This window comes from Phalangium opilio, unplaced genomic scaffold (genome assembly GCF_054372755.1).
Source record: "Phalangium opilio isolate 3A_F unplaced genomic scaffold, DU_Popi_V2 ptg000009l_1, whole genome shotgun sequence".
Lineage (NCBI taxonomy): Eukaryota > Metazoa > Arthropoda > Arachnida > Opiliones > Phalangiidae > Phalangium > Phalangium opilio.
In genome coordinates this window covers 4,174,136-4,380,743 of record NW_028324146.1, presented here as the reverse complement: position 1 = coordinate 4,380,743, position 206,608 = coordinate 4,174,136, and the positions used below count along the sequence as shown (strand labels likewise).

Sequence of the window (206,608 nt, the reverse complement as noted above, 5' to 3'; positions counted from 1 at the left end):
AACATTTCATTATCTTTCGCTTTTGAAAAATGATTAGCCTGACTCTAATCGTTCCTTTTTAAAGTGTATGATTGAGACCACACTATTTTTCTAACTTTTAAATGGTTTTGAAACATTTTTTTTAATCTCTGATGTGAATTAAGAAAAAGAGTCCATACAAATTATCAGCTTCATACCTGGGTCTTGTCTTTGTTTTGTGAAAGGCATAGCTATTCAACTAATAGAGTTAACTTACCCTCATTAGAAGGAAAATTTTAGATGCCGATTTCATCGAAACGAAAAGGTTAGAATTTGAAATCAAATCGTCAATGGTATCAATTTTGGATGCGTGACCGGTCAAAAGTGTGCCAGTCAAATTGCCCGACCACGCCCAGGTCAGTACCAACGTCCCAAAAATCCAAACTGAAGGCAGAAATCTCTTCACTCCACGTTTCTCCAAAGATGTTACCGCTAAATTAAATTGAATATACTGTATATCCGATTAAGGAATAAATTGATATCTCGAACAAAATGTCTTGGCCAAATGTATCGAAAGAAATTGTGATCTCTGTTTGAAACTTTTGATAACTGACACTAGTTCAATCATTCAGTCAGATTTATTTGGTTCTTTGAATTTTTTTACGCTAAATTGATATCGGGAGATTTGGCCTACTATCGTGGGGATATTGTCCCATCATAGGGCGGTTTTGTCTCAGCACCCAGTTGACTTTGTCTGGGTGGCGGAATTTGTCACAAAAGCTAATTACACATATCCATGGTGACGTATTTTTTTCAATTCTGTACCTCAAATTATGATCGCCCGCTAAACTGTTCGTTAAGAAAATTGTCCAATAGTAAGGACAGAAATACACCAAGTCAATTTAAGCAAGTTTGCACCTTGAGTGTGAATTTCATTATTTCATTTTATAAGAAAGAAACTTTAATATCCGTGATTTACCAAAAATAAATCGAAACCTTGTTTGAAATTAAAGTTGCTTCGAATATACTCCCCATGCACTCAGAGAACAGTCTCGCTTTGATTAGACAATACATTTAGCAGGTTTTCTAGTGTATTTTTACATTGTGGAAGTTTGCATTTGCCTCCTCCCACTTCATTTAAAAGTATATTTTTAAAAGATAAGTCTAAAAGATTAGCCATTTAATGATTTACACCATGTTTTCCTTGAAACACCGAAATGATTTGTACATAAAACTTTTTACTTCCCTTTCAAATTGGTCCCTTGCTTTAATTAAATCTGTCTTTGGCACGTACGATTCCGAAAAAAATCCGAAATGTAAATCCAGATGAATTTCGTAAAGACTCCCGAATTGGACTCCAACAATCTCATTCTTTTACTGACAGCCACAAGAGATACAAGCGAAACTATTATCAGTGACAAAAGGTTGAAGATCCAAACTGTGTTCTCGAGTCCCTTGATGGACAGAATCTTTTGTGAACGCCCGTTTCTAATGGGCTCGCTTGAAAATATTGAGTGGGAATCGAAGTAACTAATTGGGGCTACATGAAGTGCCAAAGCATCCCTCGCCAATGGGCAATATTGGAGTACAACGGTGTCTAGAATCTTAAGGAAAATATAATGGATTTAATTCAGAAAATAGGAGGCCATGTGTTTTTCAAAGCGGTTATTACGCACAAGAGGTGAATTTTTTTGGTAAAAATATGCAGCACGATGTTTTGTATCAAGTACTATTACTCTCATGTTCGTGATTTTAATGCATGTTTTTAAAACTATTAAAGAATAATAGGCCTATTTGTAGGACTATTAACATTAAATTCCCACATTTGTAGTAACACGCTTTTTCTCTTAAAACACGTTCCTATCTTGTACTTACACCCTTTTCAATAGCTAAACCATGTTTCACATGACTTGATGTCCATTTAGTAACATTGATCTCCCTCAAACTTCCTTCGACCCATTTATTACTCATAAATGTAAGTCTGAAATATTATTTCCAAATTTTGTCAATTGATGTTTTTTGATTGGGGAAAAACATCATAAATGCAGGCATACTTCACATTTTTGAGGCTCAAAATCACATAGCGACTAAATGCATATGCCATCTCGTAGTACGGAGAATAAGGCGCCGTCAAGAAGTCCTTCTCCCATTTCTCCAGCCGCTATATAATGTATTTAATCGCTTTAAATTCTCGGTCTTAATAAGATTTTTGATGACTCAATTTAGAGCATTGTTTTTAAAGTATCTTTGCTCGTAAATATGCTTAATTTGGTAAAATTGGTATATATTTGGCTTTGAAAGCATTTTCAAAAATCAATACTATCTGTGACTATTACGCTCACAACTTTATAGTTTTGGAATTTTTCCTCATTTACGAAACTTATATAGTTTACTATTTCAAACAAGTACTTTTCGATATGAAACGATTGACGAATATGCACTTTATATTGAGTGATCTATAAACTGAATCACGTGTGAATTTTATAAATCCTGCAAACGAGACTAGGGCGGTGAATAAAAATTTAATCGTGATAGCTTAAATGTAAGAAATAATAAGATGAAATTAATTGGTAAATAAAGTTAAAATACAAGAATCTCAACAATATTGGGGAATAATAAAACGTAATAAATGCTACGCCTAATTTTCAAGCAAAGTGGTTAATTTTTACCTCATCTGAAAATGCAAAAGTCAAGTTGTAGCGATTGCTGGAGTTAAATATTTCTTCCATTCGGTTTTTTAGGGAAAATTGAATTGTTTTTCTATAGAAGGTTTTTATGGAAGGACCAAAAGGCAACGAAAATTGGAAAATTTTAAATTTCTCGCGTCCACTCTCTTTGGGATAAAGTCAAGTATTCAGCCGCTTTAGAAGAAAAATCGACTCAGAGGCTATTCTTCGCATATAATTTATTACTACAAGGCAGAACATTTCTAATATAAGGGTGGCAAAATATTTCGTTGTTTATATTTGATGTTATGTAAACGATTAACAACAAAATATGTATTAAACTCCTCTGCTTTGTCAAACAAGAGGCGGTTCAATACAGTCCTCAGCATTCCGGCCAATCTCCAACACACATATTTGACCCTGCCAAAAGCAGGATCCAATTACATTGTACGAGGAGGGTGGAGCTAAAACCGGTGACTTTACAGACATAAGCAAAAATCAAGGGACGCCACTGATATCGCCCTTGCCTTCAAACAGAATTGTTACATCTATCCTTTCGTAGCATATACGACTATTACGCTTAAATGGAACAGGGTTGTAAACTATCTGTTGGGTGCATTGCATTCAAGGTAGGTTGACATGATATACATCTCGCAAGATACATATAACCGCATATTGGAAGTAGACAGAATTCACACTCTTTACTTGGTAAAGACATATTTAGTCGTTATGAACTCGCAAGAAATAAATAATTGGGTTATGAGAACGTTTGTAGTTAATTTCTTCTGAAATATCAAATTGAAAAACTCATTATAATTACAATTATAATTATTTTTCTTTACTGGAAGGAGAAGGATTATATCCATGTTCAGGTTATCAGAGTCAAGCATGTTTAACCAAACAATCCTAAAATTTGTTTCGAAACAAATATAGCCTCACTTAGAGAAAGGAAATTTTAAAAACAACCATCGAGGAAAAGATAATGTACTTTTGGAAACTAATAGCACTCATCATTACTTGGTTTGTTTTGACAGCCTACTTGTATCTTCATATTTTAAATGAGTATTTTCTATACAGATATTGGCAAACTGATGATTAAAAGTGTTTATGAAAAGATATTGAAAATACTCATTTAAAATATGAAGATACAAGTAGGATGTCAGAACAAACCGAGTAATGAAGCGTGGTAATAGTTCTAAACAGTCTTTTTCGAAACAGTTTGTGAAAATATTTATACAGCTTTTAATTGTTTCTTATAATGATACGAATAAATATTGAAAATACTTATTTAAAATATGGAAATACTTTGTAGGATGTCAAAACAAACCAAGTAATGATGAGTGCTATTAGTTTCCAAAAGTCCATTATCTTTTCCTTGATGGTTGTTTTTCCTCTCCGAGTGACGTATGTCACGGAGAGGTATTACACCGGTCGTGTCTGTCTGTCAGACCCCACGTGACCGCGTTCGCAGTTTACAAATCGGAGCAAACAAATACCCGATTTCCGGAACGCGTTCGCTGTTCACGGAAATTTGGCCATTCATCTACCAACACCAATCTTTACTAACTGACTTCTAAGGACCACAATCTGCTAGTCTTTGTCCATCCCACATGGACACTAGCCTGTACTTGCTGGCTCGTAAGCAACACCATCTTCTGTTCTTCGTCAATCCCACATTGACACTAGCCTGTACTTGCTGGCTCGTAAGTACCAACAGCTTCTGCTCTTCGTCAATCCCACATTGACACTAGCCTGTACTTGCTGGCTCGTAAGTACCAACATCTTCTGCTCTTCGTCAATCCCACATTGACACTAGCCTGTACTTGCTGGCTCGTAAGCACCACCATCTTCTGATCTTCGTCAATCCCACATTGACACCAGCTTCTATGCACCACCATCTTCAGGTCTTTGTCCATTCCGGCTTCTTCTCCATCGTTATCGTTTGGTTTTAAGATATACGGGGTCGACTAATCTGCAGGTCCTCTGAATGTCTGAAATGCAGTCCACGGTAGGAAACCTACTATTTGTAGTATGCAGGTTCGGTTCACATTTACAAATATAAGAAAGCAATTCTAAAATTCATTGCCTAACATACAGTCCAACAAAATTAAGAGTTTCAACTCTGAAATCTTTTGACTAAAATGCAGTACTCTGAAATGCAGTCCTCGAAAATTATTAATTACAACTCTGGAATCGGTTGACTAAAATGCAGTACTCTGAAAAGCAGTCCACGAAAATAATAAATTTCAACTCTGAAATCTTTTGACTAAAACGCAGTACTCTGAAATGCAGTCCTCAAAAACTATTATTTTCAACTCTGAAATCTTTTGACTAAAACGCAGTACTCTGAAATGCAGTCCTAAAAAATCCTAATTTCAACTCTGAAATCTTTCGACTAAAACGCAGTACTCTGAAATGCAGTCCTCGAAAATTATTATTTTGAACTCTGAAATCTTTCGACTAAAATGCAGTACTCTGAAAAGCAGTCCACGAAAATAATAAATTTCAACTCTGAAATCGGTTGTCTAAAATGCAGTACTCTGAAATGCAGTCCTAAAAAATCCTAATTTCAACTCTGAAATCTTTTAACTAAAACGCAGTACTCTGAAATGCAGTCCTAAAAAATCCTAATTTCAACTCTGAAATCTTTTAACTAAAACGCAGTACTCTGAAATGCAGTCCTAAAAAATCCTAATTTCAACTCTGAAATCTTTTGACTAAAATGCAGTACTCTGAAATGCAGTCCTCGAAAATTAATATTTTGAACTCTGAAATCTTTTGACTAAAACGCAGTACTCTGAAATGCAGTCCCCGAAAACTATTAACTTCAACTCTGAAATCGGTTGACTAAAATGCAGTACTCTGAAATGCAGTCCTCGAAAATTATTATTTTCAACCCTGAAATCTTTTGACTAAAATGCAGTACTCTGAAATACAGTCCTCGAAAATTATTAATTACAACTCTAAAATCGGTTGACTAAAATGCAGTACTCTGAAATGCAGTCCTCGAAAATTATTAATTACAACTGTGAAATCGGTTGACTAAAATGCAGTACTCTGAAAAGCAGTCCACGAAAATAATAAATTTCAACTCTGAAATCTTTTGACTAAAACGCAGTACTCTGAAATGCAGTCCTCGAAAAACTATTATTTTCAACTCTGAAATCTTTTGACTAAAACGCAGTACTCTGAAATGCAGTCCTCGAAAACTATTAATTTCAACTCTGAAATCTTTCGACTAAAACGCAGTACTCTGAAATGCAGTCCTCGAAAATTATTATTTTGAACTCTGAAATCTTTTGACTAAAACGCAGTACTCTGAAATGCAGTCCTCGGAAACTATTAATTTCAACTCTGAAATCGGTTGACTAAAATGCAGTACTCTGAAATGCAGTCCTAAAAAATCCTAATTTCAACTCTGAAATCGGTTGACTAAAACGCAGTACTCTGAAATGCAGTCCTCGAAAATTATTATTTTCAACTCTGAAATCTTTTGACTAAAATGCAGTACTCTGAAATGCAGTCCTAAAAATATCCTAATTTCAACTCTGAATTCGGTTGACTAAAACGCAGTACTCTGAAATGCAGTCCTCGAAAACTATTAATAATATTAAATTAATAATTTTCGAGGACTGCATTTCAGAGTACTGCACTTTGGTCAACCGATTTCAGAGTTGAAATTAATAATTTTCGAGGACTGCATTTCAGAGTACTGCGCTTTAGTCAACCGATTTCAGAGTTGAAATTAATAGTTTTGGAGGACTGCATTTCAGAGAACTGCATTTTAGTCAACCGATTTCAGAGTTTAAATTAAATGTTTTCGAGGACTGCATTTCAGAGTACAGCGTTTTTGTCAACTATTTCAGAATTGAAATTAATAGTTTTCGAAGACTGCATTTCAGAGTACTGCATTTTAGTCAACCGATTTCAGAGTTGAAATTAATAGTTTTCGAGGACTGCATTTCAGAGTACTGCGTTTTAGTCAAAAGATTTCAGTGTTGAAAATAATAATTATCGAGGACTGCATTTCAGAGTACAGCGTTTTTGTCAACTATTTCAGAATTGAAATTAGGATTTTTTAGGACTGCATTTCAGAGTACTGCATTTTAGACAACCGATTTCAGAGTTGAAATTTATTATTTTCGTGGACTGCTTTTCAGAGTACTGCATTTAGTCAACCGATTTCAGAGTTGAAATTAATTATTTTCGAGGACTGCATTTCAGAGTACTGCGTTTTAGTCAAAAGATTTCAGAGTTGAAAATAATAATTATCGAGGACTGCATTTCAGAGTACTGCGTTTTAGTCAAAAGATTTCAGAGTTGAAAATAATAATTATCGAGGACTGCATTGCAAAGTACTGCGTTTTAGTCAAAAGATTTCAGAGTTGAAATTTATTATTTTCGTGGACTGCTTTTCAGAGTACTGCGTTTTAGTCAACCGATTTCAGAGTTGTAATTAATAATTTTCGAGGACTGCATTTCAGAGTACTGCGTTTTAGTCAAAAGATTTCAGAGTTGAAACTCTAATTTTGTTGGACTGTATCTTAGGCAATGAATTTTAAAATTGATTTCTTATATTTGTAAATGTGAACCGAACCTGCATACTACAAATAGTAGGTTTCCTACTGTGGACTGCATTTCAGACATTCAGAGGAACTGCAGATTAGTCGACCCCAAGATATACGCGGCGATCGGCTAGTGTTACGAGAAACGTCTAGCCTCCCAATGGCAGGGATTCCACCATCGGTTCACGCGAATGCGTTTTTATCTATTATTATAATGGAAACGAATCGTATATATACCCCAAAATTTGAAAAAGCGGGCAAGAGGGGTACCCTTCACTTTAAACGTCAATATTAGCAAAGTTTCGAAAGATAATAGGAACAACTTTATTTTAAACGATTTAACTATTTTTAAAGTTATTTACTGGCGATTAAAATAATTAATATCATTTATATTTAATTAATTATTTAAGATAAACTTATTTCTATGTAATGACACAAGTGAGAGTTTATATAGAACGAGTAATGAAGATTGCATCCGAACCGAAACACTACACGCACATCAAAGTTAATATAAAGCGAATAGGATGATAAAATCTCTTACAAAACGATAACATTTCCTTTTTGCAGAATATTAAATGGAAATATTCAAAATATTTTTCGGAAATACGATTCTTTAAGTAGTTGTGTAGCTATAAAGCTCTGTTTCATCTTAATATTCCAAGAACATCTTTTGATATTAACATTTCAAATTTAGTGTTTACTTTTTAATTCAGCTTTACTACATTTATATACGTATAGTGTAAACGCATTTTTTATATTCATTAGATAATATGGATGTTAATTCTTCATCTATCCACAAGTGTTGAAACGATTGGGTCTGTGAAACAAGATACCCTAGATTTAAACTTGAAATGACCTTGTTTCGCCTCCTCTTATAGGAGGTGTTAACGGTTCAGAGTGAGCCGAAAGTTAAATACACCCTTCAGTGATACATTTTAGGTCCTCATTAGAATTATTCAGGATACAAAGGAAATTGTTAAACGCTTAAGCCTTTGCTAAAGACATTGGCAATATTTCGCCAAATTGAACTATGTATTTCCGGTTTTTCTCATTGGCTGGTGGACCTGTGTTTAAAAGTAAATTCGTCTCGGCTCGGAGAGGTTTATTTTGGTTTCCCAACTTGTTAATGTTGGAACTCCTCCAATAATGGGAAAAAAATAACCTACTAATATGTTATCGTTTTTTAACTTGTCACATGTTTTTTAAGTTGTACATATATACCAAAGTTTAACAATGAAAAAGGGCATTCGGTCCGATGGCGGTCTTATCTTAATAAAGTTGTTTTGTTGTTACCTCTTGCGTTCTCTCTCTCTCTCCATGAGCCGTTACAACAGTGGTGATAGAGGTGGGATGTCGTTTTACGGTCTTCGGATATAGTCGCGTTACGGTTTTCCGGGTAAAGTCGCGATACTGATTCCGACAACATGCCGAAGCAGGAAAGCGGATCCTCCGACTCCTCGTCCGCTCTGGGAGACGTGTTGAACGCGTTTATGCAGCAGCAAATAGCGTCCCAGCAGCAGAACCAAAGGATCATCGACCTTCTACTCCAGACAGCAGGAACCTCCGGTCCGTCAACCTCGACTACAGCACCCACATCCACGATAGCTTGCCTTGACATTCCAATCTTCGAGCCGGATGAACACGATGGCGACAAATTGGAACAATGGCTGAAGAGATTTGACTATCTCGTGGATATTAGTGTCCCAAATCTGACCGACGTTGCCAAAGTCAAGTATCTGGTCTCGAAACTGTCTAACGAAGCATTCAGCGAGTATTATCGGTCCTGTATGCCCAAAGAGCCAACCGACTATCCGTATGCCACGACAGTAGAGAACCTCAAGAAACTTTTCGGGAAGAAACAGACACTCTTCATAGAAAGATTCAACCTAATGCGAATCCAGCGTCAATTGGATGAAGATTATGGCCCGTATTTCAACCGCGTTAAACTACTTCTAAAGCGCTTCAATTTCTCCGATTTGACCGAAGATCAATTCGGAGAAATTGAAGCGCTTTAGAAGTAGTTTAACGCGGTTGAAATACGGGCCATAATCTTCATCCAATTGACGCTGGATTCGCATTAGGTTGAATCTTTCTATGAAGAGTGTCTGTTTCTTCCCGAAAAGTTTCTTGAGGTTCTCTACTGTCGTGGCATACGGATAGTCGGTTGGCTCTTTGGGCATACAGGACCGATAATACTCGCTGAATGCTTCGTTAGACAGTTTCGAGACCAGATACTTGACTTTGGCAACGTCGGTCAGATTTGGGACACTAATATCCACGAGATAGTCAAATCTCTTCAGCCATTGTTCCAATTTGTCGCCATCGTGTTCATCCGGCTCGAAGATTGGAATGTCAAGGCAAGCTATCGTGGATGTGGGTGCTGTAGTCGAGGTTGACGGACCGGAGGTTCCTGCTGTCTGGAGTAGAAGGTCGATGATCCTTTGGTTCTGCTGCTGGGACGCTATTTGCTGCTGCATAAACGTAAGAGTTTTTATGAGTCGTTGGCGTAGTTTATGATGTTCTTATGGATGATGCCACTAACAAGAAGTTCCATGCCAACCAACTTTACCACCGTCTGAATAACGATCAAAAGGGCAATCCCTACTCCGTATTCATGGACACATTCGATCTACCCATCCCTGACCGAAGAGTAAATCCCGATCGAGTTCCTGCTGGGACCACAGTGCCCGCTCCCGAACGCCATGTACGGTTCAACATACCAGACGCAGACTCTGAGGATGAGGGAGTACGGCGGTCCGGACGAGTAAAGAAGATACCCGAGCGCATCAGTATGGATCCCCGCCAGAAGTCCTACGATCTTACTTAAAAGGGGAGGTGTTGGAACTCCTCCAATAATGGGAAAAAAATAACCTACTAATATGTTATCGTTTTTAACTTGTCACATGTTTTTTAAGTTGTACATATATACCAAAGTTTAACAATGAAAAAGGGCATTCGGTCCGATGGCGGTCTTATCTTAATAAAGTTGTTTTGTTGTTACCTCTTGCGTTCTCTCTCTCTCTCCATGAGCCGTTACAACAGTTAATATTTCCTTTCTCTAAGCCAGGCTATATTTGTTTCGAAATAAATTTTAGGATTGGATAAAGTGATATCTACACGCATGAATATGGCTAAACGTGCTTGACTCGGATAACCTAATCATGTATATATTCCATCTCGCTCCAGTTAAGAAAAATAATTATAATGCATATTTTGAATTTGGTAATTCAGAAGAAATTAACGAAAAACGTTCTTATAGCCCAATTATTTATTTCTGCAGTTCTTAACGACTAAATATGTCTTTACCAAGTAAAGAGTTTGTGAAATCTGCCTACTTCCAGTATGTGGTTATATCATGTCGACCTACCTTGAATGCAATGCACCCAACAGATAGTAATGATCGTATATGCTACGAAAGGAGAAATATACCAATATTATTTAAAGGCAAGGGTGATATCAGTGGCGTTCCTCGATGATTGCTTTTCTTCCGCTTGTCCCTCTTTGGAAACGGTTTTAGCTCCACCCTCTTCGTACAATGTAATTGGTTCCTGCTGTTGGCAGGGTCAAATATATATGTGTTTGAGATTGGCTGGAATGCTGAGGACCGCCTCTTGATTGACAAAGCAGAGGAGTTTAATACATCATATTTCGTTTCTCGTTTTCATTACATCAAAAATAAACAACGAAATAACTTTCCACACTTAAATTAGAAAAGTTCTGCCTTGTGATAATAAATGAAATGCGAAGAATAGCCTACACTCTAAGAAATGGAAGTGTTAAAAAGGTGTTAAAACGGTGTAAACACCGTAAAAACACCCAAAAGAGTGTTTTATTACCTTGAGTTTTTAGAGGCCAATTTAAAGTGTAAATTCGGTGTAAAATAACACTATTAAAACACCGTTCGAAATTAAACATGAAAAATTATATTACTGCTGGTTTCTTAAATAAGGTCTTTCATTTATTTTTCATTAATGTCAATACAAACAGTAAAAAATTATTGAAAAACGTACTTGTTAAACCTTTTTTTAAAGATGATATTCATGAAATAAAACAGTTTTATCCTTTAAATAAAATTAACAAAGAAATTGGTAATCTGGCGGTGTTGTACCTTCATAAAACTATGCTAAACGTGTTAGGTGACACTCTTACAGGTGTTAAGCGATACTCTTAAAAAACGAGACTAGGTTAGATACTGGCCTCACAATAGGCCAGCTTGAGAATCCAAAGTTTGACACTTGCTTTTGTGACATGTTTTATCATTATTTTGAGAAAAATTAGAGTACTAAATGGATTTTTTTTTGTAAAATCTGTAGTGCAAATTAGATTAAACGCGTTTCTGGTGCTCGAAAAACTCTTAGTGAAAAGAGATTATTAAATTTAACAAGAACGTCTATATCTACTGCTTGAATATTATAGCCTCCAAAACTAATTTAATACCCTATGCATTTGTACGAAGTGAAAACTTTCTGCCTTTTTCAGAAGTTTATAAACCCGTAAAAATTACTTTATACGCAACAACCCTCGCTTAAAGAGGTATAGTTCTGCATGTGAGAACTTTCCTCCCTATAGGTGATGAAGTTTTCTCAAGGAAGAACCCTGCTATGAATATAGCATTGATTGCTAATAATACTGCGGAATGGCGGATAGTCAAAATTTAATTAAACAGGAGAACCATACTCGATATTTGAGTTATGCCTCATGAGTGGTCAAAATGTAGCTACTATAGTGTTTTTTACGTCATCGGTGTTGCTCTTAAGTCTAGGAAAAGTACTAGAATATCTACTACTATCCTACCAAATAATCTACCACTCTTAAAAGTGTTACGCGACACTCTTAAAGGTGTGAAGCGACACTCTGAAAGGTGCTATGCCGCACCCTTTAAGGAGTTGCACAACACTAATATGAGAGTAAAAATTCACTTTCAGTGCGATATAAGAGTTAAAAAGGTGTTAAACTGCACCTCTGTTGCACAATTTTATACTTATCTTTGCCACCAATTGCTCAAATAAGTGTTATTAAACCCTTTCAGGGGTGTAAATGAACACCTGTAACGGTGTCAAATTTGGACCCATATAAACTACTTTTAAAGGTGTTAAAGCACACCCCATTTTTTTGAGTGTAAGTGTGATTAAATCCCTTCAGGGGAGTAAATGTACACCTGTAACGGTGTCAAATTTGGACCCATATAAAGTACTTATAAAGGTGTTAAATCACACTCCAATTTCTTAGAGTGTACAACTTGACTTTTGCATTTTCAGATGAGGTAAAAATTAACCACTTTGCTTCAAAATTAGGCGTAGCATTTATTACGTTTAATTAACCTATATATTTTCCCCAATATTGTTGAGATTCTTGTATGGTAACTTTAATTACCAATTTATTTCATCTCAATATTTCTTCTATTTAAGCTATCACGATTAAACTTTTATTTACCGCACTAGTCTCGTTTGCAGGATTTATAAAATTCACACGTGATACAGTTTAAAGATCACTCAATATAAAGTGCGTATTGGTCAATCGTTTCAGATCGAAAAGATCTTGTTTGAAAACAGTAAACTAAATCCCCTTTATAATTTCCCTGCTTCGAATATGTTACATAACATTAAAAAAATTAAACACATTCTCACCAGAGTTATTAAAGGGTTAGCAAATAAGAAGATTGTTTTAAATATCTTTAAAATTTTATTAAAAGTTTTCGTAAAACTAATCAAAGGAATTTGGGCAATTCTTTATTCATTAACAATTTTATAAATGTTTCGTATGAGGAAAAATTCCAAAACTATAAAGTTGCGAGCACAATAGCCACAAATAAAAGTGTTGATTTTTGAAAATGTTTTTAAAGCCAAATATATACCATTTTTACTAAATTATGATTATTTACGAGCAAAGATAGATTGACAGCTTTGCTCTAATTTGAGTCATCGGGAAACTTATTAGGACCGATGATTTAAAGTGAATAAATGCATTACATAGTGGCTGGATAAATGGGAGGAGGACTTCTTGACCGATCCATATTTTCCTTACTACGTTGTGGGATATGCATTTACTCGTTACGTGCTTTTGAGCCTCAAAAATGTGAAGTATGCCTGCATTTGTGATAGTTTTCCCAAATATAAAACATCACATGACAAAATTTGGAAATAATATTTCAGACTTACATTTATGAGTAATAAATGGGTTGAAGGACGTTTGAGGAAGATCAATGTTTTTAAATGGACATCAAGTCCTGTGAAACATGGTTTAGCTATTGAAAAGGGTGTAAGTACAAGTTTGGATCCTGTTTTAACTGAAAAAGCGTGTTACTACAAATGTGGGAATTTATGTTAATAGTCCTACAAAAATTGTTCTTAGTATTTTTAAAAATATGCATTAAATCACGAACATGAGAGTAGTAGTACATTACCTGATACAAAATATCCTGCTGCATATTTTTACAAAAAAAATTCCCCTCTTGTGTGTAATAACCGCTTTGAGAAACAAATGGCCGCCTATTTTCTGAATCAAATCCATTATATTTCCTTAAGATTCTAGATACCGTTGTACTCCAATATTTCCCATTTGAGAGGGATGCGTTGGCACTTCATGTAGCTCCAATTAGTTACTTCGATTCCTTCTCAATTTTTTCAAGCGAGCCCATTAGAAATGAACGTTCACAAAAGATTCTCTCCATCAAGGGACTCGAGAACACAGTTTGGATCTTCAATCTTTTGTCACTGATAATAGTTTCGCTTGTATCCTTTGTGGCTGCCAGGAAAAGAATGAGATTCAGGGAGTCCAATTCGATAATCTTCACGAAATTCATCTGGATTTACATTTCGGATTTTCTGGGGAATCGTACGTGCCAAAGACAGATTTAATTAAAGCACGAGTCCAAGTAAAAAGGGAAGTAAAATTTTCATGTACAAATCATTTCGATGTTTCAACGAAAACGTGGTCTAAATCAAAATAGCTAATCTTTTAGACTAAGCACTTCAAATATACATTTAAATGAAGTGGGAAGAGGCAATTGCTAACTTTTTCATTGTAAAAATACACTAAATAGAAAATCTGACTACTCGAGGCGAGGTTTTCTGAGTAACTTTAATTGCAAACAAGTTTTCGATTTATTTTTGGTAAATCACGGATATTATAGTTTATTTCTTATAAAATAAAATCAGCATAAAATATCCGAAGAACCAAATAAATCTGATATATTAAACCATATGATTAAAGAAGTGTCAGTTATCAAATGTTTTATATAGAGACTAGCTGTTACCCGCGGCGTCGCTCGCGTGTAATAAAAACATGAAAATGATACAAAGAATGGATAGATTTTACTAATGACTAATATTTTGGTAGCACCGTAGGAGCGAAGGCACTCGGCGTTGCCCGTCAGCCCGTCGGACATTTTTTATTACTTTTCATGCGGACATTATTCCGTAAAGAAGGGTTTTTAAATTTCTGGCCGCCATTTAAAAAGATGGCGACAAATTGAACCCGAAAGACCATTCAGCCCTTATATAGGTTTAAGGAAACCAGTGTACTAAATATTTGTGAAATCGGTTGAAACGCGCGGACTTTGTTGCATAGAGAATATTTTTTACATGTCTTGGCTCCATTTATAAAGATAGCAGCGGATTGGAAAAATATTCCTTATTACGCGCCTACTGCTTATGAGTAACGTTCCTTCAAATTTTCAGCCTTCTAGGGCCAGCGGTTTGGGCTGGGCGGTGATTTTCTTTGATATATATATAGATATAGATCACAATTTCTTTCAATACATTTGACCATGACATTTTGTTCGAGATATCAATTTATTCCTTAATCGGAAGCCTTCCTTTGATATATATTCAATGTAATTTAGCGGTAACATCCTTTGAAAAACGTGGAGTGAAGAGATTTCTGCCTTCAGTTTGGATTTTCGGGACGATGATACTGACCTGGGCGTGGTCGGGCAATTTAACTGGCACGCTTTTGACTGGGCATTCATCCAAAATTGATACCATTGACGATTTGATTTCAAAATCTGACGTTTTCGCTTCGATTAATTCACAAAGTAAAATTTTACTGTTAATGAGCGTAAGTTAACTCTATTAGTTGAATAGCTCTGTCTTTCATAAAACAAAGACAAAATCCTGGTATGAAGCTGATCATTTTTATCGACTCTTTATCTCTAATTACATCAGATATTATACAAATAAGTTTCGAAACCGTTTAAAAGTTAGAAAAATAGTGTGACCTCAATCATACACTTAAAAAGGAACGATTAGAGTGAGGCTAGGCCTAATCATTTTTCTAAAGCGAAAGATAATGAAATGTTTTTTGTGAGGCGATGTGTAACGAGATTCTAAAGAAACCAGGATCCCTCGAAATTTCAAAAATACTGAAATTAAAAACATTATTCTTAATCATGGGTAATCCAAAGGTTCTTCGTTAAGCCTTGCGTGTTAGTTCCAACAATTTCTTTTAAGGCACGCGCAAAGTTAGAATTCTTAAGAACAAAAATGGTCCAACTCGGGCTTTATTTTTATCCAGTGAGGTCATTGACTTTGGTATAACTTGGAATCGATTACATGATCAGGTGTTTACAGACATGTTTCTCTCGGCAGAAGTAATTATTGGTTCGCATTTTATATTTTAGAATAACAATTCTGCGTATTCAGCTTTGTTGAAAAAAGGAGGGAAAACATATCAATTCCTTAATGATCCGAATGTTATGAAACGATTGGCGTGTGACAAAGGTGTTATTATTGAGCAAACACAAATGTTTTGGGACTCAGGTCAAGGACATTTGTTTCAACTTAAGAAAGAACTGGATGAGCAACAAAGACGGATTTATGTGGGAATGGAAACCTACGAGCCTGTATTCGCCCATATGTTTTTCAACAAAAATATTCCTGGAAAAATCTTGGAAAATATCGACTACACGTAAGTCTTCTGAAGCAATCTCTATCCCAATCGTAAAACGTCGCTTTTTCTAAATATAGAAATAATGAGATTTCGAAGAACATTTTGCTTAATTACTCGGCCCATTAAAGTTCGGAGTTATTTAATATGGATAAGCTCTTTTTAGCGCTTTACATTACGGAACCTTGTTCAAAACATACTTAATCTCCCATCATAGACCTTTCCTCAACGTCTCAATGTTTTATCTCACAGAGGCTCAGTATTTAGTTTATCCGCTATGTTCAGTTATATAATCGAGATAGCAAAAGGGTATTATCTTTATGATGCTACTTTCACGACTCAATACTGAGCCTCAGTAGTGCAGAACTATCGTGCAACGAGAATTTAAGATTTTGTTAGAAGTTAATATTTTGAGGTGAAGACGCTTAAGTTTTGGAAAATCCTTAAATTACACGTCACGCATTAAAGCAACGACGGTTAGCCTAGCTAGTATTCTTGTTAGAGTAATTTGCCGCAGACCGCTCCCAAAATTTTATTATTTAATCTTTGTTTTTCCCACAGTATCGAAAGAATATTTGAAACTAGTCTACTTTCCACACATTTATTTAATGCTAAATTCAAAGCTCAAAATTACCTGCTTGAGTCTGACAGTTTGATATTGGACGAACCCATGGACTTGTTCTTTCTCTGTTCCGTGTTTCTAGTCCTTGCTGTTGGAAACACTTTGGCTGCGTTGGTTTTCATCTTTGAAGTGGTACTGCATATAGTGAAAAATTGCCCGACCGATCAAAAATAGGTGCATAGCTATTTATGTCTTATTTAAATGTAAGAGTTTTAAAGGGAATAAATATAGCAATTTCTTTCTCTACTACAGGCTCATAAATTGCGGAAGAAATTTTGCGTGAAATCTCCCATATCGAGCCTTTTCAGGATTCTCAAGATAGACTCCCGTTTATTTAAATAATATTCAGCTTTGATAGAATTAAACAAATTGCGTTGAGTTATCGAATATTAGGCCCCTGCAGTTTTACGTCTATACTCTCTAACGGTTTATACCCTGGCCGTCATCAACTAGTAAAGGGCCCCGCACATTTAACCATGATTCTATATATAGTGGCTAAACACGTTTTAAAAGTATTAAATGATATACCCTTTTAAAATTATTCATGTCCATTCATAAATTTTTAATGTCTTCTTTCAAATTATTGATGTCCTTTTTCAAATGAGAGACATCTTTTTCAAATTAGAGATACCTTCTTCAAATTAGAGATATCCTTTTCAAATTATAGATATCCTTTTTGAAATTATAGATATAGGCATACTTTTTAAAATTATTCATATCCTGTAATGTTTAGACTGGGTCGTGGTTCGTGTTTTGCTAAGGTATTCGCTGAATGCGGGTTCATGTTTTCTATATAGATGGGACCGAAAGTTTTGAACTGGAGGGGAAATTCCCCCTTTTTTCACTCTATTCTGAACGAAAGATTTTTCATTTGCCACTGCACAATTTGAATTAGATTTTTCGGAATAGCCTCATAATACTTTCCTTTTTATAATATGTGGTATGGTTACGCTTAAACATGCTTAAAAGGTCCCTGAACCTGCAGGAGCGAACATATTATTGTTTCCCATGTTAAGCGGCGAATACAGCCGCATACCATTTTTACTATGCTAACGCATTGACTGACTCTTAATATAATAGGTGAAATCTAATGGTCACTGCAGGCTTGCTCGGAACACGATAGTGTTCTACCCCAAAAACTAATCGTCAGGATACCGTTCCGTAAACGTTTCGTCTAGTTTGAAACCTGTTCAGATTCAGTCTCGCGATTATTTCGTGTAGGAACTGTGTCTATCTGACTCTGGGTCGGACACTGCGACTCACAGACACCCTATTTTTATTAATCGCTAAGTTGAAGAATACACTATATTAATTTATCATTGACAAAATTTCGTTAAACTTCAAGTAAACGGATTAGAATATAGAATTAGAAATAATTATTTCATTAAATTTAATCTCACCTATAACTTAATCCCCCCCCAAAATTTTGGTTTTTTAAAATTAATCAAAATATGTCTGTTCAAGTCGATTCTTTTGCGGATAATTCTTGATTCCTAATTGTAATTTGATTACTTTGTTTCCATTTCAGCTTTGTAATATAATAAAGACCACATAGCTATTTATATAATAAATTTCTGTTATTAGTGTGTACAAGAATGTTTTTTTTGAACACGTTCAGTAAACTTTCCTTTCCAATATTTAATTGAACAAACCTGTCTCACAAATTTATTCACAGGTGCCTTTTTTACCTCTCCGAGTGACGATAACGTCACGGAGAGGTATTACACTGAACGTTCTGTCTGTGTGTGTGTGTATGTGTTTGAAGGAGCGACGGCCCCCTCGTATAAAATCCACGTTAGATTGTGGTTCGGCGGTTTTGAGTTAGTTTATAAAATGAGTTTCAAAAAATAGTTCACATTAATCGCAATATTTAGTGGAGTTTTTCATCCGTGCCGAACAATCACTATTTTACCTCAAACTTTCAAAATTCGCGCCTATAAATGTATATTAAGGATAATTTAAATTAACTTATGTGTGAAAGAGGAAACATGAGGCTTGTGTAACGTCTTTATTAGTTTTAATATAAATTAAATAAATCACAAAAATCCAATCTAAATCACCGTAAAATCGTGAAAATCACTCTCAAATAATTGAAATCATCAAAATCGATACTGATTTCAAATCTCGTACGCTCAGTTGAATTTGAAAAAATGAATCTCAATAAATAATTGACGATAATTGCAATGTTTAGTGTAGTTTTAGTTCCTCGCCGAACATTCAATATTCCTTACCCTAAATTTTTGAATTTCGCGCCTATAAATATATTTTAATGATAATTTAATTTAACAGAAGCATTGAGTTCAAAATTACCACTAGAGTGGCCTTTGCGTTAACCTGCCTATTGGGGTACGTGGGACACTTTTGAAAACATTGGGACCATAGAGACTATAAACCCCAAGGAGTGGCAGGTCCCCCGCTCTACAAGCCCAAATAATGATGTTGCTCATAAATTGGTACATGAGAGCTTCCGGCCCGTTCAATTTTGCTTAGCGGAAGTCGCCCTGTACCAGGAAAAAAGGGGCAACAAGTTGAGGCATTCCTTCCACTCCTTGGGGTTTATAGTCTCTATGTTGGGACGGACGGACAGCTTCCAAATTTATCACGCGATGGTGTCGCCATCTCGAAGCCTAGATAAGAAATGTATAAATACATGTATTCTTGAAATCAGTCAAATTTCGCGCCTTTTCTTTTAGTTCCCTTGGTTGCACCGGGATGGCGCCACAAGCGCATGATATAGTTAATTGGGTCTTATATCCTAGCGGATGGAAGACCACTCTAGTGGTAATTTTCTCAACTCAATGAACAGAAGTGTTGATTTGAAAAATAGGGGATTGTCCAGCAGCAGACTGGGAAATAGCACATTTCCTCTTTTCCAAAACCAGTTTATTAATTGCTTGGATTAGTTTTTTAATTCCAAGGGTACGTTCAGTAACCCTCTTTGATGACAGCGCTTACTAAACGATGTGAGATTTTTCCTACTGTACGCTTTTTCGTGTTTCCGGTTTTGACGTCATGATGCTCAGCGCTTGCCCATCAAAAAAACCATCTAATCGATATGGTTTTTTTGATGGCGTGACGTAGCGTTTGACTGATGAACACTTGACAGACGAAAAGTTGGCGCGGGATTTAAAAATTAAATTCCAATAATGTTATTCCTACAGTAATTGTATTAGTTTTCATTACAAAAATACTTCTACCATTCAAATAGACATAATTTTCTTAAACAATTTCATTATTTGTAAGCTCGTTTATACTTAAAAAGAGCCATTTGCGCTTCGTAACGTTTTGAGGGCCAGTAAGACGTTTCCCCAACTCCATTTTCTAAACCAGCGCTAACTTCAAAGTGTCACTTTTCCGTTCAGCAGCCTTTTACGTCACTGTGACGTCTCGAGCCCATCAACCACACATCAAGGAAACAGCGATTTCCTTGAGATTTTCGTTACTGAACGTACCCCAAAAGTGGGGGTTACTGGTCCTCGGGACCAGTTTATTAATTACAAATCTATGGGACAACAGTGGCTGGGACCACTCCGGAGACCAGTTTATTATTTTGGACGCTAGGGAGTGACTCACTGGTCCCAAGGACTAGTTTAAAAAATATCCTTATTTCCCAGACTGGCGAGCAGCTTGCGTTGTCGAGTGCGTGATCGAGTAGGCTATGGTTGCCTGTTATATTCTGCTGTCTGCTTTTTATTCTGCTTATCGCTAGTTTTCGCCAAATTGAATTAACACGTGGATGAACCAGCTCCGGATTATTTCCATATTCGAAGTTGAACTGCAGTTTTGAGTGTGTTTATTTAAATGTCTAGTTAAATAATAACCAATCTAATAACTAGATTATTAAAATATTTATCGAACGGTTAATCAAGAAGAACGGTAAAAAGGTGAGAAGTACCTTTAACTATCCTTTGTGGTTGTTAATTCCCATTATGTAAGATGATGAAGTTAATTTTAGTCGAGTTTATCCATTTAATGTTTTAATGAAAATCACAATTACAATCACAGAAAATTTTATTTATAAGTAGGGTGTAAAGTATCAGGAAAACAAAATTTACACTAAGGTACTAAAGGGGGTTTATTGCCTTACTCAAACAAGAAAAATTTCTTAAAGGACATATGTCCAGTGACCCCTTCCTTTAACTGGAAAATTTATTGAACATTGTTCACTGAAGTGTGCAGAAATAGTGTTGCATCTTCATTGTCAAGTAATCAAATAATTTATTGGTGAAAATGTTCAGTGCCCCCTTAGTTTTTAAAACATTATGGAGCATTTTAAATTTTTATTGGACTATGTCCAGTGTCCTGTGCTTATTTCTGGCTCTGGTCCAGCTATTTACTTATATTTCACATATGAATCACATCGAAAATGTTGGTAAATATTACATGACTTCATGTGATTATCACTTGGTGATAAGTGTTATATTTATCACTCATTATAAAGCCATGTCACGCCTGATCACTTTTTATTCACTGGAGAGGCATCTGACGTAGATGATAATGTCACTCGTTATTGATCTGAGGTACACCTGACACAAATAAGTTTTCACTCATTATAGTCTGCTACTAGGAACTTTCTCATGACATCACCACCTCCTATCTTCTAGCTGTATTATTTCAGGCTCGTTAATCTAATAGCCTACCATCTTAAGGCTGGGTTAATATCCTAAATACATTAGTTGAATAGGAATGATGTAGATGGCGACGTTTAGTGAGTGCCCCCTAGATCAAGCAAGACCTATTACTAGGGCTATAAAGACAGGTTACTGAGGTTAGCTATGTAGTGGGTGATAGTGATAGTAGTTTTGGCGTTAGTTGCGAGATGTTCAGCTACTGTGGTAGGCCATAGTCACTCTTCTAAGCTAAGATTGACCTTGTATGAGGGAATCGGAGCCTCCGAGATACGTAGGCCTGTGCGTGTCGATTTTTATGTGGGGAAATATCCAGTTTCATAGAGGGAATATTTTCACCCAATATGTGTACTAGATGGCGCTTTTATTACAGTTGCAAAGGGGGTCGTCCATAAATTATCGCTGATATTTTAGGGGCCTATTATAAAACTTCTATGAAAGAGAAAGGTTTCACCCTTAAATTAACGTAATTGTTTTAGGGGCTATTTATTTTTTATTGAATCTTTTGGTTAGATTGTGTGGACAACAAAATTATGAGATTTTAACATGGATGTTTTTTTAGTAAAACAAAACTAATTGAAGTTGCTAATTCACAGTTTTATTATACCATAAGAGGATTTTTTTTACTCCTTCATAACCTTTCATTTTTTTAACCTTTGCTTTTTTATCCTTTACTTCTTTGGCATGATTGTTTAATAAAGGTCTTCGGAAATTTTCTAAAACGTTTTTTTTTACTATCCGCGACCTCGGCTTCACCCCTCTACGTCAATGCCTTGCCCTAATATTGTAGCAGTCGACGGGGTCACGAGGGCTGAACTTATTTTTATTTTACGGTACTAAAAGCGCCCCCAAGCGAGAAAACACGGCGAACTAAATTAGTTAAAAAAATTTCTCAAATTCTCGCTTCGCCATAGGCACGGGCCTAGGTATCTCCGTTTCATGTTCTCAGTTCGTGCCTTCACTACAGTAGCCCATCTAGAAACACTTTAGCTACCTTATTTAAAGCACACCCCTAGACTGGCTCTCTCACTTCCAAATCTATTCTTAATTAGAATTGTTTATTGCCAACAAAAGCTCCATCTATTGGCATTTAAAAGTTCAAATTTAGTCTTTATTGGACGTCTTTGTCAATTGTCCAAACTAATTTGTTTCCCATTATAAATCATTAACTATTATTATTGTTACTAGAATCAAAGGCATCTAGTGTTGCCCGTCAGGACATGGTTATTATTTTTCAGGCCGCCATTTTAAAAGATGGTATCAAATTGAAAACCAAAAGCCATAAAACCCGTCTATTGTATACCAGTGTACTAATTACTAGTCTAATTGGTTGAAGTGCTTTTTTTTTAATCCATTAAGAATGTGGTTTTTTTGTTTTTTTTTTATTTCTGAAAATCATTTTTCAACGTGGCCACGGATTGTAGATTGTTTTTGAATTTTTTATAGTGTATTCTTGTAACTTTTGTTAACTCAATTCTCACTTTATAAGAACATCAATTCTCACTTTATAAGGACATCAATTCTCTCTTTATATGAACATCAATTCTCACTTTATAAGAACATCAATTCTCACTTCGTAAGAACATCAATTCTCACTTTGTAAGAACATCAATTCTCGCTTTATAAGAACATCAATTCTCGCTTTATAAGAACATCAATTCTCGCTTTATAAGAACATCAATTCTCACTTTATAAGAACATCAATTCTCACTTTATAAGAACATCAATTCTCACTTTATAAGAACATCAATTCTCACTTTATAAGAACATCAATTCTCACTTCATAAGAACTTCAATTCTCACTTCATAAGAACATCAATTCTCACTTTATAAGAACATCAATTCTCACTTCATAAGAACTTCAATTCTCACTTCATAAGAACATCAATTCTCACTTCATAAGAACATCAATTCTCGCTTTATAAGAACATCAATTCTCGCTTTATAAGAACATCAATTCTCGCTTCATAAGAACATTAATTCTCACTTCATAAGAACATCAATTCTCGCTTCATAAGAACATCAATTCTCGCTTCATAAGAACATCAATTCTCGCTTCATAAGAACATCAATTCTCACTTCATAAGAACATCAATTCTCGCTTCATAAGAACATCAATTCTCGCTTCATAAGAACATCAATTCTCGCTTCATAAGAACATCAATTCTCGCTTCATAAGAACATCAATTCTCACTTCATAAGAACATCAATTCTCGCTTCATAAGAACATCAATTCTCGCTTCATAAGAACATCAATTCTCGCTTCATAAGAACATCAATTCTCGCTTCATAAGAACATCAATTCTCACTTCATAAGAACATCAATTCTCGCTTCATAAGAACATCAATTCTCGCTTCATAAGAACATCAATTCTCGCTTCATAAGAACATCAATTCTCACTTCATAAGAACATCAATTCTCACTTTATAAGAACATCAATTCTCACTTCATAAGAACTTCAATTCTCACTTCATAAGAACATCAATTCTCGCTTCATAAGAACATTAATTCTCACTTCATAAGAACATCAATTCTCGCTTTATAAGGACATATAATGCATGGGAAATGTCGGGGGATTTTGGAAATGCGTGCGATATATCGGTAATTTTTTTTTGAAATGCATGGGACAATAAAAGAGGTCAAACTTAGGAATTAGGTTCGACTTGTAACGTAGCTTTTATTGCGAATTGGTCAAATCAACATATGCATTTGTGTAGACGCGTTCTTGTTTAATGTAGTGCGGAACTTTGACTTTACGCTAGCAACGTATATTTATAGATATTTCGTTGATCGATCTGATGGGTTGAAAAGATCACTGTTCATTTGAGTCTGAATAAAAATGAGTGGTATCAAAATGAAGCTGCAATTTGACAGTAAAAATATCAGGAATGTTTGCATCCTGGCTCATGTAGATCATGGTAAGTTTCCCTTACACTCGAATTAAATCGGCAATTTTAACATTTATGCCAGGGACTGTAACGTACAACTGTTTTTAGGAAAGACCAGTTTGGCTGATTCCCTGATTGCAAGCAATGGAATATTTTCACAGAAAATGGCTGGAAAGGTGAGGTTTTAATTGAAAAATTAATTATGTCGCATCAGGGGTTTTGAAAATGAGTCTGGGAAATTATGGGAGAATTTAGAAAATGAGTCAGGGAATTTATGGGAGAATTTAGAAAATGAGTCAGGGAAATTATGGGAGAATTTAGAAAGTGAGTCAGGGAAATTATGAGAGAATTTTGAAAAATGAGTCAGGAAAATGGATGGGAAATGTCGGAGAATTATGAGAGAATTTAGAAAATAAGTCGGGGAATTATGAGAGAATTTAGAAAATAAGTCGGGGAATTATGAGAGAATTTTGAAAAATGAGTCAGGAAAATGGATAGGAAATGTCGGAGAATTTTGAAAATTAATTAGAAATATCGGGGAATTTTTGGAAATGTATGGAAAAAGCCGGGAAATTTTTGGAAATGTATGGAAAAAGCCGGGAAATTTTTGGAAATGTATGGAAAAAGCCGGGGAATTTTTGGAAATGTATGGAAAAAGCCGGGAAATTTTTGGAAATGTATGGAAAAAAGCCGGGAAATTTTTGGAAATGTATGGAAAAAGCCGGGGAATTTTTGGAAATGTATGGAAAAAGCCGGGAAATTTTTGGAAATGTATGGAAAACGTCGGGGAATTTTTGGAAATGTATGGAAAAAGCCGGGGAATTTTTGGAAATGTATGGAAAAAGCCGGGGAATTTTTGGAAATGTATGGAAAAAGCCGGGAAATTTTTGGAAATGTATGGAAAAAGCCGGGAAATTTTTGGAAATGTATGGAAAAAGCCGGGGAATTTTTGGAAATGTATGGAAAAAGCCGGGAAATTTTTGGAAATGTATGGAAAAAGCCGGGAAATTTTTGGAAATGTATGGAAAAAGCCGGGGAATTTTTGGAAATGTATGGAAAAAGCCGGGGAATTTTTGGAAATGTATGGAAAACGTCGGGGAATTTTTGGAAATGTATGGAAAAAGTCGGGGAATTTTTGGAAATGTATGGAAAAAGTCGGGGAATTTTTGGAAATGTATGGAAAAAGTCGGGAAGTGTTGGGGGAAGTTTAAAATTGTCCTAAAAATTCCCATATCAGTTCGGTAATTTTCTTATAGTTGCACTAGCATAAACTAATATGCAATATGGTACTAGCCCGTTTTAAACAATACTTTTCTACCCAAATAAAATGGAAATTAAAATGAGTTAGGGAGAATGAATTTGTTTAGACACTCAGAGAAAACTTGCAAAGTCAATTTCAAATTTTGAAAAGAAATATCGATGGCAAACCGGCTTATTTCAAGTATTTGACGATACTAATGTTTAATTCAGTTGCGTTATATGGATAGCAGAAAAGACGAACAAGTAAGGGGGATAACCATGAAATCAAGCGCAATTTCTTTGCAACACATTATAGGTAAGCTATCTGTCTAAATATAACTATGTCTGTGCGAGTACTCGAAACTCGCGAGTTCTCTGCTAAGGCTAATAACAGTCCTCGGCGAGTCCATTTCTTCTTCTAAGATATGTTCCATAATAAGTAGGACTTCGTAATGTTAGAGACTTACAGCTCGAGCTAGTTCGAGAACGACAAGCGAGAATTGACTACACTCGGTTAGTTTTGCAGTCCATCTAGTCTTACTAAGCCTTTGACAGCAGCGCCTCACCAGGCGTCGCTTTACGAGAATCTATGACCTACGTCACTTCACGACAAGCTCTCAGTGAGCAATGACTAACTTATAGAACATATCTTATGAACTTATTGTAAAACGGAATTGCTCTATCGCGCACGTCGTAACTTTTATCACTGAAATTTTTGAATAGGTGAAAAGAAACATTTGATTAACTTGATTGACTCACCTGGGCACGTTGATTTCACTGGTGAGGTTTCAACAGCGGTTAGATTGTGCGATGGTGCCATTATCGTAGTTGATGTGGTCGAAGGAGTTTGTCCACAGGTATGTTATGACAAAGAACAGACGATATCATATGGCAGAGATTATTTATATCAGCTTAAGCCTTGAATTTGACCCAAAACATTTTAAAATGACCTTTTACATTTCGCGCCGTAGCATTTTTGCTAAATACATAACTAAACTAATATCAGAAGTGAGATGAGACTAGAAGTGAAGAGCTCTAGCATTGGTAATAGATCCTGGCACTAGTGAACAAATTTGAGGATTTTATGCCGCTTCAATCGCGCCTACACTAGAGAGAAAAAAATTGGTCGAGTTCCAAAAACATTTCATACCCCTTTCCCCTCAACCTAAAGCCGCGGAACACGGACGCGGGTGCTTGAATCTAGTTCGGCCGTCTACCACCGCGAGCGTCTCACGTTTTGGTGGGGAAATTCTGAAACCGCCACTAGAGGGCCAACCGTTGGTGTGTTATCAAGAATATTCACTTTCGCCCAGTGAAGAATTTGGTTAGCTCAGTACTTCATGTCTCATCTCACTTCTGCTAATATGCAAGTTTTTTCACGATAAGTCGGTCTCTGAGCACCGCGTATATCCCAAATCTTTGTGTATGGTCAATTGGTCAGACTATTTTGGTTTAATTTTAGACTATCGTTGCACTCCGTCAAGCTTGGAGTGAAAACATCAAACCAGTCCTTGTCCTTAATAAAATTGACCGTCTTATTCTGGAAATTAAGTTAACGCCTCTAGATGCCTTCATTCATCTTCAGCAAATACTCGAACAAGTCAACGCGGTGGTTGGGGAACTTTTTACTGCGGGAGTTATGGAGAAGACTGCAAAAGTATGTATTATTGTAGCGGCAGGTGGCGCCACAGGCGTGGAGTTCCTTTCGTTCGTACAAGGTATAAGGTGGCAGAAAAATGGAAGTTGTGATAGAACGCTTATAATAGTGATTTAGGGGTCGAAGAATACCTGGGAAAATAGTAAAAACACAAAGTAAAAATACGCTAAAACAGGGTTCGTACACGACCTGGAAAACCTGGAAAAGTCAGGGAAATTGAAAATGGGCCTAAAAAGTCAGGGAAATTTAAAATGGACCTAAAAAGTCAGGGAAAAGTCAGGGAAAAATATATTGGAGGGAAATTTAAAGTATAAGGGTGACCAGAAAAAGTTTTGTCTGAGATTTGAGCAAAGCCCCAAATTCGCGGAGCTCGCTTCGCTCGCTCAGGTTATTTATGATTTACTTTAAATTAAATTTAAACGAATTAATTGGCTGATTTTTATAAAAATAACTCGTGCAAAAATTATTTGAGTGAATATAGATTGGTTTTCATATACGTTCGCCATGTACGTTATTGCAAATGGTCAGGGAAATTTGTGGAATTTAGTCAGGGAAAACCTGGAAAAGTCAGGGAATTTCATTCCAAAAATTTTGTACGAACCCTGTAAAATTATCATGAAATTTAATAGTAGGCGGAAAGGTCAGGGAATTTATCAATGGACCAAAAAGGTCGGGGGAATTTTAAAAAGGGGCCGAGAAGGTAGGGAGAATTTTAAATAAACAGACTTTGGAAAGAGGGAAAAAGCTAACCCTTCATCCATGGAGTTAAAAGGAGGTCCGACCGCAACAGAGACGTGTGTTGTACCAGCTACAGGGTTCATACAAACCTGGAAAAACCAGGGAAATAGTTGACAAAAACCTCAGGGAATTTGGAATTTTTAATAAAAATCAGGGAAAATTGCGTCAAGCAGGGGCCGAGTAATTAAGCAAAATGTTCATGAAGATACCCTCCATAGGATTAACATTACACTATACTTTGGAGACTCATAACTCTGGTTATATTAGAGATACGGGGATGCCCTTTGAGTATGTTATAGTCCTATTTGCCCCCCCTCCTTCGTTAACATTTGCTCCATAGGATACTCCATATACGGGAAAAACCTGGACAGGGGTCTTCCTTAAATTATCGTTGATATTTTAGGGGTCAGTCATAAAATTTTTATGATAGAGAAAAGTTTCATCCTAAAATTAACGTAAATGTTTTTGGGGCTATTCACTTTTTACTGAATCTTTCGGTTAGATGGTATTGATGACAACAAAATAAATTATTTCAATTAAAATAATTCAGTAAGAGTTATAAAAACGTATACTTACAATCCGCGACCTTGGCCCAAATACTTAAGCAGTCGACAGGGTCACGGGGTTGAACTTTGTTTATTTTTCGGTCGTATCAGCGCCCCCAAACGGGAAAACAAGGCGAACTAAATTAGTTAAAAAAATATTCTCGCTTCGCCACACGCATGGGCCTAGTTCATCCCGGAGGCTCCGCTTAAAACATCAGAATCTTTAGCAATTGGAATCGCGGACAGGTGGACAGCCCCATAAATCTATACACTATAGTGGCGCCACCTATTTGGAGTTTTTGGAAGCCTAAAAATTTTAAATACTTAACCATTTCAATTCAATCTTTTTCTTAAACGATAATTATTCATTCGTGATTCCTTTCCTTCAGAGCAATGTTGCGCAGGAGTTCAAGAACAAAGATCAGGTAAGGCACTAGTCTTGAAATTGGCTTGAAAGTTAGTTCTAGATTAGAAGTTACCCAAAAACATTTTTCAGCGATATCTGGATTGGAGTAGCGGTTTGGAGGAAGTAGATGATTCAACTGTGTATTTTGATCCTGATCAGGGAAACGTTATCTTCGCCAGTGCTATTGATGGATGGGGCTTCAGGTATGTTTATTTACGCGGCCATCTTGGTTCTGGCAGTAATTTTTTTTATTTTAATTTCTATTTTAAGTGTTGCTGATTTTGCAAGAATGTATTCGGATAAACTAGGTGTGAATGAGTTGATTCTACGTCATGCACTCTGGGGAGATTTTTACCTAAATACAAAAACGAAAGAAGTTAAAAAAGGTGCCCAAGTAAGTCTGTTTCGCATTGCTCTGTTGTTAGTTCTTTCTTTACTAGTTCTTTCTTCCAATGTAGTTAGATAATAACAGAAGTGAGATGAGACTAGAAGTACTGAGCTAACCAAATTCTTCACTTGACGAAAGTGAATTAATATTCTTGATAAGACATTAACGGTTGGCCCTCTGGTGGCGGTTTCAGAATTTCCCCTCCAAAACGTGAGACGCTCGCGGTGGTAGACGCCCGAACTAGATTCAAGCACCCGCGTCCGTGTTCCGCCGCTTTAGGTTGAGGGGAAGGGGGTGGGAAATGTTTTTGGAACTCGACCAATTTTTTTCCCTCTAATGTAGGCGCGATGGAAGCGGTGGCATAAAATCCTCAAATTTGTTCACTAGTGGATCTACTACCAATGCTAGAGCCCTTCACTTCTAGTCTCATCTCACTTCTGATAATAATAACTTTTTATGTCGCTGGGCATTGTAGTTGCTATTGCATTTAAAATTGTGATTTTTGAACAGAGTAAGTCGAAGAAACCTCTGTTTGTTCAATTGGTCCTTGAAAACTTGTGGGCCGTATATGAAGCCATTGCGGTACGAAGGGACAAAGCAATGACGGAGAAAATTGTCAAAACTTTGGACTTGAAAGTTCTTCCGCGAGATATGAAACACTCTGACCCTAAAGTACAGCTACAAGCTGTTTGCGGGAAATGGTTCCCCCTTTCAACAGCAACACTTGGTAAGAAATTCAGCATTTGATCATTTTAGAGGTTTTTGAAAGGGACGGTGAAGAGTTCGACGTTGTTTTTTTGCACCTTTAGAATATTAAAATAGGATTAAAAGCCTTAATGTATGACAGCAAAACATTTGCTAATATAATCTGTGATAGTTTCGAAATGAATATGATCAAATGTCTTTTCCCACTTTTATCGCAAAATCTAACCGTGGTCCAGGGCCGGATTAAAGGGGGGGGGGGGCCGAGGGGGCACTGGCCCCCGGGCGCAAGGCTTATTGGGGGCGCATTGAGTTAAACTGTTCCCCCTTAGCGACACTTGCTGTTCAGTTTTTTCTGACTTAAGGGGGCGCACAGTATCTCGGCCCCCGGGTGCAAAATTGCTTAATCCGGCCCTGCCGTGGTCTTATTGGCTGGAGATTTAGTCAAAAATTGAATAGAAAGATAAAATCGAGAAGGATGCTCAAAAAGAGATCCGCGATTTTCCGTAGGACCGTAGGCCTTGTCACAACTCACAAAGAAACTAAACTTTTCGCGTTCGTATCTTAAGTCTGTTGCTAGTGATAATTTGTCATTTACAACTGGTGTCTTTCTGGTCAATAACGGGTTATAATGTGTCACGTATGTCGGGTGAATAACGAGTGATCAGGTGTCACATAGGTTTATAACGATTGGTAATATGACACTTATCAGAAATGATAATCACGTGTAAGTCACGTAATCACTACGTAAACGGTTAGCGTGAAATGTATCCGACTCATTTTAGGCAATAATTGGAGGTCCATTTACATCAACAACTTTGACATTAGTAGCTTAAGAGCAATGCAATTTCTTTGTTTTATTTTGCATTACATTAACATTCTTTAGCAAAATATTTTGCTCTCCTTTTACCTTTATTTTAGAAAGGTTGAAGGCATGTTACGTTTCTCATTATTGTTTTCTTAATTATAAATATAAAACCATAATTTCAGATATGGTTTGCAATTTGATTCCGAGTCCTTGTGATCTGAGTGAAGAGAGAGTGGAATCTCTATTTTGTACAGCCGTTCAAAGTTACGATGCCTTACCAGAGCAAACCAAAGAACTCAAAAAATGTATGTATTATAGAGCTATTTCAGAGGGGGTAATGGCTACGTCACCAATGCTATTTGCCCATAGAGAAAATCTGCACAAAATGGCCGCCCTGGTCCGCCAAAGGCAGGCCCAATTTTCGTAGCAGACGAAATTTTTCCCCCACTGAAATAGCTCTATTGTATTTTAGTGTCCCCTTCAACAACTATGGTATTATTGTATTTTAGTGTTCCCTTCAACCATGGATTAACTAACGCTAGGGATTGTTTACTAACCGTGTTTCCCATGTATTTCTATCGCCAACTACATGTTCCGAATTATTCCTTGATTCCCCTCTTCATTCCCCCAATTTATTGGACCAAAACGGATGCAGATATAGCGACATCTCTCGCCAAAATAAATAGTTTTTGCCCAAATCCCAATTTAGTCAGGATTTGAATTTTGACGTCATAGGACACGTGATATTTGGTCCAATTTTCTTATAACTTCCTGTTAGGGATAGTAGCTGCTGCTAGGGGGCGTTTGGAACATGCATGCATGCTTTATCTTTTAGGGGGAGCGAACTACCCCTAGCGTTAGTTAATCCATGCTTCAACAACTATACGATCAAACCACGTTCTCATATTGCATTAACATTGTTCTTGGTTGAAATGTTAACTATTATTTCCAACAAATAGGTAAACCATCCTAACCTGGGTATAACAATTCCCGTTTTTAGATTTTATGGAGTGCAGTTCTTCAGATGATGTTCCCATTATCGTCTGCGTCTCCAAGATGTTTCCAGTTGAAGAGAAGTATCTACCGAAGAATAAGCAAAGGCCCTTAACGGCCGATGAAATACAGAAGAGGAGAGAATTGGCTCGGCAGAAACAACTTGAGAGAAACGCTGAGCACAAAGACTTAACAGGTACTTTGGGAAACATATAGTTACCTGTAAATATGTGTTTCTTACTATCAAAAGTTTCCTTTGTTGACCTTTAAGCTACTTTTAAAAGGTCATAGAACATTATTGACTCAAAATTTACTGTAGCATCCATCGTACTTCAGTCCTACAACCGTTTTTAGAACATCCTGTCAAGAAGCGATATCTAGTTAACTAGGGAGAAGGTATAAGATGCCTTTGTATTCGCGCTCCATAGTCCCAGTCCCCCTTTCAAAATACAAGGGGGGAGGTAAAAGGAGGCTGGGCTATTTCGCTGCCTCTCCTCAGTCGGAAAATATGACTGTAATTTTCGTCATTCGCGTCGCGCTGACGTGAGTTTTCAAGAACCAATGAGATGCATGCTGGTTGTAATTTAGAGGCGGGGATTAACTACGGACAGGCTACGTTTGGACTGGAGATAAAGATGGAAATGTGGCGAATTTATACCTTCTCCCTAGCATGGATTAACTAACACTAGCGATAGTTCGTTCCCCCAAAAAGATAAAGCATGCATGTTCCAAACGCCCCCTAGCAGCAGCTACTATCCCTAACAGGAAGTTATAAGAAAATTGGACCAAATATCACGTGTTCTATGACGTCAAAATTCAAATCCTGACTAAATTGGTTGGGCAAAAACTATTTATTTTGGCGAGAGATGTCGCTATATCTGCATCCGTTTTGGTCCAATAAATTGGGGGAATGAAGAGGGGAATCAAGGAATAGTTCGGAACATGTAGTTGGCAACAGTATTACATGGGAAACACGGTTAGTGAATAATCCCTAGCGTTAGTTAATCCATGTTCCTAGTAAACAAGATATCGCTTCTTGATCCTGTATAACAAGATACTTATTATACTTTTAATGATAGCGAATCGAATATCACTTTGAATTTTTGCTAACTTAGATTCTGAAAGCGTTCTTCATGTACAAGATGTAAGTGTGGAAGAAAATGTCTTCATTGCTTTTGCCAGAGTGTTTAGTGGTACACTCAAGAAAGGTCAGAAGCTGTACGTTTTGGGACCCAAACACGATCCCGCTAAATCCCTTGAAAATGTAAGACTCACCACTTACTCTATATATGAATGTTTAAATTTTAAACGATTAACTGTTATTGGTGGAACACCTAGAATTTTCATGTGGAAGAAGGACTTGTGTTAAAAGATCTGAAAAGCGATCAACACGTGACGGTGGCTACTGTCGGAAGTCTTTACCTTTTAATGGGCAGGGAGTTAGAGGAACTAGAATCAGTTTCAGCTGGAAACGTAATAGGTACTTATTTTTTTAAGTATTTACGGGTCTCGGACTTTTTTATTAAAGGGACTGTAAACAAGGCATAGGCGGGTGGGTAAAAATTACTTGAAATAAGTCACAGGCACCACGTGACGCCAAGATACAAAAACGCCATATTTAGTGGAAATTAACGCCTAGTCCTGGTTTTTCGCGAGATTGCAGCGCCAATTCCCTGAAGTGGTAATTTTAGAAATAAAACGAACTAGCTTCTTTGAACCACATCTTTCCTCAGTCACGTGCCTATGACGTATTTCAAATAATGTTTTCTTACCCGGATTGTCTTCTTTAGAGAACTTTATAGACACTTTAATAAATCAACTCAATTTTGACGCTGAAATCCAAAAAGAAAAAAAATTCTGTTGCCAATCGATTCCTGAGCCTTTATTAATTAAGTTACACATAATGAAGAAAATAATGTAAATGATGATTTAATTATTTAATAAGTATCGTTAAAATTAAGCGAAATGTCATTCATTCTAGCATTCTAAATATGCTTACACACTTTAGGAACATTTGGGAGAGAGGCTAAACTGAGAGACATTTTGGAGAAATAGGATGTAGGGCCTAGGCTATACTTATTTTTCGATTTGAGTGTTAGGAGCTTTCTTTCAATATTCTCGACTTGTATGAGTGACATTACATAACTCATGGAACGTTTCAGGTATTGGCGGATTAGAAGATCATATTTTAAAGTCTGCCACTTTATCAACTAGCTTGGCATGCCCTCCATTTGTCGATTTGAACCGTTTGAATGTTCCTATTCTGAGAGTCGCCCTAGAACCAAAACAACCAAGTAAGTAAAGACACTTAGATTAGAACGTTTTTAAGTGAACGCCCAATTTGGTCGTGAATGGGATGTCATAAAAGATGGAATATTAGATTTGTGGCGCCATCTCCTGGAAAAATTATATAGCCTTTATCATAGCGATGTATCTTGACAGTGGCGACATCTAGAGAACTTGAAAAATAATATGTTTAGTCCGATAGCCATAGCCTATATTTTAGTAATATCGCCTCTAATCTTTAGACATAAGCGGCGCTCAAATTAGAGTCCGACGCCGCCGATAGTACGCCGGCGCGCCGCCACATTTCCAGTTTTTAACCCCGCCGCCGCCGTACGTACTTTTAAACAGCGCGCCGCCCCGCCGCGACGCCGAAATATCACCGGCGTACGCCGGCGTGCCATGGTCGAACCAATACTGAATGACGGATGGCAGGGGGAGAAAGTTGAAAAATACTTGTTAATTCGCCTTCTAGCGGCAGATAGTAGCAAACCGGATAGTGGGGGACATATGGGGGAATCAACGTTCTAAAGAGGGAAGCATCTACCGTCTCATTTTGTCTAGATGGCGCTAGCTTCTTCCGGGATTTGACTCGGTATTTTCATTTTTCATAACCCCCCTCCATTTTGGGGCTGAAAAGGGGGAAGTAAGCTTAACGTTGGTCGTTTAGTCGCTTAGTATGGGGCTCTATGGGCTGCCATCGGTCCTTCAGTATTCCATGGGCGTGCCAACCAGTCTTGGAAATAGCACAGGTCCACAGGTCCAAAACCAGTTTAATAATTGCTCTGACCAGTTTTTTTTTATTCTAAATCCGGGGTTTACAGGTCCTTGGGATCAGTTTATTAATTGAGAACTTTTAAGAAAGTTGAGGAGGGACCAGTTTAAAAATTCTAGTCATAATAAATTTGTACTCCACGGATCTAGACTCCTATCCTTGACTGGTTCTCATTTCTGCCTTCCTTGCTACAACCACAGCCCACTGGATCACTCTTTGGCTTCACACGCCAATGTTTTTCCTATGTAAAAGCGCGTGTTGGTAATTTTGGGCTTTATCGCTCGAAAAATCGAAGGAGCCATAGGCCAGCTATGGGAGGAACACAGTTATTTAGGCAGAATGTTGAAACAACTGGTTCAAATCTCTTGAAATTTTAAAGAGATGTGCAAAACAACGTTTGCTATTTTTTGGAAATTTTCAAATCATTTCCTTTTATAGTTTTTAATAAATATTAAAACGAAAATTAGCCCTAATTAAAGGGCTTGGTCTTCGAACGGTTTAAAGGTTTCTTCCGTTTCACTTGATCGAATCTCTTGAAATGTTAGTGAGAGGCATATTGAAGGGTTTTAAATTATGATGCAAAGTTTCAAAATTTTTAAACGAACAATTCACTTCCAAAAAATTTTGTTTGTGCATAATCCTACAACCTATTTAGTCGCTTAGGAAAATTTTACGAAAACAACTATTCGTTTCAAAACTTTGAAATTTTGCACGATAATTTAAAACCTTTCAATATGCCTCTCACTAAAATTTCAAGAGATTCGAACCAGTGAAGCTGAAGGAAATAAATTTAAACTGTTTGAGACTAAGCCATTAAATTATGCTTAATTTTCGTTCTAATGTTCTTACAAAAAGCCAGGAAAGAGAAACATTTTAAACTTCGCACAAAAATACCAAACATTATTTTGCAAATCACATTAAAGTTTCAAGAGATTTCAACCAGTATTTTCGAACATGGACTGATCTTGTGAACACCACCACTTCACAACTGAGAACTACATACGACATTAATCACTCGTTGTGAACTTACACGCCTCTAACGCCGCCGCCGCCAATAAAATTGTATGCAACGCCGCCGCCGGTTTATAGAACGGCGCGCCGGCGGCGCGCCGTCGCCAATATGCCTAAACTGTGCAAACGCCGCCGCCGACTTATTTTTCGCGGCGTCGGACTCTAGCTCAAATATATTTGTACTCTTGCAGCAAAATATGTTATCAGTATAAATAAGGGTGTAACATTGACAGTTTTTCCACCAATATCAAATTTTTATGATAACTTTTTGGCCACCTGTTTTCGTTGCCCTGGTCCCTTCGCCAGCACACAGCGTCGCTGGGGTTTGAAATTTTGGGGGAGGGGAGGGGGCTTAATCTGGGCAAACAATTTGAAAGTTATTATAAGAAATTAGCAACAAAATTTGGCATCCATTAAATATTTATATTTTCCTTTCGAGTTATGTCAAAGATCGCTTGCTCTTTTTAGACATCCAGTAGAATATTTCAAATATTCAATACTGAACGCTCAACACTAAATCCCTTCAAAATAATTAATATCATGATAAAATGTTTTCGGAATATGTAATTGTTTTTATATTCAATACTGATATCTCAACACTAAATCCCTTCAAAATAATTAATATCATGATAAAATGTTTTCGGAATATGTAATTGTTTTTATATTCAATACTGAACGCTCAACACGAAATCCCTTCAAAATAATTAATATCATGATAAAATGTTTTCGGAATTTGTAATTGTTTTTATATTCAATACTGAACGCTCAACACGAAATCCCTTCAAAATAATTAATTTCATGATAAAATGTTTTCGGAAAATGTAATTGTTCTTGAAAAAGCGTAATTTTTTTTAATTAATTTAGAGGGAATAGATCGATTAACAGTAAAATAAGCTGATTGAATTAATTATTAAGGATTGAGTGGATAAAAATAATTGGAAAAAAATTGCGATATCTGAACTTCAGTCAATTGATAAACCTCACACATATCGTTTGTTTTTTCGGCCTTGGTCCAAACCAATTAAGACGTTTTTTTTATAATCGACTATGAGACAATTGTGGATGAAGGAATTTCACTCGTCGTAAGTATTAGTTTGCTTTAAGGCCCCACTGCTGGGACTCCCTTCGAAAGAACGGGAAACATTCTACAAGTCTCCATCTGTTGAATGGTCTCTATATGCTTTTCGTCAGGAATGTATGGAGGGGTTGGAATGGCTAAGGTCAAATCCTAATCGGCGTAAAATGATCTTGGAAACAACTGGCGTGTCTTAATTAACGCTAGTGACATCATAGCCTGACGTAAAAATCGTATTTACCACTTAAATTATTTTCATTCATTCATTGGCTGCCAAAAAAACTTGTTTGCTATAATTCTCCACCCTCTACCCTAGGTACTCTGCCTAGGCTGAGAGAATCGAATATGAACGCGAACGGCGGCCAATCAGCGCATTTAACTTAAAATAATCTAAAAGGTCACTTATGCCATGTCTTTTTTAACGAGTCATGACATTTTTCGCCTTTGGTAGACAGCTAAACAGACGTAGGGGGAGGAGCTACACTTCTCAACAAAAAAGGACTCGCCTTATATTTCCACCATCAAGGGTACAACGAGAGCCCCATTAGCCATTCCAGCCCCTCCATACATTCCTGTTTTCGTTCATTGATTCAAATTCATCTCCATAAAGATGAAACTTAACGAATCTATCAATTGCTAGTCGCGCATCGGACTTTTCACCCAAGATTTCTCTAAATTTATTCGGACTCAGAAAGGCCTATTCTATTAAATTTTTATTAATGTTGTTGTTTTGGCGAACCTTTTGTCGTGTTGAAACCTATTATTTGCACCCACTGTACCTGTACAATGGATTTGTTTGCTTGGTTTTTACTTAGGTGAAATGCCAGCTTTAGTCCAAGGCCTAAAACTTCTAAATCAAGCTGACCCATGCGTTCAAGTATTGGTTCAAGAAACTGGTGAACATGTTCTCGTTACAGCTGGAGGTTTGCATCTTGAAAGGTGTTTGGATGACCTCAAAGAAAGGTAATTTGAAGTTTTTTAGTGAAATGGTTAATGGCTTAACATTGTGGTTTCACATATTGGTTCTGGAAATAATAGGGAAAGGTTATTTATGGAAATTTATAATGATTATAGTAAACGAGAGCTAATACTTATCAGACAAAATTCGGGTTATTGGTTTGCAAAAATCATTGCCAGATAAAGAACATCTTGTATAAAAACCTCTGATTTATATAACAAAAGATAGAATTAATTCAAAAATATCAAGCTTTTAATTCTCCCATTTCTGCTTATTTGGCCGCAATATGCATTTGAAAATGCTTCGTATGAAATTATTTGAAATCCACTTTTTACGAAAGGCTAAAACGTTTCCCGTTGGGTGACGTCACAGATATATTTTTCACGTGAAATGGTGCCACTCTCTCCGCTATCAGACCCAGAGTTTAGACTGGCGAGAAGCTCGAGACGCGTGTAGGATTACCGCGCTTTTTTTCCTCACGTCATTGTGATGTCATAAAACGGGCAAACAAGCTCAAGAAGACAAAATTGTTGATATATCGAAACTGAGTTTTCGTGAGTTTTTAATGGATTTTAAAATTAGAAACTTTGGTTCAATTATATATTATATTATATTATGAAAAATCTGGGAAAAATCTTTCTGCGTAGAGTTTGCAAGTTCTCTCCCCGCTTGTTAAAAGGAGTTTTCCTCCGCGGTCTAACCCGGTTTCTCCTTTCCATCAAAACTTGCAGAGGTTAACGGTAATAGTTAGTATAGGGCGCTGTCGGTTAGCTGTGGCATAGGGGCTAGCCCCCTGCACCCCTCTATGCATTGTAAAGGCGTTAGATAAATGGCAATAAGTCGCAAGATGACTTGGTCCAATTAGCTAGCTGAACTTATTTTACAAATATATTTTACTTGATATTTTGGAAGTAGAGACTCGAAAGTGTAACATAATACCACTTTCGTGCTAAAATATGATATGAAATTGTAAATTCGCATACCCTTTAAATTAATGTTTAAATGTTGAGAGGGTGCACTGATACCGTAGGTATATCGTGCACAAATTAATGATTTACATTGACAATTATTAGGTACGCCAAAATAGAAATCAACGTTTCGGCTCCTATCGTCCCATTTCGTGAAACTGTGATAATTCCACCCAAAATTGACATGGTTAACGAAGTCATCGACGACAAGAACTACGTTACTAAAACCGTTAAAGAAGATCAAGAAAAACAAACGCTCCCGCAAGGATCAGTTGAAATGCAAACCCCCGATAAACGCTCAACGATACGAATCCGCACTACACCCATACCTCAACCGATAGTCGAACTCTTGGACAAAAATAGTGACATTTTAAAAGTATTATCGAAGCAGCCGAATTTGAAATCAGTCGCCGAGTTCAAATCATCGTTAGAAAAGTGTTTCAAGTCGTTGGAAGATTCGGAATGGAATGAGTCGTTCGATCAGATTTGGTCGTTTGGTCCACGATATTGCGGACCTAATATTTTACTGAATCGATCAAAGTATCGGCGATCGTTATGGACTAGTAACGATACCGACAGCGCGATTGCCCAGTCGGATTACGATAGTACCTTCATTAGCGGATTCCAATTGGCCACGTTAGCCGGTCCGATGTGCGAGGAACCAATGATGGGAGTGTGTTTTATCGTGGAACGATGGGATGCGGTGGAATCCAACGACGAAGATTGTTCAGAAGGAATGCCTTATGGACCAGTTGCCGGACAGATTATGTCCACTGTTAAGGACTTGTGTCGGAAAGCGTTTCAAGCTCAACCTCAACGTTTGATGGCGGCGATGTATAGTTGTAATATTCAAGTCACAGCTGAGGCCTTGGGTAAGTCAATAGTTTTTGCCTACTTATTGGCTACTTATGTTTTGATTTGATTCTGTGGGATTTGTTTGGAGTGAATTTCGATTGCTAATGGACAGGGTTGCAAAAAAGTCAGGGAAAACCCTGAGAGCAAGGGAATTTAAAAACGAACCAAAGGGTTGGGGATTTAAAGAACTCGGGGAATTTGACAGTGTTGCAGCTTCATACATTACTGTTGCAAAATGTAACCTAAAGATTTATAAAGATAATATTTGGAAATATATATTAAAGGGTCTCTAAAGAGGTCGGCGGACCGTTGGAAATATTTTTTGAAAACGTCGTTATTGACGTCACAATCCCGGGGGGGGGGGGTGAGCAAAACGAAAGTCTTTCCTTCTAGCAAACGCAGTGGGGGTCTCGGACTCTCGCGGGTCAGAACTGGGGAAACGCCGAAGCAGGGCGGATCACAACCAATCACAAGAGAGGGGAGGATGGGTCGGGTGAGTTTTTTTTAAAAAAAGAAATTCAACGGTCCGCCGACCTCTTTACAGTCCCTTTAATGTATATTATCTAACCTGGTCATAGAAAATAGGACCTGGTCGTAAATGTTTCCCCGTCTTACAAGTTACTTTAATGTAGTGGTAGGGGAAAAATATCTTGAAAATCGTACACCATTACAACTAGTGAATTAAGTTGTTTTCTATGGCAATTTTTAAGTCTTGTAGGGCTGGCTTCTAATATATGAGTGGGGAAATCGGTTACCATTAATGTTGACTTCATGATGACGTGTTACCACTGCTCCATTTAAGCTTGAGACACTTTGAAAACGTTTTGGAAAGGTTGCAATGGAATTTAACATTTTGCTGTTAAACTACTTATTTTATAAGGAAATGCGACAAGTAAATAACAAAATAGTGACGACTTCATTTTTAAGCTTTTTGCCTATAGCAATAAGCTTTATACGGTGACCCCTGGAAGCAGGCTTGCTGGCAGGCTTGCAGGCAGGCAGGCAGGTAGGTAGGCAGGCTGGCTGTTTCGCGTTCGCGTACATTTTCGTAAATTTAAATTACGCGGCAGAGTTCGCCGGAATTTGATTCTGCACCGCACTAGCGACATCTAGGCCTATACTAAATTCGATCATATTTTCGACGAGAAAATGCGGTCTTTCGGAGCTAGCGGGGCTCGAACTTACTAGTGACTGACGACGCCGGTGTGGGATGCGGGTACTCTACGTTTGCGCCACTACGATTGTTGTTTAGTTGTCGATATTTTTCCTATACTTTTCCACGCCTTTCCTTATTGGTAGCGTGAATGGAACTGACGTTGCCGGTGTGAATATCCCTATTTCGGGTTTTGTTAAAGACAAATATCACACTGCAAAAAGCGTTAATATGCCTTGGGGCATATCTTGTTTTTTTTTCAAATTCATAAGAGTACGTAAGGGTAAAATCAAAGAGGAGGGTAAAATACAGAGCCAAGTAAGCCACCTCATTTTTTTACCATAAACAAAAATAATTTATTTGAAAAATATAAATTTTTTTTACACTCTCGAAAATTCATCCATTTGTAATTCGATTTCTCTTGGCGCACTCCTAATCCGAATATATTTAGATTTTTACAGGTATCTCTGTCTTACAGAGAGTATAAAATGGTTAGACAAGTTATTAATCGGTTGGGATTGAAAAAAATTATAACCTAATTAAAATAGTCTTCCCGCAGGTCAGGGTGAACCTGGATAAGTCAGGGAATTTTAAAATGCGCCAAATAGTCTAAGAACTAGATTTTAGCCTTGTTAATTTCTTGGTTTTGGGAAAATTGTTGCAACGTTCCAGCGTTGCGCGTTACAATAGGTTTTAGCACATAACCTAAAGAGTTGATTAATAAAAATATATTCTTAATATTGGCCTGAAATGTTTACAGAAAGTCGTGGAATTTCAAAATGGGACAGAAATTTTATGGAATTTGAACAGTTTATGTTATCAATCTAAATCGTTAAGATCAAGGGTGTCTGCTCATTTTGGTCTCGCTGTAAGCTAATAAATTAACAGTAGGGTCGATATCTGGTATGGGAGTAATTTGAAACAGCAAACCAAATATTTCGCGACATCTGAATAAGTATCAAAGTTAAGGTCTAAGTCTAGGGCACTGAGGAATTAAAAGTTTTGTGGTAGTTCTCCGTTTTTAGTTCAGATTCAATCTTTAGTTCAGTCTGCCGGATTTGACGAATTTTATGACGATATCCCATGGGAAATCTGGAGCTGGGTCTGAAATAAGAGAATTTAGAAATTATTTAACTCTGATTAACAGCTCAAGAATGATTACTATGCACTAAGCCAGGGTTCCATCTAGACCATAGAGTTCCTGTTTTGTTCTTAGGTCATTATAGCAAATATCGGCTTGATAGATGGTTATGACGAAACATGGGGTTTGTAGGTCCTAAGACAATACATAGGGCTTCAACGTTACCAGTCCTAGTTTTGTTTGAAGCCATATCTATACCTAGTCTTAAGAAGACTAGGTGGTCAAACACCCCAATAAGGTATATTTGAACAGAATACATAAGCGATCCATAAGTAATATAATAACAATAAGGTTTGTTCCCATGTTAAAGTTTTGCGTTAAAACGGTTTAAGCAAGTTCTGGAGTCTAATACAGTAGTCGTTTGCATATGTATTTGAGAAATTCGTCAAGCCATGTTTTTAATTTTGAAATTACGAGCTTTAACATTATAGGGTTTTCATTTGAGTTAGTGGTACGTCACACTCTCCCAAGTCTTACTACGGTTTTCGCAAATTTTCTTGAGAATTTATCTTTCCCCTTGCTTTCAACCCACTATTAATTATGGCCGTTTAAATTTTGTGACAATTCTTACCTTCTCCCCTAACCATAAGCTCTCTATTGAGGGAGATATGTTGCCCTTTAGTAACGCTATGATGATTTTTAGCTTGCAAATAGAGATGGGCCGATACCAGTTTAAACCGATACAGATATATCGGTTTAGCCAAATATCAGTACCTGCCCATCTCTACTTGAAAAAAAAAAACATGATACTGTGGCAAAACTTACCTTTAGCTTGAAATCGACTACCTCTACTTCCGCTCCAACATAGCATTCCGTAAACTCTGATTCCGGGGATATCGGCGTATGCTGGTGTTTCGTGCGCTACTGGCCCCTCTAGAGAAGCCCAATTGGGGCATCGACACGTCACCAAGTATTGAGCCTTGCCCGTACGAACATTTTGCAAAGCCAGAAGAGACCAGTCCTTGGGGTTACGGCAGGCACGTAGCGTGTTCAAAGGTTGACAAGTTTTAAGCAATGTCATTGGCGTTTTCTGAAAAAAAAAGTTTAGAAACTATATTACTAAGACCATAATAAATACGTTGTGACCCAAAGTAAAGTGGCTTAGTCTTTTAGTTTCTTCCTTAAACTTAAGGGGTCTTCTCTGAAACATTACTTTGGTCCTCCCACTCTTTTTGTAGCACCCTGTATAAAATCGCAAGTATGACATTTCTATTGCGCCTTAATGCCAAATTTGTTAGGGAAGGTTCTTTCCCGTGTTATAGATAGGGTTTTGTCTGAAAATGAAATGGTCGTCCCCAAATACTTGTTTATACCTATTTACTCTGCCTCCTCCATCAGGGGTCGCTTCTACCAAAAAAACTAGTTTTCATTGGCATATTTCTATTGGGGCAATTCTCTAACTTTTTAAGCGACTTATCGCAAGTGATAACTATCGTCTAAAGGGTTGTTGTCAACCTTGTGCGCTCTATGTGAGCTCGATATCTAAATAGGTGATTAGTCTTAGGTGTTATCAAACCTTGAACGAAAAGTGGTGGATGTCCCGTGAATTTCCCTCGCGCTAATAAATAAAAACAAGGTGCTAAAGTTAAAATTTTACCGTTTTTAATTATCACGAGAGTGATAACTTGTCGAAAGGGTTAAGCAGGTCGATGAGTTATCGCTTGCTTTATAAGTTAACTAAAGACGGTAAAAGTTTAACTTGACCGCCTTGTTTCTTTATCAGCACGAGGGGAATTCGCGAGACATCCGCCACTTTTCGTTCAAGGTTTGATGACACCTGTGACTAATTACCTATTTAGATAGCGCGCTCTCATAGAACACACGAGGTTGACGATAGTTATCACTTGCGATAACTCGTTTAAAAAGTTAGAGAATTACCCCCATTTTTTGTTTTGTCATAAATTTTATGGTAATTAGCGGCAGAATTAGGTAACCTATAATACAATATCCGTGTTAACTGTTGATGATACAATGCGTTATTATTCGCAATTACAAATTTTACTCTTATAAATGAACAATTCAAAATCTTACACGTTCCCATTAGTAACGGGGGTGCAGAAAGAAACAGCTCGAAATTGGGTATGAAGATTTCAAGGGTTGACTTTGAAATTGCAAGCGACGTACCCACTTATTATACACCCCTCCTTTTAACACAATTTTTTTGGATCGAATAAACTCAAAAGAGTCACGAACGCGAAACGTATTTAAATTTATACAAAAAAAATCCTGTTAATGTAAGCAAATTTGTCGTTTCGGTCTGTAGAAACGCCTTCGCGTTCCTCCTTGTCAGATTTTTCAGTAAAATTATGACATATTTACATAAATTGTGCGTACAATGTTTCCCTTATGTCTCTTTAGGGATCGTGATTTGATACAGTTTTCTATGTCATCTTGATTATGAACAAGTGAACAACTACTTTCATTAATTCATAATATCTAAAAATTTTATTATTATGCAATCGCAACGTAAGTTTTAAGAAAAATGAGTTTTGAGTGACTGTTTACAGGCAAATAAAATTAAGAGATGTTTTACCAGCTTCGAGCTTGTATTGGGAAGATATATTCTACCATAAGCAGGTTCGAGTATTTATCTAGCCTATGTTTAATACTCGAAACTTTTTTCGAGTCTCAGAAAATCTCTTATCGAGTATCGAGCCGAGTAGTTGGCTCGATACTCGATCGAGTACTCGACTCTTATCGAGTACTCGCGAAGCACTAAGTAATACGTAACACTGTTCAATAAGTATGTCTTGACAACATTTCCTAACACTAACTGAAGGCATTTAAGCTTTTGATTTGTATTAGCTGAATTGTAGCATTCTTAATTTTTCTATCTAGTCTGACAATTGAATTTGCAGTATTAGTTATATTCAATACGAAATTTAATATAGATTTCTGTTAGGTTTAACAGTATGAAACGGTACTTGTGAGAGTTATGAAAATGCCGCAATCGTAATTTTTCTTTTCATACATATCCGTTTTGTAATCACAGGCTTGTCCTTGTCAAAGTGAGAGCTTAGTATATTAATAACTGGTGAAAGGTAAGCGACGTTGACCAGTGTTATAGCGACCTAGCCATTAAGCCTGTGAAGATCTTTGCGGATCAAAGTTCATAAGGGAAAAAGCACACTTTCTTAAATTCAAGAAGTGGGGGTTACTGGTCCTCGGGACCAGTTTATTAATTGGAAATCTATAGGCGAAGATAGGCGGGGACCAGTTTATTAATTGGAAATCTATAGGCGAAGATAGGCGGGGACCAGTTTATTAATTGGAAATCTATAGGCGAAGATAGGCGGGGACCAGTTTATTAATTGGAAATCTATAGGCGAAGATAGGCGGGGACCAGTTTATTAATTGGAAATCTATAGGCGAAGATAGGCGGGGACCAGTTTATTAATTGGAAATCTATAGGCGAAGATAGGCGGGGACCAGTTTATTAATTGGAAATCTATAGGCGAAGATAGGCGGGGACCAGTTTATTAATTGCAAATCTATAGGCGAAGAAATGTGGGGACCAGTTTATTAATTGCAAATCTATAGGCGAGAAATATGGGGACCAGTTTATTAATTGCAAATCTATAGGCGAGAAATGTGGGGACCAGTTTATTATTTCGGACACTAAGGGGGTCAATGTTCCCGAGGACTACTTTAAAAATATTCTTATATCCCAGACTGTTCTGAACCCTTCGTTGACGTACGCACAAAAACTCACCGAAGTTTCATCGCAATCCCATTAATGTTTACGGAACTAACATTCGAACATGAACTTTAATATGTATAGAAGATTGACTTACTCTTTTGATAGGCCTAGTGGCTAGCTCCATCGTGTATCCATCATAGGCATTTCTGGATTCGGAACATCGTCCTTGCTTTCCGTTACTACTAGGACAACTGCATAGACGATGCGTATAATTCATACGAAGGAAAATGGCGTTGCAAGCTTGTTGACCGCTGCATTCGTTTAAATTGGCAACTTGTTGATTCTAGAATTTTGCAAAAAGAGCCAAACATTAATCCACCACGTGGGATATAGACCTAAAATTCAAATTTTAAGCAACGTGTCAAATAACACGTTAAAATGGAGGTAATTTACATTTCTCGTAAAATAGCGTTTATCGAGGTTGACTTCCACTAAATACGTACTAAGTTCGGTTTTTAGTGTTGACGCGGTGGTGATTTTCTATTTATACTCAATCCGTAACATACTCAAAATCTCTGCGAGATTTAACATTATAATATCATATTTGTTTATACTAAAGCTTTACGCTAATACACTTGTTTTTAATAATTCAAAAATATTTTTTTGTCTGAATTAATCTGTTGTTTGGAAATTTTAATTTCTCGAGTAAGCTCTAGTTTTGATGGACTTAACACTGCATAGATCATCTCAGACAAATGAGAAACGTTCATCGATAAAATAAGCACTTATCACGCTAGACGCGCACACAAGCACAGTGACGCCTTTGATTTGCCCTTATCGAGTAATTTTACCTTGACCCCTTTATTTTATGCATCATTGGTAATTGAAAATGATTTACTTACATGATTAGACGACTGTTGCGTCCATTGCTTATTATTATTAGTATAACTGGGTTTGCTATTCTGCGACTGCCAACTCCCACTTCCGCTTCCCTGTTGATAACTTCCTCCGCTTCCTTGATAGCTTCCACCGTTTCCTTGATAACTTCCTCCGTTTCCTTGATAGCCTCCGCCGTTTCCTTGATAGCTTCCTCCGCTTCCTTGATAGCTCCCGCCGCTTCCTTGATAGCTCCCGCCGCTTCCTTGATAGCTCCCGCCGCTTCCTTGATAGCTTCCGCCGCTTCCTTGATAGTTCCCACCGCTTCCTTGATAGCTACCTCCTCCGCTACCTTGATAATTCGGCTTTCCACCACCGTAGTTTTGGTAACTACTCTGACCACCATTGGGTTTATAGGGCTTGTAATTACCGCTACTTGATGATGTTTGATAAGTCGGTTTGTAAATTCCGCCGTAACTTGGTTTATAACCCACATCACTCGATGGTTTATAGTCACTATACGACGGGTACTTGTCGTTACTAGTCGCTACTTGGACGCTTCCGTAACCTCCCGATCCGGAAGAATATTGTCTTTCGTCTAATTTGGCTTGTCTAGAATCAGTATCGATATTTGTATCGTTCGTTGTATTAGTTTTCACCGTAGATGATAACACTTCGGTTACTTCCTCTGATGTTATACTGGTAGTTGTGGTATTTTCACCTTTTGACAAAGTTAGGCTTAGGAAAACCACCAGCGCGCTTAAATATAAACGATGCATATTGTACCGTACAAAACTTTCGGGTAATATAGTTGCACTGCTAAAAGAAAATGATTTTTTTTGTTTGTAAATAAATATATTTTATGAAACTTTTTCACATATTTAAAGTTAGTTTGTAACTGTAATTAAAAAATAACGGTTTATTTTGGAACATACTAAGACATATTTGAAAACGCGCCTCGATTTTGTCGACCTGTCTTTATCCCGGCGATGATGGAAATAGATTGAAAATTATTCGTAGAAATCTTACTGCCGTTGTTATCTCTCACGCGAGCTCCGTGCCTTAAATCGGGGGCATCTTTCAACCGTGACTTAACGTAACGGACGCCTTTTTTTATTGTGTAATCCGTCTTTTAATTTTAGCGCGATGTTTAGGACGCCTTGATAGTAGCGCTCTCTGGTGTTCAATGTGGTGTGGTTTGCGCGTTTTTAAGGTGCTCTAAAATTCTTCGTGTTGTATTAGGATGCGGGGATGGGGTTTATGAATTTGGATAGGGTTATGATCGGCGTTTATGCGGCTGTCCATGGGGAGCACCGTTTCAGATTTTTCTGCTTTTCGAGTTTTATAAATTGACAAAAGACACGTACGTCAACGTCTAGATCGTTAAATATAGACTGCAATTTCATGTTAAATTTAAACTTAACTAAAATTTTAAGTGGTACGTTCTACACGTTGACGTACACGTTTTCGCGGTTACTTTCTTAAATCTATTGTAATTCGTCGATAGCTCAAATTCCAAATATTTCAAAAGAAAAATATTTAGGAATTGGAAATTTGCACTTTAAGGCAAATGATCTAAGAAAACACGTTAATTTAACTTCAAACATGATTTAAATATTGTCGAATAATTGAAAGAAAATAACTATCGAAGCGCTTAATCGACTGGTTCTTAAGTGGATTAAGCGCTTCGATAGTTATTAGTTCGATTAAAGTAATTTTTAATGATTCGTCCTTATAGAGAAGTCTAAATATTTTTCAAAATTGTTTCTCCTCAAATGTTTTATTCTTGTACAGTTTTCTTTTTTTTTTTTTAGATATCCGAAATAATCATTTGATTCACTTCGATTAATTGTTAAACATTTTATATAATCGCCGGTTATCAAAATTTCAAATTCGATTCGGAACAGACCAATAATGATGGAGTTCTCGAAGCCTCGAAAAATACCATAAAATTAAATAGCAGTTTTGTAAGAAGACCCTTGTAACCCTGGAAAACCTGGTGCAATAAGGGAATTTGAAAATGGGCGTGATATTTTGGGAATGGGAATTTCACATTGATTTGTTAATCTTTCTTTAGTTGTAGAATTAATATATATAAATTTTTGGTACTAGCAGCTTTAGCCACAAAATTGTGACTTTTCTAGAAAAAAATATGGATTTCAAAATTGTTCAGGAAAAATCACTTTAGTCGGTTAACGAAAAGCGGTAAAAATCAATTTCAAATTTTGAAATAACTGAAAAGACCTGTGTGCGACGTCTTGTTTATATTTTTGCGTCGAAAATGATAATGAATCTGCTGGCGATAGTTGGACCATTGGCGATTTTCTGCCCCATGGAGTTGTGGGTCGCGGGCGTTGAAAACTAAAAAAGGGTGCCTTTGTTCATCCTTTAGGTACAGGGGATGCTGGTAAACTCCCTGTGGTTCCCCTTTTGGTGGCGGCCAGAGAGTGAATCCAATTATTATTAAGACGATAATGTAACGATTTAACGCTTCCATAACCTTCCCTTCAAAAGTGTTACTACGAATCAGAAAGCCTAACAATGACTGCCTACCTTCTTCGTTCGTACATCGTGACTTCAATTCTCTTTTCGTCTCTTTACAATTTATAATAAGTTACCCTTGTTTAGATTTAGCAAGGAACTGAAGGCAACTAGTACGTTTTCCCACGATTTATCTTATGAGTAATCAGCATCCTTATAAGTTATTAAAGAATAGCGTTTATATTAGGGATCTCAGCAATCACGGAATTCCAACAAAGTTCTATAATTTTTGACATATTTACCAGTAATATATTCGATAATTTTATAAAAATATTCGATAATTTTATAAAAACATTCGATAATTTTATAAAAAATATTCGATAATTTTATAAAAAATATTCGATAATTTTATAAAAAATATTAGATAATTTTATAAAAAATATTAGATAATTTTATAAAAAATATTAGATAATTTTATAAAATAACCAAGAATTTCATAAAATAAGTCATAAAATCGTGTTGTTGTTGTTTTTTGTCTAGAAATATAATGTTATAAACTCTCATATCTTTGGACTTATCCTGAATTTACCAATAATTTCATAAAATGTGCAATATTTTTTATCAAGTCTATATAATTTTAAATATAATTGTGGTTTAGTAGGTAAATAATCTGTGTACCCTTCATCGTATGGAATAAGTTTAAGTGTTTCATTTCTCCCTACTCCCTCTCACATATCCACTAACATATTATTTATCCGTAGTTTCTTATTTTCTTTTCCAAAGTTCAATTGATAGTTTAAGGCAAAAAATATCAATAAAGTATGGAAGCATTATTAAAGAAACTAATTTTACTCCTATTTTAAAATAAATTAATAATCCTGTAAAATTGCATAAAACCAAAACCATTTTACACTATCTTCTCTCCAATTAAAACTTAGGTGATAATTACTTTAAACGCAAAGTTTTCAACAAGAGAATAAATGCGAGTTATTGTATAAACATGGATTCACATAATAATAAATAGTCTATCTCTTGAATTTTGTTGTTTCAAAGCTGTTAAAATCGTGTATTCGGGGCTGTATGCTTTGGTAAATTTAATTGTTGTTAACGTCGTCAAAGCGTACGTGCTCTAAATAAGTAGCCGCCACCCCTTTACCCATTTTAATCACATTCATCCTCTCTGAAACAAAGAATTCTCTTGATTTATTGTTTAGTCTTTATAGCTTCACTCGAGATTTGGAATTTTACCTCTAATTAATCCCAGAAAACGTTTCTTTGGTATGAAGGCTTTTTTGACCGTGAAAAAGGGTTAAAACGATGTGGAAAATTACTAAATTCTAATCAATCTAAAATGTTTAGGTTCAGGTGATCATGTGAGGTTTTAAAACGACTGATTTCTTGGTAATCATGTGGGTTTAAAATTTGCCAAATTTTAAGTGATTGAGGTGGTAAGACTAAGAGTGGGTAAAATCTCGGTGATCGCATACAGTTTAAATGGCTGATCATGTGGTGTTTAAAATTGCAAAATGGTAGCTGATGTGTGGTGTTTAAAAATGTTTTAACTTCCGCCTGATCTAGTGGGGTCAAGTGGCTTAATTTCAAGTGATCGAGTGGGGTTAAAGTGACTTTATTTCTAATGATCTATTATGATTTAAATGGGTAAATTCCGAGTGATCTGATATGATTTAAATGGGTAAATTCCGAGTGATCTGATATGATTTAAATGGGTAAATTCCGAGTGATCTGATATGATTTAAATGGGTAAATTCCGAGTGATCTGATATGATTTAAATGGGTAAATTCCGAATGATCTGATATGATTTAAATGGGTAAATTCCGAATGATCTGATATGATTTAAATGGGTAAATTCCGAGTGATCTATTATGATTTAAATGGGTGAATTCCGAGTGATCTATTATGATTTAAATGGGTAAATTCCGAGTGATCTGATATGATTTAAATGGGTAAATTATTCCGAGTGATCTGATATGATTTAAATGGGTAAATTCAGAGTGATCTGATATGATTTAAATGGGTAAATTCAGAGTGATCTGATATGATTTAAATGGGTAAATTCAGAGTGATCTGATATGATTTAAATGGGTAAATTCCGAGTGATCTGATATGATTTAAATGGGTAAATTCCGAGTGATCTGATATGATTTAAATGGGTAAATTCCGAGTGATCTGATATGATTTAAATGGGTAAATTCCGAGTGATCTGATATGATTTAAATGGGTAAATTCCGAGTGATCTGATATGATTTAAATGGGTAAATTCCGAGTGATCTGATATGATTTAAATGGGTGAATTCCAACTTACTGGGTGTCAAGTTGGTTAAAAACGACTGAATAGTGGCCACGTGAGGTAAATTGCTAAAAAGATCGGATGTTTTTAAAATGATAATTGTTAAACCTGTCTGCTATACAAAAGGATCTAAAATTGAACAAATTCTTTTACGAGGTGACCTGTATCTGTATTTTAATTTATCATAGCCTCGTAATTTTTATTGAAGAATTCCTTAAAAATAATAAGTCGTGGTAAACGTAATCAAGCGTTACCCCTAACTTAACTCCGGGAGGCCGATCCGTACAGTTTTTTTGGAATTGTTTGTTTGGCAACAAGCTAGCTGAGATTATAAGGTCTTGAGAAGTGTGCCATCAACTGTTTTTCTTCGTTATTTGTCTGAAAATTGGCTATTTTGATTTCTTTTGTTTGGTGGCCGTGCACCCTCGGCGGGAGACGAGCGTTTTCAAGAACCCCGAAAAAAATATTCCAATTATACCCGCAAATGACCTAACATATTTTGACTCTAACAATTAGGCTACAGCGCCAGGATGTCTTTCGGAGCTCCGCCATTTTATTAAAGGCGGACAATTAATTTTACGGACCACTCGCGAACAAAATAGAATAACAGTACCGAGGGAATATAACAAAAGAAATGCTAAGAGGCAATTAACTCTTGAGGAAAGGCTCCTAGTCACGTGTCTTCTCTAAGTTTAGGGTAGAGAAATTGCAGCCGTATTGCAACTACCACGTTTAAAGTACGAAATCTTTTAGCAACAACCATAAATATTCTAATAGACCATTTCGATGTAACTAAGAGGGAAAGACACAGGGGTAAAACTTTGCCTTCCACCTCGCTTTTCGGCGCCTGCGCTGTAGTCTTTTTGTATCATGAGAGTTAGCAGAGACGGATGGCAATGTATCAACCGTCTTGTATGTCCTCATACTAAGGGTTGCCTACCCCCCTTTTTTACATCGAAAAGGTCTATTATTGAAGAGCTGAATTGGGACTTTTCATCGGACATAGGGAATATGTAGTTTTCACTGTTGAGGCTACAGTAAATTCCTCCCCCCTCTCTCTGCTTAAACTTCAGTGCATCGTTGTCTTGTCAGACCGTCTGTGAGTCAAGTTGGTCAAGTACTGACTGAAACTGCTAGCTTTTCTCTCGGCAATCTTGTGACCCACAAGTGGCCTGGCAACCCTGGGGCAACGACCCCTTTAGTAATATTAAAGTAGAACGCTTAGTGGTCAAGTTGGTCAACTAAAACAAGCTAGTGAGATAGAGATCAAGACGTATACTGCATGTGATTATCTGCCTTTTTCGAAGTGGTATACGCTTATTACATTATACTTGGAAACCAATCATATGTGGGTTGGGCACTTTTGGAATTTTGAAATGCCACTACGAAAATGGCGAACGCACGCCAAAAACGTTCGTGACACGAGAAAGGTCCTGGATGAATTCACTGTTACTTCCAGCAGAGGTAAGATGAGACTAGAAGTTGTGAGCTAACCAAATTCTTCACTTGGCGAAAGTGAATATTCTTGATAACACACCAACGGTTGGCCCTCTGGTAGCGGTTTCTGAATCTCCCCTCCAAAACGTGAGACGCTCGCGGCGGTAGACGGCCGAACTAGATTCAAGCACCCGCTTCCCTGTTCCGCAACTTTAGGTTGAGGGGAAGGGGGTAGGAAATTTCTTTGGAACTCGACCAAATTTTTTTCCTCTAGTGTAGGCGCGATGGAAGCGGCATAGAATGATTAATATCCTCAAATTTGTTCACTAGTGCCAGGATCTACTACCAATGCTAGAGCTCTTTACTTCTAGTCTCATATTACTTCTGCTTCCAGTTATCAAATGGTGCTATTGTTTTCTGTTACTCTTATTTGCCTTATGAATATGTTGAAAAATTAAAACATGTTCGTTTCATTTCATTTCATGTTCCCTTTAAAGAGTTGAGGAAGTTCAGGTTAGGTGAAGCAAACGGATAAGAATTGCGCGACCTTACCCAGATACATCCTCATTGAGAATACCTTTTTCGTGAATGGTGTAATTAGCGTTTTGGTAAACAATTCTGTGTTTGTTTTAGGAACGGATCGCGTTACGTATTGGCAAAGACGTGCTGAGTTCTTTATCGCCGTTAAAAATATAATGTATTAGCGGCCAGTAGGACCTGGGAATATATACGTATTCTGTTATTCGAGGCTTGATGAGCGAGTGCGTGCCAGAGGCGTTCAGCCGAATCGAATTACGCCCACTAAAAGGCCGAGATCCAAATATAACGATTTTAGGCGATGTCGGATCCTAGCCTTCTAATGTGAAAGCGGTCTCAAGTAGACGAACTGAAATCCTAGCATCGATTCAAATATGTTCACAATGTTGTTAAAATCTTTTGGTGGTTCTAACTTCTATTCGAACTGAAAGCCGGACAAGAGATTTTACGGGTATTTCTTAGGGTACTTTCACCTGAGGTTGAGCTTAATATTATGGGTATTTTCACCCGGAGTTGAGCTTAATCTTATGGGTATTTTGACCTTGGTATGAGCTTAATCTTTTGGGTTTGTTCACTTGGGATGATTATAATAATCTTATTCGTATTGACACTTCAGATGAGGTTATTTTTATCGGTATTTAGCCTGCCTTAGAGGACAGGCCTATCGGAAGTAGTTCAAGTAGTAGCAGACAGTTCCAATGGAAGCGTTTTAAAACATGCTTCAATTCTGAACCGAAACAGTTAAAATAGCTTAAATTAGTAAAGAAGGTTTCAAAAAGAGTTGGGCAAACCAGTTCTGAACCGATTCCTGTTTAAGTGAGAAATCAGAAATTGTTTATCTTCGGTTTGTCTAGAACTGTTTTCGTTGGATCTCGGCCTTCAGCTGAAACTAATTCAAATACAAGAATGAAAAGGGTTTTATTTATACGCTGTACCATTATTTTGAGCTATTAATCGAAGGTGACCCGAACAATATCTTCTCGCTTAACGGATTTGTAATAACGGTATTTGTGTATAGCCATGAAGGAACTAGTGGAGATGCAAAGGCAGAATGCATAGCGGTACCGCTATGCGAAATGTAGCTGGGTCACGTGCGATAAATCTCAGCGATGAGCTAGGTGTAAATTCGGTCTGCTCGTGAATTCGTGATTGGCGCGCACCAAGCCTCTCTTGCGATGGTGGTAATTGTTACTTAGCATGCACACTAGCAAAGCCTGAAATACCTTCTAAATTGTTTTCACTGTCTCAGGTGACGTTGAAACTGGGGAGAGTTTAAATTAAACATTTATATGGAATACCCCTGAGCAGCCGCAAAGGCTTAGCTGTTGGCGTTTCTTAATGGAAGGGTTGGTGGCATGTTTCACCATTGTTGTCAAAATGTGGTACTAAATTTGCGTTAACCCTAAATTTCGGTCTTTAAGCGATCGAGTTTCAAATTTCAATTTTTAAGCGTTGGGTTGTCAATAACATCGTCTAATTTGTAATGGAGTTACCATCAATGGGGGTCTCGAGGTTGAGAGTTTGGCAACCAATAGCGCGTGACGACCGTGCGCCATCGTGAGAACGCTATTACAATCTTCCCCCGACATAAAAAATTACGTTAAATGAATTTCCCACCCACCCATAGATATCAGAGAGATATGTAAAGTCCTCTACAAATAGAAATAACTAAAAGTACCCTAAGAATCAATGAAAAATTTATTTACTGACTTAAGGAGACAATTTTCAAAATTTCCAATAGGTTTGCGCAACGAAGTCTACCATAATCTCCAAAAGCTACAATATTCTAACGTCACGAATGTGTCGTCTAAAAACTAACCTTACTTAATTTTATCTATCCTGACACAATATGAATTATTATGAAAGGTGTGATTTACGTCGTATCACCAATTCAATTATTATATCCTAAATAAATCTGGCTTTGCCGGCTAATAACACCATAAACATTGGTTTCCGCGGCATCCCCGAAAAAAAAGTTAATATTTATGTATAGCCCTATTTGTTTGACTTTGCAAAGAAGCTAGAGTAAGAAATTATTTGGTTTTACGTAATAAACTTCTAATTGGAAATACAGTCATTTATTTGTTTCGTTAACCTGCCCAGTGCCTCATTACTTTCTGTTACTTCCGTTTACCACTGCTGTTACTAAATTTACTAATTTTGTTGCTTAAAGTGTTAGATTAATATATAGGATGTTTAATAAGGGGAGGTAGTACAATCAGTTCTATTGGCGATTTTGAGTCAAAAATGTTCACTGGCATTTCCCGTCTGGGCCCTGATTTAAATGTTTAGTTAACTTAGCATTCTGTTTCGGTTGTGTCTTAAATTGAAGCAGTTATCCTTAAAATAATCCTATCATAATTAGATATCGGTGACCCAAATATGAAATGTCTTAGAACTAGGGATGAACCAGTACCGATACCATTTCGGTATCGGCACCGATACTCGGGTGTTTCCCGACAGTATCGGATCAGTTGTTTAACCGATACTCGTTTAAAATGCTTTATATGTCGCTACATGACATTTTTAGGTCTTTTAGTAATGTATTGATGGTGATAATACATTTCTGTGAATGTCAATAAGCCCTGATGTTATTTTGTGACTACCTCTAAACATTGTACTTGGTAGTGCAATTCACGAAATTACTCTATATTATTTCCAAGTATTTTTAATACATATGTAAATTGAACTGTTACTAAAAATATCGGTATCGGTTGAAGTATCGGGTTTTGGATCATAGTGAGTGAATATCGCTATCGGTTCATGTTTGCACCGGTATCGATCGGTATCGGGTTAAGCCTGGTATCGGCCATCTCACCCTTTATAAGCCTATAACGGTAAGAAAAATATTTTAAAATCAGGCTTACCTTCGTATTTGGTACCTTTTTAGTCGTATATCCTTAAATCACTCGCTGTAAAAGTTAAGTATCGCGCGGTTTACGTTCACCAGTTGGACTGTGGCACAAAATGGAATTGTAATTCAATTTAAAGGTTCGCTTCGAAATCGAAATGATTTGAATGGCCCAGATACGACCAAATCCATTAATTCCTCCTGTTATGATTCAAAATCATCTTTATTTAACTAGTCAAATACTTATTGTTATTTAGTATCAAATTTGAATAATAAGAATACTACTGGCTCTTCAGGCGATACGTCGGAGTTGACGCGGAACACATTTTATGATTTTATCCAACAATAAAACAAAATTTGTTTGTACGTGACAATCAAAATGCCACTTTCAATTTGTACTTGTCAGAATCGAATTAACTCGAAGATATTAAACGTTGGCTGCTGGTTTGAATATGCCGCCATCTTCGAAAATGGCGACCAGAATAGTATTGATACTCTCAGGGATAGATTTAATTTTAGAAGTAGGAATGGAGAACTACTAGTATTTACTTCAGTCCGACTCATAGCCCAGTATAGAGCCCCTCCCTCCAACACGTAACGAAAAGCTCAAATTATCTTATTGGCTCACTTAAACTACGTTTTGATGACGTTGCTGGCGGGGACGGCGAAAAGTACGTAATACCTTTTTACCTCTCTAGCTATGACTCGCCTTTTCTTTCATACCCCTCCGTCCCGTGGAAGGGGGTCCGGGACTTTAACGCGCACCCAAATTACTCTGTTCTCCATGCCTACTTCTAAAATTAGATCTATCCCTGATACTATACAAACAACTTTAACTATTTTCACTGATATTTGGTTAACTGGTTAATGATCTTTGCAATTGGATGCGAGTTTTTGGATGTAGGCCTAATTACCAAGTGTAATTTCTAGCTGACACGCGGTCCTGATTTGGTGCTCATGAAATTTGAGGAAAAATTTTAATTATCAATAAATGTTAAGATATGTAGCTTCAGTTTAATTTAATCCTGATTAGAATAAAATTTGTACTCTTTCATATTAAAAGCACTACATTATGAACATTTAGTAACTTATAAATGACTATAATTCCAGGCACGTTTTTGAATTTTTCACAATGATACATATTTGTATAATCGATCAATGGTTTGACGTACAAAATATTGTTCAACTAGTTCTTATTGATGTATAGGCATGGTAATAGTGGGTTTTTTTAGCTAGCGGAGTAATGCCCTCTTTAATTACTTTCGATGGTCAGGGCATGAATGGCTGAATGCCGCCATTTATGTTGCTCATATTTTCAATATTTCGTTTAGTTTTGTTACTACTACTATTACTTTTTTAAGAAATTTTTCATTCACTTTTTCCAAAAATGCCTATATTACATTTAAACTTAAAAAAAATCCAGTGTTTTAATAACGTTTCTCAAAAATGACAATATCTGATTAACCATTTCTAAGATTCGAATATTTCATTATCTTCTCTGATAATTTCCAATTTTTCATTATCTTTGCTGATAAATTGCAACATTTCATTAACTTTTCTCAAAACTTCCGAATAAGTTCCAAAATTTCATTAACTTTTCTCAAAACTTCCGAATAAGTTCCAAAATTTCATTAACATTTCTCAAAATTTCCCAATAAGTTCCAAAATTTCATTAACATTTCTCAAAATTTCCGAATAAGTTCCAAAATTCAAATATTTCATTAACTTTTCTCAAAAATTGCAAATAAATTACAAAATTTAATGAAATGTTTTTCAGAAATTTCAAGTAAATTCCAATATTTCATAAAACATCCTCAAAAATTCCCAATCCAATATTTTATTAACCTTCCGCAAAATTCCAATGTTTCATTTACCTTTCTCCAAAAATTCTGTAGTTTCATTAACCGTCCTCAAAAATTCTGATGTTTCATTAACCGTCCTCAAAAATTCTGATGTTTCATTAACCGTCTTCAAAAATTCCAATGTTTCATTAACCGTCTTCAAAAATTCCAATGTTTCATTAACCGTCCTCAAACAATGTTTCATTAACCGTCCTCAAAAATTCCAACTAAATTCAAAAATTCCAATCATCATTCATTAATTTTTTTTTTTCAAAATTTTCAAATAAATTCAAATATTTCCTTAACCTTCTTCAAAAATAACAATTAAATCCAATATTTCATAAACCTTCCTCAAAATTCCAATATTTCGTAAACCTTTCTAAAGTTGCAATATTTCATTATCTTTGCTATTTTTCATTATCTTTTCTCAAAAATTCCAATGTTTACTATCTTTAATTTTCATAAATCTTTTCAATGTTATACGTCATAATCTCACAGTTTCCAAAATTTCATAGAATAATTTAACAACTTTTAATATTTCCTATAATTTTCTCGATATTTCCAATAAACCGGATATATGAAGCCAATTTTCGTGTAAACCCGCTATCTAAATGTAACAATGCTGCATTTTGCAATGCGTTTTTTATCTACGCTTTAAGTTTTACCAAATAGGCATTCTCCGTTTTATGGCGCCCTACTTTACCTTAGCATTCAAGCCCTAATGACAATAGTAGATAACTATGGCCAACTGAATGGTCACTTCAAGGAAGGTCTATAAAACTCTAAATGGTCCGCAAATCTCGTTACGTTCACTTCATAATGGTTTATTCAACAAAGAGTTTTCATTATGTTTCTTTTATTATTTTTTTAACAAAGATTCAAATGTCCTATAGTCATATTCAGGGTCTGTTGTCACTACGCTCGGAGCCTCGCGCTATCTCAAAAATTATTAGGGATTCTAGTATTGTGCGTACTGAATTTTAACTCTATTTTCAGTGTAGGTATAATTTTTAGTTGTGTCCACGTAAGTGAAATTTACCTATTGTAGTCAATTAGTGGATGTTGTATTGTGGGGCATGGTACAGGTTTTGGAATTTAATATACGAGCCATAAAGTCATAGAATTTAAAATATGAGCCAAAAAGGTCATGGAATTTAAAATATGAGCGAAAAAGTCATGGAATTTAAAATATGAGCGAAAAAGTCATGGAATTTAAAATATGAGCCAAAAAAGTCATGGAATTTAAAATATGAGTCAAAAAAGTCATGGAATTTAAAATATGAGTCAAAAAAGTCAAGGAATTTAATATATGAGCCAAAAAGTCAAGGAATTTAATATATGAGCCAAAAAGTCATGGAATTTAAAATATGAGTCAAAAAAGTCATGGAATTTAAAATATGAGTCAAAAAAGTCATGGAATTTAAAATATGAGCCAAGAAAGTCAAGGAATTTAATATATGAGCCAAAAAGGTCAAGGAATTTAAAATATGAGCCAAAAAAGGTCAAGGAATTTAAAATATGAGCCAAAAAGGTCAAGGAATTTAAAATATGAGCCAAAAAGTCATGGAATTTAAAATATGAGCCAAAAAACTCATGGAATTTAAAATATGAGCCAAAAAAGTCATGGAATTTAAAATATGAGCCAAAAAGTCATGGAATTTAAAATATGAGCCAAAAAGTCATGGACTTTACAATATGAGCCAAAAAGTCATGGAATCTTATATCTATATAAATCAAAGTCCTGACTGACTGACAGACTGACTGACTGATAATCAACGCCCAGCCCAAACCGCTTGCCCTAGAAGGCTGAAAATTTGCAGGAACGTTACTCATACGTAGTAGGCGCGTACTAAGAAAGATTTTTCCAATCCGCCGCCATCTTAAAAAATGGCGCCCAGAAATGTAAAAAAATCTTCTCTACGCAACAAAGTCCGCGCGTTTCAACCGATTTCACAAATATTTATTACACTGGTTTCCTTTAACCTATATCCCGGGCTGAATGGTCCTTCGGGCTCGATTTGTTGCCATCTTTTTAAATGGCGGCCAAAAACCTAAAAACCCTTCTTTATGGAATAATGTCCGCGTGAAAAGTAATAAAAAATGCCCCGACGGGCTGACGGGCAACGCGGAGTGCCTTCGCTCCTAGGGTGCTACAAAAATATTAGTCATCAGTAAAATCTACCATTTCTTTATAACATTTTGATGGAAGTTCTTATTACACGCGAGCGACGCCGCGGGTAACAGCTAGTTTACAATATGAGCCAAAAAAGTCAAGGAATTTATGGGACTTTAAAAATGAGCTTAAATGGCCTGGGAAAAGTCATAAAATTGAAAATGGTTTAAAATAATCAGGCAAAAGTCAGAAAAGTTAAAAAAAAAAAAGTTGAACAGTGTTCCAGTTTTCTCTTAACATGGACACTTTTTGACCCAACATTTGGACATTTAAAGAATTTTGACGAAATCCAGGAAATTTGAAGTTGAAATTTTTTTCGCAACGTTTTCGAAAGAGAATTCGAACTTATTTTATTTGATAATATATTTAAGGATAAATAATTGTTTCATTCCAGACCGTCTTGTTTCTTATTTTCAGATTAGTTGGTCTGTTTTCGTAGCGTCACTTTTTATTGTATTGGCCGAAGTTGTAGTTGTATAAGAAGCGTTGACTTCTTTGTATAAAATATTTGGAGCGCACAGCCTAACACCATTGTCGAAAAAAAACGAATTTAAATGACCATTTTAGTCCATTCAACTTCAGCCAAAAAAGAACGCCTTTAAATAGTAGTACTATTTAAATTCTTGTCAGCTTTTTAAGAGAGATTTGGATCCTAAGGGTCTCAACTTAGTTGAAAACGTGATGGAAAATTTACTAATTTTTTTAAGAATTTTCGGAAATTTAATACTATATAGTGTGAAACATTTCTTTGGTAAAAAGAATTGCAACGTTGAACGTTTTCTTACATAATTTCCTGAACAGTTGACTTGATTATAACAATTAGTATTCTTGTAAATATTTTCTTAACATTGACAACTCAGGCCTAAAATTGGTAGTGGAAATGACGGGAAAAGCCATTGGAAATCTGGAGAACCCGAGAACATAACAAGTTGGGAAACCGAAATAAATCTCTGAGTCGAGACTCAATTAAGAGGTTTTTCTTAAATAACTAAATAAATAGAATTGATATTAATTATTTTAATCGTCATTAATTTACCTTAATTGTAGTAAAAAAGACGTCGTTTAGCCTTCCAATGGCAGGGCTTCCACCAAAGGTTCGGACAAATGCGGGTTTTCGTATCACTTAATGTGAATCAATCGCCTTATATAACCTAAATTTCCAAAAATTGTTGAAGAGGCATACGCTTGAATTCAAACGTCAACAATAGCTATGTTTAAAATGATTATAGGAATAAAGTTTCTTAAAACGATTTAACTAGACTTAAGGTAAATTAATGACGATTAAAATAATTAATATCAATTATATTTATTTAATTATTTATAAAAACCTCTTAATCGGGTCTCGACTCGGAGAGGTTTATTTTGGTTTCCCAACTTGTTAAAATATTTCCTGAAGATGCTCTCTGGTTCACTAGTGTTGGTAATGTCACGCAGTCTATACCGAGTCAAATTTTCTCTCTAAACGACCTTACTCCCCCACGTAGACGAACGTTATAATTTCAAATTTTCATTGTCGAGAAGAACATCATACTGTCTAGCCACCTGTCTGACGAAAAAACAAGAAACTAAGACGAAACCTTTTCGTTCATGGATACGTGTTGCGTGGCAAAATCAAAGGCGAATAAATATAACCGAAAGTGAGACTGAAGGAAGCGTGATGCGCATTGTCTCTGTTCAAACCAAAATATTTACTGTCCCTCTCAATATACTAGAAGAAAACGCGCTTATTAGAGTACTCACCGGCACACCGAATTACATTTACAAGCGTTTGCACTACGAAATCTATAAGAATCAAAAATATTCTAACGCCTATAATACCTCAAAACAGAACTCAACATTTTTAGCCAGAGAGATTTTATGAAAGATTAGGTAGTATTAAAAATAGAGGGCTGATTGAGCGTACAGGAAGCTAGGAAGAAGTGGAGACTTCATAAACCATGCTGGGAATTCAGCCTTTGCGAAAGTTGGCTATGAAATAGAATCTGTATGGTGTTTTATCACCTATTTGATTTATTGTGTCTCCATAGACGTTAGATATGCCTTCGAACAATTGGACTAGTTTTTAAATTCAAAAAGGGGGGTTTCTGGTCCTAGGGACTAGTTTATTAATTGCAAATCTATAGTAGAACAAAGGCTGCATGGACCAGTCCATAGACCAGTTTATTATTTCTGACACCAGGAGGATCACTGGCCAAAGGACTAGTTTCCCAGACTGGTTGTGGATCCAAAGCCTATTTAGAGTTTCCTGTCTGCATAGAGAGGAATCTCTTCCTAGTACCTGTGTCGGGTGGTGTGGCGCAGTCCTGTAAACCAAGCTTTTGAGCGGTAAAGCTGTAGGACTCGACAACAGGACTACCCCCTGTTCGCCGGTGGTGACGAACTCAAAATGCGCCACCACCTGTAGCCTGTACAAACCTCAGTCCTATGAACCGGTCCGTGTTTAACATTCTTTCCGGTGCACAAAGCCTCACGGCTATACGCTATGGCCAGTGGGGGAAAAACTCTTTCCAGTTTGGAGTCTCTTAACGACTGTGGAACGCCGGCTACCTTACCAAGTGTACAATATACAAAGTAGAACACACGAAACCATAAGGTACGCTGTGCGAGAACACGTACCTCCAAATCTACTAATGATAGGTTGTCATTCAACAGACGCTTAAAATTGAAACACGGTATCATTGTCGCCGTAGATTTTCAATATGTATTGTTGACGATTCCTTATTCCTATAGTACTGAGGGAACGAATAATTGGCCGTATCTATTACCCAGGGTAATTGTCCATTACGAAAATAAAATAGGAACACTCGATCGTTCGTTTCTGGAAGACTCTGCATTGTCAATCTCGCCGGGGACTAAATTTCGGAATTAATTTTGAATCGGCCGTGACCTCGCAAAAGGAGAAGCCCTCATTTATTGACAATAATGACCTTCAATTGTGAAGAGACGATACAGTCCGAGGGGCGGGTTACTTCCGCCTTATAAACAAAGTAGCCAAGGCAATAGTTATTTACATATTCAGTCAATATTTAATCAATGTTATCCAGATTTGATCATGATTTTTTTTTCAATCTACTCGTGATTTTATTCAATCTAAAATTCAAAAGTAAAGTTTAACATTAAACTAAACATTGTAATCAAGAATACATCAATTTTATATCAAATCTCGCGCTAAATTTCAATTGGCATGGAGCGTACCACAAGAAGACAGGGCGTTACGTGATTGGTCATAGGTCCTTATTTTCAATTATCCATAAAATCTGAACATAATTTGAATTTTAAGACCATTTGGAGATATTTCCTGAATGTTTCACTATGCAGATTGGTCTTATAATATGTAGAAGAATCGATAAAAAAAATCACTTGGTTTTCCACTTCACCCTCCCTTTAAGTGTTCTTCTGCTTTTAGTACAATTTCTTTCTCCCTTCAAGCTACGTTAATTTACTACCCCTTTTTGTAAATTAATTATTCTGAATATGCCAATAACTCAACAAATTTTACTTTCTTTTGAAATATTTTTGCGTAACCTTTCGATTCACAATACATTTCCTTGTTGTTAATAGAAGGCGCCTAAAGCCTTTACTTCATTTTAATGGGAGAAAAAAAGGTAACTTTCGCGTCGGATACGCTCGAATTACCATTTCGAATTACGTGTTCCGGCGGTGAATGGCAGTCTCGTCAAAAGGCCAAAATGAATAGTTACCGATGCTCAAATTGTTTCTACATGATTGAAGCTCTGAGAACGGATCCAAAATAACCTTCGCAATCTGACCTTCAACTTTGGTAGAAAGAAAGGCAGTATACAAAATTGAAAATATAGAAGATGCGGTGGTTTCTTTTACAGGGGCTACTCCATAAAAATACCAACCATAATGGAGAAATTTAATATAAATTTCGAACAAAGGATTATAATTTGAAATCTTCTATGAAGGTGTAGACCTTTTACAAAAAAGGGTGTCGGAGTATGAACTGCTTTTATATACCGTTAAAGCAAAAGGCGACTCCATTATCACCCCTAGCATTCTGGCTAATCTTCTGGACATGAATTTTATCTTGTCAAAGGCAAGAACCAATCATACATAATGCACTGAGTTTCAATGGGTCCGGCCTTTGGATTAAGTAGCCTTATCCAAGCTTAGCCACTGTGTAGTAGAAAAGTTGTGTTTAAGGGCAACAACGGGGCTACTTTTTGATTTAAGACAGAAGGTCCGTCATATAGATAAAGGTTAGATTGGACTTCAAAGTTACCAGTCCTCTTTAGTCTTTTATGTTTGAAGTCCACATATCGGGTCAAATAAGAAAACCAGGTCAAATTGTCTTGTACGAAGGGGCACAAGGTGAAATTGTTTAAGAAATGTTTTCTATTCGCTAACTGAAGTTCATTAGTGGTGAAAGGTCAGTAATCCCTTGTAAATGGTTCCGTACAATTTGTAATCTTGTATCGAACGTAAATATTTAAATGGGATAATTTTTTCTTTAGCCATAATCTGTTTTTAATTTTTTTTTAGCGCGGGAGAAGCTCTAGTTAACGGAAGGAATTTTAAGAACGTTATTTTGCTGCGGTTTTTTTTGGCTTTTCCATTATTCCATGCCAGCTTTTTTCAAGAATCAAAAGAAAAATGTAGGTTTTTCCCACCAATTTTCACAGCGGTCAAGGTTAATTCAATTACGATCTGTTGGTTTGTTTGTCAAGGCAACAAAAAGTAGTAACGGTCTTTTAGAAACCAAAACTATAGTCCTCCCAGCATCCTCAGCGTTTAGATAGTGTCGTACTGTACAGAATCGTGAAGGACGCCCCCTATGTCTTAAAAATGTAAGCTAGTTCTCATACAAATACAATGGCGCTACTCGTCAGCCCTTAACAATCGTCTACCCAAGGATAGGGGCGTGCGCAGGGTACACTGGGAGAGTTTCAGGGCCCCAGGTCGCCCATCATCATTGCCACTCCTTACCTCTTTTCTCCATGGCTAAAATTTCGGAAACTTGTGCGCCAGTCTGAGACTAGCACTTTAATTCTAATTAAATAAACGGGACTTTGGCCACTTAAAAATTGTTGATCTTGGAAAATTTTTAATTAAGTGGCTTCAAAGTCAGTAGACCCCTAAGTATTTAAATTTTAATCCAGCCCAGCTAATATTTAAAGTGGACATTTTAGAGCCACCACCCTGTTTCTTAGCCTGTTCTGCGCTCGGTTTAACTTTTTTAAAATAGTATTTATCTCCATCTAGCCGACATCGGTACAACTAATTACTTTGTTATTAATTATATGTGAATTTTCAATTAATAAGACAGAATTTTCATTGCGGTATTAAATTTATATTGAAGGGGTATTTTTTCGCTTTGCGGTATTGCGTTTTTGTCAATGCGTAGACACTTTCCTAGATGTCGCTAGATACATATTTCAAATATCTGTGCGAATGTTTTTTCCCGCCGCTTATTGTTATCTTCTTGTTTCTTCAATTTCTTGTTTAGAATCAGTGATGGGCCTCTTACCCAAACCGATATTTCACTTTAATAGCCAATATATCGGTTCGAGCTTAATGTACAGATTTTTACCGATATATTGGTTCTAGGTTACTTTATCGATATATCGATTTTAGGACGATATCAGTTTGTAGGCGGTCGATATAGCCAATATATCGGTTCGAGCTTAATGTACAGATTTTTACCGATATGTTGGTTCTAGGTTACTTTATCGATATATCGATTTTAGGACGATATCAGTTTGTAGGCGGTCGATATCGGTTGTTAGGCGGTCGATGTCGGTCGATATCAGTTTGTAGGCGGTCGATGTCGGTCGATATCGGTTGTTAGGCGGTCGATATCGGTTGTTACACGGTCGATATCGGTTGTTAGGCGGTCGATATCGGTTGTTAGGCGGTCGATATCGGTTGTTAGGCGGTCGATATCGGTTGTTAGGCGGTCGATATCGGTTGTTAGGCGGTCGATATCGGTTGTTAAGGTGGTCGATATCGGTTGTTAAGGTGGTCGATATCGGTTGTTAAGGTGGTCGATATCGGTTGTTAAGGTGGTCGATATCGGTTGTTAAGGTGGTCGATATCTTATATTTTATATTTGGGTAAAGCTAGGATAGGTTATAATTCCTATTTTGTGAGAATTCTTTTGATATTGAAATCTTAACAATTCCCTCGTTCGTGGAGTCGTGAAACATCCCTCGGTTTTTTATCGTGAAAATTTCATATTCCTTAAGCTTTTATTAGATACAAACTTTATATCACCTAGTGCTTTTGCAAGGAGCTAATTTGGCGGGCAGTGACGTTTTAGGGAAAGGTATATTTATTATTTTTGTTTCATCGTCCGTTTTCTATTCATTTCTACGTATTAACTTTTTATTGAGAATTTATTAGGATAAAGGAAATGTTCACTTTTATAATAATTTCAAATTTCCAAATTTCGTCGGAAAAAAATTTCCCTTCTATTGTTGTCCAATTTATGACATCGGCGCTTTATAAAGTAAATCAACTCGAAGAAGTTCTCGCGAAAACAGCCCTTTCTTTAGCAGATTACGTAATATAAGAGTGTAATTGAGTTGATTTTCTCAGGTTATGTTAGATTTATCTGATGATTTAGTCAATTAATGAGTTTGGAATTACATTTCTGACTAGAAATCATAAGTACAATAAGATTAATTTACAAAGCTTCAGAGTTACCGATATATTTTGTAAGACTTGATGGAGGGTTAAGCTGGAATATCCGTTTTGTGTGCATCCAAAGACGTTAGATATGAGCTTCAAAGTCACCAGTCCACTAACGTCTTTTATTTGTTATCAAGTGCTAAGGTCTTTGTATCTGCATAAAGAAAAAAGTGGTGAAACAATTAATAGACTCTATTTTAGCCCCCACTTACGAAAAGGGTTTATTAGAACCAACTTGGCCGAAATATTGTATCGAATATTTATATAATGTAATGTGTCAGAGCACATGCACACGTACGTGTTTTTCACTCCAAAATGGCTTTATAATCTAAGCCTTCTAAGGTGTTTAGTTTCAAGCCACACAAATTTTAGAACGTTCGACTCTATCCTCTTACTGTTAATATGGTAAAATATGTAATTACTCATAATATAATTAGAAGATAATTGACCATTACTGGTTGCATTTTTGTAAATTTGTAATTTTGCAACTTGTTTCAAAAATCTGCACTTTAGTATGCTCTGTTTTTATATCTCCAGTATAGCAATATTATTTTCGATTGATAACTCTGCGAATTTATTTCTGATTAGCGTGTTAAAGTTAATTTCCTTCCGCGAATCGAGGACAAAAATTGTCCACTGACGTAATAAGTGGTTAATTGGTCAAATCCGGGGTTCATCTATAATCTAACTCGAGCTCATGAAATAGCCATAGCAACTTGAAATGGTTATACCAAAAAAGGTCATTATAACTTTCACCAAAACCCTTTAGTTAGGGAGATAAGGCGCGTGTATTAACTATATGTTGATATAAGTTAAATTCCCGACTGACTGACTGATAAGCAACAACTAGTTCAAACGGCTTTACTTGGAAGGCTGAAATTTTCCAGGGACGTTTTGAGCTTCGATTTTCCGCCATTTATGAATGTGGTGGCCCGAAAACTAACAACGAGCTTCTCTCTACAAATCGTGTACGTGTCCGGCACAGGGACAGACGCTTGGGCCCTTTCGTAAATTGTACCGGGATTGAAATTCCGTGTAAAATTAAAAATGTCCTGACGGGCAACGTAGGGTGTCTTTGCAACTAGTTATCTATAAGAACGCTATTACTGCGGAATATGCTCCAATTCAGCTCATAATCCTGTTCTTCAAATCAAAGCCTAAGCTTGAAAGCCTTCAGTTGCAGTTACGAAAGGTTGTCTGGGGCTATGGATGGAACAGTGTATTGTGACCCTATTTATCTACTCGAGCTGCCAATTTGTTCGGGATTAGCCTAAAATTGAGCGTGGCCACAAAACCAAAGTGAACGCTATCACTGTACGAAGTTTTTCTTTGCCAACACAACTTCGGTGCTAGCAGCATTATTATATTTTTTCATAGTTAGCTTAAAGCTAGGAATCAATTTCGGTACTATTTTTTCAATATTTGATTACCTTTTATTTACAAAATATACATATAAAACAATTTTGTACAAAATTAATTTGAGACGATACTATAAAAGGCAAGAAACTTTAATGTTTAATTCGCAATTTAAGGGAAATAATTATAAAATTCTCAAATATAATAACAAGGAAAAACTAAACCATAATTGGCAACGTTATTTTAATTTTAAGTTAGTCGTTTTTCGAAAGCAAATACGCGGTATCAAGCCAAGTTAAGACCTTTTTGATTTTAGGCTGGCATATTTAAACACTAGGATATTTACATAAAGATAGTTTCTAAGTTTTAATGGCACACTATACACATAAATACTTTTAATACCGATTTCAAGTTGAACTTTTAAAATTCGTTGTATTCTTCATTAAAATTATTCATCCTCGATCTAACATAACATTTAACGGTAGAATTTTAATCTGCAGTAATTTTTTTAATGAAATATCATTTAATGGGGGAATTTTGATCTGAAATAACATTTAATTTGAAATTTTGGAACTTTAATACTATGGAATAAGGCAAAATGTTTGATCTAAAACATCAATATCGGGGAGGCTTTTGATCTACGGTCATTTCTAATAATATAAATTTGTTTTAGGTTTTGTTTGATTTGAACAAATTTTATTTACAACTTCGTTTTCATGTGAGTTTTGATTTTAGTTGACTAATAGAAGGAATATTTTGATTTTATTCGATTAATCCTGAATTTTTTGGTGTATTTTAAAAATTCTTTAGATATTTTTCGATTCGTATTTAAATATGTTTTCGATGTTCAATTAGGTAACGTAGTTCCAAGTGTTCCTTTGTTAGTGTTCACTGCTCAGGTCTGTACATATGTTTCGGGGTTCGCGCACTCGTAGTGCCATGATCTCATGGTTAAAGTCAAAAGCTTCACTTCAATATTGCACAATATAAAATAACTTACAACAGTAAACTTCAACTTTTCACGTAATAGAGTTCAAAGTTCAAGCTCTTCAACACGTATAAGCGTTGATTGTGACTATATATTTTTCTTTCACTTTGATTGCGTGGCGCAATAGCCACTGTACGTTTTAATATGTTCTTGCCTAAAAGCCGTTCCGAAAATCACGTGATTGTCAGTATGATGTTCCGGGCAATGAAAACTGTGCGGACATTGGCACAGAGTGTTTGTATTCACTTCTTCCACGTCCATTCGTTTTTTAACCGAAAATAATCGGCATGGTTCCTTACGCTGACACATTAACCTCTGAAATAGAAAAGAATAGCAAACGATTTAACGGTGTTATCTTATAACAAACTTAAATAGTGTCTGGGTATCGGTAGTGGGGTATTTATGCGTAAGGAAATATCCTCTGAAGTTTTGCCGTCCAATCTACCGTTTACAAACTATGATTAGAGTTTTATGGATAACCCCTTGGGCCCTTAGTTAAAATAGCATTGTATTTCAATTTTTTTACTTCGTTTTATGGGATCATCCGTAAAACATTCCAATCAACTTGAAAACCCTGACCTGAACGCGGCTAAATATCATAGAACCCTTTATAATTCGGTCCTGCCCAAAGTTGTTTGATTTAAATCAAGCCATTTATTTTGTAAAAAAACGTTTTCTAAGATTCCAAGAATTAGTTTAAAAAACTTAACTAGAAAAAGCCTCTAATTAAAAACAATCATGATTTTGGCATATTTCAGTTTAAGTTTTTCCCAGAACTCCAGTTTGTCTTGTCACTTATGTGGTCAATTTTAACTGGAGTAAGATTTGATATAGGCTAGGAAAATGAATTAGCAATCAAGCTAATCTTTTTGTACAAGCATTTGAATAGTAACAATATGAATAACTTAAATGTCATGATTATTTGAGTTTGGTAATTTACTAACTAGTAGTTCAATAAAAATCAAATAAATCAATAAGAATCAAAAACATCCTATTTAAATAAAAAAATCGATTTTATTGATTTTTTTGAAAAAATCAAAAACCCGGTTCCTACCATACTTTTTGAGCACCCGATAGGCCTATAGTAAATCCCAAGGTGTGTACAGTACATTCGCTAAATCCTAAAAGCTCCTTGCCCGTGCATGCCATGGTTTTGTGGAGCGCGAACAGTTTCTATAGTCCCCTGGATGAAGGGTTTATGAATTTTCTTATTCGTATTTTTAATCTAATAAGAAAGTAGAACGACTTTGGTTAAGTCTAGGAGTGTATTAAACTAGAATTTTTCATAAAAATGTCTACTTTGTATATACCACTGGTTATTATCATGTGAACCTCATGGGAAGTTACACAATAGTGTATACAGTAAAATGTGCATCCTCAAGGTAGTATAAAAGTGTGTATGTAAGGAGTAATACTTACGAATTGTGGATCGCAGGCAAAATGATAGCTGTTGATAGTACCATCATCAGACTCCTCTTCTTGATGCTTAAACATGTAGGCGACGCTATGTTTTGGACATAGACAGTTAACCTTTTGCACCGTCGTGTTACCAGGTTGTATCGTCAAAGTCCACGTGATGTCTTTGAAATACCTGCACGTGGGCAGAGCGCTGACTGGTTGACAAAGCTGTTAATTTCGAAAATCGTTAGATACCACGCTATAAATTCACTTTAATTTTAATTGATTACCTTGAATTGTCTTGATTTGTCAACGATGGTGTGTCCATCGTCGCTGTTGAGTGTTGTTGGGCATTGGGCTTTGTTGGGACACCTGCATTGGCGTTCTATCCATGGTGTTGCGTACGCGTCTACGCGGTTGCATACGTTGTATTCGGAGCATTCTGGTAAATCGGCTTCTGAATGCTGAAAATATACAGTTTAAGAAAACATTTATAGAGTTGTAATTTTTTAACGACCCGCGGACCCCAACTTGAACCCAGCTCTAAACGTTTCTGGTTGAAAAATGAAAATTCGGTAGTTTTTAACGTCGTTGGTCGAAACACTTGGACCCTCCTGGACGGACCAACACACCGAATATGTCAAAATCAACTACACAGCTGCCATCGAATTAGGAATTTTGAGAATTTTATTTTAGTTTAAAATATTCTTAGCTTAACGAAAATTGCAACCTTCAAAGTTACACCGTTTTGAATCACAGTAAAAAAGGTATTAAAAAAGTTCAAATACAACTTTCTTAGCAAAATTCTCGTGGCACGCTCCGTTTCAAATGAAATTTATCGCCAGATTTGATAAAAATTGCGCGCGATGTGACAATCGTGGCGCGAGACATAGAGCGTGCCACGATAATTTTGTTAACAAAAAGGCAGGGCGTTACGCGATTGGTCGGAGGGGCTTATTTAAACTATTCTTAAAATCTGAACCTAATTTGAATTTTAAAATCATTCGTTGGTATTTCCTGAATATTTCACTATGCAGACTGGTCTTAGAATAAGAATCGATAAAAAATCACTTGATTTTCTACTTCACCCTCCCTTTAAAAATATGCTGTAACAATTGTAAACTTTTTTGGCCTCCTAAAAAGTTCCGCAAAACCTTGAAATATCAGCTAGGAATTTGATTATCTGAAAATTCAAATTGTGGCAAAACATATCTCTCACATGACCAAGGATTAACTTACTAGTAGTTATTTATATAGTTAAACAGTATCTGTTAATGAGCACCCAAAAACCCTCTAACGAAGTCAGATTAACAGAGTCGTCTTTCCCACGCCTCGAATAGTCCTGACTTAATTAGTGGGAACCCAACCAACCTTAGACCAGCATGCACCAAGCCCAATTATCGTCTTCCTTGACAAATTTGAAATTTTCGTTACGGTTAGAAAACCGTTGTAGATAGACCCTAGGGTTTTTAGCGTCTTAATATCAACTTGTAACCTTTACCTGTGACGAACTGAAAAAGTATTTCTGGGTGACCGCGGGGTCAAGAACAGAATTCAAATCTCACGGGAGCCGAGAGAGAGAAAGGAAGAAAAAAAAATGAAAAATTTCCGAGCAATTCCTTCCTGCTAGGAATTAAGATAAAGCCCGAGGGCGCGACGTCGTCTTTTCTAAGTTCTAAATGAATGCAAACGAGGCAGAAAACCTCCTCATTCGACGATACAAGACACTATAATTTGTCTACCGTTGAGAAAAAAAGATTTACACGCCCTCAACCGCTAAAGGTCACTCCCGCACCGATATCTCGAGAATGACTTAGCATGACTTAGTACCTAGCATGCAGGCCAGTGGCAATTACCGTAATTCTACGAAATTATCAAGGTTTAAGTTACGGATAGAAAATGATGTAAGCTCAGTTTTTTGGGGAAATCCTTCCATTAAGCATTTTGACGATACACGCATTTAGAGAAGGATTCAATTTTACTAAAATGAATCGCTTGTTCGAAACTCTAATGATTCAGCTTTTATTATACCAGGAATAGATTTAATTTTAGAAGCAGGAATGGAGAACAGATCAATCTGGGCGCGCGTCAAAAACTCGGACCCCCTTCCCTGGGACGGGGGGGGGGTATGAAAGAAGAGGCGGGTCATAGCGACAGAGGTAAAAAGGAATTACGTATTTTTTCGCCGTCCCCGTCAGCAAAGTCATCAAAACGTAGTTTAAGTGAGCGAATAAGATAATTTAAACTCTTCGTTACGTGTTGGAGGGAGGGGCTCTATACTGGGCTATGAGTCGGACTGACCGTTCTCCATTCCTACTTCTAAAATAAAATTTATCCTTGATTATACATTGCTACTTATCGATGTGTGCATGGTTGCTTTGATTTCAAACCTCAGTCTTTTGTCTCGCAATGTACATTGGATTATTCAATGGTTATATTACGGTTAGAATTTTTAACCCCTTTCTCTTAAAGTCTTATCTTTTTGCCAATATAATTGTTGTTTAGAGGGAAAATAGTCTGCGGAACCTTCAGCCTATATGACCGTGATCTTTCTCTGTAAAACGGAAACTGTTCAATACGTCACCTCAAATGTCGACTTCGATTTAAAAAAATCATTTCGAAATTCAATTTGTTCCTTAATATCCTATCTAAAGATTAATACATTTTAGCTAGTTTAACGCTTAAGCAGTCCTATAGTATGAGAATCCTATATTGTATAGGATTTTTTACTATAAAATCCTGTAAATCCCGAAAAATATATCCTGTTTTCCCTTAAGGAATTAGTACAAGCAAAATGATAAAAAAGAAAACCCCAAAAGTTAAGAATTTGAACGGATATTCAGGAAAAAATGCAATGATTTAAATAAAACTGATTTTAAAGTTAAAAATCATACGCTTTCTTTTCTTAAAGATCCTGTACGAGCAAAATGGCAAAAAAAAACCCCGAAAAATTAAGAATTTGAACGAAAATTTTAAATTCAGAGGAGAAAATGCTATGATTTAAACACAACGGATTTAAAAGTTAAAAATCATAAGCTTTTTTTTCTTTTCTTAAAGATCCTGAGAATACTACTAGATGAAAAATAGTCCCAAAAATTAATATTTTAATCCCATAAACATTTTCGTATAAAGAATTGAATTTTTTTTTTTTTTTTGACTTGTCTTCCCGAATGCTGGTAACAAGGTTGTTTCCGTAACATTTTGGCGTCAAGTGCAGTCATGGTAAAGTAGTCCCCATTGATTCATAGTGTAGCTTAAAGCCACCGTATGATTCTTCCTTGGGGCGTGAGAATAATCATAAGTTTTGTAGTTTTATTCTTTTTCTCTAAGCGTAAGTATTTCGCGCCCAAGGTCCATCAATGCGGAGAACGCCTCTTTCCTCCAATTTGGATGTATTTTGTCGTAGCCCCTAAGCACGGACTAAGCTCGCCAATACGTATAATAAGCGTTATTACCCGAATCTAGTTCTATCTTTATTATGGCGCCGGAAGTGGGCGGTAGAGCGCCATTTAACCAAAAAAGATACCATTCAAAACAAGATCGACAAGATACACTCTTACAAAAACCCCCAAGATTTTTGCTTTTAAATTTTGAAGCTAATCACGCCTACCTTCGAAGTATACTGTTTCGATGACTAGCATCCGCATCTTTTGTCGGTACAAAAACCAGGTTATGCACTAGCAAGGGAGATTAGGATCATCCAGTATACCAAATTTAAAAGAACTGTAAAGCAGTCTACGAAGCGTTACAAACAGACAGGAATTGTGTATGTCTTATTAAAATATTTTTATGATTTATAAATGATGGTGGTCAGAATGATTTAATATTTAGCTGGCTATCCAGTAAATATGGACTATCCTTGCGCCGTCTACACTTACGTATGAAGCGTTACAAACCGACGGATTTTATATTACAAATGTTTAAAACCGGCCACAAGTATTTTGAGGGCTTTGAGAAACTGGTGGTCAAAATTATTTAAGATTTAGCTGGCGACAGGAAACATGGACCCTCACTGTCATTATGTAAGCGCCATCTAAAGTTCTACACTAACAAATCAAGCGTTACTAAGAGACAGACATTGTCGTATTTCTTATTAACAATGATAAAAATCCACGAGAATTTTGAGGGTTTAAAATATTGGTGGTCAAAATGATGGAAGGTTTAACTGACGATAGGAAACATGGACGTTCCCTGCCTTTATGTAAGCGCCATCTACTATAACACATCAAGCGTTACTAAGAGACAGACATTGTGTATTTCTTATTAAAAATGATTAAAATCCTGGAGAATTTTGAGGGTTTAAAATATTGGTGGTCAAAATGATGGAAGATTTATCCGTCGACAGGAAATATGGGCTCTAAATTGTTTTGGGAGAATTAAGTGGAAAAGAATTAAGAAACCTGATCTGGGTTTAGGCCGACACTCCGACTTCCGCGATAAACGGCCTACGGGTAATTGCTTCTTCGCTTCTAAAGATACCCAACCATTTCAACGCATTCGCTATAGCTTAGCTTCCCGCCTTAATGGCCACCTAATCTCGGGAATCAATCTTAAAAAGGTCCGTCGTGCCCTTTTACAAACGGGTTTATCAAAGGGGAATACTACGCCTTCTAAATCTGCCCCTCGCCTATACGAACCCATCGTGCCCGATTAACATCAGGTATGCTTTTCCGGTGCATGTTAAAAACTCGATTTAAGAGTGATTTTTGTTTTCAAGATCATCCAATAAGAGTTCAGAAGATTTCACGTATTGTGCCTCTAAAATATGGTTTACATCAATAAGTATGAAATGAACTCGGTGAAATAGAACTTTTTTCATTTTATATTATTTTATTTATTTTGCAAATCGAAACTAGCTTTGCTAGAGGCGACCTCGGGCTATGTTGAGACAGTAAACACGAGGCGCGATATGGATTTAGAATTTGCCCTGAACTAGGCCTAGCAAATGTTCCTATTTTCAAGCCACAACCCCTCCTATCTATTACAGGAACAACCCCTCCTTAAGAAATCTATAATCAATTCAATGTTGTATATGCTAGGAGTCAACTGGCGCGGGAATACCATCCCAAGTAAAAACGGACAAACCGAATTAAATTTGCTACCTTACCCGGGTTTGCTCTATACGAAATTTATGATAATTTCTAAGATGTAAAAATATTCTAAGGTTTTCCCCGAATGCCTCAAAAGTCAAATGGCTATTTTTGGAAAAATAAATTTAAAAAGATAAGGTAATATTAATGTAGAGCTCTGATTGGTTTGTTTTGCAAATAAGATAAGTTAGAAAAAGATGAAGGCTTGGTTAGAGTACCGTAGATATTAAATGTGGGATCCCTGGTGTTTTTTAATAAGTATAGATTTAAAACTTGGCTGAAGAAGGACCACGGTCCGAAAGCTCCCAAAAAATTTTTAGTTTGTAAATAAACATATAATTTTGACGAATTCCATTTAGTAGCAGTTTCTTATTTAAAATAACAAAGATAGATTTGGTTAGAGTACGTTATAAACATAATTTTACTGATAATACACGACTATTTTATTAAGCTACCCAGTTTGTCACATTATGTTATTTCTTTTCATCTTTATTATAATCTCTAGGCTAAGCAAATTCTATTGCCGACCTTGTTAAGAAATGACAGTTTTTTGTACTTCGAAATTGGTCTTTTTTTATTCTTGCCAACGCTAATTACAGGGACTTTTCTTCTCGAGTTAATGAGATTTTTCTATTAAGAGCCCTAAAGCTCATTAGAACCAAATGTTTAATTTATGAAACGGAAATAATTCTATTATGGAGATTAAATATTTATAAAGTATTTTTTTTTTAATTTTTTCATTTATATAATTGTGACACTGATATTCAACTCTTTTGCATATCAATAATTTTGACGATGCGTTTTAGCTTCACCAGCAAGAACGAAATTGAAAATTAGTGCTTAGATTGTTAGATGTAACTGAAGGGGATAGCTAGCAATTCAAATTTTAATTAAAAAATACACGCGAATGTAATGGCATTGAAACGGCTTGTTAGTACGTAAAATACTGGAGAATTAATGCGATAGAATTAAAAAAATTGCCAGAAAGGTTAGGGAAATATTAGGGAATTTTTAAAATGGACCAAAAAAAATCAGAGAAATATTTAAAATGGACCAAAAAAGTCAGAGAAATTTTTAAAATGGACCAAAAAAGGCAGAGAAATTTTTAAAATAGATCAAAAACAGTCAGAGAAATTTTTAAAATAGACCAAAAAAAGTCAGAGTAATTTTTAAAATAGACCAAAAAAAGTCAGAGTAATTTTTAAAATGGGCCAAAAAAAGTCAGAGAAATATTTAAAATGGACCATAAAAGGCAGAGAAATTTTTACAATGGACCAAAAAAGGCAGAGAAATTTTTAAAATAGATCAAAAAAAGTCAGAGAAATTTTTAAAATAGATCAAAAAAAGTCAGAGAAATATTTAAAATGGACCAAAAAAGGCAGAGAAATTTTTACAATGGACCAAAAAAGGCAGAGAAATTTTTACAATGGACCAAAAAAGGCAGAGAAATTTTTAAAATAGATCAAAAAAAGTCAGAGAAATTTTTAAAATAGATCAAAAAAGTCAGAGAAATTTTTAAAATAGACCAAAAAAGTCAGAGTAATTTTTAAAATGGGCCAAAAAAAGTCAGAGAAATATTTAAAATGGACCAAAAAGTCATTAATTTTTTCAAATGGACCAAAAAAAGGCAGAGAAATTTTTAAAATGAACCAAAAAAAGTCAGAAATTTTTTTAAAATGGACCAAAAAAAGGCAGAGAAATTTTTAAAATTGACCAAGAAAAAGGCAGAGAAATTTTTAAAATGGACCAAAAAAAGGCAAAACGTTTTAAAATTGACAATTTCCTGTTGTATTAAAAAATTATTCTGGTATACTCTTAACACTGACAACGTTTCAACTTAAAAGGTCAGGAAATAGAAAGCCTTGAAAATTACGGGAATTTGTATCTAAAGATTTTTTGGCAAATTGAACATGTTTAAAAACAAAGATCCGACATTCTCAAATTTCCGACGATCTGTTATAATGAAACCTATTTTCAAAGAGCCCTTAATTATCCCACCGGGCCAAAAAAGGATGTGAGTCTATCTTGGTTTTACTAATCCAATTAAAACTAAGATATTTATTTTATTATACTGGTCGGGGTGTATATATATATATATATATAGAATTCCACCTAATTAGTACTCGTAACGGAAAACCAATTAAGCGTGAATTTCACCAGCTCCCTCCTTCCATTCTTTGACGCCTAATTGGACAACTACCGTTTTATTAGAAACGAGAATCGTGTATTTTCACTGAGCATCTTTGTTAATTCGCGACAGGAGGAAGGGGGAGGCAACAGGGAGAAGCAATTAGAGTAACTCTATTTGATTTTAAAACACGGATTTTTTATTATAAATTAAAGATATACTGTCACGATAATTAGCGCTACACTAATAATTAAAATATTATATTTTAATGATACAATCCATTAGGTAAAGTATAGTAAGGATATAGTGACTAATAAGTGAACTATAATTCACCGCCGCCTTATACATTTGAAAATGAGACTGTCTCAAACTTCTTTTGGGTTTCACAATATGGATTATATGTCAAAATGTCACGAGATAAATTATGACCACAAAATTTCACGAGATAAATTATGACCACAAAATTTCACGAGATAAATTATATAGCGAAATTTCACAAGATAAATTATGTGTCGAAATTTCACGAGATAAATTATGTGTCGAAATTTCACGAGATAAATTATGTGTCGAAATTTCACGAGATAAATTATGTGTCGAAATTTCACGAGATAAATTATGTGACGAAATTTCACGAGATAAATTATGTGACGAAATTTCACGAGATAAATTATGTGACGAAATTTCACGAGATAAATTATGTGACGAAATTTCACGAGATAAATTATGTGACGAAATTTCACGAGATGAATTATGTGACGAAATTTCACGAGATAAATTATGTGACGAAATTTCACGAGATAAAATTATGTGACGAAATTTCACGAGATAAATTGTACTACTCCAGAATTTCCGAAGTATATTATACTTTCCGAAGTTCTCGAGTTATGTTATACTTGCCGAAATTCACGAGCTTAAATTATATAAGCCGTATTTGACAAGATTAGATTATTTATGTCCCAAATTTCACTGGGTACGTTCTGACCCAAATGTCACAGGATATATTTTGTCTCTAATGTCACTCGGTATGTTCTGTCCCAAATGTCCCGAGACATAATGTCACGAGCAATAATTTCATTAACCCTTTAGATATAAAATTGAAACATTTTTAATGATGACCATATCATAACATAAAAAAGTCGATTTTAAATTAAAAAAAAAGAGGAGCTGACTGTAGAGAGGACATCCCTTGGCCCGGGGCAAATCCGCATCCAATTTTGGGATTGACGTTGACTTAAGTACTTGAAAATTTAACGGGGAATCAGTTTCCTTTGAGTCTCTTACATTTAATTTGAAAGCGAAAATGACTATTTAATATCTAGGGTGCAAATTACTATGAGAAAAAAAAAATTTGAAAACTGATATATCCTTAATGGAAATTGTCGGCTTGCTTCGAGTGTTTGGTATTTAAAGGGTTTAGGGCACCGGAAACCGCACAGGAGCGAGCATCCTTCCGTTCAAATTCAATCCCCCTTCGAACCCCCCCCCCTCTTTCACGATTTAAAGAAATTAAATTAATATCAATGATGAGAATTAATCGCTCTAAATGATGCATTCAAAATTGGAAGACATCCTAAACTCGTAAAAACATATTTGGAAGAAATTACGACTTCAAGGTTTTTTTTCTTGTATTTTTCTTAATTTTAATTTTTTCTTTCTTTTTGCCAGAAGGTTTATTTATGATGTTTATTTTCGTGTTTACCGAACGTTATTAAGAATTTTTACGAAGAATGTGCCTCTCGCGCTTAAATATTTTTTAAATTTAAATCGAAAATGTATATATATACATATATAAAAATCCGTGTTATTTCCTGAAAGGTAAATTGTGTTTGTGTGGATAGTTGATTGATTAGTTATCTACAATATATTGTTTTCTAAATTTCAGAATTTCTTAATTTTAGAAGGAATTGTTTTTCTAAATTTTAGGAAGAATATATTAATGTTTTCTAAATTTCACAGGCAATTTTTTTTTAAATTAAAGAAAATAACTTTTTTTTTTCAAATTTCGAAAAAAATGTTTTACTTATATAAATATAGTTTCACGAGACATTTTCCAGCTTTCACGAGATACATTATTTTCTTGAATTTCAGGAGCCATTATTTCCCAAATTTTACCAAATTCTTTACCAAAGTTCCCTCTCGTCGCTTAACTATCCCAAAGTTTCCTCTCGTCGCTTAACTATCCCAAAGTTCCCTCTCGTCGCTTAACTATCCCAAAGTTTCCTCTCGTCGCTTAACTATCCCAAAGTTCCCTCTCGTCGCTTAACTATCCCAAAGTTCCCTCTCGTCGCTTAACTATCCCAAAGTTCCCTCTCGTCGCTTAACTATCCCAAAGTTTCCTCTCGTCGCTTAACTATCCCAAAGTTTCCTCTCGTCGCTTAACTATCCCAAAGTTTCCTCTCGTCGCTTAACTATCCCAAAGTTTCCTCTCGTCGCTTAACTATCCCAAAGTTTCCTCTCGACGGTTAACAATCTCAAAGTTCCCTCTCGACGGTTAACTATCTCAAAGTTCCCTCTCGACGGTTAACTATCTCAAAATTCACTATACATATACAATCCCAAATTTAAACTATACGTCTCGATATTTTCCAAGTATAATTTTACGTAGCCCACTGGTTAATCAACGTCCTTCCATCGAATGGAACTGAACTGAACTTCATTTGAATTCTATTACATCACATAATACCTTTGTAAACCGTGTAATTCTTTCATATGAAACGAATAGGAAATATAAATTACACTTAGTTTTGCTTCTTGTAATTGTTTAGATTGGCAGTATAAGCTACGTGTGAAACACGTTTTGGTTAATGGCTGTTTTCATAGCGCGTGAACGTTTTCAACCAAGCGTGAAATGCCTTTGTGTCGGAAGCAACTAGCTGCCAACCTCACCCTCCCTCGCAATACACATTACTCTACACTTCAACGATTTCCTAGAGTTCTGCGTGATTCCCTCAATCCACTACTACTTCATTAATTAACGGAGAATGACGTCATTATACATTATACATTATACACATTACTCAAATCCACTTTCTTACCGAAAGGTTAATAGAAATGGCAGAATGTGAGGTGGTTTAGTTTTTTGCTCTACCATGTGTTTTCTTATTGTGTTATCTTTTCACCTCTCTGAACAACGATGACTTCACGGAGAGGTATTAACACTGGACATATCTGTGTGTGTATCTGTCTGTCACCGCGCGTTCGCAGTTGGCAAATCGGAGGAAACGTGTTCGCAGAAAGCAATATTAGCTTCTACTCCATTATCATCGTTAGGGTTAAGATTTACGCGGCGATCAGCTAAGGTTACGAGAAACATCTAGCCTCCCAATGGCAGGGCTTCCACCAACGGTTCATCCAATTGCTGGTTTTCTTATCATTCATAGTGAATCAATCGCCTTATATACCCTAAATTTCCAAAAATTGTTAAAGAGGCATACGCTGGAATTCAAACGTCAACAATAGCCATGTTTAATATTAATTTAGGAATAAAGTTTCTTAAAACGATTTAAATATAATTAAGCTAAATTAATGACGATTAAAATAATTAATATCAATTATATTTATCTAATTATTTAAGAAGTACCTCTTAATTGCGTCTCGACTCGGAGAGGTTTATTTTGGTTTCCCAACTTGTTTATTTATCTGAGGGCGTTAGAATATCTCTTATAGATTATGATTGATAAATAGAATTTGGTTTGCCCGCTTATTGGAATCAGTATTCATACGTGATTTTTACCATATGGTTTAGCAAATATTTTTTTTAGCTTATTTAGAGATACTTTCGGTTATTTACATTTGCCTTTGCTATAGACCAACGCTATTAAAAAGTGGTTGATATTATATAAATGCATTATAGGGATGTATAGTAAATTATTTTCTAGTCTCGATTCAAGCTGGGGCCTTCGGACCTCGCAAACTTTGGACTTTATAACAATTCAACTAACATGTTAGTTTTTACATTTCCAAGTATTTCAAGACAATAAAAATCTTATGGTAGTTAAAATTTTAGTTTCAAAATGATTAAAGAAAAAAAACCTCAATTTATTTATGTGTCCCTTTAGGGTCACGAAGTGTTGAAAAAATAAACTTTTTCTTTGAGATAATTTGAATATTAAATGGCCAAGAATAACCTCTTTTGTATATCAATTTCTTAGATAAGTTTTGACGGGACTTTAAATTCAAAGACTACATTAATATATCTGAAATATGTTAAAATCGTGTTTAAAATATTATCAGGGCTATAAAACAGTTTTTTTTCTAGTTATGACGTCAACGTGACGTCCGAAATTTTAAGCTTTTTAACATTCCAATTTTTTTAATGATCGGCCCCTGCTCTACAACAAGATATGTAATCGAAAGTTATTTTTTTTAGACCAGCCAAACCCATCATCCAATCATTTTCATCGAAGAGGCGGAATTGATGCGAATTTTGAACCTATTTATAGCAAATAATTTAAGGTTGTCAGGTGAAGTTTTAAATTTATTATTTTCGTCGGACAATGTCTTAAAGGGAGACCAAACTACCTAATATTATCCAAATATCAAACAACTAACCCACGAAAACCTTCAACTATAAAAGTAGCAAAATGTGTTTTAGCTCGAATCTTCCGGTATACCTGGACATACAGTTTGCCATCACGACGAAAGGCTTTCGATGTTTCGATTTAAATCATATCAAACTAATGAAAAATAGTTTTAGCAAATAACTGGCTGATAATCAAAGCAAAACGCAAAACGCTTTAACTTGGAAACTGAAACTAATAATACAGGGACGTTTCTCGTAAGCAGTAGCAAGAGAAAATAGAAGAGAGTATAAAACTTGAGTCAAAATCTATCTTTAGCCCTGCTTTCTGTCTCGATTGAGGGTCGTCCTTTTTTCTACCCCCTTAAAACTTCAAGTAGCCAATCAGGAGGGTAGAGGCAAGATATTGTGTTTTTGGAAAGTAGCGCTGCGCTGCTTATGGAATTGTGGAAGAGTTAGCCGCTCCTAGTCCGCCACCTCTAAGCCCGTGGTCTGCTTTTGGGGGAACTATTTATCTCTCTCTAAAAGCTGTGAGGAGGCTATCCTGGGAAGAAGGGGGGGGGGTCTCGAAGCTAGAGCGGTAAAAATCCAAGCCCTCAAAAAGGCGAAGCACGCAGAGGCGCAAGTATTATACTCTCGTCTATTTTCTCTTGGTAGTAGCTACTAACGAAGATAGATTATTTTGAATCTACCTCAAATTGAAAATGGCAACCAGGTATGTAAAAGGCTTTCTGAAGGAATAGCGTCAGTTTTTATTGGGATAGTAGGGCGAGCTGATCTAGATCTATAAATGGAAGATGCAAAATCATATAGAGCGCGCCGGATCTGTAAATAGAATAAGCTAATAAATAAAATGGTTCCCAAAGATGAAAAAATTTTCTATTCGAATCTTATTATGCCTCGAACCACGGAGTTAAAACTCACTTTTCGCACGCCCCTAAGACCATGTGTTCAAGGTCTGACTAGCTAGGCTTTAAATTCGGTAGTATAGTAACGATATATGTTTTCATTGAGTTCTTGTATCTTATCGTTAGAGCGACATTTTTGTTTCTGTAATGTAAAACAAGCGTTATCTCAAAAATTGGTGGCGTAATTATATCATTGGATTCGATCGTATTTTCTTTCTGGAATTTAATTGACGTGTGGTGGTTAAGACCCGCGGCCACAATCTGTCGTTAATAACGTTAATTCCTTTTTAGTTCAAGACGAATTCCGATTATTTTCCCCCAATGCGGTTTCCGCCTTAAAATTCGACTTCGCGCTTAAACTATTGTTCAAGGTTAATTCTCCTAAAATAATTTTATTTTGAGGAAAATATATTTTTACTCCTAATAAGTATAATGCGTATATTTCTTCCCCCACCTAATCTTCGTTGTATAGGCACTGAGAATTCCGATGACGAAATAGCCATATATTCTTTTATTGGTTTGGTCAACGGAACATTCACCTATAATTACTTAAAATTTTCGGGCCGATTTTGAGTCAAAAATGTTCTATGAGATTTTATTTTAGGGATGACTCCTTAAATTCAATTAAGGAACTTAAAGACAATGTCAATTTAATTATGGGGCTTTACGTAAAGTTGTCTTATGATAACTAATTGGTGGCCCGAACGGAAAACCTCCACATAACATTTTCGAATCAATTTCAACCATAGAACTGAACCACCCACTGTACCCTCTTGTAACACGGTACCTTTAATTAATATAAAATGGAACTACTGGTCAAGCACTTGCACTCTATAACCCCCCCCCCCCATATGTCCACTATCAATTTACATTTTCCAAGTGTCTTTCCTTAATTTCGAAGGATCAATATTACTAGAAAATCCAATAAATTTTAGTCCTATCAAGAAGCGATATCTAGTTTCCTAGGGAGAAGTTATAAAATGCTGAAGTATTCGCGCGCCATAGTCCCAGTCCCCTTTCAAAATACAAGGGGTGAGGTAAAAGGAGGCCGGGCTATTTCGCCTATCCTCAGACGGAAAATACTTAATTTTCATCATTCGCGTCGCACTGACGTGAGTATTCAAAAACCAATGAGATGCTGCATGGTTGTAATTTAGAGGCGGAGATTAACTCCGGACCTACTATACGTTTGGACTGGAGATAAAGCTAGAAATGTGGCGAATTTATACCTTCTCCCTAGTAAACTAGATATCACTTCTTGATCCTATATTACCCTAAATCACTGTCGAAAGATTAAATATTCGAAAAAGATATCCTCGATCTTCTTTAAGGGATTTAAATTTAACTCGCATGAATTAATTAAGGAATTTATTGCTGGTTTGGTTATTAGTGGATATGGCTTTGAACTTCCGCAATAGGGAAGCTCCCTTGTAGTTACAGTTCGCTTCTAAAAGGCTAACTGTTCATTATGGAGGTTGAAAAAGAAGAGAAAGGCGGTTTGTAACTTGTAAAGAAAAAATATTTTCTTTAAATTTTTACGCGTAGTTCGAGCACGGAGAAACAAAACTTTTTTTGGAAAGACGAGTATTTTCGAGGTTTGCTAAGATTGGGAGTTTCCTTTAAATTGCCAAAAGGCAAATAGATATACCTAAACAAAAACAACATTATAGACTATTATAATAAACAGTCCAGCACGTCCATTTAATATATCTCCTAAACGAATTCGTTTTGTCATCCGTTATCTCTTCTAGTTATCTAATATAATTATCTCAAGATTACTGATAATTATAATATTACATTTTTTGCACTAGTCAAGAGCTTTGAAAATGCGTGGTTAATAGCATCCTTACTCTCTACTGACCATCCACATGTCCACTAACAAATCAAATATGTTTCCTTAATTTCCTTTCCAAAGCTAAATAGATTTTATATAGCTTAATTTAATATAATAATGTGAAAAATGATAAATTAGTCCTATAATATACTATATTAATTCGAGAGTTCATTCTTTCTTTCTTTGTTTTTATGCACAGCGATAAAATTATTGATATCAGTAAACCTATAGGGGAACCCTTAATTGCCACTAAGCCACTTAAGAACGTCCTAGACCCGTAACCTTTGAACTTTATGATTAAACCCTAATAAAACACCGTTCTATTGAATTTGAAAATTTAAAAAAAAAAATTGTTTCAACAGAAAAAATGCGCGGATATTTGATAGGGGTGGTTCCAAAAACTATTTAGTGTTCAGTGTCAACATAGACAGTAAACTCTTTTCCTTTTTCAGTCCCTTAAAACATAACCTAAGTTGTCCTATAAATTCCTATAAAACTGTATGAAATATCTTATTTTTCCTAGAACATATTTAAACTTTTGACTGGGCATAGATTAAAATTAGACTGAAATTGTAAGGTTTTTTTTTTTGGAATGAATAGCCCCTCGGAGAACCCCGTCGAAAACCGCGTAAGCAAAATACCGATATTCGCTATTCGTCAAATAGCGAACGCCTATCGCCATCCGGATTTAAAGAGGGAGGAATATTTTGATATCGCCTCTCTCGGTATGTAATCGTAAATAGAATACAAGGTAGCGGAAGCGCCCTATTGGCTGAAATTGCTCAATTATTCCTATGTCAACAACCCATCTAGGGTTATTTTAAATTGAATCTGTATAGTGTTAGGAAGATCAGATAGAAGGAATTGATATTGTTCGATAAAGGGCTCAAATTGGATTGAGATTTGAAATTTGTTGAAATGACCAAATTAAGGGGGCCCTACTTTATTACGGCCATAACGGGAAACTTACTACATTAAAGGGTCACTTAAATGACCTTTATTAATGTCATTAAATGACCATTAGAGTGCCAGGGTTCGTACGGAACCTGGAAAACCTGGATAAGTCAGGGATATGGAAAATAGGGGAAAAAGTCAGAGATAAGTCAAGGATTTAAAAGTTTTTCCTAAAAAGTCAGGGATAAGTTAGGGATTTCGTTTGGTATATCAAACCATGATTGCTTTGAACCAGGTGTGATGAAGTGGGCTCTGGTAAACAAGTACTTAAAATGGTCAGGGATATTGCTAAAATTTGGTCAGGGATAACCTGGAAAAGTCAGGGATTTTCAATGTAAAGATTTCGTACGAACCCTGGAGTCTGACAACCATTTTTTGTTTAATATCGATAAAATAACATTAAACTCATTAACAATTAAAAACCGTAATAAAGAAGGTTCTGGGAGTGATTTTGAGAAGGAAATATGCTACCACATTTCAAGTTTTAATTATAATGACCCCTTAAATTGAAGTAATAAACTGAAAAAAAGGCTTATTTAATTTAAGGGGTCATTGTATTGCATTTCTTCGGACCTACCACCCATTTTGTATCACCCTGTATATATCTTTAGTATAGTATATTGATAGATTTTCATGTATAAATTTCCAAGAAATCAATAGCTTGTTGGTTTTTAGGATACTTTCATTTCAAGGATACTATATCAATTTGTATAAATCCCACACGTCTTTAAATATTTTACATATTTCGGTCAAATGTCAGGAATTTTTTTACGAGTTTTAATTTGATAAGAGTTGCCTTCATTAAGAATCTAAGGATTAAGGCGAATTAAGGGTAATAACTCTTAATTGCTTTTCTTGGACACGCGTGTTGCTTGTCAACAGCCACCCACGAAAGCGCCATGTAGTTTTGTTCAAGGGCAGTTGACATACTAGAAAATGCTATGGCGTATGAATACGTGACGTTATGTCTCATAGGATAATGCAGCGGTTATCCAACTACCAAAAAATTACTTTTCAGTTTGAATTTCTATTTTCTAACGGCATTTGGCGAATAACGAATTTTGGCCTACTTAACCAAGAATAATGATACGAATATTACCAAGATGCGTGCTCGCCTCCGGACGATTTCCCGATTCCAATTACGTTCTGTTCGGCAAATAAACGCTCGGGATTCTCCAAACATGGATAAATTTATTTAGGGTTAAAAGCCTTTGGATAGGGACAAATCTGTTATTAGCCGAGTTCAGCTTTAAACAAATTGCTGATTTCAACATTATGAAAATTGCTGATTTCAACATTATGAAAATTGCTGATTTCAACATTATGAAAATTGCTGATTTCAACATTATGAAAATTGCTGATTTCAACATTATGAAAATTGCTGATTTCAACATTATGAAAATTGCTGATCTAAGCTTTAGGTAGAATAAAGCCTTCAATAAAATGTTTTCCGAGGGCACAAATGTGGTTGTTCTTAAGCTGATTTCATCTTTAGTTACGTTGCTGATTTGAGAATGATATTCCCTGATCTTCGCATCAGTTTTAAGCCTCCAGAAATATTCAACTGTATTTTTCGAAGAGTATTAAAACGGAATAAAAATGCATTCTAATCTTAGTTGGTTATTGTCCGGCAAACTAAGGCACCTGTTCTAGAATAAAGTGGGATTAACGAACTCGCGATTGATGTTGCTGGCGGAGTAGGGAATACACTGACTGACTAGAGCCGACTATAATTGGCAGTGTCGCGACGTAACACTATTTATTGAATAAACAAACAGCAATTAAGAGAAACGTTTCCCTCTACGTGCTGAATCAAATTACGCGGATCGTTTTAATGCGTTTACATCTAGAGCATTATAGGGTTCATTTTCATCTTAAAATATAGTGTTTCCTACAGTTTTTAAGTTGACAATATCTATTTCATCGTCTGTTTGGTTATTTACCTTGATGATCTATTATGTCCAGTTAAATAAATAAATAATAAACAAATCTAGTTCGTTTATCTTCAGTTTGTCTAGAACCTCTCGAAAACTTACCAAAGCGGGAACTCCGAAGTCCGCGTGTTATATGTTAGAATCGTATAAAATTGGAAGCCGTTTATACACGCGTGGTTCCCCCCTCGATACTGATTCTAGAGACTTTATGAAACATCTAGCTTGTAAGAGTGAAGCTTAATTTAAAATTAAAACTGAGTAGCTAGCAGCTGTGATTTGATTTGACCATCAGTTTAATTCAATGTGTCCGAAGTTCTTACGTTACACGTTCTAGTACACTCTTTTGAGTGAAAACTATTTATGGTAAAAACTTAATTGTTAAAATTCAGCAAACGGACTTACCCCTCTTTGATAAAATATTCTGTGTCTGTAAGTTGTTCTGTCATCAAGTTGCACGGTATAGGGCGCTCTGTTGCCCAAAACCAATCGGGCAATTAAGATGACAGTTGTGGCGATAGATAGTGTCCTTTTGTTTAACAAGTCCATATTAACCGATAATAATCTGTCCATAATTAATAACGAATAAAATCGAGTTTTAATTTTTGATAAACGCGGGAAAAAAATCACGGCAGGCACGAGGATTGAAGGAATGTTGTAGAACTGTGGTGGTGGTGGTAGTAGTAGGGATGGATGCTAGGCTGGTTGTTGACGTAGGTCGAGATTGGAGATGTTCTCGGCGCAAACTTCGGGCGAGTTGTAAAGAGTACTAGCGGAGATCACGAGGTTTTCATTGAAAACGATTTGCTTTCTTTCGCTTTCCCCCACTTTGGAATTGTGGATGCTTCGAGCTTCGTAGTAAAAACCGGATTGTTTATAAAGGAACGGAGCTCTTATGAATGACATTGGGCCTAGCCGATTTTAGCGCCAACCTAAAGGGGTGGAAGGAAATTTTTTCAAAACCATTTTCTTTTTTTTCTTTTTTCTATTCAAGTTTTGAAATTGCCCCTTACGATTTTTAGCTTCGTCTCTTAATAAGAAAAATTAGAAATTATTGTTATATAGTTTTATGTAGTGGTCCTAGCAACAGGCTTGGAGGGGGAAGGTAGAATTGTTCTCTCTTTCCACTGCGGTTAGAGAGCGATCGATTCGTGCTGCGGTTAGAGAACGATCGATTCGTGCTGCGGTTAGAGAACGATCGATTCGTGCTGCGGTTAGAGAACGATCGATTCGTGCTGCGGTTAAAGAGCGATCGATTCGTGTCTTGGTTAGAGAGCGATCGATTCGTGTTGCGGTTAGAGAGCGATCGAATCATAGATTCATACTGCTATTTGAGAGCGATCGATTCATAGTTTCATACTGCAATTTGAGAGCGATCGATTCATAGTTTCATACTGCAATTTGAGAGCGATCGATTCATAGTTTCATACTGCAATTTGAGAGCGATCGATTCATAGTTTCATACTGCAATTTGAGAGCGATCGATTCATAGTTTCATACTGCAATTTGAGAGCGATCAATTCATAGTTTCATACTGCAATTTGAGAGCGATCGATTCATAGTTTCATACTGCAATTTGAGAGCGATCGATTCATAGTTTCATACTGCAATTTGAGAGCGATCGATTCATAGTTTCATACTGCAATTTGAGAGCGATCGATTCATAGTTTCATACTGCAATTTGAGAGCGATCGATTCATAGTTTCATACTGCAATTTGAGAGCGATCGATTCATAGTTTCATACTGCAATTTGAGAGCGATCGATTCATAGTTTCATACTGCAATTTGAGAGCGATCGATTCATAGTTTCATACTGCAATTTGAGAGCGATCGATTCATAGTTTCATACTGCAATTTGAGAGCGATCGATTCATAGTTTCATACTGCAATTTGAGAGCGATCGATTCATAGTTTCATACTGCAATTTGAGAGCGATCGATTCATAGTTTCATACTGCAATTTGAGAGCGATCGATTCATAGTTTCATACTGCAATTTGAGAGCGATCGATTCATAGTTTCATACTGCAATTTGAGAGCGATCGATTCATAGTTTCATACTGCAATTTGAGAGCGATCGATTCATAGTTTCATACTGCAATTTGAGAGCGATCGATTCATAGTTTCATACTGCAATTTGAGAGCGATCGATTCATAGTTTCATACTGCAATTTGAGAGCGATCGATTCATAGTTTCATACTGCAATTTGAGAGCGATCGATTCATAGTTTCATACTGCAATTTGAGAGCGATCGATTCATAGTTTCATACTGCAATTTGAGAGCGATCGATTCATAGTTTCATACTGCAATTTGAGAGCGATCGATTCATAGTTTCATACTGCAATTTGAGAGCGATCGATTCATAGTTTCATACTGCAATTTGAGAGCGATCGAATCATAGTTTCATACTGCAATTTGAGAGCGATCGAATCATAGTTTCATACTGCAATTTGAGAGCGATGGATTCATAGTTTCACACTGCAATTTGAGAGCGGTCGATTTCGTGTTACAATTAAAAGAGAGATCGTCGAATCATGCAAAGTTTTAAAAGAGAGATCGTCGAATCATGCAAAGTTTTAAAAGAGAGATCGTCGAATCATGCAAAGTTTTAAAAGAGAGATCGTCGAATCATGCAAAGTTTTAAAAGAGCGATCGTTTCGTGCTATGATTAAATGAGCTATCGATTTGCGCCGAAATTCAAACGGCGATTGATTCTTGTTTCAATAGGAATTTCGAACAAAATTTCCATACATATCGGCGTATTTAAGAAATAACAGAGCCTATTTAGTGATCAAGTATCGTACCGATCAATATAGACTGAATTCAGTACGGAGTTTGTTTAATTAATATGTAATACACCATCTTGTTGTTGATTCTGGCTCGTTGTTATTATGAACGTCGAATCCTAAGAAAAAGGAAATGATGTAAGATGGGAAAGTTCCCGAGAAACGGGCCAGGGGGATGGAGAGGGGGGGGACAAATTTATACGACCAACCCCCTCTCCCACCCCTCCTCTCTCGCGTAGTTTTTATTTTTTTTTTTTTTCCTTTTTTAAAGAAAGATTTTTGAAAACATTGGGCTTATCTTTTTTTCGCAACTCTCTTGGTTGTAAGAAAGGTGGGGAGCGGATAAGAGCGTGGGCATCTCGCGCCGCTTCAATTTTCAAACCAGGTAGATAGTTACTATAGTGTCAAATGGAACTAAGTACCAATATCGAGATTCTGACAACTTGATCGGTAGGCATCCCTAGTTATAGGTTCTGAACTAATATAATCGTTGTGGTCAAACTGGTCGATTCCTAATTTCTCCTATCCTTGCATAGGTGATCAATACACATTTGACTCTAGGTCTATTGGAAAGTTTATTCGTATCGGGGGCTAGAGATGTGAAATTACTGTGCTTTTTAAAAAAGGTAATTTACCGGGTAAATTACAGATTAAAATTTTGGAATAACAAAAATTACTGTAATTTATGGTATTTTATACTTTCACAGGCTTATTACTACGGTAATTTACCGCTAAATTACCATTTTAAAATTACGGTTGGATATAAATCGGTAATTTACGCGGTATTTGGTAAATTACCGGTAATTTACTGTCCGTAAATTACCAATCGTGGCCCAATCGATCGTTTCTTAACTCATGCAATCTCAATCGATCGGATCGGTTCTTAGTTAATACAATATTAATCGAACTGATCGATTCCCAGCTGATATAAACTTCATCAATTTTTTTTTCCAGTTAATGCAATTTTAATTCAAATGATTAATTGAGATCCTAATTATCGAATTAAATAAAAAATTTTGTGAAAGCTGATAGACTCTCAGTTGATCGATTTTAACCAACTGATTGGTTACCAAAATAGAATCGATACCATCTTGACCCATCTGATAGGTTCGTGTTTATACAATCTAAATCAAACTGATCGATTTCCAAATATTTTACTTACCAGTTCAGTTGATCGGTTTTGTAAACATATAGAACATTTAGCATAAATTTATTGATTGTTAATAGCTGTAATGTCAATTATTTTCAAAGTGTTTAATGATTCAAATTAAGTTTACTTGTTTTAATAATCTTCGACCTAAGAAACGATTTTGCTATGGTTTGTAAATTAGTCTTTTATAAAGTAAGGAATTTCATAAAATTTGTATAAACCGAAGTTACGATATTTTTGAAGAAATTTGTTAGCCTGATATACCCGCGGCGGTTTAGCAACGTTCCGCTTAAAATACAAACTCTAGGGTACAACTTGTTCTTTTTTAACCTCGGGTCATCTACAAAACACCTGACTTCATTCGAGGGTCAATCTATGACCCACGATTGACCTTACAAAGTTTAAGTCATACGGACCAATTTTTGAGGTGAAAAATTTGTTTCTATCGTTTGCTATTTAATCTAGAGGCTTTTTAACGCTAAACACGTGACACCAATGCGTCACAGGTGACACAGAGTCGGTCACCTACAAACAGGAAACCACATTCGATATTTTTCTTATTTCAAGGAGTAATAGTATCAAGGATAATTACCAGCATGTGGGTACCGTAAATCTTTAAATAAGTGTTCCATTACCTAAAATGTATTAAATTCATAATTAATATGTCATTGCATTTGCACCATTGAATTTATTTTAAAGAGAGCGCGAAATTGGTAGATAATTATAATTTTTTTAAGTGATTTTATATCAATTTGGTTATAGGCTCAAAAACTGTTTCTACAAAACATTTTCGCTGATTTGTTTTCACGTAATTGTGAAAATCCCCGTTTCCGAAATGAATGCGACGATATTTAGAAGAATAATTTCCTGTTACTTTCACCCAGGGCCGGAAAAAAGCACAGGAGACTGGACATTGTCCAATAAAATTTTAAAATGTCCTATAATGTTTTTAAAAACTAAGGGGGTCACTGGAGATTTTGACCAGTAAATTGTTTTTTTTTTCCAGAGTTTTGTTAGCTTGACTATTAAGACGCGACACAATTTTTGCGCACTCCAGTGGACAATGTCCTTCAAATTCAAATTTTACAGTCAAAGGGGGTATCACTGGACAGATGTCCTATAAGAAAGTTTTCTTATTTCCGGCCCTGCAGTTTTACCAAGGCCTATGCGAAATCGCGCATTTCCCTTCTATGATTGGCTGAAACTTAGTTTGAATTTATGATAAAATACAACTGAAGTCAAAATGGTCGAATTCATTTCGGGTCCTTAAATGGTTAATAAACCCAATTTTGAGTGTAATTATTGTTTTTGAGCTTATTTTATCGTTATTATCGTGTAGAATCATCTTGTTAAACCAGTTACGTTCACTTAAAGAGCGATCATTTCTAAGATTGCTTCGCATTATATTAATTAAACACAGGATCAGCTTAAAGTCTCGTTACTCGTTAGTTATCGATTCACGCGTGAACCTTATTCCACTTTTATTTGTAAAAGATGTAATCATAGCTTATATCCCGACTTGTTTTGTGAAGGGTGCTAAATTATTTAATCCGTCATTAAAAATGGGGATTCATGGTAGAACACTGCAGGGAGTTTTTTTTCGAGAACCGCGTGCAACTTTTAATTCAATTAAACTGTCAAACGTTTTCATAGAAATAATTAGATACGCGCTTACGAGCTCTTTAACACGCGCGTAATGAAGAATATTATTCCAAGCAAAGTTGATATGGAAACGATACTGAGTGTTAAAGGGAGGATGAAGTGGAAAATCAAGTAATTTTTAATCGATTATTCTACTTATTCTTCTTCTACCCGTTTGCATAGTGAAACAACCTGGAAATACAGTCTCCGAATGATTTTAAAATTCAAATTACGTTCAGATTTTAAGGATAATTTGAAATAAGCCCCTCCGACCAATCGCATGACGCCCCGCCTTCCTCTTAACAAAATTTCCGATGCACGCTGCCACGCTCTATATCTCGCGGCACGATTTTCACATCGCGCCCAATTTTTATCAAATCTTGCACTAAATTTCATTCGGCATGGAGCCTGTCCGAGAATTTTGTAAACAAGAAGGCAGGGCGTTACGCGATTGGTCGGAGGTGTTTATTTCAAATTATCCATAAAATTTTAACCTAATTTGAATATTAAAATCATTCGGAGATATTTCCATTCGTGGATGTTTCACTATGCAGACTGTTCTTATAATAAGTAGAATAATCGATAAAAAATTTCCTGATTTTCCACCATCGCTTTAAAGGGTTAGTGGCTGCAAACCCTTATATTTTTAAATTAAATTCGCTGTGTTTCAGAATGCTTAATACAAACTGTATTTTTCTTGTATCACTTCAATCTTTATAGTCCTGTTTAAAGGTAGGAGTTTGTAGGCAGGTAAATGAGACTTATTTCCCTAAACTCACTGCATATGCTCCTCGTGTTGCAGAAAATTACTACTTAACTGCATGTTCTATTTAGAAGTACAAAATACATCCACTTTCGAAAACAAGTCTCTACCCCTTTAATATTGCGTACAAATACGTACATTTGCGGCTGCTTAAAAATATTGTCGAAATTGTTACTTAACAAATTCTTCTCGAGAAATCTGTTTGGCTCTTAAATGAACGCCTTCGGTTTCATAGTAAACACAAATTTTTCTAAATTGTGTAGAGCCACGATGAAAAAATAACAGATGCCTGCCAAATATTAAATACCATGACGATTTCGTTTCATTCAGAACGAAAACGTCATATCTAACAAATTTTAAGACCCGGCGCAAGACGTACAGAGCGTTTAATAACGCGTGGGACATGCTGCGTTTATGCTGTATTCCCGATTTGCTATTACGTACAAATACATGTTATTTCAGTAAAGTATTCCGCTTAATATGTCAACTTTAATTTAGCCATTCATCCAGTGCGTCAATTTATTGTGTTATATCATAAGTCACATAATGTCAGTAAGTGTGATACGCGATGAAATACGGCGTTAATGAATTAAACATGATTCTCACCAACTCTGGAAGGAGAGGTAGAGACAACAAGTTGGGAAACCAAAATAAACCTCTCCGAGTAGCTCGAGATGCAATTAAGAGGCTTTTCTTAAATAATTAAATAAATATAATTGATATTAATTATTTTAATCGTCATTAATTTAGCATACATATAGTTAAATCGTTTTAAGAATCTTTATCCCTAAAATCATTTTAAACATAACTATTGTTGACGTTTGAATTCAAGCGTGTGCCTTTTCAACAATTTTTGGAAATTTAGGGTATGTAAGGCGATTGATTGACTATAAATGATAAGAAAACTCGCAATTGCGTGAACCTTTGGTTGAAGCCACGCCATTGGGAGGCTAAACGTTTCTCGTAACCCTAGCCGATCGCCGCGTAAATCTTAATCCTAACGATGGGTGTAGAAACCGAAAAATGTTTTTGCTTCGGTTTAGCAACTGCGAACGCGGTGACAGACACACAGACACGTCCAGTGTAATATCTCTCCGTGACGTCATCGGCACTCGGAGAGGTAAAAATCAAAGAGTAGTATGTGGTTTTAGAGTTGCCTTGAGCAAACGTCCGAGTTTTCCACGAAAACCTCTGCATATAAAATTATAAGGAACAAACCTTAATTACTTCATAAATATAGCAATTTCAATTGTCCTACTTATTGTTATTGCGTTACTTCTGATTATAGGAATGCGAAGGGCGTTAAGTTAATATACATCGCTCGAACTGTATATGGGTTAAATCATGGTATATTTTCTAGTTCATGGGGTCGATCTAGAAATTCTAAAATAGTCTAAATTGCTCCAATATGTTTTATATGGAAAAAGTATTGTGAAATTTAACTCGCAAATAATTTAACCGTAAAGAAAAAAGCTATTTTTGAAAATAAAATTGGAACCCTAATTCATCTGTAATTTTATAAAGGAATCGTTCTATGAAATGCATTAGTTTGGATGAGATGATGTACGAATAATTTTTTTCTGAAAAATTTGCAAAAAACGAGGGTCATGGAATAGATCTTTTCAAAAGGCGCTGGCTCAGTATCGTTGGCTTGAGACAGAACATCCTTTGTTTGGATCCAAAGACCGTAGATAGGGCTTCAAACTTACCAGTCCACCCAAGTCCTTGTGTCGGAAGTCATACCTAACGTCATTTGGTTCACATACCTGCTTTTCCTTCTTCAAGGGAGGGTGAAGTGAAAAATCAAGTGCTTTTATCGATTCTTCCACTAATTATAAGACCAGTCTGCATAGTGAAACATTAAGGAAATACCTCCGAATGATATTAAAATTCAGATTAAGTTCAGATTTTAAGGATAATTTGAAATAAGGACCTCTGACCAATCACGTAACGCCCCGCCTTCTTGTTAACAAAATTCTCGTGGCATGGTCCATGCCGAATGAAATTTATCGCGAGATTTGATAAAATTTGCCCGCGATATCGTGGCGCGAGATGTAGAGCGTGCAACTGGAATTTTGTTAACAGGAAGGCAGGGCGTTACGCGATTGGTTGGAGGTCCTTATTTCAAATTATACTTAAAATCTGAACCTAATTTGAATTTTAAAATCATTCGGAGATATTTCATGGATGTTTCACTATGCAGACTGCATGGTCTTATAATTAGTGGAAGAATAGATAAAAAATCACTTGATTTTTCACTTCACCCTCCCTTTAAGAGAATAAGGCTATCAAATACCAGGCTCCATTTTCCCGCTGACCTTAAAATAAAAGGTCTATTTTATTTTAGTTTGAAAAAATTCAAGACTTCATGAAAATTCAAGCGTAAAAGTTATGTTTTAAAGCACAATTAATTGTAAAATATTTGTAAAAATCTGAAAATACCGGCCGAAAGTAATGGAATTTTAAAGATGAACAGAAAATTTTGGTAACTTGGAGAAATTTAACCAAGAGAGAGGAATTTGATTTCTTGGTTTGCAACATTGAATGTTCCAGTGTTGGCCATTAGATAAATATGGTTTAAAACACAATATCCCGAATTATAACAAATTCATTTCCAAGGAAATGACCGGTGAATTTTGAATGTGAAATTTCAAAATTATGGCAACCGTGTTGAACGTTTGATAATAGGAAAAATATCGTTAAAACCTTTTTGCTTTTTTTTCCTTACAAAAATACGCGCAAAATCTGTATTTCGATTTTAGTGGCTTAGGTGGTGTGTGTGTGTGTATTATGTGGGTGTATGATAAATAATGTGGGAGAGTGTGGCGCGTGCATAGTTGGGACGTCTTTATTATCAGCTGCGCACACACGCCTCGCCCGCTAGATCTGATGCCATAGAGGCCGCACACCGGCGCACGTGCAGCGTCAATTCATCGCTTTCAGACCAAAACTTTAGATAGCCCTTCATCTCGTGCCTGACCACGATTTATTTTTGATGTTCCATTGACACTTTAAAGGGACACTATAGCACCATAGAACCACGCTGTAAGAAATTTCTGTTAGTTTCTGCAATCTATTTTCGTGATAGCTGTTACGTCACGGTGGTAATTAACCGTCCGTAAATTACGTGTAATAGACGGTGGTAATTAACCGTCCGTAAATTACGTGTAATAGACGGTGGTAATTAACCGTCCGTAAATTACCCGTAATAGACGGTGGTAATTAACCGTCCGTAAATTACGTGTAATAGATAGACGGTGGTAATTAACCGTCCGTAAATTACGTGTAATAGATAGACGGTGGTAATTAACCGTCCTTAAATTACCTGTAATAGACGGTGGTAATTAACCGTCCGTAAATTACCCGTAATAGACGGTGGTAATTAACCGTCCTTAAATTACCCGTAATAGACGGTGGTAATTAACCGTCCGTAAATTACCCGTAATAGACGGTGGTAATTAACCGTCCTTAAATTACGCGTAATAGACGGTGGTAATTAACCGTCCTTAAATTACCCGTAATAGACGGTGGTAATTAACCGTCCTTAAATTACCCGTAATAGACGGTGGTAATTAACCGTCCTTAAATTACCCGTAATAGACGGTGGTAATTAACCGTCCTTAAATTACCCGTAATAGACGGTGGTAATTAACCGTCCTTAAATTACCTGTAATAGACGGTGGTATTTAAGCGTTCGTAAATTACGTGTAATTTAGCAATCGTCATAATATTGCGCACGATATCAATACTTGTTTCTTAAAATCCCTTTTTATTATTATGTTTTTTTTATAAACTTCGGAAAGATGGCATTCAGTCAGTTTCCTTAATTGCGAAACTGTAAAAAAGATGTTATCTTGTGGAGGTTTAGGATTCATTTAGGAGGTAGTGTTCCTTTAGAGCTAATGTTCAATATGAAGTCGGATAAGAAAAGTACTGGAGGGGTTTCCGATTGCATCTTGATCCAGGTTTTGCATAAATCATCCTCTACGAAGTATACAAATAAGGGAGTATGTGCTTGAATCCTTTAAACGGCTTATGTCGCCCTTAAAATCATAAAATGAATTTATGACTTTACCCGAAATTATATTTGAACAAGATTGCCCGGCCAAATTAGAGCCCTACCGTTTTTAAGGCCCCATCTATGGATAGCATTTTACATGTTTAGGCATTTCACTGGTCCAAAACACGGGAAAATCCGCGTGGCCGAAAATGGTCTGCACGAACTCCCGCTCTTTCGTTTTACAAGTTTCAGTGAAAGCGGTTTGCTGCCATTTTTTTTTTTAAGAAATTATCCGCAAAATCTAATTAATTTTAACGGTTCCGTGAAAATTATGATTCGTATATCATACTAAATGTTATAATGTAGCTTATATTTTACTGATTTAAGTTTCGATCCGATCAATGTAATTCCCAAATTGCTCGTTTTGCTTGGAAATAGTCGGGGATCGGTCATTCACGAAATCCCGTCCGCTACCCGCGAAATCCAACGTAAGAAATCCGAAATCAATAACAAAATAAGTTATAAAATCACAAAATCAGTAAAACAAAATCACATAATCAGTGAAAAAAAATCACAAAATCAGTAAAAAAAATCACAAGATCAGTAAAAAAAATCACAAGATCAGTAAAAAAAATCACAAGATCAGTAAAAAAAATCACAAGATCAGTAAATAAATCTCAAGATCAGTAAATAAATCTCAAGATCAGTAAACAAATCTCAAGATCAGTAAATAAATCGCGAAATTCATTACAAAATGTAAAATCACGAGAAAAATCTCAAAATCCGAGATAATCACGGCAAATACCAGGAAATTAAGGGAAATATCGCAAAATCCGTTGAAATCACGTGAAAAAATCCCAAAATCCGACGAAATCCGTTGGGTTTTATCGAATTTTGAAATCAAACAAGAGCCGAAGAAATCAAATAAAATCCAACAAAATCCGAAGAAATCAAATTGGATTTGGAAATCCCGTACACTTTTTTCAAAACGTCCGACCCCTCGGATAAAGTTCATGGTGCGCGTGGTAACAAACCCGAGCAAAGCTCTTTTTTTCTTACACTGAAACGCGCATCATACTTATTTTCATTACGTTACTCATGCAATACTACTATGATTCAAGGTAAGCTCCTGGAAAATGTTAGCTATACGTGATGGTCAAACGTCATAAAGATGCACGTGGTCCTCATGGTTTACTACGGTTTCACGTCTTCTCATTGTGTAGGGATTACCACCCAAAAAGGTACGATCTAGATAAAAATATTTGGAAAGTATTTTAAAATAAGCATCCTGCTTGGATTGTTCGTTATCGTGCTTCTCGTTGCCTCCAAGAGGAACTTAACTGTCACTCAAAATACAACTTGTCAACTTGAACTAAAGTTCGGGAGGGTTGGCTAGACGAAATGGAAGTACAGTATAGACCTCACCCAATATGGACTCTATAGACCATTCCATTAAATACTTGCACAGAAAATAATACACGGGTGCGGCTCAAAGAAGCAACGCCAGATGGAACCCGAGTTCACTACACACGGAAGACCAACTGACTTACACTGCCTCTGGCGGTGCTTTTTGTCACGAGGGAAATAGACTCCGATGGTGGCCCCGCCCCTGTGGTGTTTGCATCTCTTATGCCATCAGTGGAATGGTTTATAAGGGAATTTAATTGAAGATCGAATGAAATGGCTAAACGATATAATTTTTTAATCGATTAATGTCAATCCTTTCTCCTGTTTTTTTTTTTTTTTTTTAATTTTATTTTTTATTTAATTTTTGGTTTTGGTTTACCGTGCACTATTTTTTTTAAAAATTTCTATAATTTTCTTTGCCCTATACGGAATTTACGTCAGCTTTCAGTAGACTGCATGTGCTTTTTATTTCCGAATAATTCTCGTGTTGGTTAGGCACAATTAAAATTTAAGCCTATATTTTTTATCAAAAATTAGTGTTAGAGAAAAAGTAAATTAATAACCAAAAGTGTTTGAGTTAGCATTAGAGGAGTGACGGCATTATAGGGTATGAAATCCGTTTTTACTCCGCGTGGTTATGTAATAGACAACGGAGTTATAAGCTGATACCTGGTTGGTTATTTAGTATTTTTACCTCTCCGAGTGACGATGACGTCACGGAGAGTTATTACACTGGATGTGTGTGTGTGAGTGTGTCTGTTAACGCCAAGGTTAACGCGTTCGCAGTTGGAAAATCGGAGCAAACGTTTTCACAGAAAGCAATTTTTGACCTTAAATCCCATCATTAGGATTATAATATTAATATCGCTTTAAATTGATAATGTTACAAAAGGCCTCAAAACAAGCCCCTTGGCTCTTGAGGGATATCCTCCCCCCTGGGGAGTGCTTTATGTACTGTTGAGGGCACTCTTTTACAAATACCATAGGCAATTTTGACTACAGGGATGGGTAGCGTATAAAGCCTTGATGTCTTATACTTCTGAGGGTAAAATCATTAACTTCTGATTTTGTCTATCGCCTATAACACTCTAGAATGTAAACCTTGGTCCAAGCATGCTCAGAACTAATAAATGAAGAAACTTTGGCTTAAGCATTACTGTCGTTTTAAGAGAAATTATAGAACCGCTCCTTTTCCCGCATTGTAATCCACGTCAACGAAGCTAAAGTTTCGAGTGAATTGGTATATAATCATTTATAATTTCATATTTTAAGGAGTGCTGTAGAATTTCAAAAGATATAAGGCGCGTAAATAGTCCTAGACCCTTAAAGTTGTTTTCGATTATTTTATGCGGTTAATTATACCGAAGTTTTAGTCGCGTAGGAAACGTTATCCGTTTATAAATTTACAACGTCAAAAACATTAACATCATAAGCGTAATACTTTTTTCACTTTTCTTAACTCAAATTTTTTTACGAAATCATTTTTATTCCGCGAGATTTGAATTGTCTTAATTGTCTTTACCCTTATAAAATAGCTTTTTCACAACTTAACTTGTTAGCACGCGCAAGGCTAGGCTTCCAGCATGAAAATTTGAGAAAATTGCTTATTTGTCGAAGTTTTCGTATAGTTTTGCATCAAATTTACCAAAATGTAGCTCATTTATCTAGATCAGATTTGACTAAACACCGAAATTTCGGAGCTCGCTTCTCTAGCTCAGGAATTTTCTAAGTTAAATTTTGAATAATTTCCTCTTTTAAAAGTAAAATCCAATTCGTTATTTTTTAGAATTTAATCCAAAATATTATCATATTGGAGCATTTTTAATCCCATATTTTCCTATAAAAGCCCAAGGTTTATACATGCTCCAAGAAGTAGTGATTAGTTTTAGAGTTGGCTATCATCCTCTTTCAGACAAAAACTGTATAATACGATAGGGCACAAAGTGACAAACCCTAATTTCTTAAGAAATTTAGCGCTACAACAATGGGAATCGCCTATCATACTTTTTATTATTATGTTATTTATATTTTTGCAAGGTAGCTAGCTCGTCAACCTTCTGTATCTATGAACGAACCGTAATTTCTTAATAAATTTAACGTTGCAGCAATTCGAATTGCGTATCATACTTTTTATTATTATGTTATTTATATTTTTGCAAGGTAGCTCGTCAACCTTCTGTATGAACCCAGCGTTATTCATTTTTGGATTTCCAGAATACAGTTAGGCTTTTTAGGTTTACACACAAAGCTCCATTGTAAATAGAAAATGCTTACTAGAGGGCGTGACCTTCCGGTGGGTGAGCCCGTGAGGTCAGGGGTTAGGCTAGGCGGGCGGAGAAACATTTTCCTTCCTGTTGTGCCAGTGTTATTATTGGTGACAAAAGGCCAACACAAACGAAACCTTGACAATAGGCGCTCTCTCTCTCGGTCCGTATTTCGTGTGGCTTGTGCCCTTCGTGGAATTGGAAAACTACTTATCGGATAGACATCGTGGTGGCAATGTCCAACACAAAGAGGTCAGGGTTAACAGGAACTTTCTTAGTGCTTAAAACAAGATTGACAAGACTTAGTGAAGAAGATGTATTAAAATTATAATGAAACAGTACATTTGTATGGTTTTGAAAAAGACCCAAGGTGCTCGTTACTTTAAACTCTAGAATTGATCTTTGAATAAAACAAATCTTACCTTAATAATGGTATACAATTTCAAGAAATCTGCCAAGAACTATCGGGTGTAAGATTTGTGGGAAAGCCAGAAGGAAACCTTAAGAATATAATATTGGAAATTTTGAAATGACTTCAGTACGAAAAGTTATAAAGGTTAAGCAGTGGAATGGAGATATTGCCGGTGATGGGTTAGAAAGGTTAAGGCTGTTCATTTCCAAAATGTTAAGCAGTGAATTGTGGAAACTCTGGAAATCTTAGAGAGGTTTAGCAGTGAATAGAGCGAAACTAGCACACAGTGACGAGGCTGCCATTGGGGTATTCTCCCTCGCGCCAAAAAGCAGTTCACTCCAAGTGGGAGGCTAGCCAACTTGCTCTGCCTTTAGCGTAGCTTCTTGGGAAGCAGAATACCCCAATGGCAGACTCGTCCCTGTCCCTGTGTTAGTTTCTCCATGTGTAATTTCCGATATGGTCTATCGGAAAGTCTGGAAATCTTGGAGTGGTTAAGCGGTTTATTGTCGTGTAGTGATGTTTTTCGTTGGGTCATAGTTAATTGATTGTGGGTGAGTAGTATTGAATGGAATTATTTTCACTTGCAACGTCTTTAATTTGTATCGCCTCGTTTTTTTTCGACCCGAATCTGTTAAATTTGAACTATTATAACACATTTCTTAATGAAATCGCGAGAATTTGGAAAAAGTGTTGCAAATCAGTGACATTAGGTGTAGATAGTCACTCACCATTTAAAGCGGATATTTATTTAACTAAAGTATGGACAACAACCGCAATTTTATCTGCCTTGGACGATTACAGCGCTCATGGATCTCATAAAATCTATAAGGGATGGAAAAACGGGGCCCTTCGTCTGTAAAAAAATTGCAAGTATTAAAGTATATCAACGGTCATTTAAAATCAAAGTGTACACTTTGTAAATGTATTCGGGCGGGGTTGGGAAGTAAATGATTGTATTCATTTAAGCTCTCAGTGCCAGCAAGCCTATAATTGTATACGTTTTTGCTGGTCCTCTTTGGTATTGAAAGTCCATGATTACGATAGTGATATATTTCTGTTTGTACTCAACGATCCCTCACCCCGCGGTCACCCGTCAAGTTCTCAGACATTCCTATAACTAACTAACTAGGTGGAAGTTACTCCCTACAATGCCAAGAGCCACCAATCCTCCCATAGTCAAAATAACGGGACGGTAAGGCACTGTACATGGAAGCGTAGATGGCCGGCTAAGAGACCCGTAACTCAAGCAGCGCACCCGGCCTAGAATGTAAATTAGGCTAAGAGAATAGCGTGGGCTTTAAGATGCATGTCGAAGGATTGGCTTTATCTATCACACCGCCTTAAAGAACACACGCAAACACCCTGAACTAGAGAAAGAATACCAACTAGATTGGGAATTTTTTAACAGAATTGTCAGTTTTCATAATTATCCCTCCCGACTTGCGTAAATTTCAACCGATTTACTTTTTCGAGGATTTTTAGCTGCCATTTTGGAAAATGACGGCGAAGTGTAAACAAAATTTACTGACGCGTTATTTCTGATAAATTTCAACCAACTCGATTGAAATTTTCAACACTAAATCATTATATCCCTTTGATCAATGGAACTAATGGTTTAATCTTCACAGAAGTAAATAAGTTGGAATTACAAATAGTTTTCACAGGCGACAAGATGTGTCTAATATTGTGCAAGACAAACGGTAGTTAGAAGACCGTAGGTGTAGTGTTTCTGCACCCTCTTATGTATTATTTGCTGAATAGACCATTCCATTAATTACTTGCAAATAATCTAAAACACAGGCGGGAGACGGCCCTTTTAAGTTATTTACCTTGTGCCATGAGGCAAAGCTAGACGGAACCCGAGTCCAAGACACGTTGGGGCTAGCTGACTCGCACTGCCTCTAGCAATGCTTTTCTGCGCGAGGAAAATTACCCAAGAAGGTGGCCCGTCCCTGTGGTGTTTGCTTCTCTTCTGGAATTGATGGAATGGTCTGTTGACCATCGGGTTCCAAGGTTTTGAAATTGCATGGGTTGCGTGTGACCTTTAAGCGTGCCCACGATAGAGGCTCGCGTCTTGAGGGGAGAGCTGGGGACGTTTCTGTCTATGGGTTGGTGTGTTTACTGTTTTTGAACCTGTTGGAGAATCATCTAAGGTTGGAAGATGTTGCGGAGGCATATATACTGATGGCTCGCGCGAGCCACGTGCTAGAGGAGAGGCCCTGCGAGCGTTACAAGAGGCCGGAAAGGGCGCGCCACCTACAATACCCACTCCACTTCTTAAATTCACCTCGTAGATAAATCTTATGCCAAGGATAGGTTCCTATGTACAGGGTGATATCAACTCTCATCTGAAGTCACGTACCAACCCCAGTTATAATGAACATTTAAGGGAATAAATTATTTACAGACTGACGAATTATGCTTTATAGATGGACGTGACGATTGCACTGTAACTATACGCATTTAACGATCGAATTCCTAATATAACTTTAATCGATAGCTGTTTTAATTGTATCACGAAGCGATCGCTCCTATCGCTGTATCACGAAGCTACTTTGATTCGATCTTTCATTAATCCTACCTCGAACCGATTCTTCATTATCTCTACCTCTAACCGACCCTTCATTTTCTACTTCGAATCTAAAATTCACTAATCGTTCATTAGTTGTAGCGCTAATCTATCCTTCATTAGTTGTAGCGCTAATCTATCCTTCATTAGTTGTAGCGCTAATCTATCCTTCATTAATTGTAGCGCTAATCTATCCTTCATTAATTGTAGCGCTAATCTATCCTTCATTAATTGTAGCGCTAATCTATCCTTCATTAATTGTAGCGCTAATCTATCCTTCATTAATTGTAGCGCTAATCTATCCTTCATTAATTGTAGCGCTAATCTATCCTTCATTAATTGTAGCGCTAATCTATCCTTCATTAATTGTAGCGCTAATCTATCCTTCATTAATTGTAGCGCTAATCTATCCTTCATTAATTGTAGCGCTAATCTATCCTTCATTAATTGTAGCGCTAATCTATCCTTCATTAATTGTAGCGCTAATCTATCCTTCATTAATTGTAGCGCTAATCTATCCTTCATTAATTGTAGCGCTAATCTATCCTTCATTAATTGTAGCGCTAATCTATCCTTCATTAATTGTAGCGCTAATCTATCCTTCATTAATTGTAGCGCTAATCTATCCTTCATTAATTGTAGCGCTAATCTATCCTTCATTAATTGTAGCGCTAATCTATCCTTCATTAATTGTAGCGCTAATCTATCCTTCATTAATTGTAGCGCTAATCTATCCTTCATTAATTGTAGCGCTAATCTATCCTTCATTAATTGTAGCGCTAATCTATCCTTCATTAATTGTAGCGCTAATCTATCCTTCATTAATTGTAGCGCTAATCTATCCTTCATTAATTGTAGCGCTAATCTATCCTTCATTAATTGTAGCGCTAATCTATCCTTCATTAATTGTAGCGCTAATCTATCCTTCATTAATTGTAGCGCTAATCTATCCTTCATTAATTGTAGCGCTAATCTATCCTTCATTAATTGTAGCGCTAATCTATCCTTCATTAATTGTAGCGCTAATCTATCCTTCATTAATTGTAGCGCTAATCTATCCTTCATTAATTGTAGCGCTAATCTATCCTTCATTAATTGTAGCGCTAATCTATCCTTCATTAATTGTAGCGCTAATCTATCCTTCATTAATTGTAGCGCTAATCTATCCTTCATTAATTGTAGCGCTAATCTATCCTTCATTAATTGTAGCGCTAATCTATCCTTCATTAATTGTAGCGCTAATCCATTGTTCCTTAATTATAGCACGAGTCTATCGTTCACTAATTATAGCACGAGATCGTTCAGTAATTGAAGCACTAATCTATCGTTCACTAGTTGTAGCACTAATCTATCGTTCACTAGTTGTAGCACTAATCTATCGTTCACTAGTTGTAGCACTAATCTATCGTTCACTAGTTGTAGCACTAATCTATCGTTCACTAATTGTAGCACTAATCTATCGTTCACTAATTGTAGCACTGATCTATCGTTCACTAATTGTAGCACTGATCTATCGTAAATAAATTGTAGCACTAATCTATCGTTCATTAATTCTACCATAAATCAATTAACTACAAAGCTTTTTTTCCTACGACAATCATATTTTGTTATTCAATTAATCTGAACCATGTTTCTTCATTCCCTGCGTGTTAGAGAAGATGAAACAGGTAGATCTTTCGAAGATGGAGAGCAACGGACAGAGAGGGAGGGAGGGAGGGAGGGTGGTGGTGGTGTTGTAGTGGCGCCAGGAAGTGGTGGCGACTAGGGGCTAAAAGAAAGTCTGAATGCTCCTTTATCCCGGCGTCCGCAGCACGCGTCTTACAATAAAGAAGCAATAGCACGTTGAATACCGTAGTATTTTTGCTTTAACCCAGATTAGGCTATCATTTATACTACTTGGCCCAAGCTGTGCTCCTCCTGAATGAACAGTTTTTTTCCTTCACAGTGGACCACCCCTTTAGCCCCATACCCACGTAAACTCGTGAAAGTACCATTTTGCTTGATGTAGTTCTTGGTGTATGAGCATTAAAATTCCGTTAATTTCCCCACGCCTTTTTTCATTGTTCAACAATAAGTGTATTTTCCAATAAGAGTTAACTCGTCAATTACATTAATACCAGTTTTGCACTTCCAAATCTTTTATCACCTAGAACACAAAAGTTTCTAAATTAAAGCATTCCCAAATACCGCAAAAAACCGAACTAATTTCTGGGTAGGGAAATTAAATGAAAGGTAATATTAGAGTGCTAGTTGACCGATAATGAAAGAGAAAGAGAGCAAGACTGGTATGGTGTTCATCCTAAACATGTGGCAGGGCTTCCACCAAAGGTTCACGCAATTGCTAGTTTTCTTTTCATTTATTGTGAATCAATCGCATTATATACCCTAAATTTCCAAAAATTGTTAAAGAGGCATACGCTTGAATTCAAACGTCAACAATAGCTATGTTTAAAATTATTTAACTATAATTAAGGTAAATTAATGACGATTAAAATAATTAATATCAATTATATTTATATAATTATTTAAGAAAAACCTCTTCATTGCGTCTCGACTTGGAGAGGTTTATTTTGGTTTCCCAACTTGTAAATTTATATACTAGCGCCCGTATCCCAACAGGCCTTTCTACAAGATTTATTTTGGTTTCCTAACTTGTATTGGACTAGACTATACAAAATCATAGATATAGTTTTTGTTGGTTTAGTTTGACTTTCGGTGAGACGTCAATGATTGACGGTTTGACCAATTTGTTTGGAAACATTCGTGGGAGTTGGATGGTTGACTGGCTTCGAGAAAGAGAGACGAAAAAATATTTCGGCCGCGTATCTAAATGGCGCCATTCAGATTCGCCAATTAGTTAAAATGTCCCCACCGCATGGGGGCGCTTCAAAGGGCTAAAAACATCCCTGGGGCCGTGGAACAACACTACATTTTTTAAGCCACATGGACTACTAGTTTCACTTGGTCTTAAGAAGATGTTGACTATTTTGTTGTTATATTCGTTCATCTTTTTAAAGGGGGAGTAAAAGAGAGATTGATGATTTTGAATGGGAGAGAGTTATGATTATTTATAACAATGCATTGCGCATGTGTTATGCGCATATAAATGAACACAGAGTGAAAAGGGAGAGGTGATATTTTAGTTCAATGGTGATTTTAAAAGGGAGGGAATTATTATCTATACAGCATGCAGTACAATGCGGAATTACTGTGGACATATTAATGAAAAAACAATTGTATCTGTATGTATTTTTATGAACACACAAGAATGTCATATTGCCTTATGTGAAATGGGTAATCTGGGTCTGAGATCGAACAAAACTGGTGGGTTAAGGACAATATTATATATACTATCTCGAGATTATCAGGCAATGTGAAATTCGTAATTTCCAGTAAGAGTTTTTAGAAATGATTCTACACTTCTACAAACTCTTACAAGATACCTTTGGCAAGGTGAAATTGGTGTGTAAAAGATTAGCCAGAATGTTAGGGCGACATTTTATTTAAGTTTTATAAATACGACCTAATAGGCAGCTAAGCCATTTGGTTCTCTTTTGTCCATCGTGTGAGTAAAATTCTGTAGCTTGATCCCATTCAAGGCAGGTGTGTTTTTTTTCCAACCGTGGAATGGGGTCCGGTAGCCAAGTGTGTTCTAAAATCACGTAGATTCTGCGTTAGTGCGTCTTGGCTATAGTAAAATGAGTGAAGTTCAAGAGTAAACATACCGGGAGGAATTTGCACGTGCGTTTCAATGGCGTACAGGTGGCAACAATGGCGCTCCAAAGAGTCAAGTATCGAAAAGTTTCATTCATTGATATTTTTTTGAAACATCCATGAGAAATATTTTTGGGGGACGTCTACCGTTAGAGGTAATGGACCATTCCTGTAATTCCATCAGAGAAGCAAACACACAGGAGGGTTATTTCTTTCGAGCCAAGATGCACCGTAAAAGGCAGTGCAAGCTGGTTAGCCTCCCATTTCCGATTGGCGTTGTTTCTTGGCGTGAGGAAAATAGCCTAACACGGCGGCCTCCCCCTGTGTGATGGTTTCTCCTCAAGTGATTAATGCAATGGTCTATAAAGTAAATTCATTCCAAAAGACAACTCTAGATGGCGCCAAACGTATAAGTCATATTCGAAACAAGTTCGGTTTGATAATTTATTAGCAGTGGGAAGCTTACGAAACTTTTCATTCTGGTCTGTGATTTCGATTATAGAATGATAAAAGATCAAAGAACAGCTGTTTCAATAGAGCATGCTAGATATTTTGATCAAAGAGGTAAAATGGAGGGATGGTAGAGTGTGGTTGACGACAAAACTTATGTTTATCCCCTTTTAAGAATGCATTAAGGAATTTTTAATGCCTTAGAATCTTTTACTTCGCGGAATAAAAATCATTAACTTCTGCTTGTTGCTATAATTATTTCGTTTGAAAATTCCTAATTAACGTTAAGAAAATAATAATTTGTTTTATTTATTTCTAGGAAAAATGTACGCGGTTTTGGGAAGACGTCATGGACGTGTCTTGAGCGGGGACATGCAAGAGGGCTCACAGAGATTCTCAGTTACTGCAGTTATACCCGTTGTTGAGAGTTTCGATTTTGCCGAAGAAATTCGCAAACAAACCAGTGGACATGCCAGTCCACAACTTCTCTTCAGCCATTGGGAGGTATGTTCATTTTCTTAAGTCATAGTTGTGTTGGGCTTAGAAACTCATTTATTGCAGAATATAGTTTTCAATTAGAAAAATTATAGAAATTGATAGTTATCAATGTGATGTTATCGTGATTACCTGTAGATGAAAGTACTCAATTCGTCGTGTTGTTTTCTGGGAATTGCCTGGCTTTTGAAATCTATACCGCTTGTCACTTGCATTTACTTATATAACCTTAACCATAAACTTAAATTTGTTTCAGGTAGTGGACATTGACCCTTTTTGGGTTCCTTCGACCGAAGAAGAGTACGCTCATTTTGGGGAGAAGGCAGATTCGGAAAACCGTGCTCGCAAGTACATGAACGCCGTACGCAGAAGGAAAGGACTTTCCGTTGACGAGAAAATCGTCGAGCATGCCGAAAAACAAAGGACACTCACTAAAAACAAGTAGACATTGTCAATACTTGTATGGTGCTATCAATAAATAATTTGGCTTAAGATACCTAAAATTGTCGCCGCTCGAAGCAGCCTTCGTACGTGTTATGACTGCCTAAAATGATTCACCGACTTTAAAATCGCTGCTTAGTTAGGGTGCAAGGTAAGGGTTGAGTTATGTCATGAATATTTCAAGTATTTGAGGTTTATAGAGGTCGGGATGAGTAGTGAAATTTTTGGTACGTCATCTTTGCGGTCGGCGTTGCGGGGAACTCTAATGTGATCCTGAAGTGGTGGCTCCAAATCAGCTAGGTCAACATGAAACGTGAGTTCCTAACTGTTTGTTTAAGGCTCCTTCGCTTTTGAAAACGGTCATAGTGAGGGTTGCAGTTACATTATTGAGATCGTTGGTGTAAGTATGCTCTTAAAAAATCTCTAGTTTTAATGGCCTGCCCAGACTGACACATTTTGCTCGTTCGCATCTTCGCTTTGCTTGTTTGCAAGATCTCGCTACTGTCCACATTGAGGTTTTGCTACTTTGCGTCCTCACCTCGCGAAGATACAAATTTCTCTGGGCCAAGAATCTCGCGCCTTCGCGAGGAAAGCACCAATCACAGACGAGAGGAAAGCTGGGGTGTGGCGTCTATTAGTTTTTTTTTTCTAGATGGACAACGTAGATGGCGCAAGGATTGCTAAAATTTAATTGGCAAAATATTTGCGTGTATCTGAACAGTAGCAAAAATATTTTTCGTAATCTGTTGCTAAGATGCGAATAGACGAAAGCGCAAAAAAAGCGAGCACGAGCTCAATGTGGACAAAGCTAATTAAGACCTTGTAACGGCGGAACGTTCGTCATCTGTCAAATAAAATCTATCATCTATGACATCATAATTGCCTCACTCTGAATTAAAATCCACCACCATTGAAGGGTGTTATCCTATTTTAGAATTACATTTATTTTGCTCCAAAATCCAACATTCATATGGTTAAGAAATTTTTATTGAACTATTGAAAGTAGTGATGCTTTTTACAAATTTACACTTTACACGGGCGCAGCTATTTACAAATGAGTGATACCAGATGCTATTGACTTTTGTCCTGCGTAGTGTAAGACTAATGGTTTCTATAGTACCTATTCCTGTTAGAATGACATTCGTTAAAGAAGCCGAAATGTTCTTAAGCTGTTGGAAGAGCTCCAGCGGTCGATTATAAAGGTCTCAAGTCAAGGGTGATGTTCGTAAGGGCCAGTACCCACTGGACACTGTGATCGAAACCAATAAGCAAGTTGACGAAAAGAGATGGATTTCAATGTGCTCCAAGTCTTTCAGAATCGAAGTAATTAATTTCCGATGTGAAATTTATAGCAAATAATTGCCAGAGTTCAGCCACGACCGCGAGTCCGCGATATGGAGTTCGTTCGCGATAACAACTCCGGTCTCTTTCAGTGTCTAAATATGGCGTTGCAGTATCCACTGTACGTTTTAATATGGTCTCGTTTGTAAACGGTGCCATAGAAAACGTGGTTGTCCGTGTGGTGTTCGGGACATTTGAATCCGTGCGGACATTGGCATAATGTGTTTGTGTTCACTTCCTCGACGTCGATGCGCTTTTTCACCGAGAACAATCTACAAGGTTCTTTACGCTGGCATCGTAACCTCTGAAACACAATTTACAAATACATAAACGTTATTTGCTATCATTGAAAAATATGCCTAGCTTAGGCCTTTGCAAGATGAAGATTTGCAACAAGTATGACTTTGAAGGGATGAATGGAGTGGAAACCCCCATACCTATAGCGTTGCCTCTGTACCCCCACCTACGGCACCGTAGTCCTCCCAGCATCCTCAGCTGTTAGGTTGGGTCGTACCGGACGAAATTGTAAAGGACGCTCCCTAGATCTCATACAAATAAAATGGCGCTACGCGGCAGCACTTAGCAATCGCCTACAGAAGGTAGGGGCGTGCGCGAGGTACACTGGGAGATTTACGGTGCCGCAGGTCGCCCATCATCATTTCCAATCCATCTCACCCCCCTTATCCCTGGTATGACACTTCCCATTGTTTTCTGTAATTCCGAATTTCGTAAGGAATGTTTGTTCAATATCATGTTATAGATAGGGGTTTATACCTATTGGCTTTACCTCAACAAAGGGGTGATAACTTCTACCCAAGCTAGTTTTGATTATAAGAAACACACCTCCATTAATAGATTTCATTGAGTGTCATACTTGTTGTTGCTACGTTATTTAAATCAAAGCGCGGGTCCAGCGGGTCCCCTACAAGGTGACTTTCCCCTGTACTCCAGTTTTGGCTTGGCAAAGGCTTGTGGGCGGGATTTATAAGTGCACTTATAAATCCCGCCCACAAATGTCTCCTGCCTTCGCCACGCCAAAAATAGAGTTCGTAAGGAAAGGGACCCACCTGTAAACAAGCCACAGGCTTAGTGTGGAAATTCCTTCATAGACAGAAAGCTTAGATTACATTAAATTAGCTATTACTTACAAATTGAGGATCGCAAGCGAAATTATATCTGTTAAGGACACCATCTTCCGTCTCTTCTTGCTGATGTTTGAACATATAAGCGACGCTGTGTTTCGGACACAAACAGTTGATCTTCTGAACTGTCGTGTTACCCGGTAGTATTGTCAAAGTCCACGTGACGTCTTTGAAATATCTGCACGTGGGCAAAGCACGTATTGGCTGACAGATCTGCAACATGTATTATTGTTTTAAACCTATAAGGTGTAGTATTAATTAAAAGCTGCTCTTACCTTAAACTGCCTGGACTTGTCCACGATGGTAAAGCCATCATTGGAGTTTAGTGTATCTGGGCATGGGGCGTTGTGTGGGCAGCGACATTGCCGTTCTACCCATGGTGTGGCGTACGCGTCTATCCTGTTGCAAACTGTATACGTTGAACATTCAGGAAGGTCCGTCTCGGAGTGCTGTTATAATTAGAAAATACTTTTATTAAGGTCCAAGTCCAACATGGTCAATTTTGGCACACTCTTAATTTAATAAAATATATAAGAAATCCTTAAAAAGCCGAAAAAACACAAGGATTATGTTTCACTCATTTCAGATGCTGTAGTGTGCCATACTTTTTAAGGGACTGGAATGGTCTTATAATTTCCCATAAAATGCAGTAATATCCAAAATATCCTATAAAGTCCCATCTTCACCCTTAATTTCATAAATATCCTATAATAACCTATAATTTCATAAATATCCTATATTAACCTATAATTTCATAAATATCCTATATTAACCTATAATTTCATAAATATCCTATATTAACCTATAATTTCATAAATATCCTATATTAACCTATAATTTCATAAATATCCTATATTAACCTATAATTTCATAAATATCCTATATTAACCTATAATTTCATAAATATCCTATATTAACCTATAATTTCATAAATATCCTATATTAACCTATAATTTCATAAATATCCTATATTAACCTATAATTTCATAAATATCCTATATTAACCTATAATTTCATAAATATCCTATATTAACCTATAATTTCATAAATATCGTATATTAACCTATAATTTCATAAATATCCTATATTAACCTATAATTTCATAAATATCGTATATTAACCTATAATTTCATAAATATCCTATATTAACCTATAATTTCATAAATATCCTATATTAACCTATAATTTCATAAATATCCTATATTAACCTATAATTTCATAAATATCCTATATTAACCTATAATTTCATAAATATCCTATATTAACCTATAATTTCATAAATATCCTATATTAACCTCTAATTTCATAAATATCCCATTAAATGCTATAAATATCCTACAAATATTATATATATACAAAGTCTAACTTTCCAATATAAATTGTTGTTTAGTAGCAAAATAATCCGTGAACCTCTTTGAATATAGGACGACTTGTTCTGATTAAACTTAAATCCACATTTTAAAATTTTCCGAGTTCCTCTCTTTTCTAAATGTTGCCCTTAATCCTCTATATCAGAATTAAATTTAGTCTAATTTCTTGACATAATCTATTTTTCTTATTAATAACTTTGACATGGCTTCAAACTTTTGAAAGGTAAATCGTAAATTTTTTGATTATCCTATCCGCCAAAATTTTGTACACCTGATTTGATTTCCGTGATTACGATTTTTTTGGAGATTTCCATAATATTTACACTGATTCCCCGTTATCGTCGCAGATTACTTATGATTTCTGTTTGAATTCCAATGAAGTCCGTTGATTTTTAGGTGAATGCCTTGATTACCACTGGATTATTCGTGAATTACGATGAATGCAGTGAGTATTGAGTGATTATCTCTACGTCTACTGATTACGATTTTTCTTTTGGATTTTCGAATTCCTCGATTGATTATGTGTGAGTATTTCACGAAATGTGTGATTACCGAGGAGATAATTTTGTGATAAGTTCTGATTTTCTCAAGGTTTAACGTGATTTCCAGTGTTTATCGGAGATTTCTGATTACCTTTGATAACCCACAAAAATGAATGTGATTTACTGATGATTTTCTAAGAATTCTAGAAAACAAGTAATGTATTTCTGCGATTTTGAAGGCATGATTATTCAATTGACTAACCCCTCGGAACAGATTTGGAAGAAATAAGGCGTGCGGTTAGACTATAACCTGGATAGGATACTTAATTATTATTCCGGCAGTGTGTTTCTTTCGGTTAATTTCGGAGTACGTTTCCGTCTGATAATATCAGTTTTTCTTTCACTGCCGTTCTATTAGTTTTGCTATTAATTATAAAATAATAATAACTCCATGCGGGTAATAGCTAGTTAATACAAAGTTTCGATAGGTGAGTAATAGTTAAGGAATGTTATAGTAAACGCCACTATTTTGACTCTGATGTTTTAGTTGAGCTGACGATGGAGTCGAAATTGCGTGGGAAAGTGAAACCATGCGAATAATGCCGACACGGTCAACCGCTTTGCTCGAGAATGCCTTCTCTATTTATAACAAGCACTGTCGTCTTATTCCCGCTAATATCTTGGCGACAACTAAAAGGCCTCTTCGCTTATACAGATAAGATAACGCAACTCGCCTATTACCGTCAAATGCTTTGTAAATCAAAACTGACATTATCATAGCGTGTACTGTATTCAATTCTCCTCGATGTTGCTTCTGTTCTTTATGCTCCTACCATCGTTATTATCAGAGATAGGTGTAATTTTAGAAGTAGGAATGGAGAACGGTTAGTATTTACTTCAGTCCGATTCATAGCCCAGTATAGAGCCCCTCCCTCCAACACGTAACGAAAAGTTTCAATTATCTTATTGGCTCACTAAAACTACGTTTTAATGACGTTGCTGACGGGGACGGCGGAAAATACGTAATTCCTTTTTACCTCTGTCGCTATGACCCGCCTCTTCTTTCATACCCCTCCGTCCCGTGGAAGGGGGTCCGGGACTTTGACGCGCTCCCAGATTACTCTGTTATCCATTCTTGCTTCTAAAATTACATCTATCCCTGTATATCAAAGGCTAATAGAAATAACTGAAAGTAATAAGGAATAGGGATGTTAATGAAAGCCGTTAGTAGTAAAATTATGTTAGCGACGTACACCAACCCTCCAAGTATTGCGTTTTTCTCTCTAACGTCTATTAAAAATCAACCAATCCCCTTTATATCATCTTAGATTCATTAGTGTCTCCCCCAGAAAATAGCTAATTAGGTTTATGAGGCATTAGATATTTCGTAGTGCGAACCTGGTTGCTAAATATAATTTGGTTGTCCCCGTACTAGCGTAATATTCATAAGAGAGGTTCCCCTAGTATACCACGGGTGTTGGGCAGTAATAACAAGTTGGGAAAACGAAATAAACCTCTCCGAGTCGAGACGCAATTAAGAGGTTTTTCTTAAATAATTAAATAAATATAATTGATATTAATTATTTTAATCGTCATTGATTAACCTTAATTCCAGTTAAATCGTTTTAAGGAACTTTATTCCTAAAATCATTTTAAACATAGCTATTGTTGACGTTTGAATTCAAGCGTAACAATTTATGTAAATTTGGGTATATAAGGCGATTGATTCACAATAAAGATAAGAAAATCTGCAATCGCGTCAACCTGTGGTGGAAGCCCTGCCATTGGGATACTAGACGTTTTTCGTAACCCTTGCCGATCGCCGCGTGCTTCTTAATCCTAACGATGGGAGTAGAAGCCAAAAATTGCTTTCTGCGAACACGTTTGCTCTAATTTACCAGCTGCGAATTCCGTGACAGACACACAGACATGTCCAGTGTAATACCACTCCGTGACGTCATCGTTACTCTAAGAGGTAAAAAAGCGAAAGATCTGGGCTGAGGCAGTGTCTGTTAATTAATTAATATTATTTGAGTATTTACCTAATATTTATCGATTACTTATCGAATAATTTTCGATTTTCTTATCGAGTATTTATCTAATATTAAAACTAGTAAAATCGATTATCGTTACTCGGTACAAACGAGTACTCTTCATGACTAATTCTTATGTATGTGGTTTGCTGTTTTTATGTAGTGTTTAATTTTATGAGAGTTGCGCCCTCATATGATATGAGCGGACGGATAGCGGTTTCCCGAAAACGCATTTTACCCGTTACAGCAATTAGCTATTTAGCGGTTCTCGTAAATACGGTGTAACGTTATAGCAGTTGGTTATTTCTACCCCAATAGTATTAACTCAGTTCAAGTTTTCTTATTTGAACACCAATTGTATTACGTAAGCTCAGGTTTGGTTATTTGAGCCTCAATTGTATTACGTATGGTCAGAAGTAAATAACTCCAATAGCATTAGGACAGATAAGGTTTGGTTAATAGAACCCCAATTTTATTAAGTCAGGTTTGGTTATCTGAACCCCATATAGTATTATGTCAGGTTTGGTTATCTGAACCCCATTAGTATTAGGACAGGTAAGGTTAGAGAACGGCTCTTCTGGGAACTACTGATAGGAGGTACACCCAATAAGAAGGAACCCAAACACTTTGAAATGCGCCCTACAAGCTTCCCAAATTCCGATTAACTCGAATTAAATGAACCGTAAAACCACGTGGACCGGACTTATTATTTAGTTGGGCATGGTAAACTTAAGGGAAAAGGTGATCTTTTATATTTTTAGGAATAACCTGTTTCTTCCTTTAAATTTCGTACAAAATTCTACCGTAACTTGGTTCTACTTTCGAGCACTTGCCAAATAAAGTTGGCTTCCGCATAATTGATTTTAACTGCAAAGTTATGTACTTCTGCTTTTTAGGTTATCCTCTACCTAATATGACGATAGTTTGATTGCCTCTGTGCTCGTAAGCCCACTCGAATCCTTCATCGTGCACTTCAAAATGTAGATAAGCGTTAAAATACTATTAGTATACGTGTAACACTAACCAGAAGGGGATAATAGAAGAAGGATGACACTCTGTATCCTCTTAACACCTTAGTTATGTAACATGATTTTTCCCAGGCCCACCCTTTTTGTTTGCTCTTCAGATGGACATCGCACCGTGCTAGGGTGAATTCCATAACTGTTTGTTAGTAAATCCTCAGCAATTAACCCCCAAACTTGGTCTTGACGTGGGACAAAAATCCACAAGCACGCCTTAGCAAATAGTTAAGCGCTAATAGAGTAATGATGAGGGAACTGTATATCGCGTATGTGATTCGGTTTAGTAACCTTGCTCTAGATGTTCTGATTTTGAGAAGAATCATGTTACAATTACCGCCGTTTTATGGTACACCTCTCTCGATGAGAGATATTATATACTTCTCGTGTAACTTAGTTCTTCGAACCGATATCGTTTAAAGATAATTTTACGCTAGGTGTTATCTTAAATACAACTAATTTTATCTTTATTGACGTCGTATCCAAGATAAAACTCTGTTTCAGACTGTGCCAGAGACGTTTTTCGGCGCGAAGCATGGCACTTGAAATTCGAAATCATTATGCAAGCGAAATAATATTAGGAATCAAAAGACCCTTTTCAAGAGTCCCTTTGTTTAAACTTATACCTAACGTCTTGGGATCCACATACCGGATGTTTGGTCTTAAGAAAACAAGGTGATCCTACTATTTTTAGCCCCCCCCCCCGGCTCATGAAAATGGTCTATTACTGATATCGCAAGGTGATATAAGTATTTATATCGTTTATTTTCTAGTATCAAGGATTTTAATAGTTTTAAGTAGGGAATTAAATGGAGAGAAAAGTATTTTTAATCGTTTCATATTCATGAACAATCATTATCAGAACTTTCAAATAAAATTCCGTTATTTTATATCAATTTTTCAAAGGCTCAAAAGTTGACATATGCTAAGTCTATCACTTATATGCCCTTTTTTTCTTTTGACCTCCACCATCAGATCTACTTTTATCTACTCTTAAAAATAAACCTAGTTAAACCCAAGAAACATATTAACAATAAGTGTGACACTTATGACCATCACCGTAATAATAATTTTCTGGACTGAGATTAGGAATAGCATTTAACTAACAATGGTCCCCCACTGACATAATTACAATTTTACATTTTAATCCACAATATTTGATCGAAAGAAGCGGAAACATACACTTTTAGCACATATCAAACCGCGAAGCCGAAGCCAGAAGCCCAGAAGTCATAAAGAATATTTTAACAGACGACGCGCAGGAGTATTGGCAGAAATAGTTTTAGGGTAAAATAGGTTCGACAGTCATCCTCACAACATCACGTGTCTGTTACCATAATAACGTACTTCCGGTATTTTAAACATTAAGCTGGGGGAGCTTTTAACCGAAATTGAAAGGTCCTCTTTATACCTGGTCAGTGGAAACACAACCCCATTAGCGTTGAATACATTCATACTTATTGTTGTAATGTTACTTATGGTTAAATCACTTTCCATTAATTCGTTCTTTTGTTTTATATTTAATGATGTAAATCAGAGAAATTCAGGGTGTGCGCGTCTTGACCCACATTTTATTAATTCTCCGAATTGTGTCTCCGCTAGTTAATCTATTGTTTCGATTTAGCAGCGATTTACGATCTTTCGTGATACCTTGGATTTCCTGTCCTCCATTGAAAATAAAGGTGTCCTTCCATCTCACTTATTAATAACGCCAATTCATTGTCTTTTACATCCTGTTATTCTATTTTTTCTTTCTTGAAATCTTCTAATTTTTTGGCTAATTGACAATTAATCTTAAAGAGAGGGTGAACAGGAAAATAAAGTGATTTTTTTATCGATTCTTCTACTAATTACAAGACCTATCTGCATTGTGAACTGTCCATGAAATAGCGTCATTCTCTGAAGATAATTGGAGAAGTCACGTAATCTTTTTCTCAAAGGTGTCCATGTATAAGCACGTTCATAGGGGGTTTGTTCGATAAAGGGTAGCAAAGGGTAATCCTCTCTATTAACTAAATGCTACAAACCAAAATTTTGAGGACCCATTCGACCGAACTCCCGCACCTTGGGCGGTTTCCGAAAAGTGAAAAATAGCCTCAAAAGACCGCACTTAATGAAAGTGTTCATTGCTAACTTCTCTCAAATAATAACGGAGTAGCAAGAAGTTACATTTTCAAACGATTTCAAGCCCCAATCCGAAACATTATCTTTGATATTTTTGTAAAACGATGCTTAAAAAGATAAATTTATATTGAAGTCAGGGTAAATTAAGATGTCACAGTAAATTGTTGAGATATTAATGAGTTTTCAATGAAAGTTTTGTTTGTAGTTCAAATTTACAGAAGCAAAATCAACCAGAATAAATTTTGTTATTTTTTGGGTTTTCTAATATTTCAATTCAACCAAAACCCAACACTTTGGGCCGTTTCGAAAAGCATGGGTGTCATCAGCACATAACGATTAACATGAATTTCAGCAAAAGAGAAAATAATGAAATTATTATAATATTGCATTGTAGTTGTGAATTAGATCATTATTTGCGCTGAATTCAGATTATTTTAAATTGACGTTGTACGTAAATCCCTGTGGTTTGAAACCACTATTCCGCTAGTTTCGTATCTTATTTGGCGCATTTCTGTCGAATTGGTATTCGGTCCATTGGGAATTCCGTTCATTTGAGAGAATACCAAATTTACAAAGTACAGGTTTGTACTGTTGTAATAGGCCTAGGAATAAAAAAACATCAATTTGTTATCTAGGCCTACTGAAAGTCTGATATAAAAGGCTACACAAAATCCTGCATGTCAGAGTTAAGATTGTAATCGCGTGTAACACATCGAAAAACAAATAAATAATTATGCTAGCTTAAATAAGTATTCTTATAAACAAACTTATAACATGTACTACGAAATGAATGATAATTTCCTAGAACCAAAAATATTCTAGAGCATTCCCCAAATGCCTCAAAATTCAGAAAAAGCAGTTGTCTATTATCGGGGGATAGATAATAAAATATAAGGTAAGTGGAGCTCTGATTAGTCAAGACTAGAGATGGCCGATACTAGGCTTAACCCGATACCGATCGATACCGATATGGTATCGGTTCATCCCTACAGGCGCGTACTAAGAAAGATTTTCGCTTATTAGTTGTTAGATAAACTGAATTCAGGTACTTTTTATATAAATGAGAACTCGTCACGATTGAAATTCATAGAAATGAGATATTATCACCATCATTACGTTACGAAAAGACCTAAAAATGTCATGTAGCGTCATATAACGCATTTTAAACGAGTATCGGTATCGAACCAACCGATCCGATACTATCGGGAAACCCCGAGTATCGGTGCCGATACCGATATGGTATCGGTACCGGTTCATCCCTAGTCAAGACTTTTCAGAGAAAGAGATCAAGACTTGGTTGGTATAGGTCATGAACGTAATTTTACTTATTGTGGCTCACATCTCCTCAGTACCCAATTACTTTCTGTTATTTTTTGTATTTGCCTCTAGCGCAACTATCCGTAGCGAAGCACGGGGATTTTGATTTAGTTATAGTTCTATATGAAGGGGGGAGTGAACAGGTGTCTCCGTTTAAGTTATGAAACAGGTGCATTGTGGTGTCTTTCGTATAACTGTTTTTTAATAGAACGTCAGTACAATGGGCATTTAGTCACGGAACAGTAACAACGGCACGAGAAAGTATTTTTACTCATTTAGAGCGATTAATTTTTTTACCAACGGGAAATTGAACATTCCGGAAATAAGCTAGCATTTAGCCGAGCCAAGTGCAATTTCTTTCAATTAAAATACAATGTAGTTGAGAATAAATGAATTCCGTTTTGGTTCTCAGTTGTCATTTCCGTTTCAATATTTTAAAATTTGAAACTGTTGCACATTCTAACAAGTTGGGAAACCAAACTAAACCTCTTCGAGTTGAGACACAATTAAGAGGTATTTTTTAAATAATTAAATAAATATAATTGATATTAATCGTCATTAATTCACCTTAATTTTAGTTAAATCGTTTTAAGAAACTTTATTTATAAAATAATTTTGAACATAGCTGTTGACGTTTGAATTCAAGCGTATGCCTCTTTAACAATTTTTGGAAATTTAGGGTAAGGCGATTGAATCACTATGAATGATAAGAAAACTCGTAATTGCCTGAACCTTTGGTGGGAACCCTGCCATTGGGATACTAGACGTTTCTCGTAACCCTAGCCGATCGCAGTGTACTTCTTAATCCTAACGATGGGAGAAGAATTAACCAAAAATTGCTTTCTACGAGCGTGTTTGCTCCGATTTACCAACTGCGAACGCGGTGACAAACTCGCACGCACACACAGACATGTCCAGTGTAATACCTATCCGTGACGTCGTCGTCACTCGGGGAGGTAAAAAATTCTAGAGCCCTTAAATAGAAACCTTTCCGTTGGATCTCGGCCTTAAATCCTGATGAACGAAGATTGCATAGCTAAAGTTAAGAATATTTTGGGATATTCCATCGCGCCATGAAGTTGTACCCCCATACTTAATCGACTGGGCATCTTTCCGGTTTGAAAATTCCAGTCTTATGCAGTCTTATCAAAATCGTATTCTAGGCGATCGTGTAAAGTGGGCGGTACACAAACCCTCGATATCCGACACATTCCGGACCGTAAATTGATAAGCCTTTCCCATACACGGCCGCCTCAGGCAACACCGGATAAGCGACCCATTGGTCACGGACATTCACTCACTCGCTCGCTCTATTAATGGAAATAGAAAATTATTGACAATTTGCCTGTAAACGAGAAGCGTATGACCATGGCTCGCATAACTTGTTTTTGTAGTTAGCAAACGCACTCCAAATTACAAACCTTAAAAAATGAGTACCTGTCGCGGTACCTTTAGTTGAAAAAAAAAAGCAAAATGCAATGGTCACCATACTTACAAAGAATGTGTTCGAAAGCCATTACGTTAAATGTTTTTAACCTATGTTCGAAATGATTACTATCAATACTGATGTATAGAAAGTTTTCACACATGGAGGATTCATACCATTTACACCAGGAGGCCGGACTACCTGGAGGACAGAAATCCGTCTACTTTTTGTCCTCCAGGTAGCCCGGTCTCCTGGTGTAAATGGTATGAATTCTCCATGTGTGAAAACCATCTATTGCCGACAACGGTGACGAATAACTTTGATTCATAAGTTTTTAAATTAATGTTCCTGTATATCACTACGTAACACCAACGGTATCGAGACTGGTCATTGGCAAACGCTTAAACCCTGTATATTTTAGTTAATCATTCTGAATTGAAATCACTGTTTACTTTTAAAAATTTGATGTAATTCCTTATAATAATGAGAGTGCACATCAATTACTGAACCCTCGGTGTATGAATGGCGTGCGCAGAATACTGCTCATAATGTAATTTTTAGTATTTATAACGGTGCGCACTAAATTCAGCTCATTTCCTAGAAAAGGTACCCGGAATCCCTTTGACAGTTTTGGACGACTGCTTACACTTTTACTCGAAGTGTTAATAAAAAAATTAGAAAAAGGAAAAAGAAATAAACATCACGTAGTAAATTGTGGCCTCTTGAAAAAAAATTTCGGGGGAAACTAGTTATAGATATTACTTAATTAGCCTACGGCCACAAATAAAAGAAAAAGCACAACTTATAGCGTCAAGTGCATCAACAAGATTGAAATCGAGAGCCAAAATATAGTAACTTTTAGTTTTATCAATTTTCAGCCTGTCAGGGTTTATAGACAAAAACGTGTAACAGAGGTAATAATAGGAGTATCTCTAGATGAAACGTGGAACGTACAAACTCAATAACGGATAGCCAAACTTGGGGGAGCGGTTTGTCAGTTGCAATATGAAGCAAAATATTTCGTCTGTGACGGTCTGTGCTATATAACAAGAAAGGTATATCAAGATACCCATATTAGCTAGGTGTGATTGATGGTGGGGGGAGCATTTTAGTTTCGTTTGTGCTAACGTAGAACAATATCACGTTTCCAACTGGCTAAGGTAATGCACGAGGTTGGGATACATTAAGTAATGGGTCCTGGTTCAGGAAAAGTTTTCAACAACATCTGTTTAGTCAATAACAACAGCACAGCCTTTATAAAAAGTGACCTTTTAGCTTGAAAATGAATCTGATGCAGCTCCCGTATTCCCCATCGTCCCAAAAACCGGTGGTTAAAATAAATATTTCGACCATTTACACTTTCCAATAAATCTGCCCTCATACAATTAAACCAAAAGTTGACGGTTACCACAATACAACCGAATGAATTCTTTCACAATGCCAATGTTCTTCACTTCCCAATACTATCAAGAGCTGGAAGCGGATCTTTTCTTAACCAAGGGCCCAATATACTTGTTTTACATCTATTGGAACTTTGGAAGTCATGAAAGCCGCTGTAGACTCACATGATAACGATATTGTACATTCTTTCACAATACGAGCTCCAAGGTGCTATAGCAGATCTTGCTTTAATTCGTTTCTAGTCATGCTTATTTTTCGTGTGCCCTCCACAGACAACAGACTAGACACCATGCTCGCATAAGCTGTCTGGTTATTGAATAACCAAACCTAGCTAAAAATTGTAGGGGTATTTCATTGAAGAAATGTAGGTTCTCGTTTAAAATTTTCTCACGACTATCTTTGGGAGTATTAATAGTGGCAACGGAGCCGAACAGTCAATTACTCTCCCTCTATAATAAATTCCTCTTCATTTTTTTCCCATGATGAGAAGAACATCCTTTTACCATCAATGAAGATGCTGCTTTCATCTTGGACGAAATAATCAAGTATTTATGAAACATTTGTGACTGTCAAGTATTAGAATTAGGATTATTTATAAAGAGGTAAAAGTTTTTGCTTTGTTTGTTTGAAGGAAACTACTGAACCGATTTTAAGAATTGTTTCAACAATGAAAAGCTACATTACTGTTCAGTAATATAGACTTTATCTGATTTTCATGAAAACGCGATCTCAATTCAAATCGCAATATTTGCTGGGATGGATTTAATTTTAGAAGTAGGAATGAAGAACATAGTAATCTGGGCGCGCGTCAAAGTCCCGGACCCCTTCCACGGGACGGAGGGGTATGAAAGAATAGGCGGGTCATAGCGACAGAGGTTAAAAGGAATTACGTATTTTTCGCCGTCCCCGTCAGCAACGTCATCAAAACGTGGTTTAAGTGAGCCGATAAGGTAATTTAAAATTTTCGTTACGTGTTAGAGGGGGACCTCTATACTGGGCTATGAGTCGGACTGCAGCAAATCCTAACCGTTCTCCATTCCTACTTCTAAATTTAAATCTATCCCTGATATTTGCAAATCAAGTCGGAAAAAAGCGCTGCTGGGCTGCTCTAGCATTACGAAGTGTAGGAAGTGTCATACTTATGGAAAACATCTTATAAGCTCATGGTACTATGTATACTATTGGTTCAATACGCGGAGGAATACACAAATTTCTAAATCCTGACAACAATTATATTAAAAAGTTAGGGTTGGTCAAAAGTATAGAATATTATATGAAACTATTGGGAAATTTAGGATCTATTAAAAAATATGGTTTTATAGGAATTATACAGGACCATTGAGTTCCCGGAATTTGTATAAGCATTAATTTTTTTCTCACTATTTAATGTAAATGATACTCCCAACTTTAATTTCTCCACGGTCCAATCAAACCCCCTGTACATTTTTTCTTCCCCCCTAGTTCCGCCCATGCTTTCCGTTTTAAGTTTTAATTCGTGTTATAGTAAACCCTTCAGGCCAAAACGGAGTCTATAAAATTGCGACCGGTGTACTAGACCCACCCTATGCATACGATTCGTCTCCCTTCACGATCGAAACGATGTAAATCTCAACATCATTGCCAAGTCGTGGTCCTCTTAATGAAAAAGTAAAATACAGGTCCCTGAGTTAACGTTCTGGCCTTTCTCGCATGATTTTAGCCTCGGGCTCCACGAATATATTAAGGCACCTCCGTTTCTTTAAAATTTATGGCGGGAAAATTATCGGAAAATTGTACTAAGTCACACAGTTTAAGAACCTAACTAAGAAACGTCTACGTCAACGTGTAGCACGTTGTAAAGGGAGAATGAATAAACTCCAGAAGATCAATATTTAATGGATTAAATTAGCCATACCATTTTAAAGTGAATATCGAAAATGAATGTATTGGAATGGGAATTATCAGATTCAAATTCTTAGCTCTCTTTACCAGGTTTTTACTTTTACCTGTGATTTTCCCTGACCAATTAAACAGTATAATTAAGAATTACAGGTGTGAGTCGGTAATTTACCGTCCGTAAATTACCCGTATTTTACCAAATTACCGACTTATATCTTACTGTAATTTTAAAATGGTGATTTACAGGTAAATTACCCGTAATTTACCAAATTACCGACTTATATCTTACTGTAATTTTAAAATGGTGATTTACAGGTAAATTACCGCGGTAATAGGCCTGTTAAAATATAAAATACCATAAATTACGGTAATATTAGTTGTTCCAAAATTTTAATTGGTAATTTACCAGTAATATTTCCGTAAATTACTCTTTTTAAAAATTTCAGAAATTTCACATTTCTATAATAAGAATTTTTTTTAAAAACCAGTCAACTCTTTGAGAAATTATGCTTTAAAACATATTTATTGTAATTTTTCGTAAACATTAGAAATTTTCTCATTAGTATCAAATTCGTTAACTTTTTTCTTAAATTCTTAAGATTTCCCAACTTTCCCCCATACTTTTTGATCAAATATTATTTTTATAAATCAACTTTCAAGGGAAATATAGTCTTTCAATATATTAAACCCAACAAATGATAATCACTAAAATCAAATTTACTGATTTGGTTAAAACATTTTTAATTCCCTAACCGTAGAGCAATTTTTAAATTCTCTGACCTATTTGACGGTACATTTTAAAGATTTTGTCTAAAAATTTACGTAGAATTTTATGCATAATTATTTAATAGTACTCACCCCTTTTTGAAAGAAAACCCGATTTCTGTATCTTGATTTTAAACTTTTATGTTTCGAATTCTCACACGAAACGCTACAACCAATAACAGTCAAAACAAAGAAAAAGTATTTGCAAACGTTTATTGTCGAGTTTATTTTCTTAGATTCCATTTCGAATTAATTAAAACATCGAGTACGTAGAAAAATCGATGCACGTGTTGTGACCGTCAGCGAATTCGGCACGTGTTTTTTGAGAATACTAGGCATAGAGTTTTACGCACGCACGAGGGAAACTTTGCGAAAGGTGTACTCTCTCTCAAACCAAGATGCAAACTATAGGCTATGCCTGATAATAAAGTTAGCAACTCTGATTCTCGTATCTTTACTATTTCATTGAGAAATTGAAACGCCACCTAGAAATCTCCAGAAATTTCTATCGTTGACTAGGCAGTTCTAGCACGAGGGAGATAGTATAAGAAGTATAATAAAAATAGGTGTGACACTTTCCATTGTTTTTCATTATGATGAATTTCGTAGCAAATTTGGGTACATTACTATGTTATTATGAGTGAGGGTCAAAGAGAATATACCAAGAGGAGCAGAAAGTTTAGCCTTTCACAAGGTTTCTGAAAAGTCCGGCCACTGTTTTGGAGTACTTAACTAGATCCGGTTTTTGTTGATTGGCTTAGCAGCGACGCCTTTTAATTGTTAATTTATGTCGACTGCTTAATTTTGGTGGTGGCAAAGGGTTGATCTCTGGGTTGACCGTTGACGTACAAAAGGAAATTTTTAAGTAGACGACATAGTCACGTGAACAACCGGAAGTAGTTTCTCCCAAATGCAGAGCCGCTCCCTATTTCCAAAGTTTGTGCTCCTCTTGGTATATTCTCTTTGCTTGTTTTGATTGGTAAAGAGCAAGTTTGGTTAGTGGAAATCAAGTCTAATTCTGAAATACACATTAAAGTAGTTAGTTGATTGCATTTAGTACTTATCGTTGTTACGTTACTTACGGTGATATTGTTTGCCTCATTTTTCTTTAACTATAAATAACATTTCAATAATAAGTACGATTTTTATGATTAAATATGTGAGAAACATTTTCACCTTTACATACTTATGATCAAACGCCTTTAAACAGGGTTCACAGTTTTATAATTGTTTTGATTGGAAAGTTAAATTTCCACTGAATGAGTTGCAACGGAATACAATTCACCCAACTAACATCATTTGATGTTTAACGTGGCTGGTTCAAATTTCCCATATCGATTAAATTTAAATTCAAATTGCAATACATATAATAATTTCTAATTTCTGGCCCTTTGTGGGTTTGAAAAAGTGTCGCGGATTGCGTATAAATGCAGTTTTTAAGGACTGCGAAGCAAAACTCGTTTTTGTATAATATCTGTCCCTTCATGGAGAGAAACGTATTTTAGGAAATAAATTAGTTCTGGAATTAATCAAACTCAATCGTCCGATTTTTTTAAGAATAATGATATGATCGCAACTTACAGTTGGAATGGTCGGAAAATACAATTCATGCATAAAAACATTTATGATAAATATTCGTTGAAACCCCGTATAATTATCTGATAATTACAAAGTAATTATAAAAATATATATATAAATATATAAATAATATAAATCAGCAAATAGCCGTAGTTGCGTATTCAGGTAATAAAGTGGGTTGATAGTCTTCGTCTCGTCTTGGAGAGGTAAAATTTTGGTTTCCCAACTTGTTTTAATAATTACGAAGAAATCCATGGTGTTGGGGGAAAACTCATTTGGTATGATGTAGCGAGATAGTTAAAGAAAACAATTTGGAATATTGAACGTTTTATGCAGACCCAAAATAAAGGTGCTGGTCGAAAACTCATTTGGTATTTTTTTGCACGCTATACACTCAGATAAACAAAGCGTTTTGATAAACAAACCCGAATTTTGATGTGTACTAACTATACCATAAAGACCTAAAATGCATTTGACATTTTTCAATCTAAGGAGACACGTCAACGAGTCAAGAATCCAAAATCTACAGAACGCAAATCAATATGGTTTTGCAGTATGGAACGACAAATGTGTTACGAGATTTTAGAAAAGTTACGGTGAAAGCTTCTTCTAAAAAGTTTAGTATTTTTAAAGCGTTGTGTGGTTTCGCGCTCTTGTTATGTTGCGCTTATCACATATTCGAGTTCATGTCGGATTACTTTCGACATCCAACTTTGCAAAGCGTGGCTATCGATAGATCTGGAAAGGTGACATTCCCGGCAGTTACTTTATGCAATAATAACAAGTATGTCTAATTAACAATATGTCAATGCACACGAGAACTACTTATGTCTTATTGCTATTTCAAAGTTATTGAAATTAATATCCGTCAAATATTCAACTACAGTCCCATTGAACCTAATTCATTTGCACCGAGTCACGCATACACCACATTGCAGTTTTTGTTCTTAAAATGATTGTATATATAGCGCATGCCTTACGTGTACTGATTTTGTTTGATTTCAATTGATCGTTTTAAAGGCCGACTTCCAGCGAAAATGGTTCAAGCGAACTGAAAACCGAGCATCGAGATTAACAAAGAAGCGACCATGCCGATTTTTGAATCCCCGCTGGGTCAAAACTAGTAGGAACTTAGGAAGGGTTCTAGCTAACTGAAAGCCGTGCAATGTGGTTCTAGCGAACTGAAGATGAAGAAATGAAATCCTTTGAAATTTATTGGCTCTCGAATTTTTGCTTTCCCCAGAAGGAAATTCTCTATTGTGTATCTTCAGTTCGCTAGAACCACATTGCACGGCTTTCAGTTAGCTAGAACCCTTCCAACTTTTACCCTAGCGGGGATTCGAAAATCGGCACGGTCGCTCCATTGTTAGTCTCGATGCTCGGTTTTCAGTTCGCTAGAACTCTTTTCGATGGAAGTCGGCCTTTAACACCAACGTAATACAGTATATAAATAACTTAAAAAAAAAAAGATTTTAACGAACTTTTATATTTTACGAGAAAAATCTAAATTTCAATATCTTAAAATATTCCAGGATAAAATTTCGGGCGATTTGTGCTTACAAGAATATGAAATATTGGGATGATCTTTTGAACATATCGTTAAATGAATGCAATCCATTTAATCCAGGACACGGCGTCCCGAAGGATACAAATTTCGAGCACATGGACATTTCTTTCTCGGTAGATAAGTTAAAAATTATGCTTGGTTTATTGCGTGCGCATTTTGTTGAATCTCTTTATTTTTGGCAAGTCTGGCAACTGAAATTTACTAAATCAATTGAAAAGTAATTTTTTTCATTTAGCTAAAAAAGCGCTCAATTCACCTTTTAAAAATCACTAAGAGTTAATTATCTTATAACAAACAATTTAATAGGTATAGTTTCCAATTTTTACAATTCAAAATTTTATCTGAGGTTATTTTTAAGCGGTTGAGATGGGAAAGTATTATTGAGGTCAACTTATCGCCATCTAACATGAATATGTGTACATAACACCAGGAGTTCATAATAACCCGAAGTACGAAACTGGTTAAAAAGCCCGTAACAACAAAGTTTCGCCGTAAAGCTCAGCGGATTCATACACCGCTTAACTCCCAAAGAAATAGTTACCCCATTTTCAAGTGCCCACGCGCATTAACTTACACACTTCCGGTTTAGCACTATTTTTATTTTGTGATTTTGAGAGCGAAAATGGCTCACGTCTGCTTCTGTCGGAACGGTGTAAATTAAGCCTTGGCTAAGAAGTTGGCATTTAGTCGGGGTTTCTAGTTTTCTACAGAACATTTAAACGATCGTCAATAATGTTTTGTTGTGATGTGTGTGAGTGAGAATTCCGTGGTTAAATTAAAACGGTTTGGACAAATTTATTCGCAGTATCTTTAATATAAAAATTACAACGCATTTCTACGTCCACCATATCGCCATTTTTCTTTTCGACGGAGATCCCAGCCAACGGAAGTTTTGCCTTTTGGAACGAAAACCAAGGAGAATAGATACCACTACGATATACTGTAAGGTTGTATGTCCATAAACAGGCTAATCCTTTCTATGCGCAACGACAGAATCTTGTTGTTCGCGATTTTTACCATTAGCTCTATGGCCAGTTTCATACTTCCCCCCGAAGGGGGGTTATTATGAACTCCTGATAACACTGAATTTCATCTCTTAACTTCAACAACGAAGGTTTTTCGCTTGGGGGTCTTTCGAGATCAGAAATAAAATATGACTTAAGTTGTAACCGTGTGATTGAGATAGAACACAGAAATTAGTAGTTTAAATCGCATCACCACTCATTATTCACCGGAATTCATTTTTGCATATCAATTATCTTACATGCCGCTTAGACATCGACTTAAACTAATCTAAATTTGAGAAAGTGGTATGTTTGCTCACAGTCAAAATTCAACCCAACTTCGTGGTTTATGTCAGTAAATCTAGGTGTAGGTTTTACAAGTCGTTTGGTTGAGTTCCTCAAGGTTATGCTCAAAAACCGTGGCTAAACATTAAGTCTGGTGAGACGGTCACATTCTACCTGTAACATTTTTTTAAATTAAATTTGTTTCTTTACTGGTAACCCTTATGGCTAGTTACATAACTGACGTCAGTAGCTTCGCTAGGGTTTGAGATTTGGGGGAGGGGGGCTTAATTTGGGCAAATTATTTGAAAGTTATTGTAAGAAGTTAATGATTAAATTTTGCAAAATTTGGTCCATTGCAATAAGCAATCCGAAATTTTTTGGTCAGCGTGTAATTATTCGTATTTTGAAGATATACAATTTTTTATTGATAATTGAACATAACCATTGACTGTGAGGCAATTGTTTGGTTTTAGTTTTGGTTTGCTTTTAGTCGCCACTACCGGGACTCCCTTCGAAAGAAGGGAAACATTTTTAATGTCTCCATCTTTTGAATGGTGACATTTATTTGTTTTTCGGTAATTATTTTTCAAAATTGTACTGTTTGATGTTGAAATTCATCTCTACAAAGATGAAATTTAACGAATCTATCATTATTAAATTTTTTATATATTGGCACATTATTTTAGGGGGCTACGAGCAATTTTAGGTAGGGTTTACGGATTATTTTGAGGAGGCTAATTTTGAGATTGGGGGTGTGGCTATAGGCCCCCGACGCCACTGACTGACTTTAAATAGTACCGATTTCCAAAAAGACAGATATAATGAAAGAGACAAATTTTTATTTATGGTTAAAATTGAACGAAGTGAAAAAGATCATGAAACAAAATTTCTAATGAACGTTTCTAATGTTTGACTAGCTTATTTTTAGTATAAAAATAACCGCCAACACAATTTTGTAATGAAAAGTAACAACAGAAGATAAGGGACTAGAAGTATCGAGGTAACCAAATTCTTCACTTGTCGAAAGTGAATATTCTTGATAACACATCAACGGTTGGCCCTCTGGTAGCGGTTTCTGAGGTTTCCCTCCAAAACGTGAGACGCTCGTGGCGGTAGACGGCTGAACTAGATTCAAGCACCCGCGTCCGTGTTCCGCCGCTTTAGGTTTAGGGGAAGGGGGTAGGAAATTTTTTGGAACTCTACCAATTTTTTTCTCTCTAGTGTAGGCGGCTAGGCGCGATGGAAGCGGCATAAAATCCTCAAATTTATTCACTATAGTGCTACCAATGCTAGAGCTTTTTACTAGTCTCATCTTGCTTCTGGTAACAAGTATTCGAGAAACGACTCTTTTAAATGCAGGTTCTTAATGTGTTCGATTGCGATCAAAATCCAAACCGGGTTCAGTTAAGCGATCAGGAAAGGGAATATTCTACATATTACCAGGCAGTTGCCAACATAAATAAAACTCTACGTATTTTCGCTGGAACGGATAAAGGCATTCTCATCGATGACTGCTCTTACGCTTTTCGCGAGTGCAATGAGAGGTAAATAACCATCATAATTTTATGTTATCAGGGTACATGTAATTTTAGAAGCAGGAGGAATGGAGAACAGAAGAATCTGGGCGCGCGTCAAAGTCCCGGACCCCTTTCCCTGGACGGGGGTATGAAAGAAGAGGCGGGTCATAGCGACAGAGGTAAAAAGGAGCTACGGAATTTTCGCCGTCCCCACTCACCGTCAGCAACGTCATGAAAACGTAGTTTAAGTGAGCCAATAAGATAATTTAAACTTTTCGTTACGTATTCGAGGGAGGGGCTCTATACTGAATCGGACTGAAGTAAATACTAACCGTTCTCCATTCCTGCTTCTAAAATAACACATATCCCTGATGTTATTGAACAATTAAATAACAAATGAATTGCTTCAGTTCATTTATTGAGCTGAATAGTCTAGAGCTAGGAAACTGTTTTAAATGGATCCCGAACAAAAAACAGAACCCTTCAGTCGGAATTAATTCAGGTTTCGATAAGTCTTAAATATTTCTTTGCGTTCGAGTGCCCTTATATAACTGCAGTCGTTGTTAAACTATGATTCCTATTATTATATTTTGGAACAGCGTTAAAAATCACTTTCAATCTCAATCGAAAGGAATATCATTTGACCAAATACATTACAAAGGAATTTGGCATGCGAATTTCAGTCGGACCTTCTCATCGTTATCTCGATTTAGAGAAAGAGAACAATGTCTTTTTAAGGGACCGAACAACTACCGTCATATCCATGAAACAAGTTCGCTTCATTGGCACAATTTTGAATAGTGTAATTTAATACTTGTTTATTTATTTATTTTAGACTACAATTCGTCGTTTGAAATCGCCTTACAGAGATGATTGCATGGACTACAAAGATCAAACGCAAACGGTAGGTTAATACGTAGTTTACAATTTCCTAGTAAAATGAAGACCAGCTAATGGTGAATCCTGACTCATCTATACATGTTCTAATTAATTGCATTTGTTAGAACTTAGGGTTAAATTAGTCTAATATATGGAATCAAATTGGTAACTCTCTTATATATTGCGTAAAATTACTAATATTTTCTTAATATTGATAACGGGTAGTTTATTTTTGGCAATTTGCATATATAAAACTTATCGGTAGATATGCAATATCGCTTCGGATTAAATATCGGTATCAGAATTCGCATTGTATCTCTTGCAAATTGCAACACAAACCCTCAAATATACGTAGATTTCTTGCACATAATTTTCTGTCGGTTACACAGGGAGTAGGCAAAGAAGTGAAAATCTCCCCTATTAAGCGTCAGACCCTCACTTAGCCAATGAGGAGCCTTCTCCCTCTAGCCTTTCACTCTATGAAGTTTGCCGCCATTTTGGTGGAAAGGGGAGGAGCCATTTTAAGCCACACCTCACTGGCAGATCCTTATTTTCAACCTCTCTTTTACGCTCGTCTGCTAAACTTTGATCGGGTCTAGGAATGCATTAATGCGTGCATTCAGAGAGTCAACTTGAAGAGATGCGGTTGCTATGATCCAATTATCAAAGAAATGGGAAATTTTCCACCATGTAATATATCAAATTTGAACACTGGTAAGCGAAATACGCTTGTACAATATTTATTTCTTATTGATGGATTTATAGCACTTTTGTATGAAATGATGTTTATTTTTACAGTATGTTGTCTCCAGACGTCGAGTCAGTTAATAATAGAAAGAAAAGAGGATTGTCGTTGCAACGGTCCATGTGTGTAAGTATCTTATTTTATAGCCAAGAGTTGACTGATTTTGCCTTTTTACGAAAATAATAAACCAGTTAAAACATTATTGAAACATTTACCCGAAGCGACACCAAATATGAAATTTCGCTATCCTATCTCGAACCCGTTGAAGGGAATGGATTGGTAAGTGCTCATAATTCGATTCAGCATGAAGTGAAAAGTCAACTGACGAAATATATTACCAAGAAGTGATATCTAGTTTATTAGGGAGAAGGTATAAGATGCCTAAGTATTCGCGCGCCATAGTCCCAGTCCCCCTTTCAAAATACAAGGGGTGGGGGCGTAAAAGGAGGCCGGACTATTTCGCCTCTCGGAAAATACGTAGTTTTCGTTATTCGCGTCGCACTGACGTGAGTTCTCAAGAACCAATGAAATGCTGGTTGTAATTTAGAGAAGGGGATTAACTCTGGACCAACGTTTGGACTGGAGTTAAAGCTTGAAGTGTGGCGAATTTATACCTTCTCCCTGATAAACTAGATATCACTTCTAGATATTACTTTATTAAGTTTAACAATTTTAAAAATACTTTCTTAAATAATAATATTTTATTTATTTTCTTTAGATTAGCGACTTCGGAAGGTAAAGAAGTTTTTGTTACACAATTTAGACTCATTTCTTTGAACGTAAATTTTATATTTTTAGGTTCAATATGTATTTTTCGACGCTTGAACAAGTTGTATACTCGACTCATCCAAAGTATACGGTGAGACATGTATGTTAACTTAAGTGCAATAATTAGAATTTTTTTAAGAAAGATAAAAAGATAAATTTTGATTATTGTTAAATAAAATGTAGTCAAAATAGTTTATATAAATATTTTTGGGATTGAAGTATGATTGATCATGCAAGGAATTTAAAAGTAATAACAATCTATGAAGGGTAGCTTCTTTATTGTTGACTATAGCCTCTATGGTATAGTATTATTGCACTTAAAATACTATTTTTCCTACTATTTGTTGCATGATACGTGAAAAATACCTATGAAATGCAATAGATTGCTATAGTCGACATAATATGTGACGCATTGCGTCGAGTTCTCGCACAGCACTCGAAGCAATTTTTGAATTTCCAAAAATACAGTTATTTTAAGATTAAAACGGGGAAAACTAAATTTTCAATATTTTAATTTTCAGATGCATGATGTTTTAGGAGCAGTTGGTGGACACTTGGGTCTTTGGCTTGGAGCTTCTATCTTAGCATCAGTTTCCAACGTAATCAGTTACGCACAAAGGACATTTTAAAAAAGTTGCTAATAATTCTCTATAATATGTTTCGTTAAAACCCACAAACTAAACACGTTATTCGAAAGAAATACGTCATTGTAAATTACTAGTTGTGAAAAACGTTAAAGCTAGAAACCATTTATAAGCATTTAAAAATATAACATTAAAGCTGTAAGTGGACAAAATCACAAGAGCTATGTCTGTCATTTACTGAACACGCGGTTCTTGTATTTTTCGCGTACTTATGAAGAAAACGGAAACATAGTTCCATGAATTGCGTTACTTTCGTATTAAAGTCACGAATCTTCAATTAATTTAAAAGATATATTAATTTAAAAAAATATTTGTCTTAAAATATGACTCAGTTACTCTACCGACGGGCTGACGGGCAACGCCGAGGGTCTTCGCTTCTTGGGTGCTTCAAAAATATTAGTCATCAGTAAAATCAGAAGTGAGATGAGACTAGAAGTACTGAGCTAACCAAATTTTTCACTCGGCGAAAGTGAATATTCTTGATAAGACACCAACGGTTGGCCCTCTAGTGGCGGTTTCAGAATTTCCCCTCCAAAACGTGAGACGCTCGCGGTGGTAGACGGCCGAACTAGATTCAAGCACCCTCGTCCGTGTGCCGCCGCTTTAGGTTGAGGGGAAGGAGGTAAGAAATGTTTTTGGAACTCGACCAATTTTTTTCTCTCTAGCGTAGGCGCGATTGAAGCGGCGTAAAATCCTCAAATTTGTTCACTAATGCCAGGATCTATTACCAATGCTAGAGCCCTTCACTTCTAGTCTCATCTCACTTCTGGTAAAATCTACCCATTCTTTATATCATTTTGATGGAAGTTCTTATTATGTTTATTATAATTGCAGATGTTCGGTATTGATTCAAACGTTCCTGGCAATTCCGGCGTTACTCTATTCCTTGCCGCCATATTGGTATTTCTTTCTAAGCTAAAAATGTTTATGTTTTGAGGCATACCAAGTACAATATACGAGGGGTCCGACTATATAGGACTGTTCACGAGCTCGAGCCAGCTCAGGCTCGTGACGAGCGAGCCGAGTTCGAGCCGAGCCGAGCCGCCACTTTTGCGGCTCGATTAATTAACGAGCGAGCTTTTTTATGGTCGAGCCGAGCCGACAGGTATCGAGCCACTACGACTCACGAGCCGGCTCGCGAGCTTAGTCACTGATAAGTGCTTTCCTTTTATTCTTTATTCTCTCCACCAATAGTTTTCCGTTGTATTTTTACATAAAATAAAACGTGGGAAAAATCTCTCGTCTCGAACCTTGAGCATATTTTACCGAGCGGGTTTTACTGAACCACTGCATTCCTAAACATGGGATGGTATTTATAGTCGTTCTCAAGTTTGACGTTGGTAGTAGCAATTTTTTTTAAACATGTATATATTAATCGAGCCAGCTCGGCTCGGCTCGATCATTTTCGAGCCGAGCCAAGACCCGGCTCGGCTCGACTCGAGCCGAGCCGCCGTTTTTTTGACTCGAGCCGAGCCGAGCTTTTAAAAAGCTCGCTCAGCTCGGCTCGTGAACAGTCCTACGACTATACCAAAAAAAGCGTACGGAATTTCGGGATTTCTTCTTGATTTCGACTAAGATTTCGGAATTTCCTCTTTGATTTCGTAATTTATCGATTACTTCAAAGATTTCGCGAGAAGCGTACGGGATTTCGTATAAATGTCGGACACCTCGACAATGTATAATTTAATGGTGAGATTGAAATAGTTTATAGTGTCACCGAGGGGCTAAACACTCGCGCATTCTGGCCTTAGTGTAGAAAAGCGCTACTTGGGAGAGCTAATATATTTAAATCCATCCACGGGACTGAAACAATGATTGGGTAGTTATTTTTGTTTATTAATTGGTCTTAGTTCCGAGGTAATTATTTAGCAGCCCTCGGTTATCTTAACAAATAATTTAAGGTGTAATTCATAAACGTCGGACGCAACGCAATTTAGTACAGGCGAAGGCAGGGCGTCGTGCGCAAAAGGCAGACGTTTGCGTACGACGCCCTGCCTTCGCCTGTTCTAAATTGCGTAGCGTCCGACGTTTATGAATTCCACCATTAATACGAAGTTATAACAAGTCGACCCAAGGGCTGGGCTCGTATATAGTAGCCACATCGTACCGTACTTCGATGCGCATTCTTTAACAGTGGTAAAACATGGTACCCGCAAATACCCATTAAAAGAAGAACAGAAAATCAGAGTGAATAAAAGCCCATCGATACTCTAACCAAAAATAGAACACTTAATCCTTATTTCAATAAATTTAATTACGTTATAAGTGTAATATCCGGGGACACAAGCTAGTACTTTTTTTTAAAACTCTTCTCGATTTGTGGAGAAATAGACGTGTTTTGGGAACGTTCCCCTTTCGCAAGCTCGAGAGAGAGGCTCTCCAGAATTACAGATTAACAAAGCTTGTTTTACAAATACGAAGGTGCATTTTGGTCACTTTTAAGGGTTGGTCGCTTTAGAAATTGAAAGCTCAAGGTTTTTACTTCTGTTATTTTTGTATTCAAGGTTGGGTGGTTTACTATTGTTCACTTGCACTTATATATTTCTTTTATACGCTTAATTTATACATGGTTAATAATATTTATGCAATTTTAATAATTAAATTATTCCATAAAAACGAGCAAATTACTTTCCTAATTTTTCAACCCTCAGTGACTTTACGCACTTCCTATCTGGACGCAAAAGCATAATGGCACCAAACACCCTGGTTTTCCATCCTAACAACCTCGTTTTCCACCGTATCAATGAAATCAGAAGTTGATGACTGGGAAGTATTGGACACTAAGGCATTATATAGTATCCATCCCTGCAAGTCAAAATTGCCTATGGCAATCGTAAAAGAGGGTCGAAAGTTTCCTCCCCACTAGGAAAACTATCTAATCTACTGAAAAAATCCCACGCCGAGAGGCAGTGGCACTCAAACTGTGGGGCGTGTTCAAAACTTCTTCAGCACCAATCGTTGAAAAGCCGTCTGGCTAGAACTCTATGAAAATCCATTACAATCCGTGGGCCTAGGACCCCACACTAGTTTGACCGGAATTTCTAGCAGTCTATTAAAACAGCTGTTCTTGTCACCGTTAATGATTCGTTACCTCAAACCACAGGACACACCTAAAAGTTTCGTTTCTTGCCCGCTGCTGCCACGGCGCGCAAATCAGCCTGCCAATTCAAAATGAGGGAAATGCCGTAGGTGGCGCGGTGATCGGACCTAATAAGAAGTTGGCTAGCCGGGAGTGTGGCGCACTCCTGTAAGCCAAGCTTCTGGGGGCAAAGTTTGAGGGAATACGACACATGTCGGCGATCCTACCCTATAGGTGCCGACTGCCCCGTGTCCGCCGGAGGTGACTTGACCCCCACACCCCTTCCGTCACCTCCCAAGTAAACCTCATTTCCTTCCCTGATTATTCACATACTGAAACCTGAATAATCGCATCCTTGTCGCGGACCCTTAAGGGACCCAATTTACATTGAAACCTCTAATAGAAAAAAAGAAGTTGGCTAACAGAGATGGTTCCGGATATGGTTAGAGTCCAATACTTCCCAGGATAAGAAGTCATAAACTTCTGATGAAATATATTTCAAAATTAAAAACTTGCATTAATATTTATAAAATATTATTTGATAAAATTATTTCTATTCATAAGCTTATTAATTATAGTTATGGTGTCAAATAATAAAAAGAATAAAAGCCTTTAACCAAAGTTATAATGAATGATTACCACATTTTTGAAAAGTATTTTAATTACAAATTTTTATTAAATCCGAATATATCAAATGGAATATATTTCGAAATAAAATATTGCATTAATATTTATAAATCTGTCTGATATATTTATTTTACTTGTAAGCTTACTAATTATAGTAAGTGACTAAGGTATAGAAATTTGATTCATACCTTCTGAATTAGAGTATGATTAAAATGCTTTCCCAACATAGTAGAGCCGTGAGTTGAGTATGTTGACGTGAGACAAGAGACAGACTCTTAATAAACAGAATAACTGACTTTATCCAATGAATATTTTGAATACAGTATCAAAGTTATAATGAATGATTTTATTCCAAGTGAATTGGACTGAAGCGTAAGGTAGCAGTCACGCAAAACGGCACAAACTAATGCTTAAAGTATTTACCTTTGCGCTTTATGTTCGTTTATATGTGGTAGTGAACGGATTAATCATACCCGGTCACGTGACATGACGTCATATCCGGTTACGTGCCATGACGTAATATCCGGTGACGTGCAATGACGTCATATCCGGTGACGTGCAATGACGTCATATCCGTTGACGTGACATGACGTCATATCCGGTCACGTGACATGACGTCATATCCGGTCACGTGACATGACTTCATATCCGGTCACGTCACCTGTGACGTCAACGAGGTAATTGACTTGTGACGTCATGACAGATGTTAATGGTAATAGGTAATGATTGTCCATTCAGTTAGGCCTAGCGTTCATTCATATAGGCCTAGCGTTCATTAATTTAGGCCTAGCGGTGTTCAGCTATTTGAATTTCGTACCCGGGTAATGGCGCACCCGAGTCCGCGCATAGGAGCTTTTAGCGGCCTCCCCCGAACGTTGAAAATTTACTTAGTTGGAAGCTACGCGTCAGCCGGTTCATTCGTTGTCTGGAAGCCGTCGAGGAAAGTCGCTTGGAAAAACCTTTCCGCTCAGCTGATCGTTACGGGTCAGCCGGTTCATTCGTTGCCTGGAAGCCGTCGAGGAAAGTCGCTTGGAAAAACCTTTCCGCTCAGCCGGTTCATTCGTTGCCTGGAAGTCGTCGAGGTCGCTTGGAAAAAATCTCCCGCTTAGATGATCGTGACCCCGGCTTTTGAAGTTGATTCTTGATCGTTCCACCATTTCGCTGATCGTTTTTCCCGAGGATGCAAGCTGAATTCGAAGCTCTTCAACTTATTTGGCGGCCATTGCTTCGCCTCGTGGTGCTTTAACAGTCCGTAAGCCTAACTTTACAATAATCCAAACTCATCTAGCCCCCCTTAAATGATTTTTTTTTATTTCAAGAATTTAAATTAATTGGGTAGTGTTAAATATTAGTAAATTTTATTTATTTATTAAAAATCAAGTACCACAAATAAAATTTTACAACGAGATGCTGGACAAGAGAGGATCCCTTAATAATTAGTTTACGGCCTATTATTATTATCTATTAAAAAGGGTACGTAATTAATTTAGGTATAACGCGACAGATTTTCGGAGATCAGGTTCCGCCGAGAGAATTTTAGAACACGAGGCCAGTTGCCCTAAGCCTTGTCCCATTTAAACCCTAGTTATTTACGGGGTCTGTCTGTGGGAAATGGATTTAAAATAAATATATAGCGGGTTTTCCTAAAATTAGTTTACGGGCTATTGTTAATTAATTTAGATATAAAGAGACAGTTTCTAAATTCAAGTTCCGCAGAGAGAATTTTAAGACACGTAGACAGTTGCCCTAAGCTTTTTCCCATTTAAACCCTAGTTATTTACGGGGTCTGCCTGTGGGAATTGTTTTAAAATAAATAAATAGCGGGTTTTCCTAAAATTAGTTTAGGGGCTATTGTTAATAAATTTGGAGACAAAGCGACAGATTTTCGAAAATTAAGTTCCGCAGAGATAATTTTATGACACGAGGACAGTTGCCCCAAGCCTAAGTTAAGCCTTGTCCCATTTCGACTCAAGTTTTTATTTATGGATTCTACCTGTGGCAATAGTTTTAAATAAATAAATGGCAGGTTTTAATAAAATTATTTTAGGGGATATTTTAAATTATTAAGCTATTAAAAGGGGCACGCAATTTAATTTAAATAAATAATAAGTTTTCCTAAAATTGATTTGGGGGGCCATTTTAAATAATATTCATTTAAGTTACATAATTTAATTTAAAATTAATTTAGGGGATATTTTAAATAATTTTCATTATTAAGCTACACATTTAATTTAAAATTAAATGACCGGCTTCCTAAAATTATTTTAGGTGATATTTAAAATTATTTTCATTACTAAATTTAAAATTAAATGGCATGTTTTCCTAAAATTATTTTCTATCCAATTAAGGAAAATAATTAGTTAGCCAGAGTATTTATTTATTTATGGGTGGCAATCACGGTAGTCAAGCCTTTCTTTAATTCGGGGTGGCAATTAGTCGGTGGTAATTGGTCTTTCTCTCTAAATTTAGTAGCCAGTTTTTCAATTAAATACCGCCCAAAAGTAGGCAATTGTTAAGATGTGTTATTAATAGGTTTTCATTTATAGATGCAGCTGATATTCTTGGTTTTTCTGTCGCTGGTCATTATGTGACTTATCTTTCCCGATGACTGGCGATCCCAAGACTTATCATTCCTGATGACATCCTTTGTTGGATTGATGTGGCACGATGACTTCGCTGTTCTGGACTTGCTATGTATCTCTCCCGATGACACGCTTTGTTGGATTCCGTTACACGATGTCTTCTTCCGGACTTGCAATCTCTCTCAACATTTGACTCGAAGATACGGAAAAAATCATCGAAGCTAAAAGAGACCAAATACATCTTTTTTGCTTGCAATTTTACATGTAACCCCTTATTTTAGTTTTTTTTCTTGCAAATTTTATTTGTAACTACATATTTTTTTTGCGTTCAAACTTTAACTTACAAAACTCTTTAATAATTTTTTTGTTCGAAATTTTTGTAAACACTTGGTTTTTTTGTTTCTTATGGAATAAATTTTACCTTAAACCTCGTTCTTTCTTTACTTTATAACTTTACGATACTAGACTTGGTTTCAATTTTTTAATGTCTGTACTTAGGGAGCTTTTTTTGACCCTTTTTAGGCTTATTATTTAATAAAATAGAACCAAAAACCATTAAAAAACAAAAAAATTATATATTTTTTTTAGAAAATATTAAATATTTATAGAAAATATATAAAAAAATTAATGAAAAATGAAATTTTTTCTAAGAAACAATAAAAAAGAAGCCAAAAAAGGTCAAAAAAATGGTTATAAGTAAATCGATTGCTTTTTTTGGCCCTAGTCTAATAACGAAACTTTTTATTGACCACAAGTTACCAGGCCTAACGTCAGGCTTGCGGGCCCAATTTAAATTTAACGAGTGCCTGTTCAATTCGGGAAGCATTAAATTTAAACTAAAGCCCGCTGTGGAGCCCCCAAAACCAGGAAACGTCGTCCTTAGCATGGGATTTCCAATGAAAGTCCACTCGCTGACGTCCACTTGTTCCTGCGCAAGAAAAATTCATATTAATATTTGGAAAAAATGGCACACGAATAACATCAAATTAATTTACCTTAATATAGAAATCCACTCCAGTATTCTCTCATTATGCGACGCTTAAGGTTCCGGCATCAGACTAATGACAATTATTCAGGCATAAATGGTACACTCGTAACATTAATAGGGAAAGAATACCATAAAAAAGCTAAGTATAATTAAAACCATTAACTAGATACCTTAATACCGCAAAGGGAATCTCACCCTTGAAATCCTGATTACGCATTCATTATTCTTAAAAGGGAGGGCTAGGACCAGTGTTCACCTATTCCATAAGTAAGATTTTATTTATGTCCTGGCGAAAAGAAAAATCCCTAAAAATTAAAGGACACAAAGCGCTTCCCTTCTAACAATAAATAGAATAATAAAATAATAAATTAAATACCCTAATAATTGCCTAAATGTCTCACACGCTGTCTAAATAGTTTTGGTTATGAGATTCCCTTTCAACGGATAAAATCAAAGTGTAGACCCGAATTAAGAATAGAATTGTCCTGTTAATATTGCTATAATTACTATTAATAAGATTTTAGTATGGTTGGATGGGGGAATAGGACTATAACATACTCAAAGGGCATCTTCCCATCTCTAGTAGAACCAGAGTTATGAGTCTCCAAGTTGAGTGTAATGCTATTCCTATGGAGGGTCTGTTTATGAACATTTTCTCAATTACTCGGCCCCTTTTTATTCAATCCCCAAGATTTTAGTATGGTTGGATGGAGGGAGGCAAATACGACTATAACATACTCAAAGGGCATCTTCACATCTCTAGTAGAACCAGAGTTGAGTCTCCAAAGTTGGGTGTAATGCTATTCCTATGAAGGGTCTGTTTATGAACATTTTTCTCAATTACTCGGCCCCTTTTTACTCGATCCCCAAGATTTTAGTATGGTTGCATGGGGGGACAAATAGGATTATAACATACTCGAAGGACATCTTCCCATCTCTAGAAGAACCAGAGTTATGATTTAAGGACCGAACACCAATTTTAGGGTAGATTAAGGACCTTGCAGGAAAATAGGGACCTGGTGGGAGCCCTGAGTGGGTATGTTAGTGAACACTTTCCTCAATTAATTGGCCCCTGTTTACTCGATCCCCAAGTTTTTAGTGTGGTTGGATGGGGAACTCAACGCGCCTCGAACAAGTCTTTCCCCCGGGGGCCAATACCCCCTCAGCCCCTCCGGCCCTGAGTATTTTGAATACTTTCAAATAAATCATTTAACGTAACTAGAAAAATAAATATTAGTACATTTTAGGGTCAATCTTGAAATATCAATTGAATAATCACTTTGAATTACTTTTAAACCGACTAAAAAGATTGAATAGTAAAACCAGGAATAAATGCAATGCGCAATTAATAAGAATAATTTCAAATATTTAGAATAAGTACGACATAAATGTGAATCACGAATACTGTGTGCCACTCCCCAAAATAAACTAAGGCTATGTTTTCTACAAACAAAGGTCGTAATTAAGAAACCTATTTTCAATCAATTTTCCACCTTTATTTTCTGCTCCTGTGGGGGAATGTCGAGCTAGGCTTTATGAGAAAACCTTACAGCTCCGAAGAACATAAAGGCACATACGGCGGGGCATTATTGTTTTTAGGTACTGTTTCAGTGCTAACTTAAATTGCCAATAGATTTTAATGATACAATCTCAGGGGGAAGTAAATTCCAATTGGAGACCCATCTACGAAAAAAGGAGTGCTTAAGCTGGTTTTTATGGGCATATGGGTGGAATAATTTTCTACCAAGACCCCTTGTGGGAGCGATAGAGGGGCCATCAGAAAAATAAGTTTGATTAGGGGAGTTTAAGATTTTGAAGAAGCTTAAAAGGTCAAAATATTTGCGACGCGTTGTTAGGGAAGACCAACCAAGAATAGAAACTTCCCTTGGTGGGTGTCGGAGTCTAGTTGGGATTCGGGAGAGACAACCCTGGATATTGTCTAGATACTTAATATCGATAGCGGAATGGGGTAACGCTTAATTTCCATTCGGTTGCGATGAAACTTTGGTATTTAATCTAAATTAACCCTTAATATATAAATAAAATATTTACCTGGAAAGATCTCTTTAGCCACCACTGAAAGAGGCTTCAGGCCAACTCCCAAAGAGACCAGGATACTAAGCCTTGGTCGTGGTGTGCCAACAGCCAACGCGGCTCCAAAAGACATAGGATACTAAGCCTTGGTCGTAATTAACTAACGTATTTACCACGGTAGACCATAAATTTTCCACTTGAAACGCTTAATTTCCGATTGGTAGCAATAAAACTTTGGTATTTAATCCAAATTAACCCGTAAATATAAGTAAAATCAAAATATTTACCAGCAAAAATCGCGCAGAAAATCGCAGCATCTAGTTCTCACGGAAATCGCCGCAAAAATAACCCAGAATGAATAGGCTTATTGGTTTCAAACATAGACCGCTAGATGGCGCTAATTTAAGAAGACTTCGAAATATGGCTGGAGCGCGCGTTTCAAATTAATTGCTTCTATTTTCTAATATAATTAATAATTTAGTTAATTATGATTTACTAATGTCTTCTAAACAGCCCAAAACACTTTTCTCCACTTTTAAAAAGTGGTACCGGAGTTTGAAATTTTAGACAATGCGACACATTTGACTGAAAAGACTGCGGAAATAAATTCCAATGTATTTAATAATTTCTCGCGATACGGCGCCTGAACAATATTCTTGTTGAATGACGCTCGTTCATGTTAAAAAAATTTCATGTCCCTTTTATATATACAGGGTGTTTCTGATAAGTCTGCCATAAATCAAGGGGCGTGTTCTTTGGGTCAAACTGAGTGGAAAGTGTCATAGAACATGGGGTGTACAAGAATTTGCAACGAAGATATGGCCCCCCAAACATTGGCCCCTAAAACAAGAAAATATTCGAATATGTAGACTAAAACAAATTCAGCCTTATCAACTTGTTTAGAAATAATGAGACAATTTCAATAGTTTCCCTCTAACATCGTTATTGAACTTTCACCTGGCAAAGTGTATTAAATGAGTAGAAGTATGCCTACTCTAGTAAAGTAAATTCAAAGTATCATGGTACCTTTCGGTTGGTATTACTTTTATTCTTAACAAGTTAACATGGACGTTACAGGTATTGTTCAAAATGTCCACCACCGGCGTTAAGACAAACATGAACCCGTCTTTCGAAAGATTCTTGGACATGTTGGAAGATTCCTGGCATGTTCCTGATTGTTTGACAACCTTCAATAATTCGTCTTCGCAAGTCTTCCTCATCACGGACTTCATTCTTGTACACGATGTCTTTGAGATGACCCCAAAGATAGAAATCGCACGGATTTAAATCCGGAGATCTGGCTGGCCACGCAACTGGTCCTCCACGCCCAATCCACCTCAAATTAAACGTAGCATTAAGATGTTCTCTAACTGCACGGCTGAAATGTGGGGGTGCCCCGTCGTGCATAAACCACATGTCACGAAGTAATGCTAACGGTATGTCCTCGAGTAGTTCAGGTAAAGTGTCTCTTAAGAACGTGAGATATGCTTCACCATTTAGTCTGGGTGGAAGAAAATGCGGACCTAGTAAATGATTACCGACAATGCCGCACCATACGTTTAAAGAAAATTGCTGTTGGTGACTTCTAACACTAGTTGCGTGTGGGTTTAATTGGCGCCATTCGTGGTGGTTGTGATAGTTCAGAATTCCATCCCGGGAAAAATGTGCCTCGTCGGTTACTAAAAGGACCCGTGGAAATTGATTGTCCTCTACTCTGGCCAAAAACCACTCGCAAAAGTCGATGCGTCTTGGATAATCTGCCGGGTTAAGAGCTTGCACCTTTTGAATATGATACGGGTGAAACTGATGTCCGCGGAGAATTCGCCAGACCAAAACGTGATTAACATGTAATTGTCGTCCAACTTGTCTGGTACTTGTCGAGGGGTCCTCATCGAACATGGCAAGGACGTCTTCCTCGATTTCCTCCATGTCTTCTGGAATGTCTCGCTCTCGAACGTTGTTGGGTTGTACTTGTCCGATGTCCCTCAAGCGCCTGTCAACAGCCTCGAACGTACGACGATTTGGTATGCGTCGTTGCGGAAATTGTTCCTGGTATCGCCGCTGTGCTTCCACTGAATTGCCCTGCGCCAGTCCATACATGAGATGCATGTCTGCATATTCTGCATTGGTATACGCCATACTGTACTACCACACGTTCGTTCGAAGTAATACTGTGACGTTATCAACAACATCGCGTTACTTTATAGCAAACCACCGTTTAGTTTTTACGTTTGCGTCATGACTGTCAGCATTGTTTTTTATTCACGGACTTCATTCTTGTACACGATGTCAAAAAAATCTTTGAGATGACCCCAAAGACTTTTTAGCAAACCACCGTTTATTGTTTACGTTTGTGAATAAAAAACAATGCTGACAGTCATGACGCAAACGTAAAAACTAAACGGTGGTTTGCTATAAAGTAACGCGATGTTGTTGATAACGTCACAGTATCACTTCGAACGAACGTGTGGTAGTACAGTATGGCGTATACCAATGCAGAATATGCAGACATGCATCTCATGTATGGACTGGCGCAGGGCAATTCAGTGGAAGCACAGCGGCGATACCAGGAACAATTTCCGCAACGACGCATACCAAATCGTCGTACGTTCGAGGCTGTTGACAGGCGCTTGAGGGACATCGGACAAGTACAACCCAACAACGTTCGAGAGCGAGACATTCCAGAAGACATGGAGGAAATCGAGGAAGACGTCCTTGCCATGTTCGATGAGGACCCCTCGACAAGTACCAGACAAGTTGGACGACAATTACATGTTAATCACGTTTTGGTCTGGCGAATTCTCCGCGGACATCAGTTTCACCCGTATCATATTCAAAAGGTGCAAGCTCTTAACCCGGCAGATTATCCAAGACGCATCGACTTTTGCGAGTGGTTTTTGGCCAGAGTAGAGGGCAATCAATTTCCACGGGTCCTTTTAGTAACCGACGAGGCACATTTTTCCCGGGATGGAATTCTGAACTATCACAACCACCACGAATGGCGCCAATTAAACCCACACGCAACTAGTGTTAGAAGTCACCAACAGCAATTTTCTTTAAACGTATGGTGCGGCATTGTCGGTAATCATTTACTAGGTCCGCATTTTCTTCCACCCAGACTAAATGGTGAAGCATATCTCACGTTCTTAAGAGACACTTTACCTGAACTACTCGAGGACATACCGTTAGCATTACTTCGTGACATGTGGTTTATGCACGACGGGGCACCCCCACATTTCAGCCGTGCAGTTAGAGAACATCTTAATGCTACGTTTAATTTGAGGTGGATTGGGCGTGGAGGACCAGTTGCGTGGCCAGCCAGATCTCCGGATTTAAATCCGTGCGATTTCTATCTTTGGGGTCATCTCAAAGACATCGTGTACAAGAATGAAGTCCGTGATGAGGAAGACTTGCGAAGACGAATTATTGAAGGTTGTCAAACAATCAGGAACATGCCAGGAATCTTCCAACATGTCCAAGAATCTTTCGAAAGACGGGTTCATGTTTGTCTTAACGCCGGTGGTGGACATTTTGAACAATACCTGTAACGTCCATGTTAACTTGTTAAGAATAAAAGTAATACCAACCGAAAGGTACCATGATACTTTGAATTTACTTTACTAGAGTAGGCATACTTCTACTCATTTAATACACTTCTGCCAGGTGAAAGTTCAATAACGATGTTAGAGGGAAACTATTGAAATTGTCTCATTATTTCTAAATAAGTTGATAAGGCTGAATTTGTTTTAGTCTACATATTCGAATATTTTCTTGTTTTAGGGGCCAATGTTTGGGGGGCCATATCTTCGTTGCAAATTCTTGTACACCCCATGTTCTTTGACACTTTCCACTCAGTTTGACCCAAAGAACACGCCCCTTGATTTATGGCAGACTTATCAGAAACACCCTGTATATATAAATAATTTGTTGTAACAAAAAAAATTAACATAAAAAATTTATGGATTCCTACAGCTGGAAAAACCACGCTATAAACATGTTTGTCTAATAGGTCGAAATCTGAAATCATAATAATTAAACGAATTCCTATGAAAGTTAATTAATTTTACAGGGACCCAGTTTTACGTTGAGCTAGATCAAATAAAAGTTCTGAAATCAAAAGTGTAATATATTCCAAAATCTTTGTTTGTTTTTGGCCTAATTATTCCTGTTCTTAATTAGTAAAATAAAAATAGTGATGAACAAAGAAGATGCTATAGTTTTAGCCGCCCCATAAAGAGGGTGTCCTGTAAGAATAATCGGGTTGCAATACGCGTCAAAATGCTATCAGAAATTCCACCTAAAATGGTTCAATCGCAAGAGATGCGATTCTTCCCTCCAGTAATGACAATGGTCAATAATACCAGAAGTGAGATGAGACTAGAAGTGAAGGGCTCTAGCATTGATAGTAGATCCTGGCACTAGTGAACAAATTTGAGGATTTTATGCCGCTTCCCATGCGCCTGAGAAAAAATTGGTCGAGTTCCAAAAACATTTCCTATCCCCTTCCCCTCAACCTAAAGCGGCCGAACACGGACGCGGCTCTTTGAATCTAGTTTGGCCGTCTACCACCGAGAGCGTCTCACGTTTTGGAGGGAAAATTCAGAAACTGCTACTAGAGGGCCAACCGTTCTTGTGTTATCAAGAATATTCACTTTCGCCGAGTGAAGAATTTGGTTAGCTCAGTACTTCTGGTCTCATCTCACTTCTGATAATACTAAGGTTAGTTTCCCCGACATGTGCGCTAGCTTCAAACGTTACAGCGAAAGCTTTCCTTGGTTTCTTGAAGTAAAACTAATCAATTATGGCCTAGACAATCTGGTACAATCTTGTATAATCTAATACTTTCTAAAAGGCATGTTTTGGACAAGGAGGATGGGGTTGGGTTTTTTTATCTAGGAAAACGGTAAAATTTTAACTGGAAGTGGGAGCTGCCGGTAGTGTTGTAACCGATGCCACTCGCGCGTGCGCGTTAGCTAGAATCGAGGGAGAGAGAGAGGTAAAAATTCATACCCTCCCTTTTCCCCCTTCCATTTATATTACTACTTCTTTAACACGAGACTAACACTCCCTCTCGAGTCTCTCCTCCCTGGTTATTCGAAGTTGGGAAACTGAGATTTTTTTTATAAAATATATACTTTTGGTAAAACAGAAATTTGAAACGAATAAGCGACTTTAACACACAACAGTATAAATTTATGTACCACACTTAAACCACATATGAAATAGCACCTCATTCTTCACTGTTTTTTCTTAATATGTTAAAAGAATCAAAATAAGCAATGAAAAAAAAATCAACGCTAAGAAACCTTAAAACAATTAAACCATTACTATTAAAATCTTTTAAATGGAAAATATTTCGAAAAAGAGTGTTATGTAGTTTCATGTTAAAACCTAGTAGGTGAAATAATATCTTTAGTCAAATATCAATTTTCATGATTCGTTGTAACTTATCAAAATTGCAAATATTTTACTGTTTTTATTGTTTATTTATGTATTTTCATCACATTTGAACAAGCACCCCAAATTTTGGAGAAATCGCTTCGACAAAATCGTGTCAAAATGGGTTACAAGTTTTGGTCCAGACAGACAGAGATGTCAAGCTAAAAACGTGTAAATGAGGGATGAAAGATATATAAGTCAATTTAAAATATTATCCAATTTTTACACGTTTCCAATAAATTGTACGTTTATGTTTTAAGCTAAAAATGATGTTTTTCAAGATTATGCAAATATCCTTAAAGGCCAGGCACGTGTTCTGACTAATATTTTTCATGTCGAATTTTAAAACAATTATTGCTGGAGGATATTATTTGAACTTGGTGTAAAGTTAATTAATCCCCTATCAGCTATCCATTTTAAAAATTGACTGTTTCTGTTATGATTTCGAGATCGTCATTTCGCCGATGCGTGAATCAAATATGGATTAACAAAATAGTAGATATATTTCGATATGGATGGGTCTGAGTTGATAAAGTCGAAATTAATGTAATTCTTATGTACAGAAATCTATTATAAACTCCCTTCAAGAGTAAGTTTTCTAACCAGACGTTAAAATGCACCGTGACGATACCATGTGAAGCTAGATTTAAATGTGTCAAATATATAAGCCTCTAGAGTATATTGATTTTATGAGTGGAAATGGAATCGTCTTTTTTAGATCGGTCACATTGAATATCCGTTCAGTTACTATTAATTTATACAAAACTATTTTCGATCATTGTTTTGTCGATCATATAAACAAAACCTTGATTGAGAAACGTCCTAGTAACAATTTTGTTTCAAATTTCTATCATGTGGCTTGGACACTTGACTACCTTTTCAATCATACCAAATGGGATTGAATATGGCACTTCCCTTTCAGGTGCGAGATAAAACCGGAGATAAAAACTAGTAGCGATAAACTGGTTCCAAGTATTAAAACAAGAAAGGGTAGCTTCAAGTTGACCATTCGTAGTACTTCCGTAGTGGTGGTTTTCATTTGAAGGTACATCTTTCGATAGCAGTCATCTCCATCTCTCACCATACGATACCCCACAAATGCCGGAATTCCAGATTGATAATAGCGTTGGAGTCTGAAATAAATAAGTACCTTTGAAGTCGAGGCTATAACTACTAGCAGAAGTAGGATGAGACAAGAAGTAAAGAGCTCTAGCATTGGTAATAGATCCTGGCACTATAGTGAACAAATTTGGGGATTTTATGCCGCTTCCATCGCGCCTACACTAGAGAGAAAAAAATTGGTCGCTTTCCAAAAAAATTCCTATCCCCTTCCCCTCATCCTAAAGACGCGGAACACGGAGGCGGGTGCTTGAATCTAGTTCGGTCGTCTACCTCCGCGAGCGTCTCACGTTTTGGAGGGAAAACTCAGAGACCGCTACTAGTTGGCCAACCGTTGGTGTGTTATCAAGAATACTCACTTTCGCCACGGGCCACTAAACTAAGAGGACATTTAAGCTCTAGCTTTGCCTATACGAACGGTTTGCCTCTTCAAAGAAACGGGCATCTATGTGAGTTAGGAGGGAAAATGGGGGCGAACCGGAACGTGTAACACGTACCGCAACGCCATCTACCGTACAATAGACTAATTACATGAACTTTGACTCTGCCAGTCTGTCTTCTGCTACTATTATAATAGCTTTAGGCTTGTCTCGCTTTTTAGTTTTGATGTTTACTTCTTAATTTAACTCTATTATTTATAACGGGTGTAAAGTATTGTGTATTCCCTAACAGCAACAGCGATAGTCGCTACAGCACTAAGCCTCATATGCAAGGAGTTTGGTTTATACCCTTTCCCAAATATAAAACTAAACAAGTATATTGCATTCAATGGATAAACTGGTTAGCAAAGTATAAGAACAGATTTACAGTAGATGACATTGGACCTAATACGTACCTGTGTTCTAAACATTTAAAGACGATTTTTTTTTTTTTTTTTTTGCTCCAGTTTAGTTGCCGAGCTAGGGCTTAAGTAGTTAGCCTTACAGCTCCAAATTTTTGGGAAAGCTAGAGATTGAGGGACTTTTTGAGTGCCAATTTAAATTGCGCCAGAGATGTGAGGGAGACCACTTCAGGAGGTAGGGAGTTCCAAATGGGAATAGTTCGTCTAAAGAAGGAGTGTTTCAGGGGGTCTTTACGAGAAGGAGGAAGGAAAAGTTGGCGTGGGTGTCCGCGGGTGTTGTGAGAGTGATGAGGGTATGTAAAATAATTTTGCCCGGGAGTATTAAGGACCCGGAAGAGACTTACAAGGTCTATGTACGTCCGCCTAGTGGACAGGGGAGACCACCCTAGCGCTGTTTGTCGAGATTGACGAGGTAGGTGATTGTTTTCAAAGTCAGCTATGCCTTAAAAAGATAGATGGTAAGCTTTACTCAATACTACTTAGTCTTAAAAATACTGTTTTCCAGCCTCACTCGCCTTGTTACCGAAATGACGTAGTTCCGCTTTTTAAAACTACCGCTAGAGGCGACACTAGTAAAAACCGTTTAGCTTGAGCGCCGCCCGATAGCAGAGCTGAAATGTCCTCTTAGTTTAGTGGCCCGTGCTTTCGTCAAGTGAAGAATTTGGTTACCTCAATTCTAGTCCCTTATTCTACTTCTGCCGTAGCAGTTTGAAATGGCGAGAAAAATTATTTTTCATCGCTTTAAATTAACAAAATGGAACTCTTTTTCTGCTGAATGTATCACGTCTGTCACTGTCGCTAAGTGCGTAGTTTAGTAATTTAGGTACTCACGATTCTATTATAAAAACGTTTGTTAGGCTTAGCACGTCAACCTTCGAAAGTTTGAAAATTCTTATAAAGTTCGAGGAAGATTTCTGAGAAGTTTGGCCTAAGATTTGGAGGTCATTTTATCAAAGCAATTAAAAATACCGCCATCAAAGTTTTATTGCCATTTCATTCTCCCATTAAAGGTATCATACCGAGGGGTCTACCATGCACACGAAATCCCGTACGCTTCTCGCAAAATATTTAACAGGAAACTACGAAATCAAGAAGAAATTCCGAAGTCTTTGGCGAAATCGTGAAATCACGAAGAAATTACGAAATCTTTGGCGAAATCACGAAATCTTTGGTGAAATCGCGAAATCAAAGAAAAAGTTTTGGCGAAATCAAAGAAGAAATACTGAATTCTTTGTCGAAATCACGAAATCTTTGCGAAATCACGAAATCTTTGGCGAAATCGCGAAATCCCGTACGCTTTTTTGGGAATGTCGGACCCCTCGTATCATACAGTCAACACTGAATTTTTTGGCTATAAATTGAAAATACTCTGATATTTAAAAAAAATTATGATTAATGCAAGAACCGAAGAGTAGAGGAAATGTACGATAAAACTTACATAGTGTAGTAAGTTCTCTTTAGTTGCGGATCAATCGATTTCGACGTTGGATAACTGTACAAAAGGTTCAAAACACTTTCATCCGAAATGTGAAAGTAATGATCCGTGTCATATTCGGAACAAAAAAAGCCCAAGGTGGCGCTGAACCCAATGCGTCCAAAAAATGTGACACATTTTCCATGATGCACATCGACAAAAACCTCCATCTGCTCTGCCAAAATTGCTTCTACTATCTTTTCCCCTTTCATTCGCTGCCAGATTTTCTTCTGATCTCCAGTCCTTGGATCCTATAAATTACAAACCGAAAAATAACCAACGGATTTGTTGTTTTCAGTGACTTGTTGAAAGGCCTGTTGGGATACGGGCACTAGTATATAAATTTACAAGTTGGGAAACCAAAATCAACCTCTCCGAGTCGAGACGCAACGAAGATAATTAAATAAATAAAATTGATACTAGAGCCTCTGTTACCCGCGGCGTCGCTCGCGTGTAATAAGAACTTCCATCAGAATGATATAAAGAATGGGTAGATTTTACTGATGACTAATATTTTTGTAGCACCCTAGGAGCGAAGGCACTCGGCGTTGCCCGTCAGCCCGTCGGGACATTTTTTATTACTTTTCAAGCGGACATTATTCCATAAAGAAGGGTTTTTAAGTTTTTGGCCGCCATTTAAAAAGATGGCAAGAAATCGAACCCAAAACACCTTTCAAACCGTCTATAGGTTAAAGGAAACCAGTGTACTAAATATTTGCAAAATCGGTTGAAACGCGCGGACTTTGTTGCATAGAGAAGATTTTTTACATTTCTGGGCGCCATTTATTAAGATGGCGGCGGATTGGAAAATCTTTCTTAGTGCACGCCTACTACTTATGAGTAACGTTCCTGAAAATTTTCAGCCTTCTAGGGCAAGCGGTTTGGGCTGCGCGTTGATTATCAGTCAGTTTGTCAGTCAGTCAAGATTTATATGGATATAGATTAATTATTTTAATCGTCATTAATTTAGCTTAATTTTAGTTAAATCGTCTTAAGAAACTTTATTCCTAAAATCATTTTAAACATAGCTATTGTTGACGTTTGAATTCAAGCGTATGCCTCCTTAAAAAGTTTTGGAAAATTTAGGGTATATAAGGCGATTGATTCACAGAAAATGATAAGAAAACCCGCAATTGCGTGAACCTTTGTTGGAAGCCCTGCCATTGGGAGCCTAGACGTTTCTCGTAACCCTAGCCGATCGCCGCCTACCTCTTAACCGTAACGACGATAATAATATCTCTGAAAGCGTTTCGGATATAGCATATACGTTTGCTCCGATTTTCCGACTGCGAACGTGGAGACAGAAAGACAGACAGACAGACACACGCACACACCCACACAGACACGTCCAGTGTAATACCTCTCCGTGACGTCATCGTCACTCGGAGAGATAAAAACGATACTGATAAACAGTTGCAATATGAACACATTAAACGTACTTCAAAATATTTGTACTCCAGTTGTCCCTTTGCCACGACAACTCTCATGTTTTTATGTTTAGCAATGTCTCCAAGGCTGTTGATTAACTTTGGTTGATTTAGAGTTGTTATTTTCGATAGCAACATGCACGTGAACGATTGGGAAATGAATGAAGCTCCAATCAGGCAAGAAATGCCGAATATCCAAGTACGAAAATTTACGTGGCAAGATGTGATTCCAGCTTGAGGAGTATCTAAATGTAAGCGATAATTATCATAAAAGACTGCTAGTGCAATAGAACATTATTGTTTTACCTCCCTTAATTAATAGCAAAATTGCGGCCAACCAATGAATGAGGCAAAAAATCTTCAAAGCCATCTCAGTCGCTCCATAAATCAACAGGCACAACAACGGATAGATTGTTATAAAAATCATAATGCCAACCCATATCTGTTGAAAAAAAAACCATAATACGTATAAATAAAATAATATCCCAATAGTATAAATCTATTTCACTTCTCTTGGTATTGCCATTGGGTATGGATTTTAACTGTCAATTATGTAGATACTCTTATGTTTGGTCGTGGGCTATTTTTACTGCTAGAAGCCAATAAAAGTTTGAATGCCTGTAGTCAACACTATAGACTAAGTTTAAGAGTGATTTAAACTCAGTTTTAAAGTTCACAAGAATCAATGGCGTTTCACGCACGTCACTGTACAACAGTCTCTCATTAACGACAATCAAATATATGGAAAATATTTCATAGCTTTCTATGACCATTTAGCAACAAAATCGGGATTTCTGCTAAATGAGAAAACTGGCTTAAAAGGTCTAGTTGACCCATTACATCTTCTAAAATCAATAAGGTATAGCAAAAATGCGTACCAAATAAGGGTTCAAACAAAACCGCGATTTATTCAATGATTTTAAGTGCACCGTCTGTTACAAAAAAGATTGGCATCTTTTCATGGTTTTTATTCCGTGTGGTTATGTAATAACCAACGGAGTAATGCCCTGATACCCTGTTATTTTGTTAGTTATTTAGTATAACGCGAAAAGGCATTCCACGCGATTCCATAGGTATTACAGTCGAAAAGGTCAGATTTAGAAAGGTGGTCTATCCTTTTGAAGTATTCTTAGGAAAGAATCTTTTCCTAAGAATACTTATCTGCATACGAAAATCAAAGAGCATGCGCGCTATCAGGAACCTGACTGGCATTTAAGCAGGCCTCGAGAGTTAATTTGAAATCTCAGAATTGCTACGACAATATTCGTTAAATCCAAAGACTGGACTTCTAGAGACTCAAACCCACATCCCGGCTTAACACACTGACCTGAAAATCGAATATGTCAAAGACATCGAACATTCCAAATTCCCGGTTAATTGGACCTCCGCTCAAAATTTTTGATTCATCTATCAAGTATGGTCCTCCTACACCAGTGAAAGCAACATCGCTTTCATCTATCAAGATGTTGTACGGTAGAGCAATATCTGAAACCTTTCAATACAATGTTAGGGAATATCAAAATATTTGGCAAACTAACGAGGTCAGCAACGTTATCAAAACGTAGTTTAAAGGGACTGTAAAGAAGGCATGGGCGGGTGGGTAAAAATTTTTCGAAATACGTCAGAGGCACGTGACCGAGGAGAGGCGTGGTTCAAAGAAGCTTAGTTCATTTTATTTCGAAAATTACCACTTCATGGAATTGGCGCTGCAATCTCGCGAAAAACAAGGACTAGTAGTCCAGTTCCACTCCATGAGGAGCCTTTGTATCTTGGCATCACGTGATGTCTGTGACGTATTTCAAATAATTTTTACCCACCCGCCCATGCCCTCTTTGCAGTCCCTTTAAGTGAGCCAATAAGATAATTTAAACTTTTCGTTACGTGTTGGAGGGATCAAGGGACTCTATACTGGGCTATGAGTCGGACTGAAGTAAATACTAACCGTTCTTCATTCCTACTTCTAAAATTAAATCTATCCCTGTTTAAACTAAACTGTTTACTTATATCACCCATTCTTAAATTTATAAAAATAACAATTGGACCTAAACAAATTCAAGGAATTTGAATCTGAAAACTTCCGGGCAACCCTGGATAAAGTCTTAATTATCTCGGCGTGTGCCGGGGACTCCAGTTGTCAGGTAGAACCCTTCGCTTATATAGAAGTTTTTAACTACTATTATCTAAGCTCCTGCTGGGCGCAATACAGAATTACGATATTACTTAAGTCAAGTTCAACGTTTCAAACCAATCGTTGCAAAACTTTATCCACGTGCAGCTACAAGAGTTATGTCATTGGCATACTCTTTGATTTAGATTGTCTTAGGGACATATGTAGTCCAGTCGTATAGACTTTAAAAATTGGGTAGTCGGACTAAATGGAAGGTTGCAATTATTCTTTCATGCTTCTTCTAATTAAATAAAATCCTGAAAATACATACATTATGGTTAAGTAATTTGACGTATTCCGCTAAGTCCCCGATGAGAGTTTTTGTTGAGAATGTGTTGCCATCTGTGTCCAAAATACGCAACTCAATTTGGTAACCACTACAGGGATAACGCAAAATGTTGGAAAGCAATTTAATTAGTGTTCAACTTGGGGACCAATTTGGTTATTTAAAAAACGTGAAGGAACGGCTTGAAATATAACATGATGATACGCATTTTCATGTTTCTTGATACCAATGAGCTTTCATTTAGATCACTATTGATGGTCGGGTTTTGTTCAAAATGCTTTGCAGTTCGTATATAACGAAGAAAAATTTTGACTCTTAAATGTTCTTTTAAACGAAGCAAATAACTTTATATCTAGTTCTAACTAATATATTGTACTAGTTTTTGGTGTAGAAGTTAACTTGTTATAATTTAATAAAAGGGACATATAGCAAATAAGCGAATCTCGCATCCCTTTAAAGCAAAGGGCGGCTCCGTTGATGCCCCTGAAAGATGCCTTTTCCTCTACACGTTGGCTAAGCTTGGCAAAGGCTAGTTAAACCAAAGGCAGGAACCAATGGGACCTAGTGCATTAGGTCTGATTGGTTCCTGCCTTTGGCAAGGTAAAATTCGTGTCCAGAAGATTAGCCACCATGCTAGGGGTGATCATGGAGCCGCCTGTTACTTTAAGTTTAATTAGCTAGTATCATTTTACCTCTCCGAGTGACGATGACGTCACGGAGAGGTATTAAACTGGACGTGTCTGTGTGTGTCTGTTACCGCGTTCGGATTTGTCAAATCGGAGCAAACATGTTCGCAGAAAGCAATATTAGCTTCTACCAAGAATTAATTTACTATAAGAATGCCTAAGCCACTAGATTTTACGCTTCTACTCTTACGCCGGTGTTAGTGGACAAGTAAGCCCCACCCCTTTCATGTCCGTCATTGCTCTGCGCTTTCCTATTGGATCCCGTGGGGATAGGTCATACAGACGCGATTGACGTATTCCGAATAGAGAAAAAAATCCTCGAGCAATGTAAACAGAAAATGGAGGCTGCCAGCGGTGCTGAAACGGTTAGGGAATGGTTTTTAATTGCCATTAACAAGTTAGTTAAAGGTTTTGAACCTAATTTAATGGATTTTGAATACGTGTCTCTACGTGAAAATCGTTCGTTCTATAATTGTTTCTAAATCGAATCAAGTGTACTATACTTATGATTTCGTGAGTTCCAAAAACCAAACCAAGGCTTAACGAAAAGGTAAAAGAGATAGATAGTGGAAAACATAGAGTAAGATAAAATATTAAGTCCCGCCTTGGTTTCCAGCCTCCCCCCACCCATGAGGGGGGATTGTCGACTATCACGCGCGCACCGGACGCCTTTTTAGGCCTTCTTATAGTAAATTCCTTCTTGCTTCTACTCCATTATCATCGTTAGGGTTAAGAAATACGCGGCGATCAGCAAGGGTTACGAGAAATTCTAGCCTCTCAATGCAGGGCTTCCACCAAAGGTTCACGCAATTTCTTATCATTTGTAGTGAATCAATCGCATTATATACCCTGATTTTCCAAAAATTTGTTAAAGGTCGAAGCATAAGCTTGAATTCAAACGTTAAGAATAGCTATGTTTAAAAAGATTTTTTAGGAATAAAGTTTCTTAAAATGATTTAACTATAATTAAGCTAAATTAATGACGATTAAAATAATTAACATCAATTATATTTATTTTATTATTTAAGAAAAACCTCCTAATTGCGTCTCAACTCGGAGAGCTATATTTGGGTTTCTCAACTTGTTAACTTGAGATATGAAGTTAATTCGAGCCAACATTTTTCAACTAAAAGATTTCAATTGATCGTTTTAAAGGCCGACTTCCAAAGAAAAGGGTTCTAGCGAACTGAAAACTGAGCACCGAGACTAACAATGGAGCGACCGTGCCTATTTTCGAAGCCCCGCTGGGGTAAAAGATGAAAGGGTTCTAGCTAACTGAAAGCCGTGCAATGTGGTTCTAGCGAACTGAAGATACGCAATAGAGAATTTCCTTCAGGGGAAAGCAAAAATTTGAGAGGAAATAAATTTAAAAGGATTTATATTGTTCATCCTCAGTTCGTTAGAACCACATTGCACTGCTTTCAGTTAGCGAGAACCCTTCCAACTTTTGACCCAGCGGGGCTTCGAAAATCGGCACGGTCGCTTCATTGTTAGTCTCGATGCTCGGTTTTCAGTTCGCTAGAACCATTTTCGCTGGAAGTCGGCCTTTAACCGAAATGTTTCATAGCAAAGATAATTTTGAGGGTTAAATCCAGGCGCTGAAAGCCACTATTATGGTAATACCTTAATTTAAAAGTACAAATTTAATAATATACTTACATATTTTTTAAAGCCTGAACAACTGGGTTTAGAATTTCTCCAATTACATTGCAGAATATCGGTTCATTCTTATCTTCAACACAAAAGAGACCAAAATGCTCAGTTACAACAATTCTGGCAATGTTAGTAAGGTTCATCAGACCTTTATCCGAGTAACTATAGTTTGCACTATATGGCCGTGAAATAATAATTGCACACCACAAGCCCACAACTCGAAACAAATTTATTGCTTGGGTGATTTTTATCCGAAATGTGAAACAGAGTTCATAAAAGAATGTGCGGCACAATTTGCACAAATTGTTATTCTCTTCATCAGAACAGCAAACCGGGTTATGGGACTCGCTTTACTATTAAAATAATTTACAAATAATTCTTGAAATCTGGGTTATTAAAAACAGATTCATTATATTAAAAAACGATCATCGAAACAGCAATTTTGAGTGTAATATTGCTGTACTTCTCATAAAATCAGATTCATCTCTCTTAATTTTAGCTTTAAACACTGTGTTGTACCAGGGATATATGTAATTTTAGAAGCAGGAATGGAGAACAGGGTAATCTGGGCGCACGTCAAAGTCCCGGACCCCCTTCCCCGGGACGGGGGGGGGTATCAAAGAAGAGGCGGGTCATAGCAAGAGAGGTAAAAAGGAACTACTAATATTTCGCCGTCCCCGTCAGCAACGTCATCAAAACGTAGTTTAAGTGAGGCAATATGATAATTTAAAACTTTCGTTATGTGTTGGAGGGAGGGGCTCTATACTGGGCAATGAATCGGACTGAAGTAAAGACTAACCGTTCTCCATTCCTACGTCTTAAATTAAATCTATCCCTGGTTCTACTCGTTCTCGTTGTATAGTTTATATGATAGCGCAAGTTGTATTAGAACCAGAGGGCTTTTCTACTAGCAGCTATTTTAAACGCCTGTTAATCCTGACAGCCTAATTCACTAATCATGTGACCCGGGCTAGTCAATAGTGGATATTGAAAATGAAACCAAGGCATAAAAATATTTATTCACAAAGCAAGTGACACTAAATAAAATCCCTTTATAACTTAAAGATTCAGTTGATAGAGAAATTGGTTTATGGTATACTCTAGTTAAGTTACTATAAATGCACTGAAATTCACCCGCTCATGAGAAATACTTTGTTTTCTACGCGCTTTCGCCATATGGTCTGGTTGGGGTAAACAGAAGTCTCGTTAGCTATATAATGATTCAAACTTTAATGACTTAAGAGTTTGGTCGCCAGAAACTAGTTTTTCCTTAACGCATGAAAATTATATCGTTAGTCTCGAGCACACAAAACACTTAATTCTATTTGTTAGTTTTGAAAGCATACGTATCTTTAACGATCAATGGAAAATTCTCTATAACAACGCAATTTTCATATTCAATAGCTTGCCTCCCATACGATCGAATCCCCATTAGATGGCGCCAGTCAAATTCAGCCGAAAAAATCAGCACTTCGGCAGATCTTGGATTCAGTCTTATGTGAATAAAAATTTCCCGGAAACACAAAGATTCTATCACTGACAGTAAAAATGTGATTAACTTATAACGATTGAGTGGTTACTTAAAATGAGCACTGAACCCAAGTATTTTGTAAAATATTAAGCAAAATGTATGGTTTACAAGAACGAAACATTTTTAAATCATAGAAGTGTACCTTTATGAAGCGATTCGCTAATATTTAATTTTCTTTTTTAAATCATATGCATCACGAAAGACTGTTTCCGGTCAGTTTATATTTACTTAATTTATTCCATAAATAATCATACGTACTCTTTGTTTATCACAACAAAGAGTTTGATTTCATTGAAATAATCAATTCAATTTATAGCATTAGTAGGATAAGAATATATGCACATGTCCTATTAAGAGATACAGTGCATTTTTTTACCCTAGGTCTCAAAGACACCTACCCTAAACTAACCCAACCTAATCTGATTAGATTAGTAGATTTATTTTTAGAAGTAGGAATGGAGAACGGTTGGTATTTACTTCAGTCCAACTCATAGCCCAGTATAGAGCCCTTCAACACGTAACGAAAATTTTAAATTATCTTATTGGCTCACTAGCATGCAACTTTCACTAAAGTTCAGTCCTGTTTCGGGCCAGATGTTATTTGAACATCAACGCGGAAATAAATTCTAACTCAGTTATAATATGTATTTTACACATAACGCAGGTTTTTTTGTTCCTTATAATTTTGAAATGAGGTTACCTCTAATCTAGTGTACAGCTTTCTCTCTACAGACCGGAAACCAGTTAACTGAGTCGAACAAGGAGTACTGAGCGCAAAAGCTATGTTTTGCCACAAGCCGTACCTAGATTCAGAGCGCTTTTTGAAACGTTTTGAAAAAAAAAAAATTAAATAGAACAGAGCTAGTGCGAAATCGGAACTCTATGATAGTGCAGGGACGACGCTATTGTTATAAGCTAAGTTCTTTACTAAAAATAATTTCTGATTCGTAAGAACCTGTAATGTAAGAGTTTTTCTAATTGCATCTACAATATTTCAGAAGAAACAAGCAAGAGAATTTTCTTCTTGGACCCTAATGCGTTAAGCTTCTCGGCTAAGTAATAAATAAATAAATAAATGAAAGCTTTTATTGGGATCAGCGATCTCAGGTACATAGTCTGATTTTCAGTCGCGTCCTAGAGAACGAAAAAGAGCTGAAAGCGTCGATTGAACGAATCCGTAAGTTGTAACTAGTTTTCCAGTAGAAGTTTATAGCCCACTGTCTTCATCTTCACTGAAAGACCTAAATAAATGGCAAATTATAAATTTTATTGGGTTGAATATTCTTTAACAACTTATAAATAGACACATAGTTACAATTTGAAATATTCACTATTTTGCATAATGTTTCGAATAAATGAAAACTACAACTTTTCTTTTCATTTAATTTTTTTTTTAAATTCTGAAGAAACCATCAGAATTCGCAACAGCCTTTCTCTTTTCAGTCCACTTGATTGATTGAAAAATATTGTCGCGCTGAAAGCCGCTATTGTGAGTGGACTCGTATCTTCTGACGAAAATCAGTAAAGAATTAAAGGTGAGTAAAATGTGAAGAAAAATAAATTTTCTCTGTTAAAAGTTTGGCTATTTTGTTTTTAATGTGGTATGAGATAAATTCTATAAACGAAAAGAAAATTCAGAAAAGAAACCGTGCTGATTACTTTAATTTTTTTTTCAACTACAAACCTTAATGTTAATCTTTATGGAAGTTAGCATTAGCCTGATGTTACAATCATAAAATTGTCGAGTGAAACTTATTGTTTTTATGTTATTTAAGGTAGTACTGATTAAGTACGCTCCTAGGTTCAATTTCCATTATTTTTTATCCTTATCTATCTAGAATTTGATTTTAATGGCACTCGGTCGTTGGTATATGGAAATCCGCTTAATCCTTATCAAGCGATAAGAACACAATTCAAACATTTTTCTATAGCAACAGAATAAACATAGTTTAGAACAATGGAATTTTATAGTAAACCATATTGATCTAGATCTTTATTTACATCAGGCGAAATGGACAAATGTTTTTGGTGTACCTTCCTCTTCGTCGGTAGCGTTTTCATGGTTAGCGCTTGCAAGTCACCAAATATCGTGTTTATCGTCGCCGATGATTTAGTAAGTGTTTTCGGGATAAATTTTAACTAGTGTTTTAAATAATGACAGTTTTAATGGCAGAGAGAAAACAAACCAAGGAAGTTTTTGTTTAATTTAAATTGTTAACAGAAAAATATTTTCAACACTGTAATAAAAACTTTCGGAAGCCAATGATATCCACGGTTCTCGGAAGTAGTTACCAAGTTGCAATGTGCTGATATTGAATAAGATATTTCCGTAGACTAGCAAAATATACTTATAGTTGCATAATAATAGTTTTAATTTTAGTGTAATAGGCCCATTTTTTGTTGGTTCGCATCCGCTTCCATTGACTAAAAAATGAGTAATGGAATAACACAATAAATTTAGAAATATCAGTCACTTTTATGTGATAGTATTAGGTTTACCTTTATTCAAAATAATGTTCTCAGAATGAGAAAACTAAAAATATCTTTTCCGAAAATCCAAAAAAAAAAAAACGAAACTACTAAGATTCAACTGGATCAAAAGTCGTTTCGTTAATTGAATACTTGAAATAACACCAAAAGAAAAATCGGATTATTTTATTTCATCAAATTAAAAAAAAACGACCTAAAATTTGCCTACAAACACTGCAAGACTAACAACGGTTTATCTAATACCAAAAACCGGATTAATGTAAAAAGAGCGTTGAACATACCAAATTCCCTACCAGGAAAATGAATATAAAAATTTGACCACTAGAAGTCGCTGTATACAAAGTTTGTGGGTGGAGCCAAAATATAAGCATACCAAGTGTCTCATTGAGTATACGAGGATGGTACCAGAGGCTAAAGCTATGATCCAACGTTCTTATCACAATAATCCGTTTTTGCTAATATTCCATCATCCTAACAGGGCTGGAATGATGTCAGTTTTCACGGTTCACCACAAATTCCTACTCCAAATATTGATGCTCTCGCTTCTGATGGTGTTATTTTGTCCAATTACTACGTCAACCCCATCTGCACGCCTTCACGAAGCGCCCTAATGACTGGCTACTATCCAATACACACTGGCAAGTAGTAAATCTTTAGAAAAATAATCATTGCCTATGCCTTTATCAGTGTGTGCAGGTCTCGTATACATTCATTTCATTCTGAAATTATAATAAAACCATGATAAAATTCAATCAAATCTTTAGTCACCATCCAAAAATTAAAGATATGAGTTGAAAGAATGTACTTTATTGGTGTTAGTCAGTTTGAATATTTCCCATTTATTAAAATAACATGAAAAAGAGGACGTCGCTTTTTACTCCGTGTGGTTATGTGATAACCAACGGAGTGATGCGCTGATACCCAGTTATTTAGTTTGTACTCCGTGTGGTAATGTAATAACCAACGGAGTAATGCGCTGATACCATGTTAGTAAGTTCGTTAGTGTAATTCATGCGAAAAGGCTGTGCACGTGATTCCATGGATATTACAGTCGAAAAGGGGACTGGTAAAAATTACCGCTTTGATAGTTCAAAAGTCGTGGCACGAGGACGGTTTTGAAGTTCAGTACAATGCTCAGGTTCTAAAAGGAGTTGTGAAACGTATCTTATAAGAGTTTGTAGAGGTGTAGAATCAATTTTAAACTCTCAAGTCCTAGAAATGAATAATTTCGCATTTTTTGATAGTACCGTATGGGTGTATATTGTCTCTGACTGTATAGTGTATGCGAGCCACTGAATAGCCTTAGATTGTTGTTGGGTGCTGTCAGAAGAAAATAGGGGAAGTGGGTAGCCGTAGCCTTGAGCCATACAAGTCGTCCAGTGATTCTCACTTACAATGGTCGATTCCCCTACCACCCTTAAAATTTGAATCTGGCCAATCGGCGCGAAGCATAAAATAGTACCAGATTTCATTGCGAACGCCACCATGTAGCGAACTGTGGAACTAACTTGTGTAGTCTGCTTATATTTCTGCTGTGCTTCAGAGTTAGGGTTACGTCAGGCAACGGGTTAATGCGGATATTGGTTTAATTAAGGACGAAAATTCGGTTATTTAATAAAATGAATGTCGTTAAGAGTACGCAGTGTGATTTAACGTACAAGGAAACTACCGATAAGAAAACTCAGGCTGTGTTGAAAGGAAAAGTAAGATCTACCCAAACCAATCCTCATGTTAAAAATCAAACTACAACAACTTGGATACAACTTTATTACTTTGAACTCTTCCCTAACACAGTTTAAAACTTCGGACCAGTTAATTTTTTCCCTGGAACTTAGAAATACAATTGTATTTAAAAATAAAGACATATTTTAAAATAAGTTATGAATTTAGTACTTACCACTCGATTCCAGCCTCTGCCATTCTGCCTGAGTGCCTCACTGCCTCTAGCAGACGCCTCTAGTCAGTTGGAAGGCGTAGGACCGTACTATCCACAGAAACACGTCATTCGTGTGTTAATGCGCGTAAAAATCCTATCTCTCTTCACCCCCACGGGGAGGGAAATGGCGCGAAAAATCCGTAAACGGGACGCCTCGCGAAGTTGCCCAAGCTACCCACTTCCCCTATTTTCTTCTGAAATTACGCAATTTCTGTGAAAAGTTCGGTTTAGGTATTATCACATACATCCCACCATCTAAGGTATTAGAATTTCATGTTCATTTTAAGGTATGCAACATGATGTGATCTATGCTAGTGAGCCGTGGGGCCTTCCTCTAAATTTCACTATACTACCACAGTATCTGAACAAATTGGGGTATGAATCACACGCAATCGGCAAAGTAAGTTAAAATACTTCCGAAATAATCTATTACAAAATTTGAAATTCTTTTTTTTTTATTATATTAGTGGCACTTGGGATTTTTTCAATGGGCTTACACTCCAACGTACAGGGGATTTAAGAGTCATTTCGGTTATTATCTTGGCCACGAGGGCTATTACGATCATACTGGACACGAAGTAAGTTTTTCTTTGTAGGAAAGGCAAACTTTAGCTTTTAACGCTGCCATAAAAAGAGGACGCTATTTCTTTAACAGCAGTTTTGAAAAAAGCCGGTGTTTTTTTGGAATCGTGGTTGCTATTTCGAGAACTGCTGTTACAAGGTGGACCACTTAACCTATTTTTTTTAACATTCTTCAGAATAACTTTTATGGATATGACCTGCGAGACAACGAAAGAGTCAGTATAGAAAGTGGAGGACAATACGCTACAAAAATATTTACTGAAAGAGCGGTTCGAATAATAAAACAACACAACACCTCAAAGGTACATGAACTATATCAGTACATTATATGAAACATTGGCATAAAAGCCCGTATGCGTTACTTGTGTCTAATACATTGGAAAATTTCGCTAAGCCTTGTATATCGTTTTCAAATTTAGTACGCTTTAAAAATTGATAGAATACTGTCACGTGGTAAATGAATACAGTCATGTAGATTTAAAAGGCCATAGGGACTTTTAAGATCCACATTTATTTTGAACTGTCTTACGTCTTGTAGATTAACCGTTTAGAAGCAGGAATAGAGAACAGGGTATATTAGGCGCACGTCAAAGTCCACGACCCCCTTCGCCGGGACGGGGGTAAGAAAGAAGAGGCAGGTCATAGCGACAGAGGTAAAAAGCAACTACGTGTTTTTCGCTGTCCCCGTCAACAACGTCATCAAAACGTAGTTTAAGTGCGGCAATAAGATAATTTAAAATTTTCGTTACGTGTTAAAGGGAGGGGCTCTATACTGGGCTAAGAGTCGGACTGAAGTAAAGACTAACCGTTCACTATTCCCGCTCCTAAAATTACATGGATCCGTGACTAAGCTAAAGTTTACTTTTTTCATTAAAAACAAAGATGTGTTTAGAAATATAATAGTTTAAATTAATTTCAGCCTCTTTTTCTGTACCTTTCTCACCTGGCTGTTCACGCTGGAAACGACTACGCAATCCTTGAGGCCCTTCCTCAATATTTAAGGTTTTTTAGCAACATTCCGGACGTAAGAAGACGATTATTCGCGGGTCTGAACTTTTCATTACAGTCAGATACCTTTTTCGAGATACTTATAGAATATTTTACACTAATTTTAGGAATGATTGCCGCCTTGGACGTTTCAGTGGGACGAGTCTTTCGAGCTCTCAATGAGATGAAAATGCTTGACAACACCATTATCGTTTTCACAACAGACAATGGAGGTGCTGCCGGGGGAATTGATAATAGCATTGGATCTAACTATCCTTTGAGGGGAACCAAATACACGTTATGGGAGGGCGGAGTCAAAGGCACTGGCGTAGTTTGGAGTCCCCTGTTGGGAAGTCCACATGGAGCCAGGCGGCCTCAAATGATGCATATGGTTGATTGGCTTCCTACTTTGTATGAGGCAGCAGGTAACTACATATGCTTTATCTACAAATTATCCAGGGTTGGCACGCTGGTATCCAATCCGGTTTTTTGCAACTGGATTAAACCGGTTTAAACCACGTTGAAAAATCCACCGAAAAAATCCGGATTATTTGTAAGACTATAATAATAGAGTACAGGGGAGGAGCGAAAAAGCGAGATGGAAACATGGAAGGCATAGTTTTAGCCACCTATCCGTCCCTCTTAGTTACATCGAAATGGTCTATTCCTGTATTTTGTGGGTTAGTTAGACGCAACCTCATCCCCCTGTTCCACCTGAAACTCGTGAAACTGAGTTGCATTTTTGGCAACGCTAAAATGTCGCTTCGGACCTCACGTTTAGAAAAATCCCGACCCGACCCTGCCCTATTTATGGAAGATATAAAAAACCCCGACCTGACCCACATATTTTAAATAAATTTTTCCAACCGGACGTGACCCGGCCGAGACCGATTCGGGTCGGGTCGAAACATTCTGAAAAAATCTGAGTTGAATCGTCATATCTTACCCTTGAAAGGCCAAGTTACCATAGTCCTAAATTCTTAGGCTTTCGTTTGGCATTTTCGTAGTTTTTGTATAAGTGTACTTTTGGCGACTTAGAGTATTGCGGATTAATATGAAGAGCGATACATTGTAGGGGTGAATAACAAAGTGTATTTTTTAGGGCAAAATGGAATTTGAGCCCTTTTTATCTGATTGTGGACCTCACAAAATTATGATTTATTAAATAACTACACTTTATTTTTATGTTATTAAGATGGAAATCCAAAGAATCTTGGAAGCATTGACGGCGTTAGCGTTTGGAGATCGTTAGTCAATGGTTCCATTCCTTCGAAACGGAAAGAAATTGTCCTTAACATTGATCCCATTCTTAAAATGTTTGGCATAAGATATAAAAATTATAAATTGTTGAGTGAAGGCACTTTTAGCGAAAACTATAATTTTTGGTAAGATAGTGTATGAATATTATAATACAACTACAAGGAATCAGCTCCTTCTATTCGCCATACTCTTCTTCTGGAAGATGTGACTTAGATAATGGACGGTGAATTATATAATTCACCGTCCGTGTAGATTTACAATTGAATTCCCTCGAGAAGAGAGAAAATTTCGAAAAACTCAGCCACGACCAAGACGCAGCTTTTCATTAAAGCACCCCAGCGGTATATGGGCCGTAGTATAGAAAATCTACGAGGGAAACTGGCATATATGGAACAGGGGAATGAAATTATATAAGGGAACTGCACCTCTCCGCGTCTATTCCGTTACCCTGTTCGCTGTAACGAAGCAAGTTGGTTCCTTGCAATTGTATTATTATCTTGAAATAATGTGAAGATTAATAAAAATACAAAATAGGTTTGGACCATCGGGAAGAGACAATGAAAGCAGACCCATTTTCCCTAAATTGCCATATTTGGCCAGTAATTCAATGGTAGCACAAACTATTCGAGAAATGGGTAGGCCTTTCAAAGCACCGTCTTTAAATTGGTACTTGGAAAATGAAATTCAATGTGGACCGAATGTGAGCAACGCCTGTGATTCAAAAACGACGCCTTGTTTATTTGATATTGTTAATGATCCTTGCGAGTACACAAATTTAGCAAGCACCCAACCCGATGTAAGTGTTCTATCGCATTGAAATACTAAGTGTGCATGTATAATTGTGTCCAGTTCGTGGTAATATCGTTAAAAGAAAGTACCAGTCCGGAATTTTTCTTGTTTACGATAAAATACTGCATATTTTGAGTAGGCACCCTGAACTATATTTACGATTACTCTTTATAAATACGTGTTTTGTTATAGAATATAAAGTAGTTGTCGAGCTGATTATATGTATATATGAGTGGTTTTGTGGAATCAGATGCATGAAAAAGCACAACTAATTGAGATCTTTACACTATTCTTAGCTATGTAATTTGAAGAACAGGTTGAGTTGCATGGGAGCTAATTTCTCTTGAGTCTCGTCGCTATAGTTTCTTTATCTACCTGTTCTTAGTTTTAATTCGGAATAATGGAGAATGCGGACTGCGACAGACTTCTTGTTCGTAAGTCCTGCGCTTTAGCGAATTTGGTGAGATTTAACACGCAGCTACCACATTTAACTTTAATAATATAACCGAATCGCCTTATGGTTGTATTGTAGACAGAGTAAGTCCCTTAAAAACTCTACATTTCCCAGTTAACGGTTGTATAAAAAAATGGCTCCATAATACCAATTTGACAAATTTCCATAAATATCTGAAATTCTTAATATCACCAGCATTTATTTGTGAATAATATTTCTATTACTCAGGTTTTAAAGCTTCTACAGGATAGAATCGACTACTTTTCCAGTACAGCAGTTAAGCCTTTAAAAGTTCCTTCAGATCCACGAGCAGATCCCAAAAACTTTAACTTCGCATGGACGCCGTGGTTGTGATTTTCCATGTGTCAGCTATCAGTGTACCAATGGACAAATTTCCTACTTATGTTTAAGCAAAGTAAATCGTCATCGGGTATTTAATTAGTTTCTATACTAAACTATAACTTTTATAAAGCAACATTAAATAAATGAGAGTTTTCAAAATTTTGCACTTTTCTCTACATAATATATTGCAAATTATTCAAACAATTTTGAGTTGCTGTCCCATTGGGCCGTTTTCCATTGGACCGTATTTACCATTGTACCGCATATAGCCAAAATGTGTGATTTGATAATCATTAAATTTTCAATGCAATTTAACTGCTTTCGAATTTCGACACAGCAAAAGAATGATTAGGTTTTCAAGTGCGCTTCACACCCCGAAACGTAATATAAAATACTTTTCATTTACGAGTTTTTAGTACAATTCCGTGAATTTTTTGCGTATGTGTGTTCACCGTTTAATCTATAATTCAGTAAAAATGGCGTAAGTGACATAATCTATAACGGAGACTAACACAACTACAGTTTTACTTATTTCATGAAAAAGTAAGAATATTTGAAGACTTCTCAATATATTTTTATTTCAATAAAGATTAACATTATCTATAGAACCCGTGTTTAGTCTATTTTATCCAAAAAAGCATTTGCTTATTTAGTTGCATTGTCGTCTGCTTTAACAACAGCTACGGGTGTATCATCTTTGAGTTCCTTCTCTGCAGGTGCATCTTTATTTGGTTCTTCGTTAGGTTGTGAAGAAGGGTTGTTATTTTTCCTAGCATTATTCAAGCAAGTCTATGAAATAATGTGAATGAAAACCACAATTAAGTTAATATATTAGCTATATCCAGCCATAATTATAATTCATTATGTCACCTGGGCTGCTTTTATTTCTTCATTCTGAAATAATATCGTTTATATTTTTATACGTATTTTAAATGTTTTATAAAATATACACATTTTAAAACTTTATAATATTAGGTTTATATCGTGGTTTGAGTCTAGTACTGGGAGGATTTTCTTAGTTTGAAGCTAGTACTGGGTGGAGTTTCTTAGTTTGAAGCTAGTACTGGGTGGAGTTCCTTAGTTTGAAGCTAGTACTGGGTGGAGTTTCTTAGTTTGAAGCTAGTACTGGTTGTAGTTTCTTAGTTTGAAGCTAGTACTGGGTGGAGTTTCTTAGTTTGAAGCTAGTACTGGGTGGAGTTTCTTATTTTGAAGCTAGTACTGGTTGGAGTTTCTTAGTTTGAAGCTAATACTGGTTGGAGTTTCTTAGTATGAAGCTAGTACTGGGTGTAGTTTCTTAGTATGAAGCTAGTACTGGGTGTAGTTTCTTAGTATGAAGCTAGTACTGGGTGTAGTTTCTTAGTATGAAGCTAGTACTGGGTGTAGTTTCTTAGTTTGAAGATAGTACTGGGTGTAGTTTCTTAGTTTGAAGCTAGTACTGGGTGGATTTTCTTAGTTTGAAGCTAGTACTGGGTGGATTTTCTTAATCTAAAGCTAATACTGGGTGTATTTTCTTAGTCTAAAGCTAATACTGGGTGGATTTTCTTAGTCTAAAGCTTTAGGCATAGATGTTTCTGTCTCATAATGTTTACGATTTAAACAAAGGATGATCTGACAAACACTACACAATGTTAATGAACTAAGTTTTGCTGACCATTTTAAATACCACTGAATCAGGTCAATAAATTTATTTCGTTAGATCATTGGGACATGACGTAACGTCTGTGCTTCAAAACCACCCAGAGTTTATTAGTTGCTTATATAAATATTTAAACTATTTTCGTTGCAAGCGTTAGAACATTTTGGAGCCATTGCTATCTTTCTTTTATCCTCATTTAGAAGTGTCATCTATCGACTTTCAAGTGTAGTCTCTTTCTTTTTAGATTATGGTAGAAACATTTCAGATATTTTTAGGCTTAATTTCATATCTTTATTTTAATACACTACTTTAAAAAATAATGAATACACTAGTATTCAATATGACAATAACTTACCTTTAAATCTTGATTTGGAATCTAGAAATAAATGATATGATATATTAAAAAGATATTGCATACTTAAGGCGTTTTCATATTTGAAAAAAAATTGGGAGAAGCGCGTATCCAGAACCCTTTGCCTATTACGTCACTGAAAGAGCAAGCGTACGACTAAGCTTCAAGAAATTTCATCAAAAGTGGTGTTTGAAGGGCAATAGGCTCTTAACTAATCATTCATCGTATACGACACAATGTGCCAAAAAAAAAAAGATGAAACACTATCTGTGCGTACGTCATGAAAAAAACTTTTCTCTGTGACATAGTAGGCAACAGGGGAAACAAGGGCCCAAGACTAGAAGTTTGGAGGAATATTTATAGATAGCCTTATTAATTAAAACATTACCCCAACTTTCTTGAAACTTTCATTAATTTCATTTCTTAGAGTGCGAAGTTTCGTTCTCATCTAAGAAAAGCAGAAATTGAACAATGAAATAACCTTATATCTAAGAAAGTTCCAAAGAATAGCTCCATCTGAGCTGTTTTGTAGTGGTTCGTCGGAAAGTTGATATAAAAATACAACAATAAGTATGACAATCAAGAAATTACGTTAGCGATTGTGTGTTTCAAAGGAAAACTTCGTTTCCGCCACTGAACTTGTTATTTGTCGAAACTTACACCGAGTGGCTCATCAAAACTTTGCACGCAAAACTTATATTTTAACAAGCCTTTCTTAAGAAATTTAGTATTACCAGGGATAGATTTAATTTTAGAAGTAGGAATTGAGAACAGAGTAATCTGGGCGCACGTCAAAGTCCCGGACCCCCTTTCACGGGACGGAGGGGTATGAAAGAAGAGGCGGTTCTTAGCGACAGAGGTAAAAAGGAATTAGGTATTTTTCGCCGTCCCCGTCAGCAACGTCATCAAAACGTAGTTTAAGTGAGCCAATAAGATAATTTAAACTTTTTGTTACGTGTTGGAGGGAGGGGCTCTCTACTGGGCTATGAGTCGGACTGAAGTAATTGCTAACCGTTCTCCATTCCTATTTTAAAATTAAATCTATCCCTGGTATTACAACAAATGACACTGTCATAATTATTGTTATTATGCTAATTATTGTTATTATGCTAATTATTTTAATTTTAGAGTAGAAGTTCTCCCTTACCTCTTTATCCATGCATATTATACTTTTTAAATCGTCCGCTATTTGAACAGTTTTCAGAGCCTCAACTATACTGGAGTACTATCGAAACAAAATTATTTCAACACTTTCATCAGGATTAATTGTAAATATTAAAATCGAATCTAATAAAGCTTACAGGTGTCATTGTGTTAGCACAGCTCGTTATTTCTTTATCATCTGAAATTTATGGTATTTAGATTAATTTCTACTTTTAGGACCACCCACATATAATGAATTGAATATATTTTGGTACTTTATAAAATCAAAAATAGAAGATATTTTATCTTAAACGTATGAAAACGCTTCCGATAATTTTATATAAATTAACAAAGGTACGAAAGTTGACGTGCTAAGCCTAAGGCGCATTTTTGGTTACTAATTATTAGTAATTAATAAAATAATGGTCAATTGGTAATCGAATTTACAAGTTGGATAACGAGTAGACGCAACCTTTTGCATTGTTTAACGTGTGTTGTTGTTGCTTTGATTGTTACCACAGAATTGAATTCACGCAATTAGAGTTATTACTTCTACATATTTAATTACACCACGAGCACTATTAAAACCCTTACACATTTTCCCTGCATAACACCAAAAGTAAATAGATATTAAAACAAAAAGTATACTTCATTAACAATTCCCTGCCTTTGGCTCTAGACGACATGTAAACTGAGACGCTATCTTGACGTCATAGGTTTATAGAAAAAAGTTCATGATGCTGTCTGGCGATCCAAACGTTAATTTTTGGTACTAGAGCTAGCATCTGGTACTTTATGAGCCTTATCACGGCTTGTTCCCAGTGCCACGGTCGGGAAGGTAATCATACCCAGAGGGGGTCGACACTATTCTGGGATAAAGGAGGGCTTCTCTTACTACACGGCGCGAGCAAGTTTCAACGAAGTGTACTTTTTGTTTTTAAAACTATATACTTTTGATAACACCTACGCGTTTAACCCCAAAAATGCTTCGGTTCAACGCAGATTTTTGGATTAGGTAATAAAACATTATTTTTGGAAAATACTCACCGCAAATAACAGCATATGTTAGGAGATTAATCGCGTGCCACTTTTGCATTTTTTTGAAATGCTCCTGGCCCCTGCCTCTTTTTTTATCTTCAGCATTGATAGTCAAAAATGCCAAAGTTAAAAATACAAAACTGATTTTGAAGAGAGAAATCATGTTCACGATTCAATCTCCGTTTACTTGGAAATGTATTTATCATTACGGCAAAAACGAAAAACTCTTGAATAAGTCATCAGTAAATTAATGGTGATTCTATTTGCTCACATTTCAAATTAAACAAACAAGTTGGGAAATCAAAGTAAACCTCTCCGATTCGAGACGTAACAAAGAGGTTTTTCTTAAATATAATTGATATTAATTATTTTAATCGTCATTAATTTAGCTTAACCATAGTTAAGTCGATTTTAGAAACTTTATTCCTAAAATCATTTTAAACATAGTTATTGTTTACGTTTGAATTCAAGCGTATGCCTCTTTAACAATTTTTGGAAATTTAGGGTATATAAGGCGATTGATTCACTAAAAATGATAAGAAAACTCACAATTGCGTGAACCTTGGGTGGAAGCCCTGCCATTGGGAGACTAACCCTAGCCGATCGCCACGTAAATCTTAATTCTAACGATGATAATGGAGCTTTCTGCGAACACATTTGCTCCGATTTGCCAACTGCGAACGCGGTGACAAACACACAGACACATCGAGTGTAATACCTCTCCGTGACATCACCGTCACTCGCAGAGGTAATAAAAAGCAAAACTCTTCTTATAAACTTTCCTTATTGGATCAGCATTTAGCCTTTATATCGTATTAACAAATACTTCGTTTCGGCAAATATTAACTTTTATTTTTCCTATACATTACGATATAATCTACATTTATATACGTAGAAGTTCTGCCTAAGCGATAATGAACACCCAGCCTGAACTACCCTACCTATAGGCTTGAAAATTGCACGGTCGTTATTCTTTAGTAGTACAAAAAAAAAGAAAAATATTACAGATTTTTCAAGTCCGAGAGAAACCCTATTAAATTATTTAGCAATAAATAAACATCTCCAATTTTTCCTGGTTGGAATAGGCTGACATTTTGCTAAGACACGAGACTACCTTAATTTGATCTTAGCTGCTACGTAGTGAGCATGTTTGATTAAACAACAGGCATAGTTCTCGGGACTGCGGACTACTCTGACCTTTTACTTCAAAATTCTTTATAAAGAAACTTCGTATTTAGTCCAAAGTAGTAGGTTAGGGGTGTTTTAATATTGGCCAACCACTATTGCTATGGGAGGCGAATTGTTAAAATTGTATCACTACAGACCTAGTTTTGTATGGGAACCAGCAATGCTGAAAGGTTGAGCCTAAAAACCAGGATGTTATATGTTAGGACTTAGGACTTATCGCGCCACAACAACAGAGGGTTGCAAACATCCATCGGGGCTACATGTCGAACGTTAAAGCGACCTTCATCACAATAAACATCATGACCAGCTCAAGTCGGCAACGTTTAGGTATTGCCGGTACCTTTGAACTTATGTGAGAATAGGTTTTCAGCACAAATTAACATTAAACCAATTTAATCATGTTACTTAAGGTACGAGTGAAATAAATGACCACCTTCTTCATCTAACGAATCTTTAGTCTATTGGACATAAATGATTTATTTTTTCTAATCCATGTAAAAATGAATTTCTACTAGACATTACACGTATATTATTAAATATGGTGATTTAAACCTTCAGATCTCAAATGTTAAAACGTGATATTCAGTTTACCTAAATCAAACTTCTTGTTGGTGCGATGGATCCTTGCATATTCCATCGATACATTTCCAGCCTTGACCCTAATGAAAGAGTTTTTTAATTGTAGCAAGTCATAGCGCAAGAAGATAATACCAAAAACGGATTTATGCAAGAAGAACGTTGAAGGTAGCAAATTCACTACCCATCATCGCATACTTTATTGAGAAACTTCGTCTGCTTATATTTTGACTCCACCCACAAATTCTGTATATAGTCAGATTTTGTGGGTGGAGTCAAAATATAAGCAGACGAAGTTTCTCAATAAAGTATGCGAGGATGGTACTAGAGGCTAAAGCTACGATCCGACGTTCTTAGTACATAAATCCGTTTTTGATAATACCAAAAAGTGAATGAGGTGAAAGTATTAAAATGGCTTGTGTTAAAAGCGCGGCCATCTAAATTTCGATGATCTCTATTGTGTTTATATGCTAAGAAATTCACGCATGCCCAGTAGAACTCTATTTGATTGAACATAAGATCCATTTAAGCCCCGCCCTTAATTAACACATTGTACATCCATTTAAATGTTTCGAAAAGTAAATATTTTGACAGTAAAATATTATTGAAGTCTTACGCAAGATCTTCCATTCTTGACAGTAGGTACAATTCTCTTCAGGCCATCTCCGACGCAAGTTATACCACACGAGTATTGCTAAAATCAATAGAATGACTGTAATTAACCATACTAATAATAAACATCATTTGTTAAAATATATTATTTTTTAATAAAAAATCAGAGGATAATCGAAAAGGAACGTTTGAAAAATAGTATTTTTGGAGCTTTGTCAAAGGGGGGGGGGGGCAAGCGTGATTCGCGCTAGTCGGTTTTTCAATTTTCCAGGCATCCAGTTCCATGGATGACAAAGCTAGAATGGACTCGATGGGGGAATAGGCTTAAAAATTATCGTAAATAATTCTGTCTCCTAATGTCTTCGTTATAAAGAGCAGTTTTTTTCCGTAAACGCGCTCTTTATAGATGACAAATTATTAACTTGTAATTGAAATGCAAATCACGCGCCGTCTGCTTCAGAGTTGCGAACAACCAAAATAGTTTAGTTATTTAACTTAATCACTTGATATATTTAACGAATTCAACTAAAACTGAACGGTAAGTTCAAGTAAGGTGCCCGTTGCCCAAGGCTCAAGCCGAGCAAACGTGGTTAATGTGGTTAAAAAGCACGCAATACCTGGTGAGGCTGCCGAGCTTGGATTTACGGAGTAGACCATTTGGGAAATTAAATATGAAAAACCAACACAAAGGGGCGAGGTCGTCTTTGGGGTATTCATCCTCACGCCAAGAAGCAACGCCAGACGGAGCCCAAGTTCACTACACGCGGAAGGCAAGCCATCTCGCACTGTCTCTAGCGGTGCTCTTTTCGAGAGGGAAAATATCCCAAAGTATGTTAGTTTCACTGTATGTTATTTATCTTTGCCTTTGACATAAGCAGACGCATTGACAGTTTTTAGGGGCTATATTTTCCAGCATTATTTTACTTACATAAATAGCTACTAGCTTCACTCCACGAAGTACCCTGCGACACTTCCATACATTATCTGTGAACACGCAAGATCCTCCAAGACAACGCTAAAAAATTAGTATAATCACTTTTAAAATTTATATTTGTATAGATAAAGATATATAATTACAATTTGGGAAAATCAAATACTTCTCCGAATTGAGAAGAGTACTTAACTACCTATAAAGTGATTTACCTAGATATGCAAATATTACTCTTTACTGATAAGCTATTGGAGAAGTTAAAACAAGTTGAGAAACCAAAATGAACCTCTCTGAGTCGAGACGAGAGCTATCTACCCACTTATTTACCGGAATATGTGACCGCCACTATTAACTGTCGTTAAAATTTCAATACTGAATTATTCAGGCGTTATTAAAGGGGCTGACCGACCCCCTCTCCTTTTCTACCCACCCGCTATGTTAAGCTCTATGAGGAAGATCGTCGTTTGTCCCATGGTCCGAACAGCCCCTTTAAGAGTACAATTGACGGCTCGATTAGTCTGTAAACTCTATCCTATCGTTACACCTCAACAAAATTCTTAGTTATCCAGCATACTGGTTTTCATTTCTTTATACTAAAGATAAATTATCTCTAGCCGCTCAAAAAGAGAACATGCATTGTTGATGCAACAAAGAATGGAAGGTTGTCCTATCAGACTTATAACCGTGGCAATCTAATTGCAGTCATGATTTTTGGTTCTATCATGGTGGATAGTAAAGATGGGCCGATTCCGATACCAATATCGGTACCGATATTTGGCTAAACCGATATATCGGTATAGGTTTTAACCGGTATCGGAACATCTATAGAGATGGGCTGATACCAATGCCATATCGGTATCGGTACCGATATTTGGCTGAACCGATATATCGGTATCGGTTTAAACTGGTATCGGCCCATGTCTAGTGGATAAACAATAGAAGATTGGACCGTTGTTGAATTCAGTTTTCTTTAAAAATATTTGGAACTACTTCCGGCACTCTGTTTCTTGGTTGACACGTGGTTAACTTTGCCTTAATATCAATCCCCGCCATATATAGTGGGTAGAGAGTAAAACCGACGACATTTTCAACCAATAATTACACTTCTTAAACAGAAGTCATTCAGCTACTGAGGAAAACCGGAAATGAATAGAAAAAAAATACGCATGGGTAAGGTTAAAGTGTTAATTCTTCTACTGTATATGTATAATATAGAGAATATAGATATAATAGAACCATAGTTCTATTAGAGGACCTAGAATTATTCATTTAGATGTGTATCTATCTTTCAGCTTACTTTGAACCATTCAGACCTTCTCACAGAGGAAACTAAACAACGCCATTTTTTGCTTACGCCTAGGGTGACTTTAGATATAAAACAATCCGAGCAATACAATATTAATGGATGTAATATAATTAAGCGTCATTTTACATTTAATCTAGCTAAAAGGAAATCTATGTTTGGACTATATATAAATATAGTAAAGCTATATTAAAACGTGAACACAGCATTATAAATATTAATATCAAGAGATGTTCGAAGTGAAACAGAGATTCACAGCTACACAACTATACTAAAAGAATCGTAGTACCGAAACACGTTTACCATATATTAATTTAATATTTTGCAAAAAGAAAATATTTTATTTTCAGTGCAAAACTCTTCAGATATGAAATGTTATCGCTAAGGCTTATGCTTTGCTCTTTGGATAAGCAATAAATGTTTGTTTCTATATATTGAAAAACCACTCGTATCTACTCTAATTGAAAGTTACAACCGAAGCTTTAATTTTCATTTATCCTAAATCTACTTTTCTACTCTCTTTTTATTAACATCTTGTGGTAACGATGATTTGTAATTCTTCAATGGGTACACGTCTTAACTATGAAATGCGTGTAGTTTTTCGACATTAGATTTAATCTTCTTTACTCGTTCTATATAAAATTTGACGGGTTTGCCCGAATTGCCAACTGCCAACACGCTAACAGACACACTGACACGTCGAGTGTAATACCGCTCCGTGACGTCATCGTAACTCGGAGTGGTAATTAACGAATTAATCAAGCTTTTATCAAAGCTCTAATCACAACTACGATGACGTGTAAACAATATCCTCCTGTTACACCTAAAACAACAACGATGTTTTGCCAGCATGACTGTTAGCCTTATAGCTAAATTGTGTCTAGCCATATAAAAAGAGATTGCAATTAAGAGATGACCTTTAACTACCGCGATCTAGTTGCCGTCATGACACTTGGTTCTATTAAAGGACCTAAAAGTAACAATTTTGATGTGTATTTAACTTTCGGCTCACTCTGAACAGTTAAGGTCTCTTAATAGAAGACACAAAAAAAACTAAACACAAATATTGATTCATTTGATGACTTACAGATGGAACGTCAGGGAACTCGGAACGACAAATTCGTCCATCCTTTTCATTTTGAGGCTGGCCCATAGCGACTAATTTTCCAGACTGATGTAGACCAACGCATTGAAACCGGCACTCGTTATACATCTATATTTAAAATTTAAATTAGTATCGCAAAGCGTACTTTAGTAAATACACGTGGAAAATATCTCACCAATCCCTTAATATTGAAAGTGCTTTTGGGTAGATATTCTTTGCAGGCCGCTGTATACGCTTCAGGATGAGTAACAACAACACTAGTTTCTCCCTTTGGTGTCGTCAGGGTTTCATAACAACGAATTTCTGTTATAAACAGTGAGATGAAAAAATATAAAAACGTATATTCGAAAAAATATTATTCAATTATTTTTTAGTAGTAAACTTAAATCTACGAAGAGATATCTACACTAAGCCAGTCACTTCTATTCAGATCTGTACCTTCATAATATTTAGGAGGAATGATGGCTAACCCTTAGCTAAGGCACCAGAGGGAAATCTCTGATGACACAGCTAACCGGCAGGACGATAAACTAAAAATTGTCGTTCTGTGGTAAGCAAAAGGCCGGGTAACAATGTCATGGCAAAGGCAAACTACTTTTAACAAGTAGAGAGAGAATTTTCATTCTCTGCGCAAAAGGGTCTGTTACGTGGTGTAACCCCGGTGCCTCTGCCCAAGGCAGGGCCGAAAATAAGCACAGGACACTGGACATTGTCCAATAAAATTTTAAAATGTGCCATAGTTTTTTTTTAAACTAAGGGTGGTCACTGGACATTTTGACCAATAAATTTTTACGAAGTTTTGATAGCTTGACTATGAAAGTGCGACACTATTTTTGTACACTCCAGTGGACAATGCCCTATAAATTTTCTAGGTCTTTAAGAAATGCTTTTTATTTCCGGTCCTGGGTAAAACATCATGGGCTTAGCTTTGGCAATGGGCGGCCATGTTTGGTACCGCTATGGATCTATGGGCAAATTGTATGGGTGACGTCACACTAAGGCTTCTGAGATAGCTCTATACTGTATTTCCTTTGGAATAAAAAGGAAAATCTACCCTAAAACTCCTTTTCAAAGAACATACACTTGAAATCCATGAAAAATTTCTTACTAACCACTGAATAGAAGTCCAAAGAACAGCAGAGCTATGGGTACGAGATTTGTCTTCATGGTTCTTTTCTCAAATAATGAAGCATGTAAACTTGATGAGTTTTTCCGGTGAGTACAAACTTAAACTGTCAAGATAGAGAGACAAGTTGGAGCGAAGTCTGAATGTAATCGCGAATTTGGTATTTTTCAACAGTTCCATTATCACTCAAGATGCGTGGAATTTTAGAGATTCTTTATGAAATTTTAATTGCTTGAAGGGGCTTGTGGTGCTATCATATTAGAAAGAGTGAATCAACTCGGAGTAAAGAACTGGTATGGGTTTCATTATAGTTTGGGGTTCTTGACTTTCGTGCCGGGATTTTTATTTCCTTAAATATTTTATTTCCTTCTTAAAGGTAGAATGAAATGTTCAGATGAAAATTTCTTAATCGTTCTTTATTGTTAAATGAAATCAGAATCGTTACCAAAACCTACCAGTAAGCTTCCGTCAATTTTGTCAAAATTTTAGACGGTACAAAAGTTCAGGGCCTAAGCGTTATGCTAATTTTTCATAATCTAAGTATTTTTATAAAAACTGCCATATTGAACTTTAAACAATTAGCAACAAATTTTCTGCCAACTAAATGCGCTATACTTTCATTAAATGCTGGTTTATAAATCAAAAATTGGTGTTGGTCTTTGCGAGTCTTGTTTGAAAACTTCGTAAAAAGTATTTAAAATTAGATGAAAATGTTTCTTAGTCTTGTTTAATGATTGTGATTTTATTTTAGATACAAGAATTCAGTTCACATTCCAATTTTTACTCGAAAAACTAAGAGATAAATTTAAGAATAATAATGTACATAAGAACGGATGAGATACCCACAGATAAAAATATATTAAAGTTATCTATAATTGAAAACCTAACCAGTTGACCTTTTTTCGATTATAAGTTTTGTACTCAAATTGCCAATAAAATCTAGTTTTCCACTTCATCTGATAAATGGCTGAACGCGTCACTTCCTACACGTGATTGTTCCTTCAAAATAAAATTTCCATTTTAATTTTTACTACAAGTACATTACTAGGCAGTTTATTGCCGTGCTCCACTTCATCTGATAAATGGGTGAACGCGTCACTTCCTACACGTGATTGTTTCTTCAAAATAAAACTTCCATTTTAATTTTTACTACACGAAGTACATTACTAGGCAGTTTATTGCCGTGCTAAAAACGACTGTGGATGAGTCAGATTTCACGCAAACTCAGCTCTTAAGGTTGTCGCACACTAGAGGAAAAAAAACGTGACGCTGTTACTAGCATCAAAATCAAATTTGGGGGGAGGAAATATTTCGGCATCGGCGTCGGGAAGATTTCGCGTCGGTTCTGGCGATCTTATAGAGTACTCGCGCACTAGGTAAAAGCGCTGGTACCGAATGCATGTGAACGTGAATGCGCGCGCATCCGTTTATTTACATCTCGAAACTTTTCGTGTATCGATCGTGTTTCAGATTTCTTTTACTTTAATTTAATTTTTATTAATTAATCCACTTCTCATCCATTACTTTTCATTTGCCTATCTTTAAAAGTATTTAAAGGGAGGGTGAAGTAGAAAATCAAGTGATTTTTTGTCGATTCTTCTACTAATTATAAGGCCAGTCCGCATAGTCAAACACTCAGGAAATACTTCAGAATGATTTTAAAATTCAAATTAGGTTCAGATTTTAAGGATAATTTTAATCAAGGACTGCCGACCAATCGCATAACGCCCTGCCTTTTTGTTAACAAAATTCTCGTGGCACGCTCCATGCCTCGCGCCACGATTATCACATCGCGCGCGAATTTTATCAAATCTCGTGATAAATTTCATTCAACACGGAACGTGCCACGAGAATTTTGTTAACAAAAAGGCAGGGCGTTACGCGATTGGTCGGCAGTCCTTGTTTAAAATTATCCTTAAAATCTGAACCTAATTTGAATTTTAAATTCATTCGGAAGTATTTCCTGAATGTTTCACTATGCAGACTGATCTTATATTTAGTAGAAGAACCGATAAAAAATCACTTGATTTTCTACTTCACCCTCCCTTTAAAGCACAATCCACTAAAAATATATTTTTTTTAATTACATTAATTAGTTTCTCGTCGCCATCTAATTCCGTTTCATCTAATTTATTTCCCTCATTTTCTAAAATTATAGACGCTCTGCCATTTTTCACGAAAGAAAGCTAGGAAATAAAAACAACTCGTTCAAAACTTCAAAAGAAAGTGAGAAAAAAATCAAAGCGAGGTTTCATTTTTTCAAACGTGGTGCAATAGAAAAAATTCCGTAGCACCCGGCTCCAATTGGTTGAAAAAGTGAGGTATGCCTTGACGTCAGAGCGGTTGCCAAGAGGAGCGGCAAAAAGTTGGGGCTAGCTGAACTCGGGACAGAACAGGTTTTTGGTCCGAGCGCCAGATCGGCGACGCGAGCATAATTTTTTACTTCTATGTGTGCGATACGAGTTGCCTATAGCAGCAACGGATTTACTAGCGGCAACCGTTGCCGATACGAGAAACAGCCTAGTGTGCGACAACCTTTACCCTCGATTTTCTAATTAGTTCTTATATTTTTTGTTTCCCTGACCTTTAATTCTTGTAACCCCTAGGCTAAAATAAGTTGAAAGAGCAAGTTTTGTTTGGGTTTCCCAAGATAGGGAGTTCGTTCTGAGATCCAAGCAGTCCCGCTCTCTTTATTTGTCATCTCATTTTAAAGTAATTCAACGTATTTACAATATTACCTCTCCGAGTGACTATGACGTCACGGAGAGGTATTACACTGATCATGTATGTATGTGTCTGTCACAGGGTTTGCAGTTGGCAAATCGGAGCAAGCGTGTTGGCAGTAAGCAATTGTTGACTTTCACTCCCATCGCTAGGATTAAGAATCCACTAGGGTTGCGAGAAAAGTCTAGCCTCCCAATGGCAGGGCAGGGCAGGGCTTCCACCAAAGGTTCACGCAATTGCGGGTTTTCTTTTCATTTATTGTGAATCAATCGCCTTATATACCCTGAATTTCCAAAAATTGTTAAAGAGGCATACGCTAGATTTTAAACGCCAACAATAGCTATGTTTAAAATGATTTTAGGAATAAAGTTTCTGAAAACGATTAACTAGAATAAAGTTAAATTAATGAGGATTAAAATAGTTAATATTAATTATATTTATTTAATTATTCAAGAAAAACATCTTAATTGCTTCTCGACACGGAGAGGTTTATTTTGGTTTCCCAACTTGTTTTGTTTTGACTCAATTTTTCCATAATGCCCCGGGCTCTGAGTGTCGCCTCCGAACAGACTATTACATACTACGCAAAAAAAGTTAGTCCCTCAAGGTTCTAGGTGTCTCATTCTGTCTCAAAAATTCACTCCCCCATACACTGTTACGCGCCAGTGAAAACCTTCTCCATTCACAGGAACACACACAAAAAACTCTTCTTGGAAGGTCCGAAGACAAATTTCTTTGTTTGCCCTTGTTCTTAAATGTGCAGTTGAGACGCAGACATCTGACTATGGACTTTAAGGCGTATGATGCGAAGTACAGTGACTAACCCATTCATTTTCCTTGATGGCAGTTACAAAGCATATTCAAGGTATACATTTTCTATAGGTTTCTGACCATCTCTAATGTATTTTTGGTCGACACCCTGTTTTCACATAAAACCGTTTAAGTCATATTTATCTTTGATAACATTCTTATTGTTGCAAAATTTGAGCGTCAACGCCCAAGAATAAATTGAAAATACGAATTTAAAAGCGACCCTTTCGTTGCCATATTAGTGCAAGCGATTATTTGTCTCTCGCGTCTTAGAGAAAACGATTGCGATCAACCGATGTGCACGTAATATCAAACGATAATTATTTCACAGAGTTATGCCCAAATTAAATTTATTGTTCGGTAGCAATCCCTCGTTTGGTATGATCTCAATACATAATCGCAAACTTTTTAAATGTTTCGCTAAAATTGCTGTCGCTTGGGCTTCGGTTTCTTTCATCGTGCTAATCTATGCTTTATGCACAAAGGTACATTTCTTTCTTCTTCACAATAGCCCTGGTGAGAACGCTATACCAACTTTCATCAGCTTTATCCTTAGCTTCGTGGTTCTGGTTTTACGGCGATCAAAACTATATGACTTAATTAGTCAAATAATTGGTCTGTGCGAAAGTATTGACAGAAAAATTGTAAAATCGTTATTGCGCCAGTTTTACGCAATTTTTGCATTGCTTTCGATGTACAGTGTTTATATATCTTATATTTCATTTCATTTTGATTCTGCACATGATCTTTATCTCAATTCGGTTAACAGCCATTTGTGTTTCGGTTGCAACTTTACTTCGTGGAAGTACGAAACATTTCTAGCGTTTCATTACGTGTATAGTGCCCTTTATTTGCCGTCTCATGTAGGACTGGGTTTTTGGCAAATCGCGACTTACTGTTTAATGGCGCAAGCTTTAACGAGCGCTTTAAACGCGTCAATTCCGAATTTTGCGGAAGATGCTTGTAACGGAAATCGCCTATGCGAAATTCTACGTACTTTTCGTGAACGTTTGTCTAAAATTCGCCATCTTGTTCGGAGGATGAATTCAATATTCCAATATATAATTCTGCTGTGGTTCGCTGGTACTTTATTCAATACAATCAGCCGAGTGACTCAATACATTCAACATTATTCTGACTCTAAAAATAAATACAAATATTATTGGGCCTTGCAGATGCGTCATTTGGTCTTACTAGTATCCTTAACTCTGGTGGCTTCCAAGTTACCCGAAGTTAATGATAAAATTAAGGAATCTTTGACGCATTTGACTGATAAGATAATGTTTGACGGCAACACAAAAGAGATGATGGTTTTGATGCTGTTTAACAATGATATTAAGAACCAAAAGATGGGTTTCAAGGCCGGTTCATGTTTCTTTATAACGAAGAGCTTTTTATTGAGTTTTTGTGGAATGGTCATCACTTATACAATAGTATTTATCCAACTCCACCCTGATTTGTTGGTAGCAGTGGATGGGAAAGCATCGTCCAATTGCACATGTACAATGATTTGTGATTAGATTTGTAGTAAAATAAATTTGAAAATGTTATTTCTTTGTTCTTTTTTTTTAAGTTGCGGTATCGTAGTATTGAAAAAACTACGTTGTCCGTACTACGCGGTCGCTCCAATGTAAGCCTTGATACTCTGTTGAACACCGTTCGCTAGAACCCTTTTCGTTTTTGCACAGTCGATTCAGTTGAAGTTCATTGGGTTAGAAAAATCGAGAAAATTATCCTAGAATAAAAATGCTTCCTCAAAAGTTACTCTCGTAAAATTCCAAAACAGCCCGAATCATTAGCTAAATATAATTTCCGGGAAATATTCCAATAAATAAAAATTAAGCAATTTCATCAAACTACTTAAACTGATAAATAAACTAAAGGAAAAATAAAAAGAAATACAAAGTGTTTTGAAGGCCACAAAGTAAAAATTATGAGGAAAATTGTGTCAATTATGTAAATACAAGGGTGAAAAACTTCGACGGTGACCAATCTATAAGCTTCTACGAAGGCGTTGGTGTTATGCAGGAATAATATATCCTAAATTTCCAAAAATTGTTAAAGAGGCATACGCTTGAATTCAAACGTCAACAATAGCTATGTTTAAAATGACTTTAGGAATGAAGTTTCTTAAAACGATTTAACTACAATTAAGCTAAATTATTTAAGAAAAATCTCTTAATTGCGTCTCGACTCGGAGAGGTTTATTTTGGTTTCCCAACTTGTATTTCTCTACTAGCGCGTATAAATCCAGTAAAAACTCCACTTCCATAACACCAACGCGTTATAAGTAGAATACTGGTCGCCAGCGAAGGTTTCCACCCTGTAAATTAATAATGTTGAGGAAAATGGTGTAAAGTATGGAAATATATTAGTATCCCTCAAGCTATGATATGCGATAATTTTGGATTTTCAGAATAACTTTCATTCACTCTAAAGTTTAAACATAACAGAATGGTAAGCACTATTGGTAATCCAATTTTTGGCGTATCTTTCGTCCTCGTAGTTGCCATCTCCATGGTAACTTTTTAAAGCAATTAATCAACAAAGTCATACATGTAATAAAGATTTCTTTTATGAATAATAGGTCGCTACTGAGTTCAACGAAACATTCGAAAAAGAGTTTATGAACCTATCTCAAAGAGTTTCGAAGTTAGAGAATTTGGAATTAGAAGTGAAAGAACTGAAAATGGAGAACTTCGAAAAAAATTTGAAGTAAATACTATTTTTTAATTGCATATATTTTTGATAAGTGATCTAAATGAATTGAAGCTTTTCTTACTTGAAATGGTCAGGCAACCATTGGATTTTAAATTGAAAAGATAGGAATTTAATTAAAATAATTTATAAAAACTCTTGAGTAACCGAAGAGAGCTCCACAATTTCGGTGTCTAGTAAAAAATAATTTTGAAGAATTTTACGCTAAACTACACGAAAACTTCGAATAAGTCAAAAATATAGGGTATTTTAGGACCTTTCATGAAATAATACGATAATATAGGACAGATTCGACAACATAAGATTTTATAGGACCGCTAAGCACCGAAAGACGGTAAAGACTTTTCGGCCTTTTTATCTGTAATAGACAGCATAAAAGCACTAAAACGTCGCTTGTAGGCCTATATGATTAGCACACCACTAGAAATATCGCTGATCAGCTAAATATCTAGCCGTAGCCGCGATAGATCGAAGCTTACTCCGACAATCAGCCTCTGCTAATCGCTTACGCTTGTATGAAACCCTCCAAAGCTCTTTTGAGAATAGTTATGGAATAAGCCGAGAGCCAAAAACCGTCTACTCTCTCAGCAATCAGCTTGAGCTAAAAGCGCCTTTGCGAATGGGCCTTTAGAGGCCTGTAATTTAGTATATTGATGCCATCCAATGGCGGTATTAGGGTTGGTGTGATCTTTTCCACACTGTATTTATTATTTAGTACGCTCCTAATTCGAACAAAAAGAAAATATTTGTTAACTGGAACTTTCCTTCTAAACCTGTCTCCTTAAAGAATGACTGAACATAGCAAAGAAAATGGAAAGAAAGATTCGTGCAAAGATGAACATCGTGAGTTGTATAAGAAGATTGAAGAAATCGAGACCGAACTCAGGATTGAAATGTTTACTATGTCAGTTGACATTACAACTCTTCAGTTAAAATTTAATGCCTTACAAGGCGGATCCGAGAGATTTCGTACGCACTCAACCAAAAGGAGAATTCGAGAAAATAATACCAAATTCAGCAAAACTAGAAGGCGACGCCTTTGAACTTTCATATATTATTAAAGAATTGATTAAATATGTGTAATCCCATGAGTATCACAATACCAATAAATATGCCACTTCCGTTCGTAAAAATGCTTAAGTTTTCTTCAAGCAGGGTGACCACTGAAAATTGTAAATTCCTTTAAAGGAAATATAGGAAATTTATCCTGGAAATATAGGAAAATATAGGAGGAAATTGGCGTAAAATATAGGAAAATATAGGAGGAAATTACTGAAAAATATAAGATAAATGGGGTGCATTTTTTTTAGAAAAATGATATTCATATATTAAAAAGTAGGAACCATATTTTTATTGCAAAAAGAACATATCACCTCACATATATGAGCGATAAATTATCACATACTGTTACTATCACAACTATTTATTTTTGGTTTTTTTAGGAGCTGGTTCAACACCTTTAGGGCTGGTTAAATTTAGGAGCATATGGTGTTTTTTGTTTTAAATTTTGAGTAGCTGCCTATTAAAACGCCGATAGTCTCGTCGTATGCATTAGAATTTTCCAATTATAGGAGAATATAGGAATTATCATAAAATTATAGGAGAAAATAGGAAGGACTTAAAAATATAGGAAATATAGGAAGAGTGGTCACCCTGTTCAAGTGACAAAGATTTTTCGTGTAAATGGGATCTCACTACTAGATGATTCAAGAAATAATTTTGTGATAAGAGACACCTCCATAAACGTTTCATGGTAATTGTTGTTTCGTTAGGCCTATATTGAATTCCATAGTAAATTAGCCCTTAGACAAATAACATTCAACAGAATTTAATAGTAGCTGGATTTAGTCAGGAATCTCATACATATTTGAGAAAGTGGTGCGTTTCTCGCATATTTATCAACAGTCACAATTCGTTACTCAGTGTTGCCACAGAATTTTCAGAACCAAATTCCATGACTTTTTCTGGGATTTTCCCCGACCTTTTTTTAGGCCGATAGTGTGAATGTTTACAGCACGTTTTAAGTGCTTATAATTAAATAAACTCTCTACATTCCAATTGTATTTTCCAATGTATTTGTTGCACCAAAATGAATAAGAAACATTTTAACTATAAATAACAGCCTACGAGATGTTTTTAAAAGCATTTACTTTACAAAAACAATTCTAGACAGCATTTTTAAGGATTGTTCTATAGTTCACTCTGTGTTAAGAGAGGATGAGGAGAAACTTTCACTACTCTTTCAATAAAGACTTATCCCCAGAAATTTTACCCACTAAAATAAAATTCCCTGACTTTGCTCAAATTTTTAAGATTCCCTGACTTTTCCAGGTTTTCCCTGAACCCTTGAAAACCCTGTTACCTGCCCGAAACTGCATGGTTGATGGTAGTACTTAGCATTAAGTGAAGGTTTTAGAAATTATTTGCATAAGCCTGTCAAACTATGAGCCTGTTTCAAATGAATAAATATTTGATACAAATAAAAATACGATTGCTTTTTTTTTCAAATTTTCTTTTATTATTATTCATTTTAGCGACGGTCTGCTTTTCCGAGACCTCTCCTTCCAACCATAAGATGTTTGGGTCGTAAGTTAACAATCTTACGATCACCTTCTCCTTTACGAGCGTCAAGATTTCTCTTATGTTGAGCCTTTTTACCGATGGATCGAGCTTTCTTCTGAGTCTAGAATTGGAAAAATTCATTGGAATATATTACATATAACTCAAAATTTTATAACTATTTTTTCTTATAATTACTGTAAACTATATGGTAGTCGACTGGACAGACAGGTCAAGTACTGACTCTGCCTGCTAATTAAATACCATTTTTAATATTGCACTATAATGGTGGCGAGTTTCTCAATATGAGAAGTTCGCATACTTTTAAGTGCTAATTGAAACAGGTATAGGATAGGAGGTTTATAGTTATACAAATTTGGTTGCATTAAAAATAACATTTTCCAGCGACTTGTCTAAATTGTTCGCGTTATGTAGGTGTGATATGAAACAGACTTAAATGAGATGTCGCAATATCATCATTATTTGAAGTCAGTGGCCACTAAACACACGAAGTATATTTTCGTAATCCAATGTTTAACGAGCTACATTAAATGTCTGTATTGCGATGTTTGATGAAACACAATTGACTTCATCTATACTCTACAAGCGCCTGTAAATTTCCTTTACTAAATTATTGCATGATAAATGGGTAGATATTGCATGATAAATGGGTAGATATTGCATGAATTCAAAGTGATTGTATATGTGAATATTATGTGACACCCCGTGTCAATGTGAATACCGGCTCTCTAAAGGGTAACGTTACATTGCTTTTCATACTTCAGGTGTTACAAATGGATATGGATCACGTTGATGAAATGAGAGTTTGTGATAGCAATAAATTGAATAACATCCAAGATTCACTTCTTGAACCACTCTTTGTTATAAACTCACTGATGAATATCGGACATACACCTTTGTGAATATTGGACCCGAGTTACACCAGCTGCGTACATCACAAACACTCGAGAATTCATGTATGGTGCGCAATTCATCCGATAATAAAAAAATACTAACATAAACCGAAGTGAATATTGGGGATTCGATATTCACCAACTGCATATACGTCACACACATAAATGAATTAATGTTTTATCATCAATGTCATGTGCGTCTCAGATCATGGAGAAAGGGGGGAGGAGTCGAATTGAGTAGCCTTTCTTGGTCACTATGCGTAGTAAGTTTCACCCCCAAGTGGGAGAAAACTGTGGGGGATGGAATGGGGAAAGATTCTTGCACACTGTGGTAAAGCCGCCATGATGCTTCTTTGGCTACATTTATCACGCCCTCTCTCGACCATGTCTCGACTTAGCAAATTCAAAATATAGTGGCAGCATAGTTCCAGGCTTTTATCGTTTTAGATAATAACTTTGGCTTTTATACACGCAGTATATGCCCATATTCAAATAATTAATACGTGAAATATTACCTAATTCACAAAAAGCTTGCCTCCGTTCCTCCGTTGAAATCTACGCGCCACGAAGTACCAGAAGGCAATTAAATTAAACTCGCCACCATGGTGCCACAGACGGCGCCAGCTAACTAGGTCACGTGTGTTTACCACGATGTGGATGATGCGACCCCCACTATTTCAACCCACCCCGTCCTCCCGTTTTTGTGGGAAATTATATCGCGGGTCAGGGCAGAGTTCGGCTCAAGATTTCGACTCCTCCCCCTTTTCTCCATGCTCAGATCAACAGAGAGTGATAAATTATCATTTATATCAGATGTATCTCAGACCAATAGCGAATGAAATTCTATAACTTTCAATAATATTTCTGGTCGATTTTAAAACTCCCCGATTTTTCCAGGTAGTCTGTCAACCGTGTATAAGGTGATGTAGTTTACTCTGAACCTTACTAGAAGAGAATTCCCTAACTTTAAAACTCCTGGAATTTTCCATGATATTTTCAGCCCATTATTAAATTTCCGAGTTTTTTCAGGTACTGTTTTAACAGTGACTTAGAAGCTTAAGGTGTTTTCACACGACAATAATATATTCACATTAAACGGAGTATACTTGCAAAAATTGCATACCTTAACATCCCGGATTCCAGATTGATCCCTGGGTACCTTAGAACTGCTTCGAACGACACCTTTACTGTCTTCTCTCTTACGTTTCAAAGCACGGCGCGGTTCTCTTTCGTCAACAGCTTCGTTAAAATGATTCTGCGCAATGATTAGAGACAATAAAAAAATAAATAAATTATGCAAAAAATAACACTGCGTATAAAATTGGTGAAACTTAAATAAAATCAGATCCATAAGTATTTGCATCACTGACAATTTAAAAAAAATGTCATATGTGTTGGTGGAAGTTCATCATACAAAATAAGTAGTATTCAGACACCGTAAGTGATATTTTGTTTCATAAAAAATATGAAATTTAGGGAGCCCAGAAGTGAAAATAGGATATTTCATGGAATTATGAGTACCGGGCTCCTCGACTTAACAGTTTCTACTTGCGGTGACTGAATTATTGTAACAATAAAAATCTCTTACCTCTTTCTGTTGATCAACGTCAACCCCCAGTTGCTTCATTTCTGATCGTAATCTGCTTACGCTTCTATCCCTCTGTAAAACATAAAAATGGTAATTATGTTAAAGTGATTAAAATTGATCAACTGTAAATTGACTTTAAATTAATTGTATATTAGTTGGTAAATGCTAATAAATAAAAAAATGGTAGCCTAAGTATTACCAATTATAAAAGTCACACAACATTATTTCTCACTTTCTAAGCGGAAGAACGCTAGACGTTTAGGGAACTTGTAAAATGGTTTGGGAATAAACTTTGAGAATGATGTATGGATATCGACTGAACATGCAGAGCACATTATAACTCTGCTGCTAATTAAGAACCACATTTGATTTTACACCACACCATAAATCTTTGCAATCAACGTACAAAGACAAAAATAGATGCAGTGTTTTGTTTGTTTGAAGGATATTAGGACAATTGCATAGTTACTCAGCTTACTGTACTTAGATTTGCTCTATCTGATCAGACTGTTGCCAGAAAATTTTCAGATTGATATACTAAGGTTTTTCAATCTGTCTAACTTTAATCTGAACATTTTGAACCCCTTTTTCAAATTACCTAACTTTTACATGAATCTTTTGACCTCCTTTATCAAATTTTCTGACTATTACCTGAATCAATTGATCACCTTCTGTCAAATTTTCTGACTTATACCTGAATCAATTGATCACCTTCTGTCAAATTTTCTGACTTATACCTGAACCTTTTGACCCCCATTTACAAATTACCTTGACTTTTACCTGAACCTTTTGACCCCCATTTACAAATTATCTTGACTTTTACCTGAACCTTTTGACCCCCATTTACAAATTATCTTGACTTTTACCTGAACCTTTTGACCCCCATTTACAAATTATCTTGACTTTTACCTGAACCTTTTGACCCCCATTTACAAATTATCTTGACTTTTACCTGAACCTTTTGACCCCCATTTACAAATTATCTTGACTTTTACCCGAACGTTTTGCCCTATTTTTTCAAATTGTGACTTTAAACTCAAAAACTTTTGGCCGCATTTTGAAATTCCTGGCTTTCACCTCAACTTCTTACCCCATTTTTAAACTTCGACATTCCCTCGAACTTTTTTAACCCCATACTTCCACTTTCTTGACATTTTTGCCTCATATCTATTTTTCCCAACTTAAACAATTTGTCCACTAATTAGAGCAACCCTGTCTGACGTTATGAGATAAATAACAAGTACTCCACCGACTAAGTTAACTAGTTTGATAAATCTGCTGGACTTACCACTCTAGGATTTCTTGGGAGTTTGGGTTTGTTGCTTCTCTTCCTAATTTGCGATTCCTGCTTCATTATTGCTTTCTTCTCTTTAATTCTAAATTAAAAGGGTTAACCGAAATTATTAGAAGGTAAATCAAATACATATTTGAGAAAGTTGTTGTTTTTCTGTGTTTCTTCTTAACGAAAAGTCGCAATTAATTACAGAATTTGAAGAAACTGCGTGCTTGATATCAGTAACACTTACCGATTAAATACCATCAAAATTATTAATTAAACTTAGTAAACCCCTAACATTAAAAAGGACTACATTAATATCAACGTATGTAACGCGAGTAACCAATTAGCGACAGACACGTCACGGGCTCTATTCCATGAGTAAAAGCTAGCGCCGTATGGTTTCAATTTCAGTTCGTTAGCCCCCCTCCATTTTTTTTTACAAAAAGTCGAAAATTGGCTACAATTTGGCCTATTTTAAAAAAATAAAATAAAAATCGTCGGTTGAGATAAATGTTGATCATATCAGTTAATAATTACAAGATTAAAATAACTAACATTTGCGCTTTTAATCGCGAAATTGCCGCGAGGTGTTGTCAGCTAATTGGATAATCGAGTAACCTTTGTTTTTATTATAACGTCTTTTTCGTAAACATGGCGTGTAAACTTTCGACGCTTCGAAAAATTATCCGAGAGGTTTTGGTAAGTTTTAATAATAATTTTTTTTATGTTATTTTATCAATATAAATCGATGAAAACATAGTTGTCTGACCATTTCACACTCCCTTTAAAGGATGTTGGTCCAAATGTTATAGACATAAGTTTAGCGGGAAAGCGGGTAAATTAACAAGTTCAGGGCAACTCTAAATTGCGAGCGACTCATATTTATCATTGTACGTTACTTACGCATGCTATAAGACCATTTGACATATATCAACCACAGGAATATAAAAATTACTCACAATTTAGCCTGTCTCCTTATTTCTTTCATATCGTCATCATCCTCGCTTTCAGAATCATCGTAAAATCCAGCCGCTATCCTGTCATTTTCTTCTTTCTCCAATTCTTCTAATTTCTATCATGAACAAATAAACATGGAGCTGTAGATGACTTTATCAACGAATTATTAAGGACCAACTGAATAATGCTTGCTAATCTGTTCCAATTACTGACTTGAGTACAGAAAAATTGTTAAAATTGCCTACAACCTACTACACGTATTTGAAACTAAATCCTAGAGGTCTCTGCATTCGAGGTAAAAAACTCGCGGATATTTTAAATCCGGAAGATCCTGAAGTTTTTCGTCTCTTGACAGCACGCACAACGCTAGGTTACATAGAGACCTAGCTTTACGCGTGCTGACAACTGATGTTGTAACAGAGTATATATGAAATAAGCTGTCGTCCGAGATAGGGAGTTGCCGATCCTATAGCGTGAAAACAAATTAACTCACGCTCATTCCTTATCAGTAATATTTGGCGCCTAATCTCTCAGGAAGACTTAAGTTAACGTAAAACAAGACGGGAGAAAATGTTGCTACTAAATGTCATTTCATCTTCTTAGTTGTAATACTAACCTGCATGATATCTGGATCAATGTAATCCGCAACATTGTGTCCTTCCCATAACTCTGGCATGATATCGTACTTCTGATCTTCAGGCAAGTCATAATTCTCTGCAAGTATTTTTTTAATTAAAAAGGAGAGCACAGCTGAATAGAATTTTTTGAAAAATAATAATAATAAAACAATAATAAAACTTTCTAGAAAGATAGGAGTATCTCATTCTCTAAAAACCTAAAAGTCAGTTTGGCCAGCTGGGAGGATATGTAACTCGGCAAGCAAGCCACTTTTGAAATCATTTAAGTGAGAGTCACAACGAATTATGCTAATAAAGTTTCACTACCAAAAAAGGTGTTTGGTAATCGACTGAACAGACAGAGCATATGACAACTCTGCTGCTAATTAATAACCAATTTGCTTTGGCACTTTGCGTAGCTATCTTTGCAATTAATTTGCATAGAAGCGTAAAGATAGTGCAATTCTTCTTAAAGCTATAAAACGTAACCATCTGGTATTATACTTGAAATTAACGCATATTTTACACTAAAGGTTTATCTCTATTCTCCAGCAGCGAGCCAAGAGTGATTTCAGAGTAAAAAGGCCAGTTTGAATCGCTTATGCTTATTGGGTCTAACAACACTGCATCTAAGTTAGAGATGAGACTAAAATCACTGGTGCAGTTACGCATATCAAGGGCCATGTCAATTTTTAAAAAAAAAAAAAAGGCCTAACATCACATTACAACAATAGTCCAAGCTAAAATCCACACGTGGCGGGACCATTTCAACATTTTTGGGAAAATCTATTCAATAAAATATTCAATGGTCAAGCTTTTCGAAAATAACCTATGTAACCTAAATACTTTATAAACGTTAATAATAATAATAATAATAATCTAGGCTTTGTCTATGAAGGGATTTCCACACTAAGCCTGTGGCTTATTTACAGGCGGATCCCTTTACAATGCATAGAGGGGTGCAGGGGGCTAGCCCCTATGCCACAGCTAACCTACAGCGCCCTACACTAACTATTACCGTAAACCTCTGCAAGTTTTGATGGAAAGGAGAAACCGGGTTAGACCGCGGAGGAAAACTCCTTTAACAAGCGGGGAGAGAACTTGCAAACTCTACGCAGAAGGATTTGTTCCCAGATTTTCACCCGGTGACACAGTCCGGGATCCCACCCGGGATCCTCTTGCTGCGAGGCGAAAGCGCTAACCGCTACGCCACCCCACTTTTATATATTAGAGTTACTATAGACTAGTGTCGTTAGAGAAGTGTGTAGACTATGTATCCCTCCCTCTAGACGCACATTTATTAGAGGCGATACTGTACAAGATTAGTAGGGGAGGATGACACTGAGCTTAGAGATAGATGGGCATGACGTTTGCATATGTAGTACTGACACTACATCATAAGGTAAACCCTAAGGAATTTTCTAGGAACATAGCGAGGCACAGAGTTTGAAGCCTCCAAACTACGTTTTTCATTTTGAGAAAAACAATAATAATATTTATAAAAGGCAATGAAACCAAATATATTTCAGATAAAATAACTTACTTTTAAGATCGAGAATGTAATCGTCACCCATTTCCAGTTCAATATCTCTTTCCTGAAACGAGCAAAATTGAAGTATCATGAGTAAAAGAAACCAACAGTTTTTATTTTAATTAAAAAAATGCGCATCAATGGCTGAATTAATAAAACACGTGAAGCGACGCTTCAACTCAATTTTAGATGTTTACATTTACACATTACTTACACATTATTTACACATTATTTTATTTGTCTAACATTAGAGCTAGGCTTAGCAATTGAACTTTTAAAACTTTGAAATTAATGTGGCAGCTAAAAATTTAATTTGGCTTATAAACTAGACTTACCAATTTTCTTTTTCTATCTTCCACTTCCATGGCTCTCTTTTTTTCCATAACTGATTCAGGAATACAAGCGGGCCTATCCTGAGAAAAATTATCAGTTTTATTTTTCCGAAAAATTATTCGAGTTTTATTTTTCCGAAAAATTATTCGAGTTTTTTTTTCCGAAAAATTATTCGAGTTTTTTTTTCCGAAAAATTATTCGAGTTTTTTTTTCCGAAAAATTATTCGAGTTTTTTTTTCCGAAAAATTATTAGAGTTTTTTGAAAAATTATTCGGGTTTTTGAAAAATTATTCGAGATTTATTTTATCCAAAAAATTATCGAGTTTAATTTTTTCGAAACACTATCAACTCTAACAAAATGTAACACGCCAAAAAGACTTACTTTCGCGTCTCTTGGTGCGGGAATGGCAACATGAAGTCTGTTCAGGATGCTAGCGGCTTTTTTGCCCTTAATCTTATTTTCTACACGATGAGCGAGTAGAATATCACAAGCTTGGTTACGAAGCTCCATAACTCCGTCGCCAGTTAATGTACTCATCTCCATTAATTTGACACCGCTTCCATCTTTCGTTAAATTTAAAACCATTTCCTAAAGAAAATAAAACCCTTCATAAATTTGAGATTGTGGTTTGTTTATTTGTTCTTTATGCACAATCATTAATTTCAAAACTTATCACAAGTGATACACCAACAGGCTTGCCACTGAATTTTCAGAACGAAACTCCCTGACTTTTCCAGGTTTTCCCCGACCTTTTTCTGAAATTTTTCCCCGCCCTTTTTCCGAGATTTTCCCCCGACATTTTTTCTGAGATTTTCCCTGACCTCTTTAGGCCGAAAGTGTGAATGTTTACAGCACGTTTTAAGTGCTTATAATGAAATAAACTCGATCTACATTAAGTTTTCCAATGTATTTGTTGCACCAAAATGAATAAGAAACATTTTAACTATAAATAACAGTCTAAGAGATTTTTTAAAGGCAATTACTTTATAAAAACAATTCTAGACATCTTTAAGGATTAATCTAGAGTTTTCTGTGTTGAGAGAGCATGAGGAGAAACTTTCATTATTCTTTCAATAAAGACATCCCCAGAAATTTTACCCACTAAAACCAAATTCCCTGACTTTGCTGAAACTTTTAAAATTCCTTGACTTTTCCAGGTTTCCCCTGACCCGTGGCAACCCTGGCCAATTTGTTAAAGAAAACAGAAGAAAATCAAAAGATGACTCACTTTCTTATCTTCTGACAGTTCTTCCAATTTCAGAACATCGATTTTGTTGATTACAGCAATTATGGGCTAAAAATCAGTACAAAAACTTACGTAAACACAGATTGCTACGAAACTTTCAGAGTTTTTTTAATGTACATAAAGTTAGGCAAAAAGCGGTCAATATTAGCAGTAGAAGAATGGATTAAGAATGCGTGCGAAGATATTTCTTTTCACGATATAACCATGGATAAAGAATGCGCGTGAGGAAATATGTTTCAACTCTACAGGATAGGCAACTCCCTATCTCGGACGACAGCTTATTCTGTATATACTCTCTTACAACATCGGTTATCAGCACGCGTAAAGCTAAGTCTCTATGTAACGTAGCTTTGTACGTGCTGACAAGAGACGAAAAACTTCAGGATCATCAGGATTTAAAACATTCGCAAGTTTTTTTTAGCTCGAGCGCACGGACCTCTAGGCCTTAGCTTCAAATACGTGTGAAATTGCCATTGCCTAGAGCCTACTGCACGTATTTGAAACTAAGGCCTAGAGGTCCGTGCGCTCGAGCTTAAAAAACTCGCGGATATTATAAATACTGAAAATCCTGAAGTTCATCGTCTCTTGTCAGCACGTACAAAGCTAGGTTACATAGATACTTAGCTTTGTGCGTACTGAAAACCGATGCTGTAAAAGAGTATATAAGAAATAAGCTGTCGCCCGAGATAGGGAGTTGCCTATCCTATAGCGTGAAAACAAATTTCCTCACGCGCATTCATGATTCTTTATCAATGAGATAAGATCGCGAGCTATATATACTGGCTCAATGTCTGTCGGCTCAGCTCTCCTTAAAAAAATACTTGCTAGTTAACTATTCGAGCCACCAATGAGTTGGCTCGACATAAGTCCAAGCTGGCAAAGGCTGAAAGCTCGTGGTCCAATTTTCAACTCCAATATTAATTTCGCTAACCATTTTTAAATTCCATAAACTACCAAAAATGCATCGCTAAGTTTCCTTACCTTATTGGCGAAGAGAGGCTTTATTTTTTCAAATAAGCTTATTTGTTCTTCTAAGGTGTGTCCGCACTGTTCGGACAGATCTAAAATGTACAATATACAAGCTCTGATGTGAGCTAACGCCGTGATCGCCTGCATTTCAATTGTATTTCGTTCTTCTAAGGGATGATCCAAAATTCCGGGTGTGTCAATTACTTGCCACCTGAGATATTTATAATCAGTGTGTCCAACAAATAGGGATTTTGTAGTGAAGGCGTACGGTTGAACATCAACATCGGCTCGAGTGATCTGTTTGTTGAAATTCGATTAAAAATTAACTGTTAGAAGTGTAATTAAAAATTGAAGACTGATTGATTTTAAATTTTTAATTTAAAGGAAAACAAGGGACTCCGGAGAAGGCAGCAGTGGGTGAGTAAAAATTGTTTTAAGTACCTCAGAGCTAGGCAAGTAACGGAGGAGAGGTGTGGTTCGTTTTATTTAAAAAAAAAAAACAACTAGGGGCTTGCAGGAATTCCCACTGTAATTTCGGGAAAACAATGACAAACTGTCCAATCATACTCCATACTTCGATCATGGTGTGAAGTGGTGCCTATGGCGTATTTCAAATGATTTTAACCCACACACTGCTGCCTTCTTTTGAGCTCCTTTAATGAAATTCTAGACAATACTACTTTTTTAATCAATTATGATTAATAAAACAAGATGATAATCATGAAAAAAACCAAACGCTTTCCATTAATTTCATATTAATTAAATCTAACCTTCAAAGCCTAAAACATGCTTTTATTGTGAATTTTTATCGGAAACCTGTAACCGGTTAGCGATAGATACCACGTGACCTTTCAACAAACATGGTGCTCTATATTGCTGTAACTGCGCTCTAATGGGTTAGAGGTTTTAAGAATAAAGAGAGGTGGAATTCATAAAAGTCGGATATCCGACTTTTATGAATTCCACCTATAATCTAGGTTTCATTTACCAAAAATAAGTACTTCAACTATTGAAACTTAAATTATAATTTGCATAAAATTAACAGAAAGCGTTTGGTAAGTTTGGTTTAGTACACTGATCTTATTTTATCAATCTATAAGTTTTAAAAAACGGTTGTCATGTCAATTTACAAATTTCCCTTTAGCGAATCAGATAAAAAAGTGTTGTCCTCATAAACATCAGAGTTGAATCTCGTAATCATCATGTTCGCTCAAATTAATTAGAGTTCATACGAATTTAGAATAGAGAAAGTTACAGACAGTACAGTAATTTTAACTCAAAATTAGAGAGAACCCTAAAAAAATAAGAAACCAAGGTGAAATTTCCAGACTTCATAGATTTTTGGGTTCTCTTTCACGTGGCAATTTAATTTCCACCATATTGGAAAAGGGCAGTCAAAATCAATAAAAAGACTAAAAACTCTGGTTTTACTTATATATTGGGAATTAAGCATACTTTTCATATGAAAGCTGGATCACAAGACTTAAAAGATCGTTTTGGTTTAGTTTTATGGGTGTTGTTTCTCTCAAATAATGATAGCTTTCTATTTTATCTAATTGTTTTTTCCGTTTGGTTTTTGGCTCTATACCAATATCACTGACAATTGCAGTTCTCCCATATTCGTATGAACCCTGTTAAACCCAAAAGTGCCCTCTTTTTGGTTTTCTTAGTTACCTACCTTATTTATGAAACTGGATTTTCCCACATTGGGAAAGCCACAAATCAGAAGTGTTCTATTGTTTGGATCAATTGATGGAAGCCTAGACAAGTGTTGACGAACTTGTTCCAAATATTCCAAGCTCTGGTTCTGTTTCTTCATAATGGTGGCCATTCTAAAATTTGTAAAGAAAAATGATGTACTTCGTCTTATCATTCAGAACAACTTTTGGAGAGTAGAACCCCACCCAGAATTAAAAAAAAATCGCGAAAAAATGGGACATTATTAACTATTATCGGGGGTAGATTTAATTTTAGAAGTAGGAATGGAGAACAGTTATCGGGGCAGGCGTCAAAGTCCCGGACCCCCTTCCCCGGGATGGGGGGGGGGGTATGAAAGAAGAGGTTGGTCATAGCGACAGAGGCAAAAAGGAATAACTTATTTTTCGCCGTCCCCTTCAGCAACGTCATAAACACGTAGTTTAAGTGAGCCAATAAGATAACTTAAAATTTTCGTTACGTGTTGGATGGAGGGCTATGAGTCGGACTGAAGTAAATACTAACCGTTCTCCATTCCTGCTTGTAAAATTACATCTATTCCTGATCAAAGTGTAAGGAAGGTCAAAGATTACCTGCCTAAAGCCGCTCTTTTAAGTTGTTTACATCTGTACAAGGAATCACCGTATTTCAATAACCTAACGTAGTCTCGAGCAACACTGAAAAGATAAAATAAAATATATTAAATACGCAAAAACAACTAAAGTATCCAGGCAAAAATTATTTCTTTTTTATAGGAAAGAGTAACAAAATAAAAATGAACATTTAAATGACATGAATTTTATTAAAAGCTACTGTAATTGGATTACCCACAAATACCTTCCATTATGCATTGAGAAATGCTCGTCATCGGCTTACCAAATGTACCGGGTAGGGAAGAGGTCATGGGGTATAAATAGAAACACAAGTAACTCCTGGTACAAATGATTTTCTATGCCTTTCATCATTCATTGGCGGAAATTTGATAGGCTATTGACGACTTTACGGGGGGAAAAACTATAAGTACGTCATTAAGAAATAACCAATGAACAATGATCTGGAGAAAGCAAATCATTTTTACAAGAAGCACTTCCGCTTCTAAGTTCAACAACAGCTCGCTAGCTGATGGTAAGGGTTATGGAGGAAAAGCAAAGGCAAGTTTCACGCGAGGGGGTAGACACTTGAGAACTCAGGTGTACAATCAAGGAACATGGAGATAGGGAAGTTTGGTCAGTATAGGAATCTCTCTTCACGAAATGTAGCAGGTCACGTGACTTATATTCGGCGTTAATTTGAACTGCGCAGGAACCCGGTAGTTCCGCCTATCCTCGGCACGATGCGCGAGAAAAGTGCGGCGCATGCGCACATGCACATCCACGCCGAAAACGGGGTTTTTGGGCGACCGAAGTTATAGCGTTACACGAAACTTCCCTATCTCCATGTTCCTTGGTACAATATGCCTTGAACTCAATGTACTGTCAAAGCTGAACTGTGAGTTCCTAAGGCTTTGAACTGAATGCACTGTCAAAGCTGAACTCCTTTGAACTCAGGTGTGCATAGAGATCCAAAGCGTCTACCCCCTCGGTTTCACACTCCAGGGTCCATTATGAAAACCTAATCTTTTGTTTCCATATAATAGATGGAGAAACTGTTCCAACTCAAATTAATTTATTATGATCGTAGTCTAAAATGAAATAACTGTAACCTGGAGGCCTACTATCAGTACTTACTTATCGATAAGATGTCTCGCCATGTTGAGCTGACCCAAAGCGAGCTTGTAATGATCTTTGTCATACAAAACATTCAAAAGGTCGGCGAAAAAGGGGTGTATATCCTATATAACATTAAAAATTATAAATAAAAATACATGTTTTGCTAATGTTTCTAACAATTCATCTATTCACTGAAAAAAAAAAATCAAGAAACAAAACATAGTTGCGAGACTATTAATTTTTTTGCAAGTATACACACACTGAGCATGCCATAAGAATTACAAAACAAGGTTATCCCTGGGGGGGGGGGGGGGGCTTTTCATAATATACGGAGACAGAGCCATCAAGTGGGGGAAATTCGGTTCCCTCCATGAGGGCCGCTTAAGAACTCAATGCTAAATAGCCCCTAGGCGGTGACAGGCTAATCCACGTCTCAAAAACTCCCATAGAATTGAAATAACTCTATAATTGGGGGGGGGGGGGGGTTGCTCCCCCATGCTAGATACAGCGCCGAATCATATTTCGTCTGAATATGCCCTGTGTCAAAAGTGCCGTTTTGACGCCAACACCCCTTACATCCCATCCCAAGAAAACTTCACTACCTTTCCATGTACAAACAAAAACCTGATTAATAGCACTCACTCAAGGTTTGGTAAATTCTGTAGATTGTACCGATAAAATATATAGATTTGTCAATTTACCTCCATTTTGGGAAAGTCTGTCAAAACTTGGCTTAATTTGTCATGGAAACTTTGTTGAGTGAATTTCACTTTCCTCATATAAAACTGCCGTATTCGACTGATTTTATAGTGCTTGTGTACAACAGTTGGTGTTTTCCTTTGAGTTTTTGACAGAGTTATGTCAATAAAGTCCTTGAGATGAAAAAAAAAAAGAGATTAAAATTAATATTTCTTAGTGAATGAATTAGCAAATTCCAGTTGAATTAGTTAGTTCGGCCACAGGGCGAGGGTTAAGCTTGATTTTAGCCAAATTGGAAGGTCGTAAAGTATTTTTTTTTTTTTTTTTTTTACAAATGCCTTGGACAAAAAAATCCCTAACTTATTTCGATTATATCTGTTCATTTATTAAGAGTTTACCTAAGCACTCTTAATCACATCTGGCTATTTTGCTTTGTTTGAGGCATGGCTTGCTAGATCTAGACCAATAGGGAGCTAACAACTAGCTACGGGGAAGAGATAGTCTGACGTCACGCAGTTGGGGGTGAAACTCCAGTCTGAAGCATGAAAATATCTTAAAGACCATCTAAAAGCCATTTTGGAAACATACTTAACCTTAAATTTTGTGAATAAAAAGTAGAAAAGGACCTAATATGAAGGTCATATGTTCATTTAAAAGCGTTGTTGTATAGTTTTTGTTGCATACGTTCCACAATTTGGCCTTTTTTATAAAAAAATCCCGTGTTATTTCTATGCGAATTTTCCAGTTTTTTGCCAAAAAGGCTGATTAATTTTATGTAAATGAAAACCACCCTTAGCAACTTTATTTTTTATAAAATAAACTATTAAATGAATCTCTTTGAAATTTTAACCAAATATTAAGGACCCGGATTGTAGTTCTGTGGAATTTTTTCAAAACAGTTAACACAACACAAAAAAAGTTAGAGCCAATCAAATAATCTTCCTTATACATTAGAGGCAGTATGAAGTCTTATCTAAGAGAGCTACCACTCTCCTAGAATAATTTTAATAATAATAATAAGCGCTTTTTTTATTGAGATATTCTAGGACAAAAGTCTCATTGTTAATTTAACAGGGTTCATACAACTTTTGGAAAACAAATTTCCCTGAGATTTCCAGGTTTTTCCCCATATACTTCCCTGAATTTTCCAGGTTTTTCCCGTATATGGAGTATCCTATGGAGCAAATGTTAACGAAGGAAGGGGGGGGGGCAAATATGACTATTACATAATCAAAGGACATTCCCGTATCTCTAATATAACCAGAGTTATGAGCCTCCAAAGTATAATCAGATGTTAATCCTATGGAGGGGGGTATGTTCACGAACATTTTCCTTAATTACTCGGCCCCTTGTTTGACGCAAATTTCCCTGAATTTGACTAAAAATTCGAAATTTCCCTGAGGTTTTTGTCAACTATTTATTTCCCTGATTTTTCCAGGTTTGTATGAACCCTGACATAGTTCCCATGCTAGGAGGATCCATACCATTTACACAGGGAGGCCAGGCTTCGAGTGTTACACAAGGAGGCCCGACTCACTAGGTGAGGCTAAAGCCAGGCCTCCTGTTGAAAATGGTATGGATCCTCCTAGCATGGGAACTATGTATATAGAAATTACTGGAAAAGGAACGGGTATAATTGCGGCTACGTACAGAGGACGGTTTCATAAAGAGTTCAAGCCTACATTGCATTAACTTAATACATTCTGGGCCCAAATAGCGGCCCTTTACAATGAAGATTAATTTGGTCTGTAAACCACACCAAAATGGTTATTACCACCTTTCCATAATAGCATTATCCACCCTAGAAAAGCGGTCTTTTAGCCACTTGTAGGCCGCCTAATATTTTTGGCTAACGTGGCCTTGTGAAATCAAATCTATGGTTATATGATATGAAATAGGTTTATGGAAACATTCTCGGTTTGGCATCTGAAATAAAATTCAAAGTAAAGACGCCAAACCGAGAATGCTTCCCGTAAACCGAAGATACAAGCTGGAATTCCATATTCACTTCAAGCTAAGGACCCAAGTCACCCGACCACGTGGCTCTTAGGCACCGTGAAAGGCTCCATTAGGCCTTGGCAAATTGCTTAAAGTTATAAAACCAAAATATCTTACCTTTGATGTTGGTACAACCGTAATTTTCTTGAAATTGTAGTGCGACATTTTTGAGGGTTGATTTGTATTTTATTCTACAATTAATTCAATTCATATAAATAAAATTTACTCTTTCAAGTTACACGTTGCTAACACAACTGGTCGCATAGCCCACATAATGCACAAAGACCGTCTCTCAGACTCTCAGTACTAGATTTTGCAAGTGATCTTATTGAGGCTAGTTCGGTTCGGTTCATACTATTCTCGATTCTACTAGAAATCAGGCTGGGAAATAGCACACTTCCTCTGGTCCAAAACCAGTTTATTAATTGCTTGGACTAGTTTTTTAATTCAAAAAGTGGGGGTTACTGGTCCTCGGGACCAGTTTATTAATTGCAAATCTATTGGAGAGCAAAGGCTGGGACCAGTCCGGAGACCAGTAAATAATTTCAGACATTAGGGGGTCACTGGTCCAAAGGACTAGTTTAAAAAATATCCTTATTTCCCAGCCTGCTAGTAGAAATCTGTGAGCTACGAAGATTTCTTTTTATTACTTTTAGCTGTCGTCTGCTTAAAGTTCTGGTTGTTATCAAGTTAAGGTTAAGGTTAAAGCCTTTTACATTATCATTTAAGTTTTTCATTATCAGTTTCAAAACAGAGGCACGCCGGGCCACAGCTCAACACGATTCACGAGAAAAGTCTCAGCTTTATCCAGAAAAACACTTAAAACCTTATTTCCCTGCCTGTTCGGAAAACGTTGAAAAACATCTGGCAACACGTTTTTGACGGCAAACCAGTGTGGGAAACAGTCTGGGAAATAAGGATATTTTTTAAAGTAGTCCTTGGGACCAGTGACCCCCTAGTCCCCGAAATAATTAACTGGTCTCCGGACTGGTCCCAGCCTTTGTTCTCCTATAGATTTGCAATTAATAAACTGGTCCTGAGGACCAGTAACCCCCACTTCTTGAATTAAAAAACTAGTCCACGCAATTAATAAACTGGTTTTGGACCAGAGGAAGTGTGCTATTTCCCAGACTGGTGGGAAATAAGGCGGTGGCACAGGGCAAATGACCAGTTTTTAAATTGCCTGGACCAGTTGTTAAATTGCCTGGACCAGTTTAAAAATTAAATCGGAGGGGGGTCAGGGGTCCACGGGACCAGTCTTGGAAATAGCACAGGTCAACCGGTCC

At 36.4% G+C, this 206,608-nt stretch overlaps 12 protein-coding genes and 4 long non-coding RNA genes across 26 annotated transcripts; 8 read left to right on the top strand and 8 right to left on the bottom strand.

The window, feature by feature from the left end:
- Window positions 1–15,232: 15,232 nt before the first annotated feature.
- Window positions 15,233–17,332, top strand: LOC149713442 (uncharacterized). The gene is made up of 4 exons (XM_089843798.1): window positions 15,233–15,247; window positions 15,810–16,096; window positions 16,637–16,871; window positions 16,950–17,332. The coding sequence occupies exons 1-3, from the start codon at window positions 15,242–15,244 to the stop codon at window positions 16,869–16,871; spliced, it is 528 nt and encodes a 175-aa protein (XP_089699924.1). The 5' UTR covers window positions 15,233–15,241; the 3' UTR covers window positions 16,950–17,332.
- A 3,058-nt stretch (window positions 17,333–20,390) lies between these two features.
- LOC149713439 (elongation factor-like GTPase 1) lies at window positions 20,391–110,875 on the top strand. 3 transcript variants are annotated; one of them, XM_089848047.1, is made up of 20 exons: window positions 20,391–20,581; window positions 24,105–24,244; window positions 24,323–24,390; window positions 25,685–25,769; window positions 26,177–26,310; window positions 26,916–27,110; window positions 28,783–28,818; window positions 28,890–29,002; window positions 29,070–29,193; window positions 29,698–29,914; window positions 30,880–31,002; window positions 31,698–31,886; window positions 32,806–32,954; window positions 33,029–33,170; window positions 33,853–33,984; window positions 37,650–37,797; window positions 38,866–39,632; window positions 109,291–109,475; window positions 109,723–109,907; window positions 109,989–110,875. In XM_089848047.1, the coding sequence occupies exons 2-20, from the start codon at window positions 24,166–24,168 to the stop codon at window positions 110,017–110,019; spliced, it is 3,102 nt and encodes a 1,033-aa protein (XP_089704173.1). In that variant the 5' UTR covers window positions 20,391–20,581; window positions 24,105–24,165; the 3' UTR covers window positions 110,020–110,875. The 3 variants fall into 3 exon arrangements, with proteins under 3 accessions (XP_089704173.1, XP_089704165.1, XP_089704178.1); XM_089848039.1 differs by having other exon boundaries at window positions 109,986–110,875; XM_089848052.1 differs by lacking the exon at window positions 109,989–110,875 and having other exon boundaries at window positions 109,723–109,969.
- dsx-c73A (doublesex cognate 73A) lies at window positions 41,106–47,204 on the bottom strand. The gene is made up of 4 exons (XM_089849332.1): window positions 46,452–47,204; window positions 45,704–45,892; window positions 42,675–42,939; window positions 41,106–41,872 (listed from the first exon to the last, which is right to left on the bottom strand). Exons 1-4 carry the CDS (start codon window positions 47,202–47,204, stop codon window positions 41,808–41,810), a joined length of 1,272 nt encoding a protein of 423 aa, XP_089705458.1. The 3' UTR covers window positions 41,106–41,807.
- LOC149713440 (protein giant-lens-like) lies at window positions 68,119–88,668 on the bottom strand. Its single transcript, XM_089848026.1, has 4 exons — window positions 88,220–88,668; window positions 70,741–70,914; window positions 70,472–70,678; window positions 68,119–69,367 (listed from the first exon to the last, which is right to left on the bottom strand). Exons 1-4 carry the CDS (start codon window positions 88,385–88,387, stop codon window positions 69,155–69,157), a joined length of 762 nt encoding a protein of 253 aa, XP_089704152.1. The 5' UTR covers window positions 88,388–88,668; the 3' UTR covers window positions 68,119–69,154.
- Window positions 110,876–111,218: 343 nt separating the features above from the next.
- On the bottom strand, window positions 111,219–126,559 carry LOC149713438 (protein giant-lens-like). Its single transcript, XM_089848077.1, has 4 exons — window positions 126,299–126,559; window positions 112,666–112,839; window positions 112,397–112,603; window positions 111,219–111,552 (listed from the first exon to the last, which is right to left on the bottom strand). Exons 1-4 carry the CDS (start codon window positions 126,446–126,448, stop codon window positions 111,337–111,339), a joined length of 747 nt encoding a protein of 248 aa, XP_089704203.1. The 5' UTR covers window positions 126,449–126,559; the 3' UTR covers window positions 111,219–111,336.
- Window positions 126,560–128,871: 2,312 nt separating this feature from the next.
- On the top strand, window positions 128,872–135,377 carry LOC149713437 (degenerin-like protein asic-2). The gene is made up of 11 exons (XM_089848017.1): window positions 128,872–129,463; window positions 131,999–132,183; window positions 132,567–132,658; window positions 132,756–132,928; window positions 132,992–133,060; window positions 133,635–133,749; window positions 133,834–133,906; window positions 134,002–134,059; window positions 134,499–134,515; window positions 134,579–134,639; window positions 135,070–135,377. Exons 1-11 carry the CDS (start codon window positions 129,350–129,352, stop codon window positions 135,175–135,177), a joined length of 1,065 nt encoding a protein of 354 aa, XP_089704143.1. The 5' UTR covers window positions 128,872–129,349; the 3' UTR covers window positions 135,178–135,377.
- A 14,507-nt stretch (window positions 135,378–149,884) lies between these two features.
- LOC149713435 (uncharacterized) lies at window positions 149,885–159,762 on the bottom strand. Of its 6 annotated transcripts, none has more exons than XM_089847985.1 (7): window positions 159,601–159,762; window positions 157,241–157,346; window positions 156,130–156,294; window positions 155,109–155,244; window positions 154,815–155,047; window positions 153,340–153,626; window positions 149,885–151,074 (listed from the first exon to the last, which is right to left on the bottom strand). In XM_089847985.1, exons 1-7 carry the CDS (start codon window positions 159,735–159,737, stop codon window positions 150,825–150,827), a joined length of 1,314 nt encoding a protein of 437 aa, XP_089704111.1. In that variant the 5' UTR covers window positions 159,738–159,762; the 3' UTR covers window positions 149,885–150,824. The 6 variants fall into 6 exon arrangements, with proteins under 6 accessions (XP_089704111.1, XP_089704116.1, XP_089704114.1 ...); XM_089847990.1 differs by lacking the exon at window positions 159,601–159,762 and adding an exon at window positions 157,023–157,173 and having other exon boundaries at window positions 157,241–157,749; XM_089847986.1 differs by lacking the exon at window positions 149,885–151,074 and adding an exon at window positions 152,868–153,270.
- Window positions 151,557–155,302, top strand: LOC149713436 (uncharacterized). The gene is made up of 3 exons (XR_016371116.1): window positions 151,557–152,313; window positions 152,407–155,053; window positions 155,125–155,302. It is a non-coding gene; the product is annotated as an uncharacterized LOC149713436 (long non-coding RNA).
- A 2,208-nt stretch (window positions 159,763–161,970) lies between the features above and the next one.
- Window positions 161,971–162,734, top strand: LOC149713434 (uncharacterized). Its single transcript, XR_016369044.1, has 3 exons — window positions 161,971–162,181; window positions 162,253–162,302; window positions 162,569–162,734. It is a non-coding gene; the product is annotated as an uncharacterized LOC149713434 (long non-coding RNA).
- Window positions 162,735–163,051: 317 nt separating this feature from the next.
- Window positions 163,052–170,124, top strand: LOC149713433 (arylsulfatase B). The gene is made up of 10 exons (XM_089847899.1): window positions 163,052–163,238; window positions 164,094–164,253; window positions 165,839–165,951; window positions 166,019–166,129; window positions 166,310–166,435; window positions 167,053–167,179; window positions 167,249–167,545; window positions 168,316–168,505; window positions 168,915–169,176; window positions 169,852–170,124. The coding sequence occupies exons 1-10, from the start codon at window positions 163,137–163,139 to the stop codon at window positions 169,975–169,977; spliced, it is 1,614 nt and encodes a 537-aa protein (XP_089704025.1). The 5' UTR covers window positions 163,052–163,136; the 3' UTR covers window positions 169,978–170,124.
- A 399-nt stretch (window positions 170,125–170,523) lies between these two features.
- On the bottom strand, window positions 170,524–175,601 carry LOC149713432 (uncharacterized). 3 transcript variants are annotated; one of them, XM_089847919.1, is made up of 7 exons: window positions 174,144–175,601; window positions 173,255–173,295; window positions 173,101–173,178; window positions 172,342–172,401; window positions 171,957–171,977; window positions 170,836–170,859; window positions 170,524–170,754 (listed from the first exon to the last, which is right to left on the bottom strand). In XM_089847919.1, exons 1-7 carry the CDS (start codon window positions 174,295–174,297, stop codon window positions 170,611–170,613), a joined length of 522 nt encoding a protein of 173 aa, XP_089704045.1. In that variant the 5' UTR covers window positions 174,298–175,601; the 3' UTR covers window positions 170,524–170,610. The 3 variants fall into 3 exon arrangements, with proteins under 3 accessions (XP_089704045.1, XP_089704064.1, XP_089704053.1); XM_089847938.1 differs by lacking the exon at window positions 174,144–175,601 and adding an exon at window positions 173,745–174,137; XM_089847927.1 differs by lacking the exon at window positions 172,342–172,401.
- A 155-nt stretch (window positions 175,602–175,756) lies between these two features.
- LOC149713431 (uncharacterized) lies at window positions 175,757–181,102 on the bottom strand. The gene is made up of 6 exons (XM_089847910.1): window positions 180,962–181,102; window positions 180,025–180,152; window positions 179,832–179,957; window positions 177,439–177,525; window positions 176,515–176,592; window positions 175,757–175,981 (listed from the first exon to the last, which is right to left on the bottom strand). The coding sequence occupies exons 1-6, from the start codon at window positions 181,014–181,016 to the stop codon at window positions 175,919–175,921; spliced, it is 537 nt and encodes a 178-aa protein (XP_089704036.1). The 5' UTR covers window positions 181,017–181,102; the 3' UTR covers window positions 175,757–175,918.
- On the top strand, window positions 180,932–181,920 carry LOC149713430 (uncharacterized). 2 transcript variants are annotated; one of them, XR_016371064.1, is made up of 4 exons: window positions 180,932–181,064; window positions 181,150–181,268; window positions 181,352–181,665; window positions 181,727–181,920. It is a non-coding gene; the product is annotated as an uncharacterized LOC149713430 (long non-coding RNA). The 2 variants fall into 2 exon arrangements; XR_016371062.1 differs by having other exon boundaries at window positions 181,352–181,920.
- A 2,304-nt stretch (window positions 181,921–184,224) lies between these two features.
- Window positions 184,225–186,625, bottom strand: LOC149713429 (uncharacterized). Its single transcript, XR_016371061.1, has 2 exons — window positions 185,704–186,625; window positions 184,225–185,649 (listed from the first exon to the last, which is right to left on the bottom strand). It is a non-coding gene; the product is annotated as an uncharacterized LOC149713429 (long non-coding RNA).
- Window positions 186,626–186,761: 136 nt separating this feature from the next.
- On the top strand, window positions 186,762–188,336 carry LOC149713428 (uncharacterized). The gene is made up of 3 exons (XM_089847951.1): window positions 186,762–187,029; window positions 187,097–187,224; window positions 188,015–188,336. The coding sequence occupies exons 1-3, from the start codon at window positions 186,964–186,966 to the stop codon at window positions 188,268–188,270; spliced, it is 450 nt and encodes a 149-aa protein (XP_089704077.1). The 5' UTR covers window positions 186,762–186,963; the 3' UTR covers window positions 188,271–188,336.
- Window positions 188,337–189,722: 1,386 nt separating this feature from the next.
- On the bottom strand, window positions 189,723–205,625 carry Non1 (nucleolar GTP-binding protein 1). The gene is made up of 16 exons (XM_089848067.1): window positions 205,440–205,625; window positions 203,327–203,497; window positions 202,644–202,747; window positions 201,510–201,593; window positions 200,900–201,053; window positions 199,234–199,518; window positions 198,235–198,300; window positions 197,388–197,594; window positions 197,008–197,085; window positions 196,685–196,736; window positions 195,141–195,238; window positions 194,527–194,639; window positions 193,577–193,664; window positions 192,289–192,360; window positions 191,824–191,955; window positions 189,723–189,910 (listed from the first exon to the last, which is right to left on the bottom strand). The coding sequence occupies exons 1-16, from the start codon at window positions 205,485–205,487 to the stop codon at window positions 189,758–189,760; spliced, it is 1,905 nt and encodes a 634-aa protein (XP_089704193.1). The 5' UTR covers window positions 205,488–205,625; the 3' UTR covers window positions 189,723–189,757.
- Window positions 205,626–206,608: the final 983 nt, after the last annotated feature.

Coding starts and splice junctions, on each gene's coding strand:
- LOC149713437 (XM_089848017.1), top strand. CDS start 129,350: ATGAAATATTGGGATGATCTTTTGAACATATCGTTAAATGAATGCAAT. Junction 132,184..132,566: donor TTTCGCGAGTGCAATGAGAG/GTAAATAACCAT, acceptor GAATTGCTTCAG/TTCATTTATTGAGCTGAATA. Junction 133,061..133,634: donor ACAAAGATCAAACGCAAACG/GTAGGTTAATAC, acceptor GATCGGGTCTAG/GAATGCATTAATGCGTGCAT.
- LOC149713440 (XM_089848026.1), bottom strand. CDS start 88,387: ATGGACAGATTATTATCGGTTAATATGGACTTGTTAAACAAAAGGACA. Junction 70,915..88,219: donor GAATATTTTATCAAAGAGGG/GTAAGTCCGTTT, acceptor GTATATTTTCAG/CATTCAGAAGCCGATTTACC. Junction 69,368..70,471: donor TTGCCTGCGATCCACAATTC/GTAAGTATTACT, acceptor TTTCTATTTCAG/AGGTTAATGTGTCAGCGTAA.
- LOC149713432 (XM_089847919.1), bottom strand. CDS start 174,297: ATGATTTCTCTCTTCAAAATCAGTTTTGTATTTTTAACTTTGGCATTT. Junction 173,296..174,143: donor AACATATGCTGTTATTTGCG/GTGAGTATTTTC, acceptor CATAAATTTCAG/ATGATAAAGAAATAACGAGC. Junction 171,978..172,341: donor AAAGTTTCAAGAAAGTTGGG/GTAATGTTTTAA, acceptor ATTTATTTCTAG/ATTCCAAATCAAGATTTAAA.
- LOC149713439 (XM_089848039.1), top strand. CDS start 24,166: ATGAGTGGTATCAAAATGAAGCTGCAATTTGACAGTAAAAATATCAGG. Junction 24,245..24,322: donor CCTGGCTCATGTAGATCATG/GTAAGTTTCCCT, acceptor AACTGTTTTTAG/GAAAGACCAGTTTGGCTGAT. Junction 26,311..26,915: donor TCGAAGGAGTTTGTCCACAG/GTATGTTATGAC, acceptor GTTTAATTTTAG/ACTATCGTTGCACTCCGTCA.
- LOC149713438 (XM_089848077.1), bottom strand. CDS start 126,448: ATGGAATCTAAGAAAATAAACTCGACAATAAACGTTTGCAAATACTTT. Junction 112,604..112,665: donor ACAAGTCCAGGCAGTTTAAG/GTAAGAGCAGCT, acceptor TACATGTTGCAG/ATCTGTCAGCCAATACGTGC. Junction 111,553..112,396: donor TCGCTTGCGATCCTCAATTT/GTAAGTAATAGC, acceptor ATTGTGTTTCAG/AGGTTACGATGCCAGCGTAA.
- LOC149713442 (XM_089843798.1), top strand. Junction 16,097..16,636: donor TTGGAAAATATCGACTACAC/GTAAGTCTTCTG, acceptor TTTTTCCCACAG/TATCGAAAGAATATTTGAAA.
- LOC149713435 (XM_089847985.1), bottom strand. CDS start 159,737: ATGAACCTTACTAACATTGCCAGAATTGTTGTAACTGAGCATTTTGGT. Junction 155,245..156,129: donor TTGACATATTCGATTTTCAG/GTCAGTGTGTTA, acceptor TTTTTTCAACAG/ATATGGGTTGGCATTATGAT. Junction 151,075..153,339: donor AAGAGAACTTACTACACTAT/GTAAGTTTTATC, acceptor TATTTATTTCAG/ACTCCAACGCTATTATCAAT.
- LOC149713428 (XM_089847951.1), top strand. CDS start 186,964: ATGGTAAGCACTATTGGTAATCCAATTTTTGGCGTATCTTTCGTCCTC. Junction 187,030..187,096: donor TCGTAGTTGCCATCTCCATG/GTAACTTTTTAA, acceptor TATGAATAATAG/GTCGCTACTGAGTTCAACGA. Junction 187,225..188,014: donor AACTTCGAAAAAAATTTGAA/GTAAATACTATT, acceptor GTCTCCTTAAAG/AATGACTGAACATAGCAAAG.
- Non1 (XM_089848067.1), bottom strand. CDS start 205,487: ATGTCGCACTACAATTTCAAGAAAATTACGGTTGTACCAACATCAAAG. Junction 201,054..201,509: donor AAAAGAGCGGCTTTAGGCAG/GTAATCTTTGAC, acceptor TACAAATTTTAG/AATGGCCACCATTATGAAGA. Junction 198,301..199,233: donor AGCCTCTCTTCGCCAATAAG/GTAAGGAAACTT, acceptor ACTGATTTTTAG/CCCATAATTGCTGTAATCAA.
- dsx-c73A (XM_089849332.1), bottom strand. CDS start 47,204: ATGCATCGTTTATATTTAAGCGCGCTGGTGGTTTTCCTAAGCCTAACT. Junction 45,893..46,451: donor CGCAACAGTCGTCTAATCAT/GTAAGTAAATCA, acceptor GCAAAATTCTAG/AATCAACAAGTTGCCAATTT. Junction 41,873..42,674: donor TAGTCGATTTCAAGCTAAAG/GTAAGTTTTGCC, acceptor CTCTTATTTCAG/ACCCAGCTCCAGATTTCCCA.
- LOC149713433 (XM_089847899.1), top strand. CDS start 163,137: ATGGACAAATGTTTTTGGTGTACCTTCCTCTTCGTCGGTAGCGTTTTC. Junction 163,239..164,093: donor TTATCGTCGCCGATGATTTA/GTAAGTGTTTTC, acceptor TCATCCTAACAG/GGCTGGAATGATGTCAGTTT. Junction 165,952..166,018: donor AATCACACGCAATCGGCAAA/GTAAGTTAAAAT, acceptor TTATTATATTAG/TGGCACTTGGGATTTTTTCA.
- LOC149713431 (XM_089847910.1), bottom strand. CDS start 181,016: ATGAAGACAAATCTCGTACCCATAGCTCTGCTGTTCTTTGGACTTCTA. Junction 180,153..180,961: donor CTTTGGACTTCTATTCAGTG/GTTAGTAAGAAA, acceptor TGTTTATAACAG/AAATTCGTTGTTATGAAACC. Junction 177,526..179,831: donor AGTTCCCTGACGTTCCATCT/GTAAGTCATCAA, acceptor CTAATTTTTTAG/CGTTGTCTTGGAGGATCTTG.